The 288,358-nt window shown below is 39.1% G+C and overlaps 1 protein-coding gene across 1 annotated transcript; it reads right to left on the minus strand.

Annotated features, from left to right (window-relative positions):
- Nucleotides 1–21,788: 21,788 nt before the first annotated feature.
- On the minus strand, nt 21,789–180,610 carry CFAP20DC (CFAP20 domain containing). Its single transcript, XM_070933524.1, has 15 exons — nt 180,590–180,610; nt 174,615–174,704; nt 172,772–172,865; nt 167,605–167,677; nt 137,024–137,138; nt 131,147–131,303; nt 118,985–119,125; nt 111,386–111,522; nt 105,540–105,717; nt 93,059–93,375; nt 89,756–90,157; nt 78,357–78,560; nt 67,950–68,011; nt 31,757–31,848; nt 21,789–21,922 (listed from the first exon to the last, which is right to left on the minus strand). The coding sequence occupies exons 1-15, from the start codon at nt 180,608–180,610 to the stop codon at nt 21,816–21,818; spliced, it is 2,190 nt and encodes a 729-aa protein (XP_070789625.1). The 3' UTR covers nt 21,789–21,815.
- Between the last annotated feature and the right edge of the window lie 107,748 nt (nt 180,611–288,358).

Below are 288,358 nucleotides of genomic sequence, written 5' to 3' on the forward strand. Positions count from 1 at the left end.
CAAATGGATGTCCCAGACTTTCCCAACAGTGAGTAACAAATACGTAACTCATGAATATATATGTCCCAGAATAATGTTGCAGGATCCAATCTGGGTCGGTCACTGGGACCAGAGGTATAGTCTTCTGAGCTTTTGGACTCATGCTAGAGCTCATCTTCAGAGAACTTCTCTCTACTGGAATGTGTACTTTGGGCTATTCTATGTGTAGGCTTTATGTTTGTGTGTGGCTTTTTAATTGTTGATTGGGGTGTTGATGGCTGGCAATTAAGTTGTTGGCTGTTGTTTCCTTGTGCTGCCAAGTCCTCGACTCCTATTTCTAGAACTGTTAAAAGTCTCCCAGATAAGATTGACCCACATCTCAATATGGGCCGCCTTCTCCAGTTTTGAAAATGGTGCATTATGAGTTGCTCGTGGTCTTCTCTAGTACAATGTCACAATTGTTTGGGATGAAAGAATCAAAGCGTTGAAAGAGGTCATTTAGGCCATTGAGGTGAACCATCTGCATAGTGTCGTGATGGCGAACCTATGGCACGCGTGCCAGAGGTGGCACGCAGCGCCCTCTCTGATGGCCCGCGAGCCGTCGTCCCAGTTCAACTCCGCTGTGCATGCATGCATGCCTCCTGCCAGCCAGCTGGTCTTTGGGTCTCTTCCGCACATGCGCAGGTTGCAGGGCACGTGTGGGGGTGTGTGCATGTGTGGGGTGCATGTGAATGCGCAGGGGTGGGGTTCATGCAGAGGCCATGCATGCATGTGGGGGGCCGCATGCATGCATGGGCCATGCGTGCATGTGTGGGGCGGGGTGCATGCACGGGGCCAATGCACGCATTGCATTTTGGGGGTTTGAGCACACGTGCATGCATGTGTGCCGTTTGGGCACTCAGTCTGGAAAAGGTTAGCCATCACTGGCTTAGCGCAAAAACCCACAATGTAGCATCTCTAACGAAATGCCTTCCTAAATCTGGATAGCACCACCAAGAAAATAATGTGCATTTCTACCCCTCCCTTCCCTTTCCTAGCTAGAAGGTAAACTCGCCTTTTAATGCTCTTGCTCTGTCCCCTTTGATTTAATCCCAATAATTCCTGATGCTCCTTTCTGTGTCACATACCCCTCAAGACAATTAATGAGACCAGCAATTTGCCAGAGCTGCAAATGAACAAGCCAGCCAGCCTGTTGCAAGAGGTCAGCATCTCTTCACTTAACTCGAGGGCAAGAAAGAAGTCAGTTAATTGGACTTGGTGTCCTTCCGTAGATGGTTCCAGCCACAGGTCACCGGTATCTCAGGGTGACATCAGGAGCTTGAGGCCTTTCCTTGACCCCTCCTCAACTCTGCAAATCACACTTTGTAGTTTGAACTACAATGTGTGTGCTATATACAGTATTTTTGTTCTTCTGCTGCTACTTATATATCCAGCAAAGTTTTGCAGTAGCTGCCCAGCTTGAAGAGCCCAGAAAGTTTCAGTATAAATCGGTGGGAATGAAGATGCTACTCAGGTACTCATCTGCTACTCAGATGCTACTCATCTTTGCTTGCAGCACAAAGGCTAGGACTCTGGTTATCTGTGGGTTGCATGGGACCTTGGCCACAAAAAGTACAGGTAGTCCTCAACTTACAACAGTTCATTTAGTGACCGGAAAAAAATGACAGTTTTTCATACTTATGACCATTACAGTATTCCTATGGTCAGGTGATCTAAATTCAGATGGTTGGCAACTGGCATGTATTTTGGATGGTTGCAGTGTCCCGGGGTTATGGGATCCCCCCACTTGTCCAACCTTCTGAAAAGAAAAGATAAAGGGGAAGCCAGATTCACTTAACAACCGTGTTACTAGCAACTGTCGTGATTCACTTAGCAACAGTGGCAAGAAAGGGAGTAAAATGGGGGTAAAACTCACAACAAATGCTTCACTTAGCAACATAAATTTTGAGCTCAATTGTGGTCGCAGCTCGAGAACTACCTCTCTGGCTTATGGAACCCTGGGAAGCTTCATCCCTGTTATGTACTAATCTGTGAGATGAATCTGCCACCCAAGAACGCATGGCCAAATTCCTGATGCTTTTAGGGAAAGCTGATTGAGAGATCCTGAGCTCCGTTTTCGGCTGCGACGGCCTCCTGCAACCCTCTGCCACCAAAAACTGAGCTCGGGAGGACCCCACACGGCCCTCCCAAGCTCCGTTTTCACTGGCAGAGGCACAGCGGGCTGGTCCTTCGCTGTTTCCAAGGCCACCCTGCGGGCCAGATCTAAGCATCCTTATGAGCCGGATGCGGCCCATGGGCCTTGATTTTGACACCCCTGTATTATAAGATAAAGAGGCCTTCTCCCATGTGTCTTGGTCACCCACCCTAGCTGATTCCCCCTCCCTTTTTAGCTGCCTGATATCTGATGTTGGAAGTGCATTGGGGGAAGACCTCCTGCTTCATCAAAGCTTCCAGAATTGGTTTTTTTTTTTTTAAAGTCCTTTGGGATATCTGAGTTAAAGCAAGATCTGATTTCTTTAGTGCTCTGATTCTTGTAGATAGTAGCTTTTTAAAATTTATTTTGAGCCCTCTTGATAGGGATGTCTATGGAAGAGTCTGTGAAAGTAATCTCAAGGTCCCTTGATAAGTACATGAGGAAAGAGCAGCCTGAACTTCAGCTGTGAAGAATCATGAAAGTCAACATAAATATTTGGAGCGAGCCTAGAAGTGAATGCACGCCAGAGAAAGCTTAATATCATCCAATCCTGGAAATTCTTCAACAGTCTGTGCTATCTATGATTTCCGAAGCATTTGAAAATCATATTGTGTACCGCACTGATGGGTTGCTATCGGTTCTCCCCGGTTCTTGCAAATTGGTAGTGGAAATTTTGAGTAGTTGGGAGAACTGGTAAATACCACCTCTGCCTGGCCCCGCCCCCATCTATTCTTGCCTTCCAAGTCCCAGCTGATTGGCTAGAAGGAAAAAATCAGGACTCACTTGACAAAGAAGAGGGAAAAAAAACCCCAAGACACTTTAGTTTTAAATTGAGAAGCCAAGAAGCCTCCCAACTGATCGGCTAGAACCAATCCGCTCCTTGTAAACTGCTCGGTGGTGGTAGATTGGCAATTGAGGCCAAGCTGCCTGAAAGCAGTTTCTGATGCTCTTGGTTGTGGCAGAGTGGCAAAAAACTGTTTAAACTCTTGCCGCGGCGCTTCAAAGGACCGCCCTACAGCTGATCAGTGATAAAGGGCAGTGTGGTGGTAGACCAGTGCACTCCAAAAACAAATGGGTAGACCGGTATGGCTCTGCAAGCAGTTAAAAGCCAGTACCTCTGCTAAATCCTAAAGAATTGTTTGTCACATGACCATCAAACCACGCCCACAAAATAAACGACGCCCACAGAACTGGTAGTAAAAAAATTTAGAATCCACCCCTGGTGTACCGGATAGTGGCGTTACCACTGATTTTCACTGCTTGTTCAATGAATGTCTTCTTGTTGCCTGAAGATGTTGACTATGCTGTGAAGCACCTACAAATAGATGCTGACAGATTCAATAGTCTCTTCACTGGTTTTGTGATCTTGGTGACTCTGTTTCCTCCAGAGCTGTTTACTTCCATCTTCTCGAGTTGCTTTCCTGGGAATTACCTTGCCTTCATTTCTCAAACACAAAATGAAATCTAAGCAACACGATTCGACTGCTTTTAGATCTATGTTCAAAAGAGTGTCACAGCTAAGCCTCAAACATCTTCATTTCCTTTTCCTTTGTGAAGCAGTCTACTGTATATCCATTTAAAGAATAAGCATATTTAATGTCTTGCAGGGCCTTAATGAATCTTTAATTTGGGGAGTGAAGACTTATCTTGACCTCAGATGCTTTTGAACTACAGATCCATCCCCTTTTTACTGTCAGCCCTGGCGGCTTAGACTGGTGAAAGCTGTCATTCAGTAACACTGGGGATGTCAGTCTGCCCCCAGCTGCGTACTAAAGGGCCAAACGTCACTGACGCAGATGGAATAAAAAGATGACATTTTCAGTCCAATTAATTTTGGATGAAACTTGAATCGACTCCAAAGGCTACAATTGCTCCATCCACAGGGCAGTATAGTTAGTGAAAATCTTTAGTGTGTAGTGGAAGCCGACACAAGGGGATTAGGTGTTTCTATTCCTGAATTGTGTAGGGATCTGTTCTAATAGCACCTGGCCCTCTAATTAAGCTGAAAGTAATAGCAGCACCATTTTCACCCTGCTAAAATTAGTGGCCCATTGCTAAAAGTTTGAATAGTACATTTCAACTTGACTTCATTATTTGCTTCCCATTCCAGAGCTTTGTTCCTGTATCCCTCAAAGCACTATTATAATTTTTTTGACACAGGGGTTTTTGTGCATGTAGGGATGTGCATACACACATATATGTGTGTGTGTGTGTGTGTGTGTGTGTGTGTGTGTGTGTGCAGATCTATGGATAAAAATCTCAGCTGGAGGAGAGAAGAAACCCAGGCATCTATGACACACGCCGGAGGGAAATGTTTTTCAGGAAGTATAAAAGAAAATCTGGGCATCTAGTTAAGTATGAAAATGTTGCTCTGTGTGAGACAATTGTGTTTGACCCCAGGCAAATGCTAATGCAGTCCAGACATTGGGCTGTTTACTTCCCAAAATGCTTGGGGAAATGGATGATGCTAAAGACTGCAAGTCGAAAACTCATGAACTCCCACTGGTCCTTTTTAGCAAAATCAATGAAAATCAGTAATGGGGTTTATTTAGAATAGGAATGCCTAATACTGTTGTGAGACCCGGTTTGGTGTAGTGATTAAGGCATCAGGCTACAAGATGGGAGACTGTGAGTTCTAGTGTCACCTTAGGCACAAAGCTAGCTGGGTGACTTTGGACCAGTGGCTGTAAGTGGCTGTAAATGCAGACATGATGCCCAGCACCCAAAATTCAGTCATATGACTGCGGAGGGCCCCAATCATCAAAACTTCAAATCTGGTTCATAAATAGCCCCAAGAGACGTCTGTCGTAGGAGGCGCAATGGCTCAGTGGTTAAAGACGATAAGTTTGTCAGCTGGAAAGCAGATAGCCCAGGTTCAAGATTTAAGTGCTGCACAACGAGGTGAGCTCCCGTTACTTGCCCTAGCCCCTGCCCACCTAGCAGTTCAAAAGCATGAAGATGCAAGTAGATAAATAGGTACCACTTCAGCGGGAAGGTAACAGCATTCCTGCGCTTCAGTGTGTAGTCATGATGGCCACATGACTACGGAAATCGGGGTGAAATCTAAAATTTGTTACTACTGGTTCTGTGGGCGTGGCTTGGTGGGAGGGGGGATAATGTGACTGGGTGGGCGTGGCCAACTTTTTTTAAAAAAAGCTTTTAAAAGCATTTTTTCTACAACCTTTTTGGCCGAAGAGGTTGCAGAAAAAAATGCTTTTAGAAGCCTCTGACGATCAGGCAACTCAGCTGGGATCACCAGAGGCTTTTAAAAGCATTTTTTTTTCTACAACCTCTTTGGCTGAAGTGGTTGTAGAAAAAATGCTTTTAAAAGTCTTTGACGACCCCAGTTGAGCCGCACGATCATCAGAGGCTTTTTTTTAACTTTTAAAAGCATTTTTTTGGCCGAAGAGTTTGTAGAAAAAAATACTTTTAAAAGTAAAAAAAACAGCCTCTGATGATTGCGCGGATCAGCTGGGCATGAGGGGTGGGTGGGCGCAGGGATTTTTGCTACTGGTTCTCCGAACCACCTGCCGCCATCGCTACCGGATTGGGCGATCCGGTCCGAACCGGGAGCATTTCACCCCTAACAGAAATGTCTTTGGATAACACTCGCTCCTTCGGCTAAGAAACAGAGATGACCACTGTTCCCTAGAGTCATACATGATCGCACAGGAGAAACTTTTACCTTTGCTTTTAGTCTATTGTAACTTTGAATGGTTGCTAAGTATTGAACTTTGTAATACCGTGGTGTATAAAATTACACAGAATACACCAAAATACACAAAATTGTCTGCTATAACGTCTTACCTGTCAACGACTTCTTCAGCTTCAACCTCACTAATACACGGGCAAACAATCGATACAAACTCAAGGTAAACCGCTCCAAACATGATTGCACAAAATACGACTTCAACAACCGAGTGGTCAACGCCTGGAATGCTCTACCCGACTCCGTTGTTACATCCTCAAACCCCCCATAGCTTTAACCTTAAAACTGTCTACCGTGGACCTCACCCCATTCCTAAGAGGTCTATAAAGGGGGCATGCATAAGTGCACCAGCGTGCCTACCGTCCCTGTCCTACTGCCCCATTTATTTGCATTCATTTCCTTCCTTTATGTCCATGTTCATATTCATACCTGCTATCTTGTACATGTTTGACAAACTAATAAACAAACAAACAAACAAACAAGCTGAATGGTTGATAAGTGACTGGTCATAAGCAGAGGTGGGATTCAGCCAGTTCTGTCCAGTTTGAGCGAACCGGTAGTGGCGGGAGGCTCCGCCCAGCCATCCAGATGTAATGCGTGAGCACTTGGCATGCACAGAAGGATGTGCGCATATGCAGAGGAAGTGCGTGCTCTCACATTTGTGAACCGGTAGGGAAGGTAAGTGAATCCCACCTCTGGTCATAAGTCAAAGTCTACCTGTACTCATCTCCCATGATCTCCATCCAGTGTTATACCATAGAATGGAATGATGGGAACTGAAGTCCCATTCCTCTAAAAAGCATACATCTTTCTGTTCAGAACCTTAGGTGGACCGAGAATGGCTTCTCAGGAAATGGGATGTTGCAGATTCCAAGCTTCCCAAATCGTTTGATTGACTTCAGATGGCAAATTTCTAACCCGCATAGGCTAAACTCTGTTACTTTGTTTGTTTGTTTGTTTGTTTGTTTGTTTGCTTGCTTGTTTATTTATTTATTTATTTATTTATTTATTTATTTATTTATTTATTTATTTAGAGACAGCTGTAATCTTCACCACCTTTTCTTGATGCGAGATTTTCAGAAAAACATCAGGCTGGGAAGAAAAGGCATAGAAATCAATAATCTCTCTTCATAACAGAAAGTTCGAAAAGCTTTCTTTTATTATAAGCTAACTTTATAATGCAGCTGAGAGAAAGCCCTCTTCCTCCTCCTTCCTTCGTAATGCAGAAGTAACAGGTTTATGAAATGTTTATAGGATGCATTTGCAGCAGATGGCTTAGTGCCTGAGGAAGATGAACGGGGGCAAAACATTTATCTAAAACGATGATGGTTAATAAAGCATGAATTAAGAGGGATTTACACACTCGCTTGTGAAAGTGTTTTAAAGGGCTCTTCTCATCCCTGAGAGTTTCCAGCATTCCCTTTTGAATGAGGCTCTTAAAATGCTGCTACGGGTTGTTGCACCGAAGAGATGGAACAGCTGAGCTATTTAGAGCACTAAAGGCCCTCTGCTTTCCACACACATTACTTTGGTTTACACAGTGCATAAAAATAATTATCAAGATGACAAGAGGAAAAAAAAAAGAGCAAATCAGAACGGGTGAAGGTTTACTTGCATTTAAACCTATAATAATAGGTTTAATAATAAAGATAATAATAAAAATATTTTTAATCATAAAAATAATAATAATAAAGAATGTTATTATTGGCTATACGATGAAAGAAAAGGAAGGTTATTAAAGGAGAAGAAAACAGCAGTGGAAGGAGAAGAAAAAAGAAGTGGCTTTTATTGTTAAAGATATAACATTTCCCCAGCAGTTATGAGGTTTTCTTTCCAATATTTAAACACATAGAACTGGAGGTAGATATGAATGATTTTTGTGTTTTTGTAGCATTGCAAAGTTCAGTACTTAACAACTTAATCTCCAGGACTGGAGATAAGTCTGTGTTTCCTCATTCCAGTAGTTCTAAGAGACATTTCCAACCTGTGTTGCATCTAGCAGATAATAATGGCATGTTTGCTGAAAAGTGAACTCCATTGAGTTTAATGAGTTTGTGGCCATACGAAATGCCTTATAAAACTCGTTTCAAGTGGCTGCTATAATTTGAGATAATATTAAATCATACCGTTACGACCGTAAAGCATGCATTTTTAAGAAGGCAATGTTGTTGCTAGAAGAAAACAATTGATCCTAAGTAAATACAATGCACAAATGTGCTCTAAATCAAATTCTGTCTTCTTTCTCCTTTAATCCCCATTTTATGTACACATTTTGGAGACAAAGTTACCAGTTTACCATACCAGCCCCAAAAGATAGGCAAATAAATAGAGCAAGGCTTATGTCTGTCAATTTTTGTTTGTTTGTTAAATTAACCTTGTTCTTTGGCTGTTGTTGCTTCATTTATCAGAACAGATGAATGAGATCCAACCCTATGGGGCATGTTTGCAATACTGTGATGTATGCAGAAAGGGGTGGGGCTTGCATTGTGATATTGCAATGTTGCATTCATCATTCCCCTCACTCTAGGTTGTGACCTAGGCTTCCTGAGTCATTAAAACACACAAGTAGTCCCAAAAACCTCTTTTATTGCAACAGCTGTGAATTACGTTCATTCACAGCTGAGTCCCAATTAGTTGCAAAAAGTCCTTTGGGAGAAGTCCTTCGGGATAATCACCAACCTTTATCTCTCTTGACATGCTGCCAAAAACCTACTTGGCAAAACCACATGGAATCCAGAATCAAACAGAAATGCCGACTGGGAACAGAATTAGCAATGTTGCTTTCCTGCAAGGGCCCACGTGCCTTTGCTCCTCTTTTAAGCCTTATGGGAGGGGCCAATCATCTCCAGGCCTTACTCCCAAGTCGTCCCTTTAGTTTTAACTGTTCTTGCCTTCTGGCAGCTCTGCGCATGTACTCACTGGGAACAGGCTCCCCAGTTCCTCTGCCTTGCTGACGTCAGACTCTGGAGACTCCGGAGTCAGCACATAACTCCCAGATGGCCCTGGCCCCATCTCTGCCTCCGACGCAGAACCCTCGTCTGAGCCTTCCCCAGACTCCAGGACTGGCCCATGTTCCTCCCCAGTCTCCTCACTGTCCGACTCTGCTGCCAGCTCCGCAGGCTGCTGGCGGCCCACAACAGGCACTGAAAGTACAATAGAACCTCAATTAACAGACATGTCCCTAGTGCAGGGTTTTCCAAACTTGGCAACTTTAAGACGCATACTGGCTAGGGAATTCTGGGAGTTGAGGTCCATGTGTCTTAAAGTTGCCAAGGTCAGGAAACCCTAGCATAACAGACTTCGAGTATGATGGACAAAATTTGCATTTAGGCATCTCTTTGTTTCTAGGTTGAATCTCTCCTTGATCAGTTTCCATCCATTATTCCTTGTCTGGCCTTCAGGTGCTTTGGAAAACAGCTTCATCTCCTCCTCTCTGTGGCAGCCCCTCAAATATTGGAACACTGCTCTCATGTGTCCCCTGGTCCTTCTCTTCACTAGACTAGCCATGCCCAGTTCCTGCAACCGTCCATCGAATGTTTTAGCCTGCAGTCCCCTAATCATCCTGGTTGCTCTTCTCTGTACTTTTTCTAGAGTCTCAACATATTTTTATAGTACAGTATAGTATAGACTCAATTAATAACTGCCTTACTTAGCAACAAAAAATTCTGATCCCACTTAAGTAGAGTATCTGAGAATACTGAGAACCCATCTTGATCTCCAAGGCCTCTGGGAGATGTATAAGTTCCAACAACAACAAAAAGACAAAACAGTGGTAATAAATAGCTTAAATCAGAACAATCTCAAAACCAAAAGCAAGCATAGAAATCAGAGTTAAAACATCACAGAGAGCTGAGCAGTAAACAGGGATTGGAAGTATAATGATACCAGTTTGTCTTCTTTTGGAGTTGTTGCAAGGTGGGGGCTGTGAGTATTTTTGGGGGAGGAAGTTCTCTCTGGGGCAGAGGCTATTATTTTAATGGAGTGTTTGAATCCATAGTGCTTGAAACAATCTGTGTGGCCTTTCCCTCTACCTCCAGCTCTTATTGAGTTTTAATACCCTTATAAGGGGAGGAGGGTGAGGTAGAATTGTATTATTTGAATGTAGAGAGAGATCAGGTGTTGATCAGTAACCGTTGGCTGCTTGCCAGGAGAAGCAGGCTCTGGGAATGGTTCAGTGTCCTTTGGAGAGGGAAGAAAAAAAAATAAAGGTTTCATATTATATCCTTGAATGGAGAAGAATTAGCTGTCACATAGGAGGAAAATGCACGACAAAATTACCACCAGTTGTCAAGAAAGGAGATACGTTTTCTCTCACATTAAATGAGAAATAATTTGATTGGTCAGCCCGGTTTTGCAAGGCCTATCTGCTCTAATAGCACAGTACTATCATATTTACCTGAAATAAGATAATCCTAATTTTAAAACTATCTCCATCCCCCACCCCAAAGAAAAACAACAATTGCACACCTAAGCAACAATCTCACGCTGTCCCCAAACTTTTCATCTTGTCAGACGAGGTCTGGTACCTTCAGTTAAAACCAGTCTTGGAGAACACCTACTTTCAGAAGTGGGCTTGACATAATTTAACAACCAGTTCGCCCCAGCACCAAAAATGTGAGTGTGTGTGTGTGTGTGTACACTCGCTTCACTCGAGCACATGCCTTCTGTACATGCGCACGGCCTTCTGCGCATGTGCTTTCCTTGCGCACGTGCTTGCATGCATGTGTGTGTTGTGGTCCGCCAGCAGCCTGTGGAGTTGGCAGTGGAGTCCAACAGTGAGGAGGCTGGAGAGGAACATGGGCCAGAACATGGGCGGGGAAAGCCTCCGGAGGCCGGGGAGGGCAAACACCCCCCCCCCCGTGGTGCAGGAGGCCAACTAGGCCACACCCACCATGGCCACGCTGACCCAGCAAGCGAGCAGAGAACCCCATGCTAAAATTTTTGAAGCCCACCGCTGCGAAGACCTAACCCTCATCTCCCTTGAGCCTCAAATCCCTCTGTCAATACAATTTCACTTGCTTTTCCTTCCTTTTTAAGAAATCTGAGCCGATTAAAGTTGTTAGGGAAAATGCAGGAAAAGATTCTTGTAAAGGTGGCATCAGCCAACCTTTGTGATTTGTGAAAGTAAGCAATTCCTCCCCTATTTGAAGCTGTCTTAACATTTCAGAAAATGAAATGCCCAAAACTCAACAACTCCAATTCTGGGAATGACTTACATGATGGAAGAAAATGAAGATATCACAGTATAACATGACAAAACAGAAACAATCACAAAAACTTTGGGTTTGTATGCATGTTGGTATTGTGTGTGTCAGAATATTGCCTGCATATGATGCACCCAGGGCCGGATTTAGATGAAAAGAGGCCCTAGGCTATTCCACTTATGAGGCCCTTTCACCAGTGGTGGGATTCTATTTTTTTAACAACAGGTTCTGTGGGCATGGCTTAGTTGGGGGTGTGGCTTGGCAATCATGTGACTGGGTGGGCGTGGCTAGCTGGTCACGTGACTGTGTAGGCGTGGGTAGCTCATCATGTGACCGGGTGGGCGTGGCTATGTGCATAGACTTTTTTCTGAAAAAAGTCATTTCTGACTGGGCCTCACACTTTTGACCGGTCCTCACACTTATGACCATCCTCACATTTATGCCCGTGCAGCTTTCTTAACAACCATGTCACTCATTTCACAACTGCTTCTCTTCACCTTGGTGACAAGATAGGGCAAAAACGTAAAAAGTGAGGACAGTCGTAAGTTCAAGGACTGGTCAAAAGTGCGAGGACCAGTCAGAAATAACTTTTTCAGCCCTCTGAGTAGTCCATATGCATAAAAGGATACAGCAATAGAGAGGGATGAAGGAAGGGAAGGGAAATTAGAGTAGGAGCGAGGGTAAGAGAGGGAGGAAGAGAGGAGGAGAAGGAGAAAGGAAGCGGAAGTAGGGAGGAGAAGAAGAGGGGGAGGAAGAGAAAGTAAGAAGGAAAGAAAAGAGAGAGGTGGTAGGTAGATTGCTGTACAATAAAAAAAATGAAAGGGAAGAAAGCCAACCCCAAACAAATATAAAGATATTAAGATAAAGAATGAATTGTTAAACTTTAAAGAATAAAAGAGAACAAATATGAATAAATAACAATAATTAGAAACATACATACAAACATACAATGTATTTTCTTTGAACAGAGTATTTGGCCGGTTCACAAATTTAAACAGCGTTTAGTCATTTCAATTAAATTTACAATTTCTATATTTCCTTTTTGCCATATTTATTCCTCATCTATTTTTTAAAAAAACCAATATTACCCTTCATCCTCATCTCTAATCTTAATCAAATTCAATTTTTCCCTTCTATTCTATATTATACCCCTTCTCATTGTCATCTATTTTTATATCCATCCTCACATTGGTTAATTATGTAATATTAGTTGTTTAATATAAATTCAACATTTTAATATAAATCAATTAGTTATATAACTACCTTTTTTGTATATTAATCAATATGAACATGAATATTCCAATTATTTCCATGCAATCCAATTTCTTACAAATCAATTAATTATATTTACCAATAATAATAAACCAAATAATTTCCCCCATATATTCCTCCAAACCACAACTTAACCATTTCTGCTTTCAGAAATATACAATTAATAGTATCTCAGTTATTAAAATTCCCTAGTTAAATAGAGTTTTTTTTCTTTTGTGTTTTAAAATCCTGAACTCTCCTCTTTTTCCCTAAATTTCCCATTGTTTGCACCTACCTTTTTTGGTGAGGAAAAAGAAAAGAATTCTGCCTGCCTAATTTTCCAACCTTGCAGCAACAGCAAAGCAGTTTCAGTTTCGTTTCTCAGCATAGCTAGGGGGAAAAAAATCAGCACTCTTTGCAAGGAAGCAGAAGAGCCCTGAGCAAAACAGCTGAGACAAATCAGCTGAGAGCCGGGAGGCCAATTAGCCTATGCTGAAGCTCTGTGGGCCAATAAAATTACAAAAAAAACACCGAACCCTTTGTTAAATTGCTGGCTCCCCCGCCCCTCGCCCACCAGTATTTATTGGCAATAAATAGTGGTCGGAGGGGTGGGGCAAGCCAGCAATTTAACAAAGGGTTCGGCTGCACCACTGGCTCTAGGGCGGCCCTTTGAAGCCCCGCAGCAAGAATTTGAAGTTTTTTTTTCCTCTAGCCATCGGAGGCAGCAATAGATTGGGAGTGGGTGGGGTAAGCGAATGGCCGGCGATCCAACAGAGCAGAGAGTGAGGGTGAGTGAAGGCGTGGGAGCTGCTTTCTCCATCCTGCTCTCTTGCATCCGGAGCTGGTGGGGAACCACGTGGCAGCCCACGTGGATCCCAGGCAGCGGAACTCAGGCTAGGGAAGGGGTGGGCAATTGTGGCTCTTTTACAACCTGTGGCCTTCAACTCCCAGAATTCCTGAGACAGCCGTCTCAGGAATTCTGGGAGTTGAAGTCCACAGGTTGTAAAAGAGCCACAATTGCCTACCCCTGGCTACGGTAGGCTGGCGCCGCGCGGGTGGGAGGCGAGGGGCGGGCGAGCCAGCAATTTAACAAAGGGTTCGGCCGAACCCCCTAGAACCCCCAGAATCCCACCACTGTGTAGGCCCCTCTTGATCTTGAGGCCCTAGGCTGAAGCCTAGTTAGCCTATAGGAAAATCTGGCCCTGGATGCACCAGAGATTAGAAGGGGTTAAGTCTTTACAGACATCACATGTGACTATATCAGCCAATGAACTCTTTTACTGGACTCTTCCCCAGAAACCACTTGGACATCTTCCCTGTTTTTTCTCTCTCTCTCATCTATCTTTCAGCAAGACAACACGTGAACTTATCTCTCCTCTCAACATCTGAGTCATACAGTTAGGGTAAAAGGTGCAACAGGACACCCTGTTCATTATTGTATGCATGTATATATTTTGTAAATAATAAAACAACTTTTTGAACCTGAAGCTGTATTGACCAAATAACTTCCTCATAGAACCAAATGAGCACGACCATCAATATATATCTGATAGTGTGTGTGTGGCTACACACATGTGAGGAGGACAATGAAGATCCTTGAAGGTCTGGTGCAAAATGAAATGTGCCAAGAAGTCTCTCACTCCGGACATCTACAGAATATGTAGAAAGGTGCCTAAGATTTGATTGATGACCTTCTGTTGAGATCTGCTGACTCTCCCGGCTCTCTCCCAAGCTTATTGTAATTCCGCTGCTCCACAGTGCAAACACCGCACATTAATGAGGCCTGATCAAAATGGATGGCATTTCAAAATGCCAGCGTGATTATGGAGTGACTTCCTAAAAAAGCTAGGCCTTGTCTTTTGATAGGTTCATTAAACCAAAGAGGGCACTAATTGTGCTTAATCTTTATGCAGCACATTATATCCTAGGCACCTCGTCAGCAACTAGAGTTCCTTCAGGATGGACTCAGTGCTGAGGAAGGGCTACATCGGCCTATATCTTGCTGCTGGATTTGAGATGGTGGGTCAAAGATCACCCATAAATTGCGGTTGGTTCCTGTAGAGTTTGATTTATGGCCTCCTTTTGAGTGTCTTCAAATTGTAGTGCTTGGGATTGAAGGAAGGTGCTATTTGATGCTTTTTTCCTAAATAGAAGTTGAGGTTTAGACTTGACTAAACCTTGGCTGACCCTTGTAGCTTATTTTCCTAACTATTACATAGCCCACGTTTTATCACATTAGGTAGTGTGATGAAGTATATCATAAAAAACAACTATGAAGAGGAATCCTGATCTCAACGTGGAGACCAATATTTTAGAAGATGTGAGCTTTGCGTGAACATGACTCTTGAGCATTTTTTCAAGAGCCAGAAAAGCCAGGAACATCTTCAGAAGCTGATGCTTTTTGTCAAAAATGACAACAGCCGTGGGCGCAATGCCAGCTCTGCCTTGGGTGAGTGTTCATTTGGCATCACAAAACAATGGACGAAAGGGACAAACTTTGCGTTGTGTTGTTGCATTCATTACTGCCCTCTCCCAATTCCTGCTTCCCCTGCGACGCCTCTAGAGGTGTCGTTCAAAGGAATTTTACTGCATTAGATAGAATATTCTTCTTTATGCAAGTTAATGAGATTGTAATGATGCTTCCAAATTTTGTGGATGTTTTAAGGAAATTCCATAGAATAGAATAGAATAGAATAGAATAGAATAGAATAGAATAGAATGGAATGGAATGGAATGGAATGGAATGGAATGGAATGGAATGGAATGGAATGGAACGGAACGGAACGGAATGGAATAGAATAGAATTTTGTATTGGCCAAGTGTGATTGGACACACAAGGAATTTGTCTTGGTGCATACGCTCTCAGTGTACATATAAGAAAAGATACATTCATCAAGAATCATACATAACCTGAATCCGCTTTCCTATGGTTTCAAGCCATTGCTTCTACTCCTGTTCTCTGTCCTTTCTATAACAAATCTTTACTGTACATATTTGAAGGTTGCTGGCACCTCTCCACTCAATCTTTCCCCCTACAGAATAACAGAGTTAGAAAGGATCTTGGAGGTCTTCTAATCCAACCCCAGATAAAGCAGCAAACCTTATACCATTTCAGCAGTGGTGGGATTCAAATAATTTAACCGGTTCTCTGCTCTAATGACTGGCTGGGTGGGCGTAGCCATGATGGGCATGGCCAGGGTGTGTGACAGGCAGCACTTGGCCTCCTGCACTCCCCATTGTGAGACCAGCCAGCAATTTAACAACCGGTTCGGCCAAAGTGGTGCGAACCGGTTGAATCCCACCACTGCATTTCAGACAAATGATTGTCTAATCTCTTCTTAAAAACCTCCAGTGTTAGAGCACCCAAACTTACAATAGTTCCTTTAACCACTCCTCACTGGATCAGTCTCCTCACCATCTTTGGTGAACTTCACCTCCTTTGAAGTTACTCCAGTTGGTTACCATGTATTCTGAACTGTAGTGTCCAGAACTCTGAATGGGACGTTGTCAAGGCAATACAGAGCAGGGCCTTCTCATGATCTGTCTCCTTCCTTCCTTCCTTCCTTCCTTCCTTCCTTCCTTCCTTCCTTCCTTCCTTCCTTCCCCTCTCATATGGGAAGGATCGTTTTCAGCACTTCTTGCATCTGCTGGGGAAAAACAGGAGTCGGTGGCATTTGTTTTCTCCAGAATCTTATCTACTATAGTGGGTACTGAGGCATGTTTTCCTCAACTCCTTCCACCCTCCATTTTTATTTTCTGTATGGTGTCCTTTAAGGGGATGTGGTGGCTCAGTGGCTAAGACACTAAGCTTGTCAATCAGAAAGGTCGGCAGTTCAGTGGTTCGAATCCCTAGTGCTGCATAATGGAGTGAGCTCCCGTTACTTGTTCCAGCTTCTGCCAACCTAGCAGTTCAAAAGCATGTAAAAAATGCAAGTAGAAAAATAGGGACCACCTTTGGTGGGAAGGTAACAGCGTTCCCTGTGCCTTTGGCGTTTAGTCATGCCGGCCACATGACCACAGAGACATCTTCGGACAGCGCTGGCTCTTCAGCTTTGAAATGGAGATGAGCACCGCCTCCTAGAGTCGGGAACGACTAGCACATATGTGCAAGGGGAACCTCTACCTTTATGGTATCCTTTTAGATTTTAAGTGTGGAACCAGTACAACTTTTGTCTATGGGGATTCTCAGTCATCCAGGTCATAGTTGTCTCAAATGTGCTCCCCCCCACACACAAAAAAAGCAACTGGGACTGTTTTTGGGGGAAGAAGAAGAGGTTTCACTTCTCATCCGAGAAGCTTCATCAGTTGTGGTTAAGTACAACTTTTGTAGCCCTGTGGTAGATCCACCAAAAATGTGATTGCGTATAATGACTAACAGTCATTGGTGGGATCCCATGCTTCCTTCTCTGCTCTGTAGCAGCCTATTGGTAGCAGCAATGAAGCAGAAAGCACAATTCAAGCCGGCCAGGGGAATTTCACTTGATATGCTGTAGCAAAAAGGAGGGAGCTCCTTTTTCTCTTTAAGGAAGTTCTGATGGAGATGAACTGGCCTTGGGTCTGCTAAAACCATGCTCAGATCATGCAGCAGAACATCTTTGAAAAACATAGCATGGTTTGCAAGATTTGTGACATACAAGGGAAGAGACATTATCGACCGGTTGCTGGGCACTCAAGCTAGTAATATTTATAGTGCTTAATAGGAAATTTGACTCTATATGAACATGGGTCTTTCTTACATTATGTTAACGTGGACATAACACTAAGCCCTCTCAAATGCCCTTTTAGCGATGGTGTGGCTGGTAGATGGTGGCATTTTACTCCTGGCTTGGTTTCAGAGGTATGGACTATTTTTCCATTTGGAGTAAACTCTGCAGATTTCTTGTTGATTTGAAACTGCAATCTAAATGAATGTGTCACATTTGGGACCTTTGTTACAAAGCTTCAAAATATCACCCAGAGGGGAGATGCTTACTACCATTAAAAAACAACAACCCCTCAACAACCCAGTTTGAATAACTAATCAAAAAGCACAGCTGTTTAAGGAAAAAAGCAATTACAAAATGGACAGAAATGTAAAGTTAACCCATCTGCCATTTATTCCCATTTGCAGGAAAGAAGAGTTCATGGGTTCCCCCACTCCTTTTAGAGCCATCCTTTGATTTCAAAAAATAGAACGGTGAGATCTATTAGTATCATGTTGGTATTTATTAAAAAAAATGGGGGGGAAAAGGGCCATCTGGAAAATCCAGCCTTTTTTAACCATAATCCCATTTCTTCTCTAGGGATTTTATTAAACTTCTGCTCTTCCTGCTTCCTTCTCCTTTCAAAACATTTAATCCAGTCCTTCAAATATTCATCTGTATCTTTTAAAAAGATTAGTACAGTACTTTTTTTTCCCCCTTCTTCCTCTTTCTGTTAGCCATTACCATTATTTCTCAGAGGAAAAAAGCTCCTCCATGGTACATTTGCATTTGCATTTCATTGCATTTTAAAAAGGTTCCACGAGAAGCAGAGAAATCGCCAGAGCGACTTCTCATGCTTATTGTTACAAACCACCAGTTCCAGAAGGTTTGCAGACACAATAAACACCATCAAACTCTCTCCCTTGTCATTTCTCAGATGCCATATGCCAAGTGAGCCATGGAGCCCAGTATCCAGTCGCAGCTGGTGTGACATCCTGTAAGAGAAACTGTCACAAAGTTTGAGAGTTTGTCAAACGAGATCCTGGGTTCGGCAGCGATGCTGCACTTGCCTTGTTGAGAAATCGGCTCTAGGTAAGGCCAAGTATCTGGTGCCTGAAGCCGTCTGTTGAAGTCCTTGAGACCAAATGGAGTTCAGCAAGCATTAAAAATCAAGTGTGGGAAAATAAGGCGAGCTAAATGTTGGGAAGATTTGATCAACTCACAAACGCTCAAAATTCAGCGGTGGTGAAATTTTAGCTTTCATTTTTCATTGCAGTTTGGAAATATTGATATTTTTGATCCCATGGGTTTTTGGAAGCCAAGCTGAGTTCTTCTAGAATTGGATGGGATTCAGGAGAGAATTCAAACATAGTTAATTTAACTTGCGTTTACAGTTGATAAAAATCATAACTACACAATGAGATTGTTCTGCACTTATGTATTCCATAATGTTCTATATCCGTTATCTACGGGACTGCCTACTACCACCAATAGCCTCCCACCGGCCGGTATGCTCTCATAGAGAGGGGCTCCTCCGGGTGCCGTCGGCCAAACAATGTCGGCTGGCGGCCCCTAGGGGGAGAGCCTTCTCTGTGGGGGCACCTACTATCTGGAATGAGCTTCCCTGGAGATACGGAGGATCCCGGATCTGCACACCTTCTGCCGTGCTCTCAAGACCTTTTTATTCCACCAGGCGGGCCTGGCCTAATCTTTTCCCTTTTTCTTCTTAATATGAAAATTTTAATCTGTTTTTAAATGATTGGGGTGTTTTAAATCTGTCTGGGCCAAATTGTTTAATTCGGTTTTATTCTGTTTTTAAATTTTCTATTTATGTATTTTATCGTTTGGCTGTTCACCGCCCTGAGTCCTTCGGGAGTAAGGCGATATATAAATCAAATAAAGATAAAGAAGATAAAGATAATGGCGAACTAGGGCATGCATGCCAGAGGTGGCACACAGCGCCCTCTCTGATGGCATGTGAACTGTTGCCCCAGTTCAGCTCTGCTGTCTTCGGGTCTCTGCCATGCATGCGTGGGGGACGGGGCGCGTGCGGGGGGCACGCGCGCATGCGTGGGGCGCATGCAGGGGGCGTGAATGCATTGCATTTTGGGAGTTTGGGCACGTGCGCACGCATTTGCGCGCACACATACTTTGGGCACTCGGTGCGGAAAAGGTTAGCCATCACTGTTCTTTAACATTAAAAATGACCATTTTTGGAGATCTCTGGAGTTACATCTGAGGAAATCAAGGGCTGCACGTGGTTTGGGACCTCAGCTTGTGCCCTTGTGTTGTGAGGGTGATCAGAGAAAGGGTTTGCTCATCCTTCCACTTTTAGTACCGTTTTCTACCTTTCATCTCAACATTGGCATTTTGTTAACACAGAAATCAATCTCTTATGGCTTTAATAATAGGACTGGATAGTGTACTATTTTCTATCTCTAGTCAGCATGTGAAAGAGCCAGTGTGGTATAGTGATGATGGCGTCAGGCTAGAAACCAGATAACCATGGCTTCTTGTCCTGCATTAGTCTCTCTCAGCCCCAGGAAAAAGGCAATGGCAAACTGCTTCTGAAAACCTTGCCTTAGAAAACTGCAAGGTTGCCTAGTCCAGTAGTCACCAGGACTCCACACTGATTAGGTTAAAAAAAAAAGAGAGATAAGCATGTGCAGGAATCCACTGCAACAGTATTCCCAGAGAGTATTTACTACACCATGAAGCAATCTGTCCTATTGCTGAACAGATCTCCCCTTAGAAAAACTTCCCAGATGTTCAATCAGAATTCACTTTATAAAAATAATTTAAACCCGTTCTTTCTTGTCCTGCCTTCTGAAACAAGTCTAAAAGACATCCCAAAGTTGCCTTTTTCAGGAGGCAGCTGGACTTTCTTGTTTTTTCTTTCGAAGACGTTTCGCGTCTCATCCAAGAAGCTTCTTCAGCTCTGAGTGGATGGTGGGGAATGGAAGGATTTATACTCCTTGCAAACAGCTGGTCATTGGCATCCTTTTTAGAGAGTGGTTGAGGTGCTTGGAGGTTTATCTGTGTCCTCAGGGTCATCTGAGTAGTGCAAATGTTCCTGTAGTCTACAATTTTTGCTCTGGAAATCTGTTCATACTCCCACACCATTTGAAGAGTGTTCATCCCGAAGTGCATGGCTAAAAAGCCTACAGAGATTCTGTCATCCAGGCCATGGTTGTTCCAGAGGTGCTGTTTCAAGAGGCATATGGACTTTTCTGGTTTTTTCTTTGAAGACGTTTTGCTTCTCATCCAAGAAGCTTCCATTCCCCACCATCCAGTCAGAGCTGAAGAAGCTTCTTGGATGAGAGGTGAAATGTCTTCAAAGAAAAAACAAGAAAAGTCCAGTTGCCTCCTGAAACAGCACCTTTGGGCCAACCATGACCTGGATGACTGAGAATCTCCATAGACTTTAAGTCTAAAAGATCTGGTCTCTCTTCTACACTGAATCTGATAGCCATTCAGATTCTTGAAGGCAACCATTATGTCCCCTCTCCCAATGTCCTTCCCAGGCTAAACAGGTCCATACTCCAACCATTCCTCATTAGACTTTTTGCCCCCAAGGCCTTTATCTCTTTTGAACATGCTCCTGGTTGTCACTAAAGTGCTGCACACAGACCTGAATATAGTATTCTGGGTGTGAGTTAGCCAAAACACAATAGAAAGGGATGAGGAATGACTTCTCTTGATCCTGACGCTAGACTTCTTTTGAAGCAACCTAAGATTACATTTGTTTTTTCTTTGCAGTTGCATCCCACTGCTGGCTCATTTCAACTTGGCATCCACTAAAACAGCCAAATCACATAATAGGTTCCCTTAAGTAGTCTGCCACTTATTTGAGACTGGAATTCCGGTCGCAAGTTGTGCTGGTTGTTAAGTGAGTCACCATGACTGATTTTACGATCTTTTTATGGCAGATGTAATATGAATCACCATTGTGGTTGAGTGACTCAATTATCTGCACTTTTGGAAGTAAACCAGTTTCTGGAAATAAATGTCATAATTGTGGTCATGTGAATGCAAACACCCGTAAACGTGGGCCCCAAATGCAATCATGTGACCACGGGGTGGGGGAAGGCTTGGTTGTTGAAATTTTGAATCTGGGTTGTAAGTAGCCCCATTGTAGCTCTAAATGGTTGCTAAGCGACTGGCCTTAAATCAAGGGGTTACTAGTACTCTTAGCTTTGACTTTTCCTACTCAAATGCAGGACTCTGCATTTGTTTTTGTTGAAATTCATTGTCCTGTATTCTTCCTATTGTTTTATTTTGTCAAAATCCTCTTGAATCTTGACATTATCCTCTAAGGTATTTGCTATTTATTTTTTTAAAAAAGGAATGTTGTTTTAACAAATAGCAGGAATAAAAAAGAAAAGACAATTGATGGAGGAACTTCTTTTTGAACATTGTATTTTTAAAGTACAAAGATGCAATATATTTCTTTAAATGACTGGGGATAAAAAAAATGACTAGGTGAAAAAAAAATTATGCAAGCATTCACAGATTAAATCCAGGATGTATCTTTGATTTGGTGTAATTCAGTTCACATGTAGGAATCTTTCATATTGTAAATAATAGGAACAAACTAAACGTGTACGAAAGTCAGAAAAGCTTTCTACGCACTCTGATAAAAATAGCAGAAATGGAAAAAAAAAGAGACAAAATATTAAATGGTCTTTTCAAGTGTTGCTCCGTTTGCCTTTGGAGCAGGGAGAATAGCGTTTACCAAGGCTCTTAAGTGCTGCAGAGTTTGTGTTCTTTGTGGCGCTCCGTATCTCTTCACATATCTATGCCAACTCGTAATATTTCCCAGTCTCAGGATCGAAGTAGCAGTTTAGGCACGGGTCATACAACAGAGTCAGAACTTCATCTTCTTCCCTCCCTTCACCTTCACCTAAAGGGAAAGGCAAAACAACAGATGATTTACAAAAGATTTGCTTTATCTGCAAAAAGAAAGAAAGAAAGAAAGAAAGAAAGAAAGAAAGAAAGAAAGAAAGAGAAAGAGAAAGAGAAAGGAAGGAAGGAAGGAAGGAAGGAAGGAAGGAAGGAAGGAAGGAAGGAAGGAAGGAAGGAAAGAGGAACCCAAGTAGAATGTTTTAAAGTGAGACACTATGCTGTCTCACTTTAAAACATTCTACTTGTTAAGGACTACCTGTACTCTATACCATAGGTCTATTGAATACAGCAGGTTTTCTCTTAGAAGCGTCAGAGCAAATGCTCTGGGAAATTTAACAAGCAACCAGAAAATTGAAATATTAGAAGAGATTTCCTGAGTACAAGAAATGTCAGCCAGTGGAATTATTATTCACGAAATAGTATGTTTTGCTTCATTGGAAGAGTTTAAACAAAGATTAGATAGCCATCTGAGGTGAACTGGGCCGAGAGAGAGAATGACTGGCTCAAAGTCATCCAGCTGGTTTCTGTGCCTAAGGCGGGACTAGTACTCATGGTCCCCTTATTTCTATCTTGGGCTTTAGCCCACTAGGCCAAACTGTTCTCAAGGGTGGTGCCATTTGGTAAAAAGAGCACTGGCTTTTTGTCATGCCATTACTCACAGTTATACTTTCTTTACTTAAAAAGATAACTTCAAAAATAAATCCCTTAAAAAAACCTAAGATAAACCAATGCTGCCAGGTATTTTTCATATCAGAGAGTTCCAACTGTGCTGCAGTTCCTGCTTTAATTTATTTGGATTGGATTTTAAACCCCAATTAATCTTGAAAGCTTGAGAGGGTTTCCAGAGCTGAAAAGTCCAGTCAAGTAATGAAAATTTCTAAGCATAAGCAGGTGGTAAAGGCTAATGTAAGCATCTTTCTGATACCTCATAAATTGGAAAGTCATGCCTCTTCCAAACGTACAAGGAAGAACAGCAACATTATAAGTGGAATTGTCCAAAAACCAAACCACACAATTTCTATTGGCTTTGGATCATTATCAACAGTCAAAGGGAAGCAACTGACAGGTGGCTTGGGGATTATGTTCTACAACATGTGTAGAACTCCAGCACTGAGGCTGCTTTGCTATGTAAACTGTATATGCATATTGGAGCACCACCATATTTGTATATATTGACTATGTGCCATTAAGCAGTGGTGGGATTCAAATAATTTAACAATCGGTTCATCCAGGGTCAGGTTGGCTGTCGTGGAAGGTGGGGCCCATCCCCGTCCTCCAGCTCCACCACACATGCAGGCCGAGCCTCCCACAACTGACCCTGGGCAAACTGGTTATTAAATTACACCCCCCCTGGCTCCACTGCAATGGAGAAATGGGAAACGGAGCGGCCGGCAAAAGGGAAGGAGGAGGAGCAGGGAAAAGAAAGTGGGAAAACGACTTTCTCCTTCCCTCGCGCCGGCCACTCCGTTCCCTGTTTCTCCATTGCAGCACAGTGCCCAGGATCCACTTTGATAGCAGGTGGTGATGGTAATTTAATAACTGGTTTGTCCGAACTGATGCGAACCGACTGAATTCCACCACTGCCATTAAGTCATTTTCAATTCCCACATAGTTGTTCTCCATGATGATGTATCCCTAGCCTGTTCTTTGCCACTGGAACTGAGTCTGTCTATTTTGCTGCTGATTGTCCTCTTCTTTCCTTTCCTTCCATCTTTCTATCATGGCTGACTCACCACGTACCCCTGCTCGCAACCAAACAACAGAAACAGGGAGGGGGGGGGGAGGGAAAGTATTGGAATGCAAGGGAGGCTTGGGAGGAAGGGAGCCGATGCAGCCTGGGACAAAACCCCAAGGCCAAACACTGGGAACACTCCGAGCTGCTCAGAATGTTCCCAAAACAAAATGAATACAATTAATTGGTGGACAATGAATTGTGGGGAGGTCCAGGGGAAAAAGGGGATTTTACCTATGCTCGTTTTTGCGCAAAAACTTTAGAACTGGCATTGTTACTTCTGTGCCCATGTGGAATTATCAGGAAAGTTACACTCTTGGTAAAATAATAGAAATAGAAATAGAATAACAGAGTTGGAAGGGACCTTGGTGGTCTTCTAGTCCAACCCCCTGCTTAGGCAGGAAACCCTACATCACTTCAGACAAATGGTTATCCAACATCTTCTTAAAAACTTCCAGTGTTGGAGCATTCACAACTTCTGCAGGCAAGTTGTTCCACTGATTAATTGTTCTAACTGTCAAGAAATTTCTCCTTAGTTCTAAGTTGCTTCTCTCCTTGATTAGTTTCTACCCATTGCTTCTTGTTCTACCCTCAGGTGCTTTGAAGAATCGTTTGACTCCCTCTTCTTTGTGGCAACCCCTGAGATATTGGAACACTTCTATCATGTCTTCCCTAGTCCCTTCTTTTCATTAAACTAGACATACCCAGTTCCTGCAACCGTTCTTCATATATTTTAGCCTCCCAGTTCCCTAATCATCTTTGTTGCTCTTCTCTGCACTCTTTCTAGAGTCTCAACATCTTTTTTTTATTGTGGCGACCAAAACTGAATGCAGTATTCCAAGTGTGGCCTTACCAAGGCATTATAAAGTGGTATTAACACTTCACGTGATCTTGATTCTATCCCTCTGTTTATGCAGCCGAGAAGTGTGTTGGCTTTTTTGGCAGCTGCTGCACACTGCTGGCTCATATCTAAATGATTGTCCACTAGGACTCCAAGATACCTCTCACAGTTACTACTATTGAGCAAGGTACCACATATATGGTACCTGTGCATTTTGTTTTTCTTCCCTAAATGTAGAACCTTGCTTTTTTCACTGTTGAATTTCATTTTGTTAGATAGTGCCCAATGTTCAAGTCTGTCAAGATCCTTCTGTATCTTGAGCCTATCTTCTGGACTGTTGGCTATTCCTGCCAGCTTGGTGTCATCTGCAAATTTGATGAGTTCCCCATCTATCCCCTCATGCAAGTCATTGATGAAGATGTTGAAGAGCACTGGGCCTAAAACAGAGCCCTGGGGTACTCCACTGCATACTTGCCTCCATGTAGATGCAGTTCCATTGAGGACTACACGTTGAGTGCAGTTGGTCAGCCACTTACGAATCCATCTGGCGGTGATGCTGTCTAACCCACATTTTTCTACTTTATCTAGTAGTAGATTATGGTCTACTTTATCAAATGCTTTACTGAAGTCTAAGTAAATTATAGCGATAGCATTCCTCTGGTCCACTAATTTTGTCACTTTGTCAAAGAATACAATAAGATTAGTCTGGCATGATCTGCTTTTGACAAACCCATGTTGGCTTTTGGTTATTATTTTTTTTTGCTTCTAGGTGTTTGGTGATTCGTTGCTTGATTATCTTCCCAGGATGTATGTTTGTAATATCCCAGGAGTTTCTTTTGTTGCATTTACCAACGGGATGGTTGACACTTCCCCAGCATTAGAGCCTTTTCCAAAGAGCTGGATCTTTGTATAATGTGCCCAAAATAGGATACTTAGAGCCTGGCCATTTGTGCCTCAGATGAGAAGACTGGATTGAGTTGTTCAATCATCCATTGGTTTGTTTTCTTGGCTGCCCACAGCACTTTCAGGAGTCTTGTCCAATGACAAAGTTCAAGGGAATCAATAATGTCCTTAATCAGCTTCTTTAAAAATCCAACTTTCATTTCCATAGAGGAGACCAGGGCATTTTACAGTCCTTGGAACACATTTGGTTTATGGGCAGTCCCAGGTCTGCCTGCTAGGCTGGCAACAGTGGGGGGGGGAGGGTGTTGGCAGTGTCAGGGGTGGGGCAGCAGTCTTGGGAGGTCAGTGCCGCGTCGACAGAGGTGGCAAGGCATGTTGGGTGGAGGGTGTGCAACAGCAGCGTTGGGAGCAGGATGGCAGCTGCATTGGGGGCGGGGCAGCAGCAGTGGCACTCCACAACAGTCCCCATTTCTCATCTGGCCCCGTAATTGCTCACCCCTGCCATAGAGTGTCACAGGCTTGCATGATTCTGATCTTGTAGGTAGAGGTACATCATGGCATAAGAGCACCAGCATGCCTAATCCTAGGACATCCCTGTCCTAATGTTTCCTATTTGTATCTATTTTATGTATTCAATTCATGCTAATACTTATATATATTACCTAATATGCTCTTGACAAATAAAATAAAATGGGTAAAATGAGGACCCAGATTGTTGGGGACAATATGTTGACTCTGTAAACCGCTTAGAGAGGGCTGTAAAAGCACTGTGAAGTGGTATCTAAGTCTAAGTGCAATTGCTATTTATATATAGTCCCGTTTCTTTACTGTTCTCTTCACTGTAATATATACTGTGTCCCAACACATGCATGTGCAGTTATAAAAATATTAAAATGAGAGCAGTAACGTGGCAATGTTAGCCACTGGATGAACAGAAAGTGGATAAAAACAAGGGAAGAAAAAGAGCCTTAGTAGAGAAGATGACAAGCCTTCGTCCTTGGACCAGATCTATCCATTCCATTATTCAGTTCCCATCTGCAGCCAACCAGATGTTTCCAAAAATTCACAAGGTGACAACCCTCTTGCATTCTTTTATCCCCATTAGTGGGGTGTTCATTAGTATATTGATGTTGCAGGTGATGATTTCATTAAGCTATCATGGTTAAAGACGGTTGATAGACCTATCTATACTTTTCAAAGAGATTAGTTTTTTAATAAGTTGTGCTGCTTTGCTATTAAATTACTCAATACCCTTTCTGCACTCTGCATTCAACAGCATATTGTCTAGCAAGGGCTCCCTGCTGAATTCTAATCTCCAACACTGATCCAAGAATCAAAAGAGTAAATAAATGTGAGGTATGTATGTATGTATGTATGTATGTGTGTGCATGTGTATGTGTGTGTGTGTATACACACACAGTATATGCTGGGTGATAATGTTCTCATCACTCGGCTTTAACATCTATTCTACACTGCATCATCAAGGCACGTAGAGAAACTTGACTAGGAAATTCTTCACTCACTTTGTGTCTAGCGGCTCTCAGCGTTTTCTAATGGAACAAATTTGTTAAAGCGATGGCAAAGAGTTATGGGCTTACTTGACAAGAATCTTTTTATAAGAGCTAAAAAATAATGTGAGTGATACCAAGCCACGATTCAGTTGCACGTGAACAGTTTTCTACATTTCATCCTTTCCTTTCGGCGAATACAGAGTAACAATATTGTATACTTAAACAATGGGTTTACAATGTTTGAAATTAGTTGGGAGCCTAAAAGCTATGGGTGATGTTAGATGAAGAATGCAGATGATGCATAGATTACACATTCCATTGTTTCTTTCCTCTGGAAAAACCTTTCCTTTCTTTTCCTTTAAGGAACAATGCTTTGTTTCATAACATATCTTTCATACAATCTCCATATTTTAAAAAGGAGATTGAAACAATTTCAGTGGCTGAACTGCCAAAAGACACTCCACTATATATCCTTGGGACATGAAGACTCACGATGGAACTACTTAAAGCCTACAGCTTGGGCCTATATGACTTTGGGAGCCTGCTAGAACACTTTCTTCTCTATGATTAACCCATTAACACGGCTTTGCTTCTTAAAGAGAAATTGTCTTATTATGGGAGTGTTGTTAGGGAACTTTGCACTTTAAAACGCTATATAAGAAAGGCAAGTGATCTGATATTCTCCAGATGCTGTGAACATCAGTCCCCGTCTGCCCCTGTCATACGGCCAATGGCAAGAGATTATTAGAACTGTAATTCCAGCCATCTGGAGATGCTCAATTTGCCAGCTGTGATACATTAACAGCCACCTTCTTTTCTCATTTTTTTTCCTTTTTTTTGGGGGGGGGGGCGTTTATTTTATTCATTGATCAGAGAGAAATGGAGCATTTGTCAAAATTATGTATCAATCTGAAAGCCCAAACGGATGTGATTGTTCTGGGGTTTGCATGCAAACTCTAATTCCTAAATAAATATCTTACTTATTTTTTTACATTGGATGACTTTGTAACACAAATTATATGTAACTATATTGCTTTGATAACCGGATGATGCTATTGGCCAAATTGTCATCATCGTGCTCTTCCTCCTCTTCGTCAGTAGGTGACAACACATAAACCTGACTTTTCTGGGACAGCACAACCCCTCCTCTCACACTCCCCTATTGCATATTACTGAATTAAGTATGGGAGCTGATCCAAGGCTATTTTCCACCCTATGTTTATCAATGTCTGAGAAATCTATCACCTAGCATGGATCCACCAAGCCACCATTGTGTTACACTGTATAATAAAGGCAACTGTCAGACTACCATTAGTTTTGCTTGGAGGGCTAATTGAAAGGGTGCAAAGGATTTACAGAATCAAGTCATCGTCCCTGGGTGTTAAGAAACACTGAATCAGAAAATGGTACCAAACTATCTGACGATGCCATTTGATACAGAGAGTTCTAATTCAACAGGAAAGGATTGAGGGAACTGCAGCTTTAGGAATAAAACAGAATTATCTTACAAAGCCAGGCTGCATTTGGCTACTGCATTACAGGAGCAAATGGCAGGATAAGGAAATCGCTACTTATTCCATTGATGCAAGCCCAGAAGTATTAAAGTGGACTTCGCTTCAGGAATAAACCTGACTACATGGATTTGGGATTCTATTTGAGAAAGACAGCTCCTTGGTATGAAATAAAACTAAAGAAACATGACACACATTTGAAAAGGGGATTGGTTTTTAAAAAGAACGTTATTCATTCCTTCTCCCACGACTGCATTCCTTCAAGGCCTAAAAAAAAAACCCATTTCGGAAGAAACAAATACTTCACAAACAGCCAAGAAACTATAAAAGGAAGGGGAAAAAACCCTAGGTCTTTTGTATATTCACAATGAGTTACTTTTCAAATAAAAGATACCACAGAATTCTTTTACTAGCAGTAAATGAAACTGGTTGTTTTAGGATTTCATTAGAGTAGCATATAAAAATCGACAGGGATATTCTGTCCAGTAGTAAATAATTATGGGTTTTTATGGCTGATTTTGTTATTTTCAAACTTGTCTTTCTGTGATTTAGGAAGTACTGCATTTTCAGGTAACAACTGTTGTTCGAAGCACTGATTCTCCTATGGCTATAAAGATAAAGGTAAAGGTTCCCCTCGCACATATGTGCTAGTTGTTCCTGACTCTAGGGGGCGGTGCTCATCTCTGTTTCAAAGATGAAGAGCCAGCGCTGTCCGAAGATGTCTCTGTGGTCATGTGGCCGGCATGACTAAATGCCAAAGGCGCACGGAATGTGTTTAACCTTCCCACCAAAGGTGGTCCCTATTTTTTACTTGCATTTTTTATGTGCTTTCGAACTGCTAGGTTGGCAGAAGCTGGGACAATTAATGGGAGCTCACCTCCGTTACACGGCACTAGGAATTCGAACTACTGAACTGCCGAACTTTCGATTGACAAGCTTAGCCACCGAGTCCCTATGGCTATAATCCCCAATAATTCCTGGAAAGCATTATTGGTCCACGTAAAAATACAATCTTCTTGTTAGGAGACTCAGGATTGGTTTGTACTAAAAGATCATAGCGTTTCGTATAAAAATCTGCTCTTTGCTCCCTGCCCCTCATATACAAGTAGTCCTCGAGTTACAACCATTTGTTTAGTGACCGTTCTAAGTTACAATGCCACTTTTCAGACTTATGACTGGTTTTCACATGTATGACCATTGTAGCACCTCCACAGTCACATGATCAAAATTCGGGCGCTTGACAACTGGCATGTATTTATGGCAGTTGCAGTGTCATAAATCATATCATGTGATCACTATTTGTAACCTTCCCAGCACGCAAAGTCAAGGGGGGGTGGGGAGAAATCCAGATCTGCTTAACAACCGCATGTTTCACTTAACAACTGCAGTGATTTGCTTAACGACAATGGTAAACATGTAATAAAATGAGGCATAATTGACTTAACAACTGTCTTGCTTAGTACCAGAAATTTTGGGCTCAATTGCAGTAGTAAGTTGCTATATTTCTGCTGCATTATTCAGGGTGGAAGAAAGTCAATCGACTGTCAGAAATTCTTGCTGATTTATTTCTTGTATGCCTTTTAAGATTTCTGAGAACTACAGCAGAGCTTCAGAAGAAATGGAATTTTCATTAGATTGATATTAAAGGTTTTCTCAGTCTGTCATCCGAAATAATTATTTACTATATGTTTGAATAAAAAATTACAATGATAATTAAAGTGGCATGTTTAGCATCTTTAACATTATGTAGTCAGACCTCTGAAAGTAATGCCTGATCTTGACAGTTATTCTGCTGTCATAACATATTGTAAATTTACATCTTTCTGAAAAAAACCTCCCTGTTTTACATAGCATAATCTGTGTTAAGGAATCCATTACTAAATTGCCTTCACTCCTACAATAACTATAAAGTACAGTCAAATCTTGATTTTATGGAGTCCTCTTCAGCAAACATCTGATTTAATGGAAAAAACTGACTTCAGACTTTGCCCCACCTGCACCAAATATGGAAGTCTGTTTTATAGGAAACTAATGTGGACAACTCACATAAATACTAAAACATGAATGTTTTCATAAATAATATATTAATTGCATGTAAATTACATTAATTTTGTGAATTATATAAATTGGGTTTAATGGACAATTAGATTTAATGGACAGCTCTTCCTCTACATATATGCTGCTTGCAAATACACAGTAAGTTCTCATAGGGAACCGTGAAAATGATAGGAATCCTTGGTGGGTTGTAGGGTGGAAAAGGTGAGGAAGGAGAACAGAAGTGGAATTCTTAGGCAAATGCCAACATTTTAAGATTTCATTCATGGCAGAATTGCTTCATTAACCCCTTTTCTAAGAAACAGCTCTCTTTCTCATTAGATATAATATGCAAGAACAGAATAATGTGGTATTGGTGGGTTCCTGTGTAGGAATGCTAAAAGAAGGATTATCTGAGGTATTTGGGAATGCACAATTTACATACTAATAGAAGACAAGATATGTAACTCAGGAAGGAACTGTGGAGTCCTTCGTGTTCGCTGAGCTTAGGTTTTTTTTCCCTGTAGATGTTTCATTACCCAACTAGGTAACCTCATCAGTGCTATAAGGAATGGGATTTCCTTAATTTCATAATACATGGACAAGTTTAATCATAGTTTCAACTGGGAAACCTGAGCATCCTAGATCAAGCTGAATCCAAAAATGCCTGGAATTCCTGGAAGCCTGGCACTTAGGCAAATCAGACAACAGGCACATAGAGATAAAGAACATTTATGTAACATTCAAAAGAGACAACAGAAAAGTTAGAAAGGAAAAAGGCTAGAACCTCTCTGGCCAGTAATCAACACTCAGACAAGCAGAGATTTATACCTGAATTAACACCAGACAATTGAGCAATAAACAACAGCCCTATTAAGGAACTATCAAAAATAAAACATCACAGCCACCAACACCGACAGTATTATTAATTATTATTAATTAAATTTGTATACCGCCCTACTCCCGAAGGACTCAGGGCGGTGAACAGCCATAAAATAAAACATGTAGATACAAAATTTAAAATAGAGATGAAACCGATTAAATAAATTTGGCTGAACCAAAGGAATATAAACTCCTATATATAAATAGAGAGCAAAGTCCTCTCCCTTTTAGCACTGAAGATGTTACCTAGCTGCGTAATGAAATGTCTGCACAAAAATAGCCAAGCTCAGAGAGCACCAAGGACTCCACAATTTGTATACTACCTAGCAAGTGGAGGAGTTAATGTCATGTTGTTGCAGTTTCTAGTATCCTTTTGATCTCTCTTCAATTCAGTGGCAATTTTTCCACTCATTCTTACCTTGGGCACTTATGTTTGCTGAAGCTTTGGTATATTCTGCCACCTGTTGGCTAGGAGGAATGATAGGAGGGCTGAAGACTTGTAGCCAATCCCTGAAAAACACAATTTAAGCCATCATATTTCTGAGGAAAACACAGATAAGTTTATGAATTATTCTATATAAGTTGGCACAACGTAACAGGTCCTTCTCTCCTTCTTCTCCCCTATGACTTCTGCTTCTTCATGTAACTCGTTCCAACTTCATAGGCCTAAAAACATGATGTACTACCAATATATACATACATACATACATACATACATACATACATACATACATACACACACACACACACACACACACACACACACACACACACACACACACATATATATATATATATATAAACACCACTTTTTGTAGCTTTCTCATCATGACCAGGCAAGGGTGGCCTGCTGTAAATCTGCTTTATATTTGGCAGACTAGCAATTTATAATCCTGTATTGTGAAATACATCATAATCAATAAATTATATTAGGTGCACTACATTATCTGTTGCAATATATGGAAGGATGGGCAGGTTTTTATGGTGAGATGCATAAATACACATTTATGAGACTTATGAGTACTCCATAAAAATGTTCTTAGAAGGGCATATTTGAAAACATCTGTAAACAAGTAAGACCTTTATGCATATGTGTACACATGAATTCAAATTAACGCCAAGAGTGATATATAAAAAGTCAAAAGTCTACACAACAGATCAGTTCATAAAATACAACACATATGGAAGGAATTACAATACGATGCCAAAGCATACGGCACTATAAAGTGTTTTTCTATCATTTGTTTCTAACTCATTATGAAAAGGATGAAAGAAGAATGATAGAAACTAAGGTACAATGATAGACACGGAGTAAAAATGTGACAGTAAGGGTTCAGGTCTCAAAGGAGGAAACCCAACTGAGGTCCCAAACCTTTGATATTTCCGGAAGAATATTATCCGAAGTTGTGATAAAAAAAAAATCATTTATCAAGAAAACCATCAAGCTGGAGCAGATTCAAATGATTGTTTTATTACTCCAAAGCTAGCAAGTTCATCACGTCATTAGTCTCTTGCACCCGGAAGTGCCAAGAACAAGAATCACATAATCGTTATGTAGTAAGGCTGAACATTTGTATACACTAGAAGAGTGCAAAGAAAGAAGGAATTGTTTTACAACCAATAAAGAAAAAACATAATCATGACTATGAGGTATCTTTATCTTGTAAGCATTTACTCCTAGATATTAGAAGAGGAGAGCTGTGTTAGCTGATGTCTTTTTAATAAACATTCATTTGTTGGAATGGGTACAACCAGACTCTTCTGACACCACTGAGGATGCAACATAGCAGCTTTGATGTGTAAGTGCAAACTCTAATGGTTATTCTAAAAACCTGACCCTATATTTACAGCAGAAAGAGATAAGAAGCTATGGCAGTCCTGCCTCCTCTAAAGGTGTCTGATGATCGATTGGAACACACACAAACACAAAAACCTGTAAAAGCACAGGGAGAAGTGGCTTGATAACGCTCAACCTCTTAAGAAACCACCTAAGCAACCTTGAGAGCTTGCAAGCATTTTTTACAATGAAACCGAAGTCATTCTCCTCTCCCTGTAAAACAAGAAAAACAATTGCCAGTTCACTACATGATGGTGACATTGGAAGGAATTAGGAGTCTCTACTAATGGATCGATCCATCAATAAAAGTGCATTATAACATCTTCTCAGCACTTTGGGGCAGTGTCTGACCTGATCCATCTAGAAAGACAACTTGAAGAAAGTAGCTGTTTGAAAAAACAGTGAACTTTCCTGTAGAAAAAAAAAATATAATACTGACATTGGATCTGTAGAGCGTACAGTATTGTTTAGAGGTGATTCATCAAATAATGAGGCCAGGTGCTTTCAGAACTGAATCTTGGCTCATTAATGAAGAATCAGATTCTTAATCATAAAAATATATACAGGCCTGTTTTGCCAACCTTGGAAAGAGGAGAAGCATCAAGTGATGCATCAAGGAAGCATCAAGTAAAAAATACCTGGCACATATTACCACATGTATAAAGGCAAGGAAATTTTGGATACAAATTCATATGTGCTTAGAAAAAATGACCAGACAACATATAGAGTTTAAGCCAGAATTATTTTTAATGGCATTATATCAGATGGTTATGATAAAGGGGCAATATACCTAATATTACTGGAGATAGGTCAACATAATTTTCTGAAAGGGTATTTTTTTGTTCAGTGGCAACATCTGTCTTGAGCAACATAGCAGATATTGTAGAAGGAGAGCCATGCTAGCCCATGGTGGCCCAAAAGTTATGCCTTTTAATAAAAGTTGCTAGTTGGAAAAGGTGTTACCAGACTCATTCTGTTTTTTTTTTTAACATAAACAGAACTACATCTGGATATTGGACGGGCAGCATCAGAATCAAATTTACATAAGAAAAAGAAGAAGGAAAAGTCCAATTTATATGCCATCCATCTCACCATCCAAAGTGACTTCCATTCATGGCCAATAGGGTGGCTGCAAACTGTTTTGAAATAGACATTGAAGCTGGGCTGTCGGAAACCAAAACAAGAGATATTCTGTTTTTTCTTATAATAAAATCAAAGTGCACACCTTTATCACATAATTTCTCATATTCCCTTCTTTAAAACAAAATCCAAAATCCAAAAAAATAGCTTCTGAGGCTGCATTCTTTGATGTGTGTCCAATGTGAGCACTTTAATCTTTTTTCTCCATCATTTCCCATATTCAGACTGGGTGCCTTTAAGCTTTTACGGTCCCATGAGTGGAATAAGAAGAGTAAAGCATCTGAGACAGGCAATATAGAGGATGAAAACAAAACATATGGAAGGTTTAATGAATTCTCATCCAATCCTTCCCCACACACTTAAGTATTCAAAGGAAGATGATAACTTGGATTTTAGGTTACCCTCCAATCTCCAATAATGTTAGCAGAATTTGGCTTAAACTTCTTGTCATCACCGCAGGAATAAAGTAATCCAGCATCATTTTCATGACTGCACAGAGAAAATTACAGAACACCATGGATAATGGTTCCTCTAGGAAATAGAGGAAGTGTTTTGCTCCAGTAAATAACACAATTTGTTAGGGAATCCTATAATTAAGAAGGGAATTTGGGTTGGCTAATCCATGATTCTTCATTCTGCCTACTTATTACCTTATTCAACCCGATCTACTTTTTGAAACCTGCACGCAAAAGGTTTTGAATAAATGTTTTGAAAAAATATTAAAACCACATTCATGCGGCACTTCAGAGATTGACAGAGTTATGTTGCTAAAGTCAGCACTGAATTGATGGTACAGAATGGGCCAGTCAATGTATTGTGGAATAGGGGAATTTAACTTCAATGAGACACAAGTAGAAATATATTTATTTTGAAATGTTTGTTGACAGAGTAGAGCACGTAACATTTCTACAAAGAATAAGAACCTAAAGAAAAATGCCAGTTGCTACTACTCTAATGTTAATATTCATAAGCTGGTGACATAGATAGGTGAACTTAGCTGATCTCAAAAACTAAAAGGAGTTAGACCTACTTAGTGCCTGGCTAGAAAGCCAGCAGGGCATTCTAGGACTTCAGATTAGATTGAATAGTTGAAAAATGTCCTGGAAGAAAGCAGCAGCAAATTTTCAAGTGGTCACTAAGAGAACATGGACGTATTTATGTAATACGTCCATGTTTTACACCCAACAGCCCTTTGAGGTAGACCACACTAGGAAACCAACGTCATGGAAGCTAATACGACTTCTGGCACTCTTGGTGCTCTCTGAGGTTCTTTCTTTGCCTGTGAATGTTTCATTAACCTACTTAAAAACACCATCATGCAAGTAGTATGGGGCTTGCTGCCTGTTTATATGTTACTATTTTAATTATAAGGTTATATTAACAGCATCTTGCAAGTCTGAATGTACTTCCCCCTGCCTCCCTTTCTTTTTGAGAAGCCTAGAAAGGGTATTGACACTATCTTGGACTCATTTATCTGACTATTTGTCTTAGTAGCAGCTTTTCCTACTGTTCCTCACAGTCATTCCTTCTACCCATTACATCATCAGAGTCAAAAGCATCTCAAAGGAGACTTGGTTTCCCCCCAAGTGAAGGCAATGCTTGACTTACGGCCGCAGTTGGGACCAGAATTTCAGTTACTAAGTGATGCTGTCATTAAGCGAGTCATCATGTGACCGGTTTCTGATTTTACTACCATTTTTACCATCGTTAAGTGAATCACATGGTTGTTACATGAATCATGCAGTTGTTAAGTAAAACTGGCTTCCTCAATTTGCTCTGCCTGTTGGAAGCCAGTCGAGAAGACTGCAGAATTGCAATCACATGGCCACAAGTTGCTGCAACTGTTGTAAACACGAACCAGTTGCCAAGCCTCCAAATTGCAATCATATGACTGTGTTGATGATGTGATAGTTGTAACTTTGAGGACAGATGATAAATCACTTTTCTTGAAACCACTGAAACTTTGAACTATCATTAAATGAACAATCGTAAGTTGAAGACTGCTAAGTCAATCACTCCACTGAGTAGAAATGAGGATGACTGCAGAATATTATCCACACTCTCTAAACTTATATTTTGCTCCTCATCTTCCATCACATTCTGCCAAAACTCAAGAAGAATACCAATAGCACCTAGACTTGTATACCACTGCACAGTGCTTTACAGCCCTCTCTAAGTGGTTAACAGAGTCAGCATATTGTCCCCAACAATCTGGATCCTCATTTTACCCACCTTGGAAGGATGGAAGGCTGAGTCAACCTTGAGCCTGGTGAGAATCGAACTGCTGAACTGCTGGCAGTCAGCACAATTAGTCTGCAATACTGCATTCTAACCACTGTGCCGCCCTGGCTCTTAAAATAAAATTAGAAAAACAAAAGAACACAGCAAATCAGAGGTACAAAGGGAGGTCAGTCACAAGCAACACTTCTACTTAGGATTCCCTTCCCACCAGAGAAAGGGACAGATGGAGCACTATGGGCATGAGGGAAGCCAATCTACTTAGGAGAAAGAAGTCCAAAACCAAACCCAGAAAAAAGCTAGGTAACATTGATAGAAGAGAGTCTTTGTAGTTCAAGGTTGAACTCTGGGGTCCTTGCTGCTCTCTGAGCTTTATTGTTTTCTCGCAGATATTTATTACCTTACTAGGTAACATCTACCTCTAGCTGGGTAATGAAATACCCTCAAGAAAACAATCAAACTTAGAGAACACCCAGGACTCCAAAGCTATGTAAGCTACTTCTATACGATTGCCAAGAAAATGTGAGCACATCCATACCATCATAGGGACTCAAGTTCAACTTGAAAGAATGATTACACTTTTACAATATGATTACTGTTCTCATTGTCCCATCTGTTACCTGTTGGTTGTGACAGAAGTCAGCACCCGAAAGACAGCAGCTACCATAGGCACTCCCCATAGGACAAAGATTTACAGAAGCTGTACTTGAGAAAAGCTCATGGAGATCAATAAGACTTACGGATAAGACCTCTGCTTAAAGCCCAGCCATGCAGAGTTACATCTATGGTTGACTGACAGTAAGATGGTCCAGTAGGTAGTATCAAAATAAAGCGCATAAGTTGTTTGTCCTTTGAAAAATGGGCTGCTTGGGCTGCTTTTAGAAAAGCCGTGCTGATTCAAGATAAGATTTGCTCTCCATGAACAATCTTGGCATGCCCTGAGAAATGTTGAGGCAGATAAAACTTTCTCTGGCTTGTTTTTCTACGTTGGCGCTTCTGCTGCTGATTGACGGGATGTTCAAACTTCCACACAGACAATCTGGGGTGAATCAAGGGACAAACACCTGCTCTTTGTCAGCCAAGATAGAGGAAGGGGAAAACAACTTTAATTTTCTGCTTCGCTACATAATGCCGCTGATGTGGAAATGCCTCTGTGTGGAGTTCATTGTGGAATTTGGAAAAAAAAATGTTTATGAAAAATCCAATAAGTTCCGTAAGAGCAAAAATAAATGCAAATCCTTCCCCCCTATTATTGACAATCAGCTATGAGAATTAAGAATGCATGCGCACAGTGATACCGAAGAAAACATTTCCATCAAGTATTCCCTGCAGTGATGTCAGTCAACCTCTAGGTCAGCGTTTCTGAACCTTGACAGCTTTAAGGTGGGTGGATGCTGGCTAGGGAATCCTGGGAATTGAAGTCCATCCACCTTAAAGTCACCAAGGTTGAGAAACATTGACCTAGAGGTATCGTTAATGAAAAGGGTACCACAGGGAGGATCAGTGCTATATAACTAGCCGTTATATAAATACAATGACATCCCAGTGAAGCTTTCCCAGAATCTCTATGTAGCAGTCCAGGTTACACACTCCATAATTCAAATGATGGAAGAGCCTGAGTTAGAGAAAGTACCATCAAGTCCCTTCTTGGGATGGGCCAACCAGATGATCTAGTGAACGACCCTACAATCAAGGCAGGAAGTCACCCCTCTTCCTGTTTTTTGCTTCCCCCCAGCAAGTTTCAATGAGATGCCATCTCATCATCCTCCACTGAGTGGATGTGATTCTACTGAGCTGGTGCTGCAGAAAAACCTTGGTTACGTAGGGAAAACCTGGCTAGAGGAAACACACACACACACACACACACACACACACACACACACACACACATACCAGTTGCATTGTCCTGGGGTTAAGTGGTCACCATTTATGACAAGCAAAGTCAATAGGGTAGCCAGATTCATTTAACAACCGTGTTACTAACTTAACAACTGCAGTGATTCACTTAACAACTATGGCAAGATAGGCCGTAAAATGGTGCTAAATTGATTTAAGAAATGTCTCATTTAGCAACCAGAAATTTTGGGGTCAATTATAGTCGTAAGTCGAGGACTAACCTGGACTGATTTGAAGGCGCACATACCCTTTTAAGCAACCTTAATCAGAGAAAGTGTTTTTCCTGTTGTGATGAAAAGTTACGTATTTATTTATTAAATTTATATGCCACCCGTCTCACTATCGAAGTGACTCTGGGTGGCTTCTTGCGGGAGGAAAACATCTTCAGGGAATAGTCATGCATCCCTGTCCCCAAAGGAAATGGGTCTGGGTTTTTTCCCCCCTTGGATAACCGATAGATTATAAATTCTCTTTCAATTTATTAACCTTTCTTTTTCTCTAAAATTGTTATCTTGATGAGAATGAAAGTAGCTCCAGAGGATAAGGTAGATCTGCAGAGTTAGGAATGAGGGATGTTATATAGATAGTAGTATAAATAGTAGTCATTATTTACTAAAACACTGATCACATGAGGTTAATATTCATAATGAAAACAGTAATGTCATTTTCTACATTAAATACAACTGTTCAGACATGATAAAGGACTATAAAGCAGATCAATTGCATGTATATTCTAAATATTGTTTATTAACATTGATTAAATAGGCACCCTGTATTAATAAAAAGAGGAGACCTAGCTGGTAAAAACAAGTAATTTTAAAGCAAATTTAACTATTTGATATTTGCTTTCTTCTTTAAAAAAAGAATCAGTTTTTTTATGTGTCTGCCAACAGCCTTTGTAATGTTTGCAGAGCTATCTTTGCCATCTTACTTTCTGTAAATACAAGGATTAAAGATGCAATCCATTTCTTGGAAAAATCAATAGAAATGATATCAATATAGCTCAGTTACAGTTTTATTTCTCAGTCCAGCAAATTGCCAAGAGGTATTAATTCTCCAGGATCTATAAAGAGCTGTGCTGCCTGCATGTTCTCTCTATTCAGCGTAAGAGAGGTTGCAGTCTTATGAGTGTCTTTCTTTGCATAACCAGTACTGTCCTTGCCACTGAGAAAACATACTGATCATGAAAACAAAATAAAATAAATATTAGTAAAATTAAATTCTATAGGCACACTGGGGCTCAGCCACATCTCTGGAGAAGGATATTGATGTTTAAACTTTGCATATATTAACAATTTATATGCCTGAAATCAGGGGTGAAATCCAGCAGGTTCTGGAGAACCGGTAGCGGAAATTTTGAGTAGTTTGGAGAACCGGCAAATACCACCTCTGGCTGGCCCCAGAGTGGGGTGGGAATGGAAATTTTGCAATATCCTTTCCCTGCCACGCTCACCAAGCCACACCCACCAAGCCACACCACACCCACCAAGCCACAGCCCCAGAACTGGTAATAAAAAAAATTGGATTTTACCACCGCCTGAAATCTAATATTAGAAATGAATGGTGGAGAAAGATTCAGGGATATTAGTGCTCTGACAAATTAAGCTAAGCATAGATTTATAATTAACACAAGCCATGATAAAAAAGCCATGCGTTCTAGAATTCGGTACAGCTTTGTATATGAATATAACATCATTCAGAAAACTTATGACACTTCCAAGGTGAAAAATTATCGCGACATAATCTTCTGTGGATTACTTCATTACATTTTAGATCGCTGACAGCAACTGATACTTTTAACAACTGCAGACATTATTTCATATGCTAAAGGTGAAAAGTAAAATCTTCACCAGATTAAGTTTTAGTGCTTCTGACCATATGGCTAAGTCCATGTTGTTTTCTTGGTAACATTCCACTAGTGACTTTCTATTGACTGTTGTACTAATTCATGACTGCAATAAAGTTAAGTAAGTACCACTGCCTATGTCTAGTTTTATTTATTTATTTAACCTTCCCAGTCTAAATCTTCAACCTTGGGATTAACCAGGTTGCTTAGCTTTTAAAATTTCAGTCAAGGTCAACTAAATCTTCCCACTTGTGATGATCAAGCTTCAAAGGGGGCAGGGAGAAGTTTGAAACTGAGCTCATATTGCACGGAAAACCATCTCTTAAATATTATTTCTGTAGCCCTAAGAGAAAGAAATGTATATATTGAAAATAAAGAAAGAAGACTAATTATTATAAACTAGGCTGCAAGCCTTCTTCTGGGAGTGTATGTAACCAAAACATCTAGAACTAAATGTACACAATGATAAATTCTCTTATGTTTAAACTGGTATGAAGTGAAATTAGAGAACGTTTGATCATAACTTTCTAATCCAGATAATTATGTAGTTCCATCCAACTCCTGATCAAAACTAATGGGATCAAGTTACGGAATGGATGATTAATGCACAACCAGAAAGTTGAAAATTAGAAAAAAAAAGATGTCGCAGTTATTTGGATCAAGAGTAGTAAATTTGCATAAACAAATTAAGAAAGTATTACTACCGAACTATGATTTCTTTATAGTTTCAAAATGCAGCAGTCATGTATGATGTTTTGGAAGAGAGCGACAAATACTGTTTAAAATTATTTTAAGATAAAACCGGAGACCTTTGAGGATTTAAAAATGCAATGCAAGTATGACAATACATTACTCTTTACTCTTCTGTAGTGCTATTGTAGTGTTAAAATATCATTAAATCAGCACAAACCAACACTTATCATTTCCTGCACATTTTTCACAGTAAACTGCATTCTGACTATGAGTAATCTGTTAATCTGTTCCTTGCCTTACAATCCATCAAAGTGACAGATTCTTTCCATTCCTAATACATAATATTCTCATTTACTGTATATGCCTCTTTCTTTTTTCTTTCTCTCTCTCTCTCTTTCTTTCTTTCTTTTTTCTTTCTTTCTTTCTCTTTCTTTCTTTTCTTTTCTCTTTCTTCTCTCTCTCTCCCTCCCTCCATTCCTTCCTTCCTTTCCTTTCTTTTTTCTCTCTTTCTCCCTTCCTTTCCCTCCCCTGGAAATACAACATCACAATCCTTACTCTTGCAACTTCCCACAGCCTTTCAAATATCTAGACAACTAAATTCAAAGTGTTGTTACCTAGCTGAGATTTGCTTATGTGGCACTTTTTTAATCACTTACACCACAATCCCCAAACCACTTGTTCTGAAATCCTTCAGAATTCACAATGGGGTTGATTTGCACTTTGAAGGGCTTTGATAAGTGCAGCCTGAATAACTGGAGGCAGCATAACAATACTCTGTGGGACCACTCTAAATGCACACTGCCAGAGTTTCCCAATTTGAAGATATCACCTGCATGTATAACCACAGCGATCTGAGATGAACAGAGCTTGCTTATCATCTGAAATCAGCTCTGACACAATCAAAAACAGCCTTTTAAATTATTGTACATAAATACACCCATTAGCTAATAAGTGATGAATCCATAGGGGCTAATTAAACTGATAGGGAAATAACAATATTTTTCTTTTTCAAGACTTCTGAGTATCAGCATTCAGAGTGCGGCAGCCTTCACTGGGCAGTTTAGCTTAGCCCCCGACTTTTAGAAAAGTTTCCAGTACAAGTTAATGTGGTGCCACAATAAGAGAAATTGTCTTACCTTCAGTGATTATTCCTCAAGTTCCTAATTTGAAATTTTGAAGATCTTAGATGGCACACATTAATTCTGAGCCATGGTGGCGCAATGGTTAGAATGCAGTACTGCAAGCTACTTCTGCTGACTGTCGGCTGCCTGCAATTTGGCAGTTCAAATCTCACCAGGCTCAAGGTTGACTCAGCCTTCCATCCTTCCAAGGTGGATCAAATGAGGAGCCAGATTGTTGGGGGCAATAGGCTGACTCTGTAACCCGCTTAGAGTGGGCTGTAAAGCACTATAAAGTGGTATATAAGTCTAAATGCTATTGCTATTGCTATGCAATTCGGTTTCCAAAAGCAAATGGCTATTTCATCCTTTTGTAAATCCCATTTATTCCAGAATAACTCCAAATCTCCGTTATAGATTTTGTAGGTAGAGTACATATTATGGAAAACAGAGGAAAAAACAAATATTGCGTAAACGTAAGCCAGATCATGAAATATTGATTTCGAATGAAGAATTCATTGCTATATGTAAATACTAAGTTAAAATCAGGGTTGTGCATTACGATTTAAATCATACATTTATATTTCACCTTTTTTTCTTCATGCATGGAATGCAAGCTGTCATACATGGAATCTCCATGTAATCCCTCCTCAGACACTGATCAGACCTGATCAGACTTTCTTTCTACAAATTAAAGAATCACACTTTCTCAGACCAAATGTGGAACTCTATCTAGCAGGGCTCTCACTTGTGACTTGGTCCAACACAATATTTTAATATCCAGTAAGCAGCAGAAATGCCTGAGATTACTATGACAAACTTCAATTGCTAAGATACCTTGCAGGCCCTTCGATCTACTTATGAGACCTGCCCATGATTTAATGCTGACAGTGGGGGGCAGATGAGACTTTGCCGTTTTATTACCAGACAAATTTTCTGTCTTTCTCTTCTGTGAGTGCTAACAACAGAAGAATGCTATTTACAATATCCTTGAAAACAAATATATCTCAGGTCATAAAGGTACCATTCATAGCACAGTGTTGGAGGGGAGGAGGATCTGCATACCTGTCTGCCTGTGCAAGAAGCAATCCTTTTTTAAAAATGGTCACATACAATTCTCAGTGACTTGTACTTATTTTTTACTGCAACACCTACACTACAGATTGACAAACAGTAACTCGGAGAAGTGCTTCGATGAGGTTAGGGATCGCCAACAGCAATTTCTTAGCAATGAAAACAGAGTTTCCTTATTATACTGAAATTTCCCTGATACCACTTTGATGGGAAGGTAACAGCGTTCCATGTGCCTCGGGGTATACTCATGCTGGACACATGATCACGGAAGCATCTACGGATAATGCTGGCTCCCTTGGCTAAGAAACAGAGATGAGAACTGCCCACTAGAGTTGGACATGACTGGACAGGGGAAACCTTTATCTGTATGCCTATTAATAACATCTATTCATCAGAAAAGGTGCTCTGAGGTTCCTGATCTTCTGCCATCCAATATAGCTTTTCTCCTATGAGAATTACTTAGCTGTCACTTAAATCATCTGTGAATCCACATGTAGGGATATCGAATTAAACACTGCTTCTTTCCTTTGTTTCTGTGATTCACACTTGAGTAGCAAGCTTCTATCTAGAGAAGGGTCTGGTTGTCACAAAATGATGACAGGGAGAAGTTTCCAGAGCTTGTACTGAGAGTGGTAGTCCAATTCATCCGGCTGAATGAAAGTGGGAGGGATGAGACCATGTTGGCTCCCAGGCACAACTCTGCCAGGCAATTATGGCAGGGGAGAGCTGCCAATCCTGCTGTTGTTCTCATGGTGTGAGAGCAAATTGGATGGGGCACTGCTTGATTGATGCTTGCCGTTATCTATTTGGAGAAACTCCCTTAAATGAGCATGGAAGGCCAGGAATAAATGCTACTCGGGAGAGCAACTGCTGTGAGTTGAATAATCTGTGAGGGCTGAAAGGAAGATATCTTATAAATGATATGAAGGCTCCTTCTGTAGACGCAGCAGGATTGGCACAGGGATGTGCAACCTGAAGCCAATTCTCTAAATAAAGAAATGAAATGATATCTTGGAGGCTTAGGAATTCAGCCAACGTTACCATGTTATTTTAGAAAAACTTTTGAGGCTGTGCACACAAACTTGGGAAATTGATCTATCTACTATAAAACATAGGAAGGATAACTAATACACGTACAATACATGAAAGTATATGCCCCATACATCTAGATGCAAGCAGTCCATCCTTGCAGATGGAAGCAACTGATATTTTGAATAAAAGCATCTCAAAAAAATACTTGAGACAACAGACATTTTTTTATAAATCTAAGCCTGGTATCCTTCTTAGTAACAAGAAGGATCAAGATGGACTCTAGTCTCCCAGAGAAACACCCTATCAATCCTTTTTGCAGGAGAGGGGAACATTTCCTGTATAACTCTGGACATGCCTTAGAAACAATGTGATAGTTTAGCTTAGAACAGGGGTGTTAAACCCAAGGGTCCCGGGCCAGATCCGGCCTGTGGGGCCTCCCTGGAAACAGCGAAGGACCGGCCTGTGGTGCTTCTGCCAGTGAAAAGGGAACTCAGGAGGGCCATGCACGCACACCCCTGAGCTCCATTTTTGCTGTAAGAGGGCTGCAGGAGGTCGTCACAAACAAAAACGAAGCCCGGGTGGGCTGCGCACGAGCACCATTACTAGTGAAAGTGGATCCCGCCCAGCCCTGCCTGGGCCACCATAGGTGTCCCTAACATGAGTGATGTCGAGCTGGCCGTGCCCCCCCCTGCCCTCCCAACACTTTTGAGGTCAAACATAAACCTCATGCAGCCCTTAATGAAATCGAGTTTGACATCCCTGGCTTAGAACATACTATAGTACATCCACAAAACAACCAACAAGATACTAAGGTTGTTATGGTAGCCCACAATTCTTCAATGTGAGCCATTTGGTCTACAAAAAAACTGGCAAGGGAGAACATCAAGACCTAAGACTTGGAATTTGGAGATTGATTCCATTAAGTGCGTACGGTGGGGCCAATCTCCACCATAATTCCTGGAACAAGGAATTGTAAACATTTTTTATTTGAAAGACTGGTGACCTTTTCGTTGAGAAGTGAGAATACTGTAACAAGAAAGGTGAAATAGGGTTGCAACAGCTCCCATTTTCATGCAGTCATGTGGAGCTTTCAAATCAGGGGTGAAATACTCCCGGTTTGGACTGGATCGGGTGATCCGGTAGCGATTGTGGCAGGTGGTTCGGAGAACCGGTAGCGATGGCGGCACGAGGCTCTGCCCACCCACCCGAGTGTCGTTACTTCCTGGTTTTAACCAGGAAGTAATGTATTTTTTACCCTCTGCACATGCGCAGAAGGTTTTGCATATGCGCAGAGGGTCTGCATGTGCGGTGCGTGCACTTCCGAACCGGTAAGGAAGGTAAGTAGATTTCACCCGTTTTGAATCCTATCTGGATGTCATCAATCTTAGTGCAGAATAATCCACCCTTATCAAAGGGAAGGCTCTCAGTTCAACATCAATTCAGTGGAGCAAAGTCAGACATCACAATGGAGGACAACCAAAGATACCGTGCCTGATAAGCTACTGTATTTAATTCCTGTTCCACAGCAACTGCTGCTTCTATTTGAAAAAAAAAATGGTGCAGTTGCTTCTTGTCCTTTGCCAAATGAGATAGGAATGGGCATATCTTTTTCCACAAGAAATTAGGGCATTTTGTCATACATGTTGATACTTGCCTATGCAGACAGAGAGTTGCACAAAATATAACTTGTATCTGAGCTCCATGGATGCAGAATGCAATTAATGGTGGGAACATATTTGTGATACCTCCACTTCTTTTTTCTTGATGCCACAAAAAATTGATAGCATTGAAGCTGGTTGGGCCCAAGACTCTTCCTGCTATCCTCAGGAAGAATAGAAGCACTGGAATTAGGACTGACAGTGTTAACATCTTGGATGGCCACCAACATGGAGATGTGTGGTGGCAGGGCTTAAGAACGCCATTCATGAGAGGAATTGGAGCCATAATCAGGGAAGCAACAGAGCCTTTAGCCATCTGAGGTTTTTTTAAACAGAGGTTTTTTTAAACTATAAAACTGGATCGATTAGAAAGCTTTGCTATTTCTTCTGGGCCGATAATGGTGCAGCAAGTTTATTCCCAGAAAGCAGTCTTAGACAGATCAAACCTCTTTAATTGACAGAAAGAATAGTGAAAAGAGCTGCAACCAAGACAATGGTAAAAAAAAAAAAGGTATCTGAGTCCAGGGCAGAAAGGTAATTTGAGAAAGAGATTCAGATGTGATCGTCCCTAATTTTCATAAAGATAAAGGGAGGGAATGGGAAGCATATTCAGACTTGCAAAATTCTGCTACCGTAATGCTATGGTAAAAACAGTATTAGCATTCATAGCTTTGGTTTCCTAGACTTATTCAACTTGAAGGACTATCATTCAGGGGTGAAATGCTCCCGGTTCGGACCGGATCGTCCGATCCGGTAGTGATGGAGGCGGGTGGTTCGGAGAACCGGTAGCAAAAATCCCTCACCCCCATGCCCAGCTGAGCCGCGCAATCATCAGAGGCTGTTTTTTTTACTTTTAAAAGCATTTTTTCTACAACCTCTTCGGCCGAAAAAAATGCTTTTAAAAGTAAAAAAAAAAAAGCCTCTGATGATCGCGCGGCTCAGCTGGGATACTCAAAGGCTTTTAAAAGAAAAAAAGTCTCTGCCGATCAGGCAACTCAGCTGGGATCGTCAGAGCCTTTTGAAAGCATTTTTTTACAACCTCTTCACTGAAGAGGTTGTAAAAAAAATGGTTTTAAAAGTTTAAAAAAAAAAATTGGCCATGCCCACCCAGTCACATTACCCCCCCCAAACCACACCCACAAAACCGGTAGTAACAAATTTTAGATTTCACCACTGCTATCATCTTCAGGCACTTATAGCAAATGCACCAAAAGCAGCATTGCTATCCTGTCTGGGCAGATGAGGTCCTAGAGCAGGATGGCTAACCTTTTTGCCATCACGTGCTAGGAAGGGGGAGTGGGGGGGGGGTGTTGTGTGCGTGCATGCCCACACCCATAATTCTAAGTGCCCCGCCCCTGCTCCTGGCACGTGATGACCTGGTATTCTCTCTCACTTGGCTCCAACTGCTCTAGGAGTCTGGGGAGGGCAAAAACGGCCTTCCCCACCCCCCTAGAGGCCCTCCAGAGGCCAGAAACAGCCCGTTTGCCAACTTCTGGTGGGACCGGAAGTTGGCAAATGGGCCGTTTTCAGCCTCCGGAGGATCTCAGGGGTGGGTGGGGAAGGCTGTTTTTGCCCTCCCCAGAGTCCTAGAGCAGCTCTGAAGGCTGGGGACAGCAAAAAAACGGGCCTTTTGGTCCCACCGGAAGTTGGCAAATGGGCCATTTCTGGCCTCTGGGGGGCCTCTGGGAGGGGAAGCCATTTTCGCCCTCCCCAGACTCCTAGAAAGGCTCTGGAGCCAGGTGAGAGAGAAAAACGCCCCCCCCCCGAGGCCCTCCGGAGGCAGGAAACAACCTGTTTTCCTACTTCTGATGGGCCCAGAAGGCCCGAAAATCAGTTGGCCAGCGCGCGCATGCATGCCAGAGCTGAGCTCATGTGCCCACTGATATGGCTACATATGCCACCTGTGGCACATGTGCCATAGGTTCACCATCATGGCCCTAGAGTATGGTTTGCAGGGCATGTATACTTGTACATGAATGACATAGGCACCCTGAGCTGGATCACTATCACAGTTTGATCCTGCTCTACCTTGACAGCTTGGCAGTTGGGTTCAGATTTTCTTGCAGAGAGCATATGTGGATGCAAAGTGAAGGTAGGACAGTGGTGAAAATGGTTGTTTTGAAATTAAGAAACAAAATGGGGAAAAAAAACATAGAACGATGATCAAGCCAAAAACAATCAGTTCAAGGTTAAATAGGCTACTGTTATGGTACCTCAAAGTCACAGTGGGAGCTACAGCTCACAAGGTGCACCCAGAGGTCAGTCTTCCACCAATTTTCTAAGTTCTGGAATAAGTGTTTTTTTCCGGTGAGACCGGTCTATCAGGGCAACCTGGTTTACCCAATTATGGGACAGAGGATACTGCTTCCGCTTTCGCCTTTCAGCCAATCCAGGAGCCTTCGCAGGCAGTCGCTTCCGCGACAAAGTATTTTTGTGTTGAATTATTTCTTTGTCGGTAAACATAAATTCAACACAAAAATAAGTTCGGGAATGTACTAAATATGCAGAAGCACAGAACTGGGATGCATCATTGACAAATTGACCTCTGTAGCAGGTGGTGAAGGGGCTTCACAGGGATGAAAGAAGTACCATAAGCACATTTAAGAAGGGTGGGAGCTTTGAGTTATTATGGATGGTTATAGTAGAGTGAGACTTAAGCACAACTGCTCTGCTACCAGCTATGCAAGACGAAGATACCTTGCAGAGTCCCAGATGTTTTTGTATAGAGTCTCTCATGTTTGTTAGGGAAGATCTGGAAGGTTTTAAAATAATAATTCTACAACTATCGTACATCTTTTACAATAATCATATTGTGGCATTGGCTGGACGACAATATAAAAGGTGTCAGTGGAGGAAAAATAACGTATTGTTTTATTACCAACAGCGGCAGCCAAAAAATCCTGCGCTGCCCTTTTTGCTAACTTTGATTCATGTGTTTATCAGCCTATTAGCTACATACAAATTGCAATAAGAGACCTGCACAGGGGAAAGCAGATACTCGGCAAGATCCCAGCATATTCTCATTTCATCTCAGTCCAACAGGCAATAATGAAGCCTATCAGTTACGAGCTGTCAGGACTTGGATGTGCTTCTCTGCAGTTTCATATTCCCATGCATTTAACCAAGTGTCAATTAGCTGTTTTCTTATTTATTTATTTTTTAAAAAACCCACATGAAAAGCTGAGCACAAGCAAACCATTCATTATAGGAATTATGTTTTAATGCTTCAGCAATTCATAAAACACCTGAAGCTGACTTCCAATAACTGTGGCTGTCTTGCATTTAATAACGCTTGCCTTCTCTCTCGCAGACAGCTGCTGAAAGCTTTCTCTTATTGCGTGCCACAGATTGCCATCCATTTATTCTTAATGGATGACTAGTGAACAAGGGCTTTAAAGAACACAAACAGACTAAATCAATGGACAAGAGTCAATATAACAATATCTTAGAGTGGCATAATCAGATCTGTGGAAGGTCTTGTCCAGTAATACAATGGAAAAAGTCCTATATTTTGCAGAATTATGGGCATTCAAGATCACATTTGTTTAGGGCTTCAATTGCTGGAACTGGTTCTACTTTTATGGCATCCCTTTTGGGGAGTTTGAAGCTGTGTTCGGATTTCATTTAGGGAGATCAGGAAGGAGATTAGACAACCCAGGTAAATCTTCAGTACACTTAGTTAAAGAAATCTAAGTGGGATGGAATGCAATTTAGGATCTTTCACATGGTTACTCTACTTTCAGAGCAAGTTTTTGGAGAGGTGGAGAACTGAGCTTAGTACTTTTTGGGGGGCTAAGGACCATTCATGATGGGGTGTTGATGGGAATATACAGGGCTTAGATTCAAACGGTGTCTCCCCCCCCCCTTGGGGTTTTTGCAATTTGGAAATATTCTGATGATGTTAGTACAATGATGTTGGTTTGAAGTGCTATTCTACCGTACTACCGTACGAAAGAACAATTGCTACCAACCTGCCTTCCATTGAGGATATATACTGCACAAGTCAAAAAGAGGGCTGTGAAAATATTTACAGACCCCTCACATCCTGGACATAAACTGTTTCAACTCCTACCCTCAAAACAACGGTATAGTGCAGTGCACACCAGAACTAGACACAAGAACAGTTTTTTCCCGAACACCATCACTCTGCTAAACAAATAATTCCCTCAACACTGTCAAACTATTCACTAAGTCTGCACTACTGTTAATCTTCTCATCGTTCCCACCACCCATCTCCTTCCACTTATGACTGTATGACTGTAATTTTGTTGCTTGTATCCTTACGATTTATATTGATATCGTTTCCTGATTGCTTATTTGTACCCTATGACTATCATTAAGAGCTGTACCTTACGATTCTTGATGAACCTATCTTTTCTTTTATGTACACTGAGAACATATGCATAAGACAAATTCCTTGTGTGTCCAATCACACTTGGCCAATAAAAAATTCTATTCTATTCTATTCTGTAAGATTGGTTGCTAGGGATAGTAGGAAGCTCTCCAAACCTCATGTTAGCCATTTTATGATTGCACCAACAACATGCCCTCCAAATTCCAAATGTGCCAGTAGAATGTGCCCACCAGTGTCAAGAGGCTGCCTACTGTTGTACTAGGCTACCTTGAGTGTGAATCACACAAAAAAAAATTCAGTGTGATGCTATAACTCTTTTCCTCCAGCAATATGGTTAATACAACGAAGATTGGTTTTTCAATTCCAAACGAATAAATAAGGAAAACATACAGTAAGAAGCAGCTGCATTCCCCCCCCCCCACATCTCTTATGGACAAAGATAGACTGTCTTGCTTGCAAAGGACATGAGCGATTGGATGTGACAGGTGAAAAATAATGGAAATATCAGTGTTTAACAATATAGATGTTACTTGGGAGGAAATCAAGAAAATTACTGAGGCTGTCAACATATATGTTAAAGACACTCAAGAATGAAGTGAAGCTAAATGTTCCATTGCACAAATGTTCACTTGAGGGTGAAGTGATTGACTTTCCCTCTGGTCTGTTTCTAGTCATAAATGGGAATGATGGATTTGCTCCCAGTTACAGAGAATCATGCTGCTGCAAACCAATAGAAATGATGGACTTGTATTATTTCAAGAAAATTATTGTAAATATTTTTTTTGCTACCAGATTCATATGCAGAGCACAACGTTTTAGTTGTGGGATATTTTTTAACCTTTAAAGGCCTACATGACACAGATCCAAGTCATTTGTGGGACCGCCTTTCTCTATGGACATGTATCTATCCTATCAGGTCAGAAAAGGTGGCCGTCCTTTCTCCTAAATATTGCCATCGGATGGGAGCCAGGAAGCATACCTTTTTAATGGCAGCCCTGCCCTAGGAAATCCTCTGCCCACTGAAGTTCAGGAGGCGTTTCATAAAACTTTGATGATGCCAAAATCACCATCCTGACAGCTGGTAAAGGAAGATGCACAGTCATCCTGAACACAGATGACTACAAGGCCAAGGTGAACAGTCTTCTGAAGGACACTGCCATATATGAGACTCTGAAGAGAGATTCCACCAGCAGTTACAAGAAAAAGGTCATTGATTTCTTGCAACAATCAGAGCTGAAGAAGCTTCTTGGATGAGAAGTGAAACGTCTTCGAAGAAGAACAAGAAAGTCCAGCTGCCTCTTGAAAAAAAGCACCTTTGGGAGAACCATGACCTAGATGACTGAGAATCTCCACAGACACTTTGAAGACTCAGTTTTTTCCCTCCAAGTGCTGGGATAAGATTAGATAACTACACATTAGAAGTTTGTCTTGGTGCCAAATTTTTGTTGTTTTTAACTTTTAATTGGGAGCCGCCCAGAGTTGGTTAAAAGATGGATGGCTATAAAAATGTTTTAAACAACCAACAAATAAATAAATTCTGCTTTTTCTGATCTGTAGTAGCTAATCTGATCTAAATGCAGTGGTGGGATTCAGCCAGTTCACACCACTTCGGGAGAACCGGTTGTTAAGTTTCTGAGCAGTTTGGTGAACTGGTTTTTGGAAGAAATCATTAGGGCAGAGAACCGGTTGTTAAATTATTTGAATCCCACCACTGTCTAAATGGTATAGAGAAGGAGAGGGTTTATTCCTTTCTAGTTTCTAGAAAGAAACTTCTGCTAACCAAAAAAAATAAAAATAAATAAAAATCCTATCTTCTGCATTTTTATTCTAAATTAATTACATTTAGAAGCACTGTAATTCCTAAGGTTGGGAGGAGGGATTTCTCAATCATTACAATAATTTAAGATTGCAGATGTGGAAACCTTCTACTTCAAAGTCATTGAGAGAGTGACTTCTCCTAATTATTAGAGACAATTCTCATTTACTATCCTCTTTATCCTTTTATTTTCTTTTGATGCAAGAGCAAGGCTGATGAATAATGAATAATGTGTAACAGAACTAATTTTGATTAAGTAGAATGTAAGTCCCTTGGAAATTTACTGAATTCTGTGAAGTAGTCAATAAATCCAAATAAAAATCAAAGTACCGTCATGAATGTTGCTCACTTAGTTTCGCACTGGCAAGAGAGTTCTATACTTCTTAACGCTGTGCTGTCAACCGGGTATGATGAGTGAAGTTGTGTGATCTTATTCTTCTAATTAATCAGAAAAATAAGTCTTTCTTGAACATGCTTTGAACATGCTTCATTCATTTCTTTAAAAAGTACTTATTTGATCTATTTTGGAGTTAACCTCTCTCCCCCCACCCTTAGGTTGATGAACATGTGGCAGTCCTTTGAAGCAAGCCAGGTCCAGAACAGAACAAAGCCTCTCCTGGAACTCTACTATAATAAGGTATAGGAACAGAACCTTGAAAGTCTGCCATAATTTCTCCTCTGCCCTAACCCTCTTATACCACACAAACTTTGCATTTCCTTTGTCATGCCTTCTTCTTCTGAGATGTCTTGTATTCCTTCATTAAGGTCCTCTCTCTACTTCTCTACAATACGTGATGGAATGTATTTGCAATGTAGAGCCACCCTCTGAAATATGGGGTACCTCTACTGCATATACAGGATATGCACATTTCAAAACAGGTAGTCCTTGGGTTATGCCAAGTCAATGAAGAAGCTGGCAGAGAAAGTTGCAAGTTGCTCTTGCTGCTTTTCCTCCTAAGGATCACTGCTACGAAATACGAGCTCTCTCTACCTGCCTGCACTCCATAGCATAGCCGGCAGGGTACTTAGATCTGGCCCACAGGGCCGGCCTGGAAATAGCAAAGGACTGCCCTGCGGTGCTTCTGCCAGCAAGCTCCATTTTCAGTGGCAGAGGGTTGCAGGATGCTGTCCCAGCCGAAAACAGAACTTGGGAGCCTGTTTTCGCTGGCAGAGCACTCGGGGCACCACAGGTGCCCCCGACACAAGTGATGTTGAGCTGGCCATGCCCACCCTGGTCACACCCACCCCGGCCCCACACAGTCAAACACAACCCTGATGCGGCCCTCAATGAAATCAAGTTTGACATCCCTTGTGTAGGATTGTGTAGGGTTTTGTGACTGCAAAAGCAGGATGAACTCAAATTCTCAAGTATAGTAATCTCACCTCTCATATTGTCAAGAGATGACTCCATCAAACAATTGATCCTCAGCCCATATTCAACAGTTTATTTAATAATTTAGGAATGAGATGGATATGTTCTAATGCAGTACCATAAATAAACTGAGCAGTAAAGATCTGAAGAAGTCCGTTTTATATAGCTGCTTTTTAATGTGCAGCTATAAAAAAGCAACTGCAAACAATTTGCCTGACAAACCCAAGGGACAGCTGGATATCCCTATTAACAGTAATAGGGTCAACTACTCATGGCTATGTTTACTTGCCTCTAACCATCTGCTTTTGCCCCACACCTATGTAGGCAATAAATTCAGCTACAAGGAAAACAGTGAAAATGTTGAGTTATGTAATGTTTGCTATTGAGGTCTCTTGTAAATTTATACTTTAATTCAATATTGAATTATACTAGCACAAATGGAAGTTGGCATAATATATAAATCCTTTTCTGTCCCTTCCCTCCTAATTAAAATGATTCTAGCAAACAGATTCTGACCTTATTTTGAAGCCATTAATGTATTTATAACGGGAAGTGTTGCAACTATAACAGGTTATCATATTGAAAAACAAATGGCACAGGTTCTTTGTCATAAATATAAAATGGATGCTTGTCAATGATTCATAAATGCATATCAGGCAGCTTTTGTTCCTGTTTCATATTTTTATGACAGGTTTTTGCCTTTGTTTGACTTGTATTCAGCTGAAATTCAGGGTGTATTAGTCTTATTTAAACAGATTGTACACTTTCCCATAATACCTGAGTCAGGTAACATTTACTAACTTTCTAAATAAAAAGAATGCAACAATTTGAACTGTTGAACGAAAGCAGGATATACATTTAACAAATACATTTTAAAACGTATTGTAAACTGCCCAGAGTCACGTAGCTGAGATGGGCAGTGTAAAATTGTGATGAGTGAGTGAGTGAGTGAATGAATGAATGAATGAATGAATAAATAAATAAATAAAACTGTATCTTGTCTTATTCATGTAAATAAAATATTATAACAGGAGATTGCTAAAACAGAATAGTCTTTCCTTTGACAGAGTGACAAAATGTTCCCAATTACATCTATCCATCCCATCAGATCTGGCAAAAGGGACCTACAGCAGGTGCGGTTTGAAAGGCAGTTCCATTTGATGGAACCTTGAAGAGGAGTCTTTTTTGCTGGGGCATCTGCCCCCTGTAACATCCGCCCATCTGAAAGAAGGTTAGATCCAACCCTTGTGACTTTCAAGAGAGCCCTTCTATCTTGGTTACCTGGGGATCCCCCTAATTAAAAAAAAAATCCTCTGTTTGCCTTATATGTAATATCTTTCCTCTTGTGATCTTATTTATGTTCATTGTATTTAACTGGACTTATAGAATTATACGCACATATTTTTTTAAAAAAAATAAAACGTGTGTGTGTGTAAAATATTTTTAAAAAGAAAATAAAAAAACTAATACAAATTAATGTAGGAAAAAAGGAAAGAAAAAGATTTTTAAAGACTTAATAGTGCAAGAAAGAAAAAAGAAAAATAATTGCAAGTAAACAAAAAGTACAATTTTAAGTTTACCTCTTACTCTATGATTACAACACCCCTCTTTCTATAATCCAATTATCAAAATCATAAATTATAAATTTGATGAATACATTACATACATACATACATACAGTACATACATACCAGCTTAGACTGTCTACAGGAGGCATGCTAGGCAATTGAACCACTTCCATACGACCTGCCTCCATAGGATTCTGAGGATCCTGTGGCAGGACAAGGTGCCAGACACAGAAGTCCTCTCCAGAGCAGGCCTGCCATCAGTTCACACCTTGCTGATGAAAGCCCAGACACTCTGGGCAGGGCATGTTGCAAGGATGCCAGACCAGTGGTGAAATGTAAAATTTGTTACTACCAGTTCTGTGGCTGTGGCTTGGTGGGGTGGTGGTGGTAATGTGATTGGGTGGGCATGGCCAACTTTTAAAAAAAACTTTTAAAAGCATTTTTTCTACAACCTCTTTGGCTGAAGAGGTTGTAAAAAATGCTTTTAAAAGGCTCTGACGATGCCAGCTGAGCCGCATGATCATCAGAGGCTTTTTTTTTACTTTTAAAAGCATTGTTTCGGGCTGAAGAGGTTGTAGAAAAAAGGCTTTTAAAAGTAAAAAAAAAGCCTCTGATGATCACGCGGCTCAGCTGGGCATGGGGGTGGGGGCGCGTGCAGGGATTTTTGCTATCAGTTCTCCGAATCACTTGCCGCCATTGCTTCCAAACCGGGAGCCTTTTACCCCTGTGCCAGACCATTGCATCCCTAAACAGCTCCTCTATGGTGATTGCACAGGGGACAAAGGAAGCGATACAAAGACACGTTGAAAGCCTCCTTCATGTCCCTGGATATCGACATCACCTCCTGGGAAACCCTGGCACAAGATCGATCGACACGGCGCACGCTGATCCACCAAGGCTGCCAGACATCAGAGGACAGAAGAACAACTATAGCACAAGAGAAGCAAGCACTCCACAAAACCAGAGCTGCAAATGCTGCAACAATGATGCCCACACATGTCTACCCGACAGGTGGAAGAGCATTTCGTGCCTATATAGACCTTACCAGCCATCTGCGAATACATCGTGGACAGCCCACAACCTGTTAGATGTCAAGGTTCTCTTCGAACATGATGGACGAACATCATCAACATACAAACATACATACATACTTACATACATACCAGGGTGAGTTCTACTTACCTTTACTACCGGTTCGCATCGCGCCTGCACATGCGTAGATCACCTATGATGACGTCCGGGTCAGTGGGCGGAGCCTCCCTCCGGGTTTATTACTGGTTCTTGCGAACCGGTCTGAACCGGGGGCAACCCACCACTAATACATACATACAATATGCATTCAAATACTGAGGTTAGTCACGCTGTAGATATTTTAGTCAATATCTTGGGACGTGCTTGGAATGATAGTATTCAATTGTGGGATATCTGGTGAGATGTACACAGAACCAAGTTTTATAAATACATGTTTCTAAATTACACTGTTTTGACAAACATAATGCAGGGTTCTCTTCAACTGTTCCCTGTGCTGCAACTTTTAATAAAAGAGGGGTAACTACAGGTAGTCCTCGACTTACAACCACAATGGAGTCCAAAATTTCCATTGCTAAGCAACCATTGTTAAGTGAATTTTGTCCCATTTTATGACCTTTCTTGCCATAGATGTTAAGTGAATCACTACAATTGTTAAATTAGTAACATAGTTGTTAAGTGATTCTGGCTTCTCCATTGACTTTGATTGTCAGAAAGTTGCAAAAGGCGATCATGGCATGCCAGAACACTACAATCATCATAAATACATGTGTCATAAATACATGCCAAATGTCCGAATTTTGGTCACGTGACCATAGGGATGCTGTAATCGTTGTAAATGTGAAAAGCAGTTTGTCGTTGTTAGTCGCTAAGTTGTGTAAGACCCATCGCGACCTCATGGACAACATTCCTCCAGGCCTTCCTGTACTCTACCATCCCCGGGAGTCCATTTAAGCTCTCACCGCTTGCTTCAGTGACTCCATCCAGCCACCTCATTCTCTGTCGTCCCCTTCTTTTTTGCCCTCAGTCTTTCTCAGCATTAGGCTCTTCTCCAGTGAGTCCTTCCTTCTCACTAAGTGGCCAAAGTATTTGAGTTTCCTCTTCAGGATCTGGCCTTCTAAACAGCAATCAGGGTTGATCTCCTCTAGGACTGACCGGTTTGATTGCCTTGCAGTCCTAGGAACTCTCAGCAGTCTTCTCCAGCACCATAGTTCAAAGGCCTCAATTCTTTGGCACTCAGACTTCCTTATGGTCCAACTTTCACAGTCATACATTACAACTGGGAAAACCATAGCCTTGACTATACGCACTTTTGCTGGCAAGGTGATGTCTCTGCTTTTTAGAATGCTGTCTAGATTTGCCACAGCTTTCCTCCCCAGGAGCAACGACTTTTAATTTCTTGGCTGTAATCCCCATCTGCGGTGATCTTGGAGCCCAGGAAACTAAAATCTGTCACTACCTCCATTTCTTCCCCATTTATTAGCCAGGAATTGAGAGGGCCTGGAGCCATGATCTTAGTTTTCTTAATGTTGAGTTTAAAGCCAACTTTTGCATTCTCCTCCTTCACCTGCATCAAGAGGCTCTTTAGTTCCTCTTCGCTTTCTGCCATTAGAGTGGTATCATCTGTATCTCTGAGGTTGTTGATATTTCTCCTGGCAATCTTAATTCCAACTCGTGATTCATCTACCCAGCCTTTCTCATGATGTGCTCTGCATATGTTAAATAGGTAGGGCGACAGTATACAGCCTTGCCGAACTCCTTTCTCAATTTTGAACCAATCAGTGGTTCCGTGTCCAATTCTCACTGTTGCTTCTTGACCCGCATATAGGTTTCTCAAGAGACAAATAAGATGGTCTGGTACTCCCATCTCTTTAAGAACTTGCCACAATTCGTTGTGATCCACACAATCAAAGGTTTTAGCATAGTCAATGAAGCAGAAGTAGATGTTTTTCTGGAACTCCCTAGCTTTCTCCAGCATATGTTGGCAATTTGATCTCTAGAGGAAAAACAGTTACAAGTCACCTTTTCAGTGCAATTGTAACTTTGAACAGTCCCTATAATCATAGTCATGTTATATTTGTGAATCAACTTGATGATCTTGGAAATAGCAACTGCTTGCCTCAAACTCCACTTTCATGGCATACCTCAAGTGTGTGGTAAGAAGGAAAGACAGTAGGTTAAAGAAGGGTGAATAGAAGTTGAGGTAAATTTATTTCAAGGGCAAGCATGCTTAACTTGGGAAATCTTTTTTTACAGTTAACAAGATAGCAAGGAGAGCAGCAAGTACAAGGCTTTACGCCACAGTGATTCTGATTAAGCAAGGTTACAATTTCTCTGAGAACCCTGAAGACAATTAGAGCAGTGTCTCTCAACCTTAGCAACTTTGAGGTGCATGGACTTCAACTCCCAGAATTCCCCAGCCAGCATGCTTCTGGGGAATTTTGGAAATTGAAACCCATGCATTTTAAAAGTTGCCGAGGTTGAGAAACATTGAATTAGAGCAGTGGTTCTCAACCTTCCTAATGCTGTGACCCTTTAATACAGTTCCTCATGTTGTGGTGACCCCCAACAATAAAATTATTCCTAAAACCATTGAAAATATGTGTTTTCCGATGGTCTTAGGCGACCCCTGTGAAAGGGTCATTCGACCCCCAAAGGGGTCCCGACCCACAGGTTGAGAACCACTGAATTAGAGCATGGAAGAAGGAAAATAACGTGCCTTTTTAACACCTCCTCCCAGGCTCTTTTATATAATGATATGTGACATTAACATGGCTTCTTTTAGCAAGCTACATTGGTGATCAGAATTATTTCTTTAAAACTAACCCATGTTGGACATTGTCAGCCTTAGAGACACAGAAATGAAAACTGCTGGCTTTTGGTCAAAAAATGCTATTCCAGAAAATTTTATTCCAAACATTTTGCTCCTTAATCTCCTGTTTGAAACTCTCCAAAATGGGCAAAGTTGAGAAAGAGAAGGATCAGAGAAAAGGAAATAGGTTGAGGGAGGATCACATTCACATTTCTCCTGGAAGAGAAATCCAGAAGACAGAAAGAGTATTATACTGAGTAACTGTCTTCTACAAAATTAGAAATCTAGCGTGTATCCATCTTGCTTAAACTTAGTTAGACAGAGAACTTCCACAGTAACTGTCTCTATTTCATTCCACTTGTCTTTCTGAAGCCATGAAGAGACAGAGTGTACTGTGTATTTTATAATCTGGAGCACCTCTGGCTCATTTTATTGTCCATATGGCTTCCACTAAATCTTGCCTTTTTTAGTATTACAAATTGGTAAATTCATATTATTATCCTTCTGGAAGCAGGCATACTTTATTATTCAGACAGGATTTTAGAATGTCAGAATACAATTGGGTGCTATCTGTTTTATCAATGTGCTTTTAATGGTATTTTAATTAAGTTTTTAATTCAGATTTTTATTAATATGTTTACTATTTCATTTTTATTGCAAGTGTTGAGGCTGGTGAGGTGGGAATGATTAGTTTAGCTTGAGAGAGATGTTATGCAAAACTTATCTTAATTCTCCTCCAAGACCATCAAACCTGCCAGGTATCTGTTAATGTGGAAGGATAAAGGAAAAGAAGTCTAGAGTTTAAATTCTGGAAACTGGACTGTGTCTGTGACTCCTTTGTTCTGCAATGGACAATTGTCCTCTGTGTTTTGCATTCATTCTAGACTACACTTCTAATCTTGCCAAGCAATGTCTAGGGATCTGCTACCAAATTCGGCTAAGAGCTGAATTCTGGGTTAAGTGTCTGGAGACCTACAATTTACTGCTGTAGCCTAGTAGAATCCAATGTATCTTAGACTAATAATTTGTGTTCAGATACATGATCTAGAGGGAGATTCTTTGTTTTCTCTCTCCCCTCTTTTTGGAGAAGAAGGAGAATTGCATCATATTATCCAGTTGTATGCTGTCCCTTCTTTGAAGAAATATAAGTTGCAGCCTGCAATGTAGCCAGCCAGCTGGGCATTTCACTATGTGTTTAAAACGAAGCATCCTTTTCTATGTGATTTAAACAGATGTCAGGACCTATGTTTCTTCACAGCCCACTTGTTGCGATTCTAGTGCTCTGACCAGCAAGCTGTCTGAATTGTTATGTCTCCTCTCTTCCCTATAGGAGCTTTGTAAAGCAGTTTCCTTGAATATTTTCAATGACTTAGTACATGTCAAGAGCCTGGAGGCCATTTTAGTAGCAATTTATTTATTTTTTCAGATGTTCTATTTCATGGATGAGAATCTTTCTCTCTCTCTTGTTTTATTTTTCCATTTTTCCATTCCTTCTTTTTTCATTTCAGCTATTATTTATTTTTCCATTTTGTTTTGTTAAATAAATAAATAAATAAATAAATAAATAAATAAATAAATACCCATTTCATTTCCTGCCATGGCTTCCCATACATCCTGAGATGTCTTGTCTTTCCGTTCAATACATAATCCACAGTCACAATTTACTCAATAATCTGACAAAGCCTACAATTTATGATACATTTTTAAAAAGCCTTTTGTTCTACTGCATATAATGTTCAGCATGTCCTCTGTTGGATTGCAAAACGGAGAGGATAGATCTCATGTTAAAGGAACACTCTTGCTGCTTTGAAAACTAAAAGCAACGCAATTGGTCTGACTTCTACCACTGCCCAAACTCACTTATAATGACTCATTTCCTATTTCCACTAAGATATTACTAGAGCTCACCTAATATCTAGTGTCACCTGAGCCTATTATGGTACTTTCCAGCCAATTGTATTCCAGCCTTTCAAGCATTGTCCCAATCAAAAGCCTCCTAGTTTCTTCAAAAACTCCAAGCTGCACAGAACCTTCTTAAGAAAGAGAATGGGATAGCATAAAAGCTATAGCTTGCAAAGTTGCTAACCAGTAGTTCCTAGATACCGCCATTATGTTAACCTATTTCATTTGATCAATGCATCAAGTGATTCACCAGTCTTTTTGGTATCCATTTCATATCTACCGTATTTATTTAGAAGATGAGAGAAAAAGAGACAATGAGAAGGAGGGTATATGTGTGTATGTAGTTTCCTTTGTAATAGGCAATTGACTATGTATGTGTGGTATCATTCTTGTCTGCAATGAAGTGTCTAACCTAATCCAGGTATCTGCTGTCAAATCAAGCTGGGAATCAAGCTAAGGGTTAATTGTCTGGAGACTTAGGTTTGATTGCCAAGCCTGACTTTTATTGTTAGTTGCCTTGAGTGCCATCCTTCTGCAGAAAGGCAGGTTATTAATTCAGTAAATATATTAAGAAATCAATCAATCACATCTATAGAGGAGTCTTCCTTAACTTGGCATTTTCTAGATAAATTAAATTACCACTTCTGTCCTTCCAGTGCTTTCTGTGGATGATGGAACTGCACCTGGAAGGCACCAGGTATGGAAAAGGGGTTTAAATGAAATAGCACAAATGTTGTCATGCCTCACAGGGAAAAGGGAGAGATTGTGCAATTGGGTTAAGGAAATAAGATGGCAGGATGATCATGTGGTATCAAGAAAAGTTACCATGGGTGAGAAGAAGACATCAACTTGGAAATGTATTTCTATATTGCAGGATTAGAATTAATGGAAATGTATATGGGGACTACATTTGCACAGCAATGAAGTAGGATAAATTCTGCAAAATTAGAAGAAAGGCCCAATAACTTCATGGTTGGGCATTTTAAATCAAAGTTTCTTATGTCTCTTCTACCTTCAATATTGTACTGACTTTATAAGGTGAGCAAGCAGAAACAAAGGTAACAGCCAAAGGGGTTATGCCTGCTTTAATTATGATTGGGTGTACGATATCTGCCAATTATTTTTCTATTGGTTAAATTCTATTGTCTCCTCTAAAGAGGTTCCTTTCCATTTAGGAAAGGAAATGGTGGGCACAGCATTTCTCCCAAGCTTTAAGCTGCACCTGATTACTCTTCCAGGCGTTATTTGTATATCTGGTCAATTCACCTATAGCAGAGGTCCCCGACCCCTGGGCCATGCACCAAATCTGGTACATGGTCAATTAGGAACTGGGCTTCACAGCTGGAGGTGAGTGGTGGGTGAGTGAGCGAGTGAAGCTTCATTTGAATTTGCAGCTGTTGCCCAGCGCTAGTGTCACTGCCTCAGCTCCACCTCAGTTCATCAGGCATTAGATTGTCATAGGAACACGACATCTACTGTAAACTGCACATTCAAAGGATGCAGGTTGCATGCTCCTCCTCGCCTCCACCCCAAGTCCGTGGAAAAATTTTCTTCCATGAAACCGGTCCCTGATGCCCAAAATGTTGAGGACTGTTGATTTATAATACATCTTGTTAGGCTTTTTCTTTTTTTTAAAAAAGGCCATGTTTGTAACTTTGCTTTGGATATCATTAGAAATAAATGGCTGCTATTAAATTCTGTAGTTTCTGAATGCAATGCTAATGTTACATATTATTTAAAAATCTCCACTGTCTCTTCCAAAGTTGGAAATCCTACTCTTATGCTTCTTTTTCTAAATAGGCATATTTCATAATGATTGAGATGTTTCAATGTCTCCTGCTAATTCATATAAATTATACTGAATTCCCAGATGCTATCTTACCTTATGAGCTTAAATGGACTCCAGAGGATGGTAGAAGACAGAAAAGCCTGGAGGAACGTTGTCCATGGGGTTGTGATGGGTCGGACACGACTTCGCAACTAACAACAACAAAATCTTACCTGATTTTTCTGAATTAGATTTATTTTTGTAAGAGGTATAGTATTTATTAAGCAATCAAATGTTGGTTTCTTTCTTAAAGGAAGCAATTTGGTGAGTTTACATGTTAAAAAATACTTCCAAATCATAGACTAGAGAAATGATTCATGCTTTCTTCTTTACTTTACTTTTGTTTTTGCTTTTTATTAGAATTTCTTCATGTTATCCACTCACCAACAATTTGTTGATCTTTTTAAAAGATCAACAAGATGGGCTAAGGCTTTCTTAGGCTATATATTGCACCTTACTACATCTACCAGTATTTGTTATAATGATGTAGGTTGATCATGTCTTTCTATATTTATAGTTTAGTAACACCTTTTTGGCAGGCTGCTGAATTCATTGAGGAAAAAGCAAGTGACGTATTTTATAGATTGCTTGTGTATCTCAAAATGAAATTAAGACTTTTAAAGTGTGTGGATCTTGGTGTTTGAATTTTCATTAAGATAAATTTTAATTTTTAATAATTTTTCTTAAACACATAAGAATCTATTAATTAAATTGAAGATAATGTGTTACTACTAAGTAAATATTTGATCAATTGCTTCTTGCTAGTGAGGGCCAATCCCTTGTCAATAACAGCTTCTGAAGGATATATAAATGAAAAGAGGTTATCAATAGGGGAGAGATAATTTTTTGGGGGTGGATTTTAGGAGAATGGATTTTGGGCAAAATGGTCATGGGTTATAGGAGAAAACAGGCATGGAAAAAAAGGAAAATTTGGCATGGAAGAAAAGAAATGAAAGTTGGGTGACTGCTGAGAGTGTCTTATATGAAAAAGTATCAGAAATTGTTACCCATGAGAATGAATGTAAATGGATGCATGTCCAGTGCAAGGAACCAGATCCATGTAGGTTCATATAGAGCTCAAGCTAAGTACTTTATTATATTTTGCCTATTTTACAGGAATTTCCCCAGATTGCCTGCCTTCCCTTGGCAGCAGACTAATAAGGCTCTCTGGAGTTTGGGGTGGGGGCCAGTCCTGGACCTCTTGTGGCTGCACAAGGTTGAATTAGAGGACCTTCAAGGTCCCTTCTAACTCTGCTATTCTGTTATTTATTTATTTAATTTATTTATTGGTTTGATTTATATGTAGCCCTTCTCCGGAGACTCAGGGTGGCTTACAATGTGTTAAGCAATAGCCTTCATACTTTTGTATATACCTGCTTAGTAGGGCTTTCGGCCCCTTCTAAGCGGTGTTCTTTTTTATACAAAGTCAGCTTATTGCCCCCACAAACCAGGTCCTCATTTTACCTACCTCGAAAGGATGGAAGGCTGAGTCAACCTTGAGCCTGGTGAGATTTGAACTTGCAGTAATTGCAGGCAGCTGGTGTTACTTAACAGTGCTTTAGTCTGCTGTGCCACCAAGGCTATTCCTCTTCCTTGCCTGGCTGAGTGTTTCCCAACAATATAAGAATGCTTATTGTTCTAGATGAAGGACACAATTAATTGGCTTGAATTATGGAATATTTTTATGAGTATGGTTGAAGGTTGGTTACTGTATGCATTAAGAAAGGTATATAATAAAACAAAGCAAGCATGAGAATAAATGGATCGACACTGAGTAGACAAGGATAAGATTCTTTTGGTTGCTTTATGTTCTTCTGGGCAATAAGGAACTCTTGCTGTGACTATAGATGCGTTTTGGGCTTTTCCCCATAGCAGTGTCAATATGCTTTCCTCCAGTCCATCTGATGTGGCAGAAATATGTGCTGATATGCTTTGCACTGCCTGCATCGGTAGGTCATACTGTGTTTCAGTAATAAGGTAACAACTGGTGCTGTCCACCCACATATAAAGCGGGACAACTTAAGGAAAGTGATTGATGGATTCCCTGCTGGTAGGAAAATCAACTAACAATTGCTCTCCCTATGGAGAAAAAAATGGTTACATCAGTTGTCAAAATGTCCATTTCGGCTAACTCATCTACATGTGTTCATTTGTGGGCACATCTGCGTGATAAAATAGGCAATGCAACCCTGCTTGTCTGGGTAGAATCTTCATGGATCAAGTACTGTACCAATAAAAATGTACAACCCATTTTGGAGGTTGTGTATTTTGTCCAATAAAGCAGGTAACTATATCTCTTAAAGCTTTCTAGTTCTGCATGGAAGAAGCAGTGAAGCACCTGATCCACAGGAAGAAGGATGGGTGGGCACAAAGAGAAGTAGGGCAAGAGGCTCTTTGATACTACTACACCCCTCCTCCAGCCCTGCCCCACCTATCAGGAACTGCAGCTTTCTTGCATTGGGAGAGCTAAAGAACACCCTCAATTTTCTCTTCTCATGCAGGGTTTGCAGGGCAAGGTGGGGTTTGAGAGAAACAAGTAAGATACTTATTGGCAAAAGACCTACTTTCTTCTCATTCCCTTCTCTTCCCTGCTTCCTGGAAGGCAAGAGAAGTGTGAGAGTTAAGAGTGGCTCTTTAGATAACGACCCCTTGTGGTTAGGCTGCTCTCGTATGGTTCAGATACATGTATAGCATAATATATAAAAAAGGTAGATTTCCCGTCCAGTCATGTCTGACACTTGGAGGTGGTTCTCATCTCCATTTCCCAGCCAACGGAATCAGTGTTGTCCAAAGATGGTTCCAGTATCATGTGGCCAGCATGGCTATAATGCTAAAGGTGCATGGAACACTGTTATCTTCCCACTTCAGTGCATTTGCAAATTTGCATGCTTTTGAACTGCTAGATTGGCAGGAGCTGGGGAAAGAACGGGAGCTCATCCCGTCATGTGGTACTTGAATCTCAAACTTCCAATCTTTTGGTCGATAAGCCCAGTGTCTTAACTGCTAGGTCACTATAACCCTATAGCATAATACACTGGTGCCCCAAAGGTGCTTTTTTTCAAGAGGCAACTGGATTTTCTGGATTTTCTTTGAAGACGTTTCGCTTCTCATTCAAGAAGCTTCTTCAGTTTCTGTCTTCAAAGAAAAACCAGAAAGCCCAGTTCCCTCTTGGAAAAAAAAGCACTTTTGGGACAACCATGACCTTCATGACTGAGAATCTGCCCAGACAATACACTGGTGTGTATTTTCAGGGGTCTAGTGGTCTTCCAGAGGACCACTGGACATGAATCAAAAAAGTTATGTGTCATGCATCAGATTCTCTAGTACCACTGGAGGTGGAATGGGTTGGTTTGTAGGGAAGAATGACTAGTGAGTCATTTGCCCTACTTTCCTTCCCCTCAACAAATCTATGATTCTACAGATCATCTGCATGGAATCAGATTACATATGGCTAAAGATGAAATTCTTCCCTTTTCTTGTCATTCTTCCAAACACCAAAGGTCAGTAAAGTGCTGCACGTCTAGATTTCTGAATTTGGGAGGTGATGGTGAGGTGATCAAGAATTTCTTACTGGAGTTTGGCAGTTGTGTTAAAGAGAGAGTCCTTTTCCTTGACATCAATACCTTCTAGTTAGCTAATCCTAGAATTTAAGAAAGAAACTGTCAGAGATAAAAGAGTTCTCCAAGTGCTTAAAAATGCAAAAGTAACCACTGGAGAAAAATAACTTTTCAGTTGCGATCTGTAATGGTTGTGGTATGTTTGGACCCTTACTACAAAACTAGAAGAAATTAATCACTTCCCTATTGTTGCTAACATTGTGCTCAATTCAAAGAAAACGCTAGTATTTTATACATTTGTCTGAAGAAAAAGCTAGAAGATTGGAGCAATGAGTAGTCACATCTCAGGTGATGAGAGAAGAAGGAAATTTATCTAATCAAACAAAGTAGGTTTTTGAGGAAGACCATCAAAAAGAGGCAATGCCAATGAGTAAGAATATCCATAAGCAGATTTAGAAGCTATTCTAATTTAAGAACCTGACAGAACAAAAAAGGGTTTGAGACTTCAGGGAAAGAAAAATGTACCATGGAACAGGAGACAAGATAGTGGACCCTCAAGGGGAAATAAAATGAAATGAAAAAAAAAAAGTAGAACTTTTATAAACTTCGCAGTGTTTGTTGCCTAATGTATAGAGCATGGAAAATAGACACAATATGTCAACTGCTATTACAAAAAGATAACTTTGATTTAATTATGTATGGAAAGCTGGGTCAATCACAGGAAGGCTCTTAAAAAAAATCATGGTGTATTTACCATCATCTATCCATGGACACAGAAATTAATTCAGTTGCTGGAATTCTCATAAACCCACTCTTATCTTCTTAATAATATTGCTAAACGGATGCTATGAGAGTTATGTTTGGAAAGAACTAATTTTGGTTTTAGGTAGCTGCCAACAAGCTTTCTACTATAACACAGTAAAAACTGAGGTCCAGCCAGTACCAAAGCCCACTGAACATGCTGCTGTCTTCAGCAATGCACTGTAAATTTATCCTCCCCAGTTCTCATCAGATTAAATTAAAAAAAATCGTAGAACAATTTAACACAAATTTGGAAAAATTCTTGCAGCAAAGATAAATAAAGGACAAGGATTTTCTTAATTTTGAAGTCTTTGTACAAAGTGCTTTTGGTTCCTAAAGCCAGGTTTTCCTTGAGCTAGCTTTTTAAAAGGGTTTTCTAATAGCCATAGCAATTGTTTTGTCAAGAGATTATTTAAAGATCTGTCTCTTAGGTAATCTAGAAAAGGGGACACAATGCCCTTGCCCTATGGAAGAAAGCCTGAGTTATGAGAGTGTCCCACAGGTAGATATTCCACTTTAGCCTGTGCTTAAGAAAATAATCTCTTTAGTTAAGAAATCAGCTTCAGTTCAGATAAGATGGGAAAAAATTCAATGTTTTTCAATTTTTGCCTCTTTTCTAAGGGGAGCATTACTGAATTCTTGAAACTACTTTCAAGACATAGGAATACAAAACAGATAGTAAAGCACTGTTCTAGGTTCAACACAGCCACTTCTGAATTCCAGGACTTGCGATGATAAATGCTTTCCAATTTATTTGTTTCCAGTCTGTGGACACTGCTGTTTTTTGTGGTTGCTAAAAAATGAATGCACTGGTCCAAATACACTCAACTGCTGAGCCACATATCAGCAATCATTTCCATTCCTCAGGTTTCTATATATGCGTGAGTATAAGTGTGGTCAAGGCTGGAAATACACATTTCTTTTTAAGATGGAGAAACTGGCAGTAAAATTTAAGAGTATACAAAAGAAAAGTTACACTGACTGGTTCTTGCCATATTTTCAACACATCAGTTTGGCCTGAGCTGTAAACAGCAACTTACCTTGGGTTGGACTGAGAAAGAGGGTTCATTTCTTTCTGATAGTGACTTCCTTGATTAACAGGCTGTGAAAGATACAAGAAATAAGGAGTCAAACAATGATTTGGCCTGTGTTCTTTCAATGTACATAAATCTGAACTGTAATTAGCTATTTACAAAGTATGGTAGTATATTATGTATATTTAACTCTTACAAAAAGTAAAAAATAAATTACTTTCTTAGTTCCAAAAATTCCCCAAAGAGGTTGGTGGAAATATGGTAGGATAGCAAGGTGCCCATCTGTATAATATAAATTCACATTGTCAGTTAAGGTAATATATTTTTATATTGAATGAAACTGTGACACGAGGTTGTGATGGGTAAGCATCTCCTTGCATACAGGTTTCACTCTCCAAAACCTCAGAAATACTTCAAATCAGTTCAATGCTCAATTGTCCTTCACACAGCTGATTCAGAAATATGGAGATTAACCATGTATCAGTTAGTGCAATCTAACTGATCAACATGAGAGCATAAAAATATCACTCAAACAGCACTTACCACCTTCTATGCTTTGTTTAGTGAGTTGTAATAAATAATAGTGCTGAGTACACTTGTTAAAAGGATTTAAATGCCATGCCATTATGCTTCATGTCCCAAATTTAACAGAACAATGAATGGTGGAAGATACCATTTCCCCCATAGAGGTTTAGCATCACTCTGGCTGAACCTCTGTGGGAAAGGAGGAGAGCCCCAGGGAGAAAATTCCTAGCATATCCCAGAAATATACTCCTGAGCTTCCAGCTGTATGTTTAGACCAGCAAAATACTTAAAAAACATGACAGCATCCAAGCTGAGAAGGGCTTTAACATTGGCTTGATTTAATGGTCGGCCATTTTGAAAAGCAGATACAAAACAATTTTATTTGCTGCTTGATTATGTCTATTGTGCTACAGGCACCACAGAATCATTTGCCCACATTTTACTGTACTTCTGATATTATATCAATATTAGAATCTGTTTTATTTCCCCATACCTGGTAAAAGTAGTTTTCTCTGTCACTCTAATCTCTGATTTCTATATATAAATTCTGCTTTCTGATCAAACAGGCTTTAAGCTCCTGGATGTTGCCATATTTTCTTATGCTGCTAGTAAGCAAAGATTAAAGCTGACCAATCTTCATCCCTTAATTTAAAATAGCTGGCCTAACTTTTGAACACTATTAAATATGTATACAGATAGCTGTCACATCACTCTGTTTTACTTTAATCCACTCCTGTCTTAGAATTTTAGCTTTTTGCCTTGTTGTTGTTAGTTGCAAAGTCATGTCCGACCCATCGCGACCCCATGGACAACATTCCTCCAGGCCTTCCTGTCCTGTACCATCCTCTGGAGTCCATTTAATCTCATGCCAACTGTTTCGGTGACTCCATCCAGTCACCTCATTCTCTGCCTTCCCCTTCTTCTTTTGCCCTCCATCTTTCCCAGCATTAGGCTCTTCTCCAGTGAGTCCTTCCTTCTCATTAGGTGGCCCTTAATTTCAGACAAATAATATTCAGGGTTTTTTGGGTGGGGTGGGGTGGGGAGGAGGGCCTAGAAACAGTTTCCAAAAAAATTATTTATTTTGGTAAAATAATGACAGAAATATTTTGTATTATTCTTTTAGTTTGTGTTTTATGTTTGGTCCTCCTCTTTTACTTTTAAAGAGTATGCTCTTTGTTTCATTCGATACTGGTGTTTGACCAAGATTTAAGTATTAAAAAAAAATCCTACCCTGAAGAAAATGGCTTATCTCCAATGTGTTTGGAACATCACTGTTTTGTATGTGGAAAATCAGACTTGAAATGCTTCTAGATGCACCACAGCTGGAAATAAATTGATTAGCTCCTGAACGTGTAAGGAGATTACCTCATTCTCTTCTTTCCTCAATTCCCTTCCTTCTTTGCAAATTCCAGGGTTGGATTTGATGCAAAACAGTCACTTTAAAAAAGTGTATTATACTTGACAGCTAAGCAGAATAATATGTAATTCTCAAAGCTGTTATATCTTTTGGAGCATCTGTTAAACAATTTATATTTCAGTAATATTTCCTGACACACCTAGTTACTACATTTCATTTTTTGGTAAACTATCTTTGACTGCAGAGTACAGCTTTAGTGCATTGTTGTTATTAATGTATGTAAGCATCTGCCCCTGCTTGCTTGCCTATAGGAATTCTGAGCCTTTGTAGCTTGAGAGAAAATCCCTCTCCTCCATCCAATTTTATTAAAGCTACAACAAAACTAGAAGGACATTGGATAATCATGCCACAGTAGCATATGGTTGAAGCCAGGCTAGTACAGGAGGAAGGTCAAAGTAACTCTGTACATAAATATGAATAGTTATATCAAAAATATACAAAGCGTACATTCTAAACAAGAAAGATAAATGATAGACAAAGAACAGCCTTCTGGTGGTGCTGTTGCCATAGATTAGACCTAGGGATAAAGAGGTTATCTCAAATTCAGCCAACATCTAGAACAAAAGCATTGCTTTCTAGTTGTCTATAATCTACAAAGCAAAAATTAGCAAAGCTCTGATGAATAAGTAAGATTGGAAGAAAGTAGGATTAATTGGAACAAGTCTAGATTGTATCATTTCTCACAAGAAACGTTATGTATAAATACACCTTTCTCCCTCAAAGTGAGGGAAACTAAAATTAAGCATCCGTTTTTCAAAAATACAAGCCTTAGAATATTAACATTGCAGAATATTGAAAGAAGAAATAAAGTTGGTTTCAGAAGTTTTGTTTCACTCGCTATAGAAATGTTCTTATGCAGGGCCTAATTTTTATCAGCCCTGGAGCTGTAAATGGTAACATACTTCTGGAAATCTAAAGCAGACCAAGTGAATACATGCCTTGTTTAATGTCAAATTCAACTTCTAATGACAGAGTGGAAGAACTTGATATATATATTCCTATAGGAGAAAATATACCATAACCTAGTTTAAGAGACCTTTAGACACATAAAGGAATTCTTAATTTACAGTATAACAGATATCACACTCTGAAGGACTGTATAAATACTCACACTCTCTCTAACTGGTCATTGGAGAAGACAGTGGTAATGTATTACAATATATTACGATATTCAATTTAAATATGTTGTTTAAGGTTTCATGAGAACCTCACATATTTTTAAAATTGATCAATGGTTTGAACATCATGTATTTGGGGCATTTATAATATGTACACTCCCAGAGGAACCATCTATTGTGCTTAGGAAACATAATTGGCTTTTTAAAAATAATCAGGAGAATCTAACAATCACAGAAAATACAGAAATAACCAAAAACTCAATGAAAACTCCATTAGAAATGTGAATATGGTCAGTGCTGCAATAAAAGCCTTCTTCCTGTCTCTGTATTCATAATTGGAGGAACTCTGAGTCAGCAGCACCATTCTCTGAAAACAGCCCTATTGTATAAATTGACAACAACAACCATTTTAGCCTAGCTACTCTGAAGAAGAATAAAGGGAGACAAGCAAGTCCTTAGATGTGGCAGATGACTTTCACTAGACAGCAGATGACTTTTTCACTAGACAAACAGCTGACACAGACTGGACAGGACAGTTTTTTTTTTAACAGATTAACAGAGTTGGAAGAGACCTTGTAGGTCATCTAGTCCAACCTCCGCCCAAGCAGGAGACCTTACATCATTTCTGACAAATGGCAGTCCAATCTCTTCTTGAAAGACTCCAGTGATGAAACTCCCACAACGTCCGAAGGCAAAGCTGTTCCATTGGTTGATTGTTCTCACTGTCAGAAAATTTATCCTGGATTCTAGGTTGAATCCCTCCTTGATCAGTTTCCATCCATTATTCCTTGTCTGGCCTTCAGGTGCCTTGGAAAACAGCTTGACCCCTTCCTCTCTGTGGCAGCCCCTCAAATATTGGAACACTGCTCTCATGTGTCCCCTGGTCCTTCTCTTCACTAGACTAGCCATGCCCAGTTCCTGTAACCGTTCTTCATATGTTTTAGTCTCCAGTCCCCTAATAATCTTGGTTGCTCTTCTTTGCACTTTTTCTAGAGTCTCAATATCTTTTTTATAGTGTGGTGACCAAAACTGGATGCCGTATTCTAGGTGTGGTCTTACTAAGGCTTTATAGAGTGCTTAAGGGAGCCTGACTCTCAGTTGGGCTTTTTCCAATAGTCTTGAAAACAAATCAAGAATTTCAATTGCCAAGAATATCAACTTGACATTGCCTAGAACTTATTTTTTTTTTCTTAAGCTACAGGAAAGCACCTCAAAAGTATATACTGTAAAGATCACTATATACTTATAGAGCCAGAATCTACTGAGTAATTTCCTCAACAGAAATAATTCATTGTCTGAAAACATTTATTTTTAAATATTGATTTCAAACTATAAACTGGGGAATGGGGACTCTAACGAACAAAGATTTCTTCACAGGTTCAGATTTTCAAACAAGAGAAGCAACTAGAAAAGATTGTTGCCCAGCTACTTTTGATAATGCTTTTTAATGACTCATTGCATTTCAGAATAAATAAACAAAAGAGATATGCTAGTTAGGCTGCAGTTTCTATAGCAAATATAAAAATGGTATAAAAATGGTATGATTGAAAAAGCTGAGAGCCAGTTTGGTGTAATGGTTAAGGCACCATGCTAGGAACCAGGAGACTATGAGTTCTAGCTCTGCCTTAGCTGTGAAGCCAGATGGGTGACCTTGGGTCAATCTCTTTTTCTCATCTCCTGGAAGGAGGCCATGGCAAACCCCTTCTGAAAAACCTTGCCAAGAATACTGCAGGGACTTTTCCAGACAGTGACCGAGAATTGGACAGGAATGAACTAAAGAAAAAAAAATGAAGATTGTTGCAATAATCTATTATTTCTCCCGTCTTCATTTTTTGTAATTAATCTCTTATTTGTATTTTCCCCCCTCATCGATTTCTTTTATCCAACCATACATCCTTTTCATCCTTCTGATTAGCATACTTGCACACAGTCCCTATGTTATTCTGTGTCACAATTCTTTTAGTCTGTTCCAGGCACCTTCTATACATCACATCTAGTTTATATTCATTTTGCTGCAGGATTAATATATCTTTTAATATTCTTCCATACATGACTCATATTTTCTGCAATTATTCTACCATCCTTCTCAATTTTCCTCACTTCTTATCTTTACTTTTGCATGGATTTTTTGCCAAGAACCCCTCTGGACACTATCAGAATATCCTTATATCTTTCACCAATTCTCTAAATCTTTCACTATAAGCAATGAAATCAATCAAACTTTTAGACTGATATTAATCCCTTTGCCGTATATATATCTTTCATTAGACATGCTTAAACAATATAATTGGGGGGAAAACAACAGATTTTTCTCCAAGCAAACAATCATCATTGCCACTGATTCAAGTCTTCAAACTCTCTATACTTTCTTGAATAGTTTCCATTCTTCCATTCATGTTACCTGTTTTACTAATTTTTCTCCCAAATCCCATTTATTCAGACTATCAACAGTGAGATGGACAGCATATAACTTTAATAAAAATAAATAAATAATTTCCCCTCCCCCCAAACTCAGCATTCACATAGCAACTGAATAGGAATTCTATGGATGCCTAGTTTCAAATTCACCCATAATAGACAAAATGAAAGCAATTCACACAGTACTTTCTGATCTATATCAGATTCTTGGTTCATGTTCTATAATCACTTATGTCTATGGAGATTCTCAGTCATCCAGGTCATGGTTGTCCCAAAGGTGCTTTTTTCAAGAGGCAACTGGACTTCTGGTTTTTCTTTGAAGACATTTCACTTGTCATCCAAGAAGTTTCTTCAGTTCTGACTGAATGGTGGGAAATGGAAGGATTTATGCTCCTTGCAGACAGCTGGTCATTTGCATTTGACCCGCTAAAAGAATGCAAATAATCAGCTGTCTTCAAGGAGTATAAATCCTTGCATTTCCCACCATCCAATCAGAGCTGAAGAAGCTTCTTGGATGAGAAGCGAAATGTCTTCAAAGAAAAACCAGAAAGTCCAGTTGCCTCTCGAAAAAAGCACCTATAATCAGGTTACTTTGCTGATTTGAAGATCTGGAATCTTCACTAGAAGGTGAATACTTCCCTTTAGTTCTGAGAATGTTCCCCCTAATCCCCCATGCAGATTGGACAAAATGAATGCCCTTCCAATATTCACAATATTTCCAATAGCGGTATTGTAATATTCGAGGGATATCACAGAGAAGAGAGAGTCAACGTATTCTCCAAAGCACCTGAGGGCAAGACAAGAAGTAACGGATGGAAGCTTATCGAAGAGAGATCCAACCTAGAATTAAGAGGAAATTTCTTGTCAGTGAGAACAATTAATCAGTGGAACAGCTTGCCTTCAGAAGTTGTGGGGTGCTCCATCACTAGAGGTTTGGACAGAAGAAGAGATTGAACAGCCATTTGTCTGGAATTGTATAGGGCAGTGTTGGCAAACCTTTTTGGCATCGAATTCCTCTTCTGGGTTTGGCACGCATGCACGTGCTGGAATCCAGAAGCTCAGCTTCCTGGTGCACGCATGCGTGCCAGGGAGTTGCTCTTCTGGTTTCCGGCGCTCCCGCGTGCACGAAGATCAGTTGGCATGCTGGAACCCGGAAGAGCAACGGGCGATGGCTGGCGTGCCTGGAGAGATGGCTCTGTGTACCACTTCCGGCACGCATGCCATAGGTTCGTCCTCACTGGTATGGGGTATCCTACTTGAGCAGGGGATTGGACTAGAAGATTTCCAAGACCTCTTCCAACTCTGTTGTTCTGTAATTCTGCCCTGATATGATGGAATGAAAAGAGTGCTGAAGTGTTGGTTCTGAGCGTTTGAATCTCTACCCATTTCAAGAATGTGCTCATAATTACCAGGAGAAGGATCCAATGAGGTGTATATAGGGTGATATAAGCAAATAAATGTTTAAGCCACATCCAAGAGGAAATGTTTAGGAAACATCAGGAATGGTTTGATTAAGAGTATGAGGAGCTCAAAAGGAAATTTAAAATTATATATATCTATACTATATATACAGCTTTCAAAAGAATATATAGCTTTCAAAGGAACCCCGTAGGGGCTCTAACTAGGAATTATTGAATTTTTGAAACAACAACAACAAAAGTCTGTCTTGGAGGAGAAGAATAAACCCCATAGGGAAACGTTACCATTGTTTGTTCAGCCACCCAAGGAAAGCTATTCTTCCCCAGTGGTCTTGGTAGAACCCCAAAGAATCCAGACAAATCAGCTTTTTATAGAAGCATGGGAATTTCAGAGCTTTATGTGCAGATTCCAACATAAAACTGAACAAAGATGCTCACCATTTTCTCCTTCTGAAGTCACTGGGTAGTGATTTTTGTCTTAGCTGAAATAATTAAAATGACCTTAGCTCGATAGATACATCTTTGTTCACCTTCATCAATCCAATAGGACATATTGTCATGGAATGGGGATAATAAAAGAGATCTGACTAATTATAGACCTACCAGCCTTTGGAGTATAATAAGCAAACAATGTGCTAAACACTTAAACTGAAGGCTCCAAGACTAGCTAGAGCTTAAAGGTGTAACAGGAGACAAACAAGTGAGATTTAAAGAGGCCTTGTTGTCTAGTGATATTCTTGTACCACTTAATGAACAACCAGAACCATAAAGTGAAGTCTGCCAAAGGCTTTCCTTGATTTAACATTTGCTTTATATTCACAATGATATTGTGAAAAAAGTTTTTAAAAAATACATTCATTATAAGAGTCTTCTTTTCCGGATTCAGAAGCTGTACTTCCATGCCTGTTTAAGGTGAAATGCAATCCAGAACTGTTGCTCTAAGAAATGGTAAATATATAGAGAGAAGTGAGGCAAGGATGTATTTTGACCCTACGTTGTTTAAATTTTATATTAACTCCATATATATATATATATATATATATATATATATATATATATATATATATATATATAAAAGCTAAACAAGATTTTCATGCTCCCCAAATTGTAAGATGTAATATTCTCCTACTTTTGCTCACAGACGATGCAACCAGAGCTCATCTTGTATATGCTCACTGTGCTCAGAAGAACAATAAGACCTATAATTCTGCACTTTAAGAAGAACAAGCTGGTTACAAATTAAATAGATTAGATTAGATTAGATTAGGGTAGGGTAGGGTAGGGTAGGGTAGGGTAGGGTAGGGTAGGGTAGGGTAGAGCAGGGTAGGTAGAATAGAATAGGTCCATCTTTTTAAATATCTTACTGCGGTGTTTTATTCCATGAAGATTTGAAAAACACATGATGAATATGGTACCCAGTTGGCATAAACATCTTCACTGGATACTAGAAGTTTCTTTTATTTATCTTTTTTTATTTAATGAAAAGACATTTAATGGCAGCAGCTTTAATGCCAAACTTTGGCTCCAAATATTATATGGTGCCCATGTGGGAATTTAGACAAATAAGAGCTAGTGCAAGCCAAGTTCTTAAAGTCCATTCTTTCTGCCCCTAAGGGCATATCTAATACATCATTCAGGTTTAAGATTAGGGTGCCTAGCATTCAAGTGAGCCTTGGAAGCAGATAAAGTTATTGGTTTAAGACCAGTTTTCCCAAGAGGTTTATTACTCTTAGTTCCACCAGATGATCAACTATTGAGTTTGAAAACAACAAATGAACTAAAATAAATGTCATGTAGACTTTTGGTAGAGTTCTGTACATCTACTGGATATTCTAAATTTATGTAAACTGAGTGTTCTTGCCCGTGTGAGTCTGGAAGAGTGAAATAATACAATACTTTATACAAAGTATAAAATGTGTTATTATACAATATTTTGAACAGGGATGTCTATGTCCTTTCTGCACTAATACACAGGCAGAAGGATGAGTTATAATTTCCAACCTGAAACATTCTCAAATATATTACATCTCAAAAGATCTAAGCCCCAGAGCTCACTGTAACAGCATTGCCAAAAAGCCATTAAGAGTTGTTAACCTAATTTTGCGAAGCTTCTTCTCTGGTAACATCAAACTGCAAACTAGGGCATACAAAACCTTTGCCAGACCAATTTTCGAATACAGCTTGTCTGCCTGGAATCCAAACTGTATATCGGACACTAATACAATTGAGCGGGTCCAGAAGTATTTCACGAGAAGAGTACTCCACTCTTCTGCTCACAATAGAATACCTTATGCCACTAGGCTTGAAATTTTGGGTTTGGACAACCTGGAACTATGCCGCCTACAGTCTGACCTAAGTATAGCACACAAAATTGTCTGCTACAACATCCTACTTGTCAATGGCTACTTCAGCTTCAACCACAATAATTCACAGGCAAAAAATAGATACAAACTCAAGGTAAACTGCTGTAAAGGCGATTGTAGAAAATACAACTTCAGCAACAGAGTGGTCATGCCTGGAATGCTCTACCCGACTCCATTGTTACATCCTCAAACCCCCATAGCTTCAACCTTAAACTGTCTACCGTGGACCTCACCCTATTCCTAAGAGGTCCGTAAGGGGGTGTGCATAAGCGCACCAGTGTGTCTGCCATCCCTGTCCCACTGTCCCATTTATTTGTACTCATTATCTGTGCTCATGTCCATGTTTATACTTATACCTGTTACCTCGTACATGTTTGACAAACTAAATAAACTAAATAAGTAAAATTTTTAAAAAATAAAATGTAGAGTAGCCAAATTCTATGTATGAACAGTGAAAATAAAATAGCAGGTAATGATGATGCAAACATGAACTGAGCACTGTTTTATCAATGTAGCTTTGTAAACTTGCTGATTGTATATTGTAAATGAAGGTTCTCTCTTTTTTTGTTGCACTACTAGATTACTGCTAGTTGTGGTATTTTGGAAACATTATGATTTCAGCTCTGAACTCCCTTTTGAGGCCCTGCATAGTCTGTGCCAAATATTGAGACTGGCTTTTGGAAAAATTTTATGTAGGAATCTGTGGTTCAGCCTTAAAACAAGCAACTGTAGGAAAATGACAGACGACTATTAAATTTGACGGATTTCTAGAGAAAAAAACCTGAACAGATAAAGACATAGAATATAAAATGATCTATAAACTGAAAACTCTAGTGCATTGAAATGAATGGAAAAGAAAATGAACCTTGTCTTGTATTATAGGGCCATATTAAACTTTCAAACAAGCTTAGCATCTTAGATGTTACTGTTTTTCTTTCCTTTCTTACTAACACTTGCTAGAGTGTTCATCCATGTAAATCTACTGCAAGTAGATCTACTGCAAGCATCACTTAGCAATTATAGTATTTATATCTTTTCAATCATTGTAATGTTTTAAAAAAATAGCATGCCAAACAATGACAATCTTTTAAACGAGTCTGGTATAACTGGAGATTTGAATAGGGCACAAAAAAGAAGGTACAATTCAAACTTACAGCTGGGAGACATGAATTCCAGGTATTCGTGTCATCACTGCTTGTGCTGATGCTAATATTACAATTGTTGATCTGAGAGGCGCTCAACCCATGTGAAGGTCCATTATGTTCTAATTCTTCATTTTGCTGCCTTTTCATGCTAGCCAACATCTGCATTTCAGACATGGTCATGTTGCTGGGCTGGTAGTCTTTCCAATTGTATTCCTATGGATTACATGAAACAAAACATGGAAATTGTACAGACACATCCGGAGAATTGATTCTGGCGAGAGGGGCAGCATACAAGTTTAATAAATAAATAAAAATAAAGAGCATACAGAAACCAATGGTGGGTTTCTACCAGTTCACCCTGGTTCAGGCGAACCGGTAGTGGCGGTGGTGGGAGGCTCCGCCCACCCGCCCAGACGTCATCACGGACACTGCGCATGTGCAGAACCTTCTGCGCATGCGCAGAAGTCCCGTGCGCGAGCTAAGCAAGCACATGCACGCTCCCAGTTCTGAACCGGTAGCGATGATAAGAGGTCCCCACCACTGACACAGACATAAATATATTTCTATACAGATAGTCCTTGACCTACAACCATTTGTTCACTGACTATCAAGAGCCTTGATAGTACAGGGGTTTAGTGCACCCTGTTATTAACACAGCTGCCTGCAATTTCTGCTGGTTCGAATCTCTCCAAGGCTCAAGGTTGACTCAGCCTTCCATCCTTTCTAAGGTAGGTGAAATGAGGACCCAGTTTGTGGGGGCAATAAGCTGACTTTGTATAAAATATACAAAAGAATGAAGGCTATTGCTTAACGCATTGTAAGCCGCCCTGAGTCTCCGGAGAAGGGCGGCATATAAATCAAATTAAGAAGAAGAAAGACTACAGTACTGAAAAAAGTGACACTTATGACTGTTTTTCACACTTATGACTGTTGCAGTCTCTCCATGGTCATGTGATCAAAACTCAGATCCTTGGCAAATGACATATATTTATGACGGTTGCAGTGTCCCAGGGTCATATACCATGGCACCTTTGACAAGCAAAGTCAATGGGGAAGCCAGATTCATTTAACAACCATGTACTAATTTAACAGCTGTAATGATTCCCTTAACCAGTGTGGCAAGAAAGGTCGTAAAATGGGGCAAAACTTGCTTAATAACTGTCTTGCTTAGGAACAGAAATTTTGGGCTTGATTGTGATTGTAAGTCAAGGATTACCTGTAATAGGTGAACATGTATAATTTGAAAGACAAAATATTAATGGATACATTTACTCCAAACTGTGGATAGTAATTTTCTTTGTCTTAACAAAAAGGAAAACTGCAAAAAAAAAAAAAAAGTATAGTTACACTCTGTGTTTCAAAAGCTTAGCTCTCTTCTATAGTTTTATGGAAGTGAAAAAAGCATTAAAACTGTGATTAGTACTATATAAAAGGAGAGGAAAATTAAAGCTAATTTAAGTAAGCTATCCTATGAACACAGAAAGAATCAGTAATTATAATCCAATGAATTCCACCGAACTACAGCATCTGTTACAAGGTGGATCTACATAATTTTCATACTATTTTCAGTACTTGGTTATTATTTCTATGGGATAGAGAAGAGAGGTCCCATAGCTTAGATAAAGAAGATGTATTTTATGCATAATGCATAATGCCTGGGTAGGATATGGCAGGAAAAGGCTTCCATCTGAGAGCATAAAAGAAACCCCCACTAACAGCAGACATTATTGGTTTATATATACCAGACCCAATGGTTTGACTCAAAAATTATTAATATTCATTAACTGCTGCTAATTTATTTATTTATTAAGCATTCTAATCTGCTTCACTGCAGAGGCTATAGGCTCTGGTTAATGCACAAAGCATTAAGAAGCCCTTTAAAACAAAACAAAACAAAACAAAAAACCTTGATAAGCATATGGAAAACTAGATTGCTGGTTGAAATTTTAATCTTTGATCAAAATCCTGCTGGAAGAGGATGATTTTTAATGCTTTCAAACATTTTATAGCTTATGGGCTATGCATTCTCCTGAGATAAAGTGTTCCACAGTTCAAAGGCGGCTATGAGAAAAATCTGTTGAACACTTACTTCATTTGCAGGTGCCGCTTTCTGCAAGCCTTCCATTGTTGATTGAATGGGATGGGATGGGTTGGGACATTAGTTAGGCAGTCTCCGATCTAATTCTATGTGATATAGGGACTTTATAGCTAATATCCAGCACTCAGAGCTGAGCCCAAAAGACAAGCTAGTGCAGTGACTGCAAAATGTGCCTAACACAACTTAAAATAGATTTCCTGGGTAGGTCTAACTGCTGCCTTTGATACTAGTTGCAGTTTCTGAGTTTGCTTCAAGGATAGCCCCTTTGCTATAGGACAACTGCATGGTGTGATCCACCAATGAGATGCCAAGGTTTCTCAATCCCAGTAGAATAGAATAGAATAGAATAGAATAGAATAGAATAGAATAGAATAGAATAGAATAGAATAGAATAGAATAGAATTTTTTATTGGCCAAGTGTGATTGGACACACAAGGAATTTGTCTTGGTGCAGGTGCTCTCAGAGTACATAAAAGAATCATCAAGAATCATAAGGTACAATGCAATGATAGTCATAGGGTACAAATAAGCAATCAGGAAACAATATCAATATAAATCGTAAGGATACAAGCAACAGAGTTACAGTCATACAGTCATAAGTGGAAAGAGATGGGTGATGAGAACGATGAGAAGATTAATAGTAGTTTAGACTTGTGTTGACGGAATTATTTGTTTAGCAGAATGATGGCATTTGGGAAAAAAACTGTTCTTGTGTCTAGTTGTTCTGGTGTGCAGTGCTCTATAGCGTCGTTTTGAGGGTAGGAGTTGTAGGTAACTATGTTACAGTAGGGCTGTAACATGGTGTACTGAACAAAATCTCCTGGCTATGGCCTCCATCTGCTGTTTAAACAGATGTTGTGGCTTCAGGTGGATCCTGAGGTCCCAAATCAACCCCTTCAAGGGTATGCTCCTTCTCTGGAGTAATCAACGGGCCTAAATGTCTACTCTATGGAAATTCTCAATCATCCAGGTCATGGTTGTCCCAAAGGTGCTTTACAAAAGGCAATTGGACTTCCTTGGATTTTTTTCTTTGAAAATGTTTAGCTTCTCATCAAAAAGTTTCAGAACTGAAGAAGCTTCTTGGATGAGAAGTGAAACATTTTCAAAGAAAAAAACTAAGAATGTCCAATTGCCTTTTAAAAAGCACTTTTGAGACATCGGGCCTAAACTTAACAGACGAACAGCATTTCTATCTCGTTACTTTTGTTTATAGCCTTCAGGCAATGGTTCAAAGCTTTCACAGAATTGCTGGTCCAACCTGGGCTGGTGATGTACAATGAAATATCATCACTATGTTCAACCCTTTCAATAGATGAGCCTTCCCAGATGTTCTTTAAAGATGTGGAATAGCCTGAAGGAACTTTCATTCTCTCTTGCCAAAGAATGGGTGAAGAGGCAAGTCTTCACAGCTCTTCTGAACAAGAACAGTGTGTGGGTCATTTGGATTCGGGGGGTGGGGGGTGGGATGGGGTGGGGGAAACCAAGATTCTATTATCTAACCCCTTCTTCCCATCTTTAAACTTGGTGAAAGAAACTCTGGGATAAATGTTTCTTCCTTGGTTGGACACTGTTGTTAAGGGCCTGACAATTATTTTAAAGCTGTCTTTCTTTAAGCATGCAACTCTATCGGAAAGACATTTGGGGTGTGTGTGTCTGTGCTTCAAAGCCAGAAATTATCTGTACAAATGAAGGGGGAAAAAAAACTTCTTCCAAATTTAATAGTACCACACTAATAGCAGGTAGGTTCTTTACTGTTTACGCTGCTATTTAAATGAGAATATAGCAATTGCTGTTTTGAAACTTTAAAAATGGGCAGTTTCCTTTTAAGAAAATGGTATTTTATCTTCAAAAATATCATTTTTTAAAATAGGTGTGTAGTAGGCCATTCTCAGTTTTCAGTGACACGTTTTTGGCATTTCAAATAGATCATTTACAGAAGCTATTTGAATAAAAGCCTTCTTTGTTTCCTCTCCAGCATTACAAAGCAGGTCATTCTGCACATGAATAGCAACACTGTTTGATCTGTATAGATTTAGAGTCAATAATGGGGTTGCTTTATATCTTTAAAAAGGAATAGGTTGAATGAAGGGGGGGGAGAGGGAAAGAATGGCAAATCATTTAAGAAATTCCCTAAGTGTGCTCTGTTCTTTAGGAAACCAAATGCGAACTCATATGGTGAGCCCTTTTGTTCATAAATAACAACATGCACTCAACATGTTTAACCACAATACTGAAACTGAAAATAATACAATGGAAATAGCACTTTGGAAAAAATAGAGGAATGTGCCCATTATTGGCTTGGCTGGTATTCCCTCTAATGAAATTTGAAGTGACCAAAAAGTCATTGTGTCATGGATTTGTAAAGCCAAGCAAATAGATTTGACTTTAAAGATCTGCAGATTTCTCTAATGCAGTAATTCTGTTCTAGATTTGCATGAATTCTCTCTCCCCAAAATCTTTAGAATCAGATTTTTCCGGAAAAGTGCTCATCTTTACAAAATCTGAACTTCTGATTGTCAGTTTCATAAAACATGGACTCATACTTTGACAAGTTAAATTTGTAATGGTTCATCAGTTCTGATATTACCATATTCCTTCTACTCAAGGCCTTTCATATATTGTTGAGGAGGTAAGACCTGTCAATCAAATTAAGCACTAGGGTATCCGTCTTGTCATGGCCAGGTCTGCTCTCCAAGTTGACATTTTCCCTGTCATAGGAAACATTTTTAAGGCAGGCTTTCCACACTATATGAAGATGGGTATAGACAGAGATCTATCATTGTTACCTAAACTCTCAAAGATGCTCAAAGTAAGCTAATCCCACGTTACAGAAGAAAACAACCTACACCCTTTTTCTGCTACCAAATATATACAGTAATTCAGATCTAAGAATATTACTAGTATATAGTTTGTGGTTTGCTGTTTCACCTCATCTTTTCACAGGAAACAATTCACTTTTAAGCCGAAGGATGGAGAATTTATATTCAGCTAATGCGTAGGCTTGATATGAAAATCAATAATGAATATATGGAAGCAACCTGTATATTTCCAATGTGTAGGAAGGAAGAAAGGAAGGAAGTCAAAAACACAAACAGAATTATTCCAGCTATTGTGGTATTATGCATCAGCCTTATTACTTAGACTAAATCCTATTCCTGAATGAGTATTTGTTCTTTTTTTAAATAATGTATCTGTAAAAGATTTTTTAAAAAGTTCCCAGATCTAAACCCTTTTGTGAACATTTTTCTCATTCTGATGGCAACATCTAGCTGACCTCATCTGTATTTGGACTATGAAGGTAATTATGTAGGGTTAAGACTTAGTTATGGGGGGGGGCATGATGGTTCAGTGGTTAAAGACGTTGAGCTTGTCAGCTGGAAAGCTGATAGCCTGGGTTTGAGGTCGGGTGAGCTCCTGTGACCTGCGCCAGCTCTTATCCATCTAGGTGTTTGAAAACATGCAAATGTGAGTAGATAAATAGGTACCATTTCAGCGGGAAGGTAGCAGCGTTCCATGCACTTCGGCATATAATCATGTTGGTCACATGACCACAGAAGTATCTTTTGGGCAACAATGGCTCCCTTGGTTAGGAAAAGGAGATGTGCACCACTCTCTAGAATTGGACACAACTGGCAGAGAAACCAAAGATGATTAGGGGGCTGGAGCCTAAAACACATAAAGAACTGTTTCTGGAATTGGGTATCTCTAGTTTAATGAAACGAAGGACTAAGGTGACATGATAGCAGTGTTCCAATATATTTAAGGAGTTGCCACAAAGAAGAGGGAATCAACCTACTGGTACTCTCCAAAGCACCTGAAGGCAAGACAAGAACTATGGATGGAAAATAATCAAGGAGAGAAGCAACCTAGAACTAAGGAGAAATTTCCTGACAGTTGGAACAATTAATCAGTGGAATATCTTGCCTTGAGAAGTTGTGGATGCTCCAACACTGGAAGTTTTTAAGAAGCGACTGGACAATCATTTGTCTGAAATGGTATAGGGTTTCTTACCTGAGCATGGGGTTGGATTTGAAAGCTTCCAAGGTCCTTTCCAACTCTATTGTTCTATTATTCTATTCTGTTACATCTTTAAGACTTGGTTACTACTAGGATAGGTGATAATTAGGTAATTTTGGGGCTGTTGGCTACCCTGGGAAACTATAAAAATATTTTGTATTGTTGCTAAGAAAATTATATGGTTATATTCACAAAGTTCCATTTGACAACAAGTTAAAAAAAAAACTATATTGGAAATATAAAAGTTACTCCTTGGTTCAGTCTTAAAAGTTACCTTGATACACCGTGAATGATAGCTTTGAGAGCCTCTTATGAAACCTAGTTTTTTATTTTTATGTTGTGAGATAACATAAATAATATCAGGTAAAAATGGCAGGGTGATGTAGATACCATACATCACTAGGTGTCAAATAACTTTAAACCAGCTCAAGGCGATGCATATACTTTTGGAGGACAGAATTTGGGCAGATCTTTTAACATTTTTAATGGTTGTACGAAAGTATACAGAGAAAGTGTGAACAGGGAAATGGAACGCTGAGGCCTTAGCTAGAAGAAACAAAGCAACTTCTTTTCCAGAAGAATAGAAACTTTGCCCCACCCAAGATTTGAACTGTAATCTAATAATATTTTTAAGGCAATGTCTTCAATTTCTGAAATGGACAATTTCCTAGAAATGTACCTGGGTAATGGTACTTAAGTAATGGTACCTAAGTAATGGTACCTAGAAACAAGATTTCTGATTATTTAAAAAAAAAATCTGGTTTATATTTGCATTGTTTGTTACAGCCAAATAGAAATTGGAAATTTAAAAAATCGTTAAACTGAGATCATTTTTAAATTTTTAACGGGGCATTTAATGCAAAATGTAATTCCATGTAGCATTCATGGTTCTTCTGAATGCTATACTTTTAACTGACAAAGCTTATCTTCTCTCTCTCTCTCCTTATGATAAGAAACATTTTATTAAGCTCTTAAACATTTGATAGACAAAATCTGCTATCAAAGATATTTTTTCCAGTTTAGAGATGCACATAATGACATTTGCATTCTCCCATGTTCAAATGATTTATTCATATTTCTTTAAATTTAGTTGCATATGCAGGGAAGTTTAATTACCCAGCTATCTACTTGGTTGCAATATTACCCAGAGGACTGCACTTCTTTCTTAATTAAAAATATTTGAACTTAATAATAGAGGACTCTATTAAAACATTAATAAAACATTGCAAGTATACAAGTCCTTAAATTTTACTAAGTAGTGAGCAAGTAAGAGTTGTTTGAGCATTTTTGTCAATCATAATGCAGGAGGGAATTAGGAAGGAGTTTTTTCTTTTGAAGGTCTTCGTGCATATGAACTTTGATGAAAAAGCCAATGATGGAAATCTCTCTCTCTCTCTCTCTCTCTCTCTCCCCCCCCCCTCTCCACATACATATTCTTCACACTTTCCTCTAGTATTAAAAGAGAAGGGAGATAGTAGAGGAGATATAACAATGCTTGTAAACTGCAACTGTTTGGTCAGTCCTCCAGGCAAACAGGAACTTTTATGAATTAAAGAATTCTATTTTTTTCTGTCTTTAAAAAAATAATGTTAATATACTAATAATCACTAACAGGTTCATTACTGGCTTCTGAGGTCTCAAAAGCCATTCACGTTAAAAAGACAAATTTGTTTTGGCTTAAAATATGTGGCTTTCAAACTACTTTGATCCAGTCCATTGAAACTTTAAACAGATCAAGGTATATTTGGATAGGTTCAGTCCATCTTTCTCAAAAGAGATTCCTAGCCGAGAGTCAAGTGCTTCATTGGAGCTTTCCTTGGATACTGATTGCTTCAAAAAAAAGTACTAGAGGTCATTCTAGTCCCACAATTGGTCCCTATCTGGTCAATTAGTTTGTCCATGGAAAGAAAAAAAAAAAAAGAACACTGCAGTTGTGTAATATGTCTGATAATTTCTGCTTTGTCCATTCGCAGGGGTGTCAAACTGGCAGCCCATGGGCTGGATGTGTCACGCACAGACCATGCTCACCCCAGCTCCGCAAAGGGGAAAAATATGGCAAAATGTCACATGACGGCAACGTTACGCAGAAGTTTGATACCCGTGATTTAAAGGAACAGATTATGGAATAATCTTCCTGGAGCAAGCCTCCTTATTATAATTTAGGATAATACAGAAATACATTTATTTATTCAGAAGTTATTTTACAGTTTTTACGTTTATTTTTATTTGTTCCATATTTTGTATTTTTGAAGATCTTTTCATTGTATTATTATGGAACAGCCTAGAATCACTGAAGGAATGGAAGGCATGTTTATTCTCCAAAATAAATATAAAATAAACATTTGTTAGCTGTAAAGAGTATCACCAGATGGACTTCGATGATGGATGTCTTTTAAAGACTCAAAACAAAGAGTAAACATGGATCTAGAGAAAAACAGAGGTGACCGATATAATTAGGCCTCTATTTGGGATGCTTATAGAATCAAAACTCCAGTGCCTTGACTTCTCGGCATCAAAGTTATGGATGGAATATACATATAGCCAGATAGAAACAAAACAGGAAAGTCAGGAGCTATTGTAATATATTGTATGTTCTAGACAGGAAAATATCATAAAAATCTGATAGTTTGTATTATCAGAATGCAAACCATTTAAAAATTCTGTAAAGTTCTTGGTCATTGCAGACTAATTAACCTATCACTTGAGAAAGGGAAATCTAGATATTAGATAAGAAAAATGTAAGACAAGATCAATGAATCAGAATAGAGCTGGAAGGGATCTTGTCTAACCCCCTGCTCAAATAAGAGACCCTATACCATTTCAGATAGGTGGTTGTCCAGTCCTCTCTTAAAAACTCCCAGTGATGAAGCACCTATAACTTCTGAAGGCAAGCTGTTCCATTGGTTAATTGTCCTCACTGTTAGGAAATTTCTCCTTAATTCCAGATTGCTTCTCTTTTTGATTAGTTTCCATCCATTGTTTCTTTTCTTGCCTTCTGGTGCTTTGGAAAATAAGTTCACCCCCTCTTCTTTGTGGCAGTATTCAAATACTGGAATACTGCTATCATGTCACCCCTAGTCCTTATTTTCTCTAGACTGGCCAAACCCAATTCCTACAACTATTTTTCATATGCTTTTGTTTCCAGGCGCTTAACCAGCTTAGTTGTTCTTTCCAAAGTGCACTTTTTCCAAAGTCTCAACATCTTTCTTGTAATGTGGTGACCAAAACCAGAGGCAGTATTCCAGGTGTGGTCTTTCTAAGGATTTGTAAAATGGTACTAATACTTCACGTGATTTTGATTCTATGTCTCTGTTTATGCAACCAAGGATTGTATTAGCTTTTTGGGCTGCTATATGGTGGGTAATAAAACCAGGAGAATAAGAATTAAATTGGATTATGACTTTTCTGTTATCCTTCAATCACTTCATTTTCTATTTGGGTGGTGGCGGCGGCTGCAATGATGTTCTGAAGTGCGGAAAGGAATGATCTTCATCCACAGATTACTATTGAAATTCTGTCAATTTTCCTTTCCTTTAAACTGACTTGCTAATGTACCGACTTCAGCAGTTTGCTCTTAAAATTACAATAACCTTGCCTTTTACTCCGTGTAGACGTTTGAACCGTTGCTTGATAATGAAACTTAATTTTCTCTCTCTTCCCCCCCCCCCAAAGAAATCCAGGTTGATAGCGATTGGAAGAGAAATTAAATACTGACTTAAAAAATCAGGACAAAAGAGCTGAAACTCAACCAGACCTTGGGGATTATCCATGCCAGTAAGTGCTTTCCCTACTTGAGAAGTCTAAGCAGCTGTCCATCATAACATACGAGAGAAAGACTTGTGAAAGCTGCTGTGAAAGGGGTGTGTTTGGCACACTCATTCTGGTCTTTCCTCTTTCTTTTTGCTCAAAAGAGAAAACATTCAAACAAAGGTTTAAACATTTCACATAAAGGACAACCATCTATGGGGCTGGTATTTTTCTCACCTCTTTGTATAGATTATTAGCAAGCAGAAGTTACTTGGAAAATGCTATTCGTTCCTGAAAGCCTTGTAAGAAAAAAAAAGCTATGAGCCAACAGTTGAATTACTTGCCTATTTTTTTAATGCATGTGGTTGTTAGATTTGCATTGTAGCAGACGACACTTATTTCCAGTCTCTACTGGCTTAGCTGAAAAGCATGCAATGATGCTTGCAGGGCAGACAGCCCCAAGTGCTACAAACACAAAAACCAAATCTGGTATTTCAGAGAGGCAATCAACCTGTCAAATTCCATGCCTACTACTATTCTAACAATTGGGGAAAAAAGTTCTTCTTATGTGGAATTCAGTCAGAGAGCAAATAGCTTTGCAAATTTTCTTCCAAGGGAACATTACTATGGCATGTAATTATTGATCTGATAACCCAGTTCTGTAAGGCTTTAGGGTGGTGCTAAAAGTAAATGTTGATCTCTAAGGATTTCAATTAAAAAGAAAAATAAAAGAAATAGATCAGGTGTATGAGAATAAATGTCTTACATCACACTAAAGTGCAATCTTTCCAAGCATTTATATTATATTAACCAAATAGCCAGAGGAAATCCATAAGCAGGATACAAGTGTGGAAACATCTTTCATCGTAAAAATGAACAAAATCCTTCAGTGTCTGCAATTGTTCCAAGAAACTTCTTTTCCTCCAGCTGCTAGAAACTTTCTGTAGATATACCAGCCATATTTAAAAACGGTTAATAATAATTCATTAATTTTTCTGCCCTCTTCTTTCACTCATTAATTTAAGAAATGCGAAATTACAATCGGACAGATTGGAAATAAGTTGTTTTTGTAGAAAATGTTTTATTATCCCAAACAAGACTGTGTCAGCCTCTGACAAATCCAGGCATATAGACTGACAAATCATGGCAAATAAATAAGTTTTAAGTTTGATTTTCATAAAAAAACTTTTTATATTTGCCTCTCTTTGGTATTAAAAACATATATTCTATCCAAGGTCTATTTACTTACATTTATCCTCCAGCCGGATTTAGTGTGCCTGGGAGACTATGTACTTACATTGCTAACTATTCTTGATCCTAATTAGTAGTCCTATTTTGCCATGAATGTATCTTGTCTTTTTAAAAAATTTATAATTAATTAATCTTTGTATCATGGATCAATCTGGCAGCTTTCCTCCTCTTCCATGATTGATCTTTGCTTTATCCCATGGTAACACTTTCTAAAATGCTAATGTTATTAACAGATGCAAAGATGCAAAAGCTTAAATATCCTTTTTATTCCAACAAGATTTATAAAAATACTTACAGGAATTTGGACTACTGGATTTGAGTCCTCCTGCTGGATTTCTTTTAGGGATTTTCTACTTATTGAACTTCTTACTGCACTGATGGAGAAACCTTTTGAGACTCTAGATATTTCCTTACAGGGTTCAGATAGGTTTCCAACCGGGGATAAACAAGAAGTGGGAAACAAGCTTCTTTGAATGTTATTTGCTTTGTCCATTATCACAACAGCATCTTCAGTACACTGGGGTGATATTTCTTCTTCGGTCTTTTTTGTACAGAAGTTGTATGTCCTGCTTTCAGGACTCTTGGATGCCATTTTGGGAAGAATCTCCTTGGATATTACTGGCTGAGGTAAACCTGATATGAAATAGTTATTTGGAAGATTCTGAGTCTCTTGCACGAGGTCCATGTAACTATCATCCTAGAATAGGGAAACAAGACAAGATGAACACTGCTCATTAACATACGTTTTCCAGCCTCCCCAGAATATTAGAAAAACTACAATCCTTTCTCTTGCCTGAGAGATAACTTTTACACTGATATTGTCTGGAAGAAAAAAAAAAGGATATTTATGAAAAATAAAGCAAGCACAACTAATATTTTTAAATTATGAACATCTAGCCTGAAAACAATTATGATCTGGAGGTCTATTTCTATCTTATTCCAGCCTTATTTCTATTGCAGGAATTGTTACACAATTATTTATTTGTTGATTGGAAAAATCAATTTCAAAATAAAAACTGTTGTTATGCTAAAAAAAACTGCTCTGAGACTGAAACATTCTGAATAATCAAGAATTTCTTGTGAACTAAAGGGTTTTAAAAAAAGCAAAATGTTTAGAATAGGAAAAGTCTTGGAAGAAATCTTTTCTATTTCCAATTATATTATTTTGATTATCATCTCAGTTTAATGAACTCTGATATGAACAAATCCTTTGGTTGTGCTGGAAGCTCCTTCTTAGAAGGTGGAAACCAAACTAGGAAGCTTTTAGTAAACTGTGTATAATGTCATCTATTTTACTTTTTTTCATCTCAGTGAATGATCCAATCCTTCTGGTTTGTAAACCATGTCTTTATTATTATATGTGAAGCAGGACATTAGTTTTGGTCAATACACCAAATACGCCAGCATACTTTAATCTGATATTGAATTCAACCAATTATCCTCTTCCTCTAACCTAGACAACCATAATTGACTTAATGCCTTTTCCAAATTTGTATTGTGGGTTTTTTTTTGATTCAGAGAAAAAAGGAAAGTATTTTTTCATTAAATGTAATTTCATAACAGCCCACTGTTGCTTCGAAACAAGATGGATAGCAAATAAATTTAATAAATAATCAAAAATTTCCTAGTTTATTTGCCAATCTGTGAAAAGTTTTAGGATTGACAAAATACTTCATTTATATCTCATTGTCAGCGCTCCAAACTATGATTTCCCCAGCGCTGACATGAATGAGTGGGAAAGAGCCTGTTAGAAGTAGTAGCTTGACTTTTCACCCAGTTCTTTCCCCCGGCAGATAACGTCACCTAGGTGATGGGAGGAGGGGGAAATTCCTGTCACTTGAAGTAACTGAGATGAAAGATGGACTTGGAAGATGGCCAATGAGATACTGAGATTTGAGGAACGGAAAGGGAGGGGTTTGGGATCAGAAGATCAGTTTCGGCTGCAAATGAGTTCAGGACTAGATCGTTATTCTTCAATAAATAAGAGATTTCATCAAAGACTTTGTGTTTGAGAATGAAATTTATTTGAGATAACATCGGAACCTGACACTCATTTTATTAAGAGTGGCCAAATTCCTCTAGTTTAATTATTAATCTATTGAAGTAAAGAGGTTTCCAGCTTTTTTTTTTAACAGAAGGGTAAAAAAATAGCAATTATGATTATCTGCCATCAAGTAATTTTATAGACTCCTAGGGACTGAATAGATTTTCTCCATGAAGATGTTTCACTAATTCTTTCTTCCAACAGTATATTCATCTTGCTGGTGGCCATCCTCTTCTTCTCTTTCTATCCACCTTTCCTAGCATTAGACTCTCTTTGCCAGTGAGTTAAATTCTCATATAATGTGTCCGAAGTAAAATAATTTAAGCCTGATCATCTGTGTTTTGAATGAGAACTGTAGGTTGGTTTGTTCAATGATTCATCAGTTTCTTTTCATGGCTGTCCATGGTATACTTAGAAGTCTTCTCCAATGTCAAAGTTCAAACACATCAATATTCTTCCTGTCCTGCTTCTTTTAAGTCCACCTTCCACTTCCAAAGAGTATCATGGCTTGCAAAACCTCTTTGTAGGTGGAGACACATCATGGTATTTGACTATCATTCCAAGGTGTTCACAAGTTGCTCTATCCAGTGCTAGTCTGTGGCATATTTCTTGACTGTATGTTCCTTTTCAGTGGATGGTTGCTTCTAAAAGGCAGAAGCTATCTATTGTTTCAATATCTTCATTGTTAATTCTTTGGTTGTTCTATCTGCTATTGTTAGTTTGGTCATCTTTACATTTAATTTTAGTCCCCTTTTTTTCTCAGTGTTTTTCGACATTTAATATTAGAGCTTGCAGATTCTTTGCATTTTTGATATCAGGGTAGCATCATCAGCATAGTGGGTTGCTGAAGTTTCTTCCTCCAGTTTTAAAATCATGCTCATTTTCTTCCTATGCAACTTCCCCTAATATATACTGCTCAAAAAAATAAAGGGAACACAAGCAGAAGACATCCGAGCTCTGAATGAATGAAATAGCCTTATTAAATACTTTGTTCTTTACATACAGTAGTTTATACACTGCTCAAACAACTAAAGGGAACACAAAACTACTGTATGTAATGAACAAAGTATTTAATAAAGCTATTTCATTCATTCAGATCTCGGATATCTTCCTGCTTGTGTTCCCTTTATTTTTTTGAGCAGTGTATATTGCTCATATGTAACTAAGTTTTTTTTTTCTATTTTGCTTTCTCTTTCCAAAAGTTCAAATTCCAATATGATACTCTTTTCTTCAGGTTTTGTTCCACAAAACAGCCCTTTGAAGTAAGATGGGCTAAGAGACTGTGACTGGCCCAAAGCTTTCCAGTTTACCTTCAAAATCTAACTGTGGACTAGAGCCTTGGTTGCCCTGAACCCAGCCCCCTGGCCTAACCACTACAAAATAATAACTTTTCTAATTAAAAATTCAACTTTCTTCTGAATATTTTTTCTATCTCTACCACACATACACACACATCACTTTTTAACACATATCCATACATGAGGAGGAATTCCAGGTGTATTGCCAGTGGGAATACAGCAAAATAACAGCAAGCTTTTAAACCCATAATATTACCTCTCCATTGCTCTCATTTCCATAGAAATCATCTTCCATTTGAGCTCCTCGCCAGTCCTTGCTAATTTCTTCCTTCAAATCCAAAGAAAAAGTGCAATCTTCTGAAGAAAGACTCAAGGGCTTTCCATGAGGTGCTGATCTAGGTTTTGAGGAGTAAGTGAAAATATCTTCAGGGACTTCAGCTGCTTCTTTGTTTTCATATGTCTGGTTGTCACTTGGGGCAGAGCCTGAAACATCATGGGGTGTTTCATAGGTTATCGGCAGAGGACTGCTGGACTCCAATTGAGAGTTTTCTTTGTCAGGAAATATCCATTCATCTGCAAACATGAAAAGTTGAACAATGCGTATTAATGATTTCTGGATGCTTCTTCGGGAAAAAGCAACAATTTATATTGCAATATGGATAAGTAGGTAGAAATTGAAAAAAAAAATCAAAATATTTTTTAAAAATGATAGTAATTTATCTGTTGGACAAGGAGTGGGGACCTCCAGGTTCAAATCCACCATTAACTATGGAATTCACTGGGAGACCTTGGGGCAATCAGTAAGTTGAAAGTATGTTACAATTTTCTTATTCATTTAGTTGTTCATCTATCCATCCACCCACCCATTCACTCATCCTCCCACCCACCCACCCACCGACAAGACATGTAAGATCGCTCAACTCAAACAATATGACTTTGGCTGAAGTGTAGCATAAAATCAAACAATAAATCAAACACACTCCCCCCATTTAACATTAAACATCTACAATATATAAACACAAAAACACCATATAAAAAGGGTTGTTTTGGTGGGGAATAAAATAAATAGAAATTGCCATATGAGTAGCCTTAGACTCCTCGGGAAAAAACAACAGAGAAAAAAATCTACTAAGTACAGTAAGTAATAATAATTCTAACTTCTCAGAATAGAATAAAATGAAAAGTCTTACTTAGACCTTTAATTCATCTGTCTTGCACTATATATTTGGAGCAGTTCTGCTGAACAAGGTCCTGGTTGCATGGACATATTGGGGACTTCAGTAAGTAGTATGGTGAGAAATCATAGGGCCTATCAATGAGTAATCCTTCCTTACAATGGTACCAGACTATTGCATTCTCCACTTTACTGATCCTGTCTTCAATTTTATAATTTTTAACCTCTCTTCTCAAAAGATTTCCAGATAAATTATTTATAGTTAGACACACATATTTTAATTTCAATATACAGATGATTTTGGAGAAATATTAGGCATGATGTCCTCACTTAATGTAGCATTTTGGTGTTTATTTTGATAGATTACTACAAGATTGTTGATCCCAACTTTGCAGGTGTTTTCAATAGTATAGAAATACAAGCTTTTATTGTAATTAATTATCTACCGATAACATTCCTCCACTTTTGTTCCTCCACTTTCTACAGGCAGTGTGTCTTCCAGTTTATTGCAAGGGCCTAGGCTCTTTATGTTATAAATCTTTTTAAGATGTGGTCACAGAACTACTTTGCATCCTGAAACACTAAGCGGTGTAGGAGTGCTGGTAAAAACATCCCTAATGAGCAATATTGTTCTCCATTGTACAAGAATGTCAAACATTCTTCTGGATAAAGTACAAAGATGTACCTGGTTATACTACAGTATGTATCAATAAAGTATAATGTAAACAACGAACAGCAAAATGGTTCCTACAATATGTATCTTGTGAAGTCTTCCCTAAATCCATTTTAGGGGATTCATTGTTACAATAATAGAAAAGAAATCATCCTTAGAAATGATTCAAGTTTGTTCCTATCCGTTTAATCATATCCCTTCATCTACACATCCCCGCTGTATTCCGTTTCTTAGTTATGTTGGAATGTGACTGAAATAATTATCATCACATTTCTCAAAAGTGAGTTTAACCTTCTTCTCCAAAGAGGATTTCTTAAATATTCCGTCTTTTATTTTCAGCTCATGTTTAATTTATACTTGAATCTCAACTCTATAGCTCTGGGCTGGGGTAGGGGTGTGGGTGGGGGAACATGAATATATCCATTTTACCAGCTTCCCTTGTGATCAGGCAATACTAATCTTTTTATTTTAGAACAAACAAAAAGCCACTGATATGGATTTAAATAATGGCTGCCAGATCAGCCAGAAGCATTTTTTTAACTCTTTCATCACTAAATTATATTTTGTTGTTTGAAATGATGCTAGGGAAAATGAGAACATGATTAAGGGAAATGTGAAATAACATCAAAGTCTGCTCAAATATGCATCATTCAATTATTTTCATTGAAGGTAACATCATATGCCTTGGTTGCTAGAACCTGAAACATCTTCAGAAACTAATATCACCACCAACTTAATTTTTTTCTTAAAAAAGTCTCAAGTTTAGTCTATTTCATTATTAACAGCAGACAAATATGAAAAGTATAGAAGTTTTATCTCTTTCAATATATGTAAACAAAAAAGCATAAAGAAGCCCCTGTAAATTTTATTCCGCTAATCGTTGCCAACTATAGGGGGCCATTTCAAAGCCATTTATTCAGCGTTGTCCAAATATGTTTCTGCGATCATGTGGCCAGCATGACATTGTTTTTTGTTTTTTTTTAAATTTGATTTATATGCCGCCCTTCTCCGGAGACTCAGGGCGGCTTACAATGCGTTAAGCAATAGCCTTCATTCTTTTGTATATTTTATACAAAGTCAGCTTATTGCCCCCACAAACTGGGTCCTCATTTCACCTACCTTTAGAAAGGATGGAAGGCTGAGTCAACCTTGAGCCTTGGAGAGATTCGAACCAGCAGAAATTGCAGGCAGCTGTGTTAATAACAGGGTTCACTAAACCCCTGTATTATCAAGGCTCTTCTTGTGCAGCACTGTTACCTTGCCACTGAAGGGGTACCTGTTTATCTACTCGCATTTGCATGTTTTTGAACGGCTAGGTTGGCAGGAGCTGGGGGGAGGACAGGAGTTCAACCTGTCACATGGTGGTCAGGTCTCAAACCAGGGCTATAAGCTTTCCACCTGACAAGCCCAGCATCCTAACTGCTGAGCTATCGCCACCCATGTACACATATATATGTAATATAACTTATTTTCAATTTCTGGCTGAAATTTTGTTGTTCTTTTGCTTCTGACTCATCATGACCTGATGGCCATCATCTTGGTAGGATTTTCATTAACTATTTTTGTAAATTCTTGTTATATTTTCTTCATCAGTGATCCAGCCACTGTGTCTTCTGTTCCTTTTTATTGTCATTTATTTTTCCATGCATCAAAGTCTTTCCCCAAGATTCTTGCTTCATCCTGGGTGCCCATAATATATAAGCTAGAGCTTCAGTATTAGAGCTTCCAGTGAACATTATGAATTTACTTTGTCTAATATTGAGTAATTTGTTCTTTCTGCCTTCCAAAGTATTCTCAACAGTCTTCTCTAGCCCCACCATTTAGCCCCAACAAATTTCCACATTTAGATGGATGGTTCCTCTTTCACATTAATATACATCTTGGAAAACCTTGGCCCAGACAATAGGATTCTTTGTCATTGTGATATCTCTGATCTTTAATATTTTCTTTAGATTTACCAAAGTCTGTCTCTCGGGTAGTATCATGTCTATTCCTTTGTGCAGAGAAAAGGGGATTGTGGAATAGGGTTCCGAGAGTATCCTATTTAATATGCTTTCTAGGTTCCTTCTAATTTACAGATCACCAATTTTCACTATGCAAGCAAGGTGCTTTTTTTGGCCTCATGACATTGAGTATTGGAACTAGGCAAACACTGAACCAATCACAAGTGCAATTTAAGAAGGGTAATAACAACACTCTTGGCAATTTATGATGTTGCCCATCCAATACAAAGTGAAGAACCCCCTTCCTAAATTGAACTTGTGATTGGTTCCGTGTTTGCCCGGGGAGGATAGATTTTGTTCAGCTTGATACTTTTGGAGAATTAGACAAAAATTTAAATTTGATTGAAATACAAACAAGCGGAAAAAGAATCTAGCGAATAGTATTGCGGAACTCTGTTTCACACCAATTATTGCACAGTTCAAAATTAATGTAAATTATGACCATAGTAGCATTGATACTTGCTTACAAATGAAAGAGACGTGTGTTCTAGAGCAAACAAAATTTTATTAGCTCTGAGTCACAAGAAATGCTGAAATTCTTCTATGGGGAGTCAGGGGAGGATATCAAATGTATCTGTTAGGGTGTGTGTAAAAAGTATTTGTTGCTTGTGCAACGAGCAGAGCAGAAACACACAGGGAAGGAGATAAACGTCCAGCTCGTGTGAGAATAATACTTTATAGATAACAGTCTCAGTGTAAGTAAAACAGTCCAAGGTCATAAACAGTAATATCAGTCCAGTAAGTATCTTCCCTTACCAAAGCAAACAGACTTTAGTAACTATTGGTATACAGTACCATATAATAGACTCAGTAAGCAACAGGATACAATCAGGTATCAATCCGGAAGAAGCAGGAAGAACCAGGAAGAAGGAACGCTTCTCTGTGCTGCTTATTTATGCACTGTAGCCTAATTACAGGGTTCAGCAAACCCTGATTACGTGGCTCAGTTGTCTCTTAAAGAAACAGATATTGCCTGACCAACAAGTTAGGAGTAAGCTGCAAGCTGAACCTAACATTCTCCCCATTGGGCAGGACAATATACACAATAGATACAGAAACAAAAATACACATCTAAATCATACATTGTACAGTGGTATCAGTTACATTTCAGATTCTTAATCCAAATCTTTCACAACAATTGGTGTGTTTAATGGCACCTTGCGCTTTAGTAAAATTATCGGCAATATTGTCCTCTGATGCGCAATATTCCAATGTAACCATGTTATCCTTAACACATTGCCGAACATTCAGATAACGTATATCAGTGTATTTAGTCCTTGTCTTTACAGCAAGATTCGTTGCCATTTTAATGGCTGCCTGGTTATCCTCATAAACCGTAATAGGATAATCCATTTTGAATCCAATATCTTCCATCAACTGTTTATAATAAATCAGTTCAGTACATGTAAGTGATAGACAAGAAAACTCCGCTTCCATGGTAGACAAACTGATGTGTTTCTGGCGAATTGATTTCCATCCAATCAGGCAGTTATCCAACATGATTGCTATTCCAGATGTAGATTTTCTGGCAAAACTGGCATCAGCATATGCCTTTAATATCATATTGGCATTTGGTTCTAAATACATAGCAAAATGCAATGTTCTTTTAAGATATCTAAGAACACGTTTAGCAGCCTGCCAATGCCTATCAGTAGGCTCTGAACTATATTGTGCTAGTTGATTAACACTAAAAGCTATATCAGGCCGTGTCCAGTTGCTCAAATACGACAAACTGCCTATTAATGATTGATACAGTTCTTTACTGAACTGTGGACTCTGCAAACTATCCTGCTGGAATTCCTGTGTCATAGGAGTCTTGGCAGGTTTACATAATTCCATCCCATATTTTTTCAACAATTTGCAGATCTTATTAGACTGTGAAATTTTAAATCCTCTAGATGTTTTCAGGATATCCAGCCCTAGATAATGTCGTATATGTCCTAGATTTCTAAGTTTAAATTTTGTTTGCAACTGACCGATAATCTCTCTGGCCTCAGCGTCAGTTCTGGTAATTATGGCAATGTCGTCTGTAAAGAGTAACAAGAATGAAACACATCCATCCTGTTCTTTTTTAAACAGACACTTATCTGCTACGCCCTCATAGAACCCAATGTTATGTAATTCCTGCACTATACATTGGTTCCACTCGTAACCTGATTGCCTTAAACCATATAGGCTTTTCTGTAGCCTCCAACACTCAGTTCTATCCTGTGTATCATAACCAGGAGGTTTCTTCATATATATTGTATGCCTCAACGGAGCGTTCAAGTAAGCTGTTTCGACATCTAAATGAGTAATAGAGTATTTATTTCTAGCTGCCCAAACAAGCATCGTTCTCAAAGTGCTCGCTCGTAGACTTGGAGCAAAAACCTCATCATAGTCTCTATCTGTCTGTGAGAACCCTTGTGCAACAAGCCGAGCTTTATGGGTTACTACCCCATCTACACTTTTCTTTACCTTATAGACCCACCTACAGCCTATAAGTTTCTCATTTGGTGGTTTTCTTACAACTTCATAGACACCAAGCCTCTTCAAAGAATCAATTTCTCTATCCATTGCCTCTTGCCAGGCTTTTTGCTCCTTTTCTGGATATAAGTTTATATCATGATAACTGGATGGTTCGATATCTACTTGGCAAACCACTGTGGCTTTATAGCGATCTGGTGGATGCCGGTCCCTGGAAGATCGTCTAGGCATAACAGGACTAACATCAGGTATATTGGGTTCATCCTCCCCTAACCCTAATTCCTGTTCCTGTTCTTCCACCTTAATAGATGGTTTATCATCCATCTCAGATGAACTATCATCAGGAATATGGTCCATCTTAACATCTACATCTGTAAAACCATAGTCTGCTTTTTCTAACCTGTCCCAGCCTTCATGTTCTAGGAATTTAGCATTTGCGCTACACAAAACTTTTGTTGTTCCTTTTTCCCAGAACCTATAGGACCTATGGTTAGCCTCATAGCCAACAAAAATCATTATCTTTGCTCTCTGTTGGTCCTTCCTTCTCTGACTAACCGGTATATGCACCCAGGCTGGTCCACCAAAAGTATGTATATAACTTAAATCAGGCTTCCTCCCGTGCCATAAAGTAAAAGGTATTTTTCCTGTAGAGGAGTGCACCACATTATTTAAAATATGATTGGCACATAGTATTGCTTCTCCCCATAATTTATCAGGTAAACAAGCATCAGCCAGCATAGTCCTAGTCATAGCTTGTAGGGTCTGGCCTCTTCGCTCAATATATGCATTATGTTCTGGCCGAAAACGGGCAGAACGTTTATGCTGTATCCCAGCATCCTTCAAAAACTTAGCCAACTGATGGTTAGTAAACTCAGTTCCATTGTCAGTAACAATGCATTTCACCTTAAACCTCTGCTTCCTTTCTACAAAACGAAGCCAATTTGTGATACATTGGAACGTATCACTTTTGGACTTCATAAGGTAGCAAAAACCATATCTGGTAAAGTGATCAACTATACTTAAAATATAGCATGCTCCCCCTAAACTGGGTTTCTTTGGCCCTATTAAGTCTAAAAAGACTACCTCCAAAGGTTTAGTTGTTTTAAACCCATTGCAGCGGTTTGCAGGTGTAACTTTACTTTTATGCTGGTTACAAGTATTACAATTCAGGTATTTGCTGCAAGCCCTTAATTTTATGCCGTTAGACTGCTTAACAGTCGAATTCAACAACCTGAAATTCAGATGACCAAGCCTTCTATGTAATAAATGTACGCATTCATCATGAGGCTTTACATTTCCAAATTTAGCTTTTGACTGAACTAACAGTAATGACTTATCCCTAATGACAAATAAGTCGTTTTCTAATTCTGCAGTAACTACAGTGCCTTCACATTCCAGCAAACATTTGTTGTTTTTAAAAGTTACTGTAAACCCAGAATGTAGTAATGACTTTACAGATAAAAGGTTATATTTCAAACTAGGGATATAAAGCATGGGTAAAGGGTGCTTACTAATAGAACATTGAACAAGTCCCTCCCCAGCTACAGTCACATTCCAGCCATTAGCTAATTTGACCTTTTTAGTACTTTTCTTCATGTTTAGAAACAGTTTTCTGTTTTTTGTTATTGATTGAGAGGCACCACTATCAATCACCCACCAATCATCTCTTATATTATTAGATGAACTGGTTGCTAAATTACACCCTTTCCTGGGTTTAGCAGAGTTTCTAGCAGACACTTTCCTATTATTACAATATTTTGCAATGTGCCCCTTAGCCCCACATGCATAACAGCGTTTAACAATATTAACATTCTCATATACAGCTTCCACTTTTGGTTGCTGTTGCATCCTTAACTGGTCTCGTTCTTGCCTACGTTTGGCCTCATCCAGTAACCTACCAGTTATACTGGCCAATGTTAGTTCATCTCTAGACAATACTTCTAATGATGAAACAAAAGAGTCATAACTGTCATCCAACGATGAAAGAATAATATAAACTTGCTGCAGTTCAGTAAACACAAGGTCTTTCTCATGTAGCTCCTGGAAAAGCCCTGTCATGGAGTCCAGGTGAGCCATCATGTCTCCTCCTTTCTGAAGATGTAAGCGAAATAATTTCCGTGTCAAGTAGATATGGACACCCACAGAGTCACGAACGTAGAGCTTCTTTAGCTTTGACCAACACCTCGCAGCAGACTCTTCGCCCCGGAAATGGACAAGTTGCTGGTCTCCCAGTGTCAGGCCAATGATGCATAAAGCATGCTCGTTGTCCCTGTGAAACTTCGCTATCTTTTTGGCATCTTCTTCATCATCAGCATTCAGTGCAGTTATATCCGGTGGATTATTAACCGTGTCCCACAGTCCTTCTTTTCGCAAAAGTAGACAGCATTTTGTGGACCAGGTAACATAGTTTGTTCCATCCAACCGGGTTATAGTAGAATAACTTGTACCTTGCTCAAAAGCCATCATCTTGACTACTACACCCACTGCCTGCACTTCTCACTTCCACAAAAACAAATTAAAGAGCCCTGGAACGTTCTGGGCCCATAACCAATGTTAGGGTGTGTGTAAAAAGTATTTGTTGCTTGTGCAACGAGCAGAGCAGAAACACACAGGGAAGGAGATAAACGTCCAGCTCGTGTGAGAATAATACTTTATAGATAACAGTCTCGGTGTAAGTAAAACAGTCCAAGGTCATAAACAGTAATATCAGTCCAGTAAGTATCTTCCCTTACCAAAGCAAACAGACTTTAGTAACTATTGGTATACAGTACCATATAATAGACTCAGTAAGCAACAGGATACAATCAGGTATCAATCCGGAAGAAGCAGGAAGAACCAGGAAGAAGGAACGCTTCTCTGTGCTGCTTATTTATGCACTGTAGCCTAATTACAGGGTTCAGCAAACCCTGATTACGTGGCTCAGTTGTCTCTTAAAGAAACAGATATTGCCTGACCAACAAGTTAGGAGTAAGCTGCAAGCTGAACCTAACAGTATCCATATCAATTGTAATGAATAATTTTGTGTAACTTCTTAGGAAAATATGTAAATTACTGTGTAATCATGGTAGTGCAGCAAACATGATAAATACAAGAATGATCACCTAAATTTCTAATTACTTTCACTGCAGAGTCAGATTTATGCTGGAGCCTCTAATTGCAGCCTCACATTTTAATGAAGGTTTTAACACGACATAAAAAAGCTGACAAATGATATACAATATTCATTTGTTTTATTTCTTTCTTCGCCACCAATTTCCCTTTTGTAATGACATTGTGCACCTGCTAGAGAAGATATGTTTATACATTTTCTATGCTGCCAGTTTAAAGAATTTCTGTTCGTAACTGGAACAAATCTAACATAAAGCAGTGCATATTATCTTTGGATTATAGATCAATTTACAACGGAGACAAACACATATTCTGCACTTCCCTTGCATTATTCTATATCTCCACAATTCCCTCTACATCTTTAATGTTAATAGACACAAGATATTTGTTTTCTTTTTTGCAATATTTCAGTATTTATTTCAACTGCATTTATCTGGGACTAGAATCTTTAGACTACCATATATTCTCCAGGAAGGAGTCAAAAGCTAGTTAAAAAGGAACTAAACTGTTTGGTCTTTGCCCCTCTTTCTCCTACCTCTTTTGTATATTTGACTTAGTATTTGTTACAGTCAATTTTGACTATGAAATTATTATTTACCTCAGCATTAAGTTATATGATCAAATTTTGACTTGCCTATTTTTCCATCTGGTTTGCCCGATTTCTGTGATGGGATAGTGTAATTCTTAGTTAACAAACTCAACATATTAATTTGAGTGACAAATGAGATTTAGCAATCATTACATTCAACTTCTGTTGAGGGAGCAAAACAATTAATAGTTTTCTTGAGTCTTGACTTTGGATGGGGTGGTGTTGAGGTAATGATATAATAATAATAATAATAATAATAATAATAATAATAATAATAATAATAATAATAATAATAATAATAATAATAATAATTTTATTTCTATACCGCCCTTCTCCCGAAGGACTCAGGGTGGTGTACAGCCTATTTACAAACACAGACAAACAGCAATTTAAAATTTAAAATAATTAAATGAATTGGCTCAGATTTAAAACCCCAAAAAATTTAAATACCCCAATTTAAAATTATTATGTTGATAGTCCGGCCTGGCGGAACAACAGGGTCTTCAGTGCGCAGCGAAACACCCGGAGGTCGGAGATCTTACGTATTTCCAGGGGCAGTTCATTCCACAGGACTGGGGCTCCAACAGAGAAGGCCCTCCCCCTGGATGTCAGGGAACCCCAAGAAAACTTATTTCACCTCAGGGAACCCCAAGAGAACTTATTTACAAAAACTGAAAACCAGAAATCCCTTTCCTCAGTTTTATTCACCAAAAGAGTTGAAAATATTTTTTAAAAGGTTGTATTGATGCTTTTATAACCTGGAAGCTGATGTGCTATGATGTGCTCACTACTTTGGACTATACTGGTCACCCAATGAAATTAGTATTTTGAGGGCAATGGATTGTACTGTACATTGTAAAATAAACAGTAAACAAAACTCCATATGGTGTAATGGTTAAAGTCTTTATCTGGCAACAGGGAGATCCAAGTCCACTTTTGCTCATGAATGTTTGCTGGGTAATGTTGGCCTAAACACCTTCTGTAAGCTCAACCTACTTCATGGGGTTGTTGCAAAGGAAAAATAAATGGGAGCTGGAAGGCTATGGATGCAGCCTTGAGCTTCTGAATAAAATACGGGATATAAGTATAATAAAAGAGAAGACTAAAAAGATTGTCAGTGGCATACAAGATATAGAGAAATATATGCTACAATGGTGTTACTTGTTATCTCCACTTTTCACTTTCTTGATCACCATGTTATGAATAACTGATAGCTTTTTCTAGTAAATTTTTTATTCCCTTAATTGAGTTAAATTATTCTGAGAGTGGTCAGAATGACTATCAGTTAGCCAATATTTAATTTAACCAAAGTCCAGGAGAACAACTGTTCATTAAGCAAATGTTTCAATATCCAGAATTGGATATTGGGCTTTTAATTTTTTTAAAATTAATTTGCTCCACAGAAATACTGAATATAGTAACATACAAAAATTGGCATTGGCAATTAGTTTTGCTGAGAGTGTCACTCTTCCGTTCACTGTTTTTTTTTTTTTAGTATATATAAAGGCTTACAAGACAAATTTCTTCTTAGTTTTTCCTCCTTTGTTCTAAAAGCACAAGAAATTCTTTATCTATATGCACTTTGTGTAATTCTGCAAATCCCGATTAATGCTCAGAAGGAAATTCCATTCTGAAAGTTTTGATTTTCATAATCCATGTAATATTCCCTGAAACACAAGAGATCTATGATCTTACACTGAAAGAGCTGTGATATTAAAGAACATAAAATTTACACTGCACTGCTGTCTGTTTGTGGGCCATTGTTATAAATTTTCTCAATGGCACAGATAGGAAGGTGCCTAGAAGAAAAAAGTTAGAAAAATAATATTGGCTATTTGCAATACCAAATTGTAAAGGAATATTTTTCTTTTGAAAATCAACAGGATTTGTTTTTAAATTTGCAAGACAGCTTTAATAGGCAAAAGCTAATCCATGCATGTTGATGAAGATTCTCAGCCATCCTTGTAGAGTTGCCTGTAAGTTGAGACATGGCAACTGGAATACTTTTTCTTTTTGATTTGAAATGTTTTGCTGCTTATCCAATTTGTTTCTTCAGTCTGCAGTGAAGTCTAGTTGCCATGACTCTATACAGGTTTACTCAGTGAATTTTAATTAGGTTATTATACCATAATTAGGTCACTACCGGTATGATTTTCACTATGATCCCGTTTTTGAACTCCACATTACATTTTTCCTATAAAATGAGCTCATATATTCAGTTGCTAGTTACCAAACACACAACAATGAATTTAAATAAGTCAAGTGATATACCTGCATATGTAAACCTAGGATCAATTACAAAGTGATATGGATACATATATGACTAAGACTTATGCAATAATTCCTAAATATAATATAGTTTTTGAACGGTTCTTGGCTCTGGAAATATTCTGAAATCAAATCATGAAACTCACAGGCTGACATGATATGGCTTCTGTCAACTCAACCTGACTCGCAAGAATATTGGAAAACAATTTAGTAATAAAAGAAAATATCCTCTCCACAAGTATCTGTTTCCACTGCAATGTCTTATTGCCATCTCCACTTGACAGTCTTCCTAATTTTAAAATCAGGTCACTCACCTGTTGAAAATTCAGTTGTCCAAGCAGTAAAACAAAGAAAAGTGTTATTAAATTTACTATATAGTTTCTTGAAGCAATTAATAAAGAACAATTTAAAAATGTTTCAGTGTCAGTTTTTATAACTATTGTGTCAGCATCTTACCCTTATCCAGGGAAACTTGATTTGTGTTACAGATATTTTGTATATTTTTTTCATCTAAAGCCGTATCAAGAGATGATGGAGACTGTTCAGTCATTATCGTATCTTGTATTGGTTCTGTTCTCTTTTCCAAACTTGGCATTTGGCATGACCTTTTTGTCCTAATGCTTGATTTTGTTATCTTTAAAAAAAGGGACATTTTCTGATGTTATATCAATTCAGTATAAAGTACATTAAGAAAAAGAGACAGAAAAAACTGAATTGGAAGTTTAATTAAAAGGCTAAATTTGGACAGTGGTATCCAAGTGATATTTTATCTAGGGGTAAGCTTATACTATTGAGTGTCAGTAACTCTTTTCAAAATAAACTGTACTTCTATCATTTTTAAAAAATAACAGCTAAATAAATAGTAAAATAGGAAATTTAAATTTCTATTACAAATATTATATTTCATTATCATATATAACAAAAAGAAGAAAATGTGAGGCTCAGCAGGACAAGGCGGGACTGTGTTGTCTTACTATACAGACTATAGCCCTAGCTCCATGAGTACTTGCATAACTTAATACAGGTAGTCTTTGACTTACAACAGTTTATTCAGTGACCATTCAAAGTTACAACGGTACTAAAAAAAGTGACTTTATGACCAATTTTCACACTTATGACTGTTGCAGCATCCCCATGGTCACATGACCAAAATTCAGATGCTTGGCAACTGGTTCATGTTTCTGATGGCTACAACCTTCTGACAAGCAAAGTCAATGGGGAAGCCAGATGCATTTAACAACCATGTTACTAATTTAACAACTGGAGTGATTCACTTAACAACGGTGGCAAGAAAGGTTATAAAATGGGAACAAAACCTACTTAACCAATGTTTAATTTAGCAACAGAAATGATGGGCTCAATTGTGGTCATAACTCGAAGACTATCTATAGGATGTTTTCTGCAATAAGATTCAAAGTTTTACGTTTTGGGTTCTTGTCAGAGCAAGAACTTATGCTACTGCTCTACCAATTGTTTGGTAGGTTAGGGAAGAACATGATGAATTGGACGATGAGATATTCGGCTTAGGAGAACTAAAGCTTCTCCCCATCTCGTGATATTTTGCAAAGGGGAAATAACAATCTCAATCCCCTATGAAATAGTACCACAGAGAAGAAGTGGGGGAATGGGAAATATAAAGCTTCCTCCCCCAACAACATCAAAGCTGACATCAGCCAGAGCATAGAAGAACTCAAATATGTAGTGTTAAATCAGAAGACATGGAGAGACCTGGCCAATAGAACTGCCAAGAGTGGCACACCACTGGATAACTTCATCACCCTCAGAAACTCTAATCATAATTAGAGATTTGAGTCTTGTGATGGCGCAGTGAGTGGTTAGAATGCAGTACTGCAGACTAATTCTTCTGCCCGCTGCCAAGAATTCAATTCTGACCGGCACAAGGTTGACTCAGACTTCCATCCTTCTGAAGTCAGTAAAATGGAGACCCAGATTATTGGGGGCAATATACTGACTTTGTAAACTGCCCAGAGAATGCTATAAAGCACTATGGGGCTGTATATAAGTAAGCGCTATTGCTATTTGCCTTAACAATGAAAACCATCATAATGACAGTGATGTACTCAACGAAGTGAGTTGTGACAAGTCAGGTGGATACACAAGCAAATATGATGCAATTATACTTCCCAAGCCACTATATATAGAACAGACAGCTGAGAGCATCCATACTGGAGATGACCAATCTTATAAAGAAGATTCTATTTGCAACTATAAGACAGTTTTAATTCATTTCCCCAATCTGTCTCACCTTTATCTTGGATTAGATACTTGAAGTGTGGTGAATTAGATATGGTTGACTACTGACTGACAAGTGATAAAAGTTTGTTCATGCTCCAGATTATGTTGACTTAATGATGCATATTTATATGTAATACATGCATACATACACATAAGGGATATGTATTGTTATGACTTGGAATAATAATACTGTGAAATATTTGGGTATTGGTCTGATGTGTCTCTCCATTAATCCCAAAGAGCAGGTTATTTAAAAGTTGAATATTTCTTCCTTTCTTCTGGAACAGAATTATATTGTTTGGGGATAAAATCTCTTGCCGACATTATTCAATATAGTTCAGTGAAGATAGCATCCCTAATATTAAGAGTTATAATAGCTATTCATGACTGTGAATTTCTTGACTGCTACCTAATCTGCCTGTCTAAACAGTGGAGAATCTCTACTCTCCCTCTATCAGAAAATGTTAAAACATTTACATTTCACTGAAATCAATAACCAATAAAAGCGATACACAGATGCCCTGTCACACAGGTAGCAAAAAATGTAGCAACATTTTTCACACTTCAATAATTATTAGGACAAACACTACAAACGTGTGAAATTGGACAGAATACTGTTTTTATTAATATTAAAAACCATAGTCCTTTGTACTTTAAATACAATAATTTTCAGTAAAAGATATAAAGTGTTTGTCTGTGTCTGCACATATGCAAATACATTTTTGCTTAGTGTTTAGCACTATCAACACCCAGCAATAACTTCAATTTTTTTCCAAATGTTGATGGATCTTAATAGAAAGCATTACATTACAAGCACATGTTGCAATCTCTCTGTTGCACTTTTACATGGGTTAGATTATGAGAAATTGGAACTGTGCATTTTAAATTTGATCAGAAAAAAACACTGAAGGTTTGAATTCCTTTTTTCATTTCACTGCTGTCAAAATTACCAGTTGATATGCTTGGGAGGCTGGAAGGTAGACACAGAAATAAGAATATTCATGAAATGTAATACAGTAGTATGTGGGAAATACCTTGGGAGACAGGGCGAAGAGATACTGCCTTGGGTATGGTCAGATAAGAAACAGCATAGCCCACAGCTGAGTAGTGGTTAGGGCAAAAGGATTCAAAAGGACTGTCCTAAGTTCTCGGATGTAAAGATGATGGAGTGAGAATTGTATTTGTACACCTGTAAGATTCTGTTAATGTAGCTTTACAATAAAGTAGATTTAGTTTATCTGGTCGTGTTTCCCGTCTGGTCTACCTGGTAAGGTTGACATCTACAGTGAGCCAAATATTTCTTACATAATGAATTCTCACTGTGAAAATCTGAAAAGGTAACAGAATGTCATAAAGACAATAGAAGACAAACTTAGGAGCTGATCACTGAAGATTAGCTTTATGATGTCATCTGAAAGTAAAATCTGATTGACTGCATAACCCTGTGACATCACTATCCTGACTTAATACATGGACAGAACAATACTTTAGTTTAACACACAAGACAGTTGTCAAAAGGCAGTGAAAAGATATCCCAGATAGTCCCTCTGCAAGATTATAATGAATGGTTCTGATAACATATGTTCCACATCTTTTAGCAATCTGCAATATAATCCATTTTCTCCTAAATTTCTGCAACTCCGAAACAGTCTCTCTTTGCACATTTGTTTAACATGCCTGAGAAAATAACAAAAAAACCAACAACCCAGCCCTGTTGGTCATTCCTTATCCGAGAGTGCCCAAGTTTTTTTAATTCATTTATTCTATTTGTACAACTGCCCATCTCAACCAAGTGACTTTGTGTGGCTTATATAAAACCATAAAATAATTAAAAACAATAGAACCATCCAGAAAATAAATACATTCAGCAGCCAAGATAGTTAAAAGATTGACAGTAAAGCCAAGAAACAGGACCCTTCACACATTACAAGGTCTAGGCCTGGGTATATGGCCACGTTTATAAAGCTTTGTGAAAAGTCAACAGGGTTGGGGCCATTCTAATCTCCAAGGGGAAAAATATTCCACTAAGCAGGGGCTTAGCCAAGGAGACCCTTCTTTTAGTTTCTACCATTTGACACTGTACTATGCCCAATCTGCTGGACTGAGTTGGGCAGGTAGAGACTCTAGGCCAGATGCGTCACGCACAGGCCACGCCCACCCCAGCTCCGCAAAGGGAAAAAACGTGAAACTTCATGTGACAGCAATGTGACGTTGCAAGTTTGACACATGTGTTCTAGGCCAAGCATAGTCTAAGACAGGAGGGGTCTCCAAACTTGGTAACTTTAAGACTTATGTACTTCAACTCCTAGAATTCTCCAGCAGCCAGGTCTAAGAGAAAGTACAGGCCTCAGCTGATCCTTTCTCCACAGGTCTACCATGTCTTCTCCTATCAGCTACTGCCAATCAACCAGCTGTTGCCTTTTGCCTTTCAGTTTCATTTACCACCAAAAGCTATTAATCTGGACACTGAATGCTACCTCAGGATTTGGGCAAATGCCTCCAAATACCCAGTTGCAAGGATACCATCACAGGACAGGTGCAGTGAGTAGGGAGGAAGATCTTGAAGGAAACATGAAGTTCTGTTATTAAGGCAAAACATATTTTAAGCCCATAACAGAGAGAAGGTAATAGCCAGCTCCCTAATTCAGTATAGAAAGTATACTTAGTATAAGGAGGAGTATGAGATCTAACACAATCAGACTGGCAAGATTTTGTAATAAAAGTAGTTTTAGGCTTCCTGTGGAGTTTATTTCTTGATCTACCTAGCAGAAATGACAGGTATATCTTTAACTCCTGCTTTCAAGCACCAGAGGCATCTGATTCATAAATATAACAAAATTTTGGAGTAAGGCTTCAGCCTGATTTACCTGGGCCATTCCTATGCTCCTTTCTGGAGCTCCACAATGACAAACAGCATTAAATTACAACTGCCCAGGATTTTCATTTTCTAAAAACACTGATGGGACTCATTTGTGACCAGAGGCATTTTTTAAAAAAATGAAGTGCTGGTGTTTTGTTTTGCAATATGTGAGCCTCTATTGTTCCTGATCTGATGTTTTTAAGATATATGAAGCTTCATACATGTAGAAAGCAACATCTGGGGACACACTAGCATCTTTGGATGTGGTACTGTGGACCTCAAACTTTATTACACTACCAATTATGATAGATGGCCAAATCACAGACTAAAGATGGGTACTTTAGAGAGATTATGTACCACAAAGCAGCCTGCCACACTTTTTCCAAGGGAGGAAAGGGTGGCATCAATTATGTTTTGTTTTTCTGTTTTAATTTTGATTTCTGGGTAAGAATGGAAGTGGGAGGCCTATGGGAAGAAAACCGCTCCCATTCCTACCATTAATGCCCTATATATTCTGAATTTTTTTTCTGGTTTAGGAAGGCAAGTGAGGGTTGGAATGGGAAGGATTTGTTTTTCATAGGCTTTCTGTTCATGGGTAGTTCTTGAGTTAACAACCATTCACTTAGTGATCATTTGAAGTTAATGGAATGGAAGTTGAATGAAATGGGAAAAAAATGACTTACAACTAGTCCTCAAACTTCCAACCACAATAATATCCCCATGGTCACATGATCAACAACATCCCCATGGTCATGTGATCCCAGCCACCTTACCGCAAGCAAAAGCAATGGGGGAAACTGCATTGCTTAACAACCCTCTGAATTTACTGCAACTGCAATTATTCACTGAATAACCATTGCAAAAAGGTTGTAAAATTGGGCATGACTCAATTAACCACCGCTCTGTTTAACAACAGAAATTCTGGTCCCAATTGTGGTTGTAAGTTGAAGACTACTGTATTTTAGGCAGTAGTGGGTTTCAATTTAGTCTGCAACCGGTTTGCTTGTGCGTACTTGCACGCGACGCTTCTGCGTCCAGGTGGGTGGGCAGAGCCTCCCGCCACCGCTGCTACCAGTTCGCCCGATCTGGGGCAAACCAGTAGTAACCCACAACTGATTTTAGGTCTTGATTTGGAGGGGAAAACATACAGTATTGCCACTAAAACATTTGTTCTTAAGAATCTTACCTCCCCAGATGCCCTTGTTGTGACCCTTCGGCCTGAGAGAGGAGGTGGCCCAAGGACTTTAGACCCAAATGCAATGTGGGATATATCTTGACTTTTACTGTTACGTATAGTAGCTGATGCTCGGGTTGTTGGAGGATCTATTAAATAGCAAAATAGATAATTTAAAGTTAGATACTTTGAACAATGATAAATAATAGTTAAGAGCCTTGATAGTACAAGGGTTTAGTGCACCCTGTTATTAACACAGCTGCCTGCAATTTCTGCTGGTTCGAATCTCTCCAAGGCTCAAGGTTGACTCAGCCTTCCATCCTTTCTAAGGTAGGTGAAATGAGGACCCAGTTTGTGGGGGCAATAAGCTGACTTTGTATAAAATATACAAAAGAATGAAGGCTATTGCTTAAAGCATTGTAAGCCGCCCTGAGTCTCCGGAGAAGGGCGGCATATAAATCAAATTAAAAAAAAAAAAATACATTTTTAACAAGTCAAAGCACAAGTACTACCACAAATATTCATCCTAGCTAGACAATGCAAATAGAAAATGAACTCCAGTTTACACAATATTCCTACAATTTCCAAATTATTTTATGTGGAATACTAACATGCAAAATTGATTGTAAGATGAATGGCCGTACATATTTGTATAATAAATATGTAAGTAGCTATCCTGAAATCATTCTCATGTAATTTATATTTGGAAGCAATCCTTACAACATGGGTGATGTCGCCTCAATATAATAGCAAAGAAACTATTGATAAATTTATCAGCCAGAAATTTGTATACTAAGTAGAAAAAGTGGCCTTGCCGAATGAATATGTATCTACCTAGTCTTTTTCAAAACATATTTCTCTGGTAATTCTCTTTATTGCATAAACAAATAAACAAATAATAACAGATACTAAAATCTGTTCCAACTTCCAACTCTGAGACTCACTGTATTTGAAGGAACAAAAAATGTTTCACTGAGAATGTGATTTTATTTCATTAACATAGCTGGGGTTGAATTAATAGACCAGATCTTTTTGTAGTGCTGGAAACAGAGAACTTTACAGTAGTATGCTTTAAAACTGTCTCAGTTTCATTGCTCGATATGCATTCCTATATTTTTTCAGTTATTAAATATACAGTTTGATAGTATTAGGCTTCTGAATCATTCATTTTGCATTTTTTCTAAAAAAAACCTCTATTTGGTTTAGTTTTGGTTACATAAGATTTTTTAAGATTATACTTGTCACGTCACACGTTTATATTGTGCTGAGAATCATGTCCTATTTAGTCAAAACCATTTGCCTAGTTTTTCTTAAAAAAAAAAAAAAAAAAAGGGAATTGCAAGCTGTAATACAGGATCTCCTTTTTGCTCTAAGCCTCCATAATATAGCAGTCTATTCTGATGCTTTTCACTGGCCTCTATTGGCTAGCATTTCCTGGACCCTGAGCTGTTTTCCACTGTTGACATTTCTTTCAAAGGAGATTTTCAGAGAAATTCTTGAGGGTGAAGTGTGGTATTTTTGCACTCATTTAATTAGAAGGTAACCAAACACTATACACCATGAATGTCCTTTCCTTCACCAAGTATTTATGTATGTGAGTCATATTCCAGATTTCTGCCCATGAGGTAAGTATGATCATTTTTCTAATGGTCTACAGTCTTTCTACTTTCTTTGTTTTCAATTTTATCCCAAGAAAAGACTTCAGGAACACTTTCCATTTTCAGAGTGGAACGTGGCATTCAGGAAGGCTTTAGAATAATCAGCAGTAGCCAGTTCCCTCATGTCTAATAATTACATTCAAAGAGAAATTTAAAAGAAATTACTAATTTCTCTGAAAATAAAGTAGAAAAATAGAAGCATCTTTCCCTGGAAAAGGAAATTGTGAGAAGCTGAAAGATAGGTTTTGGCACAATATTTTTTCTACCAACTCTGCTTGTATTCTTTACTGTGTGTAAAGAGTGCCTAGACTAGAATTAGAGAACAATTATGCTATAGCAGCATAAATTTGGAAGATGTTTTCATGCATTAAACCACATTTGTTTTCATTCTGAATCCAGTGAAAATAAGACAGATTAGGCAAAAATATTTTTTTAAAAAAGTGCTAGAATATTCCCAGGCTTGATCATTTCCTTGCATTTTTGGTTCTTTACCCCAATATTCAGGATTTTAAAGTCTTTATCATACAGATAGTAATTAATGAGAAATATCAATATATATAAGTCTTTTCTAACAACTATATTTAGGTAAAAATTGAGGGAAATGGTAAAAAAATGGTAAATGAGAGCCAGCTTGGTCTAATGGTTAAGGCATCAGACTACAATAGCACAGAGAAAAAAAAGGAAGCCTTCCCAAAAATAATGAAAAGGTTATAGATGAGCATCCAAATGATGCAGCAGAAGGAGATAAGGGGTAAGGTAGAGGGAACCTTCAGATTATGTAAAAATGCTAGAAAAAAAATATAGGATACCAAGAGAGAAATATAAAAGAATTACCAAAAAGTCAATAAATGATGAAATTCAAAAAAGACTGAGAGATGATGGATAGAGATACAATATTTTGTAATATTGGAATGATATTAAATAATATCATTATTTAGAATATATTAGAAACAAATAGAAATATAATTTAGGAAAATAGTAACACATATATAGATATATAATAGAATCTATTGATATATCGGGAATTTGGTGGAATTTGAGTAATATTTAAAATATAAAATATTGGTGATCTAATAGGGGTCAATAAACACATTGTAAGACATGTAATTGATGTTGAAATATATCTTTGGAGAAAGCGATAAAGAATCATTAAGAGAGAATAGTACTGTTTAAAGATAAAGAGATGAATATGGAAGAACCCCAATAAGGGGGGGGGAGTATAAATTGGGAAAATAGTATTATATATATTGATATATAAAAGAATATTTTATAATTATAATGAGTTTATTAAGATTAGAAGTTGGAAGACAAAAAGTATGTATATCTAATTGTATTATTGTTGTTAAAGATAAAGGTAAAGGTTCCCCTCGCACATATGTGCTAGTCGTTACTGAATCTATGGGGAGGTGCTCAGCTCCGTTTCAAAGCCGAAGAGCCAGCACTGTCCGAAGATGTCTCCATGGTCATGTGGCAAGCATGACTAAACACCAAAGGCGCACGGAACGCTGTTACCTTCGCACCAAAGATGGTCTCTATTTTTCTACTTGCATTTTTTACATGCTTTCGAACTGCTAGGTTGGCAGAAGCCAGGACAAGTAATGGGAGCTCACCCCGTTACGCGGCACTAGGGATTCGAACCACTAAACTGCCGACCTTTCGATTGACAAGCTCAGCATCTTAGCCATTGAACCACCACGTCCCCTTTATTATTATTATTGTTAGCACTGTGTAAAAATGTATAGACCCAATCATTACACTGTCCACAAAATATGTCGGTTGTTAAAGGAAAACTGCAAATAAACATATAAAAAAGGCATCAAGCTAGAAACCAGGTGACTGTGAGTTAGGTAACATTGGGTGTCCCTCCTCCCCACTCCCTCAAGTCATTTCACAGGGTTGTTGTGGCAGAAATAGGCGGAAGGAGTATTAGATGTTTGCCACCTTGAGTTATATATTAAAAATTATATATTTTTATATTATATAAAAATATATATGAGTTATATATTTAAAAAATGTGGGCTCTTGAGTTTAAATGGAATATTAAAATGGAAAAGATGAAAAATGGAATTTCAAAATAAATTGAAGCTTAAAATTATCAAAGCACTCGTTTCTAGAAAGGTCTGGTTTGAGGTCTCTGAAAGGAAGCAAATGGCATAAGAATTCATCTCTTATTCATACTGCCAGATTAAAAATAAAGATTAAATTCTAAAGCTCAAGGCATTCATTTTCTTTAGTTAACAAGAATTTAAAAAGTGACAGAGCTCAGGGTCATAGCCACTAATTATTTTACCACTTTACCAACCAAACCTAAAGTTGTGCTAATTTAAATGCTGTTAAAAAAGGATTTGTTTTGTTTTGCTTTAACATTCTCATAATTTGGGCTTCCGGCGTGAATCATGATTGATTGAAAATGTCTATGCAAATGAGCGGAGATGACTGAATGCAAGACTGGCAAGTAGACCAGTCCCTCAAACTTCTCCAGAGAAGGTGACATCAGGAGATTGCCCAAGAGTGCTTTGAAGCTGCTCATGGGAGCCTGTAAAATAATGGTCTCCTGTGGGTTTGAGTTTCAGGAGCCAAAGGAGATGATATCTTTGCTCTCGGCAGGGACGGAACCTTCCATAAGGGCACTAAGCCAGTCGAACTCTTTTGTTTTAATCCAATCACTTTTGGAAATGTTCAATTTAAGCAGTATATTTGAGGCCGTCAAAACAATACATTCAATTTAACACTTGGTGAGTTTTACTTTCTTCATTTTTAAGTAGATACTCAAGAATTTAAAATAATATAAAATTGGGGGAAAGCATAAAGAGAGAGAGAGAGAGAGAGAGAGAGAGAGAGAGAGAGAGAGAGAGAGAGAGAGAGAGAGAGAGAGAGGGCGGGAGGGAGAGGAGGGGAGGGAGAGGGAGGGAGAGAGAGAGAGAGAGAGGATTTTGATTTAAGAGAGTGTTCTGACCTAGGCTTCCTGAGTCAGTAAAACACACAAGTAGTCCCAAAAACCTCTTTTATTGCAACAGCTGTGAATTCTGTTCATTCACAGATGAGTCCCAAATAGTTGTAAAGAGTCCTTCAGGATAAGGCTGATAATCACCCATCTTTATCTCCCTTGACACGCTGCATAATGTTTTAAATGAATTAAATATATAAATAAATTCATAATTTTGTAAGAAAACTACTTGGATATGTCCATGTGATCACCAGGAGTCATGCTTGTTTAAACAAGTATTTTTAAAAAATAAATGATTTGATTATGATATTAGATAAACATTTATCTTGCTATCATAGTTGCATAGTTTTGTATTAAAGCACATCCACTAAAGCACATTTAAATGGAATCACTAGGTAATTTTATATCAGTATTAAAAATGCTAATAGTGGTATTACATGTTTTCAAGGAATCCATGCCAACACACTTGTAATCATCTTGACTACCTTTCTTCTCTACATTATGCCATGCATCATTTGTTCTTGAACTTTAAAATAAATTGCATTGAAATTCCTAGAAATACAGTACCTGGATTTTTATTCAAATTACAAAATAAAATGTTTCACAAAATTAAAGTTGAATGGGTTATCATATAGAGGATGAAATAAAATTTAAAAAATAATTATACTATTAACTGGCAATCCAAAATTAAATGAACTCTTACCCCTTTTCCTAATTACATTAGATACAGAAGGAGTTTCATAATATTCTAAATTAAATTAATTCCCTTTTTTAATTTTGTTGCAATTCTTAATAATATTTTGGTGTATGGTTTCATAGGCAAAGATTTTTTTTTTGGGAACGAAGTATCTTGATGGAAAAGCACACATTTTTCAAATTTTGTTTTGTTTTAAAAGAAAGCAAAATGTAATGTGGAATTATTCAGTTTTTCAAAGGATATATTCCTAAGGAAATTTGGTTTTAATAATCTTATGCTCTGCTGGAAACTGTTTCCAAATCAGTCCAACAGCAGCAATTCTCCATTCAGAATCCTCCAATGTTAACTTTAACCTGTTCCATCCCAACAGCATTCTATGTTGCCTTTCCTGACTGAACCTCTCATAAGATTATTCATATAGAGCACAGGTGTCAAACTCGTGGCGTGACGTTGCTGTCACATGACGTTTTTCCCATTCACGGAACTGGGAAGGGTGTGGCCTGTCCGTGACGCACCCAGTCCATGGGCCGCCAGTTTGATACCTCTGATTTAGAGGCACAATCTTGCAATAGCCTCATTTTTATATAAGAGCCATAGCAATACCATAAGAACATGCTTTATGAAACAATTTATTGGCAGGTAATTACATCTGTCTCTTTCTCAAAAGCAATGCCAAACTTCACACTATGCCATTTCCAAGAAATGGATTCTAAATTCAGACTGAAAGATGACACAGTGAGGTCCTGATAATTTGGAAACCAGATACAGGGACAACTAACAATTTTATATTCCTATTCACCCTACTAGTGAAGTTGACAAGAGGAAAAGGTTTACAAGTAGTCCTTGTTTAATGATTGCCTTGGACAGAGATCACAAATACTATGGTAATAAATGGTAATAAAAAATCATTTTCTGTGGGCATTTATGACAACAAAAGTCTTCAGTGTGAAACTGATTAAAGTCTGATAAGTTTCAAGGAGCAGCTGCCAGCCAGCCCAAAGTTTCTAATCAATTAATGAAGCTCGCAGAGCTGAGCTTATTCAGTTGGACTTTTTAAAGAAGCGCTGTGCTCTGGAGAGAAGCAGCTCAGGAGGAGATAGCTTGTTTAGGAGATCTCTCCACCCTATCTGGGGGCAAAAAAGGGGAAAAATTGTCAGTCACAGAATACTTCATGAGGAAACTTTATCTGAATGAGAAGGCAACAGCCAATGATCTTCACAGCATTTCTCTCTCACTCACCTGCTTATTTAGTGATCATGTTGTTAAAGACCGAGTTGCCAGAACTAATGGAAATCACAAAATAAGGACAACCTATACTTATTTCTATAAACCCATTCATTGCTCACGTATGTGAATGGCTATCATTTATTTATAGAGAGATAGTCCAGTAGGCCCACTTGAAATCAATGTTCTACACAGGAGGTAATGTATTAAATCCGTCCATCCATCCACTCCCATTTTTAAAGAGGAATATAGGCCATTTAGGAAAAGGAATATTTGGGCTACTTACAAAAGTCATTTCTTTAGATTGTCCCAAAGGCACTTTTTCAGAAGGCAACTGAACTTTGAAGACGTTTCACTTCTCATCCAAGAAGCTTCTTCAGCTCTGACAGGATAGTGGGGAATGGAAGGATTTATATTCCTTGCAGGCAGCTGGTCTTGCATGAACAGATTTCCAGAGAAAAAAATTGCAGACTACAGGAACCAGGAGCACTACTCAGGTGATTCTGAGGACACAGATAAACCTCCAAGTGCTTCAACGAACTTCTAAAAGGATGCAAATGACCAGCAGTCTGCAAGGAATATAAATCCTTCCATTCCTCACCATCCTTCCATTCCTCACCATCCAGCTGAAGAAGCTTCTTGGATGAGAAGAGAAACGTCTTCAAGGAAAACATAAGAAAGTCCAGTTGCCTCCTGAAAAAGCACCTTTGGGACAACCATGACCTGAATGACTGAGAATCTCTATAGATAATTTCTTTAGATTGATTTTATTTATACTTACCTTGTATAAGCACTTAAGACAACTATAATTTTTAAAAAATCAGACTATAAAAGTTAAAACCATTAGTAAAACTAGCAATAAATATTATAGATTCTGAGACTGGACGATATGCATATGATGAATGGGTTAAACACAGTTCTTGTTTCTTGAATAATTCACAATATTTGGGTTTCTACAAAAGCTATGTGAAAACAAACATGACATGTTATAGCTTAATACTATGTGTGAATATAGGTAATGTCACCTGAATAAAAGTCCTTGGCCCAAGTAGATATAATAAAGAAACATTAATCACAAAGAGTACCTAATTCTGGTGAATTTAAAGGTCGGCCTCTACATTTTTGTTCTGCTTGGTGCAGCTTCTTCATGTTCAGCAGCTGTGTGATTTGTGGCACATCTGCATTTAACTGACAGGCTCGAGGAATCGTATCTCTTGGCCCATCAGCTGTAACAGAAGATTAATACAATCTGAGTAAACTATAGAAAAGACTTCACCTTCTCATTCTGACTATCTGAACAAAGAATCAAAACTAATGACAGAATCAGTGTGTAGTGGAGATACTAGAACTCTGTTTTAGTTCTTGTATTTATATAATGAGAAGAACCTTTCAGCGGTCTCAGGAATCAGAAAGCAAAGGAAAAAAAAGTCCACACATCTGTTCAATTTCAGTACCTTTTGAAGCCATTATTTCTTCTGGATGAGACTCATTATTTATAGATTAGAAATTAGCAGCACCAGACATCATCTTTACTTTACCTGAACAGAAGGGTTTAGTTGTTAAATGATGTGCCACAGCTCCCAACATCAAAAAGGATATGGAAACGGAGACCATTATATCTCCATCTTAATTCTTTCTTGCCAATCATTTTGATGTTAATTTTTTTAAAAATCAGGGAGGTTCATGTGAAGAACCTGATGCACTAAATAAGTTTTGGGATGAATGCATAGGGATGAGGGTGAGAGGAAAGTTTCTAGCTAAAGGGAAATAATTTGTGTGTCTCTATCTATCTATCTATCTATCTATCTATCTATCTATCTATCTATCTATCTAATTATCATCTATCTATCTCATAATTGCATATGAAATTATGATCCATAATTTTCCAGAACAACCTCTTTCTGTGCCTGAAGGGAAAAGTTTTCTATCAGTGTGTGCTGCCTGCTGTCAACCCTGAAGTAAACCTGGCTGAGGCCATCTTGGAGGCTTCAGTGTTGCCACAAAGCAGAAGAAGGGACAGGGAGGGGAGAAATACCTAGATGGGGTTTTGTAGCCAAAACAAAAGAGTTTTCCTGTGGGAACCAAGGACATTCTAACAGGTGGCTGGCCAGAGAAGGAGTGAAGTAACCAAGCAACCAGCCAGCACCTTGATTGGACAGCGTGACTGTGACTTGGGGGAAAAGGGGAAACTTTCTTTTTAATTAGATGAAAGCCACGGGAACTTTTAGAGTCTTTAGAACTCTTAGAGAACTTTCACCAGTTGTGCCAATAAATTGTTCTTTGAGGAACTTGCCTGCCTCAGAGTTCTGCTTTCTATGGGTGCATTACTTGGAACGCTGACACCTGCTCTAACATATACCAGTGAAACATGAACACTAACCTCACAATCGATACAAAAGCTATGAGTAAGAGCCAATGCTCGCCATTACAAGACAAGATAGAAAGACCTGAACATGGCTTAGAGAACAAACAAAAGTATACAGTATGTTCAAGAGAGTAAAAGAATTGAAATGGAAATGGGCTGGCAAGAAGAACTGATGGCAGATGGACCAAGGCAGACATAGAATGGATATCACTTGATAACTGCTTCAAAACCTGTCTAATATAGCTAACTGTTAAGAGAGTAAACAGGATAAAACTGTTGTGGGAGGGGGAACAAGTTGTAGGAGCATAAACATATAAGGTTACACAAAATTTCAAATTCAAGGCAATTTGATCAAATCATCCTTTCAATCTGAAACTTTCAATTTATTCAGGGCATCAAATCAAATCAGACTCTTCTGAATCCGTGCTGAGATTAAATGGACTTTTATACCTGCAAACAAACTTTTTAATGAAGTCAAATAAATTATCTGAACTGATGATTCAAACTGAAAATTCAAATAAATTCAACTCACAGAAATGCAAATCCAAACCTGATCTTTAATAATTCACATACTCCAAGTAATATGATTATACTGATACATTAAATTTTTTTCCTTTTTGACAGAATCAAAATTACACTTCAGCAATGAATTTTAGAGGGCAATGCCCCTGGCCTTGGGAGGTTGCATTGGCTATGAAGTTACATACTGTGCACTGTGGGAACAGATAATTAATTTCTACCTTGTTAGAATGGTTGGTCAAGACAATGATCTTAATTTTTTCAGTTGTATAAACCTACAACTAGTTACCAGCTGTGTGTCCTTTCCAGAAATCCTAATTGTATATGCATGATTGCTTTTAGCCCCTCTTAAAATAATTTATGCGTGCAGATAAGAATTAATTAGATTTCAGGGTAGTAGAATTTCACAATTAAAAAGACTCAGCAATTAACTGGTCTCACAATTTAGATTGTGCAGATTGTTCTGTGATCTCTAAAGCAGTTATGCTATCCATGAAGCTCCTCTTGTAAGTTCAGAGAGGTCAATATACTTGAGTATTCAAATACTTCTGCTCTGGGTTGCAACTATGTTGTTCCATTTATTGAAGTGAAAAACATTCATTGCAGTTCCTTTTAATATCCGAATGAACCCAATACCTTTAGCATTAAAATTATATGAAGTCTTTGTTCTTTGCTCACTGAATCTAATCCACACAATTAAACAGTACAATCTGCTTCCTCTACAAAGAATATTTTTAAGCATATAGGGATTTGTCTTGACCCTGAAAATCCAGTCTGCTAGACATTCATGGTATTTGACAAGCCTAGAGGAATGCTGATTATCAGTAATGGAGAAGAACATTATTGCAAAGAACAAAGAATTGGTTCATGTTATTGTACACAATCGGTTACATTAGGGAAAAAAACCCCAAGAGAACCCCTGAATGGAAAAAGGGGAAGACTCTTATTTATTTATTTATTATTTATTAATCAAATTTCTATACCGCCCTACTCCCGAAGGACTCAGGGCGGTGAACAGCCAAGATAAAATACAGACAATACAAATATTAAAAATCCCTTAAAATTATTAAATATTTCGGCCGAAACACAGATTAAAACACCCAATTTATAAAATCACGAATTAAAAAATTTAAAATTTAAGAATTTAAAAGAGGGGAGTTAGGCCAGGAGTCTGCCAATCAGTGCCCCCAGTTCAATCCAGTTCGCAAGAACTGGTAGTAAAACCGGTGGGAGGCCCCACCCACTGCCCCGGATGTCGTCATCGGCAATCTGCGCATGCGCAGAAGTGATCCCATTGCGAACCGGTAGTAAAGGTAAGTGGAACCCATCCCTGCTGCCAATCATTTTATATCAGAAAGCAAATCAATGTCCTAGTTTAATAAGAAGTGGAAAAGCTAAAACAAAACGTGAGGATACAGCTTAATCTCCAGAAAAATATTCAAAGAGATTTACAATAAGAAATTGACTTATCCACTAGATTCCCAATTCTGTGTCTCACCCCAAGGCTCAGCCCCATTGCTCTAATCCCTATTAAAATGAATAGAAAGTTTCTGACTTTCGGGTGAAATAATTAGCCTCTATTGCTTTATGAAGGAGACAAAATTTCTGTTCATAGCTTTTGTAAAAATAACCAGGCACAATTACACTTTCCTCTGCAATTCCTCTTCTGTATGAATGCTCAAGACAGACCAGGCTAGTTTTTTTCACTAAAACTAAGATATGCTTCCCTAGTTTATATACATATTTCTCCTGCTTATCCAAAAAGATGAAATCGTATCTTCACCACTTTGCTTCCTGGAGAAAATGGGTATCAGTTCACAATTCCTGGTCTGAGGGAGAGGCAGTATCGGTACTGTATCGAAAAGAAAACAGAGATACTGTCTTAGATAGCTGAAGACTATTACCTGAGAGTGTCTCGGGTAATGGTGCTGGAATATAAGAGAGAAATACAACTCCTAAAGTGGTCACAGTCCTTATATCTCATGGACTTGAGATGAAATAATAACAGCTGTCAAGATGCTCTTTTAAGAGGAAGCATGCAAAAGAGAAGCCGAGCATCCATACTTCCCATAACGTCTCCTTACAACGATAGATATAAGAAGCAGATCAGAATGGCCAAATAAATAGTTTAAAAGGTTCTCTGGAATTTGGAGGACTCTGATGGAAAAAAATAGAGGTGGACGGATGGATGCCAAACCTTGCTTAATGGGGCCTGAGATGCTATCCTAAGGAAGCACTCTTGCATAAATCCCAATAAAGCAGGAAGTGTTATATTAAAGCAAGGTCATGCTATAACATTTAATGAGTCTTAGATAATTAGCGATTGATGCAAATGAAGAAAACCAAGTTCATTAGGTCAGGCCAATGCGTAACAGAATTCTGCTCTATGCAAAAATATGTATTAAACTGTTCATCTCTACAGCAACTCTAGAGCAAAGACCAAGTAAAATAATACTGGCTCAGCTAGACTTCAATTACAGCTGCCTTGTTCCCTTCCATTTTGAAGGGCCATAGAACTTGGAATGGCTGTTGTAGCCCGCCAGTGGCCTGCGCGGATCGTGGCTGATCCTGATGAGGAGGCTGGTGTGATGTTGCGCCAACAGCCAGCACAGCCGGCGCTCGCGTCAGACAGCGAGGAGGCTGAAGAGGATGTGGTGCCAGAGGCAGAGACTCAGCCAGGGCCTTCAGAACCTCCAGAGGCTCCTTCAAGTGGAGAGAGCCAAGTGGAGGAGCCTCTTCTCAATGCTCAAGCACGCAGGGCTGCCAAAAGGCAGGAGTGGCTACTCAGGAAGAGGAGGTCTCCTTGAGAGTAAGGCTTGAGGATAATTGGCCACTCCCTTAGCCTATTTAAGTCACACGCCATTAGTAAGTTTCTTGCTAGAAATAACTTGTAATTATCAACAGAGCATTTTTGGAAAAGTCTTATCTTGCTTTCTGGGCTGGTTGCCAACCTTTGCCGGACTTTGGTTTATTCTTGCTACTTAATAAATTTGATAAGGACTGTTGGTGTGTGTCTATATCCTCGGGAATCCAGAGCTGGGGCAGAACAATGGCTTCTTCGTTATTTATTTATTTATTTTTTTGGTTTTAAATATTTTATTGTTAAGAAATTATAATAATAGTTTTTTGTCCATCCGGTTACATGGTATAGGAAAAGGAAATAAATAAAAATACAAATGTATGTACATATAGATAATCTTTGCTACTCAATTACATGGTATATAAATATATACTTATATCATTCTTAATGTATATACATATAATGGGTCTTTAAAGGTAAATTAATAAATACGTAAGTCATATCTTTTGCTTACCTATGTAACCTTTCCTTACCTCATTTTACTTTCTACCATCTACAATACATCTTCTCTTTCTATTTCATTTAACTATTTCTTGTACTCACTCTAGTCTCTTTCATTTTTTTTTAATTTCATTTTCCTCTTCTCTAACCACCCGTACCACTTGTCCCACACGCTATAATAATCAGTATCTTCTCTGTCATTGATTTCCAGCGTTAATTTATTCATCTCGGCACATTCCATTATTTTACCGATTACTTGTTCCTTAGTTGGTATTTTTTTCTCTTTCCATTGTTGAGCAAAAGAGATTCTTGCTGCTGTTGTTATATGCACTGCTAGGTATTTCTTCTTTTTTGCCATTTCCGTCTTGAGAATTCCCAGGAGGAATATTTTAGGATCTAATTCAAAAGTTTCACCTATTATTTCTGAAAGCCAATTGCCAATCATCTTCCAATATTTTTTTCCTTGAGAGCAGGTCCACCAGCAATGGTAAAAAGTACTTTGCTGATGCCCACACTTCCAACACTTTGGATTTAGGTTGGGATAAATTTTGGCAATCCTAGCTGGTGCTAGGTGCCACCTGTAGATCATCTTATACTGGTTCTCCTTGTAGGTGGTTGCCTTAGTAAGTCTTATATTGTTATTCCATATTTGGTCCCATTCTTCCAAATTTATATTTTTCCCAATATTTTTGGCCCATGCTAACATTGGATCTTTAACCACCTCCTCCATCAGGTCATATTCTACCAAATAATTGTACAATTTAGCCAGTAATTTATTGTCCGTGCTCATCCAAATCTTATCAAAATCTTTGCTACCCATTTCTATACCGTATTGTTCTTTATCTTTTTTGTATCTTGATTTTATCTGTGCGTATGTCCACCATTCTATATGAGTGCCTTGTTCTTTTAACTGTTCTATTGTTTTAAGGTTCCCTGCCTCGTCTAATATTTCTTTATATTTCACCGTTTTACCATGTTCCAGAACGTTTGGGTATATTATCGCCTCCATAGTTGAGAGCCAACTGGGAATTTTAGTATAGTGTTTTCGTCTTATTTCTTCCCAGGCTGACTTCAATATATCCCTCAATTTGTGTTTATTAAAGTGTGTTTTTGTTTTTTTCCCTGTTTCCCATAGGTAGGCATGCCAGCCTTTCTGAAGATCATGCCCTTCTAATGTTAAAATTCTTTTGTTCGCCAAGGTTGCCCAATCTTTTAGCCAAACAAGAATTGCTGCTTTATGATAAGTTTCCCAAATAGGTAGTCCAAGCCCTCCTCTATTTTTTTTATCTTGTAAACTCCTAATTGTTATTCTTGGCTTTTTTCCTCCCCAAATAAATTTCCTAATGGTGGCATTGAATCTCTGAAATTTTTTTTATCTAATTTAATTGGCGCCGTTTGAAACAGATACAACAATTTAGGTAGGACACTCATTTTAATTGTCGCTATCCTCCCTAAGAAGGAAATCTGGAGCTTCCCCCACTTCTCTAAGTCTTGTTTTATGCTTTTTACCAAAGGGACATAATTGTCCTCTTTGAGAGCCAAATATTTTGTTGAGATCCACACTCCCAGGTATTTAACTTTCTTCACAATTTGTATTCCCATGGATTCCTCCAGGGCTTCTTTCTGATTTTTCGTCATATTTTTGGTGAGCATTTTGGTTTTAGATTTGTTTAATTTGAGCCCCGCTACTTCTCCATCTTGTCAAGTACTTCCAATATTTGTATGCCTGTTTCCGCCGGTTCTTCCATGATTAAAACGACATCATCCGCGAACGCTTGGACTTTATATGTTTCCTTCCTGATTTTGAGCCCTTTAATTTGATCACTCTCTCTAATCTTCTTTAATAGCACTTCTAGTGCCAATATATACAGAAGTGGTGACATTGGGCATCCCTGTCTTACTCCTTTACTGATCTGAAATGTTTTAGTAAGTTCGCCGTTTACTAGGATGTTAGCCCTTTGCTTTTCATAAATCGTGTTTATTGTGTTTGCAAAATTTTGTCCAAATCCCATTATATTAATTTGTTGCTTTATAAACTCCCAATTCAAATTGTCGAAGGCCTTCTGGGCGTCTAAAATAACTAATGCCACCTCTTTGTCCGGGTGTTCCTCATAGTATTCTATCACATCCAAAATCATCCTTGTGTTATTCCTAATTTGCCTCCCTGGGAGGAATCCATTCTGGTCACTATGTATTATCTTATTGAGGATTCTTTTTAGTCTTTCCGCTAATATGTTCATGTATATTTTATAATCAATATTGAGAAGAGAAATTGGCCTATAATTCTGTATCAATTTGGTGTCCGATCCTTCTTTTGGTAAGAGTGTAATATAAGCCTCTCTCCAAGATTCTGGTATTTTATTTTTCAATAAGGCCTCATTAAAAATTTCAAGCATTCTTGGAAGCAGAATGTCTTCTAATTCTAAATTTTTATATAATTCCCCTGGGAATCCGTCCGGGCCTGGAGATTTATTCTTTTTCAATTTGGCAATTGCTGTCTTTAACTCTGTTGATGTAATCTCTTTATTCAACATCTCTTTTTCCTCCTCTCCGATCTGTGGCATTCCCTCCTCCAATAGATATTGTTTTACTTTCTCTTTGGGAATATCTTCTTCTTTATATAAAGACGCATAGTATTCGCATGCTATTTCCAGTTTTTCTTCCTCCTTGGTTAGAATGTGGCCTTCCGGGTCCTCTAATTGGAAAATAATCCCTTTCTCTCTCTCTTTTTTAATTCTATAGGACAGCCACCTGCCTGGCTTATTGGCGTTCTCAAAATAATATTGTTTTGTTCTCTTAATTTCATATGCTAATTTTTCTTGATCCATTATATTTAATTTATGACGGATGGTCATCCAATTTTCTTTTATTGTTTCGTTGTCAGGGTTTTGTTGTGCCTCTTTCTCTGCCTTTGCCAGTTCTTCTAGCAATGTTCTTTGAGCTTCTCTCCTCTCTTTATTTCTGTATGCTCCGTATGCTATCATTAGGCCTCTTAAATAGGCCTTCATCATATCCCAGATTATTCCCCGGTCCATTGGTTCTTTTTCATTTTCTTCGAAAAAAATTGTTAGCTCCCCCCTAACTTTGTCAATATTTTTTTTGTCTCGTAGGAATTGTGTGTTCATTCTCCATCTCGTATTCTTTCTCTTGTATCTACTCTTCCATCTAATTTCCAGTGGATTATGGTCTGCCCAGGTGTTGGGTAAGATCTCTGCTGATATAATGTCCATTCCCATATTCCTGCTCACCCACATCATATCTATTCTAGACCATGATTTATTAGGATTGGAATAGAAAGTGTACTGTCTTTTATTGGGGTGTAATGTTCGCCAAATGTCTACGAGATTTAGTTCATCCACTAAGTCGAAGAAGGTTTTTGGTAGATTTTTCCTTTTTTTCTTTTGGCCTCTGGGTCTTTTATGATCTTTATTCGTGTCAACCACTCCGTTAAAGTCCCCAATGATGCAAATATTATTATTATCCATTCTCCTTATTATTTCTCGCGTTTTATTATAAAATTCTTTCAAATTTTTGTTTGGGGCATAGATCGCTGCTATTAATATTGAAGAGTTGCCTCTCTTGATTTCAACAATTAGTAGTCTGCCTTTTGGGTCTGCATATTTCAATTCTGTCTTTATCTCTTTTTTGATATATAGTGCCACCCCTCTCTTCTTCTTCGTGGCTAAGGAGGTATAAAGATTCCCCAATTTTTTATATTCCAAATATTTTTTGTCTTCTTGTTTAATGTGTACCTCCTGGAGACAGACTATGTCTACATTTTGTGTGACTGATTTGTTAAAGAAAGTTTTTCTTTTTTTATAATCATTAAGTCCATTTACATTGATCGAAAGGATTTTCCAATCATCCATCCTTTTTGCCTTGTGTTGATTTACTTGAATTTAAGGTTGGTGTTTGCTCGGACCGCTCTTTGTGGTCTTTGTTTCTTCCCTGCTTCTCTACTTTCTTTCTCTTCCTTCTCTTTCTCCTCTAAACTCTCTTTCCCCTCCGGGGTCCCTTCTTTGGATCTTCTTTGGGTGAGTTCCTCTTCTGTGGTAACAGCTTCCAATTCCTCTTTGCTACTCTGTTCATCTTCTGACTCTCTCAGTTGTTCAAGGAATTCTTGAGCCTCCACCAGACTGTTTATTTTAATTTTCCTCCCTTGCCATGTAATCAGCATGCCCTCTGGCAAGGTCCATCTGAAGAGTATATTCTTCGTTATTTTTTATACATTATGTTTGCAATCTACCCAATAATGAAAGTCCTCTGGGAAGATGACTAACTTACTGTCTTAACATAACATTGATTATGAAGTAACATTGGTAAGATTTAAAAAAAAAAAAAAAGGAAATCTAAGGCAAAACATGGGTCGCATGTATTAGACTCTCAAAGGTAGAAAGTCTCATAACTCTAATGGTTTGTGACCGATCTGCCAGGCAGTCCTTACTTAACCTAACAATAAGAAACATTTATAATTCTATGTCCCATACAGCATATCATCGGCATGATTGGGAGTCACCCAAAGTTTGGTATAAGATGGGCTGCTACATACAGTAAATGTTTTAAAATACATAAATAAAAACAAAAAAATACAAAGGAAATGCCAACTTCCACGTCAGGCAGGCTGACTAGAAAGCAATGCCACCTAATTCAATCTCATTGAAGAGCTGTGGTGGCACAGTGGTTAGAATGCAGTACTGTAGGCTACTAAAGGCTACTTCTGCTGACTGCCAGCTGACTGCAATTTGGCAGTTCGAATCTCACCAGGCTCAAGGTTGACTTAGCCTTCCATCCTTCCGAGGTGGGTAAAATGAGCTTACAGAGGGCTGTAAAGCACTGTGAAGCGGCATATAAGTCTAAGCGTTATTACTATTGCTGATTGTCACTTTTCTACAGACCCTTCAACAAACACTTCAATATCACAGATTATTCCAGACTGACATATAACCGATTAAGCAGGTAAGGCTGGCAAAGGTGGACTGTGCAAAGGCTACAGCTCTGCAAAACAAATTGCCAATCCTTGAAAACCACAGCCATACACATTTAAATCAGACCTAGAGAGAATAAATGCACAATTAAAATGCTATCTCCATGGCAACATATTTTCCTTTAAGAACCAATATTGATAAATTTGGATCAGAGTGCAGGAATTTAGTCCAGGAAGAAAAAAACAAGAAAGGGGTCCTTGGTGCTTTCTTAGTTTGGTTTTTTCTTGCAACCTTAGCTAGATAACACCAGTGCTTCAAATATTCTCTTTTATCGGAAAAAAGAACAATAATAACAATCTGTTTAGATCATAATAAAATCTTCTAAAACTTTATCTTTTTTCCTCTGATAAACTATAGGTAGTGCTCGACTTATGACCACAATTGAGTCAAGAGTCTATGATGCTGAGAAATTTGTTAAGTTAATCTTGCCCCATTTTATGACTTTTCTTGCCACATTTGTTAATGAACCACTGCAGTTAAATTAGTAATACGGTTGAAGTGAATCTCACTTCCCCATTGACTTTGTTTGTCAGAATGTTACAAAAAGATGATCACATCATGACCCCAGGACACTGCAACTGCCATAAATATGAACCAGTTATCAAGCATCTGAATCAGTGGTGGGTTCCTCCCAGTTCCGCCGAGCCAGTAGCGGTGACGATATGATGTCACCGAACTGGTTCTGCCTCCCCGCCCCCCCTGCATTATTCTTACCTTTTATTTCTCCTCACCCCAATCTATTGCTGCCTCCTGAGTCCCAGCTGATCGGCTAGAGGGGAAAAAACTGTTTAAACTCTTGCCGCGGGGCTTCAAAGAGCCACCCTACAGCTGATCAGTGTTAAAAGAAAACAAATGAGTAGATCGGTGCCTGCAAAAATAAATGGGTAGACCAGGGCCTGCAAAAGTAAATGAGTAGACCGGTGCCTGCAAAAATAAATGGGTAGACCAGTGCTTGCAAAAACAAATAAATAGACCGGTGCCTGCAAAAATAAATAGGTAGACCAGTGCCTCCAAAAACAAATGAGTAGACCGATGCCTGCAAAAATAAATGGGTAAACCAGTGCCTCCAAAAACAAATGAGACAACCGGTACAGCTCTGCAAGCAGTTAAAAGCCTGGTAGACCAGTACCTCTGCTAAATACTAAAGAATTGTCATATGACCATTAAGCCACGCCCACAAAATAAGCCACGCCCACAGAACCAGTAGTAAAAATTTTTAGAACCCACCCCTGATCTGAATGTAAATCATGTGACTATGGGGGATGCTGCAACGATCATAAGGGTGAAAAATGGTCTTTTTAATTATTGTTTCCTGGAACCTTTTATTACTTCCTTTTGTAGAGCACATTTGAAGATTGAAGTCTCTAGTCTGGGTAGAAAACAATGAAGTAGGGAAAGAATCAACTGGATGAGGTACCATTCAAATTTTGATAAGCAGAGCTGAAGGATTGGAAAAAAATGTTTTTTTATTGTTTAGTCTAGGAAACGGTGTACAGTTCAAATAAAATATGCAGCTGATGAATAATAGGAATTCATGAATACACTTTATTAGGAAGATACTTAATGTGCAGTTTATCATCAACTCTCTTTTCCTTCCTCAAAAGTCCAATTTCCATAATGGCCAGATTTTACAAGGGAAGTCTTTGCACTTTCATTTTAGAAGCTGCCTTGAGAAAATGACATATCTCAGTAAAAAAAAAAAAACAAAAAAAAAAACCTTTGATAATTGAATAACAAGCTTTCTTTCAAAGTGTTTAATGAAACACTTACCTGAAGGTAGATTATTAGCAGTTTGTATGCTAATTTAAAGTTGAAACAGTATCTTCTGTGCAGTTTTAATAAAAGTGCTGCTTTATAAAAATGTAAATGCTGAACCACATTTGTAACCACATTTAGAAAAGGTCACTTACTATCCAACGAGTCAGAAACGTGCATAGGATGTCTTATGTACCCATTAATTGCCAGAAAATCATCTAAAACCCTTTGGATAATGCATCACAGAGATCAGAAAGATAAGCCTGGAATCAGGAAACACATCTTAGCCATCTGGAATCCCTGGAAGCCAAGCTTAACGTACCATCGTCATCTGCGGGGTTCAGGGGGTTTGACTTCAGTGTGAAGATTTTTCGCAGTTTACAGTTGGCTGAAACAATAATGCCATCCAAAGACTGAAAAACAGCGCCTTTGAATATCTCACTGGTAAATGCCACCAGGTCAATGCACAAATTGCACCACTAAGGAGAGGGGGGGAAAAAAGTTTAGAGACATATTTGTAAAAACTAATTTTCAATAAAATACTTTATTAAAAAACAATTATATTTATTGCTTGGCTTACATGCCACTCTGGCCTCATCTAAATAGCCCAAAGGCATAGAGTTAGTAATGTAACAAGTTTGAGTTCATGCAAGCAAAAAAAGAGAGAATAAGTCATAATTTTGAAAATTGTCTCTCAAAATTTCCTGAACAATAATAAAAAAAAAATTAGCTTCTTCGGTGCTGACATTTTTAATGGAGAATAGACAATCCGTGACTGTTGGCTCACTGTTTCAGAGATATTTCCGTACATAAACAGAAAGACCACATGGGCAAAAAAGTAGAGGGAGCAGTAACAGCTTTTTATTGGCTTCCCCATTGACTTTCCCTGAGGGAAGCTGACAGGGAGTGTTGGAAATGACAATCACGTGACTGTGGCTGACCAGACCAGCGGTGCAGAGGCATTGAAGTGGCCACAACTTTGCCAAATTTCAATCCCATAGGAGTCATGGGTCCTCGATTTTGTCCACATTTTTTAAATTATTCCAGCTGGGGTAGATTGATTCAAAAATTTTGGCCAATAGCCTCTAGGTCAGGGGTGTCAAACTCAAGGCCTGTGGGCTAGATGCGGCCCGTGGGGTGCTTAGATCTGGCCTGCAGGGTCGCCCTGGAAACAGCAAAGGACTGGCCTGCGGGCCTTGAAAAGAAAAGGAAGGAAGGAAGGAAGGAAGGAAGGAAGGAAGGAAGGAAGGAAGGAAGGAAGGAAGGAAGGAAATAATGACTGGAAGGCAGGATTTGAGGGAAGTCCTACCTTAGCACGTGGCCACCACAGGTGCCTCCAATACAAGTGACGTCAAGCTGGCAATGCCCCCTTCTCCCCCAAGGTCAAGCACAACCCTGACATGGCCCTCAATGAAATTGGGTTTGACACCCCTGCCCTATAGTATACTGTTTTGCCCAACTGAAGGTTACAAACAATCAAACAGACAAGAGTTTTAGTATTCTATAGATATTATGCAAAAATCCCAAATGGAAATATCAAATCAAATCACGAGCTATGAGTTATTATACCTTAATAAAGGCAAGTCAAAATAATGCAGATTAGACTGTATAGTCAAAAAATGGTAAAACCCAATTCACTGGCATGTAAGTAATTAAATTAAATTAAGTAATTTAATTTAAGGTTGATGTATCAGCTGTTCAGGTACTTTTTAAAAAGCTAATTATTCTGGAACTGATTATTTTGGGTGAAATTTGAGCTCATTTTCAAGGCCATTCTGAGATGGCTTACTATCAGGTTCTTAAAATCAACCAAGTTATGTGTATCAGTTATGATAACTAAAATTCATTTATTCCAAATATGCCACATGTCCTGCTCTGCAAAGTAATGCTAATTGTGGATATAAAGCTATAGGTTACATAATAATATAGAAATTTCACATCAGTGAAATGTTATTTTAATGATTGGTTTGCCAACTCCTCCAATGAGGTTTTAAGGGACCATCTGGGTTCATTAATAATAATCCCCCAGATTACATAAACCTCTGTGTGCCATTGTACTCTGTTGAAACTCCACTTATTTGACAGAAGAGGCTAATTTTTCTATCGTTTTTTTTTAATAACTGACCAGGCCTAAAAGGATTTGGTAATCGCTTAAGTCATGACTCCAGAATGTTCCCAATAAATACATAGATGTATCAGTTGTTCCCAATTTTCTTAGTCCTTGACTCAAAGAAAATACAAGGCCATCAGAACATAATACAATTCTTGGATTATCTCCTTTTTTTTATGTAACATTTCTCCTCAGGATGTAATTAAAACCAATTCTCCTTCGAGGCAAGACTGACATGGCAGTTCTGCACCTCCATATGGTGATCCAGCTTTATTTGTGCAAACATGTGTAAATGATCTGGAGGTAAGGTGCTAGTTTGCCTAGACTGCGTAGGAAGATGTTTTGAGAACTGATAGCTTGTATGGACAAACCAGGTTTAAAGTCAGAACTCAGTCCTTCTCCATTAGGGCAAAATAACAGCGAGTCCAAGTTCTGATAGGGACCCTGGCATGGCATGTATAAAGATGAAAAGCAATGGAATAAGGAACCCATTTGAAATTAAACTGATACCTGGCACACTAACAAGAAGCTCATTTCTTTTATTCATAGGAAGATCACATGTATTCTTTTCAGGTAGTCACAGCACCAGTGGTGAAATCTGAACTGGTTTACTACTGGTTCGCTGGCTGCGCATGCGCGCCGTGTGCCAAACGCATGCTGCGTCTGTGCATGGGCAGTGCTGTGTGCGTGCATGTGCAGTGGGCACCAAATGCGAGCTGTGCACATGCATACGCAGTGCGCGCCAAAAGGAGGTTTGGGAAGATAAGTAGAACAGCGCGGGGTGTGTGTGTGTGTGTGTGTGTGTGTGTGATCAGCTGTGGCGTGTGATTGTGGGAACCTTTTTAAAAACTTTTTAAAAGCATTTTTTACTAGTGGCTCAGGCAAATAGGTAGTAAAAAATGCTTTAAAAAAGTAAAAAAAAAAAAAAAAAAGGTTCCCGCGATTGTGCGGCATAGCTGTGATCGTCTGAGCCTTTTTTTCACTTTTGTAAAGCATTTTTTACTACCTATTCGCCTGAACCGGTAGTAACAAAATGCCTAAAAAGTAAAAAAACCCAGTTCCGACGATCAGCTGAGCGACGCGCGATTGTTGGAACTTTTTTTTAATATATTTTTTACTACCGGCTCAGCGAATCAGTAGCATTTTTTACTATCGGTTCCGGCGAATTGGCCCAAACCGGTAGCATTTCACCCCTGCACAGTACCACAAATTTTGAAAACCCCAACATTGTATGTTTTTCTATTCCTGTACATCTCCACCCCGGACCACTCCAATGATGTCCTTGAAGTGATGTCCCGGTGCCTGGAGGCTGTACGGATCTGGATGGGGAGAAACAGACTCAGGCTCAACCCATCCAAGACCGAGTGGCTGTGGTTTCCGACATCCCGATATAGTCAGTTGGTGCCATCACTGACTATTGGGGGCAAGTCGTTGGCCCGCACGGAGAGGGTCCACAACTTGGGTGTCCTCCTGGACTCACAGCTGTCTTTAGAAGGGCATCTGACGGCTGTGGCCGGGAGGGCATTTTATCAGGTTCGCCTGATTCGCCAGTTGCGTCCCTTTCTGGATCAGGACTCGTTAAATACGGTTACTCATGCCCTCGTCATTTCCCGCCTGGACTACTGCAATGCTCTCTACATGGGGCTCTCCTTGAGGAGCACCCGGAGGCTCCAGCTGGTCCAGAATGCGGCCGCATGGGTGGTTATGGGAGCGACGTGGCACTCCCATGTGACCCCCCCTCCTGTGCGAGCTGCACTGGCTCCAGGTGGTCTTCCGGGTGCGCTTCAAGGTTTTGGTTACCACCTTTAGAGCGCTCCATGGCCTAGGACCGGGGTACTTAAGAGACCGCCTTCTGCCACCAGTAGCCTCTCACCGACAAGTACGCTCCCATAGAGAGGGGCTTCTTAGGGTCAAACAGTGTTGACTGGTGGCCCCCAGGGGGAGAGCCTTCTCTATGGGAGCACCTGCCATCTGGAACGAGCTCCCCCCGGAGATACAGAGGATCACTGATTTGCGCGCTTTCTGCCGTGCCCTTAAAAGATTCCTATTCCAGCAGGCCGGCCTGGCCTAACCTCTTTTTTAAATTGTTTTTAAATTTTTTAAATTTTAAATCTGTCTTATAATTGGGGTTTTTAAATTTTGTTTTCTGGGCCAAATTATTTAATTGTATTTTAATGATTTTTTAACATTTGTATTATATGTATTCTATCTTTTGGCTGTTCACCGCCCTGAGTCCTTCGGGAGTAGGGCAGTATATAAATTCAATCAATCAATCAATCAATCAATCAATCAATCAATCAATATTTTTAAAAACTGGTTTCTGTAGCCAATCAACATACATTATAAGTTGTGGGGGATCAAAACTGAAACAATTAATTTAATGTGTTTCAGAAGTATATTCCAATCTATGTTAGACAAATAAAATATAACTTATAGTATGTACATTATAACTCACTGTATGATGTTTTATTCCACTGAGCATGTTTGCTCCCCATTATTAGTTTAATGAAACAAAAAAGAGTTCTAGTAGCAAAAATCAATACATTTCTTGGAGCATTTTGTTTATTTGTTCATTTCACCTTCCCCCTGGTTTTCAGAAACAAACTGTTAGGAGCATGGAAATTCATCTTCCTAGATCATTATTTATTATTGCTGTGGCTTTAAACCTCAACAGATTTCACTGGCTGGGACCAAAATCTATCAAAGGCAAGGATTAAGGTGCTTGCTTTTGCTTTTGCTTTTCTGAGTACAAAAAGAAAACTGTTGTGAGTGAAATGAAGGGGACACGTTTATATTGTTTAGTAACATATAACACTAGAAGATAGGATTAATTCAGAACAAATTCTGCAGTAAAAATTAAACCCACATAGCGAAATTAATTCCTGACTTCTGACTGTAGAAAAGAGATGAAAAAATTAGACATTTTATTAATTTGATAACATTTCTAAGGGATGCATAAAACATACCAATTTCAATTTTAAAAACAACAACAAAGAACTATTCTTATTCCTGGATGTTTGGGTTTTTTTCCTTTAAGAAGAAAACAGTATCTCCAAATTACCTCTGCAAGAAAACATTGCATATGTAAATAGTCTGGGGGATTATATGACACACACATTCATATTTGATTTGCGTTTAAGGATATCCGAAAACATGGACGCCATCAACAAGGGATATGAAAATTAATGACATAATGCACCCAAGAGAAACTGACCACAGTGGAAGTGAAATTATAAGCCTGTTGTGGTCCTGTAGTAACAGTGCTGCTTAGCAACCGAGTTGCTGGTCCCAACTGCAGTCACTAAGTAAGTACTACCTCTTTTTACTATAGATTGCACGAATGAAAGGAAATGCATGTTTTACAGGATATCTTAATTTTGTAAATTAAATCTGAAGCTTATTTCCCTATATACATGAATCTAAGAATTCTCTGTTGTTTCCTTACTTCCCTTCCCCCAAAAAATTTCAGACAGAAATCTGGAATCATTCTTAGAAACACACTAGTTCTAGTTAGAATTAATTGCCAGTGATGTTATTGCAGAGGTAACAAAATCATCTTATAGAGCAAGGTCATTTCTCCTAATTCTCCTAATCTTTGGCATACCATCTTCGATGTTTTTTATTTAATTTCTATCGTAATCAAGCAGTTAAGGTGCTATGCATATAGAATTAATAACATAGCATTATTGGAATGCTTGGCATGAAAATTGTGTTTTGGTTCTCATCCACTGAATAGGAATGGGAAGAACGAACAGCACCTAGAAATTGTCAGTATGATTCATGATTGATCTCGTGTTCCACCAATCTACTTAATCTTCATGCCACAGAAGTGCCTAATGATGATCCAGTTTGTACTACATTGTGTGCATTGCTGTACAATTAATTCTGAAGAAATATGTGAAATTAACCAGAAAAACAATTTCTTGTAATCATGATATGCTGGATCGCTGGTAGGAATGACCAAATATTTAAGCACTGCAATAGAAAGTATTATTATTTATTTATTTATTTTTGTGTGTGTCGCATTTCTAAGTAGAAGAGAATCACACATGACAGTAATCATTTGAACAAGGAAGGAAATATACTTACAATTTTGCGCTTGATCATAAAGAGAGGGATTTTTGCATGCAGAGGGGTTACAGATAATTCTTTGTGGATCGTCGATAAATACAATCTTCTTTTAATATTTCCTAAATCAGTTATCCTGCAAGAGAAAAAATTGTGAGATGATAGAAATTGATCTCCATCAATTCAAAAACCTTTCTCTCTGGGCAGCCACAAAAAACCATCATTCACATGTAAAAGCTTTATATCAAGGCTAGCAAATGGAGAAGTTAAATATTATCCTTCTACAAGATAAGTAATGAGATTTCTCTTTCAAATTCATAGTCGCTTCAAGCTGAATACATAAAATCACTTTACATGTTAATTTTATTTCAACACTACACACTCTTCACTTGATTTCCATAGCATTTCAAACTTACGAAAGAATTCAATTTACATGAATTGAGAAACCACAAGCCTTCAAAAATCATGCTTTTCCCCCCAGCTCCCTTCAGCTTGTGTGATCTTGGAAAATTCTATCACATCTCTAAAAAGGAATATCGTTATGTTTTCATTTTCTAAAAATGCATCTGTAATATCATATGGGCTTTGTTTAAAAATATATGCAAAACATTAACATGTCAGTTTCCTCTTCTGATCGCCTACCTCCAAATATCAAACCCACATGCTTACTGCTATTTAAGCTGTTCTCCAATGATGCCTGAGACACTATAACTGAACATCACTAGTAGGTTAGAGCAGGGGTGCTATTCAGCAGGTTCTGGAGAACCGGTAGCGGAAATTTTGAGTAGTTCGGTGAACCGGCAAATACCACCTCTGGCTGGCCCCAGAGTGGGGTGGGAATGGAGATTTTGCAATACCCTTCCCCTGCCACGCCCACCAAGCCACGCCCACCAAGCCACACCATGCCCACCAAGCCACGCCCACAAAACCGGTAGTAAAAAAAATCAGATTCCACCACTGGGTTACAGTCACAAACAGTTTGGTCTCCTATATGCTATTTCCCGTTTCCAAAAATTTCATATTAGCTAAGTTTCTAATTTCATAACTGAAAAGTTTTGTTCTACCAGAATGTAAAGTTTTAGACCTATAGGTTTATTCAGTTCCCTTTTCCATCAGGCAGGCTAGCAATTCCTATTGCTTGCGTTTTCCCTTTCTGATAAACAATTTTAGACAAGTCCTCAAAATCAGAATATTTTCCATTATTTTGGATATACAAGCTACAAGGGCTGTTTCTTAGTCTGAATGTCACCAGTTTATAGGTGGCAATGTTCTTGGGACAGTTTATGGGAAAAATAGAAAAAAAATAGTTAAGAAAATAATCCTTTAAATGCATGGCACAACATAGGAGAACAAACCCATCAGGACAAGATTCAGCAGTCCATCTGCATTTGAAAGACAAAGGTCACTCTTTTGAAGACAGCAAAGTCCACATTCTGGACAGAGAAGACTGCTGGTTTGAAAGAGGGGTCAAAGAGGCTATCTACATTAAGACTGAATAGCCCTCACTCAACAGAAGGGGGGGATATTACACCACCTATCCTCTGACTACTCTGTTGTAGTCCTTTCAGCAGTTTCAAGAAAGTTCCACATCTATTTGCACTATTCAGATGACCCCGAGGATTCAAGTGGCCTCAACGATTCTCAGAATGAGTGCTAACAATTAGATGACTGCAAGGAATATAAATCCTTCCATTTTCCACCATTCAGTCAGATCTGAAGAAGCTTCTTGGATGAGAATGTCTTCAGGGAAAAAACAAAGTTCAATTGTCTTTTGAAAAAGCACCTTTGGGACAGCCATGATCATGGCTCACTCAACCATGACTGAAAATCTCCATAGACAATCCTTTAAATAGGAGTGGGAGCCAATGTAGCCAATGAAGACTAAACATTCTCAAGTGCAATGGAATGTTGAGGGGGGAGAAAAGCAAAATGAAGCAAGTCAATGGAATAATTAGAATTATTTTTATGAAAAAGAATGTACATCATCTTCTAGCAGGAGACTTAAAAAGAGATTTGATCTTATAAGAAAAACATGCCAATGAATCAATTCTTTTAAGGGACGAGAATAAGAAACTACCACACTTTATTCATTCACATTCTTTCACAAGTTAAAACAAGCCAGTGTGGTCCAGTAGTTAAGGCACCAGGCTGGAAAATGGAAAACTTGTGAATTCAAGTCCAACCTTAGCCATGGATGCTTTGGGCGAGTCACTCTCTCTCTCTTAGCCCAATTCACCTCATAGGGTTGTTGTGGGAAAAATAGCAGGAGGAAGGTGTGTTGGATAGGTTCACTGCCTTGTGTTATTTGTAAAAAAATAATAAAGGTGGGATACAAATGAATGAACATTTACCTTCTGCTATGGTGCATAGTACCTAGTGAGATTCATAAAATACAGAAAACAAAAACAGAATGTAAACAGTTGAAGACCTATCTTACAATTAACATTTAAAAGCCCAGCAAAAGAGATGTATTTTTACAGCAAATATAGATGGGCCTTTTCCAGAGCTTTCTTTTGATGCCCTCCTATCAGCTCTACTGGCAGGAAGATTTTATGGGAGTCCTTATTTGCACAAATTTTGGCCTTGTGGATCCACGGAGGTAGAAACTCTTGCTCATGTCCTCAGATGGTGACCTTTTTTGAATGCCACAAGACGTTCTTTGATCTCCTCAATCATTTCCAAATATGAGTGCCAACACTAATCAATCGTATTACTTTTTAAGGGATGCTAACCCCACACTCAAATATCAGGTGGCCAAAGATCTTCAAGTGCAAAACTTTCAGTTAGATATATTGTTTTATTATGCTATTGGTTTTTTTCTTTTCTTTTCTCAATAATGAATTGTTGCATCGAACTATTTCTCATTTTTACTGTAAAGGCTGGTCAAAGACCGTAATAAAGGAATTTGATTTGATACAGGTTAGTTAGCTGCTGAGACAAATGAGGAGCAAATGCAATTCTTGAGGGAATGCAGTCCATAACTTGTGAACAATATGAAAGAAAGCACTGCCCAATTTGCAAAAAAGACAGGCATCTAACAAGGAGATATATGCTGATATTTATTTCAAGGATTTATATGGCGACCAGTTCATAACAATGCAATGCAATGCAATGCAATGCAATGCAATGCAATGCAATGCAATGCAATGCAGTGCAATGCAATACAATACAACCATGTATAATAAACAGAGAATTACAATAAAACAACAAAAACAACAAAAACCACAGCAACTATGCAAAATTGGGGCACATCAACATGTACTATACAGGTAGTCATCGACTTACAAGCATTTGTTTAGTGACCATTTGAAGTTACAACCGCACTGAAAAAAAGCGACCTATGATCATTTTTCAGACTTACAACTATTGCAGCATCCCCATGGTCACAGGATCAACATTCAGATGCTTGGCAACTGGTTCATATTTATGACGGTTGCAGTGTCCCGGGGTCATGTGATCACTTTTTGCAACCTTCTGACAAGTATAGTTAATGGAGAAGCCAGATTCACTTAATAACCATGTTACTAACTTAAGAACTGCAGTGATTCACTTAAAAACTGACAAGGTCATAAACCCTAACAACTGTCTTACTTAGCAACAGAATGTTGGCCTCAATTGTGCTTGTAAGTCAAGGACTACCTGTACTGGCAGGACAGCTTACCAAACATCCAATTTCTTATTCAGAAGACTACTTCTTGGTAAGACCATTGATCAGTCCAGAAAGATACCAACATCAATGATATCAGAAGCTGCCTGGCAGGGTCTCACTTCACAGTTTTTGCACTAGGTCATTCATCAAGGCAATGAAAGCAGCTTCAATACCATATGCCAGCTGAAATCTCAAAGGGAATGTATTCACATAATCACACCATTGAGATGTACCTGGAGCTCCAAGGCTAGCAGGCTCATGCTAATTTTTCCCCCCCAGGAATGAAATCTGATTTTACAGTTTTCCTGAATCTTCATCAAAGGTCTTACTACATGTAGGGAGGACTAGGGAGCCTCATTTCTTTTGCAATGAAACATGTTCATCTCCATTAACCTGGCAGACTTGATGTGTCCGCATCCTTTTATCTCCTTTATATGTTCTGAGAACTTCACTAACTTTTTTTTGCTGTCCTCATTGTCTTTATAAAACTTCTTTCCTTTCTTCCCATATCTATTTTAGACTCCTTTTTCCATGATCATTTAATCCCATGAAATCTTATCTATCACTGCTCTAAATGCTTGCTTAGTTGCAAGATTCATATATGATATATAAATTAGGAACACCAACATTATATAACCACATATCATTATCACGCTTATGCTTTTTAACTAAGTCTTTCCTACTGGTTAATATCAAGTCAATGGCAGCTCAATGCCTTGAGATTTCTTCTACTCTTTGAAGAGAAGGTTGTCAGCAACACAAGAATTTCCAGAAGGAATTGGTTTGGCGAAGCTTGTTTCTCAATGGAAACTGACCGTAATTAATACCTCCAATCACTACTACTTTATGTTTCTTTGAAAGATCTGCAGTTTCCTTCTGGAAAGCTGAATCTGTATAGGAATTTGGAGATAACTTTAATGAAGATATGTAAATGTCCTTAGGAACAGGAAAGTGTGAAAAATAAATGCAGAACCTTGCCTTGTCCTGTTTGGTATAAATAGGGGCAAAGGGAAACTCTGACAATTATTCTGTCATTACACCCTACAATAGGGGTGTCAAACTTGCGGCCTGCGGGCCAGATGCGTCATGTGCTGGTCACACCCACCGCCAGTTTAGCAAAGGGGGAAAAGTCACAATACGTCAGGTGATGACATGATGCCACTAGTTTGACATATTGCCCTATAACAATAGAGTAGCATTCCTGTGATGTTTGCAGGGTCTGGTTCCTGAACTGGCCTGCCTCTCAGGGCTAATACATTCATATCTTCTGCTTGGTTGGGTGGACAAAGTTAGACAACTGCATTATTCATTTTGCGAACTCCGTGTGGCATCAGGAAGATTATCCACCCAGTAAACGCTCAGCTCCATCCAGTTGCCCAAACTCTACCCCAAATTAAGAGATTACAGGGTAGTAATAAGGGAGTTATTTAAAACAGCTGCATTCTACAGTATCAGGTTCATTCACTTGGATTTCTGAGCAGGTATAGGCATTTCTGACATAGAATGCAACATCTGTTTCCCTTCTATTGCTTAATTTATTCCTTGTGAATAAATTATATCCTTCAATTGCTTTATTTTAATCAAGGGAGACATGTGACCAGATTTATTAAATCATATTTGTCTCTCTGAACTTGGAGTTCATGTTAATCTTCTCGTGCTCTGAACATTAGTATATATCATGAAGACAATGCCAAAACTTCCCATTTTTTCAAAGCTTGGCTAAGTAGGCCCATTTTACCAACAAACCCACATGTTTCACCTAGATATATTTTATCAGTCTTTGTGATGCACAGGCCACACCGAACAAGCATTGGATCATCACTGGCTCCAGATGATTACTTAAACTATGACACCCCCCCCCCCCCAAAAAAAACGAATTTCTTCTATCAATTCCATTTACAATGTTTTTCCTTTTCTGGTTTTCTTCCAGGGAGTAGAATGGAAGGATGGATAAAAACACCTGAGTCTAAGATGCTCTACTACATAAATCTTCAAATCCCATGATGGCACAGTTGCAGCTATTGGTAGTTTTTTTTTTTTTTTTTTTGCAATGCCATTTGTTTCTACAGTGACGCTTAAAAGTTTGTGAACCCTTTTGAATGTTCAATATTTTTGCACTCACAAAAGGAAACTTTTGTAGAGAAGAGATCACATTTTATGTCACATTTATGCAGAAATATTGAACATCCAAACAAGTTCAAAATTTTTTAAGCATCGTTGTATGTGGGTTAAAAGTAAGAGGTAAATTTTAGTAGACTTGTTACCAACTTAAAAGTTTTGTCAAACTTCTAGACCTCACTCCTGGCAAACTCTAAATTTCATAAGCCAGTAGGTTTGATCGGAACACATTTATTTGCTACTTTCTGAATCACAACTTCTTATTTTTTTTCTAGCCAGACACTGCTGGAAAGATTTTGTCCTATAGATGTCGACTATTATGTCTCTCAACCCATAGTGCTGTCAGTCTTCCAAGATAGACCAAACTAGAAAACCAAAATCATGATTGCTAATACTACTTTTATTATAAGCTTACCGTAACAGAATCTTTTAAGCCTGAATGAACCTCCCCACTTCCTTCACCTTTATCAGAAGTAGGAATGGTCTCATCTGAGATGCTTACTTGGGTTACATTTCTGTATGTTTCTTTTATCTGTTGTCTTGGCTGTGTTGCTTCCTCTGTTTTTCAATATTACTCCTACAGTCCCTTACAACTGTCCCTTTGTTTTCTTTCCCTTAAGATTGTACCATTTTTTACAAGGGCATGAAAACTGTTTTTGTGTACCAGGGGTGCAAAATATCTTCCACAACTCTTGATTCAAGTATTTATTCACTGGCTTTCTCCTCCTTCTGAAGAGCTAGTACTTCTAGCAATTTGTTGTACAGTATCCTATTTTCCTTTGTTTTCATTAGTGGAGGTGAAGTTTTTTTGAATATCCAATACTTGTATTTGTCAGGGTTCCAAGTAAAACACCCATAATGAACAAAACTCTGAGGCAAGTAGATTCCTCAAAGAGTAGTTTTAGTGGATATATCATATTGGCACGAGCTGGTTCCCACAGTTTTCACCTAATTAAAAGTTTTTCTCCCTTTCCCAAACTATCAGTCACATGGTCCAATCAAGGTGTCATCTGGTTGCCTGGTAACTTCACTCCTCCTCTCTCTGACCACTTGTGGGAATGTCCTTGGTTCCCAGGAGAAAGCATTTTGTTTTGGCTACAAAACCCCAGCTATCTCTATTCCCCACTTCCCTATCTCTCAGTTCCAGTGTGGCAACACTGAAGCCTCAAAATGGCCTTGGTCAGGTCAGCTTCAGGGTTGACAATATTCTTTTTTTGAAGGACCACTACAATTATGGTTTCTGCAAAGACATGATAAATTGTTTTCAGACAGGATTACACACATGCCACAAAATGGTGAATCATAACTGCAGGTTCCTGGTCATCTTTTCTTTTTTTTTCTTAAGGATATGAATAATGTCCTTTTTGAGTGCCAGTGGTACAAAATCTTCAACATCTCTTGTTTCAAGTATTGAAGTTTTGGATTTCATTAGAAACTTTTTGAGATCAGCTGAAGACTTTTGATTTTTTCCCCTTTTTACACAAGACCTCAGGTTACCAAATATACATTTTCACTTAAACTAGAAATTTATTGGGATCTCCCCCTTCCAATTCCCCTTTAAAATGCTAACAGCTGTCCTGTCCTATTAACTCACTCAAGCTTATTCTATAAAATAGTATTCTTCTCTTTGATCACTCTTCTCTTTCCGTTCTGTTTTTACTTTCTGTCCTCTCAAAATACTAGAATTACTATAAAAGTTTGGATTTCATTAGAAACTTTGGGAGCATATTTAACATTCTGAGATTGTATAGTACCATAGACACTTAAAGGCCTATTCATAAAATGCTGTCTCTGTGGACTAGGCTAGTCACAAAATAACAATATTCCCTGCCATCTTTTCTGGCCCACAAGATAGTGACTATCAGTGTTAGCTTCTATTTACTTTTACTTTCCTGACAGCAGGCAAATTTTGAAACAATGCTCCAGAATTAAATTGTATATATTTTTATTTTCTCAAATAAATGTTAAATAAAATCCAAGATTATGTTTGGAAGAAAAGCACATTATTATCATTTATTGCATTTTGTTTAAAATTAAAATGTTGTAAAAACTTAACATTGAAATTAGCCAAGAAACCTGAAATATTTCCAGGATTACATCAGTAATACTTTAAGGTTCCATAAGAGCTAACAGTTCCATATTCAATCTGGGAGAAAAAACAAATATATCTTGAGTCTTCTAAAGTTCTCTTTTGAACAGATTATCCTAATGCCAGTTTCCCCAAGTTTAAACTATTTTGTACTCAGTTTTATGAAAAGATTATCTGTTTAGCCAAGCTTTAGAAAACTGTGCCAGATGATACAGAACCAAATATGTAATCCGCAAAACAGCTTTTAATTTGTCCAATATGGATAAAGCCCTGTAATGAATATAAATGTGCACAATGTTTAACTAATGAACCTTTTCCAGGAGCAGCTTATTTATGACTAAGATTTAACTATTTATGTTTCTAATTAATTTTGTTGGCTTGTCTTCCTTAATTTATTGGCAGGTGTCCATTCCATTTTGCTCTTGTGTTTATAAGGTGACCTGTTGCAGATGAACAATCTGTTCATTGACTATAAGACTGGCATAAAGTTTCACTGAATGTCATACTTACTCATGCAAGTAAACTAATACACTTTTATAAATGTATTCAAAAATATACTTAGAATACTGACATATATTAGACATATTGAAAGTTTAATCTGGCAGTAGATGTTTTATCTATATAGGTAGTCCTCGCTTTACGACCACAATTGAGCCTAAAGTTTCCATTGGTAAGCAAGGCATTGTTAAGTGAGTTTTTCCCCATTTTATGATCCTTTTTGCCACAGATGTTAAACAAATCACTGTAGTTGTTAAGTGAATCATGAGGTCATTAAGTGATTGTGCTTCCCCCATTGACTTTGCTTGTCGGAAGTCTGCTGGGAAGATTACAAATGATGATCACATAACCCCAGGACAGTGAAACTGTCACAAATACATGCCATTTGCCAAGTGCCCAAATTTTGATAATGCGACCATGGGGATGCTGCAATAGTCATAAATGTGAAAACTGAACATATGTCACTTTTTTCATTACTGTTGTAACTTCAAATGATCACTAAATTAATGGCTGTAAGCCTCATGTTTTTGCCATACCTTGGTAGCGAAGCAAAATGTGATCCTCAAAATCTCATATAAAATAAATCTGTAGGTCTTTTAAGTGCCACAAAATTCTCTGAGGATTTCAGACAAGGCTTGCAGCTAAAAGGCAGGGAGGGCACTGGCGTATCTCTTTGCCCCAAAGAGAGAAGACATTACTCTCTTGTCTTGGAAAAACTTTACCTTCTGTTTCTTTTACCCTCCATGGTCTAATTATAACTTCTTCCTAGTCCACTGAAACTATTGTAAGCCAAAACAGGCAATGCTTCAGTTTGCCTCCTGCTTCGTTTAAACCAGGAATCAAGTAGCTTAGTTAGGCTAGGGAAAAAAAATATCACTCCAGACAGGCAGTCCACACTCTTGCTCATTACCACTTAGTCAAAAGAAGTTTATAAAGAGCAGCTACAGCCTGCAGGCAGGATGTGAGAATTGCTTGGCTGGAAAATTTGTGTGGTGGTGATAGTGGAGGATGGGGAGAAATAAATGAGTGAAAGGATCGGACAGAATATTCTTTCACTGTTCACTGGAAACAGGTAGTCTCCGACTTACAATGGCACTGAAAAAAGTGACATGACCATTTTTCACACTTAACAACTGTTGCAGCATCCCCCACAGTCACATGATTAAAATTCAGATGCTTGGCAACTGGTTCCTATTTATGATGGTTGCAGTGTCCCGGGGTCATGTGATTGCTTTTTGAGACCTTCTGACAAGCAAAGTCAATTGGAAACCAGATTCATTTAACAGTTGTGTTGCTAACTTAACAATTTGATTCACTTATCAAGTGTGAAAAGAAAAGTCATAAAATGGGGCAAAACTCGCTTAACAAATGTCTCGCTAACCCAACAGAAATTTTGGGCTTAATTGTAGTCAAGGACTATCCATATTTTTTCTGTGTGTTTCAACGCCAACCGTCCCACTGTTCTCCTGATTTCTGGGCTCTTCCTGAAGTTTTCTTTAGGCAGGAGTCTCAGGCAGGGATGTTCTTACTGATTCTGGGGCTGTGAACAAGTAAAATCTTCAAACTGGAGAGGATGGATGGACAAATGATAAAAGGACTGAAAGGCCAGGTCTCTGAAAAGTTCTGTAGCTTGTGGCTTTAGAGGGAAGGTGTGGAAAGGCATTTCACGTAGCTTGGAAATAACATTTAGAAATAAAGGAAGAACAGCGTCCACCTACATCTCCCTAGTAGTACCTGCTTATAACTATTTGTTGGTTTTGGTTGTATATTGCCAACAAGCATTCATACTTCATAGTGAACAAAGAACCAGTGAGCTCATCCTTTCACTCATTTACTTTCCTCTTCAGCCATCAAGACTATACAAACACACACCCATACTGAGTAAACAAATGAGCAGATAAAACAGCCACCATAAACATAAATTAATAAGTGATTAAGTTGCTAAGTTAAAATCAATTAAAAAGCAGAAAAATAAGAGATTAATTGCATGATGGTATAGAGCAGCGGTCCCTAACTTTTCCAGTTTGTGGATCGCGAAGGGGGGAGTGAGAAAAAGGGAACGATTTTGCATGTCACATATGCATGCACTGTTTTCACAAATGCAGCTTTGCGCGCACTCGCCTACCACTTCTGCAGCCCTGTTCTGAACGGGCTGTGAACCAGCACTGGCCCGCAGATTGGGGGGGTTTGGGACCCCTGATATAGAGAAAAGAATAGAAACAGTATCAACAAATCATGCCTTCTCACTCAGCAAATGTTTTCTGGGAAATTTCAGTTTTCTGCAGCTTCTTAAGAGATCTACTTAAGGTGGCAAAACTCATCTCTGAGGGAAGCTATCCCAAAGAGTGGACACCACTACCCAAAAGCAGTGCTGCCAAATCTTACTCTTCCTCACCCCTCCGCAGTAGTTACTACCAGAAGCATCTTTCAAAAGAAGTAGATTGAATGGGTCCTTTCTGATTGGACTATGAGTTAACTAGAATGCCAACCGTTAGTCATCCAGACCTCTGCCCCTCCATCTACACTGGGCATGAATTGTCACTAGTTGATTTGGGACAGTTATTCCTCTGGCAGCTGTGTAGAACATCTCAAAAGTCAATTAAAACATTTTGCAGTTTAATATTCAGTAGCTTCTTTGATATTCAAAAACAAACACATACTTAATTGAGTGTAGAAGTTGAATTTTCTATTTGTTTGACATGAAAACTTCTAGAAACTGAATGGGCTTGGGTCATGGGCTATTTTTCTAAGCATGTAATTACAATTTTCACCCTTTCCAAATAGCAATTGCTTTGTATAATTACATATCCAAATTGAGTTCACACATTTACAAAAATCATTCTCTGTGATTATTTTTCCAAGCCCTCTTTTTGCAAATTTTCATGTTCTAACCTGACATACTAACATCCTGACAAACCATCTTGATTGCAGCTTTGTTTTCACAACAGTTTGGTACTAAAATGACAGAGTCGAGAACAGTAAAAAGCAAATGGCACCAATGAGTTTCTAATAATTTCGAAGTTACTCTCAGTAATGGTTTGTTACAGCCTTACTTTGTGAACATTTTTTGCCAGTTAATAAGGATAAGGGAAGGCAGCATATTTGCTAAAGTTAGTATTTCCATTTAAAAACATAAGAGCCTTTCTGCTGGATTAGGCCAACAATACTTCTAATCTAGCATTTCTGCCACTTGGTACCCCAAAATCACCAGGGTGCTGATGGTCCTTGGGTAACTATCCAGACGTCACCTCCAACTCAAGATGCAATAAACAGTAATTAAATTAGTAGATTGACTAAACTGCCATTAATATGTTCAGTCCATTTTTGAAAGTATTTAAGTTGGGGGCTCCTGTCACACCTGATGCAGCAAATTCCGCGGCAATAATAAAATAAGCATTTCTTTCTAACAATATTTGTTTGTTTGTTTGTTAAATTTATTTGCCATCTATCTTGCCATGGGGCTACTCTGGGCAGCTTACAACAATAAAAGCAGAGAAGTGAAAAGAACTGTAAACATAACAGTACCGAAGTAATGGAACAATAGAATAAACAATGAAAAAAACCACAGGGATAATACAGCATTATGAGAATAAAAGATGGGTGGGTAGGGAAGCAAGGAGTGAGGGGGGATTTGCTATCAGTCTAGTAGTAACCACTTCGATTTATCAACTTAGTTTTAATGGATGATCTTGAATTTCAATACCACGAAGAACAAAATGTTCTTTGTGGCCACATTTTTTAATAATATGTGTATATATCTCTACTGTATCTCTTATCTTCTACTCTAGTTACAAAAAGCTGTAGTTTTTCCTCCCTGGGAAGCTGCTTTAATTGGTTTTGTCTCTTTTCTACCACATCCATCAAGAGTGCATGCAAAACCATGCATCTACTCTAAGTGTGGTTTTCACATTGATTTGATATAAAGTTGTTACTATATAGGTTTTTTTTTTCGAATACCCTTCCTAATTGTTCATAACAAGGCATTATGGCACAGCATAACAAGGCATAACAAGGCACCACACTGCGTGGTAGCGCAGTTGTTAGAATGCAGTACTGCAGGCTACTTCTGCTGACTGCCGGCTGCCAGCAATTTGGCAGTTCGATCCTGACTGTCTCAAGGTTGACTCAGCCTTCCATCCTTTCAAGGTTGGTAAAATGAGGACTCAGATTGTTGGGGGCAATATGCTAACTCTGCAAACCGCTTAGAGAGGGCTTAAATCTAAGTGCTATTGCTATTTGCCTTTAAAAGAAAAACAAAAACCAGAAGCTGGTTATCATGTGGGCATTTTCATGGAGCTATCCACCATGAAAGATCATTTTCTAGGGTGTCTACAAGGTTACATTTTACAATATTTACAATATGAATTCACTGCATAGGTTTTCATAATTAGCATCATCACAGTTTGTTACAGATGCTACTCTCCCTTTACCCATCAGTTACTGCCAGTTCAATTCCCCAAAATATATGTGTAAATGTTGGATTTATATATTGATTTGGTATCAATATGCATAATATTACCCTTTCTTACACTTATGAAGCTACATTTGACATTTAGGAACACATTCACTAAGTTAAAAAAGATTTTTGGGGGAGTTCTTCACAAATTCTTCTTCATCTTATTGATCTTAACAGTTTGGCATTATAGCAAACGTGGTCACTACACTGCTCATCCTGAACTTTGGACTCTTCCGGCATTGATCCTGGGGACCTTTATTTTGAGTTCGAAACTCTCCACTTATTCCTACTCTTTACTTTCTACATTTTATTCTTCAGGAAGTTACTAATCCATAACCTCATCTGTTGCTTTATTTCATGGCTGCTAAGTTTGTTTGAGAGACCTTTTGTGAAGAATTCTGTCAGTTTTCTTTGAAAACTTAGGAATATGATATCTATCAAAGCACTCATCTACCCATCTATTGACACAAAGAAATCTAGGTCAGTGAGATACAAGACTTTCCCTTGTAGAAGCCAATTTGTGGAAGCCAAACATTAATACTTTCTGCCTCACTTTGATATTAAGGTTACGTGACAAGGACACTGTCATTCCCATCTCAGGAAAAGTGTAGCACACCCTGACAGTGCTAAAAGGAAGAAGTAAAATAGCTTCAAAACTCAGCCCTACTTATTAGTGGAGGAGTATATAGAAACCGCTGCAGAGATGTATCTAAAAAGCTCTCCATGAACTAATTAGGAGATTATCATTTACAAGCACTTGGCAAAACCGCAGAAAGGAATAACCAAAATGGTGATAGAAATTGAACAACTCCTGTGAAGAAATATGACTGTATCTGTGGCTTTGTAACTTGGAAAAAAGGTGAGTAAAATGGAGCATGACAGAGAAAATAAGGCCGTTTTAAGATGGAGCCAGCCTGCTCCATTTACACAAAAATTGCTGGTTGCCTAAATAATGTCAATAATAGGTAGCCCAACAGTTATCTCCCACCTGTTTCTCCACTCCTGGTCATGTCCAAGAGGTTTACTCCCCGGGAATTTAGTTTGGTTGTATTTCTGCTCCTTCTATTTTAGGGCTCATTTAGTTTGATTACCCATAATTTTCAAGTATTTGTTTTGGGTAAATAGGGAAGGGAAAAGAGAAGCAAACAGCTAGTAGGTTATTTTGCTTTGTTTCTTATGAACAGAAATGTGGGACAGATTATTTAGTAGTACCTTTATTGGTTTCTGATGAGTACATGAATAGTATTTTAGTTAGTAAGTTATTTTGTTTCTAATGAGTGAATGATATTGATTTGTGGTTGTTGTTAAACATGTGAAATGGGAACGGGATCTGCAAATGGACAGCAAGGAAAGTCCTCGATTGGCAGCCATCAACTCAAGGTTCTTGACCACAAAAGGGTGGAATACTGGAATATGACAACCAGTAACATAATTAAAGAGATTGACAATGCAGCACTGATTGCAAATATGGAAAAAGTTAAAAGGAGACCCTGCGGATTTTACTCCACTAGTCATTACCAACTATAGGGGGCAGTGTTCATCTCCATTTTAAGGCCATTGAGCCAGCGCTGTCCGAAGCATGATGTCACGGAGTGCTGTTACCTTCCCATTGAAGTGGTACCTATTTATCTACTTGCATTTGCATGCTTTCGAAATGCTAGGTTGGCAGGAGCTAGGTAGAGGATGGAGCTCACCCCATTGTGGGTCTCGAAACTGAGCTGCCAGTTTTCCAGCCGACAAGCCCAGCATCTTAACCACTGAGCCACCACACTGCAAGATTGCAGATATGAATTACACTAAAACAGCATAAACTGTTTAATGATATTAACAGGCCATATGATACTGAACGATCTATCTATCTATCTATCTATCTATCTATCTATCTATCTATCTATCTATCTATCTATCTATCACATTTCCACACTGCCCTTCTCACATACTTCTGGGCAATTTTCAATGATGGGAGGTTCCAAACAAATAAGAGGAATCCACAAGGGTATTTTCTATCTTGGTAAGATTTGCCACCCCAATTATGGGTTGATACTCACAAATTTGAGGAAGTCTTTACAACATTAAACAATTAATGGAGAGTAAAGATATTAGTGGCTACAAGTAGTGGCCGTATCACTTCTAGTACTATAAGTAACTTGCTTCTCAATAATAGTTGGTAGTCCATGTATAGAAAAATGCTACTGCTCTCTTCACTTCTTATGCCTGTATGTGTCACTATTTTACTATGAAAAAAGCTTCAAGATTTCTATAATACATTAGAAATAAATGGCTAACTCCTAAATTGAAACATACTGTGTTTAAAATAGGTTTCTTATTTCAGTCCACCTGCCATAAATAATCTATTGTTTATGCAAAAGTACATAACCCGAAGACTCAGGACTGCATACAGTATGTCCTCTGAAAGCTTTAGATGCAGCCCCCAAAGATTTTCAAAAGTTATTATACTTTTATTTTTCACCACACAGAGGACAAATGTTTAATATTTAATATTTGACTGATGAATAATCATTATTAACTATATTTAACATTAATCAAATCAAAATAAATTATAGTAGCTCTTACCGTAAAAAGTTTAACTTTCTCCAGGCCTCACTAATTTTAAGAATTTAACCTTTCAAGGACCAGGTACAGTCCTAGACACACACACACACACACACACACACACACACACATCCCATAAAGCCTGCCATACATGAAAGTTTTATCTTAATATGAACATTTTGTTCTCCAAAATATTCCTTACTACCAGGTAAGTATGATCAACTCAAAAACTAGTTAAAAGCCAATACAGGTAGTTCTTGTTCAGTGACCACAATTGGGACTGGCAAATTGGACTTAAGTGAAGCGGTTGTTAATTGAAACCATGATTGTCTTTACGATCTTACTTTAGCTTTCCTTTATTTTACCCACCTGAAAAGGTCATAAATTTGGACACTAGCCACAAATATATATTTTCATCAACCTTTAACTGAATGGTCACTGCCTGAGGCAGTCGCTAAACAAGGACTACCCAACAGTGCTTTTTCAAGAGGCAAGTGGACTTTCTTGTTTTTCTTTGAAGAGGTTTCGCTTCTCATCCAAGTCAGACCTGAAGAATTCGCTTCTTGGATGAGAAGCGAAACATCTTCAAAGAAAAACAAGAAAGTCCAGTTGCCTCTTGAAAAAACACCTTTGGGACACTGCAGATCAACCTTGACCTGGATGTCTGAGAATCTCCATAAACATTAAACAAGGCCTACCTGCACAGCACAGTGGGGAAAAGAGAGCACTGATTTCATTTTAATCTAGAACCTAGAAAGTCACTATGGGTCCTGACGAATGGGCACCTCTTTTACATATCTTTCTATTCAAACATTATTTTGGGGAGAAGACATCATGGAGATTATTTAAAAGAGAAAAAAAAAAGGAAACAACAAAAAAAATGGAACACTAAATAGGCCAAGGCAGGAAAAGTGAAAGGAGCATGAATTAAGTATATGTAGTAAACAGCAAAGTATGTTGGTTGATTTTTTAAAAATATAAATTTCTTTCACTTTCTTACTCAAGAGCCTTGATAGTACAAGGGTTTAGTGCACCCTGTTATTAACACAGCTGCCTGCAATTTCTGCTGGTTCGAATCTCTCCAAGGCTCAAGGTTGACTCAGCCTTCCATCCTTTCTAAGGTAGGTGAAATGAGGACCCAGTTTGTGGGGGCAATAAGCTGACTTTGTATAAAATATACAAAAGAATGAAGGCTATTGCTTAAAGCATTGTAAGCCGCCCTGAGTCTCCGGAGAAGGGCGGCATATAAATCAAATTAAAAAAAAAAAAAGCAGCTTGGAAACAATTTTTGTTCAATGAGAAAAAGGATAAATATGTAATTTTTTTTGTATTTTTAATCTCCTTTTTGTTTGCTTGCTTTGAAAGTTATTATCTTTACTTTTTCTTTTCAAAAACATATCTTCATCATTACCAATAAATCTTTAATGTGACAAATAGTAGAAATGAATATTGTACCTTTCATTACTATTTTAAGCCAAATAATGTAGTTCTCTTTGAGAGGCTATTAAAAAAGTTTTTTTAGATAATACTTAAGTAACCTTTCTTTGCCTACTCCATCAGTTAGCATGAATGTTCTACATGTTTTTCTTACAATCAGGAAAAAGATTAATTTTACATTGTGGCAGTTCATAATTTAAGATCCATATGAGCCAGATTTAATAGGATTTTTAGGATCTGACTTACACTTAACAAAACATTAAGTAATTCAAATATAATAGCAGTGCTATGCCTAACACTACATTGTCTATCCCCTAACAATTTATTTAAAATGAGATGTTTTACAGTTATTTAAAAGTTTTCAGACATATCTGGCCAGCTTGATAAAAAGATACTCAAGGCCTGACAGCTGGCTGTTCATTTGGACATTAACAACTTAAACTAATGGTGAAACATTTTAAATAGGAACTCATTTGTCATCAATGAAAATATTTTTGCCACAGTAAAATGCTTCTAATGGATATGAGTGTGTGTAATGTAATATGATCCAGCAGACAAAGCAATCCTTTCTTACAACAATTTCATTTTACAACCTTGCTGGTTATGAAGAAAATATTATAAATAATAATAAAATAGTTATATATACTTAGTTACGTATACGTAGTAGATGATAGATATGTAACCAGTAGTTACAGAAAACTAAGTTTTATGGATTATTATGAGCCATCTGTGAGACAACCATATCAATCTTGCAAGTAAGTAAATTCGTAATAGTGGTTTTCATGAAAAATTTCAAGACAACGAATAAATATAAATAAAAAACACACATTCAACATATTAACACGGAAAGAAACATTATGTAATATGCAGAAAAGAAGTAACAAGCCCCCAAAATTAAAGACATGATATTGTAATGACTTCCCCGGATGCTCAGAGGAGAATGAACCAGTTCCTGGCATATCTGGAGGGGAGTTGGACAATGGCTCCAAGCAGCCAGCTGAGAGGGATTTGGCTGAAGCACAGCTGCAGCAGGACAGCTGAGGCTTCAGGTGGGGAAAGAAAACAGCTGCAGCCGGTCAGCTATGAGGAAGAGGAACTTCCTTCTGCACCTAATCCAAGAACATGTAGGGCAGAGAAAAGGCAGGAGCAGCAAAGGTCAGCCAGATTATACTCGTAAGGAGGCAGCTTTGTCCCTCTTGATGGGCTGCACTAGAAGCTGGCTATTTAGTACAGCAAATAGATGGAGATGATGTTGGGAACAACGTGTTTGGTTCCTTGCTGTGTGTCCTTGCCTTGAACTTTGGATTTTGCCTCTTCAGCTGTTTCCTTTGCGTTGCCTTCCCTTTGCCTGTGGATTTGTCTTTGTCTTGGAACTTGCCTTTGCCTTGGGAACTTCCTTTTGCCTAGTGGACTGGATTTGCCTCCTCCTTGAGGATTAGGGTTGGCTTCATTTGAGTAGCCTGTGTGGAACTCATTGGGGCTGAGCTGGTGCCGGCACAGGAAATTGCTGGAGAGTACCAATTCAGGCTCGGAAGCCTTAATAAAGACTCCTTACACCCTGTGTTTGTGTGTGTGTACGTGCATGAGCAGACAGCATGGATATAAGAAAACATTCAAAAACATTCAGAAACTAAATAAGAAGCTTGGAGAACAAACCACCACCAGCATCTACCACCAGAGCTACATATATTTTCAACATTTCTAATGATATAAGAAAAATAGAAAACAGACTGCTAATAAATGTATACTCCCTATACTTCTTCATGATGTGAAGTATTTGTTTTCACCTTATAAATATCTTAATTCAATGACAATCTTTGCTTTTAAATGTATTACCTAATTCTTTTTTTAAACATCCTATGAACATCCAAGATTTTTTCCTTTCTGTCCCTTTCTCTCAAAATATTTACTCTTTCTTCATATATTAGTTTACAATGCTATCCTTCATTAATACATATGACCAAATCATGGTAATATACTGGTCACCTATTTTTGTATTGAATCCACCTTCATTCACCTTTTTCGTATTCTCCTTGCTTCTTTTACTCTTACCTAAGTCTTATTATTCTGTTTTCCCAATTACATTAACACAGCTAGTTTCTGCTACAAATTCAAGGTATTTATTGCAGCCATAAATTTTTTAACTTAAGTAACAGAAAGCATACTGTAGACTTAAATCTTTATATATAGAAAATGGAGACATAGAAGCTTGCTTTTCCAAAAATTCAAAAAAAAACCAGGGCAGAAATTCAGGGAGGATCCAAAAATAATTAGTTTGAAACTAAAATTAGCCAAGTAATCTAGATTATCCATCACAGCATATAGACATCGGCAGGTGACAGAATATTGTTTGCTACAAAAAGCCAGCAAGTCATTTTTTTAAATAGACCTGTCTAACTGCTTGACTAATTTGATAAGACATATTTCTATTTTTTTTTAAGTGGATGGTTGGATTTTCTTTGCTCTTTCTTTTATAATGTACAACATATTGCTGGGTTTAATACTATGTCAAACTTGGGTTCTGGATCAGCTGAATCATCTGTGTCTCCAAATACCTTTTCCACTGAGGCAGGTTAACTTTTAGCTAAGCTCTTCAGCTTCTGAATCTGAATGATTCTGACTGATCCCCAACAACTGTTCTTTTGACTTTTTTTTTCTTTTGATACACACTATACAAATAAATTTCTGACACTCTCATATTTTTTGCAGCATTCTCTTTTTTCTCATTCTGTCAGGCTCCAGAAAAACCAAGAAAGACATGTTGTGATTCTTCCGAGCAGGTTTCTTTACTATTCCTCACCTATAGACAGAATCTTGCCAAACTAAAGCATGCTATCAACTGCATAAGACATATATGCTGGGAACTATTAGGGAGGCCCCATCTTCAACCTTTTTTTCACTCACAGGACCTATCTGAAGTGAAATGTCTCTTGCTCCTCTGGAATGTATTCCATTCCTCCTGGGAATCTGGATGACATTCTATCACACATTTCTTTTTCACTTCAACTTTCTAACAGATATCTTTTTTCATACTTCATAAATCTTTTCACACTAGTATGAAGAGGCGATTTGGGGGCTCTAAATCAGAGGAAATTTTCTCAAAAAGGGGACAATCTTTGCAGTTACATCAACCTCAAATTAAAATGAAAAACCTCCTCAAAATAGAAGTAGGAGGGATGCAGAAAGACTGGAAAAAATATAAAAAGAAAGCAAGAATGGAAGATTAACCTTTTCTTTTGGCTTTGTAGTTGTTCTACTCATGGTTAAAAATGATTATGTTTTAGGTGTTATAATTACTGAGGGGGAAAAAGTATAAAGTTAAAGATGTATTAATGGTTGATTAATCCTTTTTGGTTTTCTAGTTTATGTATTAATGGTTAATTATGTTGATGATTATCTTTCAAAATTTTAAAAGTTGGAGGGAGGAATAATGAAGGGGGGAAATTTAGAAACTTAAAAAATGTAGAAATTCAATTAGTGAATACCTAAGGTTTATTTTTTGTTATGAGATTTCAAAAATAAGAAAGCAGGAATGGAAGATTAACCTTTTCTTTTGGCTTTGCAGTTGTTCTACCTATGGTTAAAAATGATTATGTTTTAGGTGTTATAACTACTGAGGGGGAAAAAGTATAAAGTTAAATATTGATTTTTAAATATGATGCATTAATGGTTGATTAATTCTTTTTGTTTTTTTAGTTTATGTACTAATGGTTAATTATGTTGATGATTATTTTTTAAAAAAAGAAATTTTAAAAGATTTAATTAGTGAATATCTAAGGTTTATTTTTTGTTATGAGATTTCAAAATATCTGAACTTTGAGAAAAGTAGGAGGGGGAAAAATGTTTTTAGGTTTGAATGTTTGAATGTTTAATATTTGTTAATGGTTTTAAAACTTTTAGAGTTATTGGATTACATGCTATTTTGAGTCTATAAAAAGGGAGGTTGATGAAATTGTAAAAGGGGAGTTAAGGGGTCTTGGGAGTTATTAAATCTGGCAGTTAGCTAGTTTATTTTAGCGAATGTTTGGTGAAATCTATGCCCTGTTTTTGTTCTGGGAAGTCGGGGGTGGGGGGTGGTGAGGAGGGGTTGAAGATTGAGTTTACCAAGGATTGATTTTTTTTCTTTTTCTTGATGATAGTTTGAATGATTGTTTATATTGTATATTTGTTTGATCAGAAAATAAAAACTTTTTATTAAAAAAAATAAAAAATAAATCTTTTCACACTATTTAAAGTAGCTTTCAAATCTTATTTCTTCACAACTATTTCCATTTCTTATGGCATTCAATAAAAATTTAATAATATATGATTGTACTTTCTCTGAACTGTTACATTTTAACAGTGATTTCTTCCACATTTTGTTCTCTTTTTTCATGTTCATGCCATTTACCTCACAAGCACAACCAAAACCCAATGTTATGCTCAGATTATTCTATGCAAGCCAGGATCTCTAAACCTGAGAATGCCCTACAAGCCAACATATTGTTGTCTGTATCTTACCAAGCAGGAGGAATATGAAGCACACTGTCTTAGATGGCAATATACATACGGCAAACATTTAATAAAACAGTAATAATAATAGGAGGCAACAGTTGAAGACATTCGGCCACTTATGACACTACTCAAGTTAAAATGTCTGGAAATATTTTTTAAGGAAACACCTTAATATTTGTGAAGTTTGTGAGATGTATATGGGAAAATGTTTCAGCAAAACATATTAATTAAAACACAGATGGACCGACATGTGAATTAGGTTTTCTTTCAACTATTGGGACCCAAGAAATATTGAAGGAAGGATTATCACTTTGAAATTCATCAGAAGGTGAAATGCCAGCTACTGAAACAATTTTATTATTATTAAATATAAACACTCTTACAATTTAAACTATTCTGGTAGACCTAGTTACACAAGGTCTTGAGTTGCAATTAAAAAAGAGGAGTTGGTGTAGTAACTCCAAAGCCCTCAACTCTAACCAAAAAGATTATAGAAGCTATTTTTTACTGATGTTTATCTGGTGCATATACATTTATATTTGTGTATACACTTATATTTGGTGCATGTGCATGTGTTCAGCTAGATAATAGATCATACAGACAATGATTGAATGAAATGACTAAAATAAAACTCATTTATGTAACTGTGGAGAGCTATATGCTACAACTCAAACCCCTGTGTGATTACTCTTAGCAACCCACAGATAGATTTTCTCTAGGACATTTGTCCTGTTCGTTTCCTTCCATCTACCTCAGGATTAGATTTGAGCAGAGAGATAAGTTTGTCCATGTTATGTCCAAAATATGATAATTTGAGCTTCATCTTTTCTGCCAGAAGTGCCTGAAGGCTGGTTGCAGTACCTGTTGTCATTAGTTTGGGCTTTATATTTAATCTTAGCCTCATTTTTCATTACTAGAATTTTCTAGCATCTTCTAAGTAGGGAAAGCCTTTTAAGGTATCTTGGATGCTGATATCTCCGTTGTACAGATTTCAGTGTAGTACTTCAATGTTATTTTGATCTTCTTTGAAGCAGTTATTATCTGTTCTCTGGTGTCCTTTAACATACCAAGTCGAGGTTAGAAACTTCTTTCTGAATTCAGAGACTTTTTAGAAGACTCTCCTTGGTTTTTTTTCATGCCTGCTGAAAAAATCTTCAATGTCTTTACAGATGTTGCTGTAATATGCTTACTGTCTCTTCTAAAAACTTTCAGAAATCCTTTGTTAAGTTGCTATGTGAGATCTTTGTCTTTCTTCTCTTTGGCTTCTTGTCTCTTTTTGGTGATTTTCACTCTTCTGACGTTTGACTTTACCTCTGTTTCTTGATCTTTGGCAGTGTCTTTTCACATCCATCCTTAACAACTTCTTTAAGTTCATCCCACAGTATCGTACTTCTGGTCCCCTATCAATGAGGTGAAGATTTCAAAATAATTCCAAAGGTACTCAAGTTCATATTCTACAGACTGGTTGTCTTTCTTCTCTCACCTTATCTTAACTTGGAACATGAATATGAATAGTTTGTGATCTGTTCCGTAGTCAGCCCTGGCCACATTGTCACTGTTATATTAGAGTTCTTCCACCTCCTTGTGTCAATAATATAATCGACCTGATTTCGGTGTACTCTATCTGGTGATCTCCATGTATACAGGTGTCATTTTGATGTTTTCAGGAGTGTGTTAGTAATTAAGAAACCCTTCTAGGAACACTGCAGTGTAGCAGGCCTTGAGGAAAGCAAACTCTGTACATGCATAATATATCATGGTTTTGTTATTATTCCCAAACTCTAGCAACTAAGCAAGCTCTGCCTTTCTGTTTCTGCAGTAACTGCTATCATAACAAATAAATACATTATCTCATTTAACCAAGACCTGCATTCTTTATTTATGATGGCATTAATGATGGTAAAATATCTTAAGCTCAGACTTATGAGAATTATGAATGCTTTTGCAGATATTCTTGTTGGTTGATCAAAATCTGCCACAGAACAGAATGCAAAATAATAATAATAATAATATATGTTTATTTGAAAAGAAATGTTAAAAAAGAACAAATGCTATATAAAAGCACCATATTTTTTGCATAATAATAAGATTTTTATAGTTTTATCAAATGAAAGGAGGGAGGTGGAACACACACATCAGTGTAGTTTATTTTATTTATTTATTTATTTGTTTGTTTGTTTGTTTGTTTGTTTGTCATATTTCTATGCCGCCCACTCTCCGAGGACTCTGGGCGGCTTACACCAAAAACAGTATACTCAATAGCATATTTCCCCCAACAATCTGGGTCCTCATTTTACCCACCTCGGAAGGCTGGAAGGCTGAGTCAACCTTGAGCCGGTGAGATTTGATCCACTGATCTGCTGAACTAGCAGTCAGCTGAAGTAGCTGCAGTACTGCACTCTAACCACTGCGCCACCTCAGCTAGTTACACAACTCATATACAAAACTGTATTTATCACAATGAAGGTACTAGCTAAGATAGAGAAATTAATTTCATCAGTGCTGCCAAATACTGTCCTCTTCAGCAGATTTATATCCCAGAAAGAAACTATATGTAACCTCAACTTAAGCTGAGCAACTTAATGTGTTCAATTATTTTCCAAAACAGTCAGCAGCTGTACAAATGCATATTAAAGAATAATTAATATGTAATATGTCTAAGCAGTTTAAGAGGGTCAGCATGATATAGGAATTAAGGTGCATGAGGAAGTGCTAGTCCACCCTAAACCATGGAAAAACTCTGGGTGATTGTGTGCCAGTCACACTCTCTCAGGATTTATCCACCCTACAAGGGGGCTGTTGTTGGGTAAACAGGCGATCTAGAGTGTGGGATTGAAAAAGCAGAATATAAATCTAACAAATTAATAAGTATTAAGGAAAATTGTGGCTCTCTCTTCTTAAATACAGAGACACACATTGAAATGATGACAGCGCTCCTGGATTATACCATTCAGATTAAAGGGGTAAAATTTGCACATCTGAATTCTTCCCATGAAAAAGCTCCCCCCTCCCCCCCTAGGTGTTACCTAAAATCAATGTTATTAGGTTAGGCTTTTGAGGCTTCTTGCTTCATTTTACCTCTTTCTTCATTTTATGTTTTAGGAATTCTCCAATTCTCCATCTTTATATTTTTTTTTTATTTATCGTATTATACTGGCCTTACTTTTTTTTGCTGATTGCTAATATTCTTTTATGCTATGGATGAAAGATGTCAGCCCATGATAACCAGGCAGGAAAGGTGACTAGATGAACTAATTCTACTTAATTGTAAGGCTAGATTAATAGAATCTTGCAAGTCTGAAGGCACAACCTCACAGAAATATAGCTACCTTCAATAAGGCTCTCCCACTAAAATGGATTATAATATATAAATACAGAAATTTATTTATTTATAAATAAATACAGAAATAAATACAGAAATCAACCATCTTGTGGGGTATTAGTCAAGCTAGATTTGAGCAGCAGGACACAATGAAATCTGAAACGTTTATATATTTGTGGAGATTCAGAGACTGTGGACATAGCTTATATATTATTTGAATGCCAACTGTATAAGAAAGGGAGATTGATATCTTGGGTCACACATCAGAGAAATGGCTATTGGGATTCATACTTTAAAACATCACATTTTATGTGTATTCAGAAACCAAATATTACATATAGCACAGCCTTTCATCTAAGCAGAACATATAAATGAGAACTGAATATGTGGATCTGATTGGGCTAAATTGTAAGGTGATAGAAAAATATTACAAAATATATTTTGTTATACATAATATATATTGTATCAATAGAAGATAATATTTGTAGTTTAGGACTGCAATGAGGAGTCTTTGGTGCTCTCTGAGATTAGTTGTTTTCTTGCAGACACTTCATTATCAAATTAGATAACATCATCAGTGCTACAAGGGGTGGGGTTTTATTTTTATATGCTAGTGCCGTGATGGCGAACCTATGGCACGCGTGCCATAGGTGGCACGCAGAACCCTCTCTGCGGGCATGTGAGCAGTCACCCCAGCTCAGCTGCACTGCGCACGCGCCTCCCAGCTGATTTTCTCTGCCACGCATACGTGGGAGGGGCAGGGTGCATGCGTAAGACACATACACATCTGGGGGGTTGCATGTGCATGCGCAGGGGTCATGCATGTGTACACAGGGTCACACGGGGGTCACACGCGCATACATGGGGCGGAGGTCACACGGGGTTCACACGCGCATGTGTAGGGGCGGGGTAGCATGGAGGTCATGCATGCATTGCATTATGAGTGCGGATGCATGCTTTCAGCATGCAATGACAGAAAGGTTAGCCATCACTGTGCTAGTGCCTTGCCCTGTCAATGTTGGTGGGAGTGGTCGTGGTGATTCCTTGATTAGGCTATTGTTTTACCATTAGCTTGTATGTTTGCGTTGCTAGTTCTTTGATGGGGTATTGTTTACTTCTTGATTGTTGATCGAGTGTCAATCTCTGTCTTTCTTATTGTTCATTTGTATTTTATATTTGAATAGCTTCTTATGGCTAATCACTAAGGTATTATTATTATTATAGGCTTCATCAAAAATTCTAAAAAACATAATCACAGCTGTCATCTGTCACTTCATTACAATGTAAATGACACATGAAGAGAAAAAAATCACAAATGTCAATCTGTCTATACAGGACTTACAATTATAATACTATTAATTCCTATAAAAGAAATTATATAAACTCTTGTACAATGGTGCAGAAATCTCTTGAATACTATGTGCGTGGGGAAATTAATGTTAAATACTATTTTCTGTTATTAGAATTGTAACTTAATATTAAGATACCTACTTCTGCAAATAGAGTTTAATGCATTATTTGCTAGTGTATCATGTTTCTGTGTAACTGACATGGAGATCATTGATTTTTATAGAATATGAAGTGCTTTAATGACTCCTAAAGGTTGAGGATTTAGGGAATGCTTATAGTATTTATTTATAGGAACACTATAAAACTCTTCAGATACAATAACATACCTTTTAGCCAAGTAGTTCATTAAGAAATCAATGCAGAACTTTATAAAAATGTCTATAATGCTTTTAGGGCATCATTACCAATACCGATAGATGAGATAAACATCTGATTCAAAGTTCAATAAGCAAAGGGCTAGCTAGGAACCTTCAGGAGTCAATCCTCAGATAATAAAGTCACTTTGGCTCTTAAAAAATGTATAGGCCCAATGCAAGGCAGATTTGAATGAAATACAGTGCAAAGTTGGAAGAGTTCAGAGTTTTCTGCAGTAAGAAAGTCTACATCATAGAGTTAAAAATGTATCTTAAAAACAAAGAACACTTTATAAGAAGACTTGGGCCAGACATTCTCTCTCAGCCCTTACAGGGCTCTTACAGGGTTGTTATTATGAAGAAAAGAGAAGGAGGAAGGAGTACTAGCTATGAGCACTGCCTTGAGTTACTTATAAAATAATAAAGGCAGGATAACAATCTAATTAATAAAAAAACCATATAGCAATAACACATAGACTTATATACTGCTTCACAGTGTTGTACAGTACTCTCTGGATGGTTTACAGAGTCAGCATTTCCCCCCCAACAATCTGGGTCCTCATTTTACCGACCTCGGAAGGATGGAAGACTGACTCAACCTTGAGTCAGGATTGAACTGCTGGTAGTCAGCAGAGTTAGCTTGCAATACTGCATTTTAACTACTGCACCACGATATAGTATGTTCCATTCCACATGATCCAATATATAAATTAGTGATTTACAAACATTGCATTTTATGACACGCTACAGAAACCTTCAGCGAGAATATTCAAATGTCATTTTGAAGTGATTTAGTTTGCAAACACAGGTAGTCTTTGGCTAACAACCATTCGTTTAATGACCTTTCAAAGTTATGACGGCATTGAAAAAAGTGACTTATGTCCAGTTTTCACACACTTACGACCACTGCAGTATCCCCACTGTCACGTGATCAAACTTTGGGTGCAACCGACATGTATGTACAATGGTCGCAGAGTTCCAGGCTCCTGGGATTGTCATTTGCAACCTTCTTAGGGAGATTCTGACAAGTCAATGGGGGAAGTCAGAATCTGTTAATGACCACAGGATTCACTTAACAACTGCAGTGATTCACTGAACAACCGTTGCAAAGAAGGTCATAATATTGGGTCTGATTCATTTAACAACCACCTTGCTTAACAACAGAAATTCTAGTTTCCATTGTGGCTTTAAGTCGAGGACTGCTTGTTCAGAGTTTCTAATATATAAGCCTTGGAACATGAAACTAGTGGGACTTCTGGTGCACTTCAACCAGAAAATAGAAAAAAAAATAACTTGTAGTAGACGGAAGTCCTTGGAGATGTTCATGAAGTCAAGCTCACAACTGAATTTACATTCTCTTTTTACAATGGGGAATTAGCAATAGCACTTGGACTTATATGGTGCTTCACAGTGCTTTACAGCCCTCTCTAAGTGGTTTACAGAGTCAGCATAATTGCCCCCAACAATTTGGGTCCTCATTTTACCCACCTCGAAAGGATGGAAGGCTGAGTCAACCTTGAGCCTGGTGAGATTTGAACTGCCAAATTGCAGGCAGCCGGTGATCAGCAGAAGTAGCCTGCAATACTGCACTCTAACCACTGTGCCAATTTAAATAATTAAACTATTTTAATGATGGTATGGGGTAATAGTTAAGATGCTGAATCAGAGCAAGGTGGCCTTAGGTTCTAATCCTCCTTTAGGCAAGGAAAACAGCTGGATACCTTGGCCAATCACTCTTTCTCAGTTCTATTCCTCATCAGGCTCAGAACAAAACAGAACAGAATAACAGAATTGTAAAGTACCTTGTAGATCATCTAGTCCAAACCCCTGCCCAAGCAAGAGACCCTACACTATTTCTGACAGATAGCAGTCCAGTCTCTTCTTGAAAGCTTCCAATGATGAGGCTCTATGACAAGCTTGCTGAGAAACAAAACTCTTCATTGCTTCATGCAGGCATCACATTTCTGTGTGAATTGCAGCAAGTATGGGACAAAGTACAGGACCCTCCAACCAAGCAGGACAAATGCTAGGAACAACATGTGAATACTTTCCAGTTATTTCCTCTATAGCAATGATATGCTGAGACAAGATAAGTCTATGCTATATAGAAATAAATGAGATTTAAGGACACAAAACACTTGAGTGTAGGTGCCCAAGATTAAAAGCACCCAAATACAATCTTTAACATTTTATCAATAATGGATTAGACTTTTTCTTTTATAACAACACTTTACAACTCCTTTATTTCAGTATTACAAAATCCTTTCAGTATCTGTTTACTTGGTGGCAGAAATATGTGGTTATTTTTATGTTTTATGTTCAGTATTCTAAGCAGACATAAGGGAAGAAAAAAGAGGGAGAAATATAACCCATTAAATGTTACTGTAGAGTCTCTGAGTTTCTATAGAAGCAGTTGAAAATATTTATTTAAAATGCATTTCACTGCCTTCCTTTGAAAAAGCTCAAGGCTAATAAAATGAATAAAACGTCAAACTCATAATCTAAAAACAAGGTTTATATGAGCAATAAAAAAATCATAACACTGAAACATGATTTTACTTGTGTCTTTCACCAACCAAATTGTAGAGGAACAGGACCATAAATTACCTTAAGATAAGATGGGTGGTCTTTAAAATAGATAGATAAAAGATAGATAGATAGATAGATAGATAGATAGATAGATAGATAGACAGACAGACAGATAGCTAGATAGATAGGGCTGAAGCATTTTAAGCCCTCCATTTCCTGAACTATGAGGAGGAGGAAGAGGAGGAGGAGGAGAATAGCACAACCAAACTTGCAAAATTCTGTTATGATGGCCAATCGCAATAAAAATAGGTTTAATCATCTGTGGAGTTCATTTTCTGGTCCGGTCTACCTAGTGGGGATGACATAAATAATCTATAGGTCCTCAATTTATGACAATTGAGCCCAAAATTTTTGTTGCTAAGACAGTTGTTAAGTGAGCCTTTTCCCGTTTTATGACCTTTCTTCCCACAGTTGTTAAGTGAACCACTCTAGTTGTCAACTTAGGAACATGGTTGTTAGGTGAATCTGTCTTCCCTATTGACTTTGCTTATCAGAAGGTTGCAAAAGGTGATAGGATAGGATAGGATAGGATAGGATAGGATAGGATAGGATAGGATAGGATAGGATAGGATAGGATAGGATAATTTTATTTCTATACCGCCCCTCTCCCGAAGGACTCGGGGCGGTGTACAGCCAGGTACAAACACAATATAAATATCACAATTTAAATTTAAAAATTATTAAAAGTATTACATTCAAGGCCAATTAGCTAAAAAAACCAAAAATTTAAGAATTCCGAATTTAAAACTCAATTATGAAGCTAGCCCTGACTGTCGGAAGAGCAGGGTCTTAAGAGCACAGCGGAAAACTCGGAGGTCAGAGATCTTGCGTATGTCCGGGGGCAGTTCATTCCAAAAGGCAGGTGCCCCCACACGGCCCCCCGTGATCACACGGCCCTGGGACACTGTAACCGTCATAAATATGAACCTGTTTCCAAATGTCTAAATTTTGATCATGTGACCATAGGGATGCTGCAATGGTTGCAAATGTGAAAAATGTTCATGTCACTTTTTTCAGTGCTACCCTAATCCCTAACAGTCACTAAATGAATGGTTGTAAGTCAAGGACTACCATGGCGGCGTAGTGGTTAGAATGCAGTATTGCAAAGCTAATTCTGCCGACTGCCAGGAGTTCGATCCTCACTGGCTTAAGGTTGACTCAGCATTCCATCCTTCCAAGGTCAGTAAAATGAGCACCCAGATTGTTGGGGGCAATATGTTGACTCTGTAAGCCACTTAGAGAAGGCTATAAAGCACTATGAAGCGGTATATAAGACTAAGTGCTATTGCTATTGTGTTGGCACTGCATTTTCCAGGCATTTTCAAACCAAAACAAATGAATAAATAAATCAAGGCTGAAGAAGAATAAATTTATCTCACCCTTTTAAAATGTCAAAAGTAATTATTTAAAGTCTGTTCCTAAAATCAGGAACTAGTCACCTGATTACTATTTATAATAATAAATTTATTAATATACAGTATTTTCAGTATGACAAATATGCTTAAATCTTCTAAAAGATTTAAAATGCTTAAAATCATCTAACAGCAACCAAATAAGATGAATTATTCTATATCAGTTTGATTATGTCATTAACCTAAAAGCTGTTACATTTAATTAACAGCAGCCAGTATTAACTTATTTGCTTAGTATCTACAGCGCATCAAACATGATAATAAAGTTCAATATTATCTTACAGTAACTCGGCTGAGAAATCTTGTCCCAGTGGTATGTACATTTGAAGTACCAAAAATTGCTGGATCAGTCCAACTACAGCAAAACGAAAGAAATAAATTAAGAATAACATGAATATTCATGTATTACTTTCATATTTCTCAAAATGTACCTACTATGAAAATAAAAAAAAAAAAAGAATTTAATTATTTTTGAAATATGTTCTTAAAAACAAATTGTGCTCCGAGTAGAACTAGAACAAAACATGGAATCTAATTATTTTATTTAGTTTTCCACTGTGTTGACAGAGTGCATATTCAAAATATATTCTACATGGACACAAAATTAATTAATGTCTTAACATTGTGACACAAATTCTTGCAAAAACGCAAAATAATTGAACCTACAGATGACCAACATAAACTTCAGTTGAACCACTTAAAGCAGTTAATACCCCAGCAGAATCAAGTTTAGAAAAACTGTGGACAAGTAAGGGTTTAATTTAATCTGAATGTTTGAAATGAAATGGGCAATTTAAATTGGAAATTTAACAGCAAAGGTTCTTGTAAAATCAAAACCCACTCACAAGCGAAAATGGCTTTCAGGAATAAAGCCTGAACAAAATCTGAATGTATTGCCCTTCAAGCTGCTTTAACACTCGTATGAAATCTAAATAGAAGCTGCCAATTCTGAAAGAAAATCCTCTTAATTTTCTAAGACCATCTCATTGTGAACCTTAATGGAACTGACGCTCTAGATACTTACCTGTCTGCCTGTCTGCCTGCCTGCTTTGGTTAGTCAATAGGCTAGTAAGTCTCCCAAAAGATCTTTCTATTCACCACTCTAAGCTGTATGTTGGACCTTAAACTGATTGTACTGGGCCCTTGCTACATTCTTTTGAAAAATAACTGAATTTTGCGAATCACAGGAATCGGGGAACTATAGCATAGAATCTCAACTTATTCAGTTTGAATTAACAATATTTAGTACAAGAACAGCAACGAAAAAAATATGCTCTAATCACCAGGTTTAACAACTGTACAAGTAGTCCTTGACTTATGACCACAATTGAGCCCAACATTTCGGTTGCTAAGTGAGACATCTGTTGAGTGAGTTTTGTTCCATTTTACGACTTTTCTTGCCACAGTCGTTAAGTGACTCACTACAGTTGTTAAGTTACTAACACGGTTGTTAAGTGAATCTGGCTTCCCTATTGACTTTGCTTGTCAGGTCGCAAAAGGGAAATCACGTGACTTTAGGACACTGCAACCGTCATAAATATGATTCTAAATTTTGATCACATGACTATGGAAATATTGTAATGGTTGTTAAGTATGAAAAATGATAGTAAGTAATTTTTTTCCCAGTTCCGTTGTTCTTTGAACGGTCACTAAATGAACTGTTGTAAGTCGAGGACTACCTATATTGGATATATGGTGGAATTATAGCCTGGAGTTGTTGTTTTTTTCTTATAGCACTTAACTTATAGCACCTATAAGCAATTTTAAGACATAGTTCAAGCGGAAAGGAGGCATTGCTGCTGGAAATACTCAAAATTTTACATGCAGATTCCAGAACATCCCAGGTTTAATTTCTTGTATCTCTAGATACAGAAAGGGAACTCTGGGGAATCCCTGTCAGTAAATCAATCCTGAGCTAGGTGGACATGGTTTATCTCATTTTAGAAAACTTTTCTTTATTCCCTGTGTTGCTGTAAAAATGTTGTAAACTCTTTAATCTATATCACAAATCATCTTTGAAGAACAATGAATAGAGTGACAAGCCTCATATAAATATTAAGAAATTTCAATTTCACCTGTTTTTAGTCCTTATACAATTTTTAAACCTGCAAATGTTCTTCTAACGTCTTGATTTTAAACATGCAGAATAAAAATGGAAATAAATTTACAAAACAGGAAGAGGCAGATTGTAATCTCCATTTCAATCAAGAAAAAATGATAATTCAAATTTAAATTGCTTCAAACATAAACATCACAATAAAGCCTTAGGTAAATAAGAATTCTCAAATTAAAGTTAAGCATGTTGTCCCAAATGCGTCAATAATTTAAATCTTCATTTCTCATTACAGATGCATTGTTTTATTTTTTTGTCTTAATAGCAAACTGTAATGTTAATTGAAAAATGTAAGTCATACAATACTTTTAAAGTAGGATGCCATTAAAACATCCAGACAAATTGAAAAGTTTAAACTTGGCTCAGGGATGGTATTCACTTACTTTCCCTATCGGTTCGCAAATGTGAGTGTGCTACTGAGAGTGCTGGGATTGGAGTTGTTGAATGAAGCACATGGGCATCTTGCTTAATGACCGCTTTGCTCAACAACTGAGATCCCAGTCCCAATTATGGTTGTTAAGTGAGGATCATCTGTACAGGAAGGGATATTTCATTCTTAAACGCAGATCATGTGCATGTCTAAACTATCCTCTTTTAAAATGGCCCACTTTTCTTCTAAAGCAAGGAATTTACTGTTTGACTGGGAATGCAGCTCAATGTTTTGTTGAGAAAAGCACCCAACTAGCCAAGAAAGACAAAAATAAATTGTTAGGAAGAAGCCTGAGAGCTAAAGTCCTAATTAGGAACTAAAGCCCTAATAGCAAACAAATGTTTTGTGACCGGTCATGCCCCTTATGAAACCAATCTTGCAAGGAAGCAAAAGTCTCCCAGGGAAGCCCTTTTTCTGCAAATGCCCAAAGAGGTTTTTTTTGGGGTTGGTTTTTTTTTGTAAGTATGCTGTATTGTGCCTTTAACAAAAACTTGACACAATGAGTGTGGAGTAGCTTTTTTATTTCCTTCTACCACTTTTGCTTGCTCTCCAACCTTTCTTATACTTGTTTTTGTACAACCCGGTAATAAGTATTTCTTTGCTCCAGGGCTTATTTGAGTTTTAAGTAAGTGGCCAGCACTTACAGAGTATCAGAAGCTTGTTTGGATTCTAATGGAGAATTAGTGAAGCAGTACCTATGAGTATATACACTTCAAGGCCTTATTTTCCACTTGTAATTCAAGGGAATTTATCCCAGAATGGGAAATGCTGGAAACAGAAGCTTCATTTGCATTTGGCTGCAAGTAGGATAGTGGATTTCTCAAAGAAATTGTACACTCAAGAAATATTTCTTGTTACACTGTGTGGGGAGGAAGCCCTAACAATATATAATTCTTTTGAAGTTTTTTTTTAAAGACAATGCAGTTCCAAATTACATTGAAGATTTTTTTTGTCAAGGGCTAGAATATACTGCACACCTTGCAGGAATGCTGTGATTCATTTTGAAAATATATGCAAATTTTGGTAGACATTATGGAAAGGTTCGTCATATAACTCAAAAGGTGAATTTTAGTCAATACCTTTTGACACAGTGAGAGGTTTATAATCAATATAGAAAGCAGAAAAATAAGGGAAAGCCTTTTGAAGATCGAATGGTGGTGGTGGTGGGGGGGCGAATTAATATATCCTATGCACTTGAAATAACCAAAAGCCATTTCAAGATAAGTACAATTAGATGAATATCCACCAAGAAGTGGCAGATAGTAACAATCACTGGAAAGAAATAGAAAAAGGCTCCTATAAATGTTTTTAGATCTGAGAAATTACATGCTAAAGGCAGCAGTAATCAAAACTGAATAAGTCTGTGTCTCTGTAGTGGGACAGTAAATTAGCCTTGGAATTGTTTTGCATTTGAGAAAATCTTGTCATAAATAGGGCAGAAAAAGTCTTAAAGCATGTAAATCAGGTCACTGAATAGTAATGAAAAACAATATAGTGTTTGTGATTAGATATAAGCAACTTGTTTAATGGAGAATTATTAGATTCTACATCTATTTATAATTAACTTAAAAAGCTTTTCCTTTTTGGTTTACTGATGGTTTACTGATTTCGTGTAAAAGTAGATTGAAGTAAAATTTAAATTTGATACAGGAGCTGAAGCAAATGCTTTGCCACGGAAAACATTTTGGGAGTTGTGTAGTAAGAATAGCCTTTTTAAGAATGACCTAATCCTTATAATTTATGGAGAAGTCTTTATGCACAATGGTTGCTGAATGTCAAGCCTTAAAAACTATATTATTGTTTTGTGATGAAAATTTCTTCTCTTCTAGTATTTGGAAGGACAGTATATGAACCTTTGGCTTCAGTGTGTTTAAGTGCTTAACATAAGAACAAGTGTTTGCTTTCTAATGTTTTTATGGCCTTGGTGAACTTCAAGGTCTTCAGCATAGACATACTGATTTGCAAGCAGGCTTCCATCATGTATGGATATAAAAGTTAAGTAATGCTTGACAGATTATATGACAAATGGAAATACCAAGGGTAGCTCCCAAAGAATTGTTATTGTATTTAGTTGAGAATGCAAGTTTATGAAATGTTATGTAGCATTAGAATATCCCTACAATTGAAGCAATCTGGGCTCATCTTATAGGTATAAAATATTTTTTGATTCTTGTTGATGAAAACAATAGATATTGTTAGGTGAAATTGAAAGAATATTCATCACGTTTAACTACATCTTTGGGATGATATTACTTCATTGTTTGCTCTATCAACTTAACAATCCCTGAAAAAGTATTCAAAGAAAAAAAAACTGAAAATCTCTTTGACAATATAAAAGTGATATATACATGTACTAGAGACGTACCAATTCAAAAATTAAACGTTCCAGAGAAACTGGAAATTGCCAAACCACCCCTAAAATTCAGGGAAGATTCAATATGCTCTAAAAGGTCTCACTCTATTTTTTCTTTCCTTTTTAACTTTAGTGCTGAAGAAATACAGCTAAAACTGTAACTAGCCAACTATTATTCAGATAATCCAATGCTAACTTAATTAACAGCTAGGGCTGTGAATAGCACTAGAAACAGCTGCTTCACAAAGACATTTGTGTAATCAAAATAACTCTGCAAGAAGCATTTAACACAACTACGACCTTTGGAATGATTGTGTAGCTGCTCGGAAAGCACTTTCCAGCTATCTTCCTGTTTGTGTGCTTGAACAGACAATTCATTTAGTGAAACATACGACTGGGGAACAGCTTCATGAGTCTTCGGAAGGGCAAGGCTGCTTTGAAGCTTCATAAAGGGATGTTTTGTTCCTATTAATATACTTTGCGCACTACTTGCTCTGAAAACATCATACAGTCTAATATGTTTTATGACATTTTATAATACTTGTACACTTACGAGTTTGCTTAGTTTCTTTTGGAAGCTGCATCTTGTTGGTTTGACCGCTTCCTTCCAGCACAAAGACGAAACCTTTCACTTCCTTATCATATTCCTAACAAACCAACAAAAAGTGTGTCATCATCAAAATATCTCACGCAGCTGAATAATCTGCAGGATTTATTAGCCATAATGCCTATTTGCCTACGACAGAAATGGTTAGCCACACTCATACTTTGTAACTGTTAAGGTGAGTGATGTTTGGTTTAGGTCAGGAATTGCCACTACGCTTAAATGGTATTCTATAAGTCTAATACAAATGGAAAACTGGAGTATTAAATGGAATCAATGCAAAGCCTGTACTCTGAGGTTAGAAGTTAATATATGTTAAATTCACTACCCAGTGTAGCATACTTCTGAAAATGCACACAGGATCCAGTAAAAATAACTCTTTCTTGTGAAAAATGGCTTTGCAGTTAGGATGTCAGGGCCATCTTCCACTTAGTATGTCAAAACATCATCCTTCATTTCACTAACATTTACCATATTTATTTTATTGGTTTTTCTGTCTTGACAGCAACCTGCCATATTAAAACAGTTGCTTGATTCACCATTTTATCCATATCAAGAAAAGTCTGAGCAGTTTCATGCAATTAGTTTAAGTAAGTGAAACTAAAACTTAAACTATATTTAGGAGTGAATAATTTGACCATGTAGGCTTGATGAGGATATCAGTAACCACCTTCCTTCCATCCTCCTCCTCTATATCTCTTATTTTGTGAAAAAGCCTGGAATTTACCAGATATCTTGAAAACATGCCCCAAATTATTTTATTTAGTCCTAATCAATATATTTCCTGACTAGAGATCTTCATTTTCTTAATAGACTAAAAGTTTGTTTTATTATTTAGTAAACATAAAGAAACAAACAAATAAATATCTTTATCTTGTATACTGCACGGTGTTATATGCTGTCTATGACATGGGTGGTTATATAAATTTACCAAATAAAAATAAATATTTATACCACCACCCCGCCAAAATATATTCAAAACTTACAGAAACAAAAACATTGAAGATCTTAAATACAGCAAGTTTTATCTGCTTGTAGGCATCAAATAGTATTTCCTGTTCTCTGTTATTCTGCTCTGATGAAAGGAATGATAGAGATAATTTTTTTAATAGAATAGAATAACAGTATTGGAAGGGACCTTGGAGGTTTTTTTGTCCAACTCCCCTGCTTAGGCAGGAAAACCTACACCACTTCAGACAAATGGTTATCCAACATCTTCTTAAAAATTGGAGCATTCACAACTTCCGCAGGCAAGTTGTTCCACTGATTAATTGTTTTAACTATCAGGAAATTTCTCCTTAGTTCTAAGCTGCTTCTCTCCTTGATTAGTTTCCACCCATTGCTTCCTCTCCTGCCCTCAGGTGCTTTGGAGAAGAGCTTGACTCCCTCATCTTTGTGGCAGCCCCCGAGATATGGGAACACTGCTATCGTGTCTCCCCTAGTCCTTTTTATTAAACTAGACATACCCAGTTCCTGCAACCGTTCTTCATATGTTTTAGCCTCCAGTCCCCTAATCATCTTTGTTGCTCTTCTCTGCACTCTTTCTAGAGCCAGTTACGAATCCATCTGGTGGTGATGCTGTCTAACCCACATTTTTCTACTTTATCTAGTAGTAGGTTATGGTCTACTTTATCAAATGCTTTACTGAAGTCCAAGTAAATAATATTGACAGCATTCCTCTGGTCCACTAATTTTGTCACTTTACTCAAAAGCTTTCATGTTTTTTTAAAGAAAAAAAAATTAAGCTCTATACTTTATAATCAAGCTTTTACCATTTCTTTCCAAAACATACTTTCCCTATAACTGAAGGATTGCCAGAAATTTTCCATTTGGTCCCAGTGTTCTTGCCTTGAGCACTGAAGATTTCAACAAATGGGCCACCCTGCAATTAAAAAAAGAAAGAATCTGTCCCATTGTCATAAGAAATCAAGTGTAATACTTAATTCGTAAGTACACCCATTCCATATTCATTCTTATAGTGAATATGAAGTCTCATTATAAGCTTATTTCATCTGGATGCTCAACTGGTAACATCTATTACAGTAGATGTAATCTTTTCTGAAGAAAATGGATTATGTTGCAGTAACTTTTCTTGTATTGTAATGTAGTTGCCTTTGGAAAGTGCCCAAAAACTTCACCTAGTCGGAATTAATTGGGGCTCTCTAAATAGAACATAAGGGACGCGGTGGCTCAGTGGCTAAGACGCTGAGCTTGTCGATCAAAAGGTTGGCAGTTCAGCGGTTCAAATCCCTAGTGCTGCGTAACAGGGTGAGCTCCCGTCACTTGTTCCAGCTTCTGCCAACCTAGCAGTTCGAAAGCATGTAAAAAATGCAAGTAGAAAATAGGGACCATCTTTGGTGGGAAGGTAACAGTGTTCCGTGCGCCTTTGGCGTTTAGTCATGCCGGCCACATGACCACAGAGACGTCTTTGGACAGCGCTGGCTCTTCGGCTTTGAAACGGAGATGAGCACCGCCCCCTAGAGTCGGGAATGACTAGCACATATGGATGAGGGGAATCTTTACCTTTACCTTTACCTAAATAGAACATATTATTTTAAGGTGCTGGGGTTACCTATAAATCTATAATCCTAAAGTGCTGCATGATACAAGACCTGGTTATTTGCAGAACTGCCTATACCCCACTGTGTCAGTCCATTGCACTAGATCTAAGTGTCCCATGCTCCAGGTCCCTTCTGTGAAACAGTGCCATCTAGTGAGCAAAGATATGGAAAAGAAAAGAAGGCCAAATAATGACTTACTGATTGTTTATAATGAAAGACTGAGCGATACGGGACTTAAGGACAATAAGAGGTACAGAATGTGGAGCAGATCATTATTTGGAAGTTTAACTGATCAAACTGTGAAAAGAAAGAAAGAGAGAGAAAGAAAGGAGAAAGAAAAAAAGAAAGATAGATAGATAGAGACATAGAGAGAAAGAGAAAGAAAGAAAGAAAGAAAGAAAGAAAGAAAGAAAGAAAGAAAGAGGAAGGAAGGAAGGAAGGGAGAAAGAGAAAGAAAGAACAAGAGAGAGAGAAAAAAGGGAGGAAGAAAAAGAAAGGAAGGAAGAAAGAAAGAAAGAAAAGAAAGAAAGAAGAGAAGGAAGGAAAAAATAGTGCATACAGGACAAGTAAGAAAAAATAATAAAAATAATATGGCAACAGTAATGTAATGAAAGGTGATGCTGAAATTGCTTGTAATAGAAAAGAATTATGTTACAGACTGCCATAGAAATGTGAAATTATGCTAACAGGGAGCATTAAAAAGACGCTTGGTAGAATAATGAACTGAAAGAGGCTGCAGATGAGAAAAATATGCATACCGAATGGCAACAGCAAAAATGAGGACGAGAAAAAGACATACCATGTGTACAAAGAGAAAAAGACAACTGCAGATAATTTATTGAGAGGAATGGTTACGCTTAGAAGAGTGAGAAAATGGAGAATTTTGATGGAAATGAGAAAGAGTTTGGAGAGTGAAAAGGGTTGAACAAGGAGCATCTAAGAGAATGAACAAAATCAAAAATTAAAATGATGAAATCACTGGTGATGATATTGAAGTGAGGGAATGTTAGAAGAAACATTTTAGAGGTTAGCATGGCACTGATATACATCAAAGACTGGAACTGAAATGAATGCTGTAAATGTTAGTATCCAAGAAAAAAGAAGATGAAAGTCATAAAACGTGAGAATATTGAAAAGCAATATTGCAGGGGTGGATAATATAATGTTAAATATGGATATGATTTGCTTATAGACTGGCAGTGTGACTTGTTTAACATTTGTATGAAGTCTGACAGTTGGAGGAATGTATTATTGTTCCTCAATGTAAAAAGAAAAATAGTAGAAGTGAATGAAAAAAATACAGATTTATAGGGTGCTCAATTGGTAGTGTGACTTGGGTAACTAATCTCTCATTCAATTCAATACACCAAAAAAGATGAAAACAGCAAGGAAAAAAGCATGTCTCACTCAGGCCACTCTGCACAATTAAACCCTTTAAAAAAAAACAGGTTCATCTAATGCCCAGCCCAAAGCATAAGGAAATAATAAATCTTCAAGAGCATTATTTGATAAGAAGTTGTTATGGGAATAAATGGCATGCTTAATAAATATTTTGGATTTGTGAAGGGAGTAAGACTAGGATTTCTGATGGCCACTTGATGGTTTAATGTAATTATGTTTAATGTTTAAGAACTGTAGGGACATTAGAGCTGTGTTGTTGGAGCTGTGAATGCAAACGATGCTTTATTGTTGGATGAGAGCTGCAATAACTTGCAGTGAATGTTGGAAAGATTGTATGCAGCGTGGAATATGAATCTAAAAATTAAGTTAACAAAGAAGGCGGAGAGTGGCTGATAAATGAATGTGGTTTGAATATAAACTCGAGTGATCAATATGAAAGACGTTTGTTGGTGTGGGTTAGGCATGCAGACAAAATGAGTGAGCATCAAATTGCAAAAACTGATATGTGAAGGATGAGTTTCTTCAAAGCAAGGAGAACAAAAACCCTGTGGAGGGTGGCATACAATTGATGAGATCCTCAAAGAGAAAGAAGTGAGCATTTTAAAGAGGAAAGTGTATGAAGCTGTGGTAGAAGGAAGGAAGGAAGGGTTGGTAAGAATAGAGACATATAGCGGTAAAGCAAACTGTGTTGGTATAAATTAGATTCTGCTCTATTTCCTTTCCTCTTATCTCATGTGTTTACGATTTCCTTCTCATTTTCTATGCTGTGCAAGAAACTGCTTATCTTGAAAGGGAGTAGCAATGAGAGGTATAGTATGTATTGAATAGTATGGAGGGTTTGTGATTTTTGTTGCTGTTTTGTTGGACATTATTATATGCACATCTGAATAAAAGTGTTGATCATTATTTGGGACTGACAACTAACTGTATGTTAGGATTTTTTTTTTACAATATAAATTGTTATAGAGATATAACTAAGGATGTGCAAAACTCACTCATTTGGGAACAGACTATTCCAGAAAAGTCCTGAACATTTTTTTCCCCTTCTGGACATTCTTAGGGTGGCTCTGCAATTTACAGATGTAAATCATTTGTAAACTAAACCGAGATATCCTGGGATAATTCAAACCCTGAAATAAACTGTGTTGTCCAGAATGCCATATCCAAAACACATTGAATATTTTAAAATTCTGCAGAATACAACATTTCTGAGTTGGTCATATTGTTCTATACTTTATGTTGGTTTTTAATATTAACTCTTAAACTGTTTGTATGTAGAAAATTGGGTATTTAGTTTTACAATTTGTGAAACCAACACTTTGCATTGAGTTTTGAAAAAAAAAAGGGAATGAATACATTTGGCACTTATTATTTAATCACTATATAACTTTTCACGTTGAGAAAAAATAACCTGGAATAATATGTTCTATATACCAAGTCCCAGTAACTGTAGCTTTTTAGATGAACTGAATATTCTTCAGTATAAACTCATTACAATAATCTAATCTGAAGGCTATCAACTATGATCAATCCCACTTAATAAAAAAGCTAGGATAAACCAGTCCTGCTATTTCTACCACTCTAATATATAGGAGTGGGATTCAATCTGAAATACAAATAAGATCACAACCACTGCCAATTATCAGTGTCAGATTGGATTTTACCTGCAATTCATATGGTAGGAGATTGAAATATTTTAGAACCCACTTCAAGCTCACATAAAGTGACAAAAAGGGATAAAAAGTCTCCTCAAAACAAGCTGTGTACTCTAAAGATTTTGGAGTTCTCTGCAGAAATTCCTTTGATACTGGAAAAGTTTATTTTTATTTATTTAGCTATTAAATATATAAGTTCCCTAAATGTTTGTATTCCGTAAAGTTGGAAGGGATAATTTAAGCCACTGAGTCCATCCCTTGAGCCCAAAAGGTCCAAATTGAAGAATTCCAACTTTCTCGCACTGCCATCCCCAATGTCTATCCAGCCACATCAATTATCTATCATATGTGGCTATGTCATTTTTTGGACTCTCCAGAAAATATTTCTATTAGCTTTTACCATATTACAATCCAACCTGAAAATATGCTGCCAAACCTATATCCACAAACTTTATAATTCAGGCAGAGAATAATACATTGGAAAAATATTATTTGTTTTTTCCTAGTAATTTTATTAAAAAATACAATTACAAAAATAAAACTAATATAAACTAAAACAGAAAAGAATGAAAAAAATATCAAAAGTTCAGAAAAAAATGGAAACTCTTTTGATTTGTTATTTGTATATCCCTTTTTAATTATTAAGACATCAGCTGATTTCTTTTACATGTCCTGTGTGGCTCTTTTTCCATGTCATTCTTGCAGCCTGTCATTTTAAATCCACTTTCAGATCAGTTACAGTCTTGTTCAGTAAAACTTGTTGCTCTTCCTTAACATTTTGTAAACTCTATTTATATATTAAATTTAATTTCTGAACCTATTATTCAAAAATATCATTTGATATGCTGAATATTAAAATCTTTTCTTCTATTCTGTAAGTCAAATTTAAATGTTTGTCTCCTTTAATTGTTATCTTTAGTTCCTTCTGGTTTCCTCCAGTGTCCAACCTTCAAAGTCTTATTCTGTTTCTTTAAGAGATTTCAAAACAAAAACCTTTTTCCATGGAAAGGATTCTTATAATGTATTCCAAAACCTTATTTCAAATCCATCCTTAATCTGTTTTCAAAAATCAAAGTTTTACTCAAACTTTTGCTGTTTATTCCAAAATAATTTTTAAGTCCTTACATTTGCATTTAAAACTTCTTTCACTAAAGATTGAAGGAAACTCACCCAGTGCTATTAAACATGGCAATACAAAGGTTCCTAATAGCAGAAAACTGTTAAGAAGAAATTTCCAAAAGTGATTAGAAAAGGAAGTATGTGAACCCAGTGTCCTTTTGAAGGTGCCAATCACAGTTTGAGGGAAAAGATGGCTATTCTCTCTTCTCTCATAACTCTAAACTCACCAGAGATGACTATCCTGCAGTTTCTAAGTGAGGAGCTACTGTCTGGAGTATTTATGGGTAATCTCAAATCCTCTTCTTGTCCAGAGAGGAATTATGAAGAGCCGACCTACTTGCCAGTTCTTCATTCTGTGGCAGTTGCTGGGTATGCTAAAAGCTATTTAGTAGACCACTATTTCCTCTTTCTTTTAAGGAATGCAAGGCAGAATATAGTACCTTTCTTCCATCTTTATAACAACCCCTTAAGATTGATTACACTTATAGAGATTGACCAACTCAAAGTCATACATTGGATTTTGTGATCAAGGTGATTTTGAATCTACCATTCTATTCACTACCCTTTGGTGGTTATTGTCATCATCTTTAATTCTTCTAAGACAAGGGAAAGACATAATATCTTATGAATATGCAGTTTATATACAATGTGTACTAAGAGTGTCAAGCATATAATTTTTTATTAAATGAATAGTTGAAAAGTAACAGGAATTCTGCCTGGAATGCACTGTCAAAGATTTTATATCTGCAATTGTCATCCATAATGTTAATTACTTCCTGATTGTAATCCTGTCTTTTTTTTTCAAGTTTTCAGATCAGATAAAAAAGTAGAAAAGGTTGAGAGTGACAAAAACCAATTATAAGCAGTTAAAAATTTGGAGATACCTATTCAAGTTTTCAAAAAAGAGACAAATAGAGAATATTTATATATCTAAGGACTTTTCACCCAATATTACATACCATTGCAATGCTAGTATCTTTTTTCATTTCTTTCTAAATAAGGACAAAATAATAGAAATATTTCTCACTTACCTGATACTCATTTTTGAACATTTTAGCAACTGATCAAATGATTTCAATGCATCAGCAAGCAATTTGGTTCTTCTAAAAGTTAGGAGGAAAAAAAATATGTCAGATTTCACATATGGTTTAACTAAAAACAAAAAAGGAATGTATTTCAAGTATTGATTAGTACTACTACTATTCTCTAACATATATATATATATATATATATATATATATATATATATATATATATATATATATATGTATATATATGTATATATATTTGTAATTTGATTTATATGCCATCCTTCTCTGGAGATTCAGGGCGGCTTACAATGCGTTAAGCAATAGCCTTCATACTTTTGTATATTTATACAAAGTCAGCTTATTGCCCCCACAAACTGGGTCCTCAATTTACCTACCTTAGAAAGGATGGAAGGCTGAGTCAACCTTGAGCCTGGCGAGATTCGATCTTACTTTAATTGCAGACAGCTGGTATTAAATTACAGAGCTCTATCTGTTGAGCTATCCAGGCTCCATTAAATAAAAGAGTGTTTTTTTAAATTTTTTAAATTTTGAACCTGCTGTATTCTGGTTAGTTTTGCTAATACGTTCACCTGGTTTTGTATACAGTCCGATCACTCTATATTATATTAGTACTAAATGATTCAGACTATAATGAGTTAAATTGCAATATATGTAATGTTTGTATTGCATATGTAAATGGTAAATTCTAAGATACATTAAAAACATAACATAACTGAAAAGTACTAAATCACTTTAATTAAATCCTATTAAAGAATGTTATGAACATTTGAACAGAAGTATTTTTACTTATTTCCTGCTTCTTTGATTCTAGTCAAACATCTTTCTACTACTTACTACACCGTTTATTTATGGAAAAATACACTTTCAGGATTGGAATACATAAGCATTCATTTTACAAAGGAGGTTATTTAGAGAAGAAGCCATGGAACTTCAAAGAATTTGTGACTATCACATTATCTCATTTGATTCCCAAACAAAATATCTTTCTTTCTCTAGGGAGGGGGGATGGAGAAGATCAAGCCTGGATGCAAATTCCTTAAAGGCACCACTTCACTTCCAGATATAAAATATTTGTGCATATGTAGAGCAATATGCAATCCATCTACTCCTTATCATAATCTTTGCCTGGAAGTTAAATATAGGAAAATTCATTATATTCACGTAAAAGCTACAACTTGATTTATATTTATTAATGCATACTTATAAATTCATAAAAATGTAGCTTGAAGTGATGACCGGAATGGATGAATACATTACCACGAAAGGCTACAAAAAGCCATACCCGTAACTTTCATTGTCTCCAAAATATGGTAACTTTGGTCACAAATGCCTGCCTGAACTGAAATACTCAGTGTAAAAAAAAACCAACAAAACCAGAACAAACGAACAAAAACCCAGATTACACCCATCAAACACGGGTAGAGAAAAAAAAAATCGAGTAACTTTTTAATTAACGATTATCTTGTAATGGTTCTGTAGAACTATTTTAGATTCAGATTCAGATTGGACTAGGCCACATTAATTCAAATTGTTAATATAATGAAGTCATCTGTCTAATCTGAAGGAATGGACTGGGAGACACAAAAAGGATGAGGATGACTATTTATACAGTGGTAATGCTGGAAGGAAGGAAGGAAGGAAGGAAGGAAGGAAGGAAGGAAGGAAGGAAGGAAGGAAGGAAGGAAGGAAGATTTCTGATGCTCCTTGTCAGCTTTCTACAAAGAAATTCAATAAGGAAGTTGGTAGGAAGTCAGAGGTCATTCCCATGTTTTTGTTTCTCTATTTATGTATGGAAATATGTCTGGAATGATGACTTAAAGGTGTGCAGGTTGTCTAGTACGGAGAGTTCTTGACTTACGACCACAACTGAGCTCAAAATGTCCATTGCTAAGCAAGACAGTTGTTACAGGAATTTTGCCCCCTTTTACAACCTTTCTTGCCACAGTTGTTAAATCAATCACTGCAGTTGTTAAGTAACTGCAGTAACATGTTTGTTAAGTGAATCTGGCATCTCCATTGATTTTGCTTGTCAGAAGGTTGCAAAAGGTGATCACATGACCCCAGAACAAACTAACCTTCAACATGCTAGTTGCCACCACGTGACCACAGGGATGCTTCAATGATCGTAAGTATGAAAAACGTTCATTCCACTTTTTTCAATGCCATTGTAACTTTGAACGGTCACTAAACAAATGCTTGTAAATTATGAACTTCTTGTAAGCCAATAAATGGCAGAATCATATCTATGAAAATTATGGAAACCCACTAAACATCAACGTTATGAAAGTATATGCATGTAGAACAAACATCAGCCTTTTACACTGAGCAGTGGCACCCTCCAGAATCCCTGCCCATTCTCAAGCATGACCAGGGCTCCTTCCTTCCTTCCTTTAAAAGTCATGATAACTTAAGTTTCAGTACTATATAGATAGCCATCCTCCTCTTTTCTGAGTATTACTGCCTTCTTGACAAAAAGTGTAATGCATATTTTTTTTTATCCTGCCTTTATTATTTTTATAAATAACTCAAGGTGGAGAGCATACCTAATACACTTTTCTTCTCCTATTTTCCCTACAACAACATTGTGTGATGGGTTGGTCTGAGAGAGAGGGACTGGTCCAAAGTTACCCATCTGGCTTTCATGCCTAAGGTAGGACTAGAACTCAATAGTCCTCTGGTTTCTAGCCTGTTGCCTTAACCACTAGACCAGTGTTTCCCAAACTTGGGAACTTCAAGATGTATGGACTTCAACTCCCAAAATCCTACAGCCAGCCATGCTGGATGGGGAATTCTGGGAGTTGAAGTCCACACTTCTTAAAGTTCCCAAGTTTGGGAAACACTGCACTAGACCAAACTGGCTCTCTTTTGCTATATTGATATGATAGCTTAAATCCTTTGATGATGTTACCTGGTTTTCCATTTCAGAAACATTATAGACCCATAAATTAAAAACTTAATATACAGATAGGTTGGACTATGAATCATGTCTGGGAGTAGAAATCTGAATTTCAGAAAGTAAAAATGTCTTTCAGTGGGACACGGCTTTAAACACTGTCCCGTTAATTTTATATTAACTACAGTATGGCAGATTCTATATTCCCAGTTAGGCTCATGTGCTATATTAAAAGTACATACTTTTTAGGGCAATAAAATTGTATGTTTTTTTCCCAGCCTTGGTTGAAAAATGAGCAAATGGCTACTTTATAGCATCCTATAAAGATGTCAAAAGCTGCCGATTTATTTGAAAAATATGCTAAAAACTAGAAGCATTTAAAATTCAAGGTGACATAACTTCACCGTGTTCTTCTGGATCAGAAGCACTTTTTACCAAAATAAAAGTCCTGAAATGTTAGGTATCAGGGAGTCTGCAAATCAATTTTGTATTCATGTTTATACAACTATAGACTAATAAATATAAGCATATATATGCTTTAACAAAAAAAAAAATCAACACCAGCTTTAATCAAGTACTTGAGAGGGAACAGCTTTGTTTATTTATTCATAGGATTTACAGAGCTGCCCAAAACAATATGATTCTGACAGTGTTCAACAACAACAAAAAAAGGCAATAAACCATATACATATACACAAAAAACCGAATGTTAAAAAAAATGCAGTACATAAAATGGCAACCGAACATGATAACTAAACGACTGAAATCACTAGGACCCAAATGCCTGGAGAAAAAGCTACGTCTGACGGGCTCAAGGTTGACACAGCCTTCCATCCTTCCGAGGTCGGTAGTTGGGGGCAATATGCTGACATTATAAACTGCTTAGAGTGCTGTAAAGCACTATGGGGTGGTATATAAGTCTGCTATTCCTGTACTGCAGCGGTCCCCAACTTTCTGGTACCAGGGACCAATTTTGGGGGGGGAAATTGTCTTCCATGAATGGATGTGTAGATGAAATTTTGCTTGCTTACTGCAGGCAGCCTGGTCCCTAACAGGCCATGGACTGGTAACTGGTCCATGGCCTGGAGGTGGGAATCACTGTTGTACTGTATATGGAGGAACCAGAACCAGAATTCTAAACTGTGACTGTTGTTAATGACATGTCATCCAGTCCTTCACAACCTCCAGTCTTTGGGACAGACTCTTGACAGCTTCAATTCGATGGCTGGAATGTACAACTGGATATTATTAGCATATTAATGGTGTTTCATCCTGTATTGGTGGTTGATCTCATCCAGCAGCTTCATATAGATGTGGCAAAAGAAGAGGGGAAACCTTGAGGCTTCCTGAAAAACAGAGGCCTAAGACTTTTAACCCTGACTGGAACTAACCCAGAAGAAGGAGGAAAACAATGCCCCCATTTCCAGCCCATGAGCCACTGCCAGGCCAAATAGATTCCATGGTTGATGGTATCAAAAGTCACCAAGGAGAGGCAGGATGGACATATCACTGCCAAAGATTATCAACAAGCACAACCAAAGTTATCTCAGTACTGTAGTATACCCCAGTCTGAATCCTGACTGAAAGGGGTCCAAATACTCTGCTTCCTCCAAGGCCACCTTTCAGAGCTGGCGGCAGTACCCGCTGTCTCAAAGAGGTATTTACAACCACGTAAATCCACTGACATTTCCCGTCCCTCGGAATCTTAACTATCATGCAGGAGGGACCCAATTCTACAAGTAGAACTATTACAAAAGCTCTAATGTTTTCCACTTCTTCAGCATTGATGTGCTTCAACTCATCCCACATAACACATAAGACTTCTCCCTCAATCACCTCCTTCAGAACAGAGGATGACACCTCCGTAGGACTCGCCCAGCTGGACTCCAACTCAGAGCAAGTCTGAATGATTTTATCCATTGCAAACTGAAAATAGTCCTCACAGTTACCATAAAGAGGCTCTACCAATCTCTCTTCAACTAGCAGGGGCTAGATCACCCTGAACAGGGCCAGTGGCTGGTACCCGGAGGATGCAATAAATGCAGTGAAATAGGACTTTTTAATTTGCAAGCTACAAGCAAATTACTTGTTACTTGGGGCTAAAAGAACTCTAGAAATTAATATGGCTTTTCTTCTAAATAATTCATTTAAAAATACATAAACTTAAATCTTACGCTTTAGTCTTGCAAAAAAAAAAAAAAAAACCACCAACCTCTACATTAAAATTTTATAGCAAGACCTTTTCCTGAAATTTAATCAAAGCTAGTGATTTCTGAAGTAAATTTAAGCAGTTTGCAGCCTTGGTATTAATAGGATTAAAATAGAATATTTTTCTGTGCACTTGGTATATTAATCATGCTATAGAAATAAATAAGAAAGTATATATTCTCCATCATGATATAGATTATAAATACCTCTCTTTATTGCTGGAAGCACAGATACTCTTAGCATGATGGCATGGCTGAGAGATTTGAGATTACATGGCAGATGAAGACTATATGGTAGCAAAATGCTATGGAAAATTCTAAGTAATTGCTGCAATATAGTGGCCTTCTAGATTTTTGCCACCCATATATGGTATGCATAATTATTGTGATATATAATACAAGCATAACATTTATTGTTCCTATTATTCCATTTCTCCAGTAACTACAAATTTTCACTGAGAAAATAAAGTCATCTATTTTTTCTTATCTGATAATTTATAGAAAATATTTTAAAACATTACAAATAATAAAACTTGCTTTTAAATTCACACTTTTTATAAAGACCGAGAATCTGTGATAAGCACAATTTAACTCACATTAAGAGGGTAATACTGAAATTACACCAATTACCTCTGCTTCTTCTAACTTTTAAAGCTTAAGAGTGAATAATGCTTTTTAAAATTAAGCATAAATATATTAGGTGCAAATATATTAACACTATAATTTTCTTAGTGTAGATCTTTTTACTAAGCTACATGTCAACTTAGTATATGTATAATTATAAGGATATCAAATGCAATATAGCCAACTTTGAACTCTTAAAATCCACAAATTCTAGTATTTTTAACTGCAGTTATGCAGAAAGTCTTACTGTTCAGTTTCATTGTTAACACTATATATTTACATCCAATAAAGCAATGACAACTTTATGTCACAGCAATAGTACAGTAGAAATGAAGTTGACAATTTTATAACACATCAATATGTCATAATGCAGGAAAGATAATATGCGGTGTATAAACTAGGTTTTAATATGGCAATTCCACTGCTTTTTAATGTAAAATAGCTGCCTAAAGACATCAGTGCACAATGGGGAGTAGGGAAAGAATAATTTCTGCAGTTATTTTAGCTAGGGTTGGTATCTTAAGTAACGTAGAAGAAACTTGACTGAAGTAAACACAACTTTTTCTTGGGAAAAAAATGTATTATAAAAGTTTGACAAGATAAAAGTCATTGAACTTTGATGTTGGCTTTGCCTATTTGACTGTAGTTGGTTTGGTTTGGACACAGCATAATATATGAATCCAGTGTAATCGTATATGCTATTACTTGTACATGCCCCTATATTTTACGAGGCATCCTCTCATATAACTATACATACATATCTACCTACTTGCTCACCAGGGAATAATCCAAGAGAACAAAATAGGATTTGTATAATAGCACTTATATGATGAGTTTAACTGTGGAAAGATCCACTGTATGCGAATTAGAGTTGTGGACATTTTGAAATGATTGAGAATAAATGTTCATGCAAGGCCAGTACTTCCCTGCTCTTTAAGAGGCCTAACTTCCTCTTGAACCTGAGAAAAAGTTATTGCTACTTCTAAATTTATATTCAGTTTAATCAGTGAAAGCCTTGTGCACGAAGCCTGAAAAAAGCCTTGAAAGCTTTGTGCACGAAGCCTTGTGCACGAAGCTTGCTTAAATGAATAGTAAAGAGTTGCTATACTTTGAGACCAGAAGCATTTCTTCTCAATAAATACCAATTGTGCACTATTTTAATGTATTTTTATGCACATCCACAACTAAGCAGGTGTTTGAATAAATAAGTTATACATTATACCATAAATTGGAATTGCTCTACACTGTACCTTCTAAGCTTTACTTAGGGTAATTAGTACTGCTGCGCTTTTAAAAATTTAATTAGCTTGATCAACAAATATTGGTAGGTAACTGTTCGTCTCTCCCTCTGTCTTTATAAAAACTTCAATGTTGATTTATTTAATTGCTACTATGTCAGAGAAAGTCAAAATTTTAGGGTTTTTCTTTCTTGCTGGTCAATAAGAAACATTGCTGGAAGCTAAACCTTATTGAACTCAATTAAATCCAATTAATTTCAAGATAAAATGTGCAAGATCAGGTGACATCACTGTCATGCACATTTTGCTTCAAGAAAGCCTTAATTCCAGTAAAAAAAAGGCACTGGGTCATTTTGGAAGGTTACAAAGCATTCAGTAATAGTTCTTCAATTTCAATGAGGATGCTGAGCAGCCCATACTTCTGCATAATCTACACAGACTTTCCTCCCTGACAGTGTGTGAATAATCTATGTTGCTCTTCCTGGAAGGGTGAAAGTTGTCCTAAAATGAAAAAGATAAAGATCAGTCTTGTACACCTAATAGTTTTACTTCCCCTCCCCTCTCCAAATGGCTTGTGCCATAAAATGCAATTACTCTTTACACATAAAACATAGAAGTCAGCAACTAGGAATAAGATCCCTTTTTTTAAAAAAAAATGCTTATGTCCTATTTGCAAGACTGTAACGTAGCACAGGTAGTCCTTGACGTAGGATTACAACCAAAATTTCTCTTGCTAAGTGAGTGTTGTGAAGTGAATTTTGCCCCATTTTAGGACCTTTATTGCCACAGTTTTTAAGTGAATCATTGCAGTTGTTAAGTTAGTAGCACTTTGTATTATCTGTGTTGTGAATCTGGCTTCCCCATTGACTTAGCTTGTTAGAAAGTTGCAAAAGGTGATCACATGAACCCAGGACACTGCAATTGTCATAAATATGAGTCAGTTGCTAAGCTGAATTTTTATCACATGACCATGGACATGCTGCAACAGTCGTAAGTATGAAAAATAGTTCTAAATCACTTTTTTTTAGTGCTGCTGTAACTTCAAACAGTCACTGAATGGTTGTAAATTGAGGAGTACTTGTACTTAGTTCTGACCATTAAAGAGAAGAGGTAACTGGTCTTTCTGGTGTTTCTCTGAAGACGTTTCACTTCTCATCCAAGAAGCTTCTTCAGCTCCCCACCATCAAGTCAGAGCTGAAGAAGCTTCTTGGATGAGAAGCGAAACGTCTTTTTAAAAAATCCAAAGACCAAGTTGCCTCTTGAAAAAGCACCTTTGGGACTTCTAGCTCACTGTTTAGCAAACCTGGCAAGAACTGTGGACTTCAACTCCCAGAACTCCCCAGCCACCTTGCTTCCCCAGCTTGCTGGCTGAGGAATTCTGAGAGCCGAAGTCCACAAGTTTTAAAGTTGTCAAGTTTGAGAAACACTGCAGTCTAGCAGTGTTTATGATTGCAGGTTTTCATTGGTTGGTGGTTCTGACCATTTCTCCAAAATATTAATTTCGAATTATAAATTAGATGGGGGGGGGGGGGTTTGGTGGTGGATATTACCAATCCTTTTTTTTACCAGAGGTGGGTGGGTGGGTGGGTGGGTAGACAGACAGGCAGGCAGGCAGGTAAGCAGGTTAGGTTAGGTTAGGTTAGGTTAGGTTAGGTTAGGTAGGTAAGGTAGGTAGGTAGGTAGGTAGGATAGGACAAGACAAGACAAGACAAGACAAGACAGATAGATGATAGATTGATTGATAGATAAAAAATCAGCAACTTTAGTTAGTTTGGCTGAGAAGTTGGCACTCCAGAATGATTTCTAAAATCAGTTCGCAAGGGAGGTGGGTTTTTTCCCCCCTTTTATTTCATTAAGGCCTACTAATCTTTGTAATTACTGTACTAAATTCGGCTTGGTCGGTTGCAAAGTAGGCCATTTCGTCTCGTTCTGGATGATTTGGGGCTGTTAAAAAGCCACAAACCAAGGCGTTAAAAACCCAAACAGGCTCATTTCAATTCTAACGCACCTGTCGTTTCCTAGCGTGGAGTTTTATTTCTTAAGGGCCTCTCCCAGCTTTTACACTTAACGGTGTACACTTCCTTTCGTTCCAAAATAAGGCTACTGCGTATTTGATCTTAAAAAGACTTTCCATTACTCCCCCCCCCCCCGCCTCAAGCTGGGCCGGCCCCGTCCCTCCATCTCAGGCGGCTGCGCCCCGGGGGAAGCGCCCCGGCTGTGTTGTAAGCTGCACCTGCAGCGAGAACACCCCCCCCCCCCAAAGGTCCTTCTTGTGCCAAGAAGACCGAAGAAACAGCAACTTTTTCGAGCTTTACATCCTTTTCATCCACCACGTCACGGTCATCTCCAACGATTAAAAAAAAGCCGCTGCTTTTCCAATGCATCGACCCCTTCCTATTTGACTGGGTTTAAGGCGGCTGCCGGGCAGTTAAGCGTGCCCAAAGTTGCGCCCTGGAGGAGAGACAAGAGAGCGACCCAGAGGGCCTTACCTGCGCGGCGGCGAGGGAAGAAGCCATGAAAGAGGCCAAGGCCGCGGGGGAGAAACTTGAGCTTCTTTACCCAGCCTAACTGGCCTCAAGGCCTCCCCGCAGGTAGGCAACGGACCAGAGTCCGGCGGAGATGTGCGCGCCCATCCGCCCGCGCTCCCCAAAGATACCCACGGGCGCTGCACCCCGCGGGTCAAGATGGCGGGAAAGAGGCCCTTGAAGCAGCGAGGGAAGGTATCCGCGGCGACCCAATTCCCGCACCGAGAACTGCTATGGCTGCGCTCCGTTCTGCGGCCCGAGCGCCGCCAAGTCCCGCCAGGAGACGCGCGAGAAGCCGCCGGAGCCGCTTGCCTTGTGTTTGGGCTGCCATGGTGACACTGCCCTGCAAACGGCGAGGGAGAAAAGCTGCGCCTCTGCTTCGGAGCCGGGGCTCTTGAGCATCTCTGGGTGCGGGGAAAGGCCCGCAGTACAGTTTGTTAAGAGTTGCAGGCCAAGGAGAGGGCACCCGGTTGGGGAAGATTGCTCTTTGCCCTCCACCAGATAGGTAGGATAGGTAGATGGATGAATGGGAAGGGATGGATTGGATAGGTAGGTAGGTAGGTACTAAATAGGATAGAGAGGGAGATAGGTATATAGGGTAGATAGATGATAGATAGGATAGGTAAATAGGATAGGGTAGATAGATGGGATAGGGTAGGTAGGTACGTAAATAGATAAGGTAGATAGGATAGGTTAGGTAGGTAGGTAGGTAGATAGAATAGGTAGGTAGGGTAGGTAGGTAGGTAGGTAGATAAGGTGGATAGGATAGATTAGTAGGTAGGCAGGCAGGTAGGTAGGTAGATAGGTAAATAGGATAGACAGACAGACAGACAGATAGATAGATGATCGATAGATAAGGTAGGTAGATAGGATAGGGTAGGTAAGTAGATAGATAAGGTAGATAGGATAGATAGGTAGATAGATAGGTAGATAAGGTAGATAAGTAAGATAGATAGGATAGCAGTGGTGAAATCCAATTTATTTTACTACCGGTTCTGTGAGCATGGCTTGATGGGCGTGTAAGGGAAGGATACTGCAAAATCTCCATTCCCACCCCACTCCAGAGGAAGGATATTGCAAAATCTCCATTCCCTCCTCACTCCTGGGGGAAGGATGCATTGTAAGCTGCCTTGAGTCTTCGGAGAAAGGCAGCATACAAGTTGAGCAAATAAATAAAGGATATTGCAAAATCTCCATTCCCACCCCACTCTGGGGCCAGCCAGAGGTGGCATTTGACGGTTCTCCGAACTACTCAAAATTTCTGCTATTGATTCTCCAGAACCTGTCAGAACCTGCTGGATCTCACCCCTGTAGGATAGGATAGGATAGGTAAGGTAGATATGTTAGGTAGGTAGTAGGTAGATAAGATTGATAAGATAAAATAGATTGATAAAATAGATTACATAGATTAGATAGATACTCTCTACTTGACTTATTACCACAGTTGAGCCCAAAATTTCTGTTGTTAAGCGAAACATTTGTTAAGTGATTTATAATTATAATTGGATCTTACCACATCTTTAAATAAATTCTAAAGAACCTTGGGAATAAAGTCACCCAACTTCTTTGGATAAATATATTATGAAGAAAATTCACTAAGTATGTATTCTTCTACTAGGCTATCATTGGCTAAGAATTTATATCATACAGGCAGTCCCTGTGTTAAGAATGAGTTCCCTTCATATGTATGTCTTTAAAACAAATTTGTATGTAGCCCTCAACTTACGAGCACAATTGAGCCCAAAATTTCTGTTGCTAAGCAAGACAGTTGTTAGTGAACTTTGCCCCATTTTACAACCTTTCTTGCCATAGTTGTTAAGTAGATCACTGCACTTGTTAAATTAGTACCATAGTTGTTAAGTGAATCTGGCTTTCCCATTGACTTTGCTTGTGAGAAGGTCGCAAAAGCTGATCACATGACCGTGGGACACTGCAACCATCATAAATATAAGTCAGTTGCCAAGCATCCCAATTTTGATCACATGACCATGGGGGTGCTGCAACAATTGTAAGTGTGAAAATAGTCATGTCACTTTTTTCCAATGCCATTGTAACTTTGGTCATTAAATCAACTGTTGTAAGTTGAGGACTACCTGTATATAGAATCTCCCCAGCTTCCTGGCAGGTAGCAGAGTTGCTGTTACGGGGATGGAGCGGAGAGGAGACAGCTTTGAGCTTCTGTGCAAAAAGCAGGATAAAAATCTCATAATACTGTAAGCATCCTGATGGATCTTGTCTTAAAAGGTGTCCCAGGCATCACTGAGCCACAACTTGCTTTGGTCTAGAAAAAAGGGAAGACAGATGGGAGTTGGTAGCATTGAGATGGGAGAGTGCAAAAAACAAAACAAAACCCAGCATTATGGATTTGGTTGTGAGGTAGAAAACTTTGGAATAAAGGCAGAGTCACATTTCAGAATAAGATGGGTGGCATATAAATTTAATAAATAAATGAATAAAGGGTAAGCAACTTGTGAGCTCTTGCCAAGCAAAGTTGAGACCTCCAAGTATAAATTAAACCTCTATACACAGGTATAGGTAAATCTGTATTTTTTCTTCTCCTTCATGTTTACGGAAGCCATAGTTTAAGGTGTTGTATTTATCCCACAAATTGATGTGTATCTATTTATTGTACCAATATTGCTCTAAACGTTATTCTGTATTTCTGGTGTGAGAAGGGAAAACATAAATGGCTTTTTCCTGTTAATACATTGAATACTTTTACATTTTATTTTCATTTTATCTACGATTGATGGGCTAAGAAGACCTCATTCCCATGTTATCCATATCCTTAGGCTTGTTTTTTTGCATAGTTTTTAAATTTTAATGTGCATAGCTTTAAAATTCTAATTGCTTTTCTATTTATCTTTTTATGTTCTGCAAGCCATCCAGAGTTCCCTTATCAGGGATGGCATATAAATTTAATAAATAAATTACATGTTTATTGTGGCAATATAACTGTGAAGGGAATGTGGTCTTTGGCTCTTCAGATTAAGGTTGGGATGGATTTAACAGAACAAATGCTGGATAGAAATTGTGATGTCTGGTTTGAACACCCATGTCATTCTGAAGTGATTCTACCTTTATTCCAAAGATACACAGAATATGATATTTTAAGAAAAAGAGAAGCTGTTTAAAAAGAATTTAAAAAATCCAAATAGAAATGAGCAATAATATTTTTTTAGAAAAAGGGAAGTTACTAAAATGTTTTTCCTATAATGCTTTTCTTTTGCCTTTTTTGAATTTTATTTTTTATAGTTTCTAGTTCAAATTTCACTTTAGTGTACAGTTTATGTGTATTCCTTTTTGTTTTTGCTTTTTTGTTTATTTAATAAAAATAAATGAAAAAGGGAAAGAAGAAAATATTATGAATCATAGTTCCTGAAGTCCCTTTCCGCTGGCCATGTTTGCTGGGACAGGTGGGAGTTAGATTTTAAAATAAATCCCTATTTGCTCAAGTAATAATCTTTTCATATATCCTGCTCTGCTAAAATTCTGCCTGTGTTTGGCTCAGTAAACATGATTGTGGCTTATATTCCCAAGGCTGCCTGTCATAAAAAATTTTTTACTTTATTTGAAGAAATGTATTTTTAATTATGCTGATGCCTCATAATTAATGTGAATTTACTAGAATTTCTTGAGTTCACATGCAAAAAGGAACCCTGTTTTCCAAATTTCTCAGCATGAGCGGCAAAAGGAATGTACCCAAAATTCACTATGTCTAGTGCATCTAATTTTGAACTATAGGTTCAAGTTATGCTCAAATTAACCAGGGTTGTTACTTAAGAGAGAATATGTAATTTCTGGCATGTGTTGGGTTCTGATTTTGAGAGCTAAAAAGGAGAAACAAGGCCATATCAAATGCCCATCCCAAACATTTTCAAAACATTAAGACGGTGACCACAATGATTTTTTTACTAATTTATAATCATCATAAAGAATAATTGTGAAAATGCTTGCAAACACCATCATTCTTTAAGGCTGAAAATGCTAGAGTTTGGCGGTGTTTTCCCTTCCAGAGGACCCCAGCAATTCTGCCTTTCTGGAGGAAAGTGAACGTAAGTGTTCTGAAAGGCTCAGATGCTGGCATTCACTAGTATTTTACCAGAAATGAGATCCATTCTGTAACGTGCAAGAGAATTTCTCTTCTCTGCTTGGAGGGGAGGGGAAATCCCTTGGTGTGCAGGGGGAACGGACCTCAAATCCAATGCCTTGTCCGCTTGCAATCTTTCCTGCCGACTTCCCCATTGACTTTTTGGGGAAGCCAATAGAGAAAATTGCAAATGGCGACCGCATGATTACAGGGCACTTGGTGATCAATTATAAATGTGAATGGGTGGTCAAGTGCTCAAAATGTGGTCATGTGACCAGAGGGGCGTCTGCCATAATATTTGACAACAGCCCAGAAGTGCTTTACAAAGCACCTGTTCTGAGGCTGTTGTGACTGCAAATGGTCATTAAATGACTGGTAATAAACCAAGGACTATCTATACATTCATCATTTTCTTATTTTCTCATATTGAAGGGAATGGATAAAACTCAACTTCTTATATCTGAGTAAATGCAATGTAAAGTTCCTTCAAACTGTCTTTGAACTGATATGGAATTATCAACGATTGAGAAGTTGAGAATGTTGATAATAGACCGAAAACCTTCACAAAATATCAATATCAACCCGTCCTCTGGAACGAGCTACCCCCAGGGATACGACTGATCCTGGACCTCCGTACTTTCCGTCTGGCTCTGAAGACGTTTCTATTTCAGCAAGCCGGGCTGGTTTAAAATTTTTTTAATTGGTTAATTTTATGGGTAAGGGGTTTTAAATTGTGGAAGCCAAATTGATTTAATTATTTTTAAATTATTTTAATTTTCATATTGTATGTATTTTAATCTTGGCTGTTCATCGCCCTGAGTCCTTCGGGAGAAGGGCGGTATAAAAATTTAATAAATGAAATGAAATGAAATGTATTATAATTAGACTACTATTTAAAAAGAAAAAAATTCTTGAAAAATAAGATGTATAAATAATAAACTATATAGATCAGAGGCATATGCTCTTGTTCCAGGTTTAAATTGATACAATGATAATAATATTTCATAGTTTTAAATATTCTGTTCCATTCCAGACGCTGAATTTGATTACCTCAAACTATAATATGGTTATATATTCTTAACTACAGGGCCAGCTGTTACAATTGTGAAATTCGTGCTTTAATAGGAACAATTCTGATCTGTCAAAATAGGACTCTAATCATGCCTGTTGTCAAAAATGATCTGACAGAGATAAGCAATATCAAACTTGCTTTTGTTCAGAATTTCAAATGAGCTTGGATTTGGCATTTTCTTTAGATATTTTTTTCCCCAAATAGAAATATGTTTTTAGTTTAACCTCTCTATCAGTGATGTGCAAATGTTATGTGGTTGCTTCAAAAACGTTTTTGAAGAAAACAAGAAAAGGTCACAGGGAAAAAAAATTAGAAAACACATTTTCATTAAAGGAAATCTTTCCAAGTAATGACTAGATTTCCTGCTGCCAAAGTTACATTTCATATCGGTGCATTGTATAGTTTACAAGATAAGAATAGCTCAGCTAGATCAGACAAGGCCTATCTCGTACAGCATCCTATTTCTCACAATGCCAAATAAATATCAGCAGAAAGCCCATAAGCTAGGCTCGCTTTTCTTCCAATTCCTGTGATATAATCTATATACCACTAAAACTCTCATTGTGTTTATCTGTTTGTCTGCTTGTACCCTCAAGTTAGCCCAAACAGTGAATTACACTGCAATAATTTTTGAATCAAGGTACATAAAATCTGTTAACTTAAAGAATGTGTAAAAAAAAATCTGAGCTGGAGTATTATATGAGATGGAGATCTCATATAATACTCCATATAATATAATAATGAGATTATATGAGTATTATGTGAGATGGAGGGGACATGCATAAGCGCACCCGTGTGTCTACCGTCCCTGTCTTACTGTCCCCATTTATTTGTATTCATTTCCTTCGTTGTCCATATTCATATTCATACCTGCTATCTTGTACATGTTTGACAAATAATAAATAAATATTCCTATGGAACTGAAATTTCCATGATGTTCAACAGATTAACAGAGTTGGAAGGGACCTTGCAGGTCATTTAGTCCAACCCCCTGCCTAAGCAGAAGACCCTACATCTGTCTCTACCTAGGATCGAACTCACAATCTCCTGATTGTGAGTCAAGAGCTCCACCTCTAGGCCACAGCAGCTGAGTTCTGTTTAAAAAGGTGTGGTTGGTTCAGCATGTCTGCAACCATGTGATCATAATTTCTGATACTCCCTGCCAAGCTTCTTACAAGCCAAGTCAGTGGAGAAGCCAGCAGGAAGTCAGAGGTTTCTTCCATTCCCACTGCATTTTTGTCCGCCTGTGGTCTTCTTGTTTATCTGTTTACCTGTTTAGAGAAGACCTATTATTGAAGTTCATTTGCCACTACAATTATTTTTCTATTTCACAGGACCATCCAGCATTGGGGTAAAAAAAAAAAAAGGTCACCCTAAAATTTAATGTTCATTCTGGTCACATTAGATCCTGCTACCTTCTCTCAAAGGGGAGCCCAACAGTAACAGGATTGTTTAGTTTTTTTCCCCCCTAAAGTAACCATAAGTACTTGGGCAGCAAACAAATAAACAAACAAAACAAAAGTCCCCTCAAAAGTTCAGCATTCTTTATGTTTGGGGGAAAAAAGAAAACATTTAAAATTACTTGGTAAGTTATACATTAAGGCAGCTTGCAGCTTCAGTTACATTCATATTTACAAAGGAGCTGAGTCTACTGAATACACAATAGTTTAGGCTATAATCCATTACTTGCTCGCCTGGAGATAAACCCCCCTGAAAACAATAAATTTAGTAATAAATTGGAGTAGAAGCCACCCCAGTGACCTCCCTGGGAGGAAAGAGCTAAACTAGAGCTGAAAATAATACAGGTCCTTAATTCTTACCTTAGAAAAACAAGCAAATTTCCCTCTTAGTGCCAAGGAAGTTTATGAAAAAGTCTCTTTATGTCATGTTTCTCAATATTGGCAACCTTAAAAGTGTGTGGACTGTTGAATCTGCAGGAGGGTTACTAAGTGTTGCTCGATTGCCATTGCTGTGTAAAGGTTTAGCTCTGTTAAAGTTACTCTGAAAGATATTTGTGCTGTTTGGGTATGGATTGGCTTGTTCATTAATTCTTTGAATAATTTTGTTGTTTTCCTGCCATCTTTTACCTATGCATATTGTATGGTACAAATCAAGTACATATTCCTAGTCATATAAAGCTTGATGTCATTTTCATGAAAAACTTAATGCCCTTGGGAGAAAAATCCAGCAGCCAATGGAGTCTCAAAAGAAGCCCAGGATCAGGGGAAAAAATGGTGCATTGCTTTGGAGTTTTGTTTGTTTGTTTGTATTTCATGGTTCTAAACCAGGGGTGGGTTCTAAATTTTTTTACTACTGGTTCTGTGGGCGTGGCTTATTTTGTGGGTGTGGCTTGATGGTCATGTGACAATTCTTTAGAATTTAGCAGAGGTACTGGTCTACCAGGCTTTTAACTGCAGGGCTGTACCGGTCTTCTCATTTGTTTTTGGAGGCACTTTTTTTTATTATTATTAGATTTATATGCCGCCCTTCTCCGGAGACTCAGGGCGGCTTACAATGCGTTAAGCAATAGCCTTCATACTTTTGTATATTTTTATATAAAGTCAGCTTATTGCCCCCACAACTGGGTCCTCAATTTACCTACATTAGAAAGGATGGAAGGCTGAGTCAACCTTGAGCCTGGGGAGATTTGAACATGCAATAATTGCAGACAGCTGAATGTTAATAACAGGCTTTTAGCACTGATCTACACATTTATTTTTGCAGGCACCGGTCTACTCATTTGTTTTTTGAGGCATCGGTCTACCACCACACTGCCTTTTAACACTGATCAGCTGTAGGGCGGCCCTTTGAAATCCCACAGCAAGAGTTTAAACAGTTTTTTTTCCTTCTAGCCGATCAGCTGGGACTCAGGAGGCAGCAATAGATTGGGGGTGGGGCCAAATAAAAGGTAAGAATAATGCGGGGGGGGCAGAACCGGTTCGGTGACATCATATCATCACCGCTACCAGCTCGGCGGAACCGGGAGGAACCCACCACTGTTCTAAACCATCTCCTTCAAAGAGAGGCTCTTATGAAAGCCAGTCTGATTAGCCACCTTAAATATCACTGCCATATTTCAACTTTCGGAAAAGATGGCACCCTGGAGAAGATGGCTAGTTATGCAATAAGTACCGATAAAGGAGAATATTTGCACCCGGGTGAGCAGAGATTAACTCCAAGATTAACATCAGACCAACAATCAAGTAAACAATATCCCAGTCAAGGAACTGCCAGACAAGCCAATAGTAAATGGCTCAATCAAAGAACCTCTAAGACCTCCCCCACCAACACTGACAGGGCAAGCCACTAGAATATAAACTGAGAGCAAATCCTATTCCTTATTAACACTGATGATCAGTGGTGGGTTGTCCCCGTTTCGGACCTGTTTGCAAGAACCGGTAGTAAAACCGGCGGGAGGCTCCGCCCACTGACCCGGACATCATCATAGGCAATCTGCACATGTGCAGAAGAGCATGTGCATGGGCACAATGTGAACCGGTAGTAAAGTTAAATAGAACCCACCTCTGCTGATGTTACCTAATTCCGGTAACATCTGCAAGAAAACAACCAAGCTCAGAGAGTACCAAGGATGCAATGTAATGAGTTTCTCATAGCATAAACTTTATTTTTGCCTCTCTGTGGCAAGTAGCTCCTTTAATCAATTATGATTTCTTTGATCACTTGCACTAGAATTAACTGGGTCTGAAAAGCCAGTATTCACACGATCTCTTTAACAAATCTTGCTCTCAAACAAAAAAACCTCCCCAAGTATCCCTTCTGGCTCTTACATCCAGTAACACTGGCCATTCTCCCTCTATGTATCAATCAGAAGGCAGCAGAATTGGACCCGTTTCTATTTTCTCCTGTGGACACAACTACCTAATCTGGTTGCTACACCTGAGCCCATTCCCCCCCCCAATTGCTTCATTCCCAGATTTCTGGGATTAAAGGTTCCACTCTCGAAATATATTTGCTTTTTTCAGAATGTGTGATTGGGGTTGAAAGAGGAGGTGTTTGTTTGGGGAAATCTAGGGAGATAAACCCGTGAAATAAATTGAAAGGAGAAAAATGTGTCACTGCATTGTAGAAAGCAGAACAATTTTTTCTCAAGCCAAGCTAAACTGAAAATGGCTTTTGCTCTTTTAATGTAACACTCAAGACCCAAAATAATTAAAAGTCCACCAGACTTTTCGACAGGAAGCTCAGCAAAATTATGTGCAAAGGCCTAGAATGAGCAAATCTATCACATAAGAAATTACTATAAACAGAGGCGATCATGTGTTCACCAAAGGTCAGTGCAATGCACCAAAGCCAATAGATTAATGCATGAATAACAAGTAATGAAATGCAGAATGGGCCGACGTCTGAAAGTCATCCACTAAATGTAGGCACACAAGCCAACATTGCTTGAAATGCAGGATGCTAAGAAGGAACAGAGGACAAGGTTACCAAAGAAAAGAACAAACTTCTCACAGCTTAGCCTTTATAGAATCAATAGCTTTAAAAGCCAACATAAAAGTTCCATTGACATTCAATTAAGATCCAATTACTTGGTTTGAATTCCCTTGCCTTCGTTATCCCCTGAGGCCCCTAAACCAACTAAAATGCCTGCGGTAGTTGATTGTTCAAGATGAGAGAGTGAAATAGCCAGCCTAATATTCCATTTTGCGTAGCATAGTGTACATAGTCGTTTGCAAGATTGGGATGCAGCCCTTCCGATCCTGAAGATAGGAAGATAGGAATTGCACAAAATTATCCATGGGCTTTTACATAATCTTTGAGCTTACATGACAAAAAAAAAAAAAGGGCTCCTTGTGCTGATTCCACGGTGCTGATTCCACAGATTACATTAGGGCTGATGGAGATTCTGCGATGTGAGGATAGAAGAAAGAAAAATGGTACACATTTTCCCATTTCTAGGACTGCAATTATAAAACAAAAGCAGAACAACAGAATAACAGAGTTATTACCATATGCTGTCTGGGGAATTCTGGGAGTTGAAGTCCGCGCATCTTAAAGTTGCCAAAGTTGGGCAACCTTGACCTAGACAAGGGGTGTCAAACTCAATTTCATTGATGGCGGGATCAGGGTTGTGTTTGACCTCGGGGGGCTGGGGTGGGCGTGGCCGGGGTGGGCGTGGCCAGCTCAACACTCATGTCGGGGGCGTCTCTGGTGGCCTGAGCAGTCTGTCAGTGAAAATGGGATCCCGAGCTCCATTTTCGGCTGCGACGGCGTCCTGCAACCCTCTGCCAACAAAAACGGAGCTCCCTTTTTTAGGGCAGAGGTACCACGGGCCAGTCCTTTGCTGTTTCCAGGGCCAGAATTAAACACCCCATGGGCCGGATCCAGCCCGCGGGCCTTTGAGTTTGACATCCCTGACTTAGAGGCTTTCTTTTCTTTGCTGGAACTCAACATGGCCAGCAAAAGCACGGACAATGACATGCTGATCCCCCTACAATTTCATCCAAAACCACAACAGTTGGGCACAGTGGGGGATGTAGTTTAGTGCCTTTGAGAGTACTGGAAGAAGGAAGGACATATTTTCCTACTGTTTACATAACAGAACCAATTACCTCTGTAACGCAATAAGGGTGGTGAGGAAGACAATAATAGCTGCTAAGAAAAAGGAGCTTTTAATTTAGCTGCCAAACCTAAGGATAGGTAGCCCCAACAGAGCACTAAGCTATGATGAACTGTCAGTTTGGCTGGCTGTTCTCATTATTATCACATATAGTAACGAAAGACTCCGAAGGGAAACAATTGCAGAAAACGGCTTCATCTTTTCAGCTAATGGCAAAAAATAAGTTATATTCCCGTCTTTCAGTAAGTTCAAATGGTTTGGTGTTTTTTTTTTCCAAGTCCAAAAAATGTCTGGTTTGTATGGATAATGCTAGGCGCTTCATATAGGTTGATCCACCAATGCTTTAAGGCAGCCTGCCCAGATTAGCATCTTCCAGGTGTGTTGGACTACAATTCTCATCGTAGCCACATGCTGAAAATAATGGGAGTTGTACATTTGAAGGATGCCAATTGGAGACAGTTGCTCAAGATTCTGCTTTCCCTTGGTGCTTAGAAAATGTGAGAGAAAAGTTTGCCATGTTAGAATCAGGAAAAGTGAGGACTGAAAGATGAAGGGAAGTCAGGAGGAAAAAAATCATAGTAGACAAATAAGCCCCTAAGGTGGAAGGCGCGAGATCTCCAATTTTCTTTTTAATTTTGCATTTATTCAGCCTCTAAATCACAGTGATAGACAGAACTAATTCCTATGATGTACTGTGCAATTTTGGGTCACTCTACCTCAGGGCTGTCAAACTCAATTTCATTGAAGGCCACATCAGGGCTGTGGTTGACCTCGGGGGGCCAGGCAGGCATGGCCAACTGGATGGGCATGGCCAGCTTGATGCCATTCACTGGGCATGGCTGACTGGATGGGTGTGGCTGACTGGATGGGTGTGGTCAGCTTGACGCCACTCCCCAAACTGCTGGCATGTTTCCTCTTCACACTGGGTAGACTGGGCCGAAGCCAGGCTGGCCCGATGTTTGCTGTTTGCACTGGGTAGACACAGCCGAAGCCGCATTGGGTAGACTGGGCCGAAGCGACGTGGACCGGCCCCTTACAATTTCCAGGATGGGCCAGTGGGCCGGAATCTGACCACTCCATGAGCCGGATCCGGGCTGTGGGCCTTGAGTTTGACACCCCTGCTCTAGCTCAAAATGGATATTTCAGAACTGAAACCCTACAGAAAGCTGCTGCCATGTTGATCCTATCATCTTTGCCCTTTAAGAAAGTTTACAACATTTGGACTGGCAAAAAGATGAGGAATGAGAGAGAGTATGGCTAGGTATTCTGGAAATTATAAAAAAAAGTCAGAGCCAATGAACTTTTATTTTGGTCATTGATCAGAGTTTTGTAATCTTAGAATACAGGTAGTCCACACTTTACAATCATTTGTTTAGCAAACGTTCAAAGTTACAAAAGCACTGGAAAAACTTATAATTCTCCTTACACTTAGGACTGTCATAGCATTCCCACTGTTCTATGTTCAAAATCCAGTTGCTTGACAACCAGCGTGTATTTATGATGGTTACAGTGTCCTGGGGTCATGCGATCACCATTCACAACCTTCCGAGGCAGCTTGCTCTAAGCAGTCAATGGGGTAAGCTGAATTTGCTTAACAACTGCACGATTCATTTAATAAGTGCAGTGGTTTGCTTAACAATAATGGCAAAAAAGGTCATAAAATAAACTTATAATCAATGATCCACTTAACAATTGCCTTGCTTAGCAACAGAAATTCTGGTCTCACATCTGGTCATAAATCAAGGACTACCTATGTCTGGTTTAAGATTACCGTATTTTAGCTGCAAAAATCTGGGCCAACATAAAATGGGTAGCCAAGAATCTGCTATCCAATACCTATTTCCCTATCTTCTTATGACTATAACTTTGTTGCTTGTATCTTACGATTTATATTGTTTTATTTAGTATCGTAGTATGATATATGTTGATTGCTTATTTAGTATCCTATGACTATCACTGTTGTATCTTATGATTTATGATGAATGTATTTTATGACGATTATGATCATGATTTATCACTTGTTGCTTGTATGTACACTGAGAGCTTATGCACCACAGGCAAAATCCTTGTGTGTCCAATCACACTTGGTCAATACAGAATTCATTCATTCATTCATTCATTCATTCATTCATTCATTCATTCATTCATTCATTCATTCATTCTGTCTGTCTGTCTGCCTGCCTGCCTGCCTGCCTATCTATCTATCTATCTATCTAGCTAGCTAGCTAGCTAGCTAGCTATCTTCCATCCATCCATCCATCCATCCATCCATCTATCCATCCATCTATCCATCCATCCATCCATCCATCCATCCATCCATCCATCTATCCATCTATCTATCTTCTAGACTTGGTTATGGTGAGTTGTTCCCTTCAGACTTTTTGTTGGGGTTATAGCCAAAGAGTCATAAGGTCAAGATTTATCCCCTTCTCTTTGTCTCTTTGTTCTTTATTAATGAAAACTAATTAAATGGGGGACACCATAGTTAAGAGTGAGATGCTTGGGAGAGAATGAAGGAGTGATTACATGCTTTCAATACAGTTATTGTATTGAAAGCATGGGACCAGATATTGGCCTAACAAGTAATTATCATTTGTAAACAATAGATGCCATTAGCTGATCACAAATGGGAAAGTATTGTGACTATGGAAAATTGCCAGATGCCCTGAGTTGTTACATACATGAGCACTGTCAAAAAGAAAAAGAAGTACTGTAGCAGCCCAAAATTATGGAGCTCCGACATTCTGCAAGTAACTCACTGTGACATAGAAAGTAAAACATTACCACTCTACTTTTACCATGTTGCTGCTAATTAGCAAGTGAAATACTAATTCCTAAGTCCTAATTCCTCCTGGCTCTTGTTCCACTAAAACCCCAAATGAAAATGTACATCGGGAGAAAGGAGATAGTTTGTATTCTAATTAAGTGTTCATCCAAAGAACGGAATTGAGAATGATGAAAAAGATTTTGAGAGCGTTCAAGGTCAAAGAAAAAAAATGCTACCCAATGGAGGAGGAGAATGCCATTCAAGTTGCACAAGGTCTGATGGCTCTATTAAAAGCCACTCTAATCTGGATTTTCCTCCTTCTAGTGCCTTCCATTGTGGGCCACAATGGCTGGAGGCTGCTAGGACTGTTACTCTACCCAGAGAACACCAGATTGCAGAAGATTGTTCTACTTGGAGGCTGCTAGGACTGTTACTCTATCCGGAGAACACCAGATTGCAGAAGATCGTTCTACTTGAAGAGTGCCATTGCTAGTGAAAACAATATTTTCAATTGTGTTTATATGCTGATTTGGGAGGATCCATTGTGGGCCACAATGGCTGGAGGCTGCTAGGACTGTTACTCTACCCGGAGAACACCAGATTGCAGAAGATCGTTCTACTTGGAGAGTGCCATTGCTAGTGAAAACAATATTTTCAATTGTGTTTATTGTGTTTATATGCTGATTTGGGAAGATCCACTGTTCAGTAGCATAGCAATAGCAACAGCACTTAAACTTATATACTGCTTCACAGTGCTTTGCAGCCCTCTCTAAGAGATTTACAGAGTCAGCCTATTGCCCCCAACAATTTAGGTCCTCATTTTACCCACCTCGGAAGGAGGGAAGGCTGAGTCAAACTTGAGCCTGGTGAGATTCAAACTGCCAAATTGCAGGCAGCCGGCAGTCAGCAGAAGTAGCCTGCAGTACTGCATTCTAACCACGACGCCACTACAGCTCTTAGTAAGAGCCACGTAGTAAGCATAATTTACATCTCATATTGCTAATCCAAAGACATCACTGAAAGCAGGACTCAAAAAGACTTTTACCCTGCTACATCTGGTTGGGAACCAGTTTGGTGCAGTGGTTAAGGCAGGGGGTTGTGCATTCAAGTCTAACCTGAGGCACAAAGCCAGCCGGGTGACTTTGGGTGTGTCGTTCTCTCTTAGCCTTTGGAAGGAGACAATAGCAAACTGGAGTCCCATAGATAGTGAGATGGGTGGCATGTGATTTAATAAATAATTAAAAAAAAAAATACTTGCAAAAATCTTACCATTCTCCAGATGGCGTCTGTGAGCCCAAAACTGGCTCAAAGGCAGAAAATAAATAAATAAAAAGATCACAAAAATTAGTCAAAAGTTGCCTCATTTGTTTTGCCTCATTAGAACAGCTTTGTTCTAATTCTTGCTTGGGTGGGGCAGTTTTTAGGCTCAGTAGAGGTGTATGTACATAAGTATATACGCAAACACACATGCACACACTCAAGCACAGATAAAGAATGTCACTATGTGACACTGGTTCCATCACATTGACAGTCCAGGAAGTACTGGATAACAGAAGATGCAAAGATCTATGCAAAGATTCTGATGTTGTTCTAAACGTATCAGCCTTTTTCAAGGTTAAACAAAGTTGGAAAAAATTTCTCAGTCACCTCATGATTGATTGATTGATTATGTGCCATCAAGTCATTGTCACCTCTTAGAAATTACAAGGATAGATTTTCTTCAAGGTTGATCTATCCCCTCACCTGGTCCTTCACCTCTTCCAAGGGTGCAATCATCCTACATACACTTTTAAAAAAAAACACCTTTGTGTGCAATACAAGTATCATTGCCGAGAGAGAGAGAGATTTTGAAAATCCTCTTCCAGAGGTATTCCTGGCAAAGTCATTTCAAATTTCTGGTTGCAAGGACTTAGACTGGATGGGTGAATTTCAGGGGTGAAATCCAGCAGGTTCTGACAGGTTCTGGAGAACCGGTAGCGGAAATTTTGAGTAATTCGGAGAACCAGCAAATACCACCTCTGGCTGGCCCCAGAGTGGGGAGGGAATGGGGATTTTGCAGTATCCTTCCCTTGGAGGAGTGGTGTGGGAATGGAGATTTTGCAGTATCCTTTCCCTGCCATGCCCACCAAGCCACACCACACCCACCAAGCCTCGCCGAAAGAACCGGTAGTAAAAAAAATTGGATTTCACCACTGGTGAATTTAAATGAATGGTTTGATTGAACAAAATGGATACTGCTTTTCCAGTCCACTATTGTTCCAGTCAGTGACAATAAAATGGTGCATCAGTGGACTGATGTTTTATTTTTCAGTCCAGCAGAAAAATAAGTAGGGCAGAGAAAGAAAAATAGTAATTAAAACAGCAAGAGTTCTGCCGGGCTTTGAACAAGCGAAGGTTGGCATGTCAAGGAAGTGTTATATCCATTATCCATTGAAGCACCATTGATAACAGCAACTGCAGCAGAGATCAGAGGGCAACAGGGTGATGACCTGGTGAGGGGGTGTTCTTGCTCGGTACGATACCAATTAAATTGCAGGGCTTTGCCTGGAAGAAAGTAGAGCACAACAGACAAATTGGACAGCAACCCTTGAGCTGGCACAAACACGACTTTCAATTTGGAGCAGGAAAACATGGAGAGGGTTTGAATTATTTGAGGACTGGCGGTGAGTAGAAGATACCCCTGCTGTCAAAAAATAGATGATGGTTGATATTCACGATGGGGCAGCTTGCCAGTGTGGATATTGCCCTAGAGCATGGGTGTCAAACTTGCCATCGCGTGACGTATCGCGATGTTTTTTCCCCTTTGCGGAGCTGGGGTGGGCGTGGCCTGCACGTGATGCATCCGTCCCGCGGGCCAGCAATTTGACACTCCTGCCCTAGAGCGTTTGTTTATTTTGCATGTTGCCTAACAAAAGCTTAGCCTGTTTAAGTTGTGATCCTGTCCCGGCTTCCCATCCCTTTCTTGACACACAGTGAATCTGGGAGTTTGTGTCCTTAGGTCAGTATTTCCCAACCTTCGCCATTTTAAGATGGGTCAACTTCAACTCCCAGGACACTGCAGCCAGCATTGCTGGTTGGGGTATTCTGGGAGTTGAAGTCCTCATGTGTTAAAATGGCTAATCTTGGGGAACACTGCCTTAGATAACACATTACCTAACTTGGCTGGAGACATGTCTTGTATAGGGCTTCCAGTCAACCTTGGGTAGCTATTATGGAGAAAGAGAATCCTGGTCTAAAGAAATCATTGTCCTAATTTAGCATGGCTTGCCTTGCACTCTTTCAAACTGGGGGCTGGGCAGGTGTCACTGATTGCATTCGGTCAACGTTGGCATGCAACCTCGCTGGGATTAGTAATTACAGCGTTTTAGGCAGTGGATCTCTGGTTGCCATTGAGTCATTGGAAATTATTTTTCTGTCCTTTAAAACTTGGATGATTCTAGGTGCAAACTTCTATTTTCCAGAATCCCTCGCAATCTTTCCAAAGTGAAGACACGTCACTAAGTGATGGCAGAAGATGAAATATCAACAACGGACACAACTTCTTTTGGAATGGCGTTTCCTTTTGAGGGGCCTTCAAACCTACATATCTACAGAATTCATTTACAGGTTTTCAAATGAACAAAAGGATCGGATAACAGCTGTGCACCCCACTTTCTTTTCTATAACATTTTTTCACTTAAATGGTAGCCAGCCTGAGAAATAATATGTCAGGGAATGTGGTTTTTAAAAGTGTGGAAAAGGACGGTTTGATGCATTCTAAAGCTTTGACAAGTCTTTTAAGTGTATTTTTCCAGCCAGGAAAAAAAAAAAAGACCTGCAGGAGGGAGCAAGATTTGTGATTGCTGAGATTTCAGTCTTAACTATAAAGCAGATATTGATGACTCCATTCTATATTGCCCTGACACCAGTGATATGTCACTTGGCAGAAATATTTCCCAATGGCCTAGTTGGCAACAGAAGTTCTGATTTGTACTTCTACTATTTCACCTTTTCTTTTGGAGGTTTTATCATAGCAAGGGATAGTTAGATCCAGTATTTTTGTTTGCATTTTTATTTATTTATTTATTTTATTGCAATTTATATGCCGCCCTTCTCCCGAAGGACTCAGGGTGGTTTACAAGATAAAAATTCAACAATATGAATTAAATATAAATTAAAATCCAATTAAAATGAATTAAAATTATTACAATGTAAAACCCCCCCTCAACGGGTCAGTCCATTTGATGAAAAAGCCACGTCTTCAGTTCGCGGTGGAAGGAGAGGAGATCGGGGGCTGTCCTAAGCCCAGTGGGCAAACCGTTCCAGAGGGTCGGCTCTCCCACAGAGAACGCTCTCCCCCTGGGGGCCGCCAGCCGACATTGTCTGACTGACGGCACCCGGAGGAGGCCTGCTCTGTGAGAGCGCACAGGACGATGGGAGGATGGCAGAAGATGGTCCTGCAAGTACCCCGGGCCTAAGCCATGTAGTCATTTTGTCTGTGCCAAAGCAAGATTTGGTAGTAATAGTCCTGATCTGAAATTTGAAGGTTAGGGCACATTTTTTTTTTCTCCTTTCTGCTCCCATTAGTAATTCTAAACAAACTTCTCTGTGCCACATTCATTATCCCTCATTAGCACTCTCATTAGTACTATAATTATTTGGGGGCTTTTTGTGTGTGTGTGTGCCCATGAACATAATTCAACTGCCAAAAAAAGGTAATAGCGAGAACAAAAATATTACAGACTGTGAATGAGGCACTGGCTTGACCTTTGCATGCTCCAGTGACCCAAGCTTAGAAATTGAATAAAAAGGGAGACCTTTGCCAAATGCCACATGCTGAGTTTAAGCAACACATCCTTGGATGAAAAGCTAAATAACAAAATAGAAAGAACTGCAATCCCAGCAAAGGCGGAAATTGAAGAGAGGGGGTTACAATTACTATTAATCAACAGCTTTAATGTGGTCTGTATGTGTTGTGCTTTGCTTTAAATGGTTATTAGATGGGTCAAGGCCTGAAAAGGGCTAAAAGAAAAAGAAAAAGAAATCCCCAGGTATCGGAATTACAGAATAACAGAGCTGGCAGGGACCTCAGAGGTCTTCTAGTCCAACCCACTGCTCAAGCAGGAAACCCTATACCATTTCAGACAAATGGTTTTCCAATATCATCTTAAAAACCTCCAGTATTGGAGCACCTGCAACTTCTGGAGGCAAGTTGTTCCACTGATTTTTCAACTGCCAGGAAATTCCTCCTTAGTTCTAGGATGCTTCTCTCCTTGATTAGTTTCCATCCATTGCTTCTTCTCCTGCCTTCAGGTGCACTGGAGAATAGGTTGACCTTTCTTCTTTATAGTAGCTGCTTAGCTATTGGAACACTGCTATTATATCATCCCTAATCCTTCTTTTCATTAAACTAGACATATGCAATTTCTGCAACCATTCTTTGTATGTTTTAGCCTCTAGCTCCCTAATCATCTTTGTTGCGCTTTTCTGCACTCTTTCTAGAGTCTCGATATCTTTTTTATTTCCTGGTGATCAAAATTGGATGCAATATTCCAAGGTCTAGTCTTTAGATCTTTGCATGATCTAAAAATGAAGCAGAATGTGGGGAGTGCTTAAAAAGACTTCACTTTTATCCCTAGTATAATAATCTGAGAATTCCTTTGTCTCCTATTGTTCTTTTGTACATTTTCTTTTACCATTCGTGCTTGATAAAAGCCAAAAAATGAACATGCAATGGGAGCTGGGGAAGGAAAGGAGATTCTTGTACATTTTACTTTTATCTTGTTGACATAGTGCAACCTACTGGTTCTAGCCTTATTGGGATGAACATGAGCAAGGATCCATGAAAAGATGAGATAGAGGAGTACCGTTCTATAAAACCTTAGCAAGAGCACACCTGGAATACAGCATCTAGTTTTGGTCACCACATTACAGCAAAGATGTTGAAACTTTGGAAAAAAATGCAGAGCAACTAGGATGATTAAAGGCCTGGAGACTAAAACATATGAAGAACAGTTGCAGGAATTGGGTATGGCTAGTCTAGAGCAGAGGTGGGCAACTATGGCCCTTTTATGACTTGTGGACTTCAATTCCCAGAATTCCTGAGCTAACATGGCTGGCTCAGGAATTCTGGGAGTTGAAGTCCACAAGTCATAAAAGGGCCATAGTTGCCCACCCCTGGTCTAGAGAAAAGAAGGACTAGGGATGACATGATAGCAGTTATTCCAATATTTGAGGGGCTGCCACAAATAAGAGGGGGTCAGATTATTTTCCAAAGCACCAGAAAACAAGACAAGAAACAATGGATGGAAACCAATCAAGGATCCTGATTGACTGATTAAATGCATTCCTTGAGACCTCAATCATTCATTTTCATCTGGTAGACTTGTGATCGGAGAAAAGCCAGGAAGTGCTATATAACCACTACAAGGAATTGAGGAGGAACAAGTGTTAAGAAACTCAAACCTCTCAATCGATTTTCCTTTTTAAAGGCATTGTGCATTGATTTCATCTAATTTATTATGGATGTCCTTCATTAACCTCTGAGGATAGTGGTGCCTAGCAACCAACATCTTAGCCCAGAAGGGAAAATACCCCATGCAGATCTTCTCACTGAGCTGGGAACTTTGTATGCGGTTGTATCCACCATGGGGTAAAGCTGCATTTCTCTAAACTATCTCAGATTAATTTTAATGTGTTTCTTCCCACTGAGCTTTTTTATCTATCAATTATTCAAGACAAGTCATGCTCAAACTATGTGCATCTGATTTTTCATTTCTGCCTTATAAGAAATACTAGACGGTACTTTGCTCCTTGAGGATGACTAGCTAGGATGACTCAACTGATGAAAAAAAAAATAAGAATTATACATGTCTGCAAGGAGAGGTTAATGGATTCTTGGGAAAGTCAGAGGATCAAATATCTCTTCGCTTAAGAAATTAAATATGGAACACTAAGAGAAGGAAGTACAGCATAACAACCCAGAGGAAACTTTTTTAGCAACTGCTTCTACTCTCTGCATAGTATTTTGATGTCCTCCAGAGCAGATATTTTAACATTACATTGACTTGGAATGAAACTTCAGCCATTGTTTTTTTAATGAGTTGAATTAAACATCCATTCGTTCCAACTTCACAATCCCTCCAGAGTTTCATCGGTCAGTCTCAGGAAACCACATACAACAATATCAAAAAACAGCATTGTGCCAGTCATTTTATTCATGACTTTTCCTTACCATTCAATCCATTCAATGCAAAATAAAATAAAATAAAATAAAATAAAAAGGCTTAAAAATTAAGAGAAGAACATTTCAGAGAAATTCTCACGGGTAGCACTCACCTTGAATTTGGGGTAAGTGGGGGATGTACTTAGATCTTCTATCTTTTACTACCCAGTCATTTCTCTAGCCGATTGTAGCCTTTTGGGCTTCTCACATTCTGATTAAATCATGAGGTCTTTTGTTCCATGCCGATTAGTTAGAAATTGTGGAAGTTGGAGAGATGTGTAGCAAAATAAAGGATCCTGCCAATTATAAGTTAAACATCTCTAAATAATATCTAAAGAACCCCGGGAATAAAGTCACCCAGCTTCTTTGGGTGAATAGGGCAAGAGCCTGTAGTACAGTGGACTAAGCACTGTTATTAACATCTGCTGCTTGCAATTACTGCAAGTTCAAATCTCACCAGGCTCAAGGTTGACTCAGCCTTCCATCCTTTCAAAGGTAGGTGAAATGAGGACCCAGATTGTGGGGGCAATAAGCTGACTTTGTATAAATATACAAAAGGATGAAGGCTATTGCTTAACGCATTGTAAGCCGCCCTGAGTCTCCGGAGAAGGGCAGAATATAAATTATATCTATATCTATATCTATATCTATATCTATATCTATATCTATATCTATATCTATATCTATATCTATATCTATCTATATCTATATCTATATATGTAGGTCTTTGGTTATTCGGGTTTTCTCCCGCGTAAAATTGGAGGTTTCTTGGCAACGTTTCGACGAAGTCTCATTCGTCATCTTCAGGCTGGTGTTCTCGGCTTCGTGCTTCTAGGAGCAATGTGTGTGATCGCAGCTGTTTCTTCCTTTTAACTGCCAGTGGGGGTGTGAGCTGATTGGGTGGGAGCTTGGCTGTGTTCTGATTGGGCAGAGGTGTGTTCTGATTGGTTGGGGGTTTGGCTGTGCTCTGATTGGATGGGGGGTTGGCTGTGCTTTGATTGGCTGGGTGTGTGTTCTGTTTAGGTGGGGGCTTGGTTGTGCTCGGGTCAGTCTGAGTAGCAGGGGGATTTGAGCTGGTGAGCTGTGTTGCTGTTGTTTGGCTTCGCGTTCGTGGCCGTGCTATCTCTTCATGGTGGGTGTCAGTCTGCTTCATGTATGGATTGGAGGGGTTTAAGGTGGCTAATGATGCAGCTGTGGTCTGGCTTCTGGTCCGGGGTCGTGCCTCATTATCAGTGTGGGTTCGAGTCTGCTTTCTGCGTGGATGTGTGGTGGCTACATCCTGTGTGGCTCTCGTGAGTGTGGGTCTGGTGTCATTCTTTGTGTTAGGGACTCGTTTGTCAATAAGGGCTGGTTTCCAAATGGCTGGTAGGCGGGAGGTATCATCTCGTTTATTCATGCTGTGTGGACGTTTTTCTATCTCGATGGCTTCTCTGATTATTCTGTTGTTAAAGTGTTCAGTTTTGGCGATAGTTCTGGTCTTTTTAAAGTCAATATCATGTCCTGTGGCTTTGAGATGTTGGACCAGGGAAGAAGTTGGTTCCTCTTTTCTGACTGAGTTCTTGTGTTCTTCAATGCGTGCACTTATTCTTCTGTTGGTTTGTCCGATATATGTGGTGGGGCAGGCGGTGCATGGGATTTCATATACTCCTTGATTTTCTAACTCAATTTTGTCTTTGGGGTTTCTTAGGATGGTGGATATTTTTCGGTTTGTGCAGAATGCTGTCTTGATGTTGTGTTTGTGGAGGATCTTGCTGATTCTGTCTGTGGTGCCTTTTATGTATGGGAGGAGGGCTTTGCCGTTTTCTTGTTCTCTGTCTTGGATTTTAGTGGGGGTTTCTTTTTGGATTAGGTTGGTAATCTTATTTCTTTGGAATCCCACCTAAACAGAACACACACCCAGCCAATCAAAGCACAGCCAACCCCCCATCCAATCAGAGCACAGCCAAACCCCCAACCAATCAGAACACACCTCTGCCCAATCAGAACACAGCCAAGCTCCCACCCAATCAGCTCACACCCCCACTGGCAGTTAAAAGGAAGAAACAGCTTGTTGCGATATTTTCAGGATCAGACTCAATAAATAATTTGAGAATTAAGAGTTCAAATATATCTCTCTTTATTTACATAAGGCATTCTATATTCACTGAATATTCACAGATAGAAGCAAAGAAGGGATGCATCCAGCTCCTTATATATACAATGGGTGGAGCTAGAAGAGGGAGTGGTGAAGTATGAATACATTAAGAAGTGAAGAATAAGTTAACCCCTGATATCCTGTTCATATACTATTTACATAATGGAGAATAAGGCATTTACTTGTGACAAATCCCCCTCTAAATGCCGATTCGATATATTACACCAATTACATTCAGATTCAGAACAATATAAAACATGTAACTTAGAAGTCAAATATTTATGTTGCTTGGACGGCAAAGGCTTTGTTAATATGTCAGCTATTTGCTCTGATGTTTCACAATGAACTGCTTTGATAAATCCATCCTGAGATAACTGTCTCACATGTTTAAATTTTATATCTATATGTCTGGACCTTTGTCCAATAGCATCAGATCTAGATATTTCGATAGCAGCTTTATTATCTTCATGCATGATAAATGGTAAGGTGGGTTTTTTCCAAATGTCTGAAAGTAAGTCATTAAACCATACAAGATTATTTGCTGCTTTAGATAGACAAACATATTCTGCTTCTGTTGTTGAAGTAGCTACTAAATCTTGTTTGCCAGTGTACCAGTAAACTGGACAACCGTTAAGGAGAAATATATAACCAGATGTGCTTTTTCTACATGAAGTATCGCCAGCCCAATCCGCATCGGCATAACATGTGAGGATGGGCTCCTTGATATTATCAGGTTCCAATAGCAAACAAAAGTCTAAACTACTCTTCAAATATCTTAATATCCTTTTGACAGCTTCCCAATGGTATAGTGTTGGTTTGCTGACATGTCTGGACAATAAGTTGAGAGGCAAGGCAATATCAGGTCTAGTCCAATTAGAAATGTAAAGAAGGGAACCTATGATTGATCTATAAAATGTGTTATCTTTGAATTCAGGGGATGATTCGTCTGCATTCCTTAGAAAATCAGTTTGCATGGGAGTGTCACAGGACTTAGCATTACTTAAATTACATTTATTCAAGAGCTCTATGATTTTATCTCTTTGAGAAAGTTTGAATCCCCTTCTGGTTTTACTGATTTGAACGCCAAGATACTTATTTACTTTACCCAAAGATTTTAGTGAAAAATGTTCATTTAGTTTTGTTACAAATGTTTCTCTCCTCTCTTTATGTTTACCTATGTACAAAATATCATCCACATAGATCAATACAAATTCTATGGAATCACCATCCTTTTTTACAAAGAAACAATTGTCAGCAGTAGTGGCACTGAAATCCATAGTTTTAAGTACTTTCACTAAACAATCATACCATCGTTTACCAGATTGTTTCAACCCGTATAAACTTTTGTTTAATAACCAAGTCTCATTTTTGTTTGTGTATTGACTGTGAGGTGCTCTTACATATATTTCTTTATCTAATTTTGCGTGTAAATACGCAGTCTGTATGTCATATTGGAACACGTTGAGATTGAGTGCTGATGCTATAACTAGAGCTGTTTTGACACTCTCTGTTCTAACTGTGGGAGAGTATGTGTCTGTATAATCCTCGGGATATTTCTGTGCATAACCTTGTGCAACTAATCTAGCTTTGTATAGTGTATTGCCTCCCTCTAAATTTTTAATTTTATATATCCACCTAGTGCCAATGATGGTTTTGTCCTTTGGTGCAATTGCAGGTGTAAATACATTTAGCCCTCGTAAACTATCCATCTCTTTAGTCATTGCTGATTCCCATTTTTCTTTTTCTTTAGGAGGAAGTTTTAACACTTCCTCATATGTATTAGGTGTTGTTGATTCTCCATCCATATACATTACATAATCTTTGTATTTGTTTGGCACTTGATTTCTACTACTTCTGATTGTTCTTTCAGGCTTACTATCATTGTCATGTAAATACCTTGCTTCTTTTTTTGTTAAAGAGTCTGTCTTTATTTTGTGTTGACTGTTTGTCCATGTTTTGGTTTTGTTTCTATGCATGTTGTTACTGTGTTCTTCTATAGTTCTTTTTCTTTGAAGTTTGGTATCTGGTTTGGTGTTTGGGAATATTTCATTAAGATGTATTTTAGATCAGTTGGCCTGTTCATGGAACACAGCCGTTCTGGAAACTATAAATTTATTATTATTATCGATGAATCTGTATCCTTTTGTGCCTGTCTCGTATCCCATAAATCTAAGTCTTCTGGATACGTTCTCTCCTTTGCGCCTTAATTGTTTAGGTATGTGTACGTCTGCAGTGACTCCAAATATGTGCATGTGTGCTAATTTTGGTTTCCTATTATACATTACTTCATATGGTGTCTTATTCACAATGCTGGACCAAGTTCTATTTTGTGTGTAATTAGAATATTGTAGGGCTTCTGACCAGAATTGTTTGCCTAAGCCAGCATCTTCTAATGTGCATCTAATCATGGTTTGTAATGTTGAGTTCTTTCTCTCTACCACTCCGTTCTGGAATGCGGAAAATGGGCTAGATGTGTAATGTAACATTCCTTTGTCCTTTAGCCATTGGGAGAATTCCTTAGACATGAATTCACATCCCCTATCTGTCATGATTTGCTTTATTTTAATATTGTGCTGTGTTTCTATACGTTTGTAGAACTCTTTAAATTTCTGAAATGTTTCATCTTTATGTTTTAATGTGTAAACAAATCCATAACGACTATAATCATCTACAATGGTTAGAAAGTAACGTTTTTTGTAAGTAATTGATGGTGTTAGCGGACCAACTAGGTCCATGTGTACCAAATCAAAAATTTTGTTGGTTGATCTTGTTGATCTTCTAGGTCTGGGACTAGTTTTTAGCTTTGTAGACTTACACACTGAGCATTCCAAATAGTTTTCACAATTTTTTATTTTAACACCTTCTGCGTGTTCAGTCATCTTTTGTACTACAGGAAAACTGGCATGTCCTAATTTCCTATGTAAAACATGAGCACACTCATCGTGAATTGGCTTACCTATTTTAGGTTTTTTTTCATTGTGTGTATCTTTGTGATTGTGAGTTACTTCACATTCATCATTGTCACTGTTACTATTGTTTCCATTATCTATCTCAATGCCATCTTCCATATTTGAATCAATGTTGTGTAACCATTTCTCCCTTGTCATTAAATAAGGTAGGCCTCCTTTGATTATTACTGTACCTATATCTATTCCATTTTTCTCTAATGTTGCTTTTCCCTTTGAGAACACAATGTTAGTGTCGGAATCTCTGCTTAGTTTTATGGCACTAAGTATGTTATGAGGTATTTCAGGTATTAGTAATACCCCCTCTATTTTTCCTAGACCAGGTAAGGTTACATTCCCTCTACCTATTACTTGGACTTTTTCTTGATTAGCTACTTTGATTACAAATTTATCCTCTACAAATGAAGACAATATATTTCTATTATTTGTAGTGTGATTAGTTGCTCCAGAATCAATAAGCCAATTATTGTTCTTTGTTTGTTGTATGTTAGTGTTGTCTTGTTTGTTTAGTCCATTCAGTGAACCAGATTTCCTATCCTTTGAATTATCTCTGCCCCCTCTATGTTCTTTATAATTAGGTGGACTTCTATACCTATGTCTATCAATGGAAGACTGTCTGTTGTTGTACTTACTTCTGTATTCTGATCTATGTCTTTCTCTTGTGATTTTAGGGCAATCCCTCCTACTATGTTCTTTGGACCACAATTGTGGCATCTAAATGTATCATGATATCTTTCTTGAAATGCTACCTTTCTATATTGTTTGTGTTCTATATGATTGTCTGAGCGACACCTCCTTGAATTGTCTTCAGCTATTAACTTATTGGATAGACTTTCTATGGATAAGTATCCTAGATTGATTGTGTCTAAATGTGACATATAATTATCCCATGATGGGTCAAGTGAGTTGATGATAACACTTTTCATCGTTTGATCTGAAATCACCTCCCCCCTTAAATGCAGTTCTGCTCTAATTTTGTTTAAAGATATTAAATGTTCACTTATGGTAACCCCTGGCTTTATCCTAGAAGAGAAGAAATCTTTAGACATTCTTGTGGTAGTAGCTACACTATCACTGTGAAATAAATTGAACATGCATTGAATGATTTCTGAGACAGTCAGATTCTGCTTAATGCTGTGATACATGGCAGGAGACACACTGGAAATTAACAAGAAAAATGCTCTATGGTGTAGGCAATCTAACTTTAGAGTCCAAGGTCTTTTTGGGGGATTAGTGATAAAAAATAATAAGTTTTCTTTCATAAAGACAACCTGGAGCTGCTGATACCATTCTTGCAAATTAATGCCATCTATCCTCAGCTTTGGGAAGTCACTGGGTAAATTCCCAACATTGTTGGGTCCATTACTTACAACCGGGGGTAGTCCGTGGTCTCGTAAATGCTGGAAATTGCAAAACAGCGTGGGAATGCTCGCAACGAGTCTACATGATTCTCTCCGCATCTCATGTCTTCCTGGGTCGTCCTCGTAGTTTTGCGCATGCGCGTTGCTCATTTCGTTCCTGGAATCGTCGTGAGAGGTTCTCGCTGCTGCAGCTCGTTCGCTTTGTTCTTCTTCCGATGAATCAGTCTCCGGCTCGATCTTGGGAGTCCTGGTGATAGCGGGTGCTCGTTTCCTTCTGCTGAAGGCGCTGGTCCTTGGATCAGTCTGCGGCGTGGGGTGGTATCTGCAGGGCTCTCTGGGTTCAGGTGTCGGTGCTCTCGTTGTCTGGATAGGAGCGGGTAGATTTTGAGGCTCTGGCTTGCTTGCTTGTTTTTTGGTTGATTTTTTAGTAATCTTCAGTTTCGGTCCAAATGCAGCAAAAAGCGTTTTCATTGCTGACTTTATTTGTATGTCTGATGAATCTTCTTCGTTCTCTGATTCTGATTCTTCTGAGGTATATATTTTTTCTTTTTTATTTACTTTATCTAGTAAGGCCTTTCGCGCCAGAAATTTTGAATCTTGTTTTCTGATTGGCTCTGCTTCGCTCACCTTGGGTGTCTGTTGAAACCAAGATGGCTGCCATTCGAAATTTAGCGCGGGATCGCTGCCCTTCTTCTTCACTGCGCCTTTGTCTGTAAGCATTTCACTTACTATTTTAGAGTCTTTAGGCTTTTCAGTAGCGATGTGCTTTTCTCTCGCTGCTCCGTTGTTTTTTAGTATATCTTGGAGGTTCGCAATGAGACTTTCATCGCTCTTTTGGCTTTTTAAAAGTTTTAGTATCTCTGACCTGAGTTCGTTGTTTTCTATTTCGTTTTCCTCCTGGTCATTATTTTCATTTATTATTTCTTCGTCTTCTGTGGTGTATTCTTCAGATTCTCTTGAAATTGCATTCGTGGACTCATCGATTATTTCTTGGTCCGTTTCCATTTCTTTGCTGTATGCCCTGGTGTTGGGCCTATCTCTTTTAGATATATTTAAATTTTTATTGAGTCAATTCAACCATCCTCTGCTACCAGATTGTTGCGATATTTTCAGGATCAGACTCAATAAATAATTTGAGAATTAAGAGTTCAAATATATCTCTCTTTATTTACATAAGGCATTCTATATTCACTGAATATTCACAGATAGAAGCAAAGAAGGGATGCATCCAGCTCCTTATATATACAATGGGTGGAGCTAGAAGAGGGAGTGGTGAAGTATGAATACATTAAGAAGTGAAGAATAAGTTAACCCCTGATATCCTGTTCATATACTATTTACATAATGGAGAATAAGGCATTTACTTGTGACACAGCTGCGATCACACACATTGCTCCTAGAAGCACGAAGCCGAGAACACCAGCCTGAAGATGACGAATGAGACTTCGTCGAAACGTTGCCAAGAAACCTCCAATTTTACGCAGAAAATTTCACCAACTATGTATTCTTCCAATAGGCTATCATTGGCTAAGAATTTATATAATACAGGCAGTCCCTGGGTTAAGAATGAGTTCCTTCCTAAGTCTGTCTTTAATGCAAATTTGTATGTAAGTTGGAACTGTTGGCTAGCTGACAGGAACTCATACTTATGACTGGGCTTTCTATTACAGGTAGTCTTCAACATACGACCGCAATTGAGCTTAAAAGTTCTGTTGCTAAGTGAAGCAGTTGTTAAATGAATTTTGCCCCATTTTATGACTGTTCTTGCCACAGTTGTTAAGTGAACCACTGCCGTTGTTAAGTTAGTAACACGGTTGTTAAATGAATCTGGCTTTCCCATTGACTTTGCTCCTCAGAAGGGCGCAAAAGCTGATCACATGACCCCGGGACACTGCAACCGTCATAAATATGAACCAGTTGCTAAACATCTAAATTGTGATCACGTGACCATGGGGTTGCTTCAATGGCCATAAGTGTGAAAAACGTTCACTTTTTTCAGTGCTATTGTAACTTTGAATGGTCACTAAATGAACTGCTGAAGCCATGCAGTATTTTCATGAACTGCTCAAAACAGACTGTATGTTAAAAACATGCAACTTTGGTGGTTCATGAAAACATTGCGCAGCTTCAGCCCATTTGTAGGTAAGATTTGTCTGTAAATCAGATATTCTTAATCTAGGGGTTGCTTAGAATTGTAGAGTGATGTCCTTAGAATATCAGCTGAACTGAATTGAGGCCTTTGAACTATGGTGCTGGAGAAGACTCCTGTGAGTCCCTTGGACTGCAAGGCGATCAAACTGGTCAATCCTAGAAGAAATCAACCCTGACTGCTCTTTAGGAGGCCAGATCCTGAAGATGAAACTCAAATACTTTGGCCACCTAATGAGAAGGAAGGACTCACTGGAGAAGAGCCTAATGCTGGGAAAGATTGAGGGCAAAAGAAGAAGGGGATGACAGAGAACGAGGAGGCTGGATGGAGTCACTGAAGCAGTAGGCGTGAACTTAAATGGACTCCAGAGGATGGTAGAGGACAGGAAGGCCTGGAGGAACATTGTCCATGGGGTCACAATGGGTCAGACATTCTCTGATGTTTTATGTAACAGCTGGTCAATTACTCAAGCCAAGAAGCTGCATTTCAGTAAAGATAGGTTTGAATATGGAGATATATTTATTTTAGGACAGTCACTGTTATATTATTAGACCATTCTACAGATAAATGTGAAATTATTGCTATGCCATTACCGTGTTTCATTTTAAGCCACAGTTACGACAAGCAAAACATCGAAGTATCATAGATTAAAAAGAATAAATGAAAAGAGGGAGAGAAATCTATTTAAAAATCTAACATTAAAACTCTGTCCTAACATGAAAATGATTGATGATTGATGATGATGATGATGATGATGATGATGATGATGATGATTACTGCTCAATTGATTCTTGGTGGTTTTATTAACCGTCACCAGCTCTCTCCACCTTTTCCAATCCTGTACAACTTCTTTCATTTGTTTTATGCTCTGGATGGTGTTAACATTGATGGATTCCAGCCACTTGGTGGCCTTGTTTCTTTTCACCGCTGATCATTCTGAGCATAACTGCTTTTTCCATTGAATTTGATCGCATGACACAGCCAAAATAAGTAAGGCGGAATTTTGTGATTTTTTTTCCTTCTGGCAATATGTCTGGTTTTATATGCTCCAGTACTTGCTTATTTGTCATTTTAGCTATCCAGGAGCCTTTTCCAACACTACAACTTGAATGATTCAATTTTCCTCCTGTCTGGTTTTTTTCATGGACCAACAAAACTTTAATGATCTATAAATACATTTAAAGTCTTGCAGATGACTTAAATTTGCAAGATCAATTTTTAAAAATAAAATAAAATCCATATTCAGTGTTTTCTAATCCAGTATTCTGTTCACTCACCCTCAAGCCTTCCTAGGCTGTCTCATCATGGCAAGGAGAGTGGGTGGGGAGGAAACATACCTGCAAGGGATAAATTAAGAACACCGAGAATGTATGGCAAGGATATATATTGTGTTTTAAGGTGGGTGATCATATAAATCTTCAAAATAAGGAAATACATACATTTCCCAGCAAGATTCCTGAAGATCTTCCCTGCTAAAGCTATCCGGCCCATATATCAGGCAACAGGGATATAAAAAGATGCTGGAAGCAACTGATTACATTAGTGACAACAGCAAAGGCATCATTTCATACGGTGTGGGAGAAGGTAATGGCAAATCACATGGATAAAAATAGCCCTTAGGATCATCTGACACAGTTTAGGTCAGGGGTGAAATTCAGCAGGTTCTGACAGGTTCTGCAGAACAGGTTCTAGAGAACCATCCCATCCAGGGGTGGGTTCTAAATTTTTTTACTACCGGTTCTGTGGACGTGACTTAATTTGTGGGTGTGGCTTGGAGGTCATGTGACTAGGTGGGCATGGCTAGCTGGTCAGAGTCATTTCTGGAAGGTCCTCGCACTTACGACCAGTCCTCGCACTTACGACCCGCCTCATTTGTTTGCTTTTAACACTGATCAGCTGTAGGACGGCCCTTTGAAGCCCGGCGGCAAGAGTTTAAACAGTTTTTTTCCCTCTAGTCATCAGCTGGGACTCAGGAGGCAGCAATAGATTGGGGGTGGGACCAAATAAAAGGTAAGAATAACGTGGGGGGGTGGGGGGTGGGGGGATGGGAGGGCGGGGGGGGGGGGAGAACCAGTTCGGTGACGTCATATCGTCACCGCTACCGGCTTGGCCAAACCGGACCGAACCGGGAGGAACCCACCACTGATCCCATTCCATTCACCTCACCTCACCTCACCTTACCTAACCTAACCTGAAGTATTTTTTTTTTATGTCACTACTTAAACCGGACAGTTTGGAAAGGAGATGCTGGGAATGAAATCAGTGTGTAGCCCTATGTTTCTTACATTCATTTTCAGTATTTACTTAAGTATAACATCTAGAGACAGTTTCCATTGATATTCTAGGGGAGTTGTTAAAGGGTAGGACTAGATCAAGATTAGCTAATTGATGACAGGGGATGCTACCTCATTCCAACTTACTTTGATGTACAATGTATATACATTATGATGTATATTAATGATGTACCTTAGGGATCTGTGATTTGGGCAGACATGGTGATGATATGGCACGGGACAATGCCCACATGGGGGAAGCTAGACACACTTAAATTACATGGATTGTAGAAATGCTGACATGGTAAATGACTTACCTGTCCTTTGTGTCCTATTTAACTCAAGCAAATTGTGATTTGACTCTCCCAGGAATGTGTTTATATTTAATTAATAATATGATTTGTTTGAAAGATAAAGTGTACAAGTATGGCTGTAAGCATTAAACATTTATTTAATATCTCTGAGGCATTTTAAACCAAGAGTGCCCAATGTTAATATGTTTTAATTTTTCTCCCGTTACAATAAAGCCATTTCTACCGGCAGTGTTTCGCTTGTATTAAAATTACAGAATTGTCGACTAGTGAAATCCATTTTATTCTAGGGCTGTTTTTCAGACTTGGCAAATGTGTGGACTTCAACTCCCAGAATTCCCCATGTTGGCTGGAGAATTCCAAGAGTTGAAATCCACACATCATAAAGTTACCAACTTTAAAAACACTTTTCTTGTCTATCAAATTTTAACAGCAAAAATATACCACTGACCACTATAAAATGACAGCAAAGCAGTCATGCTTCTATCTGTTTGTTGCAATCAAGTGCTCAGATGGATTATCTGCAACCTAAATCCTTACAGTTCTTCAGTTGGTCTGAAAATGAGTAACTTTTTAAAGAAGGTGTGAGATGAAAGATCCAGTCCAGTTCCAAACCGGGAGAAAGACGCTGGAAATAAAATGGAGACTGGCAAGAAGGAAAGAAGGTCTCTGTTTATAATGGTTTCCAGAAACTTAAGTGACAGCATCATGTTTCTGGGGTGGCTGACAAAATGGCTGATGAGTGGATTGATTTTTATAGGGTTCTGGGGTTTGGTGATTGAGATGCTCCAGGGACTTGTGCAATGTAGTGAGACTTGTGTCTTTTACTATTTCAATGGTAGCGGGTTAATCCTATTATGTCTTAAAAGTCATGTCCTCTCCTTAGAATTTGTGTGGGGGGAATGTAATTTCTTAATCCCATCAACTCCATCCTTCGGTGGGAGCTGTGGTTGAAGGTGTTTTGTTTATGAATAGATTGGCCCAGTCTTCCTGAATGGATACAAAATCTGCATTCCTAAAGGCCAGCCTCTTCAAGCTTCTTAGTTTGAAGCTGTTTTCCTATGGCAGAAAGACTGAGGCTGCTTTCTGCCTTTGTTAAGATTTTTCTCCATTTTTCCTTTGGGGAAATATAATATTCTGCCCCTTTTAATATCTCCCAAAATATTTCATTCTCTGGGAGGGTGGGGGCTTCCCGCAGAGGTATATATAAGATAAGTTAGCAATTTAATGAACAAAAGCCATCATTCTATTTTGTACAGAAAAACACAATATGTTGTTTATGGATAATTATTATATTAACACAACACAACAAAAACAGCCTCAGGGGGAAAAAAAAGACAAAGGTGCCCAAGGAGCTACAAAGTACTCATTGTTTTATCTAACAATGGGCTTGTTACTTTAAAGCCTTTAAAAAAAAGAATTAAACAAAGATGAATGAAATTAAAGTGAAATAAAAGCCCACATTTAAAATACTTAAAATCTATTGAATTTAAACCAAAAATTAACCATTAAATGCTTGCTTGCAAATGCACAAACTTTTTAAAAAGCTAACCCAAAAGTTTGGTCCCTCGGTTCAGCAAGCCGGTTTATTGCAAAGTTTTGGGGCAGTGACAGAGAAGGGTTGATAATATAGGTTGGCCTATATTATCTCAGAGAATGGACTGGAACAGATGGCAGGTGAAGGATCGAACAGCCAGTTTGGGGTACTCATTAAGGCACCAGGTTAGAAACCAGGAAACTGTGAGTTCTAGTCCCACTTTAGGCATGAAAGCTGGCTGGGTGACTTTGGGCTAGTTACTTTCCCTCAGGCCAACCCAAAGGTGGGGGATATATATAAATCTGAAAGTCTGCTAATATGAGATATGTTAAATGGAGGAATTCTGCATTCCCCACCTCCAAATGTGATAAAAGGCCACCTCCTCCTTCTTTCTTCATTAATTTTATATGCCACTTTTCCTTCAGAAATTCACAATTACATACCTAGAATTGTTTCACTACAGAAGCATTCTCGACTTACAAATCCCCATATCTCCATTCGGATTAAGAGATTTACCATTTCTCCAAAATTGTGACATCTGAGTCCTGTTGAGATTCAATCAGTTTTTAATATCTTTTAATGAATCGAAGCGATTATCTGTTACTAACTATAAGCCAAGGCCATTGCAGGCAATGCTCACTTTACAGTGACAATTGGAACTGGCAACTCTGTTGCTAAACAACGCAATCATAAACTGCAACTTTTATAGGTCTACTGGTCCATAGGTTGTTGGAGATCTATCATTCATCTATGGAGATTCTCATCTACTGTATAATTCATCATTATTTCCTTCATCATTTTATGAGGAATAATTCACAATAAAAGTAAAGTTTGAGAAAGTTCCTACAAAAGGAACTTTTGAGACTTTTTCTTTCTCTTCCATTCCATCATGTCTGATTCTCGGAGACTTGCTTGGCCATGTCCCTGAAGTTTGATTGGCAATTTTTTTCAGAAGTGATTTGCCATTGCCTCTTTCCTAGTTTGAGAGAAAGTGATTGGCTCAAGGACACCCAGCTGGCTTCATGCCCAAAGAAGGACTAGAACTGGTATTTGGTAGACCAATTCTTGAATACAGCTCATTTGTCTGGAACCTGCACTGCATATTGGACATTAATACAATTGAGCAAGTCCAGAGGTATTTCCCGAGAAGAGTCCTCCACTTCTCTGCTCACAACAGAAAACCTTATGCCATCAGGCTTGAAATTTTGGGCTTAGATAATTTAGAACTACACCGCCTTCGGTCTGACCTAAGCGTAGTACACAAAATTATCTGCTACAATGTCCTACCTGTCAATGATTACTTCAGCTTCAACCGCAATAATACACGAGCTCACAATAGATACAAACTTAAGGTAAACTGCTCCAAACTTGATTGCAGAAAATATGACTTCAGAGTGGTCAATGCCTGGAATGCACTACCTGACTTTGTGGTTTCTTCCCCAAACCCCCATAACTTTAACCTTAGACTGGCTACTGTTGACCTCACCCCATTCCTAAGAGGTCTGTAAGGGGCGTGCATAAGCGCACCAACGTGCCTACCGTCCCTGTCCTAATGTTCCCATTTATTTTATCCATTTCATGTATTCATAATCATGTCTATACTTATCTTTGTTATCTTATACATGCTTGACAAAATAAATAAAATAAAATAAATAAACAAATAAACAAATAAACAAACTAACTAACTCATGGTCTCCTGGTCAGATGCTATAACTATTACACCCAACTGGCTCTCAAACTTCCTATGAGTGGTGGCAAATGCAGCAGTTTATAAAAGCAGTTGAGAGGTAAATAAATTTAATGTGGTCCTAGTGCAAATGTGAGAGAGGACTCCCTGGGTCACTTGATTGGGACAGTTCTTCAAATTTTCCCATCCACAAGCTTTGCAATGAAGTCACATGGATGTAAAAGATGTTATTACCGCACCCTTCACAGAACAGCTTCCAAGAGTACGCTTTTTGATGACCGTGCTGCTTTTTGATTGTCACTAATTACAGTGAAGAATGACAAGTCTTGAAGCCAGAGGTCCTATCAATGCAGACAGTTAATCAAATAAGATTGGTATAAGGAAGGGACAGCCTGGCACATTGTTAGTGACTGAAAGAATGTAGGAAGAATTAATAACATGATTATAGAGTGAGAATGGTTGCTTCTCCTTCAAAGCATCATTAAATCTAAACAATTGGAACAATGTTCAGGAAGACATGCAAAAAAGACTGTGACCTCATCTTGATTTATAACTTGAGTAGATACATGTTCAAATAAACTCACAAGGCAGAATATGTTATGTCAGTTGCAGGGCCATAGTTGATCACTGCAAAAGAACTGAATGTAAAAAAGTCCCACATTGTCAGCCCATCAAAGTAGACCAGACCAGGATAGTGACTCCAAGTCTAGATCTGCAATTTTTTTTGTGATCAGATATAATAACAGAATCAGGCAAGCCTGACTGTACATTATCTCTTTTTCTTTTTATATCCCAGTGAATCAGAGAAGAAGAGGGGGTGGGCCTTCTCTGTGGGGGCACCTACCCTATGCAACCAGCTGCCCCCAGAGATAAGGAGAATCCAAGACCTCGGTGCCTTCCGCCGTGCCCTTAAAACTTTCTTTTTTCAGCAAGCCTAGCTGGCTTAACATATTTTTAAATATTTTTAATTGGTTTGTCATTTTAAACTGGGGCCAAATTAATATATATTCTTTTAATTGTTTTTAATGTTTGTATTGTATGTTTTTATCTGGCTGTACACCACCCTGAGTCCCTTAATTTAATTTAATTTAATTTAATTTAATTTAATTTAATTTAATTTCGAATTTATATACCGCCCTTCTCCCTGAGGACTCAGGGCGGTGTACAGCCAAGATAAAAAACATAGAATACAAATATTAAAACATTTAAAAATATATATAAAATTTGGCCCAAAAATTAAGAATCGCAGACTAATTAAAAGAATTTAAAAATTTTAAAAATTTCTTCTTAAGCCAACCCGGCTTGCTGAAAAAGATAGGTTTTCAGGGAACGACGGAAGGCATTGAGGTCCTGGATTCTTCTTATCTCCGGGGGCAACTGATTCCAGAGGGTGGGAGCCCCCACAGAGAAAGCCCTCCCCCTGGGGGCCACCAGCCTACATTGTTTGGCTGATGGCACCCTGAGGAGGCCCTCTCTGTGGGAGCACACGGGTCGATGGGAGGTCATCGGTAGCAGCAGGCGGTCTCGGAGATAGCTAGGCCCTATGCCATGGAGCGCTTTAAAGGTGATAACCAATACCTTGAAGCGCACCCGGAAGACCACCAGGAGCCAGTGCAGCTCGCGCAGGAGCGGTGTTACATGGGAGCGCCATGTTGCTCCCATCACTACCCGCGCTGCTGCATTCTGGACCAGCTGGAGCCTCCGGGTGCTCTTCAAGGGGAGCCCCATGTAGAGAGCGTTACAGTAGTCAAGGCGAGAGGTGACGAGGGCGTGAGTGACTGTGCACAAGGAATCCCGATCAAGAAAGGGCCGCAACTGGCGAATCAGGTGAACCTGATAAAAGGTCCCCCTGGTAACAGCCGTCAGATGTTCCTCCAAAGACAGCTGCCTATCCAGGAGGACTCCCAGATTGCGAGCCCTTTCAGTGGGGGCCAAAGACTCACCCCCAATAGTCAGTGATGGAGTCAACTGACTATATCGGGATGCCGGGAGCCACAGCCACTCAGTCTTGGAAGGGTTGAGCCTGAGCCTGTTCCTCCCCATCCAGATCCGTACAGCCTCCAGGCACTGGGACATCACTTCAAGGGCATCGTTGGGGTGGCCTGGGGTGGAGATGTACAGCTGGGTGTCATCAGCGTACTGGTGGTATCTCACCCCAAAGCCACGGATGATCTCGCCCAGTGGCTTCACATAAATGTTGAACAGAAGGGGCGAGAGGACCGATCCCTGCGGCACTCCACAAATGAGAGGCCTTGAGGTCGACCTCTGCCCCCCTGCCAACACAAACTGCGACCGGTCGGAGAGAAAGGAGGAGAACCACCGTAACACGGTGCCTCCCACCCCCAACTCTTCCAGCCGGTGCAGCATGATACCATGGTCGATGGTATCAAAAGCCGCTGAGAGATCTAATAGGACCAGAACAGAGGAATAACCCCTGTCCCGAGCCCTCCAGAGATCATCAACCAACGCGACCAATGCCGTTTCCGTGCTGTGCCCAGACCTGAAACCCGACTGGAACGGATCTAGATAGGAGAAGGTGTGGTATATAAATTCGAAATAAAATAAAAATAAAAAATAAAATAAAGAGTTGGCCTGATTCAATCATATTTTCCAGAACCTTAGGTATATTTCAGCTCTCTTTGCTAATGTAATGGTTCCTGCCAATCTCCCTTGAGGTCACCTCCCTGATTCATTGCTCAATTTCAGCCTCTACCATATTGAAACAGAACTAAGAAAAACTTGCTAGAATTTCTGGATACTTATGGCTCTAGCTGGGAGATTACACGAGGACCCCACTTCCTTCTAACAGCCTTTGAAGACCACACAGAATGTGCCATGAGGATTCATTGGCAAGCAAATAACAGAAAATAAAAATGTAGTTCTCTATAGAATTCAGAATCACATATCTAGAAAATATAATTCTTCTCTAATACATTAAAAGGAAAAATGGGTTGAAAAATCTGGGTGCCCCCTCAGGTGATGTCACAGTGAGGACTACCTATAATAGAGTTAACAGCCAATCACTTAAGTATTTAGATATACCATTCATATTCTAAGGACATAGACATATAAATATATATGCATATAGCAATGACAAAATCTTTACAAAATGTGCATTGCGACATTACTATATAAACCTGTGCTGTCACACATCAGTGTGATTTATGGAGGGTTTTATCTGTCTTCCCCCAGCAGTTCTCTTCACCTGGCTTTATAACTGTCACAACCGAAGCCAGCCATGAACAAGCCCAGATTAATTCCCCAGGCAATGACCAATTAGTCCACAACACAAACAGCAAGCTACTCAAACAATAAGTCCAATAAACAAACATAAAGCCCCCCCAGGCAAAACTTAAAATACATCTACATTAGCTCATGGAAACACAAATAAGCACACAGCCACAACCCACACACATTGCTTCCAGCAACACCTCCCTCTGCCTGTCGTGCTAAATAGCTCCTGGTGCAGCCTATCAACAGGAGCAGGGCCTTTTGCTGAGCAATCTGGCAGACCTCCACTTCTCTGCCCTGTGTGCTCTGAGATCCACTACAGCAGGCAGCTCCTCCCCCTCTTCTTCACTGGCCTGCAAGCTGTCCTCAGCCGAAGCCTGTTCTGCTAGCAGTTCAGGATCAGTAATTACTGACGTGTCAGGAATGATCTCATTCCCCCTCAAGCCGACCTCTGAGGAAGCATCGGAGGAGTTGTCCAAAGAAGACATCACAAAACCTCATACTTTCCTACTTGTATTACAGAATTTTATGTAATTCAAATTGTCTTATTTCCTAGTAACCTATCACATATCAGTGCCAAATCACAAAAGTCTATGGATACCTATATTCCTATAAGCTCGCCCAATGACATAAATAATAATGACCACCTCAGCTACTGTTACTGCTAATTTTATTTTGTAAAATTGTTCATGGTGACTTAACATTCAAATCCAATTCAGCACACATCATATAATACATAAAAATTACCAATGGGAAAACTGTTTTAAAAGCAAAACACAAAGCTAATGCCTTTCAAATCATTTGGAAGTAGAGATAGGGGAGAAATTAATATGAACTCATCTAGTTTTGTGTTTGGAACTAAAATGGAAATTAAAAATCAGCCATCCTATAAAATTCATGCCTCTCCAAATTTGGCAGTTCACTTTTCCAATAGAAAATGTGTTAAATTTCACATCGTAGAAAAATAACATAAATGCATTTTGTTAGAGAAAACTGCCTGTAGTAATGTATATTAGATTAGACAAAATTTCATATGCAAATTGTGAATGTTTATGCAAATGTTTCCCCCATAAATCTTAACACGACGAAGAAAAAAGGTGAACTGAATTTAAGACTCAAAGATAAGGGACTGAGAAAAACCAAAACTAACAGATTTATCCATCTTTACTTGAACTCATGCAGAACAAAACAAAACAATTTCCCTAAAACTAACCAAAGATGAGTCAATTTTATCGACTTAGCTGTGGTTCCAAATTCAGGATAATCCTATAGAAAAGCATTTCAAATGCCTGCATATTCATTTTTTGGTATTGCAGTGTAACATAGTTTGGCTTAGGTTTAATTAAATATATGACCTTAGTCTTTATGGCCTATAAACCATGGCTGTGTGTGTCTTAGTTTTATATGAACATAGCAAACTGCATATTATGTAACAAACCATATAGTAAAGATAAACCTAGTTTTATCTGTTGTTCAAAACCAGCTATTTTCTCATTAATTCTTAGGAACCTAATTAGTGGCCCAATATTGACTGGGTTTACAGATGAGTTTTAATACCACCTATCTGTTGGGTTTTATGTGTTCTGTAAATCAAGTCAATGTGATCTGTTAATCTTGATACATGGTTTGAACCCAGTCATTTATGGTTAATTGAGTACCTAGGCTTTGATGCTGGGAAAAGTGGAAGGAAAGAGAAAAGGACAACCAGCAGCAAAATCGATGGATTAAGTTATAGTGGTAACAGTGCTTCATTATAAATATCAGGTTGGGGACAGATCATCTTGAAGAAAATATATGTCGTCACTAAGAGCTGATGCTGGTGATGGCACAGAATGAATGAATGAATGAATGAATGAATGAATGAATGAATCAATCAATCAATCAATCAATCAATCAATCAATCAATCACAGTTAATTCAGTACCTAGATTCTAATGCTAGGAAAGATGGAAGGAAAGAGAAGAAGAGGACAACCAGGAGCAAAGTCAATGGACTTTGTTTCAGTGGCAATGGGTCCACAATTAGAAGACTGAAAGACCAGGTTGGGGACAAATCATCTTGTAGAAAATCTATGTGGTCAGCAAGAGTTGATGCTGCTGCTGCTGGCACATAATCAATCAACCAATTATGCTTAATTCAGTACTTAGGCTCTAATGTTAAGAAAGATGGAAGGAAAAAGAAGGAGAAGATGACCAGCAGCAAAGTTGATGGATTCTAAGAGATTAGCATGCTTGAAAAGAAGGTCACCTTCCATGTTGTTTAACGAAACAACAAGATGTCCCACAAGGACAGCTTAAGCTACTTCATGAGCTGACATAACCGCAAGATCAGCAAAGCAAGCAGCTGCGCTCTCTTAATATTTCTCATCCTTTTGCTTCTCACTCACCTGAAACTGGAATTTGGGGGGCAAAGTATTCAAAAAGACACGCAATTATGTGATTCATCCAAATATAAATGTCCTGAATTTCTCAACGTTCTTTCAGATGTATTATTTAAAACCTGAACTAATTTTTTTAACTCATCTCTTGTATTAAGTGGCCATTTTTCCTTTAATTGGCTTGGTAAATTAATAGCTTTGTTACACGGATGATTTTTTTTTTTTTTTTTGCTAAGGCCAGCATTCTACACCTGTAAAAAGCTCACAATTCATGGATTTCTACTTTGTAAGTCTTAACTTCTGCCAAGTGGTAACTTGAAAACTGCTCAGTCAGCATTGGAGGGAAAGCGAAATATTCACCATTTCTGCCAAGAAAACTTGCTTTTTATGCTTTAGAGTTGCAAAATCCATTTCGGGGGGTGGGGGTGGGGCAATGAGCATGCAGTCCTCAAGAATCTTACCTAGGCAACTTTTCTGACCTAGGATAATATTCATAGCAACGGAAGCTCTCTCTCTCTTTTTTTTATGGAAATGAATTCCTCACCTGGAAACTTGGGCTTCCTTTTTAACAATTAGTTGCAGAATATGTTTCAGCTTCCATCCTAAGAGCTGCGGTGGTGCAGTGGTTAGAGTGCAGAACTGTAGGCTACCTCTGCTGCCTGTCAGCTGCCTGCAGTTTGGCAGTTCGAATCCCACCAGGCTCAAGGTTGACTCAGCCTTCCATCCTTCCGAGGTGGGTAAAATGAGGACCCAGATTGTTGGGGAAAATATGCTGACTCTGTAAACCGCTTAGAGAGGGCTGTAAAAGCACTATGAAGTCTAAGTGCTATTGCTATTGCTATGTTTAGATGATTCTGTCACTTAATGTCTCTTTTACACCAATGTGGCAGAAATAAGCTATCATAGAACAAATATGAGACTTACTAACCACAGTAGCTTAATTTTTATTTTGTCATAGCAAAAAAACAAAAATAAACACAAAAAAACAGGCCATCATATCAAAAGAGATATCTGAAGAGTCCCCAAATCAATTACTATATTTCCTCTGAAGAAAAAGAGAAGAAACTATTTTTCCTCCTGCCTTTTACACTTAAGGTCACTCTGCCCTTATTTTGAGGCCTTTGAACTATGGTGCTGGAGAAGACTCCTGCGAGTCCCTTGGACTGCAAGGTGATCAAACTGGTCAGTCCTAGAGGAGATCAACCCTGACTGTTCTTTAGAAGGCCAGATCCTGAAGATGAAACTCAAATACTTTGGCCACCTAATGAGAAGGAAGGACTCGCTAGAGAAGAGCCTAATGCTGGGAAAGGTTGAGGGCAAAAGAAGAAGGGGATGACAGAGAACGAGGTGGCTGGATGGAGTCACTGAAGCAGTAGGCGTGAGATTAAATGGACTCCGGGGGATGGTAGAGGACAGGAAGGTCTGGAAGAATGTTGTCCATGGGGTCGCGAAGGGTCGGACATGACTTCGCAACTAACAACAACAACAACACCCTTACTTTGGGCTCTAAAGAGTCTGGAAGCCTCTTAGAGATGGCCCTGGGGCACAGGAGAGTTCTTACCGTGTAGGAAGGAGTATTAAAGGACAGGGGACTGCACATTTTCACATGCTGGGTGCTATCGTGTGAACTTTTATAATGGTTCAGGGTCCAGAAAGCAACATTAAAAAAGTTATAATGTGATGATCTCAGACATCATCATTGATGTATTGGCTGGCGTGGAAGTTCCTTGCTTTGGTGACCTCAATATTAGAAACGAGACTCCCAGAGCAATGTTCCTCACTGACGAATCAACTGACAGATCTTCTCTTCTCTGCCTCCCCTCTTTCTCTTCAGTTGCTGCTGATCTCTGCACACATTGCTACCAAGAAAACCACTCAACCACAACATTTTTCTGCCTTCCAAACCATGTCTACCTGGAACAACTGGGTTTTGCTCCATTCCCTCCCCCCCCCAAGAATAAGTGTATGTCAGTTCTTATTTGGATCACAACAGATTCATTTTGTTCCATATACAAGCCAAATAACCAAAAATACCTTTTTCAAGGTATTTGGCCGTGGTCCACCAAGCCCAGCTGTTTCATGCATACAGAGTTTTGCACATCCCTATTTGTCTCCCTCCTTACCACAATGATTTGAAACAGCTTTCCTCAAACATATGTACTCCAGATGTTTTGGTTTATAACCTCCATGATCCAATGATCATAGTGATCAAAGGGTTGCACATGGTTTAGTTCCACAAATCTGGAAAAGATCATGTTTGGGTAAGTTATCTCAAAGCTACAGCTAGCTTAGAATTGTTGCTGAGCGATGCTCCCAATTTCCCTGCTTGCGGTTGCCATGCATTCAGCTTGATCTTGTCATTTTTGTAGTTCCTCTGTGGTTCAAATTCTTTTTTTTTTTTTTGCATTGGGCAGGTTTTGACCATAATTAGAAGGCGTTGTCAGTAATCTTCCCATTTGACCTTGAGATCCTCGAAAATAATCACCAATGATGCAGAAACTAAATCAAAATCATTTTGCTTTTCTTGAAGGACACCATCCTGGCAGCACATTCATTCCTGTCTGCTCCCGTGTGAATCTTAGGTTCTTGGAGTGAAAACACCAAGTCCAGGATTGTGCTCTTTCCTTTGTCCTTCTTATCTCTGCTCTGCAGTCGGTAAGCAGCCTACATTTTTTCTCAATCTGCTGCCCCCAAATGCAGCCCTGTGTCCAATTAAGAACTGCCCTTTCAATACCATCCCAGCTTAGCTTCTCTCGCTATCTTCACAGGGCTGGTACAAAAGCTTCCTTGAAGTTCAACTACATTGAATTTCCAGACCTTCCTCCTCAGAGAGTTCTTGATTGTTGCTCTGAAAAGATTTTTCTGAGCATGACCTCCTCATTAGAAATCCTTTGACTAACTTTAACCACTTGCCGGGAGACGTGATCACAACCTTTGCAAGGATCTGTCACAATAGAGGATGTTCAGGTAGAAGCAGCGTGGCTGCTTCCCACTTTGTTGTTTAATTATGATAATGATATATTTATATATATTTGGTTTTCAAAAAAAAAAATATATCCCCCACAATTTTCCTGACTGACTGAATATTAACTCTTTCTTAATGGAAGCTCAGCTGCCATGGTTTGAATGGCCGATTAGAAAGAGGTTGTTTTCATTTCAGGTGAAGGTTTTATCTCCAGCAGGAATTTTTCTCCATCAAAAAGAGATCTAATAGAGATCTCATTACTTTCAATTATTTTGTCTTCAAGGCAAGGGTGGGCTTCAAAAATTTTAGCAAGGGGTTCTCTGCCCGGTTGCTGGGTGGGCATGGCGATGGTGGGTGTGGCCTACAGCATGACAGGGGGCGTTTTTGCCCTCCCCGGGCTCCGGAGGCTTACCTTGAGCTGAAAACGGCCCCATTTCTGGCCTTCCCAAACTTCCGGTAGGCCCGTTTTTTGTCCTCCCCGAGCCTCCGCACTCGCCCTGCACTTACCTGCATCTAAAACAGGTCACATGGGCACTCCTGGGAGTGGAGGGGTGGGTGGAGCCAGCCAGGAGTGGGATTTGGGGGTTCTCCGAACTAAATCATACAGAATCATAGCTGGAGGTTCTCCCGAACCCCTGCAAATCCCCAGCAGCCCACGCCTGCTTCAAGGAGTTCAGATATTGCAGATACTGGATTTGAGAGTAGGGTGCTCTAGACTTTGACTGTTTTCTCTGTTTTGGTTTTCATTCTGTAAATTGGATCCTGGATGGAAAGTTATCCTGCCTTAGAATCCACACAGCTTTTAGTCTCTTTAATCCATCAGTGGATGGCTGGGAAATTCTGGGAGTTGAAGTCCATACACATTAAAGTTCCCAAGGCTGAGAAACACGGCTTTAGTCATCTCCCATAAATCTGCTATGGATAAATGATCTCGCTCAGCATAGATCGTTGTACTATATTTAGGGATCCAATGTTTCATCCAGTAACAGATGACACATTTCTAGAGAGGAGAGAGGAATGGGAAACTAACAGGCAATAAATGGGGAGAAGAAACTCTTTGCTCATGTCCCATCACTTCTGTCCAGCCATTTATTCTTTACCTTGCAGTTCTCCAAGGTCATGCGGATCTTCATATCTCTACGGAGGCGCTCACTGATGGCAGCATGGTTTCTTCATGCACAAAAATGAACGTTTTCTTCCTTCGAGTTGATGGATCATGTTCCTTACTAACAAAAGGAACATGCTGAATGGTGTACTATGTCTCAAAATGGGGACACTCTACACTGTGTAACACATGCATTCTTTTAATTCCAGCAGGTTAATGACTGCTGTTCTACCCATAAGAGGGGCAGTCCTTTAATCATTAGTGATATTGACAGGTTACTTCTCTTCCAGTTTCTTTCCAGGAACAATTCAAGGTGCTGTGATCACTTTAATGTCCTATATGGCATGGGTCAGGTTATCTGTGGGACCGCCTTTCCTTAAAGATAACTAACCGTCCTACCAGATAGGGCAGTCACTTCCCCTAAATATTGCCATCTGATGGGAGCTAGAAAGTGCCTTTTTCATGGCAGCTCCTGCCTTATGGAATCCTCTGCCCCCGGAAGTTCAACAGGCCTACATCCTTTTAGCCTTCCCCCCAAGCACTGGGATAAAATTAGATAACTGCTTATTAGAAGATTGACCTGTTGCCAGGTATTTGTTATTTTTAATGTTTTAATCTGTTTAGTTTTATAGTTTTCATATGATTTTATATGTTGTTTTAACTTTTGATTGGGAGCTGCTCAGAGTTAGAAGATGAACAACTATATAAATGTTTTATACATATACATACACACACACACACACACACACACACACACACACACACACACATATGCATATTCTTTCTAGCCAGGTTTTACCTACGTAAGCTACGATGTTATGCAGCCCTGGTTCTGTGAAATCTCATTCACAAGTTTCTGGGCTTTTTGTTTCTTGCTGACAGACAGCAGACTCTGTGCTGCCCTTTGGGAGACTCAGATAGCTATTTCTGCCTTATAAGGCTTCATTAGTGAGCCACACCCTCTTCTCAGGTATCCTCCCTGTAAAGGTACAATGTTTCTTTTACTTTCTTTTTCGTAGGCTTTTATGTGCATATTCTTTCTAGCCAGGTTTTACCTATGTAAGCTACGATGTTATGAATATATATATATATATATATATATATATATATATATATATATATATATTCTTGTCTTTTCGTAGGCCTTTATGTGTATTTTTCTCTCAGCTGGGTTTTTTCCTGCCTTGGACTGCCTTGGAAATGGTGAAGGACCGGACTCCAGTGCCTCTGCCAGTAAAAACGGAGCTCTGGATGGCTGCACACAGCCCTCTCGAGTTCTGTTTTCACTGGCAGAGGGTTTCGGGAGGCCATTGCAGCTGAAAACGGAGCTCGGGAGCCCGTTTTCACTGGCAAAGCACTCGGGCCACCATAGGTGCTCCCTGACACAAGTGACGTTGAGCTGGCCATGCCCACCCTGGCTATGCCTACCCCAGCCCCTTGAGGTCAAACACAACTCTGATGCAGCCCTCAATGAAATCAAGTTTGCACCCCTGTTCTAAGGCTAACCTATAGCACTGAGGTTTCCATGTGATCCTCTATTCAAGCATTAACCAAGCCTGTTTACATTTTTTTCCAAGATTAGTCAAAGTTGGCTAGGTGTTATCTGCGGTGATTTACATTCTAGAATCCTTTGCAGTTGAAGTTCTGAGACATAGTGAAAAACCCTTATTGGCCAATCTAAGTGCATCATTTACCATGTTATGGATAGCTATATTAGTGGAGCAATATTAGATGCAAAGCAATATTAGATACAAGTCTGGGTAGTATTAAGGGCAAGGGCAGATGTTCTATCTTCTTTCTGTTTCACTAAGTAGTGGTTCTTCATGTACATGCTGCAGGGCCAATTTGGTTAGGCATCCAATATTAAAACTAAACAGCAGGTATGCCCCTATATTAGTGATGGCTAACCTGTTTGCCGTCGCGTGGCAAAAGTGGGGGGAGCGTAGGGGGGTCGCGCGTTCTGTGCCCACACCCATAATTCAATGCGCACCACCCACCATGCATGCACGCGTGATCCCCCCCAGTGCAACCCCCACTTTTTGCACGTGAGGCCCGGTGGGCCTGTTAGGCCCGTTTATCACCTTCCCCGGGCTCCAGAGTCTTTCTTGGAGCCTGGGGAGGGCGAAAACAGCCTTCCCCACCCTCCCGGAGGCCCTCCAAAGGCCGGAAATGGCCTGTTTCCCGACTCCCAGTGGGCCCGGAAGGCCTGAAAATCAGCTGGCCTGCGCATGCATGCACGCTGGAGCTGAGCTAGGGCAACACTTGCGTGCCCACAGATATGGCTCCATGTGCCACCTGTGGCACACGTGCCATAGGTTCGCCATCATGGCCCTATATACATATATAACAAAAACTCATAAGAATTTCCACAAACAATTGGAAAGGAGGAAGGATGCAAGAGTTTGTTTCAGATGCAATTTTGAAGAGAAAGAATAGCATCTCGACTTCCTCCTCTTTTCCCCCATAGCTCCTTTTCCATCAAGACAAAACATTTATCACCATTTCCACAGATGCTGAATGTTTGGCAACAGCCAGATCCAGATGCCAAGGGCTGGAATGCTTCCAGCAGTAGTATCTGAGCCTGATCCTGGCTCTTTCCCTGCTGGTGTTTGCTGACACTAAGCAGGTGTCCAAGGAGCGGCTTCAGGGCTGGTTTGGGAATGGATTTTCAAGAAGTGTTAGGATGTGGTCTAGCTGGGGAGAACTGTACCAACATGGGAACCTGCCTACTCACAGCACAAGGGCGTGCCCACAGTTTGGGATAACTCTGATGGGGACTTTTCCTTGCTTAATGTACTGGAAAAAAGGTGTGATACTGAGCTGGTGATATCTTTCAGAAGGGAGCTGATGTTGCAGAATCTAGCAATCTCCTTTGATTATATGAATACAGTAATGTGATGGTGAGCTTTTTCTCTTTTCAAAACAAAATGAAGGAACCATGGTTGGTTAATTCAGACGATGATCTGGCTAGCTCATGCCATCTTCCATCATTCAACAGGGAGGAAACGTGGCAAGGATAAAAAGTGAAGACAAAGAAATGGAGTGAAAAAGAGAAACAAATCTTGCATTAAGAACGTTCTTTTCAGAGAGCTCCTAGGCATGGCTGAAGCAGTTTCATCCCAAAATATTACCTGGATGAAAAAAAAAGAGGACATTTCAAGGTCTTTGCATGATTAACATTGTGTGCTGTTTATTACCTGTTTTCCGTTACTTTCTATGATTTGCAGCTTGAGCTCCAAATTCTTTTTATTTTTAACCAAGAGACTCCTATTGAGAGGTTCCAAACACAGATCATAGTGACATTGTTATGACACCAGTGTCACTTACAAAACTAAATTTGACTCGATTAGGTCATCACAAAACCAAATCAAAAAAGGTGCACAGATCCTGAATTGCCTCCCAAATTGCACCAGAAATTTACTTGATATTTCAAAGCTACTATATATGAAAAGGACACACTTTCTTTGTTCTCTTTGTGGAATAAGCATTTAGTCATCTTTCACAAGAACAACAATGAAAAGAAGAGTAATTCATGTCTGTACCTTGGGGCTTGCTATATTTGTGTGGAAAGGCTTGGCCAAACTGCATGTTTCAGTGAATCTCTACATAAACAGAAGCTAAAACAACTTTTATATCGGTGTTTTTCAATCTTGGCAATTTGTGTGTGGACAAATAATGTCCATGCAGTCCATGCAACCCTGTCCAGCTAGCCCCATTGGAGCTAAGCAATCAATTTCATATCTACCCCCCTGAAAGAAAGCATGGAGACATCTGGAAAAGGGACTTGTCAAGTGTATAAAGAGTTCTTTATGCAGCCATGCTGGTTTCATCTGAAATCACTTCTGCTTCTTTCTCAGTGGTATTGTGGTAGACTGGGCATTTATAATCTCATTTTTCAAAGTTTCCCAAGCATCTTGAGTTGGTTTCCCCTTTAAGATTTCCATCCATGGAATTTTTCTTAAATTCTCTCTAAGTTTCTTGAAGTCAGCTCTCTTAAAGTCTAAACCACTTGTCTGGAATGATATACGGTCTCCTGCTTGTGTAGGGGGTTGGATTAGAAGACCCCCAAGGTCCTTTCCAATAATAGCAGGCGACCTTATACCAGCGGTTCTCAACCTGGGGGTCGCGACCCCTTTGGGGGTCGAACGGCCATTTCCCAGGGGTCGCCAAAGCCCTCTCTCGCCCCCCCCCGCCTTCACTCACCCTCTGCCTCTGCTGGATCGCCCGGTTGCCGTTCGCTTACCCCGCCCACTCCCAATCTATTGCTGCTCCGGAGTCCCAGCTGATGGCTAGAGGGAAAAAAACTTTAAATTCTTGCCGCGGGGCTTCAAAGAGCTAGCTGCAAAGAGGTAAATTCCTGGAGCAAGTTTTTTTCCCCCTAGCTTACTGAAAAGAGAAAACGAAAGCAGGGTCTTAGCTGCAACGTGACAAAATGAGGCAGAGAGGTTTCTTTTTCTTTTTCCTCACCAAAAAAGGTAGGTACAAAACTGCAAACAATGGGAAATTTAGGGCAAGAGGAGTTCAAGATTTTAAAACACAAAAGAAAAAAAGCTCTATTTAACTAGGGAATTGTAATAATTGAGATACTATTAATTGTATATTGTGTTGAAAGCAGAAATGGTTAAGTTGTGGTTTGGAGGAATATATGGGGGAAATTATTTGGTTTATTATTATTGGTAAATATAATTAATTGATTTGTAAGAAATTGGATTGCATGGAAATAATTGGAATATTCATGTTCATATTGATAAATATACAAAAAAGATAGTTATATAACTAATTGATTTATATTAAAATGTTGAATTTGTATTAAACAACTGTATTACATAATTAACCAATGTGAGGATGGATATAAAAATAGATGACAATGCAAAGGTAAGGTGACCAGACGTCCCGCTTTTGGCGGGACAGTCCCGCTTTTGAGCAATTTGTCCCGCGTCCCGCGGCGTTTTAAAAAAGTCCCGATTTTTCATTCTGCCTCCTGGTTCCCGGCTGCCTCCTGAATCCCCGCTGATGGCTAGAGGGAAAAAACCTGTTTAAACTCTTGCCGCGGGGCTTCAAAGGGCCGCCCTACGTTAATTAGCTCGGCTTCCCCCTCTCAGCTGATTTGCACAGGGCTCTGCTCTTGCTAAATTGCTCAGCAGTTTTTTTTTTCTCTTTGTGCAAACCAAGCTCAAAACGAAAGCGAAAGTAAAACAGGCTGTTGGCTTTGCGGTTTGCTTGCAACGTTGGAAAATTAGGCAGCAGATTTATTTTCCTTTTCCTCACCAAAAAAGGTAAGTGCAAACAATGGAAAATTATTTAGGGCAAAAGAGGAGAGTTCAAGATTTTAAAACACAAAAGAAAAAAAAGCTCTTTTTAACTAGGGAATTGTAATAATTGAGATATTAATTGTATACTGTGTTGAAAGCAGAAATGGTTAAGTTGTGGTTTGGAGGAATATATGGGGGAAATTATTTGGTTTATTATTATTGGTAAGTATAATTAATTGATTTGTAAGAAATTGGATTGCATGGAAATAATTGGAATATTCATGTTCATATTGATTAATATACAAAAAAGATAGTTATATAACTAATTGATTTATATTAAAATGTTGAATTTGTATTAAACAACTGTATTACATAATTACATAATTAACCAATGTGAGGATGGATATAAAAATAGATGACAATGGGAAGGGGTATAAAATAGAATAGAAGGGAAAAATTGAATTTGATTAAGATTAGAGATGAGGATGAAGGGTAATATTGTTTTTTTAAAAAAATAGATGAGGAATAAATATGGCAAAAAGGAAATATAGAAATTGTAAATTTAATTGAAATGACTAAACACTGTTTAAATTTGTGAACCAGCCAAATATTCTGTTCAAAGAAAATACATTGTATGTATGTGTGTTTCTAATTATTGCTATTTATTCATATTTGTTCTCTTTTATTCTTTAAAGTTTAACAATTCATTCTTTATCTTAATATCTTTATATTTGTTTGGGGTTGGCTTTCTTCCCTTTCATCTTTTTTATTGTACAGCAATCTTTCTCTTCAAACCTACCACCTCTCTTTTCTTTCCTTCTTACTTTCTCTTCCCCCCCTCTTCTTCTCCTCCCTACTTCCTCTTCCTTTCTCCTTCTCCTCCTCTCTTCCTCCCTCTCTTAACCGTCACTCCTACTCTAATTTCCCTTCCCTTCCTTCATCCCTCTCAATTACTGTATCCTTTTATGCATATGGACTACTCAGAGGGCTGAAAAAGTTATTTTTGACTGGTCCTCGCACTTTTGACCAGTCCTCGAACTTACGACTGTCCTCACATTTTACATTTTTGCCCTATCTTGTCATCATGGTGAAGAGAAGCAGTTGTGAAATGAGTGACATGGTTGTTAAGAATGCTGCACGGGCATAAATGTGTGGATGGTCATAAGTGTGAGGACCAGTCAAAAGTGTGAGGACCTGTCAGAAATGACTTTTTTCAGCCCTCTGGTTAGTCCTTTTGTGCATATGGACTACTCAGAGGGCTGAAAAAGTTATTTTTGACTGGTCCTCGCACTTTTGACCAGTCCTCGAACTTACGACTGTCCTCACATTTTATGTTTTTTTCCCTATCTTATCACCATGGTGAAGAGAAGCAGTTGTGAAATGAGTGACATGGTTGTTAAGAATGCTGCACGGGCATAAATGTGAGGATGGTCATAAGTGTGAGGACCAGTCAAAAGTGTGAGGACCTGTCAGAAATGACTTTTTTCAGCCCTCTGGTTAGTCCTTTTGTGCATATGGACTACTCAGAGGGCTGAAAAAGTTATTTTTGACTGGTCCTCGCACTTTTGACCAGTCCTCGAACTTACGACTGTCCTCACATTTTATGTTTTTTTCCCTATCTTATCACCATGGTGAAGAGAAGCAGTTGTGAAATGAGTGACATGGTTGTTAAGAATGCTGCACGGGCATAAATGTGAGGATGGTCATAAGTGTGAGGACCAGTCAAAAGTGTGAGGACCTGTCAGAAATGACTTTTTTCATCCCTCTGGTTAGTCCTTTTGTGCATATGGACTACTCAGAGGGCTGAAAAAGTTATTTTTGACTGGTCCTCGCACTTTTGACCAGTCCTCGAACTTACGACTGTCCTCACATTTTATGTTTTTTTCCCTATCTTATCACCATGGTGAAGAGAAGCAGTTGTGAAATGAGTGACATGGTTGTTAAGAATGCTGCACGGGCATAAATGTGAGGATGGTCATAAGTGTGAGGACCAGTCAAAAGTGTGAGGACCTGTCAGAAATGACTTTTTTCAGCCCTCTGGTTAGTCCTTTTGTGCATATGGACTACTCAGAGGGCTGAAAAAGTTATTTTTGACTGGTCCTCGCACTTTTGACCAGTCCTCGAACTTACGACTGTCCTCACATTTTATGTTTTTTTCCCTATCTTATCACCATGGTGAAGAGAAGCAGTTGTGAAATGAGTGACATGGTTGTTAAGAATGCTGCACGGGCATAAATGTGAGGATGGTCATAAGTGTGAGGACCAGTCAAAAGTGCGAGGACCTGTCAGAAATGACTTTTTTCAGCCCTCTGGTTAGTCCTTTTGTGCATATGGACTACTCAGAGGGCTGAAAAAGTTATTTTTGACTGGTCCTCGCACTTTTGACCAGTCCTCGAACTTACGACTGTCCTCACATTTTACATTTTTGCCCTATCTTGTCATCATGGTGAAGAGAAGCAGTTGTGAAATGAGTGACATGGTTGTTAAGAATGCTGCACGGGCATAAATGTGAGGATGGTCATAAGTGTGAGGACCAGTCAAAAGTGTGAGGACCTGTCAGAAATGACTTTTTTCAGCCCTCTGGTTAGTCCTTTTGTGCATATGGACTACTCAGAGGGCTGAAAAAGTTATTTTTGACTGGTCCTCGCACTTTTGACCAGTCCTCGAACTTACGACTGTCCTCACATTTTACATTTTTGCCCTATCTTATCACCATGATGAAGAGAAGCAGTTGTGAAATGAGTGACATGGTTGTTAAGAATGCTGCACGGGCATAAATGTGAGGATGGTCATAAGTGTGAGGACCAGTCAAAAGTGTGAGGACCTGTCAGAAATGACTTTTTTCATCCCTCTGGTTAGTCCTTTTGTGCATATGGACTACTCAGAGGGCTGAAAAAGTTATTTTTGACTGGTCCTCGCACTTTTGACCAGTCCTCGAACTTACGACTGTCCTCACATTTTATGTTTTTTTCCCTATCTTATCACCATGGTGAAGAGAAGCAGTTGTGAAATGAGTGACATGGTTGTTAAGAATGCTGCACGGGCATAAATGTGAGGATGGTCATAAGTGTGAGGACCAGTCAAAAGTGTGAGGACCTGTCAGAAATGACTTTTTTCAGCCCTCTGGTTAGTCCTTTTGTGCATATGGACTACTCAGAGGGCTGAAAAAGTTATTTTTGACTGGTCCTCGCACTTTTGACCAGTCCTCGAACTTACGACTGTCCTCACATTTTATGTTTTTTTCCCTATCTTATCACCATGGTGAAGAGAAGCAGTTGTGAAATGAGTGACATGGTTGTTAAGAATGCTGCACGGGCATAAATGTGAGGATGGTCATAAGTGTGAGGACCAGTCAAAAGTGCGAGGACCTGTCAGAAATGACTTTTTTCAGCCCTCTGGTTAGTCCTTTTGTGCATATGGACTACTCAGAGGGCTGAAAAAGTTATTTTTGACTGGTCCTCGCACTTTTGACCAGTCCTCGAACTTACGACTGTCCTCACATTTTACATTTTTGCCCTATCTTGTCATCATGGTGAAGAGAAGCAGTTGTGAAATGAGTGACATGGTTGTTAAGAATGCTGCACGGGCATAAATGTGAGGATGGTCATAAGTGTGAGGACCAGTCAAAAGTGTGAGGACCTGTCAGAAATGACTTTTTTCAGCCCTCTGGTTAGTCCTTTTGTGCATATGGACTACTCAGAGGGCTGAAAAAGTTATTTTTGACTGGTCCTCGCACTTTTGACCAGTCCTCGAACTTACGACTGTCCTCACATTTTACATTTTTGCCCTATCTTATCACCATGATGAAGAGAAGCAGTTGTGAAATGAGTGACATGGTTGTTAAGAATGCTGCACGGGCATAAATGTGAGGATGGTCATAAGTGTGAGGACCAGTCAAAAGTGTGAGGACCTGTCAGAAATGACTTTCCAGCCCTCTGAGTAGTCCCTATACACATAGCCATGGCCACCCGGTCACATGACCAGCTAGCCACGCCCACCCAGTCACATGGCCTCCAAGCCACGCCCACACAACAAGCCACGCCCACAATGGTGTCCCTCTTACCAATGTTAAAATCTGTTCACCTTACCCTATACACATAGCCATGGCCACCCGGTCACATGACCAGCTAGCCACGCCCACCCAGTCACATGACCAGCTAGCCACACCCACAAAATAAGCCACGCCCACAATGTCCCTCTTTACCAATGTTAAAATCTGGTCACCTTATGCAAAGGGGTATAATATAGAATAGAAGGGAAAAATTGAATTTGATTAAGATTAGAGATGAGGATGAAGGGTAATATTGGTTTTTTTAAAAAATAGTTGAGGAATAAATATGGTAAAAAGGAAATATAGAAATTGTAAATTTAATTGAAATGACTAAATACTGTGTTGGAAGAAATATCCTTCTGGGTTCTGCTCCAAGTGGGGAAAAAGACACTGGAAACATGGGGACTGTTTGGAAAGATGTTTTAATAATGGACAGGATCACATGGCTTGATGGGGCCCATTGTGTTAGTTTCTGTTGCTATTGTGTTGCAAATGTCCTTTGACAAAGGATTGACTTTCTGCCTCTGGCCCATTAACAAAGGGTGGGGGGCAGGAAGGTGGGAGCTGCTTTGTCTGTAAAATATGCTTCTCCATTTCTCATCCAGGGAAATATAATATTCTGCCTTTTTAATATTTCCCAAAATATTTCATTCTTCTAGGAAAGGGGTGGCTGCTAACCTCCTACAACTGTTTAAATTTGTGGACCGGCCAAATACTCTGTTCAAAGAAAATATGTTGTATGTTTGTTTCTAATTATTGCTATTTATTCCTATTTGTTCTCTTTTATTCTTTAAAGTTTAACAATTCATTCTTTATCTTAATATCTTTATATTTGTTTGGGGTTGGCTTTCTTCCCTTTCATCTTTTTTATTGTACAGCGATCTTTCTCCTCAAACCTACCACCTTTGTCTTTTCTTTCTTACTTACTTTCTCTTCCCCCCACCCTCTTTTTCTCCTCCCTACTTCCTCTTTCTCCTTCTCCTCCTCTCTTCCTCCCTCTCTTACCTTCACTCCTATTCTAATTTCCCTTCCCTTCCTTCATCCCTCTCTATTGCTGTATCCTTTTATGCATATGGACTACTCAGAGGGCTGAAAAAGTTATTTTTGACTGGTCCTCGCACTTTTGACCAGTCCTCGAACTTACGACTGTCCTCACATTTTACGTTTTTGCCCTATCTTGTCACCATGGTGAAGAGAAGCAGTTGTGAAATGAGTGACATGGTTGTTAAGAATGCTACAATGGGCATAAATGATGACCAGTCATAAGTGCGAAGACCGGTCAAAAGTGCGAGGACCTGTCAGAAATCACATTTTTCAGCCCTCTGGGTAGTCCTTTTGTGCACAGGGACTACTCAGAGGGCTGAAAAAGTTATTTTTGACTGGTCCTCGCACTTTTGACCAGTCCTCGAATTTACGACTGTCCTCACATTTTACGTTTTTTGCCCTATCTTATACCATGTTGAAGAGAAGCAGTTGTGAAATGAGTGACATGGTTGTTAAGAATGCTGCACAGGCATAAATGTGAGGATGGTCATAAGTGTGAGGACCAGTCAAAAGTGCGAGGACCTGTCAGAAATGACTTTTTTTCAGCCCTCTGAGTAGTCCCTATACACATAGCCATGGCCACCCGGTCACATGACCAGCTAGCCACGCCCACTCGGTCACATGACCTCCAAGCCACGCCCACAAAATAAGCCACGCCCACAGAACCGGTAGTAAAAGAAATTTAGAACCCACCCCTGGTTGGGGGTCACCACAACATGAGGAACTGTATTAAAGGGTCGCGGCATTAGGAAGGTTGAGAACCACTGCCTTATACCATTCCAGACAAGTGCTGTCCTGTTTCTTCTTAGAAGCCTCCAGTGATGGAGCACCCATAACACCAAAAGGCAAGCTGGTTAATTGTTCTCACTGTTAGGAAATTTCTTCTTAGTTCTAAGTTGCTTCTCTCCTTGATTAGTTTCCATCCATTGCTTCTTGTTTTGCTTTCTGGTGCTTGGAAAAAAGATTGACTCCCTCTTCTTTGTGGCAACCCCTCAAATATTGGAACACTATTATCATGTCACCCCTAGATCTTCTTTTCACTAGACTAGACATATCCAATTCCTGTAATAGTGCTTCATATGTTTTGGACTCCAGTCCCCTAATCATATTTGTTGCTCTTTTTTGCATTCTTTCAAGAGTCTCTACATCTGTTTTATAATATAGTGACAAAAAATGGATGCTGTATTCTAAGTGTGGACTTACTCAGGGGTGGGTTCTAATTTTTTTTTACTACCGATTCTGTGGGCGTGACTTATTTTGTGGGCATGGCTTATTTTGTGGGCGTGGCTTGATGGTCATGTGACAATTATTTAGGATTTAGCAGAGGTATTGGTCTACCAGGTTATACAGATCTACCCATTTATTTTTGCAGGCACTGATCTATTCATGTATTTTTGCAGGCACCGGTCTACTCATTTGTTTTCTTTTAACACTGATCAGCTGTAGGGCAGCCCTTTGAAGCCCCGTGGCAAGAGTTTAAACAGTTTTTTTTCCCTCTAGCCATCAGCTGGGACTCAGGAGGCAGCAATAGATTGGGGGTGGGGCCAAATAAAAGGTAAGAATAACACAGGGGGTGGGGGGGCAGGGGGGCAGAACCGGTTCAGTGATGTCATATCATCACCACTACTGGCTCGGCAGAACTGGGCCGAACCGGGAGGAATCCACCACTGGTCTTATTAAGGTTTTACAAAGCAATACCAATACTTCATGTGATTTTGATTCTGTGATCTTCCTGTAATCTTGATTCTGTGTGCCTTGAGTGCAAATCAAACCGGAAGTCACCCATAGTAATTTTTAAACCCAAATCTCTTCTTTTGAAATGGTTCTGAGTGACTTGTCCACATTTAAACTCTGCTCATTAACAACTTCTGGATTTTACCTACAGAATGACTTAAAAGCTGTCATAAAAGAGGCTAATCTATTACTTCTTAGACACAGCAGGGCCAGCTGCTCTCTTCCAACCCTTGTCATCTCCTTAATCCCTTTTTAATAATGCCTCTTTTACCTCTATGAAGTGCAGCGGAGCCTTTAGAAGCAACATTTTTCTTTACATCTATCATGGGGTATCTGTGTTTTGTGGGTGGGTGACTTCTATTTTACTTAAAGGGTGTAGATGTATATCCATTCCCCAAATTGTCAAACAATAATAATAAAAAAAAACCCTCCTCGTTTTCCCTTTTCTCTTTCTCACTGACCTAGATGACAGGAAATCCTCCCCTGCACCTGGCCCACAGCTTCAAAATGAGATTTAGCATATATATATATATATATATATATATATGCAGTGAACTTTTAAATATAAATCAACCCCCTCCTTCTGGTTGTCTCTTAACCACATACCTTCAAAGAAATTATATTTTTACTCCCAGCAAATTACCTAGGAGAAAAAAAATGACAAGAGTAATCTATTTTTTTCACAGCTGGTCGGCTGGCCAGAGTTTCTCATCAAGGCATACATGCTGTTTGCTTCCCAGATGGACAACCTGGATGAGTAACAAATCCTCAGAGCCTGGGACACAAGGTAGAAATTATGCTGCTAGTGCTTCTCATTTTACACAGGCCTTGCACATTGGTAATTGCAAATGGCCTTCTTCCAACGAAGACAGGATCCTCTGTCTTGTCAGAATGGCTCCCATTAAGGTCTCAGCTGGAATGAAAATGAGAGATTTGGAATAATTACAGGAAACTTCTCTCTCTCTCTCTCTTAAAAAAAAAACCAATAAGGAAAGGAAATCAAATCATGTAACTCCAAGGAATGAAAACCACTTCACCACTAATGGGAAGATGTGGTAGATCGGAAATTGTCCATGTAGTTGCTGGTAAGGGAGGGGGAAAAAAATCTAATTTGTGAAAGGGTATGAAAGAATATGGATTTTTTTTTCTTAAAAAAATGGGGGGATAGGATATTTTAAAAACGTAACCATGAGGATGAAATTGCAATTGCTTTTATTTTCTGTTAAGTTGGGTGAATGAGGACACAGCAAGCCAGGCAGTGAGTGACAACAGCTCTGTTTATTAGGGTGAGAACCCAGCAACTGACCTAGGCACACAGCTTCCTTTATATACCTTGCAGCTGTGGTGGTCAGCCAATCAGCTGAGGGTCAGTTAATTCAAACTTCCCGCCAAACAAACCTATTTACATAACATTTTCCTTCTACCTTTGTTACAGTTAGCGATTTACACTTCTGGGAAAGGTAAAAGTAAAGGAGTCCCTGTGGATTTTCCTCTGCTACTCATTGCCGACGATAGGGGGCAGTGTTCATCTCCATTTCAGCTTGATGTCACAGAACGCTGTTACCTTTGAAAGAGGAATGGGGTACAACTTGAATAGAAAAGCAAGGGGTGGATTAATCAGCCCGAATGCCAGCTTTGCACCTCAATTGAAGGATGTTTATTTCGTGGGCGTTCCAAGGATCTGTTTCAGGCAGTTGCAATTTCTGCAGCTGTTTGTGACTGATTATGTTACTAATGATTTGGGGGGTTTTTGGGGGAGGGGGATTCCATCTTGCTCACTGTATTATGGCTTCAGACATACCAGATGACAAAGTAATGACCATTGTTATTAAACACAGAGCAGTTATAACTGTGCAGATCTAAGCGTCCATTGCATTTTCATGGGGTTTTTTTGAACATTTTTTTTTATTTTTAAACAAACAAACAAACATAAAACCATCTTCAATTGCAAACTGTGTGTCGGTTGGTTACAAGTCTTTTGTGCATCATTCATCAAATTCATAGCTTACAATTTACAGTTTACCTAAATTCTCATATCATCGATCTAATAAATATCTATATATTATTATCCTCATTTATCATTTATTTGACTATGGCTATTTCTTCCCTCATTATTATTCAAACTATTCTAAGATTTGAGTTAATTTTTATTATAACATTCATTTCATCCTCCTGAAACTATCCAATAATAATACCTTTTTATGTTATATTTCACATAGTTCTACAGTTCTTGTATTGTGAAGATCTCTACCATATTTCAATTCCATATTTTTTTATCTAACCATTGATAAAATAGGTCCCATATCTTATAGTATTGTTTGTCTTCTTGTTCTCTAATTTCAAATGTCAATTTGCTCATTTCAGCACATTCCATTATTTTTTTTAATAATTTCATCTTGTGTTGGTATTTTCTCATTTTTCCAATTTTTAGCAAACACAATTCTAGCCGCTGTTAATACATTCACAAGCAGATATCTCAATTCTCTATTATATATTTCAGGTACAATCCCCAATAAAAAAATCTCTTGTTTAAAATCTATGTATTTTTTGTCATTTTTTCGAACCACGTGTGGAGTATCTTTTGGTTTCTGCACATGTCCACCACGCATTTTCATGTTTTTCAAGGCCATCCATCTGATACTTCCAGAAGGTTCCAGCCGTGATGTCATAACCTGCTCTTTGGTCAATTCTTGACTGTGTCCTGATTGCTTTATAGTACTAGTGAGGAATAGTGGTCCCTTGTTATCAGTTGAATGTCTATGGTTATTGTTATGTCTATTGTTATCAGTTGCTTCCTCCCCCTTCAGCACATTTTCATGCCTTTTACCTGTCAATTTCTGAACATGAGTTTAGCACTCTTTCAGAGGAATGCATATCTGTGTTAAGAAACGGTCCAACTGATAGGTCATAGATACAGTTGAAAAATTGCACCAAGCAGGACTATAGCAAGAGGTCTCTCTATGTTCACTTTATGACTACCTTAATAGTATCATCAATTAAGCCATCTGACAAGTGGCTTAACCCTTGTCTCCATATCACCTTAAGGAAAGTGATGATTGTTGTTTTCCCACTGGGAGGTGATGCTTTGGAAATAGGTATAAGAATTAGATAGATGTAGATTGTAGATGTAGAGATGTACAAAGATAGATAGATAGATAGATAGATAGATAGATAGATAGATAGATAGATAGACAGACATGAGATGAGATAGATATAGAGATACATAGATGTAAAAAGATAGATAGACAGATAGACAGATAGTCATAGATAGAGAGATAAAACAGAGAGACAGAATATAGAATATGTGTAGCAAAGGTGAAATCTCCTGAAATCAGAGCAGGAAGCAGAGGTGGGATACAGCCGGTTCGCATTGGTTTGGGAGAACTGGTTGTTAACTTTTTGCCCAGTTCGGAAAACCAGCTAATCCCACCTCTGGCTGGCCCCGCCCCTCTCAGGAGTCCCTCTGTGCATCCCGTTTTGGCTTCCAGGTTGGTGCAGGAGGCCTTCCAGGCCCAAAACGGAGCACGGGAGGGGGGGCATCATGTTGCCCCCCCGTACCCCATTTTGGCTGCCAGGGTGGTACAGGAGGTCTTCCAGGCCCAAAATGGAGCGGGGGGGGAGTTGCATGGCCCCTGTGCCTCATTTCTGTTTCCAGGGTGGTGCAGGAGGCACCCTTGCTCTAGGGTGAGTTGGGAATGGGGATTTTGCATTATCATTACTTTGGGTGAGTTGAGAATGGGGATTTTGCATTATCATTACTGTGGGGTGAGTTGGGAATGGGGATTTTGCATTATCATTACTGTGGGGTGAGTTGGGAATGGGGATTTTGCATTATGATTGCTCATAAGTAAATAGGAACCAGTAAAAGAGGAATGGAAAAATCCCTATCTGTAGATCAGCATTTTTCAGTCTTGGCAAGTTTAAGATGGGCGAAATTCTGTGCTGCCTGTGAAATTTTGGGAATTGAAGACCATGCACCTTAAAGTTGCCAAAGTTGAGAAGCATGGGTCTACACTAGAGGTTAGGATTTTTCATTCCTGTTTTATTTAGAATTTGGTGCAATTAAATAAATCAGTTGTGGTTTTGTTAACAAATAGCGATTAACACAATATGTACCATTACTGAACTTTTTGTGAGAAACTGAACTTAAAAGTTGATCTCGGCTTTGATGATTAAATAAGGGATTATGGAAATAATGTAGACAAATGTTAATCTTAGAGTAAGAGTTTGATATTTTTTTTTAACTTATATCAGTACCAAAGAAAGTTGAAAGTCATTCTTTTTCAGTTTTCCTTCTTTTCCTCTTTCTTTCTTGCACTTTCACTCTTTCTTTCCTGAGCCTTTTCTTTTTTCAAATCTGTTTTTTATTTGTTTATCCCTTAGCTTTGTATTTTTTTGATGTACGAAGGATCAAATACTCAGCCATTATCATTCTACATTCCTTATTTACAGAAATCATATCAAAATTTAGAATGAAATCCACTGGGAGCCAAATCCACTGGCTCTGAGTCCTTCTATCCAAAAACTGTTTATCGATAGAAGAGAATATTTGTAGCTCAGAGTTGAACTGTGGGTTCCTTGGTGCTCTCTGAGCTTGATAGTTTTCTTGCAGATGTTTCATTACCAAACTAGGTAACATCATCAGTACTGGAAGGGAGTGGACTTTACTCTTATTTTCATATACTAGTGGCTTGCCCTGTCAGTGTTGATCAGTTTCTTCACAAAAAGTGCTTTGATTGGTGCCGGGTCTCTACAGCCTCAGGCAGAGAAGGACTATTCTGCACTCCTCCCTCAAATGTTCGTTGAAATACAGAGTTTCCCAGCATTCCTTTAGGAACCTCCAACATGCAAACTGTGGTTACTCATCCTAAAATGAATCCTCTTGATCTGGAGCGTCAACATTTGCTGTTTGCTGGGGAGGTGTATAGCTAAAAGTCAGTCTACATTTAGTGTAAATCTGACTTTCGGGATATTTCTTCATAACCAAACAAAAGTGTATTTTCTGTGCAGTTCACACCCCTTGCTCGCTGGATCTGGATGTCACAAAGCAAAGCCCACATTTTGTAATTAACCCCCGCACCCTGTTTTGGCTGACAGAGTGCTGCAGGATGCTGAGTGCTGTCACACCCCCTGGCCACACCCACCCAGCCACACCCACCCAGCCAGTGATTAGGGCAGAGATCCAGTTGCTAAATTACTTGAATCCCACCTCTGGCAGGAAGCCTACTAGAGGGAACTATATTTGCTTAGATCAGCGTTTCTCAACCTTGACAACTTTAAGATGTGTGGATTTCAACTTCCAGAGTTATCCAGCCAGCATGCTGAATAGGGAATTCTGGAAGTTGCAATCCACACTTCTTAAAGTTGTTGAAGTTAGAAACATTGACCTAGATTGTATATTATTAGTGTTGGGTTGAAACACTCAGCCATAAATTTTGGGCTGTAAGGACTTGGACCTGAGAAGAAATGGATATTCCCAAAGCACAAGACTCTTAGAACTTCTGATTTATAAGATTTATTAGGAAGCAAGTTTAAAAGCGTAAAAATTCTGACAAGTATTATTCTTTCTAATGCAAATTCTATATATAGGCACCTTTAAATGGCAAGATTCTATTTGTTTGCCTTTTCTTGTGCTCTTTTGATTCTCTTTGGTGAAAGTGCGGCTATCTGTAGAATATTTTTGGAAACAGCTACCAGTCTTCTTATTAATATGAGAACCAGCTCTCACGCTACAAGGGCAAAAATATCCCTGTAGATTGGATGAATCATGTGGTGGAAATTCAGAACCTTAAACTTAACAAATAACAGATTTCACTGCTAATATGATTTTCAAAATCAAAGTAAAGGGAGTGTAACCTGGCATAGTGGCATAGTAACAATGAAGGAAAGTATTTTCCTTTTCTCAGGATAGGGGAGAGAAAGAATGACCTAATTGACACAATGATATGGCTACAGAAAGTGAAGGAATAAATACGTTGCCCATTTGTTATGAATCCTTCCCTCTGTGTGGGGCGCCAAATACACTGTTACAGTTACTTATAAACTATTATTATTGCTTAATGAGATGGCTGCTAATTTACAGCAGATGACATGATCATCATCACAGTCAAAGCATGATCAACAATCACTAGCCTGGGACATTATTAACACAAGAAAAAAAAAAGTCCATATTTTGTTGCTTCTTTGCTACTATTAGCACAAATGGCTCTGGGATAATTAAGAGAAAAATGTTAACGAGCCTGCATGTTTTGATTTTGTGGTGGGATTTCTATGAACACTGAGAGAATTAATTGGTCTCACCATTCAAATCTATTAGCACAGTCCCCTGTAGGATAAATAATCTTGGTTTTTAATTGAGAACGAAGAGAAAGAGATGTCTGGGTTATACTCACTTCTCCCCACCAAAGGGTTTGGTCAAAGAAAAAGATATTGAAGAACTAATTATGGTTTTTATATCATAACTCAGGAAGGTGTACAAACTTCAGGTTTGCCCTCAAAACCTCATTGTTTATGCTCCGTGCAATTACAGCAAGCCATCTAATGCTGTGGTGACATCTACCTTTCCATTTCACAGATATTTTCTGCACCTGCAAAAGAGGTTTCTGTTTTTTCCACTATTTAGCTTCCAAGAGATCCAATCTAGAATTAAGGATAAATTTCCTGTTACGAAGAATCATTAATCATTGGAATGACTTGCCTCCAGAAGTTGTGGGGGCTCCATCATTGGAGGTTTTTAAGAAGAGACTGGGCAGCCACTTGTCTGAAATGGTATAATAAGGTCTCCTGCTCGAGCAGGAGGATGGACTAGAAGACCTCCAAGATCCCTTCCAATTTTGTTATTCTGTACAGGTAGTCCTTGACTTATGACCAACATTTCTGTTGCTAAGTGAGATGTTTGTGAAGTGAGTTTCGCCCCATTTTATGAGCTTTCTTGGCAGAGTTAAGTGAATCAGTGCAGTTGTTGAGTTATAACATGGTTGTTAAGTGAATCTGGCTCGATTCACCTGATTCATTGACTTTGGTTGTCAGGAGGTCACAAAAGTGAATCACATGACCCCAGGACCCTGCCACTGTCATAAAAATGAGTCAGTTGCGAAGCATCTGAATTTTTATCACATGACCACTGTAATGGATGCTGTAATGGTCATACGTGTGAAAAACAGTCACAAGTCACTTTTTTCAGTGATGTTGTAACTTCAAATGGTCACTAAATGAACTGTTGTAAGTCGAGGACTATCTGTATTATGCTAAGCCAGTTACAACCCACTTGCTATCTACACAGCTATTTTTTTTCTGCCTATGTGCAGGGCCTTATATGTCTCACAATAGAGCAACATTTTGTTCGATGTCCAAATATGAGAAGATCCTTTTGAATCTTAACTTTGTCTTCAGGGATTTTAGCAATCTTCCCCTCCCAGCAAGCTTTATCTCATCTGCAACTTCTATGACCTCTCTGCTATTCCCTCATCTCTCCCTATTCAAAATTTCTTTTGAGCTACTCTTGGTGGGTGCTTTTGAGCCAACCATCTCAACTAAACCCGAAAAAAAACAATCACATAGAAAAATAATAAAGAAATTCACAAATGTTCAGATAAACATTTGTAAAATAGAATCCTCTTCTGCAAATATTGGCAAGCATCAAATGCCAGTAAGTGAATGGCTTTAACCAAACAAAACACAAATGTTTTGTGTTTTGGGCAACAGAACTGAAGATCAGAGATAAGATTATCTGCCTCCGCCAATGGGATTGGAGCCAAAGCTGGAACAGGACACCGAGTCGTGTGTGCCTTTAGCACACTTCCAAAAGGCGAACTTCCTTTTCAAAGTAATAAAATATATGAATAGAAACCCACAAATAACCAGTAGTCGTTGCATTTCATTCTAAATGATTCAAAAAATTTGTTTTTTTTTTTAATTCCAGCACATCTGAGTATCCCTATCTTAGTGGGACATTTTATTGTCACACAAAAGCCCAGAAGTCTTTTCTGACTGTAAGCCCAGCAGGCTGAGCGGGTGCTCTGTGAATGTGCCCTAACAAATTATCTCTGGTTTTATTAGTCATGGGAGGAACTGAAGCCAATATCATCCTTGCCAGACATACAGCATTTGGCTCTCCAGGTTACAGCAATCTTTGGGTTTTTCATGTGCTGTGAACTAAGGTCCCTGCTGCTGACTTTAATGGCCTTCAATTGACTTGAATCTGAACAACTTCACTTAATTGCTTTGTGGAAATGGTCGTTAGTCACCTTCTATTTAACCACATTATATAACTCTGTACCTGCAAGTCATGTTTATCGGCTTTTAAAATCTAGTCCCTGAAAGAACCACTGCATTTTTTCCAATACTTGCAGCTATAATGAATGGCTTTGAGGCAGAAAGAAAAATACGTCTTTGAGTGAGTTTCCTCAGCCCAGGACTATAGATATACGCTGAACACACATTGCACTTAAACCATATAATTAACAAACCATATAATTACAGTTCTGCGCCGCAACCGAAAATGGCGTCATCTTATCCCAGCTTTCCTTAGCTATCCCTGAGTATCTTGTACTGATTTAAGTGGCAACAAAAAGAGATTACTACTTTCAAATATATATTAAAAATGAAAACTGGTGAATGGGCTAGGTTGCAATATTCTCCTGCTTTTATTTGCAGATTATTCTACATTTTCAAATGTAGCCGCAATAAAAGATGGAACCACAGGAATTTTGCCACAAAAGGAAAAGCTGTGATTTTTAACCCACTCCTGTCACCATCAGAGCTTTAATTATGCATTTCTGTCCAGATAGCACAAAGGAAAACAATTAAGACTTGATAATTTAAGAAATCCCCAGGCTTTCTTTTAAAAGCAGGTCAGAGATTTTCCTTCTTTTCATCCATCTAGCAAATAAAAAGTTACTCCACAGAGTGTCCCTAAATATTTATCACTACTTTTTGGTGGTAGTTGCCTTCCTCATTTTTTCTAAGACTCTTCATAACAATATCAGTGTCAACACCAGGGAAATCAGAAGATCCAGGCATTTCAAACGTGTATAAAGATTTATTGTAAACATAAGCTCTCTACAAGAATCTGAACTACTAATGGTCAAGGGAAATTAGCGGGAATTAAGAATAGAAAGGAATTCAATGTGGGCTGGACTCTTGTGGGTGCGCAGGAACTCATGACTGATGATGCATTTGATCCCTCCCTCGATCTCAGCCTGGTAATCTCCTACAATCAAGTCCTGTGGAGGATAGTAAGGCCTGTCTAGGTGCCAATACTATTGTACTGGTAATTGTTCATTCTTTCACCCTATTTGATTTATATTACATTTCTTCCTCCAGCTATTCTGCTTTGTTGACAAAAGAGTAACAATAAAAAAATATATGGCAGATAATATGCATTCATGTTCACTCCTGAAACAAATAAAATACCCTATGTCTCTGACTTCTAGTTCTAGTTTAGATTCAGAAGCCATTTGTGTGTCTTTGAGCCTCTCTTTCTCAGACCCTAAAAGAAGGCAACTGCGAACCATTTCTGAAAAAGATGTCAAGAAAACTGTGGATTTTTCCCCGTAGTTGCCAAAGTTGAGGCTGACTCAAAACCACACATAAACCTTTACCTCTGCATCTCCACATTTGTCCTTCACAATGCACAGAAGCAGATCACTTTTTCTGCATTAAAACCTGCTTACTCAGGTAGTTTAAAAAAAGGGAGGGAGGTATGGGGATGACTCTCCATAGATTGTGGAAATCAACTGTTTCCATCCCAAGGATGCAGTAAAGAATTAAAGCAGAATCATTATGCAAACATGCCCAGATTAGCCCTGCTTTTATCCTGTTCTAGTGCTGCTGGGAAATCATGATGCTTTAAATCAGTCTGCCTCTGCCCGCAAAGTGCATCTCTCCTGTGCTGTCAAAGTGGATTTGTTTTGCTATACTGTCCACTCAGCTTTCCTGTGCTGGAGTCCAAAGTCTGACTTTGGATGGCCAAATCAGTCATACAAACTGCTGTATACAAAACCATTGTTTGTTTGTTTGTTTAAATATAATTTAATTAATTAATTAATTTATATTCCCGCCTATTCCCACATGGCGACTCAAGGCAGCTTACAAAATATAAAACCTTATTTAAAACAATAAAACTAATAAAAAAGAATCAAATAAATTAATATAATATAATAAAATAACTGCCCCACTCCCCATCCCCTGCCCCGGCAACAGCAAGTCACATAAGCCTTTTAATAGGCTGCATCCCCCTCTGGGTTCCCCAGGCCCATTGGCAGAACCAGGCCTTCAGCATCTTCCGGAAGAGTGTTAGAGTGGGGGCCATTCTAATCTCTGGGGGAATGTTGTTCCAAAGAGAGGGAGCCACCACGGAGAAGGCCCTTCTTCTGGGTCTCACCAGGTATATCTCCCTAGGGCAGGGGTGGGCAACTGTGGCCCTTTTACAACCTGTGGACTTCAACTCCCACAATTCCTGAGCCAGCTTGACTGGTATAGTGATAGTGAATCTTTCCTGCCTGGTTTCCTGCCTGAGAGGGGGTTGAACTAGAAGAACTCCAGGGTCCCTTCCAACTTTGTTATTCTGTTATCCTAGCATTTGGCAGCTAAAAGGTAACCAAAATGGAGGACTGCATTATCCCACAGAACCATGTGTCTTGTCTTATCTCTATGATCCTGGAACCCAAGTTTAACCATTAATACTATCCCCTCTAACTGAATCATAGGGACACAATGGGATCACCAACAGTGGCATAGCTGAGCATAGGGTCTTTTGTGTTGACCACCTCTTAGTCATAAAGTTTATAGCAACATTAAATAAAATGAAGAAGGAATATTTCTTGAAGTGTACTTTTTTTGAAATATATATATATATATTTCTTTTAGCCAGATTTTTCCTACGTAGCCAAGATTTTTTTTTTTTCCCTACAGCCCTAGCTCATATTTCGGGTTTCTTCCCGTGTAATTGTGGATATATCCCTAAAAGGGTAGAAGTGACGTTTCGACAGAATCTCATCTGCCATCATCAGGCTTATGTGAGGAGTCTTTTGCAGTAACTGCCATTACTATTTCAAATCTGGTGCTGGTAGTCTGGGATGGCTCAAGATAGACGAATCTTAACACCAAATATAAAATATAGATCAAACATTAATCAAAAAACATGTACAAATCCCATCCAAATCATATTCAAACCAGCCACAAAGATGAAGCCCTGCCACCTAGTGGAGAAAAACCGACCATACACTCGAAGCCAAGCCAATAAACACATACTGGGACTCCCAACCAATCAGAATGAAAAGGTGGAGCCATCCCAGACTACCAGCACCAGATTTGAAATAGTAACGGCAGTTATTGCAAAAGACTCCTCACATAAGCCTGATGATGGCAGATGAGATTCTGTCGAAACGTCGCTTCTACCCTTTTGTGGATATATCCACAATTACACGGGAAGAAACCCGAAATATTAACTATACACACATATATACCCGTGAAAACTTACATAGACAAATATATATATATATATATATATATATATATATATATATATATATATATATATACACACACACACACACACACACACACACACAGTGTGTATGTATGTATGTTTTCTCAGGTTTTCGCGGGTGTTTGTATGTAGGTCTTTGGTTATTCTTTCTCTCTGGGAATGATTCTTTGCTGAATCTCTTCGCTGATGGAGGAGGCTTTTATTTTGGATCTGGTGGTTTTTTCCAGGTAGGTGGTGGGGTCTGTGTTTAGGGGTTTGTATATGGAGTCTTGGAGTAGGTTGGTTAATTTGGTTTGGTAGTCAGATGTGTTCATAACCACCGTGGCATTGCCCTTGTCTGCTGGTAGGATTATTATGCTGGTGTCTTCTTTCAGGTTAAGTAGTGCTGTCTGTTCCTCTTTGGGTAAGTTACTTTTGGGTGGCTTGCTGGTGCAGAGGGTGTTGGTGATTTCGAGTCTGATTCTGTTTGCGTCGTCGGGGTTGATTTTGGTCAGGCTCGTTTCAACTCCGCATATAATGGTTTCAGTGGGGATGCTTTTGGGAGCGACTGCAAAGTTGAATCCTTTGGAAAGGACATTGGTTTCGGCTTTGGTGAGGATCCTATCTGAGATGTTATGTACTGTTTGTTTCATGTGTGGCTGTGAGGGTGGAGGGGATTGTTTCTGGCGTTCTTGTAGTCTTCGGAGTTTGTTGGTGTGTGTGTCTGTCTTGAGGGTGGTCTGTGTTTCGGCTCTCCAGACGGCAAGTTGTTTGGATTTGTCCCAAAGTGCGGGGTGGATCTTGTTGCTGAGTTTGAGGTGAAGTGTGAGGAGATCCTTGTTGATTCGGTCTAGGAGGAATCTTTTTCTGTGGAGTTCATTTCTGATTAGGGCTAGTTCTGTTCTTTTCAGAATGCGTTTGGTGGCTGCAGAGTTGGAGTGGAATTTCAGTTGGAAGCCTGTGGGGATTAAACTTTGATCTCGGCAGTTGCGTAGGAATGCAAGGTCACATAAAATGGAAGCTCTTTGGACTTTGAGTTTTTCATAGGTCCTGGTCAGATGGTGGATTTCCTCCCCGTAGAGGTGCGATATTTGTTTTCTCAGGTTTTCGCGGGTGTTTGTATGTAGGTCTTTGGTTATTCGGGTCTTCTCCCACGTAAAATTGGAAGTGTCTTGGCGACGTTTCGACGAAGTCTCATTCGTCATCTTCAGGCTGGTGTTCTCGGCTTCGTGCTTCCAGGAGCAATGTGAGATCGCAGCTGTCTCTTCCTTTTAACTGCTAGTGGGGGTGTGAGCTGATTGGGTGGGAACTTGGCTGTGTTCTGATTGGGTGGAGGTGTGTTCTGATTGGTTAGGGGCTTGGCTGTGCTCTGATTGGATGGGGGGTTGGTTGTGCTCTGATTGGCTGGGGGTGTGTTCTGTTTGGGTGGGGGCTTGGTTGTGCTCAGCTTAGTCTGAGTTGCAGGGGGATTTGAGCTGGTGAGCTGCATTGTTGTTGTTTGGCTTCGTGTTTGTGGCCGTGCGAGCTCTTCATGGTGGGTGTCAGTCTGCTTCATGTATGGATTGGAGGGGTTTAAAGTGGCTAATGATGCGGCTGCAGTCTGGCTTCTGGTCCTTGGTCGTGGCTCATTATCACTGTGGGTTTGAGTCTGCTTTCTGCGTGGATGTGTGGTGGTGACATCCTGTGTGGCTCTCGTGAGTGTGGGTCTGGTGTCATTCGTCGTGTTAGGGACTCGTTTGTCAATAAGGGCGGGTTTCCAAATGGCTGGTAGGCGGGAGGTATCGTCTCGTTTGTTCATGCTGTGTGGGCGTTTTTCTATCTCGATGGCTTCTCTGATTATTCTGTTGCTAAAGTGTTCAGTTTTGGCGATAGTTCTGGTCTTTTTAAAGTCAATATCATGTCCTGTGGCTTTAAGGTGTTGGACCAGGGAAGAAGTGTATATATATATATATATATATATATGAGTGTATATATATATATACACACACACAGTAGATAGATAGATAGATAGATAGATAGATAGATAGATAGATAGATAGATAGATAGATAAATAGTTGCTACCATCTTTGTAGAAAAGTCAATAGCACAAAAGTGTACAGGAATGAGGTGGAAGAAGTTGGCTATCTAGAATTTTCCAAACCAAAAAAAGTCAACGGTGCATTTTTCTGTATTGAACAGTTTATAGATTCCTGCTCCTTGACATCCCTTATCTTAGAAGAGCAAATTAGCAAATGACACCGAAGAGTCAGTGGTGGATTCCTCCCGGTTCCGCCGAGCCGGTAGCAGTGACGATATGATGTCACCGAACCGGTTCTGCCCCCCCTGCCCCCTGCGTTATTCTTACCTTTTATTTGGCCCCACCCCCAATCTATTGCTGCCTTCTGAGTCCCAGCTGATGGCTAGAGGGAAAAAAACTGTTTAAACTCTTGCCGCGGGGCTTCAAAGGGCTGCCCTACAGCTGATCAGTGTTAAAAAAAACAAATGAGTAGACTGGTGCCTGCAAAAATAAATGGGTAGAGCAGTGCCTGCAAAAATACATGAGTAGACCGGTGCCTGCAAAAATAAATGGGTAGACCAGTGCCTGCAAAAATACATGAGTAGACCAGTGCCTGCAAAAAATAAATGAGTAAATCGGTATAGCTCTGCAAGCAGTTAAAAGCCTGGTAGACCAGTACCTCTGCTAAATCCTAAAGAATTGTCACATGACCATCAAGCCACGTCCACAAAATAAGCCACGCCCACAGAACCGGTAGTAAAAAATTTTAGAATCCACCCCTGCGAAGGGTCCTGTATTACATTTCCTCTGTATTCTTCTCCCTGAAGCACTGTGGCTGGTGAACTCTAGTAAAGCAATTCCCTGTGAGTAGAGGCCTAAAACTTTGCTTTTCGATTTCTCCTGTGTCTGGGGATTGCCTTATATGTAGGGCTTGGAGGAAAAAAATATCAGGCAATGGAGATACATTTCCTTTGTACGTTTATCCCTACAAATTTCCAAAATTACAAAAAAATCTTCACATCTGTTTGGATGTTGAGGAAATCCTTTCAAATTAGCTTGATCAGTCCAGGATTATGCTGAATCTAACGCATTGTGTTTCTTAAGAACTATGTATTAATTAGCTTACAAATGGGAAAGACAAATTAACTAATTCCCAACTCATTCACAGGCGAAGATTATATTGGCCCATTTGCATTTTGATGTATCAATAAAAGTTTTATTGACTGTTATTGACACGAGTATAAGTGAGCTCATTTATTTACTTATTTGCTCTTCCTCATTCATGAAACTGCAGGGGGCCTCTAAAATAGCCCTCTGCTCCTTCCTCATTTTTGATTCTTTTTTTTTTTTGCTCCTAAAATTCATTAAATATGCCAGTTGGACTGAGGCTCCAAGGGCAGCGGTCACCAATGGACATGGTTGATGAGGTAAGAAAACTTCATCTCCATCCTGTCCATGTCTTAGTTCTAGGTTCAGTATAATTTTTAAAATCTTAACCTGTGTAATTTGAATGTTTTAATATTTTAATTATTTCTCTACTTGTTTTATAACATGTGAGCTGCCCAGAGTCACATCTTATGGACTGGATAGTTCGCAGGAGAGAAAGGGGTGGTATAAAAACCTTAATAAAATAAATAAATATTTGCAGAAATCTAGGATAACTGTACTATATCTTATTTGTTATTGCATTGAATTCTCCAGTCAATGGATTATATTTATGGTCCTATTTATTGGACTGGGAATTTTTTTGTCTAGCATAATTTAGCTTGCAATCCTTTACTCCCTTTTGTATAGCCCAGTGAATTCAAAGGGACTTCTTTTTGAGTAAATATGTATAGGACTGGTTAGGGCTAGAGTTGTTGGAAGAGTTGGTCACCCAACTTAAAAGATTTAAGAAACTTCTATGTAAACAATCACCTGTAAACACCTCCATTATAGCAATAGCGCTTAGACTTATATACCGCTTCACAGTGCTTTACAGCCCTCCCTAAGCGGTTTACAGAGTCAGCATATGACCCCCAACAATCTGGGTCCTCATTTTACCAACCTCAGAAGGATGGAAGGCTGAGTCAACCTTGAGCCTGGTGAGATTTGAACTGCCAAACTGCAGGCAGCCGGCAGTCAGCAGAAGTAGCCTGCAGTACTGGACTTTAACCACTGCGCCACTACAGCTCATTATCAGTGAAAAGACCTGCAACTTGCTAGAACCTAAGTATGGAATTAAAAAGAAAAGCAGAAAGATTTCACCCAATATATCTAGGATTATATTGGCTCTACATTGAGAATAGCCTAGCTACTGGAATTTTACCTCTTTCAGCTTAATAAACTTGCTAAAGAGTGCTGATCTAGTGGGTTCTCAGTTGTCTCATTGGGATCAAGAAGCTAACTGATTGGTTATCTTCATCATCATCAAAATAAAAGGAGAAAATCCATTCTCAGCAGGGGTGGGCTGCTGGGGGTTTCCAGGGGTTTGGGAGAACCTCTAGCTAAGATTCTGTGCAGTTCGGAAAACCTCCAAATCCCACTCCTGGCTGCCCCACCCACCCCTCCCTTCCCTTCCCCTCCCAGGAGTTCCCAAGCGGTCCATTTTGGATGCAGGTAAGTGCAGGGTGCATGCGGACGCTCAGGGAGGATAAAAAACGGGCCTACCGGAAGTTCAGGAAAGCCAGAAACAGGCCCATTTCCAGCCTCCAGAGGGCCTCCAGAGCATGGGGAGACCATTTCTGCCCTCCCAGAGGCTCGAGGAAAGCCTCTGGAGCCCAGGGAGGGCAAAAACGCCCCCCCCAGTGCAGGAGGCTGACTAGGCCACGCCCACCATTGCCACGCCCAACCAGCAACTGGGCAGAGAACCCCTTGCTAAAATTTTTGAAGCCCACCCCTGATTCTCAGAGGTGTTGAAGCATGAACAAATGATGGTAGGAAACTGAAATAACTGAGAAAAAAAGTGAACAAATTATTTCTCATGTTAAGAACTATTAAAGGATAATCTCAATTTCCTAGAACAGAGTGAATCCATCTTTCTTACAGAATGCTGACTGTCTAATATGTTTCACCTAATTGAGTCTAATTTATTGAGTTCTAATCAATCTTATACTATGGAAACTTATTTCTATCTTCCTAGGAAATATTTCAAAATCTCAAAGATGTTTTCTGAACTGTAAAAAAAAAAAACCCTGAAAATTAAAACAAATGATAATGCAATTATGTTTCTAAAAACCGTTTGGCTTTCATTTTCTGGAACTGACAGTAAAACTGAGTTTGATTGCTACCAATCACTTGCCCTTCAGAATTTATTTCCTGAAAAAATGTATTTATGCAGCCCAAAAGCCAGAATATTCAGGTGGTGAGTGCAAAAAGTGGGGACTTAATCAATGCAAGCTTATAATTCATATTTACTAGTCTGGGTAATTTTTTTTTATTATTTTCAGATAACTCAACTGTGGTTATCATAGAGGCCATTTTACTGTATGTGATTATTGAATTTGTTTTTTTAACCCATGTGCCTTCTCTTTCCTTCGTGTTTGTTATAATCTTTGGTTGAAACAATTATGTTTTGTTCTGTTCTGTTTATACATTTGCAAGGGTTATACAAAGACAAATGTTGCCTTGAACTGATCTTGACTTCTGATGACTACAAGGACCTGCCTGTTTCCATTCAACAATGAAATCTAAAGCCAGCAATACAATGAAGAAAAGCAGATACCATAATAACAAATGTTGACATTCTTAACTTTGTTGTTGTTAGTTGTGAAGTTGTGTCCGACCCATCGTGACCCCATGGACAATGTTCCTCCAGGCTTTCCTGTCCTCTACCATCCTCTGGAGTCCATTTAAGCTCACGCCTGCTGCTTCAGTGACTCCAGCCAGCCACCTCATTTTCTGTTGTCCCCTTCAAAGATTGCCCTCAATCTTTCCCAGCATTAGGTTCTTCTCCAGTGAGTCCTTCCTTCTCATTAAGTGGCCAAAGTATTTGAGTTTCATTTTCAGGACCTGGCTTTCTAAAGAGCAGTCAGGGTTGATCTCCTCTAGGACTGACTGGTTTGATTGCCTTGCAGTCCTAGGAACTCTCAGGAGTCTTCTCCAGCACCATAGTTCAAAGGCCTCAATTCTTTGGCATTCAGCCTTTCTTATGGTCCAGCTTTCACAGCCATAGCCTTGACTATATGCACTTTTTTTTGCAGAGTGATGTTTCTGCTTTTTAGTATGCTGTCTAGATTTGCCATAGTTTTCTTCCCCAGGAGCAAGTGTCTTTTAATTTCTTGGCTGCAGTTCCCATCTGCAGTGATCTTGGAGCCCAGGAAAATAAAATCTGTCACTACCTCCATTTCTTCCCCATCTATTTGCCAGGAATTGAGAGGGCCGGATGCCATGTTCTTAGTTTTCTTAATGTTGAGTTTCAAGCCAACTTTTGCACTCTCCTTCTTCACCCGCATCAAGAGGCTCTTTAGTTCCTCTTTACTTTCTGCCATTAGAGTGGTATATCTCCATATCTGAGGTTGTTGATATTTCTCCCGGCAATCTTAATTCCAATTTTTGATTCATCTAGCCCCGCCTTTCTCATGATGTGCTCTGCATATAAGTTAAATAGACATTCTTAACTAGTGGTGCAGTTATTTATCTCTTATGCCTCTTTTATAGCACTGAGGTATTTCTGAGGGAGAAGAGCAGCTTAAAATAATTTTGATAAACAACAAAGATTCCTAAAGACAATTTGAAAGGAAAGACTTACATCATGAGGAGACCAGCATCAAAAATGTTTATGGTACTTATGGTGGTGGATTTTACTGATGAATCATAGAAGTTTTGATAGTTGTAGTCCCAAACATCTGAATAGAATCAAGTTGTAAAGTTCATAGGAACTGGGGTTGTTGATCAGCAAGCTCAAAATTCAAAATTAATAGGGTTAAAGAAGTTTTGGAGGATGGATTACCATCTTAATGTCATGTTCCCCTAAACTTTCTATCATCTACCTACTTGATTTTTACACTATCTTTTAATGTAATTGGAACACTTACATGGTACAAAAAGTAAAAGCAAAAAACCAGTTAAACGTGCATAATAAAACCATGTGAAATAGTTAAGGATAGATAAAGAGATTATGGGATTGTCGCATTTCTGAACTTTATTTAAACATAAATTTATTCTGATTCATTCGTTTATTTATTCCGATCGTAATTCTGCACCAATTTGAACTTGAAAAGCATAGGAGTTTCTTTTAATACACACATTTCAATGCAGTTTTCTTAACATACACATTTTTCTGTTTTTCTATATTTTTCTTTCTAACAATGTACTTTGGCGCTACCTTGTCTTATAAGTTTGTGGTGGTGGGGGGTTCCTTAAATTTTATCCATCGTTGCAAAAATAGGGAAAATGTAGATATCAGGTATCATTGGACCTTGGTTCATGCAGAGGTTTGGGAAGTGACATCTGGGAAAGTTCGTGTGAACTGAAATAAACACATTTCTTTCCTTCAATTTTCAGAAAGAGATGAAGTTGAATCTGACACGGTTTAAGATCATAGTTCAGTCTGCATGTGGAGTCACTGCATATATGACTAAACATATGCAGGCGCATTCAAATTATAATTAATGCTGCAATTAGTATCTTTTTTAAAGCACAATCTAAGGGGAAGCATTTGGATAAATTTTACAGCACAACAGAAGAAATATATCACTATTCTAGATCTAATTAGATTTAGGGGTTCTTAATTCCATCATTAGCAATCATTATTTCCTTTTCAAGCCATGTAATTAAAAACCGCATGAGGAATATCATTTTTTTCCTTCTCTTTTACCAAGGTATCAAGGGTTACATTTTGACAACGATAGTATGGTACACAGCTGCTGGTATTTAAATGAGGGAGGTTTTAATGACAACTCAAGAATTAGAAAAGCAATTGGTTAACTAAACTGAGGGAATTCTCAGCAAAGATCATTATGTTTACATAAGATTGGTTATGATGCAGGGCAGGCTGTGTAATTAGTTAAATTATGCTGGGGAAAATGGGACAATCTTGCATTATTTACCCTTTAGTGTATTGTAAAATTGTGAAATCTGCTGCAGCATTCATCTTTCCTGTCTTCCCTTAAATACCATCTCTGTTTTTAATAAGGAATGCTGAGAGACAAAGTCCTAGAAATTTCCTAGATTGGCTTGGCTTCAGTAACTTTTAAGTTCTGGTTTATAGTTTGGATTCATTTTTTATAAATTACTGTAATTGGATCCTGAAATGTACTGTATTTTTCAGAGTATAAGACGTACCTTTCCCCCCCAAAAAAGAGGGTGAAAATCTGGGTGTGTCTTATACTCTGAATGTAGCCCCGCCCGGCTTCTCAAACGGAGGTTTCAGAGGCTGAAAAAAGCATGCCCTTGGGACTCAGGAATGTAATATTTGATATTACATGTCTTGACAGCAGCAAGAATTGTATTTGCACAATACTGGAAAAACAAGGAAACACCTACAGAAGAAGATATAATTAAAAAAATACTAGACTGTGCAGAAATGGACAGATTAACACTGAAGATAAAAGAAAAGGAAGACATAGAGTACTATCGACCATGGGACCTGTTTTAGCAATGGTTGGATAACAGAGGTAGAAATTAGGATTTTAAAAAGTATTACTATGTAAGCAACTGACTCAGAAAGTATGCTGTTCACCAAGCACTTATTGTATGTAAAGAAAAAAAAATATAAATAAGTGAGAAAAAAAGAATAAAGACTTTCAGTCTAGAGGTTTACCAAAACTGGGATTCATACATCATTCTAAAGCATAAGGAGAAGGGTTTAGTTTTGCTGTAATATGTTGAATGGAATTATTATTACTATTACATGTATTGTTGTTACAATAGCCAGGAGACAACAATGCAGGTGCAGTTATAGTTTGGCATGCCAAGGTACCAGTCCTGTTATGGGACACACTTGCATGCTTCCCAAGGTATTGCCATAGAAGGTGAATTGCCTCCTCATGAGAGAGAATGACAAGTGGCTCTTCCTGCAGCATCACCCAAGGCCCCCTTCCTTCCTAGAGCTGCCTGACAAATGGGCACCACAACTAGGAAGGTTCAGAGCCATCAGGAATCTGACTGCCTGCACAGAGCATCAACTCATCTCCTGCCAAAGTGATACCTATCTATCTACTTGCATAGAACATGCTTTCAAACTGTTAGGTGGACAGAAGCTAAAATGAATGATGGGAGCTCACCCTACCACACAGTGCTTGGGCTCAAACTTCCGGAACTTTGCTGAGACCATTTCCAGCATCATTAAGCCACCTAGCCACTGCTCCTCTTGTTGAATGGAGTATTTGGCATTTGTAAATTTTGGCTGAGAGCTCAGCATGATGTATGAATCAAGGATTTATCATTTAATCCCATAATTAAACTAAATCATGGTTGGAGTCACTGAGTGTTCCCAGTCATAGAATTGTTGTGATTGATTTTAAAGATTTACAATGACAAGAATTCATAATATTCCAGCAAAGATACTATTACTTACTTTCAAACCTACTTTTGGGTTTGATAGTCTATGATGCAAAGATATGGAACACTACAACCCTCCCTCCTTTTGTCATCAAAGTTGTTAAAAAAACACTGTTTTTTAGTTTTTATTCAAAGAAAACAATGTTTTTGCACTTAGTTATGAGCAATGGTGGGATTCAGCTGGTTCGCACCACTTCGGGAGAACTGGTTGTTAACTTTCTGAGCAGTTTGGCAAACTGGTTGTTGGAAGAAATCATTAGGGCAGAGAACCGGTTGTCAAATTACTTGAATCCCACCACTGGTTATGAAATACCCAAAAACTTGTATGAAAATCTTTCTAGGGTTTTGCAGCCTCCTTCAGTTTCCCACACTTCCACATTTTATCTCAGGGAAACACTTCAGAAGGGAATTGCTGCGCTTACGTCTTTCTTTTGTGATACATTTCCTGAGAAACCTCCTTTTGTCAAAAATTGCTGACTTTATTAATTTCACATATTTCTCATCTACCGTATTTAAAAACTCTGAAACATCTCCCTGATGTGAGCTGTTTCTAACCTCTACCTCTATTGCCACCACAAAACCTAATTACCCCTTTTTGTATACAGCTTCCAAAGCCATATGGTTTTTTTCCGACACGTATTTCACAAGAGAAAAAAAAATGTCTTTTTTGAGCAGATTTTTGACTGGAAAAAAGATTTTGTTCATGCAGCATCTGTTAAATGGTGTGGCCTCTTTGGAGAGATTTACAAATAACTCCCACAGACACACATGAGGGGATGCTGTTTCAAATCCCTAAACTCTGTTCCCTTTTGTCTTTGTTCATATTGTCTTCCTTATGTTATAGATGAACTTCTAAAGCAAAGAACCATCTTTAATTATGGAGACATTTTATGGAACACAGAATCTAAAAGAAAAGAAAAGAAAATAGTATTCTGATAAGATTCACAGCCACCCTATTTCATATACTATCCCTGCATTTTCTTTTTTTTCAAGACAGTCTTGATTCAATTTGATTTGAGTTACTTTAGTTGTGTTTATCTGATTTTTCTGACATTTTCCCAACAAGTTCAGAATAGCATTCAAGTTCCTCTTTTCATTTCATCCTCTCCATAATCTGAAAAATGGGCAAGACATTTGTGACCGGAAGGGGATTATTCTATGATCAGCAGGTCAGTTTGGGGCATTGGAGCTAGTTTCCAGTCCTAACTTATGATGCCACTGTCCTCCAAATATGGATCTCCATCTCTGGAACTTTTCCAGAAGTGGCTGATCACTCATCTCTCCTAGAAAGTTTAATGGGTTCTTCTGCAAATTCCAGATGGCTGGACTAGATCAGATTAGTGCTTCTTAAACTTGGCATCTTTAAGAGGCATGGTCTTCAACTCCCAGAACCTTCCAGCCAGTGTGGAAATTCTGGGAGTTGAAGTCCATACATCTTAAAGTTGTCAAATTTGAGAAGCACTGGACTAGAAGATTCTTGTAGTCCCTTCCAGTTCTATAATCTAAGATTCCATATTTTGGTGCGGCCACATAATATGGCTGGGGATTCTAGGTAAAGTATCTGGAGAATGCCTCGATATGGAAGAAAACTAGCAATCTTGCATTCTGTTTTTTTGTCCATCGTGAATTTCTCTCTATGTCAGCTCCACTTTTCACATTCATGTACCAGCACACTTTCATATTATTGGTCTATTTCAGGACTGTCAAACTCCCAGCCCACTGGCCGGATGCATCACACGCTGGCCACGCCCATGCTTGGTTTAGTGAAGGGGAAAAACATCCCGATACGTCACGTGACACCACTGTGATGACATGAGTTTGACACCCGTGGTTTACTTTGAAGGAATGCTTATTGGAAGGTTGCTGAGACTTCACGCTGGCTTCTAACTTCTCTCTCTGACATACCATGTAGAATTTGTTCTTACATGAGAATCTATGCAGAAATTTAATGCTGTCATTTGAAAAGATTCCAGTGACAATTAGAATCCAACATTTTTCACCCTCACCCAATCCATGGGAAGAAAATTTACGATAGGCCTGCTCTTCACCAGCCAAATGACTCAGTTTTATTAACCTGTGTTCACTTTTTTAAAAAAATGTTGATCAGAAACTTAAGCAAAAACGAGAAAAGTGGCAATGGGATTAGTCTAGTTAAATGAGTTGTGGCAGATGGATAGGAGTGTTGCTCGCAAAAGCTTAAATTAACAGAGCATCAAAAGCAGCAGGGCTATTGTAGAACAATTAAACCAGTGTTTTTCAAACTTTAAGTTGTGTGGGCTTTAAATCCATGAATTCCCTAGCCAGCCTGCTGAATTAAAAAGGCAATCTGATGTTCAAGAAAATAATTATATAACTATGAAGATAATCTCTATAGTCTGCTAAAGCCATAGCCAAGGAGGGAATCATCATTTCTACACCTTGAGATGACCAAAAGGGAAAAAAAAAAATCCCAATTAGTCATAAATGTAGGTAATGTGGATTTTGATTCCATTTTGTCTGCTAATTACAAGAGAAAGAACTTGGTTAGGAAAAAAGAATATAACATGTAATGTTTCAATAATATTCTTTTCTGTAACATTATACCTTTACTATGGCCAGGAGACTAGACTATTGGCTTTCTACTTCTTGTGTTTTCATAATATGCAATGTGTACAATATTTATAAGATACAATAGCCAGGAGACTTTATATTCATAATATGCAATGTATACACTAGTTATTATGTACAATTTCCAGAAGTCTTATAATATGTTTGGGAACGCATTAGATAAAATCTCAATTTGATGGGTGGTTGGTTAGGGGGCTATAAAATTCAGGTCAAATGTAGTGATAATGTCACCTGCATGCTTACTGAGCCATTCATTGAGTTTTCCATTTCCCCAATAGCATCTTAGGTTATTATACATAGCACTTCCTATTTACCTGTCTAATTGGGAAGATTAATCCAAGGTTTAAACAGAGAGGGAAAGAGGGAGGGCCCTATAAACACTACAGCAATCCCATTCATTGTAGAAAGCATCTGAGGCATAATGAGAATAAGAGTGGGGATAATGTCAGCATCATTTTGAGAATCTGGTTACATAAAGGTAGTCCTTGAATTATGACTGGTTGCTTAATGACACTTCAATGTTCTGATGGACCTATCTGGAGGATACTTATGAACCAGATTAGAAGTTCCACCCCATGATCATGTGACCGAACTTCTGTTGCTTGGCACCCAGGACATATTTGCGATTGTTTGCAGTATCCTGCAGTCACATGATCACCACATTTGTTTAATGCTGCCACAAAGAAGATTGCAAAAATTGTGCGACCGACCTGCTTTATGACTGTCACAATTTGTTGGTGATGGGTAGGTTCCATGATGGTCATAACTGGAGGACTACCTGTACTGCCCCTTTCTTGGCCATTGTTCTGATCACATATGCATTTTTTTTAAAAAAATGTATTTATTTGATTTGGATGCTGATCAACTTTAAATTTATTCAGGGTGGCTCACAGTACTGTTGTTGGATATTAGAGCTTATGCTTGCTCAGTGGCTAAGATGCTGAGCTTGTCGATCAAAAGGTCGGCAGTTCAGCAGTTTGAATCCCTAGTGCCACGTAACGGGGTGAGCTCCTGTTACTTGTCCCAGTTTCTGCCAACCTAGCAGTTTGAAAGCACGTAAAAAAAAAAAATGCAAGTAGAAAAATAGTGACCACCTTTGGTGGGAAGGTAACAGCATTCCATGCACCTTTGGTGTTTAATCATGCCGGACCATGGAGATGTCTTCGGTCAGCGCTGGCTCTTCAGCTTTGAAACGGAGATGAGCACACACCCCCTAGAGTTGGGAACGATTAGCACATATGTGTAAGGGGAACCTTTATCTTTTTAAGTAAAAGAAACACTTTTTCACATTATTTCCCATTGAGAGATCTTTTTGGTCATCATATGACCTAAGACAAATTTGCAGCTCTATTATAGCAATAACTGTTTATAACAATTGTCGGAATAATCTATTTTTAGCCCAGTGATATTGGCTGTTAAAAGTGACCTTTGCTGATATAGTCAGATAATAGGGCTTGTTTAGTTGCTGGATTTTTGTTTAGATATATATATTTAGACAATTTTTTTTTAACATCGGTATAATCTTTCATATTTTTCATAATTATTGCCCCCATTATCTAAAATAAACATTATCTAAAATAACATAGGGCCAGTTTTGTGGAGGTTCAGGTTCATGAGTTTTAGTTCTGTGTTAGGCACAAAGCCAGCTGGGTGATTTTGGGCTGGTCCCTTTCTCCCAGCCCTAGGAAAAAGGAGGAAGCAAGGTCAAATCACTTCTGAAGTTGTGGCCAAGAAAATTGCAGGAACTTGTCGAGAAAGTAACCAAGAGTTAAAGACGGACTCAAAGGTTTACACACCAGTGGTGAAATTCAAATTTTTTTGCTACTGGTTCTGTGGGCTTGACTTGGTGGGCATGGTATGGCTTGGTGGGCATGGTGTGGCTTGGTGGGCGTGGCTTGGTGGGCATGGCAGGGGGAGGATACTGCAAAATCTCCACTCCCACCCCACTCCAGGGGAAGGATACTACAAAATCTGCTGCACTGGCTCCCGGTGGTCTTCCGGGTGCGATTCAAGGTGTTAGTTATCACCTTTAAAGCACTCCATGGCTTAGGACCTGGGTACCTACGAGACGGTCTTTTGCCACCAATAGCCTCCCTCCGACCAGTTCGTTCTCACAGGGAGGGACTACTCAGGGTACCGTCAGTCAAATTATGCCGACTGGCGACTCCCAGGGGGAGGGCCTTCTCTGTGAGGGCTCCAACCCTTTGGAATGAACTGCCCCCTGAGATACGAAATATCCCTGATCTCCGTGCTTTCCGCCGTGCCCTCAAAATCCTGATGTTCCAACAGGCGGGGCTAAACATATGAACATGTGAATGTTTTTAAAATGTTATCTAATTTTAGGTTCTATTTAATTGGGCCAAACTATGTTATAATAATAATTTTAATTAGCAATTTTATGATGTTTGTGTATCTATATTTTTCTTGACTATACACTGCCTTGAGTCCTACGGGAGAAAGGCGGTATAGAAATATAATAAATAAATAAATAAATAAATAAATAAATAAATAAATAAATAAATAAATAAATAAATCCTCCATTCCCACCCCACTCTGGGACCAGCCAGAGGTGGTATTTGCTGGTTCTCCGAACTACTCAAAATTTCTGCTACCGGTTCTCCAGAACCTGTCAGAACTTGCTGGATTTCACCCCTGTTGCACACATAGAAAGCTGAAAGAATAATTACCCGTCTTGTCTTCCCATATCACTTTGCCAGCTTGCATAGAAGTAACTCCTGGAAGCAGAATGGGAGTAGAATTATTCAATGTGAACTGAACAGTGTACAGTTTGGGTGGAAAGAATCCATCTTTCCTCCAGAAGAAACCACGTGGGGGAAAATGGATGTATAGATTTGATCTGGGAAGTTATCAATGCCTTTCTTATGTCAACAGCTTCTTAGATCTAGATAGGCCTAAACACCACACAAAGTTGGAGAAGACTCAGCCGGAAAGGAAGTAGGAAATGTTATTTTAGCCCAGCGGTCCCCAACTTTTCTGGTTTGGTGGACCAGTGGGGGACGGTGGTTCCGTGTGAGTGGCAGGCGTGCACGCTTGCGTGTACAGCTCCGTTTGCGCAAGCAGCGGGTGCATACAGAAATGGAGCTTCACGTAGACTCGTGCACACTTGCTGCTCACCCAAGTGGAGCTGTGTGCATGCACTCACCTGTTGCTTGCATAGCCTGATTTTAAATAGGCTATGGCCTGGGGGTTGGGGACCCCTGTTCTAGCCCATCTTTATTGCTATGGTTTTATTCAGAGTTTTGGGCAATACATAATGTGTTGAATTCAGTGGTGAAATCCAATTTTTTTTACTACCGGTTCTGTGGGCGTGGCTTGGTGGGCATGGTGTGGCTTGTTGGGTGTGGCTTGGTGGGCGTGGCAGGGGAAGGATACTGCACAATCCCCATTCCCTCCCCACTCCTGAGGAAGGATATTGCAAAATCTCCATTCCCATCCAACTCTGGGACCAGCCAGAGGTGGTATTTGCCGGTTCTCCGAACTACTCAAAATTTCTGCTACCAGTTCTCCAGAATCCTGCTGGATTTCACCCCTGGTCAAATTCCTCTTTTTGATTAGGTTCATTGATGGCCTGTTACAGAAATCTTTTCTTTTCTTTTTGAGAGTAGGAAGAGATGGCATCTTAGTTCAGCTCCCTCCCAGCACGAATAGGACCTCCAACCACTTTTTCCTGGTGTGATTTTAAAGTACAAGTAATCCTCGATTTATGACCACACATGAGCCTGAAATTAGGGTGGTAAGTCCTATCCGTCATCAGGCAGGCCATTATGTCACCACACCCAATTTTGCCACAGTTGTTAAGTGAATGTGGCAGTCAAAAAGCAAACAAGTTGGTCTTAAAGCAAACTCAGCAGTCATTAAGAGAATCTGTTTTCTGCAAAATGTGGGGTTTTTTTGGCCAGAAACAAGAAGCAAATGCCAGTTTTTGGCAGAAAATGCTATAAATGTGGCGATGTGACTGCAGGATGCTACAAACTGCCAGAAATGCAGGCCATTTGCCAAGCACCCAAAATGCACTCAAGTGTTTGTGGGGTGCTGGCTATCAGAATTTTGAATCCTGGTAGTAAATAGTTTTTGGGGAGCCTATTAGAATGGACACTAAGTGTAGGTCCATTGTAGGTCAAGGACCACCTGGAGTGTTTTGCCCTTCTGTTTCCTGGTGCTTCCTGTCCATTTTGGCTGATAAATGTACTTCCTTACAGGCTAGCCTGAAAAGCTGATGGGTGACTGCAGGGTAAGGAACGGCCATTCTGCTCACTTTTCAAGATGGCGTCTTGCTGCCTTGATTACAATGTTATCTTAAATGAACAGGAGCTACAATGTGTCGAGATCCCACACTCGACACGTTGACGACGAGTGCTCCTGCAGATGAGAGATCAACGCGATGAGGCTATGGGGGTGGGGGTTGGGTTAAGTATCCTAAACACGGATTGGTGGAGGGGGTGTTAGGGAGGCAGGCGGACGGTCACCTGGCGGCCGCGGTAGGGTTTGGAACAGCTGTTACGCATTATCACATATGAGAGGGGCGTGCCGGCAAGGAGGAGCCGAGAAGGGCGGTAAGGGGCGCGATTATTTAAACAGCATTAAGTGGCGTTGCCGCCCAACGCCGACTTTGTATTATCCTCACCTGAACTCAGCAACTATTTGCACCACCTTTGGACGCCGAATAAACCGGTTTCTGCTTCGAAAACCCATTGATTTGCAGCGTGGTTTATTTCCGACTACGGGTGACGGCGAGAGAGCTGAGAGAAAGTCGGCGTTTTCTTCTGTTACGGTGAGCGACGCCAGAAACGGAGGGATGGCGGAGGAAGCGGCGGCTGGAGCGGCGAGTCCCGAAGGACCGGAGGAAGACACCACCGTGGTGCAGGTGTCGGAGGGACAGAGCCCTGCAGACCCTCCGGTAGTCAGGTCCAAGGAGAGGAAGCCCCAGCCAGCGGACGGAGCCGTTGAGTCCCAGGAAGCGTCTGAGTCGCAGCGAACGAAGATGTCGGGGGGGGGAGAGTGGTGGCAGAGCTCCGCGCTTGTGAGTTCTGGGATCCACAAAGCCCCAAACCCCGGGGGTTATTCGGGAGAGTCCTCCTTTCATGGTTGGAGGGAGAGGAAGTGGTTGGATGAAGAAGAGTGTGACTGGAGTCACTCTACTGGCCTGGGAGCGTCCACCCTGGATGTTTTAAGGGAGAAATTCGGGGAGGGCAGTTTTAGAGATGCAGCAGCCTGGCAACCCTGGCTAGGAACAGAGGCTACTGAGTCATGGCAAAGAGGGCGGGAGTCCCGCTTCCAGCTAGCGAGCCCAAAATTGCGAATAGAGAGGAGGGAAGGGAGCAGGGGCCAGTCGATGGGACAGGCCCGGCCCAGGGTTTCCTCTCTAGGTGAGGCACCTCGCGAAGTTGAGCACGAAAGGCAACAAAGAACAGCAAGGCGGGGGATGGACCAGACCGGCATGGGGCCCAGACCAAGCCAGCTTCGGGCGGGAGTACCTGTGCAGGGCAGTGGAGCAGGTGACCAACCCCCTCCCCTGGTGTGGCCACCTGGAGCATGGCCACAGCAACCCCAGGTTGTATGGGGTCCTCCCCCTATTCAGGCTTCCTTTGACGGGAACCCTGACCGGGTCTCTGTCTTCCTAAGTCAAGTGCTCAGCCACACTGATCTCTACGGACATCTATATCCATCGCAGTGGGCTGTAGTTATGGCCATAACAGCAGTCCTCCAGGGGGAGGCTGCTAATTGGGTCGCAGACCTACATAGTGAGCATGCTAGGGAGCTAGCCGATGTGGGACTGTTTCTGGAGGCGCTACGAGGACGCTTCGAGGATGGCACAAGAGTCCAAATCACAGAGGGGGAACTGCTGGCATTGAAACAGAGGGGAAGGCCTGCCAAGGACTACGTTAAGGAGTTCAAGATGTTAGCGGGGAGACTTAGGTCGTGGCCAGAGCGGTTATTGGTGCACCAGTTTCGGTCCGGTCTGGATAGAGAACTGAAACAAGCATGTGTGTACCGTGGGTTACCACCAGAATTGTCCGAGTGGTTTAAGGCAGCCGTGGAACTGGAAACTGGATTGCGGGAATTCCGAGGGCGTGTAGGCCAACCTCAACGTTTTGTGCCAACTGGAATGAAGCCGACAGCCCCAAAGGAGTATGGAACAAGTCCTGCGCCCAGTAGACCGGCAGCAGGTGGAGGACGAGGAGTATTCCGGTGCTTCCGGTGTAACCAGCTAGGACACCGCGCTGCCGAGTGTCCTATACCACCCTTGCAGCCCACACCGACACGCGCTCCACCGTCCGGGACCAAGGTTCGGGAGAGGGCACGATCTACATCTGAGCGGACAGCCACGTCTACACCGATATCTGCTAGCTGTTCTCGATCCACGCTAACAGGGGTAAAGAGCCCTCCGAGGGAGGGGGGTCTGCCAACCGTGTCGGATGGCAGCGATGAAAGCGGATCGGAGGATCCTATGGTAAGCGATCCTATACACCCATTCGTGATACCAGTTGTGCTGCGAAATACGCGCACCTTACAGGGGAGTTCGCTAGGGGCACTCATAGATTCCGGATGTACCCGTTGTCTCATCCGGAGTTCAGTAGCGGATGCTTTAAGCTTACAGCGGATAAAACTAAAAACCCCTATTCGTTTTGAACAAATGGATGGATCATTATTAGGAGGTTCACCGGCCATGTTTGTGACAGAACCTGTATATCTTGAAATAGGAGAACATAAGGAGCGGATTCGGTTTATCATAGTGGAGCACATGGTCGAGCCACTTATATTAGGGCTAGCTTGGTTGGATAAGTGGCGTCCCACTATATGGTGGGAGGGGGGCTATCGAAGGCTACAAATATGTTTAGGGCCAGACCCTGTTCCTGAGCCTCAACAACAGACCCAGCAGTGTAATGGAGTGGGAACTGCAGGGCCAGAATATCCGGAGGTGTACAAGGATATGGCAGCTGTGTTCGATGAACGTGAATGTGAGTCGTTACCCCCTCATAGAGCGACAGATTGTGCGATAGAGCTGATACCGGGGGCGAGGTTACCAAAGCCGCGTATGTACGCCATGACAAAACCTGAGTTAGAGGAGTTGCGACGCTATATTGATAAGAACCTGGCTCGAGGATTTATCCAGCCCAGTCGGGCGCGTATGGCAGCCCCGGTTCTATTTCGTGAGAAGAAGGACGGCGGTCTTCGTCTTTGCGTTGACTTTAGGGGATTAAATGCTGTGTGTGTAGAGCACCTATACCCTTTGCCGTTAATGAAGGATTTACTAGCTACACTAGCGACAGGGAAGGTGTTCACAAAGTTGGATTTAAGGGAAGCGTATTATAGAATAAGGATACGAAAAGGAGACGAGTGGAAAACGACCTTTAATTGCCCGTTAGGGAGCTACAAGTTTAGGGTTATGCCTTTTGGGCTGCAGGGCGCCCCGGCTGTGTTCATGCAGGTTATCAACGAGGTGTTACATGAACATTTATATCGGGGCGTTCTTGTCTACTTAGATGATATTTTGATATATTCGGAAACGATGGAAGAGCATATCCAACTAGTAAGAAATGTTCTGTCTAAGTTGCTAGAGGCCAAGCTTTATGTGAAGTTGTCAAAATGCGAGTTCCATCGCACTAGCCTGGATTATTTGGGGTATCGTATTTCGGCACGAGGAATAGAGATGGATCCGAAAAAAGTCTCGACAGTGTTGGAGTGGCAGGCACCCAAAACCAGAAAGCAATTACAAAGCTTTCTTGGTTTCGCTAATTTTTACCGGCAATTCATCCCATCGTTTGCACAGGTGGCCCTCCCCTTAACAGATCTATTAAAGACAAAGCATCTAGGTGGAGGTAAGATACGACCGGGACAATTGTTATCTTGGACGAAAGAGTGTCAACAGTCGTTCGAGCGGCTAAAGGAATTATTCGCCAGGGAACCCGTGTTAAAACATCCAGATCCCTCATTGGACTTTGTAGTACAGGCAGACGCTAGCGATGTAGCTGTAGGGGCAGTGCTTTTGCAGCGGGCGTCGGATAGGACCTTATATCCTTGTGCGTACACTTCTCGGAAATTGACACCCACAGAACGGGGTTGGGCTGTGTGGGAGAAGGAGGCATTTGCAGTGAGATGGGCTTTAATGACATGGCGACATTTACTAGAAGGCACCGATAAAAAATTCGAGGTCTGGACAGACCATAAGAATTTGGAGGCTTTGCAAACCCCTAGAAAACTGTCGCCAAAACAGGTTCGTTGGGCACAGTATTTCCAGCGATTTAATTTCGACCTGAAGTATGTTCCAAGTGGTAGAAATTTTTTAGCTGATGCATTATCGCGGATGCCCCAGTTTGATAGTAAACGAGAGGATGTAGTACAAGCAATTATTCCAAAGTCTCAACATATGGCCTGGGTAGGAGACAAACCTACCGAACTAGAGTGGAGAATAGGACTGGAAAAAGCAGTACAGGATGACCTCTGGATAGCCAAACATAAAACAATGGTGACCATGCGTGATGGGTTAGCTTGGATGGGGTCGAAATTATACATACCCCAATCTTTGCGGTCAACTGTACTGAACAGGTGTCATGATGCTAAAACCGCTGGACATTTTGGGTTTCTAAAAACCCTCCATCTCGTGCGACGGCAATTCTGGTGGCCGCGTATGCGTAAGGAAGTGGAGAAGTACGTGAAAGAGTGTCATGTGTGCGCTGTAACAAAGGCAAGACCTGGTAAACCACTTGGTCTTCTACAACCGGTCGCTAAACCCAGTAAACCATGGGAAGAGATAGGGATGGATTTCATCGTAGACCTCCCTGATAGTAAAGGTCACACAGTTATATGGACTGTGGTTGACCTCTTCTCTAAACAGGCTCACTTTATTCCCTGTAAAGGCCTGCCGAGCGCGAGACAATTGGCTCTACTGTTCGTACGGCATATATATCGATTGCATGGTACACCCCGACGGATCATCTCCGACAGGGGTGTACAGTTCACGGCACGGTTTTGGCGTGGCTTTGTTAAGTTAATAGGTTCATCGCAAGGGTTAAGTTCTGCTTATCACCCTAGTACAAATGGAGCTGCAGAAAGAGCTAATGCCATGATAGAGAGATATCTCCGTTGTTACGTATCGTATCAGCAGTCCGATTGGTCGGGCCTCATACCACTTGCCGAAGTAGCCTATAATAATGCAGTACACCGGAGTACTGGGGCTACTCCGTTTCAAATTGTGTATGGGCGGGACTTTAATGCAATCCCTGAATTGGAACCAGATGCGCAGGAGGGAGTGTCCCCTAGGGAGTGGGGCATCCGTATTGGTGTTCAGTGGCCAAAGATCAAAGAAGCGTTACAAAAGGCGGCAGGAGAGTATAAAGAGTTCGCTGACAGAAAACGAAAGGATCACAAACCGTTTCGTATAGGAGACCAAGTGTACGTATCCACTAAATACATTAAGTTACAAATACCTAGTAAGAAATTAGGTCCAAAATACCTCGGGCCCTTTACTATTGTAAGAATCATAAATCCGGTAACTGTTGAGCTTAAGTTACCATCGTTACTGGGTAAGGTCCACCCAGTCTTTCATAGTAGTTTATTAAAGCCAGCAGGCAATATGCGCAGCTCTACAGACCGCCCAGGACCGTTGGTGGGTTCCCATTACGAAATCATAGAAATCCTTGATTCAAAACTGAGTAGAGGGAAATTAAAATACCTAGTGAGGTGGAAAGGTTACCCTCTGGAGGATGCCTCATGGGTATCGGCTGACGACCTGCAGGCCGAGAGGTTATTGAAACGATATCACAAAAAATACCCCCACAAACCGGGAAATACTGCGATAGCAATGATATAACCCCGTGTTAATGTCCTTTCTTATGTTTTACAGGTGGACCCCTGGTAGGGGGAGCCGCCTGTCGAGATCCCACACTCGACACGTTGACGACGAGTGCTCCTGCAGATGAGAGATCAACGCGATGAGGCTATGGGGGTGGGGGTTGGGTTAAGTATCCTAAACACGGATTGGTGGAGGGGGTGTTAGGGAGGCAGGCGGACGGTCACCTGGCGGCCGCGGTAGGGTTTGGAACAGCTGTTACGCATTATCACATATGAGAGGGGCGTGCCGGCAAGGAGGAGCCGAGAAGGGCGGTAAGGGGCGCGATTATTTAAACAGCATTAAGTGGCGTTGCCGCCCAACGCCGACTTTGTATTATCCTCACCTGAACTCAGCAACTATTTGCACCACCTTTGGACGCCGAATAAACCGGTTTCTGCTTCGAAAACCCATTGATTTGCAGCGTGGTTTATTTCCGACTACGGGTGACGGCGAGAGAGCTGAGACAATGTTTTTTTCGCATGTAGAGAGGTCTTTAATTAGAAATTCAGCAGGAATCTACTTGGTGATGTTTACATCACAATTTTTCTTTCCCTGACCTTTCCTTCAAGCAACTGTACAAATAACAAAATGGTGCACCTCAGAAAAATAAAAAGAAGGGGAAAAAATGCACAGAGGAGAGACTAGGGAGGTCATTGAAAGGAAAATAGTAACTAAGAACATCTACTCGGTTTCAACCTGGAGACCTTCTGCATTGAAGGGCAAATGTTTGAACCACTGTGCCAATGCAGTAGCATAGTAACAGGTAGGAAATGACTTCGAACAAACACTTTGAAAGTGCAGGAAATACATTTTTATTTTAAAACTGGATGTTGTGTGCCTATATATAAAAATATGTGTGTGTATTTGAATGCTTTTAACTTTGTGTATATAAATGAAGGCTGTATATTTATAGAAAATGTGTGTTTATGCCTATGTGTAAACACAAATGCTTTATACATATGTGTGCATGCATATGTTTTTATGTATGTGTTTCTGTATACATATGCAGAATGACTATGGAGATTCTCAATCATCCAGGTCATATGTCAGGCTCCAAGTAATGCACCCATTACATTGCATTACATTGCTAGCCTGACATCATGGTTGTCCCAAAGGTGCTTTTTCAAGAGGCATCTGGATTTTCTGGTTTTTCTTTGAAGACGTTTCATTCTCATCCAAGAAGCTTCTTTAGCTCTGGCTGGATGATTCAGCTTTGACATAGATGGCCTCTTTGACCTCTCCTTCAAACCAGCAGTCCTCTCTGTCCAAAAAGTGGACTTTGCTGTCTTTAAAAGAGTGGCCTTTTGTCTTTTAAATGCAGACGGACTGCTGAATCTTGCCCTCATGGGTTTGTTCTCCTATATTGTGCCATGTGTTTATGAAATGTGGAATGCATGGCACAACTTATCTTTGGGACGATATACAAAAAAACTGCCCCACCCCAAAAGGTGACTGGTCAATTGGGAGGTTTCAACCTTGAAAAGTAGTCCAGATAGGAAGCAGATGAATTAATTCAACTTTGTTGTAAGGTTACATCAACAGAAACTTCTCCCGTCATCTATACAGCCCAAGAAACTAGGGAGGGTCCCTTCTGAAACATTTGGCACACTTACATTCCTGCTATGGGCTAAGCTGCCTCTTATCTGTTCATTGTCCTGGCTGCACCTTTTCCCTCTGTCGCCCAAGGTCATTTCCACACACCATCACAGGATGTTACAGCATCAGAAGAATTCTCCAATGGGATGATGTCCTAGCCTGTAGTCCAGACTGAATCTTTTTCACAATGTTGTCAAAGCATCTCAGTTTGGGCAGGAAAAGCCAGCTTACTTCAGGTTTCGTGAACAAAGAACTTCAAGAGTGTACTGAGGATGTCTACAGACACGATGATTTTCTCTGTAAAAATAGTTTCTTTTGTCTTATTGCTGTTCACACACAGTTCTTAAAATGAAATGGCTGAAAAATAGTTACCAGATTAAAAAAATAGAATGGGTGTAACGAGAAAAAGCATTAAAATCATATGATTTTTTTTTTAAAAAAAACAAATAGCAGAAGGTAAAAACAGCTATGACAAAGCTAGTCTTACTGCAAGGAAAATCTATTGGGGTGGCTTTTTCAGAAACAACAGGAAAGAGAATGAATGGATTTATTTCCCTTTGGAATAACTGAATTGCATGCAGCTTTCATAAGCATGAGAATACAATTCTTCCCAAACAAAGGTAGAGTATCTTTGTTAAGCAGAGGTTAAGGAGTGTTTGCTTTGACTCAAGTGTCATATTTTTCAGTGTAAACTGCATTATGAATTGCTCAACTTCTTGGAGCTGAAAATAAGGGAAAAAAAATCTTAGTGTTGCTGAAATCATCGCAGAATTGAATGGCTGAAGATAGCCAATTTAAACCAAGCAAAGAAATGTGATTAATACGTTGTACATACTGTACCCCATTCCTTCTTTTTATGTGGGAAAAAATTACCATAACATAAAAGTAACTTGTTATAAAAAGGCAATTGCAAATGTTTGATAATAGAATCTAAATCCAATTTGGCTTCTTAAGGGAAGTAAAATGATTGATAGGAAAGGAAATTCACCTGGAGCATTGCAGTGACATATAGATATATTTATAATAAACATAATACTTAACCTAATTAAGCCTAGGTGTATGGATACATTTTCTCCATTAAACCTCAAAGGCTGAAACAAATCAGCTTTTTCTAATAATATGCCTGCCACAGGGATAACCTTCTTAGGGGATTATCTTGTATGCATCAGGTTTATGAGATTAACAGATCTCGCTTTGTCGTTTTAGAGCGTTATATAGAAAAACCCCTTAATTCAGAAAAAAATTGCTAACTTCCTGTTGCTCATCTTGGGATTGGTCTGCCGATCACTAAATAAAGCATTTCTTTGTTTTTCAGGAGATGTTTGGAAGTTTAAAGCTACATTTCACATTAGGAATTTAATACCCCCCACTGTAAATGTATTGAATTCTCAATAACCAGCCTCATTTATTATTTAAAATGCACACAGATTCTTAAATTCATCTTGGTAATTACTGGCATGTTTATTTAACACCGTAATGGCCTGCAATTTCAGTGGACAAATATAATACAGTTTGTGGGTTTATATGTACACTGACATATACCTATACACACAAACATATTTCTCTACTTTTCAGGTCTGTGCTATATTAGTTTTATTCAGTATGCCCATATGATTTTCAGAGGGATAACTTTTCAGAAAACAACAACAACTGGCATCTCTGGATTACAGAGATTATAGTTCATTAGGTTTCAAAGGACCAGAGATTTTCCCTATTTTAGGAGATGCGTAATACAAATATGGCTCTAAGTTATAAATTGCTAATCTTGGATCACATACTATCTAATTTTCATGAATGAATTGTGTCTGGAGTTGCAATACTTAGTTTTGTTCCCTTCAAACCAAGAAGAGGGTGGGGAAGGAGCAGAGGTGGGTTTCAGCAGGTTCTGACCAGTTCTGGAGAACCGGTAGTGGAAAGTTTGAGTAGTTCAGAGAACCGGTAAATACCACCACTGACTGGCCCCGCCCCCATCTATTCTCTGCCTCCTGAGTCCCAGCTGATTGGGAGGAAATGGGGATTTTGCAATATCCTTCCCCTGGAGTGGGGAGGGAATGGAGATTTTACGGTACCCTTCCCCTGCCACGCCCACCAAGCCATGCCCACCAAGCCATGCCATGCCACACCCACCAAGCCACGCCCACAGAACTGGTAGTAAAAAAAATTGAATCCCACCACTGGGAAGGAGATCAGGTGAAAAACAAATTTTCCAAAAAATGGGAGGAAAGAAAATTAAAGATTATTAACCCAGTTTAAAATTAAAGAAAATTTAAATTAAAGATGGTCTTTAGAAGTCAAATGAAAGCCACAATTTCTGTCTCATCCTCTTGTTAAAGATATTCTTTAAAGTGAAAAGTGATCCTGCACAAACACCTTTGTTTCTTTATTTAAAAGGCTTGTATGGTGCCGAGAGTTGGGTGGCTCACAACTCTAGGTACCTCGCAAACAATAACAAAAGGAAAGAAAACATAAAAGCAACATCCCAAACATCCACCAACTAATCCTTGCTCCCTAACTCATTAACAATTACAAATAGAATCACTGGGCTCTAGCCTCACCGTGTCTTAATGTGTGAGGGAAGAACCAACTTTGAAGGCCTTCCAGAAGGCATGGAGAGTGGGAGTTTGTCAGATCTCAGTGGGAGATATGGGAATGACCTTGGTAAATCAGGTAAAGGGATGCTGCCTAGGGAATGGTCCGATAAAAGAAAGCATAGTCTGCAGCTGCATAACATATGGAGCACGAAACTTAGGAGGGACCCTCCCTAAGTTATAGGACTGTAAAGATGATGGTGGGAGAATTGTCATTTTAGGCTTCCAAGATCCTTTTAATGTAACCACACAATAAAATAGAATTAGTTTATCTGGCTGTGGTTCCTGTCTGCTCTACCTGGTAAAGGTGATTTCATTTTTGCAAGTCTAAAAATACAATTCTCCCATCGTCACCAGGGGTGGTGTTCACTTACTTTCAGTGGTGGGTTGCCCGCGGTTCGGACCAGTTCGCAAGAACCGGTAGTAAAACCGGCAGAAGGCTCCGCCCACCGACCCCGACGTCATCAGAAGTGCGTGTGCATGGATAGACTTCCGGTGGCTCCGCAGACGTCGAGGACGGTCTCCATAGACCGCCAGCCACCCGATCTGTTAAAACCGCCCTGACAGCGCTAAACAGCTGTCCGGCGGTTTGAAAAAACTCTCCTTCGGGCAAAGAAAGAGAGGAGAGCCGGAGGGGGTGGGTAGAGCTCCCCGAAAGTCACTGGATTAATTCCAGGGACTCGGAGGGTGAGAGCTCCCCAGTTCACCCCTCCCATCGCTCCGGATCGCTGGTGCCTCTGTCTTCAGAGCAAGACGTCTGCGTCCAATTCTGCTGGCAAACAGTGAGTTTTAATGATTTTCAATAAGGCAGACAGAGCGGAAGCAAGAGTGCAAGCTTTTTAAGAGAAACAGAACTTAACTCCGTGAATACATTGTTGCAAACGGAGCTCTCTGGAGCTGGAGGCTGGGAGGAAGCCTTTGTTATGGGCGGAAGGGAAAGTGAAAGTTAAAAGGAAACTGCTTGTTAATAGCCCTCTGCCTGAAGAGAAAACTACTGGGTTTTGAGTATAGTTTGAAGAGAGGATTGTTTATTTTGGAAAAACTTTGGAATATACTTTCTAAGACTGTTTACAAGATTTTCTGGCTGTAAAAGGAAAACTTTTCTTTAAATAAAATGGCTGCTAAACAACTAAAGCCACCAACTTCTAAAGGGGGAGGAGGTTCCCCTGTAGTGACTCAAAAACAACAACTTCCGGCTGATACACAGTCACAAGACCTTAAAGAATTTATAATGGGTGCCCTGAATAATCAGACAGAAATGATGAAAGGATTTTCAGAGGAGTTAAAGAAACTTACAAGTGTGGTGGAGGAAAAACATGATGAAATAAGAGATGACATTGTTTATGCAGTTTCAGGATTGGCTACTCACATGTTAAAGATTGAGGAGAGAGTGCGGGAAATTGATGATGCTAACTTGGAGATTGCAACTAAACTGGGAGAGGTTATGATACAGACAGAGAAAGTGGATGACGAGATGGTTATGTTACAGTACAGGTCAATGGAATTTGCCCTGAGGCTGAGAGGTTTGAAAGAAAAGAGTGGTGAAAATTTAAAAGATGTTTGCTCCAATGCTTTAGCAGAGCTGATTCCAGAAAGGCCAGAAGATGTGGCAATTCAAATGGACAAAATTTACAGGGTCAATTCCTGGCTGGCAAAACAAAAGCAGTTACCAAGAGATGTGGTGATCTATTTTACAACAAGGAAAGTTAGAAATGACATTTTGCAAGTGTCTTATAGAAATAAGATTAAAGTGGAAGGACAAGAGCTGGTGGTCCTGAAAGAGCTTCCTCCTAAAATGTTAAGAGATAGAAAGCAGTTTGGCTTTTTGGTGAATGAACTAAGAAACCAGCAAATTCAGTACAGATGGGATGTCCCATTTGGGATAATAGTGCCATACGCTGGGCAAAGACATCGTTTAAACACAGTTGGAAAAGCAAAAGATTTTTATGCCAATGTTTTAAAGGCTGGAAGGCCACCCTCACCAGGGGGTGCTAGAAAGCAATTGGAAATTACTCAACAAGAGAAAGATGGAGGGCAACCACAAACCTATGCTCAAGTATTAGCTGGAGGAGCTATTCTGGAAGAAGATCCATTACTGACTGGGGGTCCACCACCAACCTTGGAGTCATTAACGATGATTCAGCTGCCAAAAGATCAACGACTGACAAGGGCTACCTATAAACAACATATGGCACAACAGCCTCAAGATCCAACTCAACAAGCCCAAAAAACGCAAGCAGTGGGAGGAGCTAGGCCGAAGTCTAAAATGGCGGAGGAGGTTCAGCTGATGCTCTCAAAGCTTGGAACGCCCAGAGATGGCAAATAAATTTCTATCTTGGAATGTTAACGGTTTAAATTCTCCACAAAAAAGAAAGAAAATATTTCATTATTTGAAGCAATTTCAGAACGATGTTATTTGTTTGCAAGAAACGCATATTAAATCTTCAGATCAAAAGTACTTGATAAATTCGAAATTAGGTACACATTTTGTGGCATCAGCACCAGAAAAGAAAAAAGGCCTAGTAATATATGTTAAAAGAGGCTTAGTGGCCAATTTAATTGAGGCTGATACTCAAGGTAGATATATCGCAATTGAATTAACAACACAGAGTGGGAAGCTGCTTGTAATCGGAGTATATGCACCTAATCAACAACAAGATAAATTTTACAAACTTTTAGATACCAAAATACTACAATGGGACTATAGATCCTTATTTTTAATGGGTGATTGGAATGGGGTATTAGATACCCAGAAAGATAAAAAAAGTCTTTCCAAGATCTCCATGCGTGCTAAGTTGCCTAAATCTTTTTTTGATATTTTGGAGGATATGGAGCTTAGAGACATTTGGAGAGAAAGGAACGTATTGGAGAGCGATTTTACTTTTTTCTCAGATAGGCACCAATCTTTTTCGAGGATTGATTTTATATTAACTACAAATGATCTTTTTTCTAGGGTGAAGAGTACGAAGATATGTCCAAGAACTTTAACTGATCATAGCCCGGTTTGGGTGGAACTAGAGCAGGAGAGAGGGGAAAGGAGGTCTTGGAGGCTAAATGAGAATTTATTCAGATATGAAGACAATTTGTGTGAGCTTAAAAAACAAATGAAAGAATTTTTTATTAATAATATGAACAAAGGAACTTCGATGGAGATGGTATGGGATGCGTGTAAGGCTTATATGAGAGGAACATTAATCTTTTTGAATAATAAACATAGATTAAAACAACAAAATAGACGGAAAGAGATAGAGGAGGAAATTAAAAAGAAAGAACAATTGCTTATAATTAATCCGGGAGATAAAAAGGCAAAAGATATGATTAATATTTTAAGAGAGCAATTTAATATGTTAATGGCGGGGCAAGTAGCAACTAGCATACAATATGCCAGACATAACACATTTTGTAATGCTAATAAACCTGGGAGATGGTTGGCTTACACGATGAGGAAAAAACAGAAATCACGTATTATAGATAAAATAGAATTTAGAGGTAAAGAGATTTATCAACAGAATTTAATAAAAAAGGCTTTTTTGGAGTTTTATACAAAATTATATGCTAAAGATGCAATTCAAGATGCTGATATTGATAGATATCTAAAGATGGAGATTCCTGAATTAACGTTGGAACAGAGAGATAGATTGAATCAGCCAATAACTTCTGAGGAAATTGTTGGAGCAATTAAACAATTAAAAATAGGTAAGGCTCCGGGAACAGATGGACTAACAGCTGTCTATTATAAACAGTTACAATCCGAAATGTTAGAACCACTAAAAATTTT

This window comes from Pituophis catenifer, unplaced genomic scaffold (genome assembly GCF_029215685.1).
Source record: "Pituophis catenifer annectens isolate HBS135680 unplaced genomic scaffold, rPitCat1.0.hap2 SCAF_2, whole genome shotgun sequence".
Lineage (NCBI taxonomy): Eukaryota > Metazoa > Chordata > Lepidosauria > Squamata > Colubridae > Pituophis > Pituophis catenifer.

Excerpts from the sequence above, each read along its gene's own strand:
- CFAP20DC (XM_070933524.1), bottom strand. The coding sequence starts at position 180,610 with ATGTTCAAAAATGAGTATCAG. Across the intron at positions 119,126-131,146 it reads GAACCCCGCAGATGACGATG|CTGATGGGCCAAGAGATACG; the intron begins GTACGTTAAGCT and ends CTTCTGTTACAG. Across the intron at positions 68,012-78,356 it reads GGAATTCATGTCTCCCAGCT|CCTGTTAATCAAGGAAGTCA; the intron begins GTAAGTTTGAAT and ends TATCTTTCACAG.